This window comes from Sabethes cyaneus, chromosome 2 (genome assembly GCF_943734655.1).
Source record: "Sabethes cyaneus chromosome 2, idSabCyanKW18_F2, whole genome shotgun sequence".
Classification (NCBI taxonomy): domain Eukaryota; kingdom Metazoa; phylum Arthropoda; class Insecta; order Diptera; family Culicidae; genus Sabethes; species Sabethes cyaneus.
This window is the reverse complement of record NC_071354.1, coordinates 193,652,637-193,929,203: the sequence shown is the minus strand read 5'-3', so window position 1 is coordinate 193,929,203 and position 276,567 is coordinate 193,652,637. Positions and strand designations below refer to the sequence as shown.

The following is a 276,567-nucleotide window of genomic DNA, read 5'->3' as shown; positions in this document are numbered from 1 at the left end:
TTAATGGCCGTTGGATGTTCATGGGATTACCGAAGACGTACTACAGTCCCATGATCATGGGCCTTGAAGTCCGGGATGTTGAAAAAGCGCTCTATAGCCAGAACGAACAGAAAACCGTGAACGTGAAGCCGGACAAGCCCAAGGTGAAATGTTCCGGTGTAAGCAGGTCGAACAATATGTGCCCGAATGCACAAAGGAACCGTCGAAACGTGACCGACAGCCTGATGGTTGCCAACTACATGGGATGTCCATTGTAGCTAAGGGTGACCTGAAAATTAAAGCTGATGACAGAAGGTAAATCTATTATGATCAAAGTTGTGAATATACTTTGTGTTCCAGAGCTTGCTATAACCCTGATGTCGGGGTCGAAGATTTGCGGACTGGGTCATCGTGTTGTCTTGTTGAAGGACTGGCGCAAGTGATCAATTCGGCTGGCGACGTGATCGCAATTGGAGAGCAACAAGGTGGTCTGTACAAGTTGCGTTAAAAAAGTAAAAATATTTCGTGTGTGTGTGGCATAGGCGAATACGAATGTGCAAAGTCTCAAGCGACTTCGTGACATAGTGTTGGGAGTGAATTCAGCGGGCCGAAACTTTCCTCGTGTGTTTCGGTCTTGCGGGGTAACGGGTAAGCATCAACGTCAACAATTCCGATACAAGGGTGTTCGAGCGAACGAAGTGCTGGACCTGATCAATTCCGATTTTTGCGGTCAGATGGAAACGACTTCGTTGATTGGAAGCAAGTTTTTTCTTATGTTCATAGATGATGGCAGTAGGAAATGCTTCGTGTACTTTCTGCGGACGAAAACAGTAGTGCTCGATTCCTTCAAGGGTTTTCAAGCTTACGTTGAGAAGTAGACTGATCGTAGTATGAAGCAGAGGAATGACAACGGTACAGAGTACATCAACCAAGAGATGAAAAATCTATACCTATAAAGAAGGATTTCTGTCTGTCTGTCTGTCTGTCTGTCTGTCTGTCTGTCTGTCTGTCTGTCCGTATGTTCCTTATAGAATCGAAAACTACTGAACCAATCGGCATGCAAATATACATGTAGAGGTTTTTTGGGGACAGGAAAGGTTTTAGTGATGGTTAGAAACCCCTCCCCCCACTAAGAGGGGGGGCTCCCATACAAATGAAACACAAATTTCTGCATAACTCGACAACTAATCAAGCAAATAGAACAAAATTTGGCATGTGGGTGTTTTCGGTGATAAGAATTTATTCTATGGTAAATTGAGACCCCTCCCCTCTTTATAAGGGGAATTATAACTCCTCTCCTCTTTAAAAGGGGGGGTTTCCATACAAATTTCCTCATAACTAGAGAACTATTCAAGCAAATGGAATCAAATTTGGCATGTGAAGGTTTTCGAGGGCAAGAATATTTTCTATACCCCCCACTTTGAGAGGGGGGGCTCCTGTACCAAAGAAACACAATTTTCCTCATAATTCGAGAAGTAATTAAGCAAATGGAACTAAATTTGGCATGTGGGTGTTTTTGGAGACAAAAATTTTTTCTATGACGAACTGGGACCCCTCCCCGTTTTAGGAGGGGGGGATCCTATACACATGAAATACAAATTTCCTCATAACTGAAGAACTGATCAAGCAAAGGGAACAAAATTTGGCATGTTCAAGTTTTCGATGGCAAGAATATTTTCTATGGTAAATAAAGACACCTCCTCACTTTAAGAGGGGGGGCTCCTATACAAACAAAATACAAATTTCCTCATAACTCGAGAACTAATCAAGCAAATAGAACAAAATTTGGCATGTGGGTGTTTTTGGAGACAAAATTTTTTTCTATGATGAATTGGGACCCCTCCCCACTTTAGGAAGGGGGGCTCCTATACAAATGAAATGCAAATTTCCTCATAACTCGAGAATTAATCAAGCAAATGGAACCAAATTTGGCATGTGAAAGTTTTCTAGGGCATGAATATTTCTTAAGGTGAATTAGAACCCCTCCACACTTTAAGAGGGGGGGGGGGGGGCTCCTATACAAACGAAATACAAATTTCCTCATAACTCGAGAACTAATCAAGCAAATGGAACCAAATTTGACACGTGGGTGTTTTTGGAGACAAAATTTTTTTCTATGATGAACTGGGAACCCTAACCACTTTAGGAGGGGGGCTCCTATACAAATGAAATTCAAATTTCCTCATAACTCGAGAACTAATCAAGCAAATAGAACCAAATTTGGCATGTGGAGGTTTCTGGAGGTAAAAATATTTTCTATGGTGAATTAGGACCCCTCCCAACTTTAAGAGGGGGTGCTTCTAAACAAATGAAATACAAATTTCCTCATAATTCGAGAACTAATCAAGCAAAGGGAACCATATTTGGCATGTGGGTGTTTTTGGAGGCAACCATTTTTTCTATGATGAATTAGGACACCTTACCTTTTTAAGAAAGGGGGGCTCTCATACAAACGAAATACAAATTTCCTCATAACTCTAGAACTAATCAAGCAAATGGAACCAAATTTATCATGTAGGTGTTTTTGTAGGCAAGAATATTTTCTATGGTATATTTTCTATGGATTTCCCCACTTTAAGAGGCAGAAATTTTTTCTATGGTGAATTACGACCCCTTTTAAGAGGGGAGCTCCCATACAAATGAAATTTAAATTTCTTTATAACTTGAGAACTAATCAAGCAAATGGAACCAAATTTGGCATGTGGGAGATTTTGGAGTCTTGAATTTATTTTAGGATAGTTAGAGACCTCTCACCCCTGTGGTAGGGGGATATGGACTCTCATACAAATAAAACAGAAATTTTTGCGAAACTCAAAAACTAATCGAACTCGAGAAATTCGAGACTCTTCCATAAAACATTAGTCAATACAAGACCACAAAAACTATCTATAGTAACACTAGATCATTCAGGACGAGACGGTCGCGAGTGTTGCCGGTGACCCGCCATCGGAAGCGCCGCCCACTAGGGGGCTTGCAAAACTCGAGATTGTGACAAAGATCATCCGAGATTCATGATTTATGTACAACACAGGTTAATTTGTGGCAATACGAAGTTTGTCGGGTCAGCTAGTACCTTATAAAAATGACATTTATCATTAAACCAGCTTTGGACTGAGGCACTTGGAACGGCGGCATATCTGATCAAACGATTACCGAGTAAAGGGCTTGGAGTTCACCAGAATACAAGTTCACCGGAAAGAAACCAGATCTATCGCCGTTGCACGTGTTCGGGACAAAAGGTAGAATTCAAGCTCCGAAAGTGCAAAGGAATTCCGAGGCTGTAATATTCCTTTGATATGCAGCAGGGACCTAGGGATACCGTGTTTATAACCCACAAACGAAGAAAGTGGTCATAAACCGAGACGTTGTATTCCTGAGTGAGCATCAAAGCAGACGAGAGAGTTTAGAATCGATTGAGCAAGAAGTGACGGAAATTTTGTTAGCTTATTTTGAAGACCATTAAGAGGAATCCCAATCTGTCGGAGCATGATTTGGCCAGAAAATTCGGTGCTGCCCATAGTACCGCGAGGAGAATTCGACTCCGGGAAGGAATCAAGTCCTATCGATCTACCAAAGAGCCAAACCGAACCATCAAACAGAATAGTGTGGTCAAAATCCGTGCTCGAAAGTTATACCACCAGGTGCTATTCATGTTCGGAAGGTGTCTTCTGATGGACGATGCGGGCAAATGCCAGGTCAAAAACTATACTTGGCAACGGCTCGGGTGGATGTTCCAAACAAATTTAAATTTGTTTTTGCCGGCAAATTTGCACGAAAATTTATGATTTGGCAGGGTATTTGCAGCTGTGTCAGAAAAACGAAAGTTTTCGTTACAAATAAGACAATGACGTACTAAAAGGAGTGTACCGGAACTGTACCAAAAGGAGTGTCTCCAAAAACGAATTTAGCCGTTCATTCGATCCCACCACCATCCCGTAATGTTTTGACCAGAATTGGCAAGCTGTCATTAGAGCAAAGTCATTCAAGAATGCTATGCAGAGAAAGGGGTCCAGTTTGTTCCGAAAGATTTTAACCCACCCAATTGCCCCCAGTTCTGCCCTATTGAGAAATACTGGGCAATCATGAACAGGAGACTCAAGGCAAAGGGAAAAGTTGTCAAATACATCAATCAGATGAAGACCTGGTGGAATAAAATAACCAAAACGATGGACGAGCCGTATTTCAAGAAAAGTTCGAGAATTCCTTCGAAATCGTGACGAATAATTTTAATTTTAGTATTTTTTCTTTAAAGTATGAAGAAAATGCTACATTTGTGTAAGAAAAGATCTTGAATTCAATAATAAATAACTGAAATACACGCAATTGTTTTTGTTCCAATACTATCTGAAGCAAGTTTCAATCTGGAGGACGTGCGAACTAGCAACAGCAGCACATCATCTGCACTACCTCTACAACCAGAATACAACCTTACGCTTGAAGCGGTAAGGCGCAGTAAACGGGAGCACCGAATTTCAGGCAAGTAGGGTTTATTTCTAATTCCCGTCGTAGTAAGTAAAGCCATTCCAATTTTCATCATTTGTTAGATGGATTTAATGAATACTCCAAAAGTTCTTGTGCTGATTTGACTAAAACACACTTACTTTCCGATCCGTGAACTTTGAAATCACTGAAAAGCGTTTATTAAAGCATATTATTGAAATTACGCAACTGACTTTATTTCTTAAATTCGTCGTACCGTTTTAAAATCCGTCCATCAAAATTTTTCATCGTCCGAACTAAAAATCACAACAATGTTTACGAAGCTAACGCGCATGTATTTGTGTAGGATGGCATGACAAATGTTATTCTGCAAAATTTCTGCAGGTCAGGCAAGTTTTCCTGACTGTAGAATAACGACAATGCCTTGCGTAAGTCATTTTCATTTATGAATGACGGAAATTAAAACAAATAGTCGATATTTTCTTCTTCGTCGCACGAAAAAACGTAGAAAATTTAGCTGGTAGGACTTTTTTAATGATAAAAAGCATTTAAATAGATCTCAGCTCACTTTGATTGATCGCGTATGATAGACAACAAACTAAAATATAAGGAAATAACTAGTTCTGCATTGTGTGTCATAAAAATGCTGATATTTTTAATAATTTGTGTTGGATAGGACGGGAAAAGGCAATTACGACGAAGCAGCGACATACCCTATCATGATTTGGAAATGAGTTTCGGTACCACTTCTCAAAAGATTTCCGTGTTTCAGGTGCAAACGAAAAGCGAGCCTACTACGTACCGCTAGGCAATGCGGTGTGACGACTTGTGGCGAGAAGTCATGCTGGCGGAAATCAAATCCTTGGATGACAACGGAAAGTGGGAGCTCACGGAGCTGCCTTCAGGGAGTAGAGCGTTCAACTCAAAGTGGGTCTACAAGATCAAAACGAAGGTAGATAACTCGTTACAGAGACATACAATGCCCGACTTACGATCGCATGGATGGAGACCAATGCACTTACTGCGCTGATTCACCTAGTGAGACTATTCAGCATAAATACTTCGTCTGTTCCAGAGTACGTGGTGCATCTATTCTATTCAAAGAAAATTTAAATTCACTGTCTGGTATTCAATGTTCTTTCCAACCTAAAGATTCACTACGACCAGCCCTAGATAGAATACCAATTTCTGTAAGAACCAAGATACTTAAACTTCTGATTGTTTATACAAGCTCAATTAATAACAGCAACGATGTAATAAATATAGACGAATTGAATTTCAATCTTGAAATTACATTATAGAACTATTTTGTACATATTTTAACTATACTTACAAATAAACATAATTAAAAAAAAATCAAGGACTATTAGCAGGTGAAAGGCGTATGGCATATGGAATACCAAACTTTACGAAGAGCCGCGGAAAATTGGGCCGACGAGGTCCAAACTAGATACCTGTGTTTATTTTCTTATTGACGACGAGAACCTCATCATAGTTGCGGTTTATGTTGATCTTCTGATATTTTCGAACGTCGAACAGCTGGTCGCTAGGGTCAAGGAGCAACTGATGGCGACATTTTTATAGAAGATCTCGGCATTGCGAAACAGATACTTGGAATCCGTGTGACTCACACGGAGGGGAAGATTATACCGGGCCAAGAAAGTCACATGAATGACAGCCCAATTTTTGTTGAAGAATTTGCCCAACAATTTATTGAAGAATTTGCCCTTAATCCTCAACACGCAATACGGTCCTCTACGGGCCTCCACCGGATAACTCGTTGCTTTTGTTTTCCCAGCGCAACGAAATCGACTCCATGTTCTGCTTTTTTACCGCCACTGTAGTAGATGTGGTACTTGAAAGAAGTGCCTGCACTCCCTTTCTCCGGAATTTAGCGACCGAACTTCCTGAATAGCAGCGATCTCCACTCCGAGTTGATGCAGCTATCGAGCAAGCAAGCCAGCCCGTGCCGGTTCATGGAGACTTCGGACATTCCAGGTACCAAGTTTCCAATCGTTATCGTTTGGGCTTAGAAAACCTCAAATATTTAAATGTAAATATATATGTTTCTTCTGAAAGAGCATACCAAAAATACCCTTTTCTGCTAAGGCCAAAAATGATTTGAAATGGTGGTGCTTCGTCTCCGGGTACGCCAGTGCTGATCGTTGTAATTTGCTAGAGTTGGATTATCTGTTCACTCGTATCATGAATCATGATGCCTTCAGACTTGGCTTCGTCCCACATATTTTGCAATTGCATATCGATTGTCCAGATTTGCTGCAGTAGCTAAATTTAGACATATCTACGGCGTTACAGTATTCGACGCCATTTATCATTTCGTTTGCCCGCAGCTCGAAATTAATTATGGCTACAACGAACCCTTTATACCTACTAGTAAACGTTGGTATTTACATTTAAAATGGATTGAAAATTGAACTCTTATTAGAAAAATTTGAAATCATTTACTTTATTAGAATTGTCCAAATTATTGTTCAAACCTAGTTTTTAGTCCCGAAAAAAACAATGGGCATGTAGTCCATAGAATGATATTAATACGCCCACTGACTTTGACTGAATCGAAAAATATAAAGTGCAATTATTAGCGGAAAGTTGAAAAAGACAGCAAAAATAACTCGAAATGCGACACAAAGGGCCCGTTATTTGAAAAAATGGCCGCTGAGGTTCATCAGTGGCTTGTGCAACAGATGAAATATTTCATGTTAAATATTTGTCCGACCTTGCTTACTGCTTAGGTGTGGATAAAGCGCAGCAATTTTTTTGACATTATTAACAATTAATTATTTATTTTCTAAAGTTTGGCTTCTTGTTGAGAAAGAATGGAAAAGTGAGTCTCGGTAAAGCTCAAAATTTCAGAGGAAAGAGTCTCATTTCTTTTTTTCTTGTCCAAGGCTTCTTACTGCACGAAACTTTTACAACGACAGATTTTTTCAGCAAGATTGTGTGTTTCGGATATAAAATGTAAAAACAATGTCAAGGAAAACATTGCACTGCGAATGCAAAAAACCGGATATATTCGTTAAAACGAAGATTTATTTTTAGAGCCTACGTCGTGGCAAGCGATTTTTTCACAAAGATTGTTAGTTTGAGAGAGTTTGTTACATCGTAGCATCTCAACTCGCAACAGCATGGTTCGCAGCCGTCTACTCAGCATCCCTGTGTATTCCTATTCCCAGTAGCGGCCAATCAAAAAGTTTCAATTTGTGCCGCTTACACGCTTGGTGGTTGCTCCACTGATGGTGTGTGAATCAATTGAGCGATTTAAAAGTCATCGCACGTATCTGACCTCGAATGCCTTCGAGAGCGTGCTATCGTGAGTTTGTCCTAGCATTTGTCAAATCATTAAAAGAAAAAAAAAAAGAAAAATACTACGTCACGCCTCACGCCCGACGAACATCTCCGGGTCGCACCCCAGCTGGGAATGGGTGCGGCTGCCGAGATGCAGGGATGGTGGTGAACATAGTTTTTCTTTTTTTATGTCCTTACCCTTCCCGCATCCGTCATTGAGTTGCATCTTGCATTCAAAGTTTAGTGAAAAAATGATTTATGTATCATTGCACACCGTATGTATACGTACGTACCTATAGCGGTACCGTTCGAAGGAGCGGGCATGTTTTCCCATCCTTGCTGCCGGTCGTTTTCCGTTGGCTTTGCTTGGTGCGGTTCCGACTTCAAAAGGCTGTACAGCCACTGCATGCCGCTTTCTCACTTCCTCTTCTATAGATTTGCGGTGTATCGCATACAAAAACTGATGTCATAGGCCTGTGTCTTCAGTCACAGTACTGGAAATGCAGTTCCAGTGAAGAAATGGCACAAAATAAACAATATAGTGGGTGCACCCAAAGTAAATCTTTTGCATTCAGTATGAAAATGTTTCGATTGTATTATAAACTACCCTGCGTAGACTTTTGTTTGCATACTGATGGAGACGCATGACGATACTGATAAACTCATTTTCCGATTAAAATTCCGTAAGCATTGTTGTGATACCAAAGCGGAGCGTTGCAGTCTTGAGCAGTGCCGCTGACCGGGTTGATTCTCTGTTATGTAGGCGATAAACGCTGTTGAGCTGGTGCATAGCAGCACCGTTTTGTTCGGAACAGCATCGGGCAGCAGCCGGTTGCACCTTCTGCACGTTGCGATTGACTGCGGCAGCACTTTGCAAAATTGAAATGGCTTCTCAGTAGCGATTTTGGGCTGCTTGCATTCGTACCAGCACCTGTACTAGTGGTCACAAGTGAAGCGTATCTCGGCTGTGATTATTTCGGAATAAGCTGCCCTCTCGAACGCGGGATTCGCCGGGTCGTAATTCAGTGAAAAGTGAAAAGTTCAAAAAGCACTTTTCATTTGCGTACAACTCGCCATTTGCCAGTCCAGCCCAAGGGTGGAGGGTGGGTTCCATTAGGTTTCCCTCGTGTGACGTGGCCGTCGTTCGTGGTGCAATAAAGCGCTGGAAAGGATTCCTTTAGCCTGTGCCGAATTACGCGAAGTGTGGCGGGGGTGAGTAGTGGTTTTGAATCATGTTTTTGTTCAGGGTGGCAAAGTAAGTGCGGTGCTTTCGGTTATTCGCTCGTTCGTGCTAAGTGATTGTAAATGTGGCCCATTGAAAGCAAACACGTGTTCGTGATAAACAGCCGTTTTTTTCACTCTCTCTCCCACTGTGGAGCAACAGTGTGCTTAGGTTGATTGCAAATTTTCGACTTGTTGATCTCAAATTTTGGTGGGTTAAGGAAGTTAGCATGCTAAAGTCGCTGCCAGTACAGCACCGACAGGTAGCATTGGAATGCAAATATTTCTGCTTTGTAAGGACACTTCCAGCAAATTGATTTGTTGCCTGAAATTGGACTGTAAGAAAAGCCACAGGAATGTAACAGGTTATGTTCTGAGCTGGGATAAGAGATTTTTGGCATGAATAGGTTGCGTAATAATGGACTATATTTTGTATGTTTTGACTTTATACAGTTCTGTTATTAAGAGTAATGAACAATCCAAAGAAACAGCTCAGTTGTATAAAACTTTTCGAGATAATTAGAACGTACTGTTTTGTTAAATCTTTTGTAGATTGAGAAGCAACATTGATAGTCTCAAGACGCGAAAATAATGAGAAGTTGGCCGTTTTACACCTCTAATTTGAGATACTGTGGCAAGGAAAGTAGAAGGATGTTTGGAAAAATGAATATGAAACATTTAATTCCAATACAATATCATCTAGGCGTCTGATTTGCCCTATTTTACTTAAAACGGTCAGCGTTGCACAGTCAAAATGCCAAATGATTTTTTTGTGCTCAATTGCTCGACTGCAATTTGACAAATTAAATTCATCCAATTCCAACCGGGATTGAAAAAATCAATTCGCTATAATTGAAGATTGGATAACAAACCTCGTTGGATCTTTCATTTTATGTTTCACGCCAGGATCAGCACAAAACGGTGTCAGTACTGGCCGACCGTCGTACTTATGCCAGCGCAGCAGTCTTTAGCCTCTTAACAGTGCTGTGAACGAACGGTGAGATAGTCTCTCTACAAAAAGTTTCAAATATTACAGAAAAAATAGTGGTTTGGAACCATTGCGAAAGGAGTTAAGTGAGGGAATAAGATTTGCAAGTTATGATAAGGTTATCTATGACGAATTTCAACGGCGTAACTTCAAAATCGTAGTGCTGCGGGAACTTTGCTGGACATAGAATAGAGTATAGAAATGGTATGGAAAAGCGGTCACCGTGTGACTACTTTCTATCAAGGGATATGGCACATCCAACAAGTTTGGAACAGGCTTTGTAGCGCTGTGCAAAACGCTTCGTCAAAGCATAATCGGATGAAAGCCTATTCATGCTGGGATGTGTAAACTAGGAATTAAATTCCGTTTCTTCTATGCCGTTTATACTATAAACATCATCAATGGGCAGTGTCTATACGAAGAAAGACTCGATAAGCAGATGCGCATGCTACGCGCAGGTCCTAACGCGCAGCTAGAACAACAAGTGTATGATAACTGCCCATAGAGAGATGTGAATGATCAAGTAGGACGAGAGGCAATATATAGACCGGTGGTTGGGTCGAAAGACATAAATACCGTATCGAACGAAAACAGCCAATGATGTATATATTTTGCAATCACCCGTGGTTTTGTCGTCCGACGTGTCTTTTTCCTCCACAAGGATATCCCCAAAGTCACTTAGAGACTGACCTGACTGACACATAGAAAATCAAATCAACCACATACTAATTGACGGAAAATTCTTCTTTGACATCAGCAATTTCAACAGACTAAAATGAATTCTTCAATTGTTCAGGTGTCCTGCAAGGCAGTAGTATGGGACCAATTACCGCTTGTCGATTCAACTGCGCCGCGCGAGTTATGGACCTCTAGTAGTGTTGGTCCTGGGCTGCCGTTCTGCAATCCTCTAGAACACCAGCTGATCGTGAGTCGTCCACGAGAGCGTAATTGGGCATTCTTGTCACGTGGCCAACCCACCGCAGGCTGCCACACTGCACTACCTTCATTATATCAACATATTTGTATACTTGATATAGCTCGTTGTTCATGCGTTGGCGCCACACTCCGTTTTCCATTTTGCCACCAAGTATCGATCGCAGACCTTTACGCTGTAGAGCGCTAGTTTCGCAACTACGAGACTTCAGCTGACAAGGTAGTCCGCGGAAAGCCCGATTCTTGACTGCAAATCATCGTTTTACTTCGTGGCTTACATCGTAATCACAGGTCATGCGCGTACCATGATATATGAATTCCTCAATTACTTCATATCGTTCCCAATCCAGCTCCACCTCAACACCAATACCATTTGGACTCCCTCCTTCCATGCCAGCAACCATTAGCGGATTCAATGGTGAGTCTAAATCTCGCTGCTTTCCGTTTAAAAGGTATAAAGGCCTCTTCGACTGCTCTACGGTTGATTCCGATGATATCGACGTCATCCGCAAGAAGCATGCGAGATTTCGTGATGACAGTCCCGTTACTTTACACGTTTGTTCTACGCATTGCACCTTCCAAGGCAATGTTATTGGTAGCTTTGCCCAAAGGCCCAAAGTTAAACGCGGTCTAAAGGAAACACCGCGCTGGAACTGCTGCCAAAATGTTGTAAACAAACATGTTGTTCACGTAACTTGGTGGCCAAAAGTAACTAAAACTTTATGATTTCTGTGTAACTTCTTCCAATAATATCAAAATCGACCCAGCAACCATGAAAGAGCATTTCATTTTTGAGCAGCGCGTTAGATAACTTCCAATGAAACTCACAATAAATAGCAGGTTAGAGAGTGTATCTCCTGCGTCCGTCCATCCAAAGTCACGAAAGCGGTTGAGGTCTCACCGCTATTTTGATTAGAGATGGTCGGGTAGCGGAAAATTTGCCCGAAACCCGCACCCGTACCCGTACCCGCCGGATTCGGGTCGGGTTCGGGTATTGAAAAAAAATAATTTGCGGGTTCGGGTCGGGTACGGGTTCTTAATTTTTGTTTTTGAAACCGGGTACGGGTCGGGTCAGGTATCTTTATTGACCACATTTAACACTAAAGATGGTCGGGTACCCGGGCCCGTCCCGTACCCATCGGGTTGCGGTCGGGTTCGGGTATCAAAAATAATAAGCTTGCGGGTTCGGGTCGGGTACGGGTTTTTAATTTTTTTCTTGATCGGGTACGGGTCGGGTTCGGGCATTCAAATTTTCATACCCGACCAATTCTAATTTTGATGCATGATTTTGACTCATTCAGCGTCGCACGAATTAGCGATTTAATTTCGTCGGAAAACCAGACTCTAGGATCTTCCACAGCCCATTTCGTTTGACTGAATCGTACGCCGCTGTTGTGAAACGACCCCGGTTGTGAAACACCCGTATTTTTTAACGTTTTTATTATCCTAGTGCTGTCAAATTACTACCTACGTCTAGTCTCATAGTAATATAACTTTCGAGCAAACAACGGTCAAACTTCAACATTGCTTTGTAGGAAAATTGTTTGAAAAAAAACACCCAAAAAAGTTTTTTCATGAGCTTTGCAATTGATTATTTTGTATACCAAATGGAATAAAAAAGGTCAGGTAAAGGCATATAAGTTTAGTTTTGGACCTCTATTTCATCACACAGTCAAATTTTAGGTGAAATAATTGACTCAAAAATTGTTATATAATTAAGAAATTTGTATTTCAATTGTATGGGAGCCCCCCTCCTAAAAAAGGAGGGCTCCTAACTCATCATAGAAAAAAATTTGCCTACAAAAACTCCCACATGCCAAATTTGGTTCCATTTGATTGACTAGTTCTCGAGTTATGAGAAAATTTGTATTTCATTTGTATGGAAGCCCCCCCTCTTAAAAGGGGGAGGGGTCATAGTTCCCTTCCTAAAGAGGTTAAGGGTCTCAATTCACTATAGAAAAAAATTCTGCCTCCAAAAACACCCACATGCTAAATTTGATTCCATTTGCTCGATTAGTTCTCTAGTTATGCAGAAATTTGTGTTTCATTTGCATGGCAGCCCCGCCTCTTAGTGTGGGTAGGGGTCTTTAACCATCATAAGAACCTTCCCCGGCCCCAAAAACCCCTACATGCAAATTTTCATGCCAATCGGTTTTCGATTCTATAAGGAACATACGGACAGACAGGCAGACAGACAGACAGACAGAAAGCCATTTTTATAGGTATAGATTACCGCTTCTGTCAAGCCGCGAAAAGCATAATCGGTCTTATGGTTACTTTCAGCAGAGCGTAATAAAATTACTTGACCTTATCGCCTTACCTTTAAAGAGGTTTTGGAAACCTTCTGAAAAGTTGAATCGGTTCTATTGCTGCCGTCAGAAGGTTGTGGAGATCTCCAAGGTTTGTTAGCAGTTTTATATCCTTGGTGTTGAAAACCGTTTGAGGAGTATGATAAAATTAAATTGTTGCCTGGGTATAGAAGCGAAGGATTCCTTCGACAGGCATGATACGGAAAGCATCTTTAAAACAATTAAGGGAATCAGGAACCGTGCCAAAGATATGCAATGTTGTTTGCAATGACAGAGAGGGATACCTGATTACCGAACGATCGGAAGTGACCACGCATCGGACGCAACAATTCGATGTGTTGTTCAAAGCTGTTGAAAGCTGCAAGAGAGCTAAAAAGCGGCAAAGCAGTTAGAAAGGACGCCATTTTTGCAAAATTTTGAATATCGGGAGTGAACTGCTATATTATGCAGTCCATCGGCTCATAACATGTTAGAAGGTTTCATAACCCTATCTACTCTATGAGTCATCGACTAGAATGTAGCGATTGTGGATGATAATCTTCGCTTAAAGGGTGTCCGACATCAAATTGAATCTCGAAAAAAAAAACACAGTAGAAATTTACCCATTGGGTATTTTATATTGAACATTTGGGTGGAAGCAGTTTAGAGTGTATTGTTTACATTGTATTTTTATCGCTGTCATTTTTTCAAAAACTGGAAAAAATGGCGTCACCCGAAAAGCAACTCGCCGTGGTCCGGTTTCGAAAAAGTGTGGTCATTAGCAAATGGGTAAAAAATGCGCAATTTTTCAAGGGTGGTGTCTTTGGAGAAGTTTAATAATAGGGGTCAGTCCCGACGTAGTGGTTAGCATTCACGCCGAGGACCCGGGTTCATACCCCAGCCCCGCAGAAGTCACGAATGACATAAGCTGTTGAAATGACTAATATAAAAAAAGTTTAATAATAAAATATAGCGCATCTTTCTGCACTATTAGAGTGACCGTGAACTCACCTATTAGGGGGATTCAAACTTTTGTATTTTTGAATAATTAAAAAAAATTTTCTCGAAAAAATTTCAGAGCATACTAAAATAAGCAACTTTGCTGAATATAGTAACTATCTATCTCTTACCGGTTGCGAAATACAATGATGTGTTAAACAAGGGCACTTAAAAATCAATTATGCTCAATAGTTGCATACGTTTTTTTATTGCTTCTACAAAGTTATTCATTATGCTAAAATACATATTTTCTCTGAAGACTGTTTGTCGCTAGGGCGCATATTAGTGAAAAATTAGTGGAAAAATATTAGTGGAAAACAGGTCCAATATTGGGCTATTATGAAGCAGGCACTACGGACGCTTCCCAAGAAGGATCTGAGGAACACACGAAGTGTGTTGAGTGGGTTTTTGTACAGAAGAAGCTGCAGCCAGATGTAGTACAGAACCTTATGAGTGGAGTTAAGTGTACAGTGCGAGCATACGGTTATGGTATTGAAGATGAATGAAATAAATATGTCAAAAGCTTCCTTATGGGTTATATTTTAAGCTCTGAAGGTTTGAAAAGTATCGGTCAACGAGGAAATTTTCCAAAGTGCTTTTCGGGAAAGCAATATGATGTGGAACCACCCTTTACTTGCATACAAATTTTTTTCCGCATCTTGTTTTACAGATTGAGATTGAAACATCTAGATTGAGGCAATATACTGCTCATTCCTTGCTGTTTCTAGTACAGATGCAATAAACACAGCATTGCCAACCTGAAACCAACCATTGGAGCGAACCGTTTACGTTCATGTTCATGTTTATCTACATTCGTTCATTACCGACAGTAGTAGATGTAATCAAATGTCAATCATTCATTCATTTTGAACTGCCAACAACGGTAATGCAAATTACATCAAACGTTATTTTTAATGAATTTCCTTCAACCAGGATTTGGTTGATTTTAAAAAGCAGGCAGGTTAAAAAAGTTAACATTGAGATCTAAAATATTATCAAGAGCACGAAAACTTGCTGACAGGTTAATTGAGCAATCATTCAGCATTGCAATTCATGAATGAATTGTTTTGCAAGGTAGCAAACTGACAAAGACAAACACTGTCAGCAGTTCAGTAGTCATGTTCGTGGGCTGACAGATAAAAGAATACTACCAGGGGTAAAACTGTATGCGTTTTATATTCGCCTTCATGCAGGACTATTAATTTTTTCGAGCACTGAAGCAAGGTGGACTATCAAATTTACTGTTCAATATAGCTCAGGAAGGTGTTATTCAATAGGCGGACATGCAAAAGAGTGGGACCATTATTATCTATGATGTCTCACACAAAACTAGTATCAGTTTTTGCGGATGATATCAATATCATCGGCGTTTAGTTGCCAAACTGTTTTGGGCTGTCGGGGAACCTTTCAGGTTTTTCAACAGGGTGAGAACTGTGCTTATCATATACTCTGGTAAAACGACGTATATCAGGGAACGTGGTAGCCACTCGGGTGTTTCTTACTGAGTGGGAGTGGGAGGGTGATAGATGGAGATACTTTTGAAGTGGTATCTAGAATGCTGGATGAACGACCAGCGAATACAATATTCAGCAGGGAACCCGAAAAAAGGTCGGCAACTTCGAGACAGATCTCGGATCCATTGGGTGTACGCTGTCGACGAAGGTGCTCGAATATTCGAGTATTTGTAGCGATTGGAGAATGGCAGCTCAAAAATAAGGGATATGCAGATGATTTTGAGATTTGCATGCGATCGTTCTCAGACTACGCCATGAAAATAAATTAAAGTAAGTGCACTGCTCGGAGTCACACCGGCCCCGTGCGATCTGTAATATTTAGGGGCAAGCACAATACTTCTTGATACAGGCGACAACTTCCGGTCGGTACTTTGCACTATATCTTCGTATCTCTTCGTTCACTGTAAACCCCGAACGAAACAGCAGCGGTTTGAACATTCTCTTTTCGCTGATCGTCAGCCACAGAAAGATCTTTTCTAGGAAGATATGTTTGACGACATCACTTATCTTCTTGGTGGGGGACGTAAAGTACTTGATCCTCTGCCAGCCATTGCCGGCCAGCGTCAAGTAGTTTTCGTCGCCCATTATGATCGCGACATCGTGCTTTGCCGGAAAGATGTTTTCACCAGCACCTTCAGCCGTTGACTGGGCGAGCGCATGCTATTTAGACACAGCCAGCAGCGACTGACGCTTTCCTATAAAAATGTCCATTATTGACCCAGTACTTCTTCACCGTTGAGCCGGTTACTCCGACCTCCCTGCCTAAAGCGCGGAACGATGAGGCTACCTTGCTCTCGCTCTTCATCTTCAGTTTTTGCTGCACGTTACGGTCGGGTCGGGAAGCACTGTCGGGTGGCTGGAACCAGGTTTCCGTTCAACGTTTTCGCCTTTCTCGCGGGGGAGGATGTTGTAATTACTAGATTGGCTCTATTCAGCGGATACGAAGTGCTTCACCATGTCCAATTTCTTCGCTTCGGAGTGGAGCTGGCAGTACGAATAAAGCATCGAGCGTAATTGTTTGACTGTTTTCGCTATGGCTGCTACATGCAGCACGTTAGCATTTGGTAGGTGGCATGGAAAATCGCTTAGGTCAGCTTTTTAATGCATATGTTATTGGTAATACTTTACTCAAATGCAGGCCCTTTTTGGCGCCCCCAGTCTGGCCATCCGCTCGCTACGGCACTGCCCACCCAATATCCTACCCACTTTACTGAATTATTTCAGTGTATTTCTTAAAGTTTTAAAGCCCCCGTTTAATGAATGTAAATTCAGCGATTCACGACGATCATGAACTGCATGCAAAACTTATTCAGTTAGAACGTACTGTACTACTGTGCTTAGTCGAAGCGAAGAACAGACGAGGTTTGTTCCCGTGGGTGCTGAAGTCGAAATATAAGGTGCTAATATCTAATTCCGATCAACCGCGAGTGCGCATGAATCAAGATGTTCGTTAGAAAGTATCATTTATTTGTTGTTTTCGTACTGTTACTGAAATTGATTTTTCAACATAGACTTTAAACATAAAAATTGAAAATTAAGATTCGTTTAGATCCGCCCTAGAATGCTTTCCATTAAAAAGCGTGAAGTATGTATAAAATATGCTAATCAGGCTTCATTTTGAAGATGCATATTTCAACATTTGTTTTTTATATAAAAAAAGTAGGTCAACCGAAAGCTTGGTTTCTAATAATCTTCCGCAATATAAATAAGTGATGTGTGAAATTATTCACCGCAAATACCCATCACCTTCAGCTGCTGACAGTGACAAAGATACTCCGACCAAGGCAGTGTCGCATCGACAAATAATTTATTTAGTTTCCCTTTTCCTTAGGCTATTTCTGGGCGAGGCGCCCATCAATTCACTGCTACCTATATATTTACCCTTGTAAAATGATATCCTCATTTGATTACGTCCTGTGCCTATTTATTGTCCGAAAGGGACAGGGAAATATGGGCCCGGTTGACATCCCGTATGAAAGAAGCCAGGTGATGGTAGTAAAGTTTTTTAAATAACTGAATAATCTAGTAGTAGATGAAGCAGAACGAAAGGACCAAATGATTCTTTTATCATGTAAAGATCGATAACAAAATGAACAGCTGCAAAAAGTTCCACACAGTTGAATGCAAATGTGTTCCTCTGCCACACCTACCGCGAAAGAACACGTGGTTGTATTTCACGACGATAGTTGACCTGTTTTAATCTTCGTGGCTTCTTCAGAATTGATTGACAGCAAACTTAACGGCAAGTGTTTGATCTATCGTTGCAGGGTGTTACGGAAGGGGATAATTTTAACGTGGTGAAGTACTTATGATGATACCGTTGGACCCAATGGGACCACCGGTAGTGAATGGAGGTGGCGGAGGTGGTGGTGCTAGGGGAGGCATGCCTGAAGGACCCATGGGTACTAGCGGTGGCATCAACACCATTAGTATTGCGACTATTGGCGCCAATATACCTCTACAGCAGACGGACGATGCTTACAGGAGTAAACTAATGCAGGGTAAGAATTATTTTTGAGCCATTTTATTAATTTATTTAACTATTTCTTTTAATTTTATATTTTAGCTTCGGTACGGAAGTATGGTAAGTCAATCAATATTTTATTACTAGTCTAAATATCTTCTGTTTACATGCCATATGTCACTAAAAGGGAAGATTTCCATCTCGACGTCGACGATACCACTAGAAGGTGCAAGCTAACATGCTGATTCTTGCTTTTAACATCCTTCTATGCTGACAATGTCGAAGATATTTTGCTTGAACTAACACTAGTCATGATAGTTCTATAAATTGCGAAGGGAAATGAAGGAATTTGCCAACTTCTCCTGCCATTAAGTGACGAGTTCCGTACCCGAAAGAGTGCTCCATTCCAGCTGGATTTTTTTTTAAGAAAAAAAAATCACATCTTCCATCAAGTGCGGATACTCTGTAACATAATTTCGCTTTCTGACCGGGCTGCTCTCTCGAGTCGCCCAGAAGTGTCTCCGGTATGAAAAGTTGACCATTCGTTCCTGAACCCTTTTTCCTGTGTGAAATTTTACTGCCACTGCAATTTCTGTTTGTGTTTCCTGGCGACGACAGTAAAGTTTCCGGCCAACACGAACCCACGCAGCCACACACAGACACAGCTGTCATCCGCTGGCCAGCTTCCGAGTACAAACCTGCCTGCGCCCCGTCTGGTTGTAGATTAATGAACTTTGGTTATGTGGGACGGTTGATTGTCGACCATTAAAAAAAGGGTGGTCTAACGTTCGTTTCACTGTTCTGCGGAAAGGAAAACATTGACGTTACAAATTGGCCTGGGAACAGCGATTACGCGGTCGGGTGCGGGTAAGGAGCGCGATTGCCATCCTGCCTTCCATCGTTCTAAGAAGAGAAAATACGTCCATCAATTTTGAATGGATTAAAACCGTAACCCAAGTGGTATACTTTATGTTTTGTGATAAAACGTATGTTTTTTTAGAAGATAGAGTCGCTTCCTAAATGAATTGGTTTTTCTTTTCTTTATGGACCCTTCTCGTTTTTGATTCGATTGCCTTCTTCGGGTGAAAACGAATCTTTGTCATGTCACTTTGAGATTATTGTACCAAGTGTTTATGTATTTTGTTTAGTTCTTGTTGATGCATTCTATGTAAACAATTAAGAGATGTTGATGAGAAGAGAGAGAATTAAAAATTGAAACATTTAATGAATAACGAAATTTTTGACATGATCAAACAGGAAAAATTTACCAATTACATTATTAATAATGTTTTCTAATACAACAAGAACTACAAAAAATTACTTCTAACTTATAATAGAACACAGTGAAAACTGTTGCAACTATATAAGCCTTGCTACCGGTCGTAAATTTTCCAAGTATGTCTCGGATCCGGCTGGATCCGTCTGCTGAAGATACGAAAGTGGATTTAATGCTTACAATGTCGGATAACAACTTCGTTAATGGTAGCATTAAAAGGTTCTTTCCTATTGGACCACATGTTGTTACCAGGGCCAAAGCTAAATACTTGACCGCTTGAGTCAACTAGGAGAGCGAATGAATATTTAATGCTACCTCCCAGGAGACAATTTTAATTTTGTACGTCTTTATTTTATGCGATAAAATATATAAAGCTAATGCTTGTTGTTGTATTAAGATTTGACAGCATAAGAAAAGCTTTATAATAGTTTATAATAGGATAGTTCATATCCCAAGTAACATTTTGGGTTTTATTACACCATTTATTTTATTAGCAGTCATATGACTACTAATTATGCTGTTCAACAAGTGTCCTCTTGACTAGATTTATTTATGGAGTTTTAACACAGAGGGTCATTTATCATCAAATTTAGAATAAAATTAGCGAAATCAAATATTTAGCAAAATTTTGAGAACGAGTAGTACTGTAAGATAACCATGTGTCTAGGGGAATTGTGTATAATGTGCCCCCCTTAAGAATATATGGATATATCTCTGTTATGCTGTTATGTATTGGACGCACAATTCACTGTTGAACGGAAAAAATGTAATCTGGTTATTTTTTGCCAGTGGTTCAGATTCGCCAATTTCGTTCAAAATAGTTGATTTATACAGAGTGGTGGGTAACTTAGTGCTGATATTTTAGGGGGAATAAAGGGCCACATTTGAGGAGAAAAATCCTTCAACGCATTTGGTCAAATCTCAATCGTTACAAAGTTACTAAACATTTTTAGTTTTTGGTTCTGTTTGCCCTTAATTAGTTCTGCTTCAAAAACTAGCTAGCTCGATTGTGTTACTTTCATTTGAAAGCTGTGTTGAAAATTGGTTCTAAACCTCCTACTTCATGAAATTCAGTAACTTTTTAGAAGCAAAAAGCTTTGAAATAAGTGTTTCTCAAGACCTTTTTATCGAAATCGAAATGTGTGATAAAACTGATTGCTTTTATTCACCAACTCAAAGCTCTGGTACCGTTTTCCAATTCGTTTTTTTGACATAAAACGCCTGTCTCTTTTAGTTTCTTTGCAATTTTATATTAAACGTTTCGTGTTTCGTGTTGGGTGTTGAATGAGTATCTGAACAATGCACGAATTCATACATCACGCATAACACACTAGATTACCGTGTGCGACGAATATAATCTGACACGTATGAAAAACAACAACAGCAATAACAATGTTTTTCATAAATTTAGGGTTCGCCTCCACCTTTGCTTGCATAATCCTTTAAAACTCAAGCCGCTTAGGTTTATTCGCAGGCAGCAGCTCTCGAACCTGTAGTGGGGAAGGGATGCATTTTTACCCAGTTCAGCACGCTCCACAGAGTGACATGGGGCTGTGCCGCAATTTATCTCGTGCTTGTCTTGACGATCCGCAAAATTTTATGGTCAATCGCTGACACCACATGCTGATGATGCTCCCCTCGAAGCCTCGTTGAAAACATCGTTTCTTCTCGGCAGCGATGGGGCGTTATCGTAGACACTTCTGGATTTGTGTTCACTTACTTGCATTAGGTAGCCGTCGATCAGAAAATCTACAACCATACTCCTGCTGGGCTGTCGATGCTACACAATTGGTGAAGCCGAACCAAAGGTAAATGTCCGCGAGTCCTCTCGGAGAATACATTTTAATACAGCAATCGTTTTCAAAATCGTCCCAGAGTGACCCGAGAAGTCAGTTTCGTTATTGTTTTTCATATGCATTTAAACGTATTCGTTGCACGCGGAGATCTAGTGTGCTATGCGTGATGAGTTCGTGCAGTTTTCAGATACTAACTCAACACCCATAACCATACGTTTAAAATGAAATTGCAACGAAACTAAGAGATAGGCATTTTACGTCAAAGATCGAATTGTAGAACGGTACTAAAGCTTTAAATTGGTAAATAAAAGCAATTAGTTTTATCTCACCTTTTTAAGAGAAATTTGATAAAAACGTCATGAGAAACAATTGTTTCAAAGCTTTTTGCTTCTAAAAAGTTACTGAATTTTATGAAGTAGCCATTTTAAATGCTTTCGACTGAAAGTAATAAAATTGGACAGTTTTTAAAGCAGAGCTAATTTAAGGCAAACAGATCTTAAAACTAAAAATGTTTAGTAGAAAGATGTTTTTAGTCAAATGTGGTCCGGTCCTCATCACTGTTTCATACTTGACAGCAATGCAATCGTAAGTATGTAAACAACCGCCTGCAACTAATTGTAAAGCAACAAATTAAACGCTCAAAACCTATTTTTGTATCAGACAGTCGCTAGTTCTTCCTCATTTTGTAAATTGTTGCAACAACTCACATGCGTGTATATTCTGTCTACCTCGTTTTCATATAAGACATCAGTTAAGAATGAATTCTTGCACTATGTAGATACAATCGGGTGAAAGGTAGGGCTGGCCGCTCACTTTTTTTATAACTGTTCACTTTCAGGGCATCAAATTGGATTAAGTTTATCACGGTCCTTAATTTTGTTAGGACGAGAGAAATTTATCACTTTTTCTGGCGTACTTCCCAAGCACAGATATCAAATCATTATAAGTCTGAACGCCGTAAAGAATCTTCGACCTGTTGGGACGAGGGGAGTTTGTCACTTTTTTCTGAAAATAAAGTAATGGAAATCACAGTAAACAGATGGTGTATTTAGCTGTCGTTCCTGCCTGTGAAGCAGGACGATCACAAAAATTGTACGGGGAAATTTGACCTTGAAACCTATTGTTAATTTTAACTAATTAGTGATTGAAAAAAAAGTTATAATAGAAAACAGATTATTGCTACATCTATTATGAGTCGACCGGTATCTAAAACATGAAAACCCATTCATAATTGGTAGAGCTAAAAGAAAAGCAAAGCCTAGGTGCTACATTCCGTAATCGAAACTTGACCTTCTGTTTTTATACGAGAGACTTCGCAGCCAGCTGTTAGAGTGCAGGACAATTGCATGACCAGTTGCTACGATCCTATTGACTCTAACAGCCTCTCCCAGTCGAGATTCGAACATACGATGACTGGTTTATTAGGCCAGCGTCATACCTCTAAGTCAACTGGGAGGACAATTGGTAGCAGCACTTAAAATCCATAATTTCAGAATGCTAGGATTTTTTTGAATGACATCCTATCCCAAACTTTGCCGTAAGACGTAGTCCTATATGTGGAATTACTTTTAGTTGAAAGCTTTTTCAGTTGAAATTAAAAATAAACTAAAACAATTGCAATAAAATTGAGCTCAAGTAAGTAATTGTAACATTTTTAGCATCGTTTCAACCGTGAGTGTTGAAATATTTATTTGTGTTTACCGTTAACTGGTAATTTGAAGTTGGTGAGGATAAGCCGACCCGATTAAATTATCAATTAATTTAATACACTGCCAGAAGTAGCGGAAGTAGCTTTCGCCTGCTTAAACCACTTCCGCTACTTCTGGTAGTGTATTAAAGCCTGAACAGAATCAGATGTGTAGTTTGTACGGATGTCTTCTCAGTAACGATATCTAAGCCAGATTACCGCATGAGGTGTCCGTTAGACAGAGAACGACAAGATTATGTAAAGGAGGATTATTGAAGCAATCAAGAGGAACGGTACACAACTTTTTAAGGGTTGCGTCAATGACCCTCCCTTAGATAATTTTTCCGCTCTTTGCCGTTCACGCCCTGCCCCGTTCTGTTTGGATACTATCGACACCTATGTTTTATTACTTTCTTCTACCGTTCCCCCTGTCGATTGCAAAAAACTACCGTTATAACCAATCAATTACATGCCTGACGTCATTAAAGATGAAGACAAAAACACGAGGTTGACCTTGTCTCAAACCTCGACGCGTCTCGAAGGAACCCGAGAGTGCTTCTTCGAGCCGTTGGATCCAACGTAGTTCTAATCAAACGTATCAATTTGTCCGGAAGACCTTGTTCGTGTATCTGCCATAGCTGGTCTCGCACGACTCGATCGTATGCTGCTTTGAAGTTAATGAAAATGTGATACGTGGACACGTTGTACTCTTGACATTTCTATCGGAGGGTAAAATTTTTATCTGTAGAGGCGTGGGCTTCCATAAAGCCCTCCCGATAATTCCCTACGAAACCTTGTGCTATCGGTGACACCCGGCGGAATGGGATCTGTGAGAGTAGTCTTTGCCACCCGTTTTTCGGTCATGGCTATAATGCTGGAGGCGGTCCTTACCGGCGGTTTTATTGGTCTTCAGCAACCAGATTTCTTGTATAACTTCCTGGAAGTTCAGTAGGACATTACTATCTTCCATGGCCATTCCTAGGTTAACTTTCAATCCGTCTCTTTCTGCAACTTCGCCATAGAGATGTTCATCGAAGAATTGTTGCCACCTGTTGACCACCTCCCTAAAGGGCAAAATCGTGCTCGAAGTCCCAATTAATTAAAGTCGCTAGAAAATTCAAATTTCATCTATTCCATAGGGGGAAGTTCTCTATGGCCGGACAGCCTCTAAAGGATGTCCCACATCAAATTGCACCACGGAACAAACGCTGCAGAAAATTACCTAATTGATCGATCGTTTTCAAACTTTCAGACAACAAAATATAACCCATTAGTAAGCTTTTGGCATATTTGTTTCATTCAACTTCAATACCATAACCGTATGCTCGCATCTTACGCTTAATTCCACCCAAAAAGTTTTGTACAACCTAGCTGCAGCTTCATCTGTACGGAAATCCATTAGTTCTTCATGTCTTTCTCAGACTTGACCTCCTTGGGATGGTTCCGTTGTGCTTGCTTCATAATAGCCTAATATTTTTCGATGTCGTTGGATACGAAAGTGACTCCGTGGGCTTCGTTCCACTCCAACATCAAACTTGTGCTGGACGGTGAAGTACAGTAGCTCCGGAAGCTACCGAAAGCCCGCCTTGAAGTAAGTCTCATCATTCATGATGAAAGAGTTGAGGATTTTCTAGGTGCTTGCGCAAAATAAATTCGCGACGTTGCTTTTCGGATGACGCCATATTTCCCAATTTTCGAAAAACTGACCGCGATAAAAATAGAGTGTAAACAATACACTTTAAGCCACTTCTACTCAAATTTCCAAGAGAAAATATCCAATGGGTAATTTTTTACAGCGTTTCTTGGAGCAATTTGATGTGTTTTTGATTTCTCAAAAACAAAGCTTTATAGAAATACGCGGAAAGCATGTAACAATAGTAAATTTCAAGATTTCATGGTGTCCCAATTATGATAACTTTGTTTCAATAGGTAAACAAATGAGAAGTGTCGAACGGTTGAACCAATAAAACAAAGCGAATCGAGTGAATTTCATAAAAGTTCAGATGCAAACATTTTTAATAAACAGAAGATGTCATATTTCTGAACATTGGCTTTCCGAAACAGTTTAAATTTGACATAAAAATACAAGATTTTCCTCTATAGCCGGACACCAACTTGTCCTCTATGGCCGGACAGTCAAGTAATCAAGGAAACTTGCTTACTTCGTCTAGATTTGCTATATCTTTGATTCCTATGTGAAATAAAATGTGTTAAGCAATGCAAAAGGTAGAAAAAATCAGAAAAAATTGCAGCAAAATATAAGCTCGATGTCAACCTATCAACGTGCCTTATAAATGGAGTTGCCGCGTACATTTTCACGTGCATTCCGCATTACCAGCACACTCAATAAAAAAAATTATGTGAATAAAACTTTATTCAACTTTTATACAGCAAACCTGCAAGGACTGGACTCACAAGATTTGTGCCGGAGTTTCAAATTGTTCTAGGATCTTTTTCTCCTGTTGATGCAGGTTTTAATAGATCAGTTTATCATGTCCGAGCATAGAGCACAGCTTTCGATTTGAGATAATTTGTACACAAAATACTATCTACTTTAAAAATTAACCTTGCAGCGCAAATATTGCTACTTTGCATTTTTTTGCTTATAGTTTTGTTTTTCTTCACAATAAAGTGAAAATAGATGTAATGAACCCAGTATTTTTTGAGTTTTATCTTAAAAACTGAAAGTGTCCGAGCATGGAGGACTTTCCCCTACTGTGAGAAATGCAAGAATAGTTCATTTTGCCCAATTCACCCCCAAATATATAGTATAACCTAATTAAAACGATTAGAACAAACTCAAAGGCAGGGGTCGACAGAAAAAATGTGTATTTTCATAGTGAATAACTTTGGAGAATAGTTGAAAGCAATAAATAAATTGGATGCAAAATTGTTGTGTAGAATTGATTTTTGATGATTGATGATGATTGATGTCATTTTTAAACAAATTATTATATCTCGCAACTAGTAGGGTAGATGCTCCAGTACCAGTAGTGGTGTAAACTCGAAAGATTCCATTATGTTTGTAGATTTTGGTACAAGTTTGATACTTATCAAATGATACTGGTACCGGTAGTTCGATACTTGTCAAACTTGTACCAAAATCTGCAACTATACTGGAATAATTCGAGTTTTCACCACTACTGGTACTACCACAATTACTGGAGTATCTACCCTAAAAGACATATAGTTACTATATTCAGTAAAGTTGCCCATTTTAGTATGTTTTACAATTTTTTTTGGACGTATTCAAAAAGCAAATGTTTGTAGCACCCTAATAGTTTAAGGAGATGCGCTATATTTTATTGATAAACTGCTCTAAAGATATCATCGTTGAAAAATTACGCATTTTTACGAAATAGCAAATGAAGCTGTTTTTGTGGATCTAGGAGAGAATCAGGCAAAATGGACCGCTTGTGAATTCATCACGGTACGAAATCGATGACATTCGACTCTCCTGAAGGTTTTCAAATGAATTGATACTATTCAAGTTTATTTCCCGGCCTTTGAGTTAGTTTTAATCGCTTTACGGTTTTGCTATGCGAATTGGGGGTGAATTAGGCAAAATGGACTATTCTTTGCATTTCGCATAGCATGGAATGGTTGGGATTTAATTCTTCTGATGTTTTGACAACATTTGAAAGCTATTTGAGTTCATTTCATGGGCGGCAAATAAGTTTTTATACTGTTTAATTACCTTTGACGATGATTTTTGAGGATAATAGGGTAAGATGGATGTCTTCCCAAGATCTGCACAAGATGGGATTATTACCAGTCACCATATCACCAATAGTCAACGAGTTGTAAAACATTCAACCACAACCTAAAAATATAGGTTGGTAGTTTGCGCTAACTCAACACCAATTTAAATTTTTAAACAAAAAAAAATTGAGATGCTTCGCTAGTTACGAATTTTGAGAAAACGAGAAAAATTTACGAAAACTTGATTTAATTCCATTGCTTAATGCTATTTTCACAGTATTCAGCTAAATTTCCGCTGGATCATATTGTTTACATCCAAATGAAACAGCTATCGTCATTGTTTCGGTATTTCGCGCGGATATTTTAAGTTGCGGAGCCTTTCTCCCGAGCAAAGAAAACGGATTGTGGCACAAACGGGGCACCGTCGTGAGTGGTCTTTCGCTTGTAAAACTAACTAAGGACGAAGATGTGAGTGTTGGAGCAGTTCAAACCGCGTAGAGGAAGTATGGAGAACAGTGTACTTTCGAAGATTCCTCGAAACGTAGCAGAAAACCTGGTCCGGCAAGAAGTTAAGAGATTACCACAAACGACATCCCTCGGCTTGTAACGTAAAAACTAGGTGCCTCAGCGACTAGCGTAATGCATGCCAAAGAGAGAATTGGCTTGTAGGGCCGTCGGAAGCAAAAGAAGCCAAAACGTAGCATCAAATCGTGGGTTTGGAAGCTGTGCGACAAACTGCCGACCAAGAAATTGGAGTGTATCATTATGGATAACGGAACCTCCAAAAATCTCGACTGTAAAACTCTGCCGGAACCACAGTTTTATGCCTTACCGAAGAAGAAGGAAGGTTTCTGGATAAGTGATGGCCGTCTTTACACCAAAAAATTTTCCAAGAAGGTTATGGTGTGGCAATTCCTTCTGCGTATGTGGAAAAATGTCTCTTACATTCAATACAACAGCCAAAATGATTGGTTAAATCTGCATGAAAAAGTGAAGGTCGCTAACTCTGATCAAACAGCATTGCAATTCTGTTATCTTTTGGCCTAATCTCGTTACAACAACCGACTTACTAAATCCCATTTATGCGGGAAGCTGTCAACTGACACTCTCTGTGCCAGTTACACGCTACCGGCAACTACCCAAATAATGGGTTATTAACACACATTACGCATTCAAGGTAAATCTTATAATATGTCATAGGTACCAGGATGCCACAGCTAACAGCCACTATTGTAAGGATAAGCAGAGGAAACCAGTGGACAACGTTGAAAAATTAAAATACGAGTGATCTAAAGTGGTAAAAATTGTTACAGTTAGCATTGTACAGAAGCTTATGAATAGTAGTAAGAGAAAAGTCAGAGAACTCCCCTACCGTCCGAAAAAACAGTCTAACTTGAATTAAAAATCGAAAGAAAACATTATTACGAAGCATGTTTGAAAATAAAATAATTAAAAAAAAATATATGGTTTCATGAAAGAAAGTGTATTGTGTATTTGTAGTTTTCGGTACAGTCTACATAGCCAGAAAACTATTTTAATCATTTTTCAAAAGCTGCTGTGAAACATCAAAAACTCCGTTTTCTTTGTGACATTTTCCATTCTATTTACAATCACTTTCTCGTATGCATTTGTTGTCCAAACTACTACCGGCCACTCTGATTGGTCTTGCTCTGTCGGTGAATGCGCATCACATTTGATTTCGAAGTGGGAACCATGTGTGCAGAAAGCAAACTTAAAACATTACGAAATATTTGCACATTTTACTCCACTATTGGCAGCTGCTCGGTTGAGAACTTCTACTACGTGATTCGGTAACTGATAGCATTGCTTCGCAAAACGCCTCCGACAGATGCAAGGATCTGCTCGTTCTGGTAAAGTCCTTTCACGCGCCAATAGACCGGTATGGTGCCTTGGGAATATTTTATGAATCGAAAATTGGAAAATGAACTGGGATTTCCCTATCTACTATACATCATCATTAACTTCCGAAAGATTGCTAGGGCATTTGATTCTAGACAGTACTTTTACAAGTTACTTTCATTTCGAAAGTCACATGTCACATCTAATTAATGCCAAAAATTTGAGGCAAAATTTTGTGTTATAAATGCAAACTAACGCCCTATGATATTTAGGCCTAAACTCACAAGGTTTTCTCTCTCTTCGTTATCTACATCGAAAGTGCTTTATAAAACATCTTATTTACCGCTTGAAATGTTGTTATGGGATACTCTTCAACCACATACCTTCGTCAGTAAACACCCCGACAATATTACCGGTTATCAGTTTTTTCCGTTGTGGTGCTTCGCCATGCTGCTGCTGCTGCTACTGGTATTACACACTGTTCGTTACCATCATCCGGGTTAGGCCGGGAGATTGCTTTGGTCCTTCTGACAGGACAGCCGACGGGCAATCGTCCGTGTTCGGTGATGCGGGAAAGCCGCTTCCGAAGTCCTAGCGGGCCACCAATTAGTGCCTGACGCTGCTGCCGTTCGAGTTCGACCGTCGACCGTCGAAAAGCATATCCTGGCTGCTGGGGGGTGCGGTGGCATGGCAGGGGCCATAACCGGAAAGACGATACACTTGATCTAGATATAGAAGAGTGCTGTGCAGATTATTGATTTTCTTTCACTTCCATATCATTCAATTATGACTATGGCAGCGGCACTGCTCAGACATTCATTCACAGCTCAAATGGATGGGAAAAAGGAAAGGTTGTTCCCGGCCGTAGGATGATGTGGAAATGCAAAAGTATGCTGACTTGAATATTGATAAGCCAGCGGCGTAACACGAGCGAAGGAGCTCGTCCATGTTGCTGGACCCTTGCTTTGAATGGCGGTAGGTAGGTACAGGGCTGCCGTACGATTCGATTGGCTGGGGAAATAACGCTAAAAGTTTTTTTTCTTCATCGAACTGCGATTGACCATGGTGCTAAAAGTTAAGATTGGACATAAGCTTTCTACCATAAAAATTGACTACCTCTGTTTTCGAAGAGGTTATTTGAGTTAGAATAATTAATAAAACGTTATATTTTTGTGCGATAATCGGCCGTAAGTTTTTATTAAAACGTATCAAAAATTGGCGTTCATAATTACCATATAAAAATAAAATAAAATGTGACGCACGTCTGCCACCAAGACGGTTCACCCAGTGAGTTTTATGTCATTCAAAAAGTCAAATCTTTTTTATTTATTTTGAAGAAGGCGAAATTTTTCTTTAGCAACTTTGTAGTTTCTCCTAAATTGGTTTCTATCCAAAGGGTTCGAAAGCATTTCCCAAATATTTAGTTCAAATCAGGAGTAGTGAAAGGACGAAAGTTAATGAGTCGTTTTGCTCGCTAGGTGGTAAGGCGACATCCGTATGTTATTTGAATTCCGTCCGTATTTCATTTCACTTTAAAACGACAAAAAGGTGCATAAAAGGGCAATAAAAGCAAACTCTCCTTTATGTATCGTCATAATTTAAAAATTGCTTTCAGCTTCTGGTTTGAAGCGCATACGATAGGTGCACTTCTGCTTCTGTCGTAAAATAACTATTATTATGGTTCATCTCGGACGTGTAATAAACAGCAGAAGCAAAGCATAAAGCATAAAGCATTGAAAATTCTGAAAGTCGGAAGCTACGGGGGTTGCAGAATATATGGACACCGAGGCACTCATCATTGCCGTTAAAAACATGTTAAAGTGCAAAATTTTCATTGCCGTTAAATGGGTGTACCCACGCTAGATATGTTGAAAACGAATATTTTGACGGTTTTGTATTCCATAGTCTATATATTACCGCTGCTCCAATAACAGTCCCATTTATGTAGGAAACTCAACAGAAAATGGGACTGTTACGCCAAGGGTGGAATCGCTGAAAAATATCCCATAACGTTTTCTAGTTTTTCATATCAAAAATATTACTCATTTTATGAACTTTTTATATAGAACTCATTGATTAACAGTGTGCAAAGCAAAGAGCTTAAGTTACTTCCTTGAGTAACCCCTGACAATTTGCAAAACAAATTCGATTCGGACCGACCTGAATGCATAAATTACGATCGGTAAACTCTATATTCATTGTGTGAAACGCCATAAATTTTAAGTCAAGGGGGCCTGCGAATCTGTATATATCGCGTTTTCTTTGAAGGCTCCTATCTTAAAACTCTAACAGAAATGATCCGATTTTGCCGGACACAACTTATTTCATAGCTTTTGAATCAAGTATTGTAGAATAAATACTTTTTTTATGAAAATATAAAAAAAGCCATCCATCCAAAAGAAATATTAGTTGGGAACTGTTTTTCACAAAACTTCAACGGCGATAGAAGAGTAAAAAAATAAAAATGTTCTAATTGCTAGAAAATTTTAAAATATTTGTTCCGTCTTGCTATTTTATAGTCTTTTGTTGTCGTCGTCGTCAGCAGCCTAGAGCTGGGGTGGATCGTGGTGTTTCAAGTAGTCGTCTCCATTCAACTCCCAGTCGCCTCAAAAGTCGCAAATCACACACAAATGTTGAACAAAACTGTTTTCGTCGCACTGTCGTCCGGCATCCTTACGACGTGTCCAACCCACCATAGCCTACCGACTTTCGCCAAATGTACGATGGGAATCTCTTCAAACAGTACGTGTAGCTCGTGATTCATATAGAGTACCTTCCGCTCGAACACTACAAGGGCGCGTATGTCCTCCGTGGGCAGTGTTACGGCTTGGCTTCAAGTCAATAGAGAACTACCGGTCTAATAAGGGACCATACGTGGACAGAAAAACACCAATTTTCAATCCTCCGTCCCCCTCCTTGAACAACCGTTGACTCTATCCTCCTCCCTTGTTGTTCACATGGAAATTTTTTGCTTATGTAAACTTTAACAAAAATAAATGAATGGTAAATTCTAATTTCAACTGCATTTATTTAGCAATCAATAAAAAAATTGAAAAAAGGCTTAGGTAAAAAGAAACTTTTTTTGAATCTGTCCCACTGCACGCTGGATCTCAATTTTATACCATTTAAAACACTTATTTTCTACCGCAACTGTTGAATTACGAATAATTAGTATGTTGTACGAGAACACATTCGTTGCATAGTATGCACCAGTACGCATTTGATGCACGGTTACTGTTTGGAATCTTCTACTTTTTCTACCAGTAGAGAGCCAGGGTGTTTTGCGTTTCAAGAATTCCTTAATACTATACTGGGTGCTGGACTAGTCGTCGTTAGTTCGTTGAATGTCTCGACACACGCAAGTACGACAGACTTCGCAGCCAGCTGTTAGAACACAGGACAATTGCAGGGCCAGTTGCTACGATTCTATTGATTCCAACAGCCTCTCCCAGCATAGAATCGAACATACGACGACTGGCTTATAGGGGAGCCTACGACACGACATAATATACTTGTGCAATTATGATCTGCTTCATATGCAGTCGTCGTGGCTCTGTGGTTTGCGGCGTGCGTCGTCGACGGTTCTTGGGGTAATATGGCAAACGAGCTGAAATTCCATTTCCGGATACTAATTTACTTAGTTGGCCTTACGTCTTATGAAAAGACCTACGTAACGTAATATTTCCATCTTATTCGGTCCATGGAAACTCGAGTCTCGAGTTCCGTGGGCACCCAGTGCGCGCAAGATCTCGCTCCATCTGGTACTGTCACCCCGTTCAATGTGCCCATCTTCGTCTTGTTCCTTCAGGATTCGATGCAAAAACCATTTTTGCGGGATAGTTGTCCGGCGTTCTAGCAACATGTCCTGCTTTAGACACTTTCTGAATACGCCGTAGAGACGCGTGAGTTCGTTGTTCATTCTTTGTCTCCATTCTCCGTTCTCTTGTATGCCGCCAAAGATGGTTCTTCGTACTCGTCTTCCGTAAAATCCGAGTACTCGTAGGTCCTCTTCTAGCAGTGTCCACGTTTCATGCCCGCAGAGGACAACCAGTCTAATTAGCGTTTTGTATAGAGTGCACTTTGTGTGGAGACTCAGATTGTTTGATCGCAAGTGTTTGTGGAGTCCGTTGTAAGCACGACTTCCGCCGATAATACGCCTTTTAATGTCACGGCTGGTATTGTTATCCTCTGTTACCAGCGAGCCAAGGTATAAGTCGCTTCATCAATTACCTCAAATCCCCGTCGATTACCACGGTACTGCCTAAGTGGATGCCCGCCCAGTTAACTCCGGGGTACGACGCTGGCCTAATAAGCCAGTCGTCGTAAATTCGAGTCTCGAGTGGGTGGCGCTGCTTATAGAGTCAATAGTCTCTAATAACCGACTGCGAAGTCTGTCGATAAAGAAAGGTCAATTTCTTAAGGACGTTTTGTTTAAGCGGACCAGCATATACTTCGTTTTAGACGTATTTATGTTTAACCCAATCTTCTCTGCTTCGCGGGTTAGTCTGATTTACTGAAATTCAACCGCCTTATATGTTCCACTAACAGCATTCACGTTGTCGGCAAAGCAGATAAATTGATTGGTTTTACTGAAAATCGTGTCTCGCATTTCGATCGTCGCTCGTCTTACAGGTACAGCACCTTCAAGCGCAATATTGAATAGCAATTAGGAAAATCCTTGTTGAATTCCCCAACAACATTCGAATGGATCCGGCAATCCACCCGAGATTCTCACACAAAATCTCATCCAGAATTTTCCACAGCTCTTGTCGGTTTACACTATTATATGCGGCTTTGAAATCAATGAACGGGTGATGCGACTCGGAATTCGCGGCACTTTTGGAGGATCTGCCGCAGCGTAAATATTTGATCCAGCCTGATAACTTCCCACGAATCTATTAGCTATTGGTGACAGTCGATGCACGATGATTTGGGAAAGCACTTTGTAGGCGGCATACAGGATAATGATCGACTGGCAGTTGTCGCAATCCAGCTTGTAGTCTTTCTTGTAGATAGGGCAAATAACTCCGTGTTACCAGGAGTCGTACCTCCGGTAGTCGTTCCGTATCACAAATGTTGACAATCAATTAAAGCAGACAACTGGCCAACTTGTTGGGCCGCCCAGTGAGATAAGTTCCGCTCCAATGTCATCCTTTCTTGCTGCTTTTCTGTTCTTCAGCCGCTGGATGGCTTCAAGAATATTCATGAATTACGTGGAAACTGTATTTATTCGAGACAAGATTTTTATATCAATTGATTGGATAACATTTACCGAATATCTGAGTTCGTTTTGGTCTTAATAAAACGCAAATAAATTTGAGTTATAGTCGCTTGAAATAGTGAGGTTGGTCCGACAATTTTAGGTCTGTTTTTTATTGTAGTGTCTGTGTGGTTTGAATTTCCGGCAGGCCGAACACGCCTGTATGGTACAAATCATAACAGTTATAAAGCAATCCTCCGAATAACTTAATGGGTGGTACTGCGTGTGCGCCTACCGTGATTTCTTAGTTGCGTAATTAACAATAAAGTTGATTTTTGATATATTCTTGGCGCCTTTCAAAGGCTTATCGCGTACCATAATCAGCTATAACTATTTGAAGAAAACAGAGGAATTACGATGAGCAAACAGCACGCACAACCCAAGGGCCTATTCGGTGGATTGCTGCACTTCAACAGCAGACCAAAAGGGTGTCAGATGGTATATGTGTCGATGTTTTTCAAGTGTTGCTTACATACCGGCAATATAATCGATCATTGAAGATAGCTGGTTTTGCAGTGACTACAGCGCCAGAAGCACGCTAGTGTACATTAAATCGTCCATATTCACTAGCGCCAGAAGCAAGTGGTTGTCACTTAATTTAGTATGGATGTTTACCTAATATGCTAGAAGCGTTCTTGGCGCTTCCGTCACGCACATTTGTTTTAGGATAGAATTAACAGCAAGCTGAATTTTCTGCTAGTGAAGGAAAATTTATTTATGTTTGCATAATTAGACGAGAATTTTGAAAAAGAAATAGATTTGTTCTGTGATAGTGTATTAACCACTGTTTAATTTCTAGAATAAGTAAACGTGAACGTTATTGTGTGCTTTCCAAACCATCGTCGAGAGCGGGAAAATGTAAGCGATTGCTTCTATTTTTGCGGCCCAATAAGTGCAAATGGAGAAACAGTAGTTTTTGGTATTATTTTAATGGGGCTTTCAACCGGTAGTTGGTTCGTCCCAAAATAGTAGTTTTGATATTTGAGTAATTCTCGTTGAGACGGGGCGGGTTGAAACGTTGACACGAGGTCTTCAAATATTTGAACTTGGTTGAAAATGGTTGAAAAATAAGCATTGCATTTTTAATATCTCGAAATAGTGGACCCCTCGTTCGCCAAGGGACCTAACAGTTTAAAAAAAAAATTAAAATTTCAGCAAACCCTAAGATCTATATCATGTGATATATCATAAATTTGCATTGAAACAACTAACAAATGGCCCGGTTTTGTAAAGAAGAAGAACAGGGCTTTCAAATGAAGTAAAACATTTTTGGAAGCTATCTTCGATTTGGTCGCTATATTGTATTTTATCAATAAATTGTCATTTTCGCCATGAGCCCTCCAACCGATTTTCGTTTAAAGACCACCATTGGAATGCTGATAAAAAATACTACAAGAAACATTCATAAAATTAGGTATGCCATGGCATTAACTGAATAACACAACCTGTAGCTAGGTTCACACTTTTCATATAATTATTGTAATATTTCGAAATTTTGTTATGAAACAAATTACAAACGATAGGGTTTTGTAAAGAGGAAAATAAGACTTATAAATGAAGTGAAAAAAAAATTGGGCCGTTTTCGCCATGATCCCCACGAACCAGTTTTAATTTTAAGACCACCATCGGAAAGCAGAAAAAAAATTCTCCAAGAAACATTCATCAAATTAGATGTTCCATGACACTAACTACATGAAACAATTAGTTTTCTGTAACAAGATATACCATTATATGAGAATTGTAACCTTGATACAGATAATTAATTGTTTCGTTTAGTTGATGCCACTACACATCTAACTTGATGAATGTTTCTTATAGAATTTTTTCTCAGCTTCCCGATAGTGGTCTCAGAATTAAAATCGGTTGGGGGATCATGGCAAAACAACGATTTATTGATAAAATTCAACATGGCGGCCAAATCCAAGATGGCCGCCAAAAAGTTTTTACTCTATTTGAATGCTCTGTTCTTCTACTTTACAGAACCATGCCATTCGTTAGTTGTTTCATTACGAATTTAGGAATCATATCCCAAGTAACAATTCCAAGTTTTATTACGTTCGTATAGTGGTTTTCATATAGAACACAATGTTTGCTTAAAATTCATCCTTTTTTTAAATTTTCGGGCCCCTTGGCGAACGAGGAGTTCACTGTTTCGAGGTATTAAAAGTGAAATTCTTATTTTTTAACCATTTTCTACCAATTAAGTGCAATAGTTCTAATATTTGAACACCTCGTGTCAGTAGTGGCCTCGTTTCAGCGAGAATTACTCATTTATTGAACAATAATTAGCAAATTACTTACATGTTTATGAAAATAGTTATAGGTAACACATTATTTAAGGTTTATGAGTGCTACATTCGTTTCAGTATAGTTATATTGTTATGTCAAAGTTTGCGTAGTATCCAACATATCAGGAAAATTTCATTCCAATCAAAAATAGTCGAGTCAAAAATGTCAGCGTTTTGAGCTAGAATTGCTCAAAACAAACGTTCATTTTCGTAATGTAAATCCTGCGTTATTATTAGTATATGTTTAGTAAAATGGATTCTTTTATTGGTAGTTTTTACAATCGTCGGAAAGTACGGTAAAAGAAAATAATAAAACAAAGGTGTTGATAGTATCTCAGGGGAGACAGGGCGTTAAAGGGTAAGAATTAGGAAAATTAGGTTCGGGAGGGTCATTGTGGCAACGCTTATTAAGTTTGGAATGGAAAGGAGGAGAATGATTTTCAGATGGGATCCTATGGGTACGCCTTATTTATCACTGGATATCAGGCAGACATAACGTACGCGACCATCCCAATTAGCACTAAGTTTGCTCAAAGACTGAAACAGCCCAGCTGGCACCAACTCGTATTTCAATGTACGAAAACTATCGTAAATATCTCCTAACAAACTCGAAATCGTAACTAAAGCTGGATAAAGTGGGATCAAGTTGATTTTCTGTCGTATATAATGATAATGACTGACATACATACGATTTTCAGCACAAAATCGTAGAGTAGTACGGAGCGACTCGCGCTTAATCGGATATTATCCTATATAAATAGTTATATAGTCGTAACGCTCAAAATTATTCGTAATCACGTATATCGCCTCCAAAATAGTACGGATATGCCAATTTTGCGCATGAAATACGATTTATTTAGCATGTATATCTGTACGGAATGCTGATTTTTACCTGTTTTATACATATGAAAATGTTAGCTGGGAGATACGTTCTTAAAATGATAAACTCCTAATTATTTGACCAACCTGATTGAAAGTATAGTGTTCAGTGTCAGGTATACACTGCATCTTTGTGTGTTGGTTTATGTTACACAAGCACAACGAAGTAAGACCGAACAGGAGCATATTGTAGACGTAATGCTTCGATTGTTATTTATTACTCTTTTACGCGCTGGAAGCGAAACAGACTGCTTCCACTGGGTAGGAAAATTTCACTACCGTATGAAAGCGGATGTTTTTCAGGGTGTGATATAGCAGTTTGTCTAGCAACACGCGAGAAATTCATTTTCCGCTAGCAGCTTCGACAATTTCGTCGGTTAAAATTGATCACACTATTTGTTACATTGTCTACGGTATGGTACGGAATAGTAGTCATTGCAACGGATGCCCACCAACGGATGGTGGAAAATGATTAGAAGATGGGACGAAATGGACTGTGAAAAAGTTTCATTTATCACACGTGGTGTTGGCTTTTCTGTCGCTTAAGAAAAATTTCACAGATGGTAAAAGTTCTTGGCATTCATTCAAAGATTTGTTGCATGTTTAGAGTATATCATTTGTAGAAAAACCGATAACCGCTAGATGCGCTACCAAAGTCTAACTTGGTGACCTGATAGTTAATAAGCTGTGGAAAGTTCTAAAAACACATCTAACCCCAGTCAATGACGTATAGAAGCCATTCTCATTCGAGAATATAATGGGCGATAGTGACGAGACATGAATCTCAAGATAAGAACGCAATCTGGTGAACAGTAATTTAAGCAATGGAACAGGTATTACGATTATTTAGTACAAAGACAATTGGATGATAATTGGAAACCATGCGTCTCCACAAATAAACATTTGAAAAGTATTGAATGTGTTTGTCAAGATTTATATGAAAATTGTTTATCTGAAGAAAGTAAATTAACCCTAGTTCAACTTTTACTACTAAAATGGTAATAAACCCATACAATTGAATCACATTCAGAATAACGAAAACAAAACATTATCAAATAACAAAATAAAACAGGATTCTCATTTGCAATGAGTAATCACATGATGTGAGATAAAGTGCGAAAAAAAGTGCAAAACTGTAACGCCATATAATCATTAGCGAAGCTCTGCTGCGATTGTTGGCGTCGTGCAAAAAAAAGGACGAACTGAAATGTACACACACACACAGAGTCCAATAAAACTAATTGAATTTTTACGACGTGAGTGAAATATCAAATTGAACTGCAGCGGACAGGGTAAACCAGTGAAAATGAAAAATATAATAACTGTCCCAGTTTGTTTGCCGGCAGCGAGATTGGTTACAAGAGTGCAGTGCAACAATGTGGTACACGCTATGTCTGAAGGGTGCGATTATGCAACTTTGATGTACATAAAATTTTCTTTTACAGCGTATTAGTATAGGTCTTCACGATTCAGAAAATGCTAATTTTAAAAAAATCCATCGGGAAAAAATTGAAAAAAGTTAATTTGAGTATTTTAGCTGTAATCAACCGGATACAGGTAACGCACTTAGTAATTCCATCATCAAAAGTGCTCCGATTTTGTTCAAACTTTGTGAATTGGTTCTTTTTATGGAAATTTCAGACCCGAATTTTTAATGTGGCGCTTAGGGCGCTCCCTCTTAATTTGGTCCAAAAAATCAGCATCCCAGTCATGACACCTTCCTTTGAATACTGAACTTTTAAATGCCACTATTGACACGAGATCTTTAAATATTTAAATTTTTGTGCTTGATTGAATGAAAAAGGTTAAATATAGAGAATTTCATTTTAAATAACTCGAAATAGTGGACCCCTCGTTCGCCAAGTGGCCAGGCAGTATTAAAAAGAGTTGATTTTTGGTGAACTTCAACATTTTTATCGTGTGATATTCCCTAAATTTGCTATATAAATAAATAACAAATGAAACGGTTTTGTAAAAAGAAATTCAAATTATGTGTAACATTTCTAGTGGTCCTCTTCGATTTGTCGCCATATTAGATTAGTTCAAGAAATTGACTTGTTTTTGGCACATCAATCGATTTTATCAAAGATCTAAGACGGCCGCTAACATTATTTCCACTTAATTTGAAAACACTATCTTTCTTCTTTACGAAACTATGCTGTTTGTTAATTATTTCATAGCAAATTTAGGTAATATTATATGACAAAGATGGATTGGCTACAAATCAACTTTTAGAAAATTGGTGAGCGAGGGATCCACAGTGTCAAGTTGTTAAAAATGTAATTCTTAGCATTTAGTTATTTTCAATTAACCAAGCATAAAAACTTCAATATTGAAAGACCCCTTGTTTTAACCCCTAATTGATACTCCTTCTATATTTCATTGTCTAATTTCGGTATGTTCCGCTTGATATAATGTCAAAAGGCTCCAAATTCTCGTTATTTAGATGAATTTGAGCAAATTCAATCGTTTGAATAGAAACATGGGAGAAGAAATTTGAGTTTTGCGCAGTAAAAATCTAATACCCCGATCGGGTACAGGCGTATCCACAAACTGTATCTCCAAAATAAACAAAAAGATAAACGTGTCTAGATTTTTGATAAATTTTGTACAAAATTTTAAGCTTTCAAAATATATAAAAGCTGGGAGCTTATTTGTTGTCATTGCATGGAAACATGTTCAATGTTTATGGTAATTATGTCATGCTTTGGGTTTCAAACCAATATTATATTATTCATAAAAGGTAATATAGGTTACATTGCAACGTTTATTAAATGCTCATTGATGTAACTTTCGACTGCTATCAATATTGTTGTAATCGTTTGAGCGATTCAAAAGTTAAATATTTAAAAGAAAGTGTCATGACACAGATGATGATTTTTTGGACCATTCTAAGTGGTCGACACGCCCTATCCCAAGAGTGTGTACCCTAAGCGGCAAATAAAAACTACAGGTCTCAACTTATCAGAAAAAGAACAGCAAATTCACAAAGTTTGAACCAAATCGGAGTACTTTTGATCATAGAATTACCGAGTTCGTGAAGGTGTACGCATGTGGTAATTCCATGATCAAAAGTACTCTGTATGATCCCGGTTGAATACAGCTAAAATATTCAAATTAACTTTTTTCAATTTTTTCCCGATGGATTATTTTAAAATTAGTATTTTCTGAATCGTGAAGACCTGTACTAATACGTTGTGAAAGAAAATTTTATATACATCAAAGTTGCATAATCGCACCCTTCAGACATAGCGTGTGGTATGATATCATCCAGTGTTTCAGTGTTCATCTAGTTCGATCGCTCCGGGGGGAAGAAATTTTATGCATGAATTGTTGTCCGCATTTTGTTCCCCTCGTTACTTTCTGTTTATTATTCTCGACCTTCTTATTATTCTGCGAGCATCATTCTAGATGCCATCGGAGCTGAAGTTTCGAACACGAAGTTGATGTATTGTCATTTTATTATTCATGACCTGTAAATATGTTTCACTTCAATTAGAAAACAAAAAAGTGTTAATATCAACAATGGTACGAAAATATCTAGCTAATGTGCTGATGTACGGAATCATTTTCACCAGCTTGTGCAAACAGATATTTCCCACCATTAACGCAAATATGTACAAGCATGGTTGAGCACCGAGGCAATGTATTGCGTAGTGTGGTTCGGTGTGATCACACCCACAGAAACTGAAACTGAAGCTGAAATACATTCCAGTATTGTGACCTCAATATACATTCCCGATCACCACAATCCAACAAAACGACCAGCGACGACTATTCCGTGCAGCCAATGGCCAGCAGCCGGGGGTGGGAGAGGGTTCAACCCCAAGTCGCACTAGACCCAGACCTATACTCAATTAAGATTTGTTGATATGGAAAACGACTTTCCCCGATGGTTCTTGACACTCTTGCCGTGTGGCGTCGCACGGCGTAGCTACGGCCCATCAACGCTGTCGCACCCGGACCGCCAGCTACCCAGCCCACCCGCTTCTACTGACGACAGGCTATTCGGCACAGCTAGACGTTTGGCTACGTTTGATGATATGATGCTGCCATTATTGCCAGCGCTGTTCGGTAATGCTGTTTGGTCGTTTGTCTGTTTTGTTTGTCGAGATTGCACGGTACGATGCGAAGGCTATGATGATGATGGCATGATGGGTCCACCGTAAATGGCAAGAAATTTACTTTCACGAAATTGCTCACATGTTCGGTATAACTCTCTCGGCAGGGATTCCGCGCCGGGGGAATGCGTAATAACGGCCGGATGGTAATACGATTCGTATTTCTCGGCACAGTGCGTTCGGAATTTTACAAACTGTTCGAGTCAGAGAAAAGTTTATAGTTTCAAGATTGGATATTTTAGTATCAGATATAAATTGTAAATTGAATTTCAAATAAGTGAGAAGCTCTTATTTAATTCTACTAATCATTATTTTTTGCTCATTTTTGGTCCAAACGCCGCGGCAACCCTGTCGATTGTCAGCGTACAAAAGCTTAAAGGTGCTCAAAAGACTGCCCAGCTCGTCAACGAAAAGTACAAAAATCGTAATGGTATCTCGAAATAAGGCAATTTAAATTTAGCCACAGCCGAATCGATATGTTGTGTGCATACTGCTATATAGTCAAATGCAGCCGAATAGTCATCTCTCACACCGCATTGTACTTTAAGTGTGCTCTATAATTTGCTCTCCGAATTAATCTCATGCGGATCTCTGCATTCGAATATTGTCTGTTGGGTTTTGAACGTTTGCTTCACTCTTGAGACATTCTTTGATGAGCTCTTTAAAACCCAAACTTTTGACTGAGGCTCTTTGAGCCTTGGGTGCTCTCTTTGGTTTGCTCTTTTGGCTTTCGAAAACACGCCATCTCTACTGCTTTCGCAATTCTTCTACGGTTCTGAGTTACCCTAATGCTCATTCTTGTTTAAGAACTTTGCTTCTTCACCAAATGTTTCAGTCTTTTCCTTTTCGAGCGCGGGATCCGGAGTCTCATGGCGTCTCGTTTTCCACCATTTATTTCGCAACAGCGCTAATCCAATGCTTTCTCAAGGATCACTACTATATTTCTCAGCGCATTCTGCTCTCGCTCAGCGGCCATCCCATAATTTTGAAACCCACCCTTAAATGTCTGATCTCCAAATGGACGTTACTTTTATCCAATGTTGCAAATCGAGAGAGAAGCAAACGATGCCTACTCTCACGGGGGCGACTATGAGAAGCACAGCATCCAACTAGAGAAGTTAGAATAAAAGCATGGCCAACGTAACTCAGTAGCTCAAGAGTACGAGTCATCATTAAACCAACGACACTATTTGATGACAGTTTTTCTAAAATTTCCGTCATTAATGAGCGTTGTCGGTTTAATGATGCAAGTCATTGAGTGGCTTGGCCATTCTCTATTTGACTTTCTCTACATCCAACGCTTACGCCACTGTCGCAAGTGCAGACATTCAGCTACCTACAAACTCGCGAACGCACAGCCTCGTAGCGTTTTTCTGCATTACCCACTCACGAGGCGAACAACTCGTGAGCAGCTAGTTGCCCGTGAGTCCTAGCGGCACACTGGGATTCAAATTTTGTATTGCTTATTCTTTTCTTCTTCATTTTACTTGCTCGATTCTATATGCGGGTGGGATTGCGAACCCCCGCGATTGATCGGTATCAGCTGCTTAGGCTGTAGTGATGAGCGGGAGCGACGACCGTGACTGTAGCTAAATATATATTCGCAAAAATTCGTCGCAGTGCATGAATAAATTAAGCAAGAGTCCGAAAGGGATGCTTTTGCCGGCGTATTTGTTGGAACGAGTACCCGTGTCCCGTGTGTGAGAAAAATAGACTACACGAGTGTGAGCTTCGCAACACTGCTTTTATGTTTGATGAACTCGTGCACCTTTTATTTAACTTTCGTCATGACGGACTTCCAAAGCAGACCATCTGGAGATATACCATTGACCATCTTCAAAGTAAACATCTGGCTCATCACAGGACTTTAGTTATATATTTAATTGACCTGAAGTCTCAAGAAAAGGCCAGCATAACATAATTCTTCCACTGAACTGTGTTCATGGTTGATGGTCTCCATTTCCTCGGGTCCACCAGCTCCTACTCCACTTGGTGTAGCTAGTTCACTTATTGCACCTCTGTTTATCTAATTCCAATCGAATTCGATGCAAACACCGTTTTTGTAGGAGAGTTATTTAGCATTCTAGCGATTTAGGTTGCCCAATGTCTAGTATACTGGGTTTGCCGAATAGACGCTCGAATTTGTGGTTTATTCTTTATCTGCTTTCACCGTTTCCAGCACATCGCCAAAGAAGGTTTTTCGCTAGGCCGAACAGACGTCCCGAATTTTGCGAGATATTCCCTGTTTTGAAATACTTGTCTCGGACGACCAAGTGTCCCGGAAAGTGTACCGAAATAACTCATTTTTTGTCGTACCAGCTGAATGTAGAAATTTTTAGAAAAATGCTACAGACAGGGATGGTTCGATCACTTTGACTCAATTTTGATTCATTGGACAGTGCCGTCTCAGCCGAGCCAAATATGACAATGTTATATATGGGACATTTGTAGAACTAGTTCTAATCTACAATGTTTCTGAACAAAGTTTTGCTTCGTTCATTTAGTCACTAATAAGATACTAGAATTGTAGCGCCATAATTGCAGAAGATACAGGAAAACTTTATTCAGCAAAATAATAGTTAATAACGTATTCTACAAATGTCCCATACATAACTTTGTCATATTTGGCCCCGTTAAGACGGTACTGTCAAATGAATCAAAATTGAGTCAAAGTGATCGAACCATCCCTGGCTACAGATAAGATAGATTTTTGTATTTATCCCTCTGTCGTTCTACTCGTACGTGCAATCATCATCTCAAAGAGATTGTAAAAGGTACAAATAATGATGGGGAATGTAAGTGGCTCGTTTGTTTAGCAGCAAGATGTTATAAGCACTTTATAAATGAGAAGAAGGGAATGGAAGAGAGAAGCTCAGACCACATGGTCTCACACTAGTTCTTCAAGCTTTGAACTGATCGATGCGTAGTTCTGGGCCATCGTACATTGTAGCTTTTGTCGATTATGGCTATCGTACATTATGGCTTCTGTCTATTATGGCAATCGTCTTTATGACATCCGTCCGTACGACATCCAACTGACTGGGAATTTAGATAACCCAAAATGTTTGAAGTCGTTGGCATGCAGAAGCTTGTAATCTTCCGATAAACATTAGCGCACGTTGTTGAAAACTATGATAAACAATAATGGCCCCAAATTACTACCTTATGGAACACCTGAACGGTTGTGGAATTCTTCCGATTTTACTGAAATCAATTTAACGCACAGTCGATGATTAGTCAGGCCTGACTTGTATCAGTAGATGACACACTCAGACGGTCATGTTTGGCTAGCAGAATATGGTGAGTTTCCTTTTGGGTCGTCACACGACCTCTAGTGGATATCGTGTTTAGAGACAGATCAGAGTAAGTCAGGAATAATCTAGCTAAGTATACTAGTTTGGTGACGAGTTTCGAATATACCCAAAAGGCTGCCAGAATTTGAATGATAACTACCATTTCTGCAACGTGTCATCCTTCCCTACTCAGCAAACTAGCAGAATAGTACTCCGATCAGCCCTAATGGGCCTTATTCAATTCATTGGGACGGGGTCAATTCCGGTGTAGTAGTTAGCATGCACGCCTTTCTCCCTGAGGACCCAGGCTTAAATCCCAACCCCGCAGAAGTCACGAACGACCCATGCTGTGGCCCAAGTGACTATAATAAAAAAAATCATCGGGACGTCTCGTGTCTTGGTCATGTCGTTGCTCCTAGTATGTAGCAATCAGGATCGTACTGGCGTCTATCTTGATATGTTAGTTGGCACATCTGTTAAATACGAAATTTGCTGGATTTCTGATGTGCAGAGTATGGGATTGGTTGGATTTGGGATTTGTTGGATTTGGCATTTGTTGGATTTGGTATTTGCTGGATTTGGGTTTCGCTGGATTTGGGATTTGTTTGATATGATATTTGTTAGATTTGGGATTTGTTGGATTTAGTATTTATTAGATTTGGGATTTGTAGGATTTGATATTTGTGGGATTTTGGGTTTGTTGGATTAGGAATTTGCGGGATTTTGATGGATTTAGCTTTTGTTGTATTTGTTGTTTATTGGATTTGGGATTTTGGATTTCGGATTTTTTTGATTACGAAATTGTGCGGTATGGGATTTGGCTTTTGCTGAATTTTGAAGGAATTTGGGATTTTGAATTTATTGGATTTGGGATGTATTACAGTTTGGGATTTGTTGAATTTGCTGGGTTTGGGATTTGCTAGATTACGGAATTGTAAGGTTCGGGATTTGTCGGATCTGGGGTTTTGAATTTTGGATTTGGAATTTGTGGGATTTTGGCATTTGTTGGATTCGGCACTTGTTGGATTTAGCATTTGTTATATTTGGTATTTATTGGATTTAGATTTGTTGTATCTGGGATTTGTTGGATTTGGCATTTGTTGAATGTTGCCTTCCAGTTGGTCTCGAGGTATGATGCTGGTTTAATAAGCCAGTCGTCGTATATTCGAATCTCGGATGGGAGAGGCTGTTAAAGTCAATAGGATTGTAGTGCAAGCCCCGCAATTGTCATGTACTTTAACAGCTGGCTTTGAAGTCTGTCTTATAAGAACAGGTGGTCATGTTTCGATAACGGAATGTAGCACCTTGGCTTTGCTTTGCTTTTTGAATGTTGAGCTTTCTTAAATTTAGCATTTGTTGGATGTGTTATTCATTAGATTTGGCATTTATTGAAATAGGCATTTGTAAGATTTGAAATTTGTTGTATTTGGTATTTGTTCCGTTAAATTTAGGTTTTGTTGTATTTTAGATTTGTTGAATGTTGAGATTTGTTAAATTTGTCATTTGTTCGATTTGGCAACTGACCCAGTTGGCTTCGAGGTACGATGCTGGTCTACCAAGCCAGTCGTCGTATGTTTGAATCTCGGCTGAATGGTACTGCTAGATAGAGTCAGTAGGATTGTTACAGAGCCCCGTAATTGTTCTGTACTCTAACAGCCGGCCTCGAGGTCTGTTGATAAAGAAGGGTCAAGTTTTTGAACGACGTTTAAAGCCCATGGCTTTGCTTTGCTTTATATTTGGAATTTATTGGATTTAGAATTTTGGAACTTTGTTGGATTTGGTATTTGTTTAAAGTGAAATTAGTCGTCATCGATTCTGCAAATTTCAAAAGAAGTTTTTTTGTTTGAAACAAAAATTTTGTTCACGAAAATATATTCACTGTGTTCAGATTGCCAAAAAGAATGCATTGAATATATTTCTGTAAACAGAACCCCGCTTTTGAATAAAAACTGCTTCCGAAATTAGGTTTTCGACGAAAAGTTGATGACTGCTAGTTTCCCGTAAAATGGGTATTTGTTGAATTTGGGTTTTGTTGGATTTGGGATTTGTTGGATTTTGGATTTGTTGGATTTTGGATTTGCAGGAATTGGGATTTGCAGGAATTGGGGTTTTTTGGGTTTTATTGGATTTGGAATTTCGCTGTACAAACTGAAATTGCGTGATGGTTCGTTTGTTCAAAAGGTGAAGGGTTTGTTAAACCCCTATCAGGCTTTCAGGAAGAAACAAGTTTCTCCCAGATGATTCAGGGAACTCACACATGACCGTCCTCCATCCCTTCATTCGTTTAACACCCCTTAACTCCTAACAATTTATAATGAATAACAGTGCAAATAGATAAAATTTAATATAGAAGTAAAATATGACACCATTCTGCTCTAGACAATATTATGCTCGGGGAGGAAGACAAAACAAAATCTGCTCTAAGCTGCCGCGCATTTCATAAAAAAAAGTTAATGAAAAAGTTCTCCATCATTGAGATAACAGTAATCACTATTCGATCGCTTCCAGCGTGCACCGCTCCGGTCGGTGTCGGTCGTTCGAACGAAGGCAAAATCAGGAACCGCCTGTATCCTCCGGTGCTTGTGGGATGGATCTCATACAGTTAGCCGTTTTATGTGCAAACAGTGAAAGAATCCTGTTGTGCCGCAGAGCTTGATTTCGCTTATTGTTTGCGGGCTAGTTATGTGCTTTCACCGCATATCCTGTTGATATCCATCGGAATTTATGCTACACGCCTTGGCTCGGATTCCGTTTGAAATTTCTACCTCCGTGTGCAGTTTTGTATCTCTCAGCAACAGCAGCAGCAACAGTGGCAGTAGTACAGTTAGAGTAGCGTGCCTGGTGTGTTGTTATTCAACAATAAAGAATTCGTCTGTCTGTCTTCCGGGCTCGTTGGTACGATTCGGTTCTTTCGGTTGTTCCAGGCAGCAATGATAGGGTGTGTGTGCTCCAGGAGCACAGGCTTAATGGCGATTGACGCTAATCGAAAGCAACGTGTGTGCGGTTGGCATCAGGTGTGTGCTGTGGCTGTGGGTTGAGCACTATTCTGATTTCCCTCAAAAGACACATAAAAGGGATATTTTCTTGGGTCACAGCCCTCTTGTGCCATCCTAAGCTGTTTGCTTACGGGTTCAGTTTGGATCATACTCACTCCAACCTGGAGCAAGCACGGGCACGGCACAGGCATCCACCCACTCAGCACTTTATCGGTATATGGACGGCGGCGTGAGGTGCGGGCTAGAGCTAGAGCGTTGTTGTACGGAGTTGCCGTGCACGAGTTGATAAAGGATACACTAGTGGATTTGCCGTTCGCTGCTTTGTTGATGCTGATGAGATGTGTAGTATTTGGGCCAGACGGGGAGAACGCATGCGTCGACTTGAGTTTCGGTGTGCTCTCTTTCTCCGCCCGCTCGGAGTGTCCCTCTGGCGTGCTTTGTTTTCGTGTACGTTGCACATTCGGCCGATTGGCCGCAGAAAATGGACAGTTTGTTGTGGATATTTTTTTCGCAATAAGTAGATTCATAAGTTAAGTTACGCCATGTGAGTAGGTTGAACGTGACAACCTCAGAGGCTTGGGTTCGATCAATAAAGTTTAAAACTGTTTGAATTGTACATTATACTATCCCAAATTTACAAAGTTATAAATAAACCCTTATCAGACAGAGTATTAAAAAAGTTTCTTGTGTTACGAACGGAAAATTCTTGTAAAAGACTATGCGCCTCCATCATTTTACTCTTGATGGTGACGCTTTGTACTTTGTTATTAGTTGTAGCGAAATCTCTGAAAATGCTTAGATTTTATTCACGTAGAAACAACACATTGTTATAAAAATGATAATTAACTAACAAACTGACATCAAATCAGCTATATTTCACATTTGATACACGCTGGTTCATAAATTCTTGTACTAATTATTCTATAAATATTTTTATAAGAGTTTATATGCCAAGGGTTTCTACACATAGAATTTGCAATAATTTGCTTGGCACCTGTTACGCCCCAAACCGGTGGACAGTTTTGCCCACCGATTTCACTTTCGAGCGCCACAGTGTGCTCACTGGGCTCCACGCCTCGATAATGTACCGAGTGTGAAAGGATAGATAAACTCTCTCTCTTGGGTTCGTCGGCGACGTTGTCGTTGTCGTCGTCGTCGTCGTCGTCATCATCGTCGTCGTCGTTGTTGGTTGGAAGCACGTTGCACGTTCCTCGAGCCTTTTTTTGTTGCTTGCGTTTATGTATGTGTATACATGGTATGCTGGCTGTTACTCCGTGGCACGGCGCGTATATACAGCCAGAGCCAGTTATACAGGCAGCCTACAGCAAGCGTATTGTGATTTCGGGGACCGGAACCAAACTGCCAGCCAGCCAGCCAGTCGACGTTCGTGTCCTTTGCCGAGAAAAGGTGCATGAATATTGTATGTACGCAGATTCCTTGTCGCCTTTTGTAACCGTTGAGTACCACGCTCTCGTTTGCGTTTTTGTGGTTCGATTCTGTCGTATCCCTCGCGGAACAATAGGTCCAGTTGGTGTCGTCTTCGGCGTCGTCGGGGTTCAACCCAGATATCTACAGTTATAGTAGACGACAAGTGAAGTGAAACAGCCACAGTTTGTCTGGATTTGGCGGAACGTTGCCAGGTGAGGGAGTATATTATAAAGCACAGTTCGTTGGCAGCTTTGTTCGCCACTCGGCGCGCGTGGTGAGTCTTTTGCATCTTTTGCGGAAAGCTAAAGTTTGTTATAAAGTTCTACAGGAGCTGCACGTAATCGCCCGGTTCAGACGGAGCAACAAAGTTCAGCATAAAATTCTTTAAGTGATTCCGATGCCTTTCAGTGAGTGTTAAAGTTGATCCCACGGTGGTAATTCTCGTTATATTTTATTAGAGGTGTGTTCCCAATCCGGTGTTGAATGAAAATCTAACGGTCGCATAAATTACGTCCGACCACATCAACGGGTGGTAAAACGTGGAAAGCCAAGGTGTGATTTAAATAAATTTGCGCTTGGTGGTTATCAGTAAGCATACAGCAGCAGTTTCGCTACGGGAGGTTAACCGCTAGGCGCAGGAAGTGGCATTTCGGTTCCAGCAGTTTGGAACTAATCACACGCATACACATCCACACATAAATTCACTTTTGTCAGGCTGCATTCACATATGCCAGGACTGTGCTGAATGGCACCCACTATCAATCCCGCGACGCATCCGATCAAAATGCTCCAGTTCAACACCAACAACAACTCCCGTGGCAGCTCGGCGCGGCGTCCAGATACAACGGCTTCGGGATCGTCCATGTACACCGCAGGTGGGTCCCATTGCATGGTCATACGAGTTTTGTTTCTCTTTTTCCATAGGTATAGGTATGTGTGAGTCTGCATTCGCTGTTGATTCTGTAGCTAATATATTGTGGCGTGGGGTTGCCAGCCAGAGAAAAATATTTGTTGCAGGAAAAAGCAATAAACTTTGGCCATTCTCGGAAAGTAATCAAAGTTTGGGCAAACTTATTCCACATCTGGGTGTTTTTTTATGATTCGGAGACAGTCTAGGTTTCCCATAAGTTGATTAGCTAAAGTGGGATTGCGTGTTCGGGATGTTATGAGGTGTGGCCTTCCGGGTTCACTTGCACTAAATGAATGACAAACTTTCTCCGAGACAAGAAGGAAAAGTATGTTACAGAGCTTACGGAACTAACTGCTAGTGACAGCAAAACAGTACGTGAGTCTTGGGTAATAATAAAGGAATGTAAACTTTGCTTGCGAAAGTTTGCAATGTTTATCTACTTATTTGCATAAAACGCCTTACCCATAACCAATCGTTCCTCCTCGGTGGCTATTCAATTTCACTTCCCTTATTAGGCCAGTTTTTATTCTTGGCCTTCCGGCATAACATGGGCTAAATTTGCGTATTTTTTCTTACCGAATGGTATACCAACACCAGCGAAAGGAACACCATGCGCAACAGCCCAATGCAAATGAGTTTCGGCTGCTGGAAATGGTGTTTTTGGTCCTATTTGCAAATCTGAATTGAGGGGTGGCATTGAATGATCCGTTAGGAAGCGGACGCTCTGGCGAGATGGTGTTGGTGCTATTATGCCAAAATTTACCTTTAATAGAATGTGTGTATTAAGAAAATGTTAACGAAAATTTTGTTCAGTTGCTTACCTTTCAGAGCGGTTACTGAACTAATCAGGATAATACAGTAGAGAACTGACAGATTAAATTCTCATTTATCCTTATTTGGCTACATCGGCTCACAGGGGCAATATTTGTAACTTTTTGTATGAAAGTCCTGTAGTGCTGACTGTCCCCTGAAATATCTTTAATTTAAGTTCTACTCTATATTTTGATGAACTTTATCTCCGTGCGTTTTCAGTTTGTTAGTCCGACTTAATCAAATATTTTACTGAACCAAACTTGCGCACAACATTGAGTTATACCTGGCGCCGAATCGCTGAAACTACAGTTCGTTTACTAGTTACCGCCACGGTGGGCTGGTGTTTTTGTTACAGACCGAATAAGGCTCTTATACTATCAGATAGATTATCGCAATTACAAGTTTAACTGAGCGGAGTAAGTTGATAGTCTATGTTTCCACAATTCGTAAACCTCTTTCGCCAACATTTCGGCCAATATGTTCGTACGTGATGTAAAGTGTATGAATATGTGTATGAGAGCATATACAGCGAATATTTTTAGTGTTCACTCTAAATATTTCACTCCCTGTTCCAGGGTTCCCCATGGTAGTAATCTAAGTCCATTGGTACTTTTCATTGGTATTTCAATGACGCCCATTTCTTACCTATGTGGTATACATGTTGATTTAACGATAACCTCATTATCAAAGTAGTCTGAAGATTTTAGGATTTGAAGAAAACTGCCAATTGGTGAATCATTTTGTGGTCACCAACATGTTCTTTATTAATCACCTTCCAGTTTTTTTCTATTAGATTATTCGTTTATTTTTTTATTTATTCATCTGGCTAGTGACAAATAATGTCACCTTGGTGAAATGGCCACTTTGTGACGAGCACTATTCTTAATACGTAGCGTAGGAACCTTGCTTGATTAGCTTCGATCTAGAGTGATTAAACAATTGCGTATAAAAAGCATAGTCTATACCCAACGTCCTTAAGAACTTGACCATTCTTTATCGACAGACTTCGCAGCCGGTTATTAGAGTACAGGACAATTACGAGGCTAATGCAACGATCCTACTGACTCCATAGCAACACCACCAAGCCGAGATTCGAACATACGACGACTGGCTTGTCAGGTCAGCATCGTGCCCTAAAGCTATTGGGTATCAGGTATCAGCATCTTTGGCTCGAGCAGCACGTTCCTCACAATCATGTGGATGATTTGTGCCTTGCCCATCTTGCCCGTGTCATCATTTATCTGATGAGGACGGGAAGGAAAACAGGAGGAAAAGGAAGGGGTGGATGAGGAATTTGGACAAACACAAACACATACATACCGAGAGATTTTTGTACCACCGAGGGGATACTGCAATCCTTGGTAGTTAACTTATCAATAGTACACCCCCGGGGGGTATACTCTTGATAAATAAGAGTTTATAGCTCAATAGCGCTTTCGGTAAGAAACATCAAAATGTCTCGTAATTTTAGTTTCCTAAATCCGATTCATTTAAGACGTAGGATCCAAAGATCCTATGACGCAATTGTGCTACTGTAGGACAGTTGCAAATTACGTGATATGGTGTACCGTAGTCGCATTCACATAAATTACAATGAATGATTCAGCTCGCTGAATCACATTTAGAATGCTTAGTTCTTCTAATTGGGTGTGGCAGGCGATGACTGTTTTAGATTTAGAATTACCCGCACAAAGAGCTTTTATAGCGGCTTGATTGTCAGAACATAGGTAGACAATCTTGCCTATCAATTCTTTCTGATGTGCAAACTGAGCTCCGCACATAATTGCAAAGATTTCAGCTTGAAAAACGGTGCAGTAACTACCCAACGAATAGGATTCTTCCAATTCCAGCTCACGGCAGTAAACACCAGCACCCGCGCGACCTTCGTACAAGGAACCATCGGTATAACAGACCACATAGTTGGAAATTTTCCTTTCCATGTAGCCTTACATCCACTCCTCTCTAGGAGGAAAGTCACTTGAGAAAGTCCTATACGGCAAAGTACGCATGAGCGTTACATCGCTAGGAGCAAGGGCAAACTTGTCCTCAGCAACAATTTGCGACCACAATCGAGTATGACCAGTGGAACCGTCCACAGACTGCCAAAGGCCAATCGCGTGTAGTCGATAACCACATATTAGTGCCTCTTGCTTCAGGTGGAAGTGTAGAGGTTTAATATTGAAAATAGCTTCTAGGGCGGCAGTAGGAGTTGTAGTAAATGCACCAGACATTGCCATTAAACACATCCTTTGAAGAGCTAAAGCTAAGTGGGCGGTTAACAACTGCGTATGGGTTTCAAATAGCATGTGAAAACCTTCAACATGAAACGAAGAAAGGAAAAGAACAATGCAAACAAGTTGGATCGGTGTGGTAATTCTTGAATAAATGCGCCTGTGCAATGATATGGGAATAATGATTCCTGAAAGGGAGTAGTATGTCTCAAAGTACTCCTAGGTCTTTGATTCATATTAAAGCTTGCTTCATTTAGAATTGGAACAAATTTTTGCTCATATTGTAGCGCTCTTGGTGGACGGATTTGGAAGCTCTTGGCGCCCACGTGTCGGAAATTTTGTTAGCTTCGCCTATGTATTTTTGACATTCCACAAAACGACTGTATCTTGTAAATAAACAATATGGAAGCCGAAATAAGTGAAAAAATTGTGCACAGTTATTTGGAAAATCCATTGTGGTCTGCATCTAGGCTAGCTAAACACCTGAAATTGCCCAGAAATTGCCGTTTCTCGCGTTATCAAACGGTAACATTGACGAGGATTCGGAAGCCACAAGCTAATCATCGGAGGCGAGCTGTCGACCAGAAACTGCGTGGTAAGATTTTGAATGAAGTTTTTGGAGCGTCTTAGTAGAATACGAAACCTAAAAATAAAAATAAGAAAACTTATCCAATTTAATTCTACTATGTGTATTTTATTCAATGACAGATACGTATTTCGCCTACGACTTGCAGGCTTCCTCAGTGTCTGTTTTCGAAAACAGACACTGAGGAAGCCTGCAAGTCGTAGGCGAAATACGTAGGGGAACTGGGGGGAAAATGAACACCCTTAGCAATGTCGCCATTTGCTTCCCCAGGAACCAACCAAATGCTGAGCGCACTACATGAATTGAAAGCTGGATTCATATTCCACGTAGTAAAATATAAAGATGTTTGAAAAAGGACGATTTGTCATGAAAAATTCCTTATTTTCGAAAGTGTCACATTCGAGCCTGATTTTTTTCGTGTGGGTAAAATGAACATGCAGTAAGGGCAAAATGAACATGTCATAGAAAACTAAAGTTAACATGCAGTTTGGATAAATTAAACATTATTTTACCTTATCATTGTTCTACATAAGCTGTAGATATTCAACAAGGCTGCTAAAATTAAAATTGGACTCCACAAAGTTAACATAATGTATCTTCGCCACGTTCATATGATGTTTGACTTTCAACTCGCTTCATCGGTCATTTTCTGTCATTTTTCGAGAGACTCGATCATTTTTATTGATTGAATTGTAATTAGATCCTGGCTGCTGATATATTGAAAATAAAACATCATTATACACATTGTTCATTTTGCCCCCATAGTGAAGTGTTCATTTTGCCCCCAAAACACGAATTATTTTCTAGTGTTTATTATAAACAAACAGTTGATAAAAATACTTGGAATTTTCGACAGATCCGCAGGACAGTGATAAGCAAACAACACTAAATGATACCAACAGTCGAAATTTAATTTGTTTCGCCAAAAAAGCTTATATACTATTAGTGGAAATTACCATCGGCGACAGATTTCAACAAATATTTTTTACTTTTTCAATTTTTTTCACATTAGAAAACTTATGATCTCCACATATTGTCTCAAACAGCTTGAAATACTTCTAGGAGAAGATACCTATTGATCTGGTACAGATTTTAATCGGTTTACTGGGAATTTGGCTACCTGTTCATTTTACCTCCCCTGTTCATTTTACCCACAGTTCCCCTATCTGTCATTGAATAAAATACACATAGTAGAATTAAATTGGATAAGTTTTCTTATTTTTATTTTTAGGTTATTTTTAAGATTTTGAAGACCATTAAGAGAAATTCCAATCTATCGGACCGTGATTTGGCCAGAAAATTCGGTGCTGCCCATAGTACCGTGAAGAGAATTCGTCTCCGAGAAGGAATCAAGACGTATCAAGCTACTGTGTTAATGATGGACGATGAAACCTATGTCAAGGCTGACTTCGGGCAATTGCCAGGTCAACAATTTACTTGGCGACAGCTCGGAGGGTTCCAAGCAAATTTAAATTTGTTTTTTTCGACAAATTTGCACAAAAATTTATGATTTGGGAAGGCATTTGCAGCTGTGGCAGAAAAACGAAAGTTTTCATTACCAATAAGACAATGACGTCGAAAATGTACCAAAAGGAGTGTCTCCAAAAACGAGTTTTGCCGTTCATTCGATCCCACCACCATCCCGTGATGTTTTGGCCAGATTTGGCAAGCTGCCGTTACAGCAAAGTCGTTCAAGAATGGTATGCAGAGAAAGGGGTCCAGTTTGTTTCGAAAGACCTTAACCCACCCAATTGCTCCCAGTTCCGCCCTATTGAGAAATACTGAGCAATCATGAAGAGGAGACTCAAGGCAAAGGGAAAAGTCAAAGACATCAATCAGATGAAGACCTGGTTGGATAAGATAGCCAAAACGGTAAAAGTATAAAAGAAAGTGTGCGCCGCCTAATGAGCCATATTACAGGAAAAGTTCGAGAATTCCTTCGAAACCGTGTCAAATAATTTTATCCGTATTTTTACCTTTGTTATAGTATATAACGGGCTGGTACCGAATGGCCGAAATCAAAATGGCCGAATTTCAACAACAGTCACAGAAGGCCGAATCACGAATGGCCGAATTTTTTCGGAATGCCTAAATAACTATTTAATAAAAACAAGAATTGGCAAGTAGCTAACCAATAACTTTAATCAAACAAAAAAACAAAATAAGCAACAGAACTATCTACTATAGAGTATAAATGATTGATAGTTCTTTGTTCCCCTAAGCGCAAATGAACTTCGTTCATTTTAAGGTGCGAGACCTATTTACCGTATTAGTGACAAATGTTTCCTAGACGATTCAGGGAGAGACGGCCGCAGGCCGCGAATGCGCGCCGGTGACCCGCCGTTGGTAGCACCGGCCACTGCGGGAGGGCAGCCCCCTGCAGAAACCACTTCTATTTAGGTGCATGCATTTTCCTAGGTTTACTGACTAGTAGGGATTATCCCAACATCATGTACCCAACGTTTTTGCAGGTTGAAGGCCGTGAATATTTTTGACCGATTAAGATATTCGGCAATTTGTGTTTCGGCCTTTTGTGATTCGGCCATTAGATATATTTTGCCAGTTGAATTTTGGCCATTTGTGTTTCGGCCATTCGTGATTCGGCCATTTGTGTTTCGGCCATTCGTAGGTAATCCTATATAACAAAGGTTTAGAAATTGGTCGAAAAACACGAAATAGAACCAAGGCCCGGAGGGCAGAGTCACATATACCATTTGATAGGGTTCGACGAACTGAGCAATGTCTGTGTGTGTGGATGTGTGTGTGCAGCTCATTTTCTATCGCCTGTTTCTCGGATATAGCTGAACCGATTTATGCGCTATTAGTCTCAATTGAAAGGTATTATTGCCTAGTATATCACTATTGAATTGTTTTGTGGTCCGACGTTTCGTTTAAGAGTTATAAGCAAAAATTTGAAAACTACGGGACACGATTTTCTCCGGAACCACACAACCGATTTCAATGATCTTAGTACCAAATGAAAGCTCTTGCTACCATAAAAATTTTTAGGAAGTTTTATTGGAAAGAAACAAGTAGTTTAAAAGTTATGCTTAAAAACGTGTTTCGACGAGGCAATAATTATCGCCTGTTTCTCAGAGATGGCCAAACCGATATATGCGCTATTAGTCTTATTTGAAAAGTAATATAGCCGGATAGATCACTATTGAATTGTTTTTTGATTGGACCTTTAGTTTGAAAGTTATGAGCAATTTAAGTTACACGTTAAAATTTACAATAATTTATAGTGATTTTAACCAAGATAATTTATTTAGTTTTAATTATTTTAGTATTAAACGAGAGATCTTAATACTGCAAATGTATCTGCCAAATTTCATAAGGATTGGTTCTATTGGTTAAAAGATATTTAAAAATGATTGTTGAAATTTATTCAAAAGAACTTTAATGACCAAACCTTTAATGGGACCAAACCTCAAAAACAGAACAATATAGTAAAAATGTGTAATTTTTCAATGGGCGTTTCTTTGGAGCAGTCAATTAATAAAATATAGCATATTTTCTTACACTTTTAGGGTGGCCGTGAATCCCCCTAATAGGGTGACACAAATTTTTGTTTTCCAAACGCATCCAAAAAAATAGTGTCTTCACAAAAATTGTGGAACACACTAAAATAAGCAACTTTGCTGCATATAGTAACTATCTATCTCTTACTGGTTGCGAAATTTATTGATTTGTTTAAAGAAACCACTTTGAAATCAAGTTAAGCAAAGCCATGGGTGTAAATGTCCTTCAGAACTTGACCCTTCTTTATCGACAGATTTCACAGCCGGTTATTACAGTACAGGAAAATTACGGGGCTAGGGCAAAGATCCTATTAACTCTGTAGTCGAGATTCGAACATACGACGTCTGGCTTGTTAGGCTAGCATTGTACTCCGAGGCAAACAGCCACTTTAAAATCAGTTCTGCTCAAAAATTCTCTACACGCTGTTTTTATTGCTTTCATATGTTCTATAAAGTTATTTAGTAGGTTAAAATACACTCTGAAGATTGTTTATCGCTAGGATGCATTTGGATGATAACTAGTACAGCGTTAACAATTAAGTTCCGAAGACGTGTCGATTTCTATATGATCATTTTCAGCTCAAAACGCTAAAAAAGCCATTTTACTCGACTATTTTTGATTGGAATTGGAGTTTGAATGTGAAAATAGTTTCTTTCTGAACCTAATATTTGACTAGCAACATTTCAAAAGGTTCAATGTGCAAATGAGAGATTCTTTTTGCGTCTCCTCTCTTACGCTTATTACGGCGGCATAAATGCACTTGAATGCGTCTATTTTGCATGAAACGGTTGCATGAAAGCTAATCCTTTACAAAAATTAGGTTGAAATGCATTTATGCCACCGTAATAAGCATAAGAGAGGAAGCGCAAAGAGAATCTCTCATTTGCACATTGGATCTTTTCATATATTGGTCGAGATTTCCATGTTTATCTGTAAGTAAACAATAAAAGGGTTTGACAAAACGGGTCTTTTCTTTTAAAAAGGAGGTACTACCACTAATCGTGGGGGGTATCAATCGGTACCAAATTTAGGATGTTTGCTTTCTGACCTAAAATGAACAATCTGACAAAATTTGGTTCAAATCCGTGAAGGTCGATTACACGGTTTTTGGATACTTTGCATGTGTTGACTCTAATAGATAATTTTTAGATTTCACATCCGAATAACTTAAGAACGGCTGGGCCTAAGAAAAAGGCCTTATATAAGGATTAAGTTCAAAGTGATGCGTATAGAATTTGACTTTGTCAGTGTTATGAAAACTACAAATTCAAATACAAATCAAAAATAATATTTGAGCTGGAAATGCCCATATCAAATGACATATAAGATGGTATAACAAAGGCTCCTTTCACCCCTAGGTGGATTAAATCGGGTTTTCTTAAAAGTATGAAGAAAATGCTACATTTGTGTAAGAAAAGATCTTGAATTCAATTATAAATAACTGAAATACATGCAATTATTTTTGCTGAAGCAAGCTTTACTCTATTATCAGAGACCAGTGAAATTGGGCACACCCAGGACCAGCGATTTTGCGAACACTCAGAACATACTCAGAAATAGAACACTTAGAATCATTCAGGTGTTGTTATAATTCTATGCATAGTAGACGAGCGTACAACCACGTAAAGCTTGAAGTCGACAGCATACATAAGGAATCTGCCTAACAGTATTATATAGCAGACGCCCTCCTTTAGCCCTAGTGCCAAATGTGTTCTAGTTGTTGGTAACCGTAAAACCTTTATAAATTTTATAAAAATGTAATATTCTTTGAAAAATATGAGAAGAAAGGTTGATGCATTATACATTGGCTTCAGCAAGGCATTCGATCAAGTAGAAAAACTGAGGCGCATAGCCTTACCAAACTGGGTGACAAAGTGGATCCAATCCTATCTTACCGAATGCTCCGCTTTTGTCAGTATTAAACGTATTAATTCGTATTATTTCGAGATACAATTGGCGTGCCCCAAGATAGCCATCTTGGGCCTTTGAAATTTATACTTTTCGTTAACGAGCTGGGCCGCCTCTTAAGCGCCTCAAAGCTTATGCATGCTACCTAAACGACCTAAAGATATTCCGCGAAGTTGAAACCAGACTTAATTGTTGTACTCTTCAAAGTGATATCCTAGTCGCATCCTTCAGTCATCTACATGAGTTCCTACAAATCGCATACTCTACCGGGCAGAACCATATAAGCCGAGTGCAGACCATAAAAGACTTGGGCGTCACTATTGATTCCAAAGCAAATTCAACAAACACATCTCAACGATCACTGCTAAGACCTGCGCAATACTTGGAGATTTGTGAAAACAAACACCAACGCATTCCAGGATATATTCGCACTTACCATCACTATAGTATGCTCTTGTGCGCTGCATTCTGGAGTACAATGTTGTTGTGTGGACACCATATCATGCTGGGCATATCAACAGGAAAGTTGACATTCAAAAGATTTTTTTTTTTTTTTTTTTTTTTTTATTGGTCGGCCATCAGCGCATCAAGAGGCTATATAGGCCGTTGATGACAAAAAAAAATACAAACGATAGTTTTCAATTTCACATTTTACACTAAAAATCTTAACACTAAAACAATTCATTTTAAAGGGAATTACAGTCTTTCTAGCCTAAATAACTTAACCTATCCTTATATTTCTAAAATAAGTTAACTCAAATGACATTCAAAAGATGCTCTACGTCTTCTGCCCTGGAACGATACAGCAAATCTATCATTCTTAGCTACCAGGAGAAAATTACTGAAAAAGCTTTTTGTTTACGTATTACTGAGCGGAGATGTCGGTTACAGGTCTCTATTAAGACAGATAGACATTCATGTTCTCCAAAGGAAGCTTCGGAATCGTATCCTACTGTGGCAACCTCCCCCCCCATCGCACAAACTACAGGTATGACGAACCTTGGGCCTTTGGGCCTTGTGCTGTCGTGCATTCAATGAAGTTTGTGAAGCCTATGATTAATACTGTTCATAGGAATAGAATTCAATCATTAAACTAGTAAATAGTAAATCCATCGACTATGTACGTATATAAAAGTTCTTGAAACTCTGGGACCTCTCAGAATAATATAGAATATAGAAATCCGAATATTTTTGTAACAGGATTTTCCAGGTTTTTTTTTATCTAAGTAACATGCAACCGAGGGTTGTCATCGGGTAAAATCACATTATAATTGCTTTCCATAAATGCTCTGCTCAAACCGGTTGCTTGTGTTCTACAGGAAGCTTCAGTAATTTTTTTCATTTGTTTGCAGTAAATTATAACACTGGTATGGTATGACGAGTTTATTTCTCTGAAATTTAAAAGTACGTTAGACAGAATGCCCTTTCAAGATTGACGATATAAAGTCAATACATTGGTACAAAAAAGTAATAATCGAAACCCGCGCAGCTTTCGAGCACACTAAATATTTTTACTGCAAATATCAATGGCTAAATGGAACTGTAATGGAACCGCGATCCGGTTCCATTTATCGACCGGTCTACTGATTAATCTAATCAATTCGTGCTACCATTAGCTACAGCTCGCTAAACCAACCAAATGGAATATCACATTTCAATTGACAAATCCTAATTCAACCGTTTATTGGTTCTAAATCAGTATTTGATATGTCACAGCAATAGCTGTTTAAAAATTGCAAACCGACACTGATTTATTCAATACTATACTATGATGACTCCAATTTTAGTGCCCCGTCAGCGACATTCTGTCGTCGAACATAGACGGGCAATTAAAATTTGCTGCTACTGGTTTCTTTGTTCGAGTGCGCTTATCGGTCGGCTTGTCGGCGAACCGGGAAAACATGGATAAAATTGATGGAATTTATAATTTTGTTCCACGTGTACGTGTTCCAAATGCCTGTTACTCTAATTGCCGCTCCATGCTGCTGCTGCTGCTGCTGTTGCATGCAGCGCTAAGCTAACCGAACCGCCTATGGATGCCTACGACTGCCGATTCGCTTCATTTATATTGCTTTGCAGAGGCTTCGGATAAATTAAACGGTAGCACACCTGGTAACCCTAAAATCAGCATGTATTTAATGCTTAGCCATGGGTGGGCTTTACTGTCAGCGGTGGTGGCGCTATAATATGCATCACCCCGGCGTTCGCACGTGTATGTGGCTGTATGTGTTTGCAGTATAGTAACTATATTTTTTCATACTCTTGTCGTGCCGCGATGTACCTACAACGTTCGTACTCGTACATGTAAGTATAAAGCTTGCCACATGTTTCTTTTGGCGCGGTGTCCCATCGGGTGCGGAAATTCTTTGTAGTGGATATGTGGCTTTTCCACCAGCGCTTTTCTCTTTGCTTTGCTTCCTGTTTGCTATCATGAATGTAAATACATGCATTCCTAATAGGGATTTTTTGAGCTTCTCTCTGCATTCCTAGGTAGAGGTATCGTACTGTTTGTGGCGTTTTCCCGAATGAATCAAAGTGGTTGGGAATACATTAAAACCACATAAATATTAGAAGCTTTGGGTACCATATACTTAGCAAGGGTTTACCCTGGCTACGCCACTTACACTTTACCGTATTTGTTTAACTTCAAAGCCGCAGTACTGATGCTTCCCCAAAGTCAGAACCTACCGGAAAAAAAGAACCTTATTGTTCTTCGCCACGTTTAATTTCGTTTGCTCTCAACGGAGAAAAAAAGATAAATTGGATAAGATTTTAATCCACGATGATAAATAGGTCTTTAATTTTGCTCCGGCTTCGGTGTGACCAGATGGGTTTTCTACTACCCTTGAGACGGTTTTAGCGGCCGAATCGGACGAAGGAGAAGCACAGAGAAAATTGGACTGCTGCGAACCGTGAAAGCCGAACTCAATCTTGCGGGCCTAAGTCCTGCGACTTCAATGTGGCTGCCTGCCTGCCTGCCTATCTAAAAGCTAACCGGTCGGTCACAGAGATCATCAGCGTCTGCCGTTTCTGGCCGCCCAGTCAGTGTAATTACATATCTTTTATCTTGCAGTAAACGTGAATTGAATAAACATCATTTTCCAATCTTAAGCCACCCGCAGGGTGTTTTCACTGGGAAAGTTATGTCGGTATTGGATAACCGTCCGTCGGTTGGCGAAGAAGTGAACGTGTACGTTCGTACGTACACATGCACAGTGGGCCGTCGTCGAATCGCCTGTCATGGCTGACTTCGTAGCCGCGGGATATTTGCGAGCGAAATTTCTTTTCAGAAAATAACATGAAGATAAATAGATTGGGACGCTAGGAAAAACCACGGCCGCCCGGTTAAGTTGGCTCTATAGAAAAAAGTGTCTGAAAGTGTCGAGGCGAGAAAATTATGTTACGGAGTTTGCTAATGACTGTAGTTGAACGGTTATGAAGAACTAGCATTGTATGAGTAAAGGAGAGATTTTTCTTTTTAACTTTTTTATTATGGAACTCACAAAACATTCAGTTCACTCAAAGTTCAGCAAAGTTCAATTTTGAATATTTAAGATACAAATTTTTAAAGAAATAAAGTTCTTATAATGTAATATATATAATGTAGACCAAGGTGAGGTGACTAACCTTGATGTAGACGACAGAAAATAGATATTTCTGCCAAGCAAATGGATATTAAGGATTCTTTTTTGTTGAAAATACCCATTTTCTTGTGTCTAAAAACAAAACACCACACGTCTCCATTGCATTACTGTTACTGTTCTTCGAAAATTTGGATTTCTTCGTAAAGAGTAAATGCTGAGTGTGAAAAATAAAAAACTCGGAGTTAATTCCGATACAGAATTCCGGTTAGAATTTACGCCTCTCGCGCTCAAGACTCGGGTTCCGATTGCCGCAAAAATTACGAATGTTCACGAAGCTTTGAAGTGACTATAATTAAATTAGAAAAAATCTTCACTGTGAATGCGTTTTTCACTTCTTACTATTTTCTAAACGTTTCGTTTCTTGTTTTTTTATCTCATGATCATCACTTCACTGTTTACTTTTCACTCATAGCTTAGTTTTTCACCATTAACCCTTAACTTTCCATTTCTAGATTCTCACTCATTATTCTATACTGATTACTTCCCGCTCTTAATTGTTCGCTGTAAACTCTCTACTCCTTATCATTTACATTTTTTCTGTATTTTCAATTAGAATACATTATAATAAATAAATTTTTCGTGCAACGTAAGAGCACCACAATCACTAGGCACAATCGCGGACAAGACACTTCTAACTCTTACAAAATGTTAAAATAAAACAAATTACTTTTAACTTATACGTCCACCGTTTCAGGCATCATATGCCTATCTTCAGGACGAGAGCCGATGTCTAGCGAATACATTATATTTTATTTTTTTCTATTCAATCAGAACATTTCATTCTTTACTTTGCTTAACTATTTTCACTTTCTACTTTTATCTTTTGACTCTTCATTTTTAACGTTTAACCAATTACTTTTCGTTATTGATTCGTCATTTGTACTCACTACTACACAATATTCAGTTTTCAATTCATATTCGTAACTTTACATTTTTTATTTTCCACTATTAGTTTTTTAATCTTTACTTCCTATTATTTGCTTCTTACACTTTATTTTACGGTTTTTCTTTTCACTCATCTTTCAGTCTCTTTGCTTCAATGGAGTTTTATTCATAATCTTAACTGTTTTTTCTACCTTAACTATTCATTGTTGTATATGAGTCTATCATTCTGTTTTCCTATTAGATCATGATTTTTCACTCAACATTGTTGACTCAATTTCTCTCCCTTTTGGCGCATTATTCTAGGCTTTTTTTTATTGTTTTTCTATTCGTCTCTGGTTCTGTGTTCAGGTATCAGCATTTGTGGCTCGAGCAGTACGCTCCTCAGAATAGTGTAGAAGATTTGTTTTGTGTTATTAATTTATTACATTTTGCTGTATTTTTTACTGTACTACTGCACTCTTGTGCTTGCTTTTTGTTCTTCTCTTTTCATATTTTAACCCCAAGCTTGCTTAAACTGTCAGCAATTTTTTTCTATTTTGTCTTACTTGTTTCTTTGAACTTATCTTAATTCTTAATTTTTTATTCCTCATGCGTTACTGGTTTCTCCTAGATTTCAACTTTTTTCCCACTTCTAGTTACTTATTTATTACTATTTTTTTACTCTTAACTACTTATTTGTTGCTCTTTCTTTTTTTCATAATTACTTTAACTTTTTATCCTTAAACGGCTGGTCTCTAATTTTTTTAATCATTCCTCACATTAAAATTGCCTTTTGCGCAAACACTCCAGGTGAATCAAGAACGTGTAAAAATCCGCGTTTATTCCGGAATTCTCCGGTCCAAACCGCGTAAATTCCGAAATCCGCATGAAAACTTCGCTAATTCCAAATTTTGCCCAAAATGAACAGCACTTATTTTGAAATTTACTTAAAAACACATGTATTTCGAAATTCGCGTAAAAAATTCTGTAAATTGCGAAATTAGTATACATTTTTAAATTCGTGTGAATCCTGAAACTCGCATAAAAGCACATAAATTTCGAAATTTGTATAAATGAAAACCAAACAAAATCCGATTACCGCATTAGATTAATTTCGCAAAAAAGCTGCCTATGTTCCGCAATTTACGTGAAATAAAAGCGACGTAAATTCCGAAATTCATTAAACAATTTCGAAATTCGCCAAAAATCGCGTAAATTTCGAAATTTATGTAATATATAACACAAGATCGTAAAAGAAAGTTCACATTAAATCGTATGCATGTCAATTTTACATTGGAATTGTATAATGATTAGAGTATGTCCAAATAAAGTGAACAATAAGTTGTTTTGCATTCAACAACAGCTACATAAAAAATACATGAATTGTATCATGACTGTGAATTATTAAGCAGTATAGATGATTGCAATATTAAGTTATATCTTAATCATATATTCAGGAGTATTAAGTTACTTGCTCTAAAAAGCATGCAAGATAGAATTGCAAATCGTTTTTAAAATTGCCTTCACTTTTATGTTCTTATGTGGTGTAAAATATAACTTTTTCGTTCATATATGATTTTGTATTTCGCAGTTGTAATCAAGATATACAATCCAAATTATTTACTGGGTCAGAGATTACACTTTCTTAGAATTCCATGCGAAAATAATTAGCGTGATTATTTTCTGCGTGTCCCACACACGTTTGCAATTTAGCAATTTGAACCGTCAGTTTTTCGTCACTGCCTCATTTCTGCATCTCTCCTTTCTTGACAAGCAAATTTTCAATGTATTGGTAGGATAATTATTATTAAAAGATGAGTTTACATAGGACTCGTTTTTTTTTTATTATAGTCACTTTAATAGCTTGGGTCATTCGGGACTTCTGCGGGGTTTGGATTCAAACCCGGGTCCTCGGGGTGAGTGACGTGAATGCTAACCAATACACCGGCTTTGACCCCAACACGTAAAATTGCTGCAAGGCACAATAAACATCGCAAATTCTAAATTTTCAATCAATCAATCAATGTAATATGTATAATGTAATGTATACCCAGCCAGTTTAATTCTTGTATTTGTTAGAGCTAATCTCAAATGAAAACATCGCAAATTTTAAATTTTGTGTAAAAAGAAAAGTGTAAATTGTACTTTACGTAAAAAAAGCATGTGAATTTCGAGATTCACGTAGAGAAATTTGTAAATTGCCAAATTTGGGTAAATTATCAAATTCTTTAACGTGAAAGGGTACATTTCAAAATTCGTTTTATTTAAAAAATCGCGTAAAACTCAAAATTTGCATAAAAACCCTATCTCCTTCTACTGAGATGACCTGCAGCTCGGTAAGGGGGGAAGATGTAGCGCCACTACACTGCGTGTCCTCTTTTAACATACACTGAACCCGTATTTTAGTACCGCAAGATATTGACCGATAGTCTTTTAAGGTCCGCACAGTATTGACCTAGTTTATCATCGTGGTTCCACTCAACAAAACGCTCACGGTTGTGTTGCGGTTATTATTTTTTTTGCAAGTGCAGCGCGATAGTTTAAATTGTCTTGTTTACCAATATTTTATTTACCACAGCGAGCCACCGCACGTTTCCAATATGCTAACCAGAAGGTAGGGCCACACGTTAGTGAACGTGAAACTAAATCAGTCGTTCTTGGCAAGTGTGGCTGCCTAAAAGAGAAAATGCGTTTTCTTTTAAATTTCTAAATCATGTAAAAAAGCAAGTGAAATTCGAAAGTTTCGTAATTCGAATTCGTAAAACACTGAGTAAATGGCAAAATGTACGCAAAAATGAAATAGTCGCACTAAAGGAAAAGACAGCACTAATGGACCGCACCATAACACTAAACCATAGATTCGACTTCAACAGCACAAACATCATAGATAAACATATCAAACAACACTGTCTTCCATATCTGGAGATATGTCACATCGTATCAAAAGAAAACAGCATAAACAAACGCACAGATATATAAGGGTTAAGTATAATATATGCAGGAGTATTATACACACTAAAAAATGTAAGCTAATCAGAGCAACGCTATACCGTTACCACACAATTGTCAAAGCCCAAACAGTCAGTACAATCATAGTGATCATCAGCAAAAACAGACGGAAAACAAACTGTTTTAGAGATACTAACAGACATTTACAGCAAAAGCTCATTTTACCGGGCAACTCAAACAGAAAAAGAGGTGCCAAAAGAGTTCCAAACAAGTCATGCTTCTAAAACGGAAAAAACTAATTTATGCATAAAGAAATTTTTAGTTTCCTCGAAAAAGGTTGAATAAAACTTCCGAAACGTCGGACATAGAAGCAAAACATCGACTGGTTGAAACTGCGAAATTTCGATATGGGACCAAAAATATATTGCGTAGTTCAATTGCTGAGTGGGACTTTAACCCATACTCTCTCGGTTTGTGCCCAAGTGTTTTGACAGTTAAATTACCAGCACAGGATACCCTATATTAGATAGTCTCACATCTAGACTGCTAAGCTCCTACCACAAAGCAGTCGATAATAGTATACCTCCTCAGTGGTGGAATCTGTAAGAGCAATTATACAAAAAATAATTACCGGCGGCGGGTGGAGCGTATGTGTGTGCGTGCGAATGGTTAGACTAGAATGTTCGAAACTAGAAGTGAGATTATCTAATACAGGGTGTCGTGTGCTGGTAGTTTAACTGTCTAAACACTTGGGCATAAACCGAAAGACTGTGGGTTGGTTTCCCACTTAGCAATTAAACTACGCAATTTATTTTCGACCCCACATCGAAGTTTCGCAGTTTCATCAAGTCTGCCATCCTTCCCACAAACCAAACGCTTCTCCACCTATAGTAAAAAAAAATCGTTTTAGCTGCTATCTACATACATACATACATTCAAGTAAAAATCATACATTCATGTAAAAATAACATAAATTTCTGGATGTGCAAAACGCAAAAATTTCAAAATTTGCGTGAATCGCATACAAACATTTGAAATTCGAATAAAAAAACGGTATAAACTTCGAAATTAGTGTAAAAAACCTAGTAAATACCAATCCTTCCGTGAAATAAAACGCAGTTTTATTCGGAATTTCCCTATAAAATTCCGTAAATTGCGGTAAACACACTAGATTTAATAATTCGAATAAAACAAAAACCGCGCCAATTACGGCTTTCGCTTAAAGAAATCGTGTTGAATTAGACATTTGCGTAGGAACACTTCGCAAATTTGAAATTGTGCCTGAATAAAGAATGAAGAATGAAGAATGAAGAATGACGAATGAAGAATGACGAATGAAGAATGAAGAATGAAGAATGAAGAATGAAGAATGAAGAATGAAGAATGAAGAATGAAGAATGAAGAATGAAGAATGAAGAATGAAGAATGAAGAATGAAGAATGAAGAATGAAGAATGAAGAATGAAGAATGAAGAATGAAGAATGAAGAATGTTAAACGAGTTTTAAGTGAAAAATACAGATTCTATAGTACCGAGTGAACAGCACGTAGAGCAGAATGAACAAGAAGGATTTAGACCAAATTGGTGATTCCAAAATCCTCCCCACTGCGCATTGCACATATCACTCAATCTCGCTAAATCGGTTGAAGCCGAGATCCGCATCAAAAATTTTCATTCCCGTTTGCGACCGTGATCCAAAAATCCCCTCCAAATTACCTCCTGAGCTTGATACAGTCGAATGTTTCTAATTCATTTAACCGTTCCCTATTTCGGTAAATTACATTACGATGAAGAGTTTCACTTCTGTGCGCGAAACTGCGGCAGTAATATTCCTATAGAGTCAGCACGGATCTACCCACAGTGTATGCCATCAATATCACGGTGCTGCGACAAAGTCGAAAAGCCTGAAATAAGTTAGTATAGGTAGTGGCACAGCCAGCATCAGCAGTGACTCAATCTTGGTGTCTCATAATGCAAACCCATAGAGCCCTGGATTTGGATATGATCCGTATCCGGTGCTGCCTGTGGATGATGTTCCCATATGGTTTGACACGGTGCGCGGCGGCGGTGTGGCTAAAGTTCACGGCCTGGCCTATGTACCTTTACTACACGTGCCCCTATTCGGTCGCTCCGTGCCATGTGCGGACGATGTCAACCTGCTATAGTGGATGTCATTTGCTTGCCGGTGAGACTGGCATGAAGATTGGAAGAAAATTGAAAAAGCCTATGTAAATAAGTCTACCAGCTGCGCTTCAGTTAGGCCGGCATAAAGAGCCGAGAATTGAACGGAACATTCTTGTCGGCTTCACGAGCTCCACATTCACCGACGGCAGCAGGTGCGCGCACAGATTGCGACGAGTAATAATTTGAATCAGGACAACCGGGTGGCGGTGGGTGAACCGGTTAGCTGCGGAATTGGGGTCCTGATGCAAATGCAGGTGGTAGCACTGAATCGAAAAATGTCGGCTATTGGTTGCTCGATGTGTGAGGAATACGAAGTGGTACGTTCCACTTACATTAATTTTACTTGCAGCTCGCTCGTTAACCTTTGACGTACAAGGAAGGAAACGAGCTATTTGTCCGCCACCGATCCCTTTCCATGCCGCTGCAAAAAGATGGCGTTTGCGTGAATGGGGGTGATTTATTATGTTGTTTACTGAATAGCGTTGATCACAGCATTCCGGACATAGCCTAGATTTATGGAATAGCTTATTGCTACTATTTTTTTCCGTTGATTTGTCGAACCGATTCGCGAAGCTTGCACTATCTATCTGACTGCGCGAATTATATGAAACATTTTTTACATAAACAAAATTGTTTCCAGGAACGATGCCTGATAAGGTAGAACGAGGTACAATGCTCAAAGGATTCGCTCGGCTATAACGAGCATGATTATGATGACGGCATTAGTTGCGTAATTACGCCATGACAAGCGTCATTTCCATCCATCTGGGAATAGTGATGTAATCAATTATGTCATGTATCAGGGTGTTTTTGTGCTCGATTAGCGGAGCTGAACAAAACCCGATAACGAGTTGAGGGAATTTCGATTATCGCTTGTCTGTTTCGGATCAAAGTTTGACGTAGGAAGAAAATGGAAAGTCATCGTTAGTGGATGATGCCACAGTGGCAACGTGAGGCTTTCAACGTATAAAATTATCCGATGAATTATCTCATCAAAACTAAGTAAAGGATAAGAATAGAATACAAATAATAACGTAATTCCATGGATGTTGAACGCACGAAGTTCATGAAGCATTACCACAACAACGTAATTTGTTGGCCATTTTTTATCGGCGGGATTAGCTGGGCAAAGCCAGCTTGATAATTATCTGGTGTTGGCTTTCCTCTCGTGTCATTCGCATTTGGCTGGGGCAGCTTCAATTCATCCGACAATGGCTTTTACAAGGATACCGATGACAGCAGTAGTAGTGTGGGCATATTTCTAGAGCTGACCAGCGCACTGAAAAAATATGACTCCAGAGTCACGCTGTGGTTCATAAATCAGCCGGAATGGTTCATAAATTGTCAGGATGGTTCCGAAGAATGCTCCCGAGACCTACAATTGCTAGCGGGACCGACCGAACGTGTAACCGGAAACCATACCAGAAACTTTCGGTCGGTTTCGATTTGTTCGCGTGGGAGCAGGTTTTGTCTCTATGACGGCTGGCAGTTCCGCTGTTGCTGCCGACGTTTTCTGTGCTCGGCACAAATTGCTCGTAATAAACATTAACGCTAATAAAAATGAGAATTTAACGATTTTCCGCTCCGAAGAATCCCCTTGGAAACGTCGTGGCCAGAGGAAAAGCATTTGCTCGCTTACCATGCAAGGCAAGGCAATAGGGTTACTCAAACAGCGGGAAAATCTGATGGAATAATGTACTGCTAAGCGGCTTAGTGTACAACCCTGTCGAAATCTGTGCTACTAAGAAGTACCTTTTGCCCGAGTGCACAATGATACAAGCGGCCTGGCGTCTACTCGGGTCTACCGTCTCTGTTAGCTACTCTAATCTGGTCCGAGTGTTTTGAGCTCAGGTGTACTGGCGGGAATATTCCGCACGGAGTGTGAGTTCCATTCCATTATTATTCGCTTTCAATTTTCAAGTACAGGAAAATGGTAGCCAATAAGTTCTAATATTGATCGAACCAGATTATCAGTGAGGTTCGAGATTTATGTTTCAATTCTTCTTTGAAATTGTTCTTTCCAATCTGTTTCCATTATTCTGTATATTTTTTTTTAATCGAGAAATGCCCGGAGTCGAATTTTTAAGGATTTAAATATCAAAGTGAATTAAATTAAACTAGTGTATATTTTAGCGTAAATTTTAAACAACCTTGATTGCAGTTCTCATGACTGTTATGAATGAAATTTGAAAATTATTGATCCTACGTAGAATATATTAATTCGATTTAAAAAACTAGGATAGACTAATCTCGTGTTTTTGTTTTGACCTTTAATGCCCGGTAAAAGGAAGTAATGAAACTCAGATTTTGATAGAATCCAACAGACTGGGATCAGGCGTGAAGGGGAAAGAGCAAAAAATGAGGTAATGGAGGGTGAATGAAGCAATGGAAGTTGTGTACCGCTCATTTTCATCAAAGCTGGGGGATCCGCGGATCGAATCAGGTTAAAATTCGAGCCGGATTATACCCGGATTCGAACTCACCTCTCCTCGGAGCCCTGAGGATCGCAGAAAGTGATGAACCTTTAAACCATAGCGGACTCGACAAAAGAAAGACTGCGCAATCCCCTTATTAAGTGTGCGACGTAGGTTTTAAACTTATTTTTCAGTTGGGTCTGAACGTGCGACAGCGAGTAAGGACGAATCGCATTTATTTTGCTTTATTTGGTGGGTTTTTGCGAGAACATAGTTTTCGCAAAAGGTAGTTCCTGCATAATAGGTTCTGCTTTCTTGTCGCGTTATAGAACTTTACGTGAAAATGTTTTCCGCAAAATGGTTTTCCGTGAAACAGTATAGTGCGCATTACAGTCGTTGTTGAAAAGTGCTACTGGCACGCACGGTATCCTTAAACATTTCATCCCAAATTTTCTCCAATCGTTGCTTGAATATATTCACAGTTAATTCTTTGATGCTCCCTTGCATGCGACTTATCGTAAGCCCGAGAGGATTCAAATCAGGCAAAGAGGCAGGCCATTCTTTTGAATGAATGAAATCCGGGAAATTGTCCTCACATCAAGCCAGTGTAGCTTTGCCTGGTGAGGCGGTGCAGAATCTTATTGAAAACAGTATGGTGCATTCTTGTAGTGTTTTCTGATGATGGGAAGCAAACGGTTCTTCAAAACATTATCGATGTAATATTTGCTGTTGATTTTAATATATTACCTTAAAATTTTTGGAGAAACATCCCCATACCATCACCCTGGAAACAGTCTGGAACCTTTAAACAGCCATTTTGTCCCGATCATAAAGATGTGCCGCATATATCCAACCATTTTGTTGGTTGTGGTGATCCTGCAGCAAAAAAAAATTTTTCGTACGAAAATAAAATTTCTTAATCACCGTGCCGTTTGAGGAACTGCCGACATCTTTCGACTCTTGCACCCTACTGCTTTTCAGTCAAACCGTGCACCCGTTGTTTTTTTGTATGGAATATAATGAAGATCATCTTCCAAAATATTCTTCTTGACTGCGAAACTCTCAGTTCCTTGGCCATCTTACGTCCAGACTGGCCTGGTTTCCATCGAATTCACTCTCTTACTCGTTTGATTGCTTCCGATGTCCTTGCAGTGCCTTTACAACCAGCTCTGGGAAGTATTTTCCAAGAATTGGTTTCCTTGTATCGCTTAATAGTATGAAAGATGAAACTTTTGTGTTGACATTTTAATACAGTTTAAACAAAAAATATGCAGACACATCTTTGATTAACCCATGTTTAATTAAAAGCTGACTTTTCCACTGACAGGTACTACTCACCTTGTAAAGACGAGAAAAATGTTAAAGCTGCCAACAGTTAGTTGCAGAAACAGTTCTTAAGATCGAAATAAAACTCTTCCATTGGCGTTTACTAATGCCAGCACAAGTGGGATATTTAGTTCATTCTGTGCTTCCTATATGGGTGGAGCGTGGGAGCGGATGGTATGCTCTGTTAAAGTACTGGTTGGAGCGATTCTCGATACACTACGAAACCCAACAATGACACGCTGGAAACGGCAATCATTGAGGTGGAAGAAATGATCAATACCAGATCATAGAAATACATTCGACTTTGGAATCTGCTGATCTGGAAGCGTTAACATTGTATCAGTTTCTTCTGAGGTGCACCTTCTGGACTACCCAACCAAGTACCGAATGATTCTTAAAGAGTAATTTAGTACCACAGTATTTGGGACCATGCTTTCAAGTCGTCGCACAGTGCAGTGGGACGGCTTGAAAAATAGGCAGAAATCAGCTTTTGCGGCGACACTATTAAGTTTTCCGCATTAGTACCTTCGCAAAAGTTTCTTGGTTTTTGATGTATTTTTTTGTTAGATAAAAAAAATTTCATTAAGGGGGTGGGTCAATATATAGAGAAATTAACTTTTTTATTTTAGGTCCAAAATAAACAGTCTCTAAGGAAAAGTGGTAGAGGACGTTATTTAAAGAGTATTTGGTGAAGGAAGAAAGTTTCTATCCCTTAAGGGAAAAAAGATATTGAGCTTCACAATAACAAACCCCCTTAATATCAGTTTTCCTAATTTTACTTGCTTATTTCCATTTTTACGTAGTTTTGATATCCAGTAAAGTTTAAGATATAGTAAAAATACATCTTTTTGCTGAAGAGAGCGAAGCTCTAACCTTATAGAATTCTGAGCTGTTGCAGTTTTCATATAATTTTATAGTCAATTTTAAGGTGATTTATTTAAAAAAGGCGCAAGTATGCGCAGCCATCCTCAGCGACTTTAAGTGTTGTGATGTAGTGCCTTTCATTTCATGTATATGTCACGGTGGAACATGAAGAAATGAACATTTATTTAGAAATATAGCATCATTGAATTTTTGAATTATATATTATTAAACTTATTTTTATTTTAAACGGGTTTATACCATTTGTATTGGTCTATTATGTTATTTTATGTAATTTTTCAGACGTAAAACGTGATATTTTAGTCGCAGTTTGCTCAAATGTTCCACCGTGTTCCACAGTGACATATACATGGAATGAAAGGCACTACATCACAACACTTAAAATCGTTTAAGATGGCTGCGCATACTTGCGCCTTTTTGAAATAAATCACCTTAAAATTGACTATAAAATTATATGAAAACTGCAACAGCTCAAAATCCCATAAAGTTAGAGCTTCGCACTCTTGAGCAAAAAGATGTATTTTTACTATATCTTAAACTTTACTGAACATCAAAACTACGTAAAAATGGAAATAAGCAAGTAAAATTAGGAAAACTGATATTAAGGGGGCTTGTTATTGTGTGGTTCAATATCTTTTTTCCCTTAAGGGATAGAAACTTTCTTCCTTCACCAAATACTCTTTAAATAACGTCTTCTACCACTTTTCCTTAGAAACTGTTTATTTTGGACCTAAAATAAAAAAATTAATTTTTCTATATATTGACCCACTCCCTTAATGAATTTTTTTTATCTAACAAAAAAATACATCAAAAACCAAGAAACTTTTGCGAAGGTACTAATGCGGAAAACTTAATAGTTTCGCCGCAAAAGCTGATGTCCGCCTATTTTTCAAGCCGTCCCACTGTGCGTCGGCTTGTTCAAATATTCATGCTGCGAATATTATACTGTGCACTGCTATCGTTTCAAATGCAAGAAAAACGCATCCCTTTACCAATTTAGACCTTCTTGCCCCCTTGTAAGAGAACATCTCCCCCTTTTGTTAACCCCTTTGCGCTGATTCTTTTATGTAAAAAACATGTGTGTCAAGTTTAATAAAGAACCGTCCAAGCGTTTCGGAATTATGGCGGAACATACATTCATACTCACGTTTCGTGTCTCCCCCTTTTGGCCAATATATGGACCCAACGAAACACTTTTTACCTATTAGGATCTCCGCCCTTGTTAGGAACTACACTCTCTTTTGTCAACCCCCTGTGCTGATTTCTGTATGCCAAAAAACATGTATGCCAAGTTTGATGAAGAACCGTCCAATCGCTTCAGAGTTATGGCGGAACATGCATTCATAGGGTAAATTAACCATTAGTGGACCCTTTGATGCTTGAGCGGTCTTCTTCCTCGGCTTATTTTGAACACCCAACCGATGGCACTTACAATACGAGCAATTTTCGGTAAAACCTAAAAAATATCAATTTATGTGGCAAATTTCTATATTTTACACATTTTTTAAACAGATTGGAGTATCCGTTTTCCTTTCACGGACTCTTGTGGTGTACAAAAGGATAAAGATCCGGTCCATTATAGGAATTCTAGTGTATTTTGCATGGAGAGAGTCCACTAATGGCGACACATTTTGCATTGTTAACCGTATAATGGACCGTCACTTGTTGAAAATGCCGATTTTAAGGCATTGAAAGTTAAACGCAGCTAAAATTTTATAAACTGAATTGTGTTGTATGTTCAGTACTTTCTTTTTCATGTCATATATCCTGGAAATAACAAGTACAAGCTAATAAACGCCGAAATTGTACCCGAAGTCCATTATAGGTAAAGGGTCCACTATAGGTTACCTTACCCTACTCATGCTTGACGTCCCCCAATCTGTTAACTCCTGCCCATTCAGCTCCTACTACTGTCACATAGCCAATTATGCATCCTTTTGCTCGCTGAAACACCCTAAAAGGGAAGAGAAAATAAGTCTCCTTTCACACATCCCTCCCCGGCTCCGCAGCACCCTAACCCCTCTCCCATAAATCTTTTAACCTTTTGGTCAACCAGCCACTTGCGTAACTAAAATCGGTCTAACGGCAAGAGAACCACAACCTCCCCCCTGTTTTGTCATCCCACCAGTGCTAACTATCTTATGTCAAGGAGCATGTGTGCCAAGTTCGGTCAACCTCCCATTGCTGATTTATTTATATCAAGAAATGTTAATATTTGGCAGGGCAGTCTTCCCTCCAGTCTTGATAAATCTCTCCGAAGACTTCCCTGCCAAATATTAACAGTTACAATTGAATCCAGTCGATAAAAAACACAACATATCAAGAAATATGTGTGTCAAGTTTGGTGGAGAACGGTCAAGGCCTTCTGGAGTTATACTGCTCCCTCTTGTTAGGTACCACCCCTTCGTCCTTTTATCAGCCCCCCAGTGCTAATTCCCTTATGTCAAAGAACATGCGTACCAAGTTTGGTGGAGAACAATCAAGGTTTTTTGGAGTTAAAGGCTGTCTACGCTAAAATTGCATCACACAAAATTAATTCGGAAAATTCGAGTTTTTATCCGATTGACATCAAACTTTCAGGGCATCAAATGAAACAATTAAACTTTGTTTTAGCGTCTTTATTTTATTAAATTTTGCCTCCGTACCCGAATGCCCGTACTTTGGACTTAACCCTAAACATGAAATTTTGCACAATCTCAAAATCGATATGTTTTGCATATATAGCCTTGCTTTCTTCATTTCTTCAACTGTTTTGAGTTTTGACTACTTTTGGATGTTTCAGAAGGTTATGCTTCATAATAGCCCAGTATTTTCGATTGGCCGCAACACCAGTGTCAGTGATCTTTTGGTACGAAATCGACATTACTTGCTGTTATCTTATGCCACTCCAGCACGACCTTTGCGTAATGACATGAAGCGAAATTCTACCAGGAGATCGTAGGACTGGTGTGAGGCTTCAGAAGAGGAAGAAGTCGCCTTTGGAGACACTCTTTCGAATACACCTGTGCATTCATGGTATCTGTGGTCACAAAAGGTGATATTCCGTTGTCCACATGAACAAATTGCTTGCCAAATCAAGAATTTATTGGCGAAGTTCGACATGTTCTGTTTTTGGAGGTTCTCTGGAACATCAAACTTATCTTTTGCACTGGATTACTGGTACCCCGGAAACCGGTTGGAGTCCGCTTTCACGTACATGTCATCGTCCATAACGCAGCAATGAGGTTTTGTCAGATTTTGATCGTATAGCTAGGCACGGCTTTTCGCGACCATATGCTTTTGGGGCCTTCTGAACCTTGAACGTGCGTAATTCAGCTCGAGTTTTGGCCTTCTGCTCGAAATTCAATTACTTGGTTTTTGCTAGTTCTAGAACGGACGAGTTTGGTTTCCCGTCGAAGGCCCCAACTTCGCGGGTGCGATCCTTAACAGTATACGGACGCCTTTTTTCTCCACATCTTGACTCAGGATCGACAGTTATATGTTCTTCGAACCGTTTTATGACACAAGAAACCACAGTATAAACAATGCACTTTGAGCTTTCTCCATGTAAAGATTTAAATAATTTTATCCAACGGTTCAGAAGTTAGAGCAATTTGAGTGTGTTGCAATTTTATCGTGGACGCCCTTTATATGTTCCGCCATAACTCTGGAACGCCTTGACCGTACTCAATCCAACTTGGCAACATGTTTCTCGGCATGATGGGATGGTCATAGAGGGAGAAACAAAAAAGAGGCGGCCCCTGTCAAAAAAGGTGGAGAGGAATCAAAATAACAAATACAGGGATACCTCGATATAAGACAATTTATAATTTCTAAAAGTTGTCTTATATCGAAATTGTCTTATATCGAAACATGGTTTTTTCAAAAAAAATTTGCATTAGCGGTCGCCAGTGTTGCTCTGTGTTATGTGTTTAAGGTTTTTGAACTATTTATTATTGTTTGAACTATTAGTTTTTTACTATTTTTGGGGTTATTTTGAAATAATGAATATCTTCATAGCACCGATTTCAGAATGGAAAATCAGCTCTGGTATCGGTATCAGCTATGTCAAAGGGATTTGTTTCGATATAAGAAAAAATTGTCCTATATCGAATTGTCTTACATCGAGGTTGTTTTATAACGAGGCTGTCTTATATCGAGGTATACCTGTAAAGACATTGCATATCTTTAATTGTACAGATTTCCGGAGCGAAAACAAATAAATAGATGCCTGTTTGACAAAAAAGGGAGAGCTGACAAAGGGCCCAGCAAACAATTAGGTTTATATATCTCGATCGCAACTTAGATAAACAAAATCATATCTACACGAAAAAGTTATATTTCATGCAACATAAGAACATATAAGTATCAAAGTGGAGGCAATATACGTACGAAAATTTTGATAAGCATTTGTAATTCTATCTTACATTTTATACAGCGGTTTTTAGAACATACAACTTATTACTCCTGATCAAGATAAAACTTAATATTACAATCATCTGCACTGTTTTATAATTCACAGTATGTAATGAGTTGTATATAAGGACACGTACGACTGTAATACAATTTATTGTTCACTTTGTTTAGGTATACTCTAATCATTTTACAATTCTAATGTAAAATTGACATGCATACGAGTTAATGTGAACTTTCTATTATGATCTTGTGTTATCTGGGTGGAAGACAGAAGGAAAGTAGGCTCTTACAAGAGGGTTTCTCGAGCCGAAAATTCTGATATCTGAAGTTTCCAATCTTCTTCTAAATATATAAAAGGAAATGTACGTTTATATGTATATTTTAATTCACCGGTAAAACTTCAAATGACCTGGACGATTCTTCATTAAACTTGGCAAGCTTGTTTAATTTAATTTATTGTTGCACCGCCTTCGATTAACATCGTACAGACTGAATATCTTAAATTAAGTTTAGTTTGATCTTATTCTATTCGAGAAACCTGTTCTCGTCAACTCAAAGTCGAAGTAATCTCCAACTTCGTTGAATACGCAGATGCAACAATCCCACGGATGGTGAGGAATGACTAGCATTGACGTACCCCGAAGATGTCGCTGAGGTACGTTAAAAGAAATCTACTCCAGTAATGCAGAACAATCGGTGGTTTCTTTGATTATGTCGAAGACAAACATTCTCTGCTGATAACTACGCCCAACTGACAGAGGTTCCAACTTGATCAACTGGAACCGGTCTAAATAGTAAGGAAGATTATCTGGATCGTTGCACGGAAGATTGCGCAATGCGATTCGCAAAATTTTTTTTCTGCACTCGCTCTACTGAGAAAAAATATGTCAGTTGATACGGGCACCAGATTGGAGAAGCGTACTTAAGAATGCTTCGTACTAACGAGCAAAACAGCGTTTTGAGCGCGTATATATCGGTAAAGTTGAAGGCATGGCGACGCATGAGCCCAAGTGCACAAAACGCCTTCGCGGCGATGGTTTCTATATGTTCACTGAATCTCACTTTAGAGTCGATAGTCACACCCAGATCGCAGAGCGACTCCACCCTATCGAGGATGTCAGGTCCTAGCGAATATCGGTGGTGCACTGGATTATTACCGCGAGTGAAAGATATCGTTTTACTTTTTTTTGCTATTGACGCGCATTCCGTTGTTACCGGACCAGATTAGCGCAGCTTTCAAATCCACCTGCAGAACCTCGTAATCGTTGTTGGACGATACGACGCGAAAGATCTTCAGATCGTCAGCAACGGATAATTTAGAAGAGGAAATCAGCAGAACAAATCATTCACAAACAAATTGAAGATGAACGGACCAAGCGCACTACCTTGCGGCACACCGGAAGGCATGTGGAAGGTATCTGATTTCGTAGAATTCACCGACACATATGCTGAGCGATCTGTCAGGAAAGAGGACAGCCATTCCACGAGCCGTACCAGGAATCCAACATGTGCTAACTTTGATATGATTATATTGTGCGGGACAGTGTCAAATGTTCTTTGATATAAGAGAATCAGAACCAAGGGGGTTGACAAAACGGGGATGGTTCCTAACAAGAAGAAGGGGATCTAACGGAAAGGGTTTTGCCTTATAAGAATTTACATTATGACAACAAATATACAGAAAACTGCGAGACAAATGGGGTAATGACATAAAATGATGTTAAACGATGCCACGTTGATACAAAAATGATGCATGTGATAAATAGATAAAAAAAGTCTGTCGATAAAGGAGGGTCAAGTTCTCAATAGGACGTTTATACCTTAGCTTTACGTTTTTTTTGTGCAACCGTGAACGTACCATATTCTGCACAATTCAGACATTTTTATGGTTCTTCCGCTATTATAAGTATTCCAAATTTGTATTGACATCGTTGATATCAACAACGTGCAGAGCTACGACCTATGATATCTGGTAAAACAATGGGTATTGAAAGTCACCAACAATTGAGTACATATATTTTTCTTTTTGTAAACTTATCCACGGTGCCTAATTCTACGCTCTTTCTTGCGCATGTTCCTAATTCTGCGCAAATTTGATTCAAATTCTGCACACCTAAAAAGTAACAATGTTTGGTTATGGCCCTTTTATGAATAATGACATTAGGGGCATTTCAGTTTTTTTTTTAAATTTGTTCTTCCCTTAACTTGCTACGCACTATTTTGGTCCATCCTTAACAAAAGTGGGATGACGTTAGGTGAAGGGATGGGTGGCATACTTTATATGTCTCCGGCAGGCTTCATTTGCGGTTTTTTGCTGAGTACAAGCTCATTTGACTACAGCGCCTCAGCGAAACAGAATTTGCAAAAGTGTGTTGTTCCTTACACTCATGTTAGAGCTACACTTTGTCGAAGTTATCCTGCATTTCTTGCGTACGATATTTTATTGTTCTAAATATTTGAAGACGCCGGCACTAACCTCTATCTGCGAAAGCAGTTTGAAAAGAGGCTTTCCACAGGCCGTAGCGTTTATCAATACAACAGTAAAGAGGCGTTTCATTCCGCATAGGCTCCGCATATGGGGGGTGCTTGGGAAAAGTTGGAACGGTTCGTTAAAATTGCTATGAAAGATGCTTATACTCAGAGAAGATTAAACTATGATGAGTTGCTGACAAGTTTTTGCTACAGCATATTTTACATTTTGTTATGTGCAAGGTTGGCCAGAAGTCATTGCGGGCCGCGGCATTCATGAGCTGATCTAATTTGGCCCGCACCATGCCTATACCTGGGCATTACTGTCGTAAGGGCGCTGAATTAAACGATGATTAATGATCGCATTTACCATTTTACTCCGAGGAATCTTAATTTTAACTCCTTATTCACTTTGGAAAATTATAGTGAAGCAAAACCGGCTGATGTGGATAGCAGTGACTCGCAAAAGAAAGTGCAAAATTTGTGAATAAATATTCATCGTCAGCTGGATAACTTTTTTGGAAATTTACTGTTTGTGGTGATGTCTATCGATTCGCAGCAAGCACCGATAGAAATTATATACAAATCAACGTGAGAAGGATTCTTAATTCGATATCAGCATTAGACTTTACCTCAATTGTCAAATTCGCTCAACCATTCAAGTCATGTCCTTACTGAGGTGATTCGACTGTATTGCGTCTTTCCACAATTGATCAAAGAAACCTTTTACCACGGTCGGTATTATTCCAACGATAAGCAGATGTAAATATTTTTGCTGTGGTTTACGGTGTGATTCTTTTCTTCTACGTTTTTCTTTCATCTGCCATGTTTTATTTTTTTCGGCAATCTCTAATGAGCGCTCAATTACAAACGAGCAGCTTTGGCTAGCACCCGCGCTCACAGCCAGGCACAGGCCAGTAAAGTAGGAGTGCTTTTTGCTTTCCTATCTAATGCTCGCGTTCCACAAATGATGCTCATGGCCAGAATCCTGTTGCCTACCTCTACCTAAAGACCATCGCCATGGGACTGGTACCGTGGTGGGAGGGGGGCGATGGGACGTGACGTATTTTATGATTTTGGTGTGCCAAGCAAATTTATAGCGAACTGGCGACGACGACGACGACGCCGACGACCAAGGTAAGCGAAAAGGGAGGGAGCGTAATGTTGTTCAGCGTTATTTGCCGTCAAAAACATGGCTGGATAGTCTCATTCAAGGGACGGTGGCTGCTGCTGCTGCTGCTGCTGGGGAATGGGAAAGGATATGCTTGAAGTGACATTTTATGTTGCGAAAGAGAAAAAAATCTATGGAATCAGCAGCGCCAGATAACTTGTGTTGTTTACGCAGTGCTTTATGTTTGAACAGAATGATATTGACGCTTGTTGCAAGAATTATGTCCTTCGGCGAAAACTGTTGTACAGCAACAGCCAGAGTATGAACGAACTTTGTTTTTTCTTTGGTTACCTTGTACGGTAATATTTTATGTACTTTATTTCCAAAACGTTTGGTTATACCTATGAGGAAAACTCTATACTGAAGCAGAGTCTGCGTTTTCGTGAATAACATCTTTGATTACTTTTAGATTCTAGCAAAAGTTTTTAATATGTTTATTTGACAGATTAATATGTGAGTAAAAGTTAAAATTTAAAAATTAAGCTGAAAAAATTAAAATTATATACCTAACCTGTGTTACATTTTCTTTAAGGTGAAGAAGTTCTGACAAACAGGTTTAATCCATTATAAATAAACAGAATCAACTACTCGAACGAATAAAACTTGATAGGAAACAAATCAGAAAAGGTATACTTTCGCAATATCATCCGGGGAGCTGTCGATCGACCGTTTCACCTCCGCCCGGTGAGGTGAGTTTGAGGAAAATCCTAATTTCAACATTTCCGGCACGAAGCAAATCATGAAAAATTGATTCATCAGCGCTGTCCCCCAGGAAGAAGAGGGTTAAGGTCCCGGTTTGATGGAAAAGGTTACGACAAGGCGACAATTTTCTCACACAATTTGTTGCTCCCTCCTCGGTTTGTGTGTGTGGCCTCAACTTGCCTAACTCATTCGGATTCCGATTACGCACCAAGACCCGACAAAACCAAAATCATGTTGGGTAACACTTATCTGCGTATACTCTAAGCATTGGCAAAAGGCATGTAAGCAAATCCTTTACCGGTCTGCCTCATGAATTAGTTAAGGGCTTTCCATATGTCTGCCGGGTCGCTGCCACTCGGCACGATTCAGGATGTTTGAACAAAGTGTGTTCTTTGCATTGAAATGCGAGCAATCTCAAGTGCTATTCTTCCAACATTTTTGGGAGAAAACTGGAATGGGAAAAATGTTTAAAGATCGACCAGTTGGGGGAAGAAAATCTTTTCCGCATCCAATCCACCAGATCCCCACTGGGCGTGAGGCGGGAGGCTGATACGGCTCTCATCGCATGTTACTCGTGACGAGTGTCATTTCGAAGGCAGCCGAAACCGAATTCCTACGGAAAGCGTCCCCGCCAACAACAAAGCAATGTTTGAATTTTATGTGCGTAGTATTTCTTCCGTAATCTCTGGAGCTGTTTTTCTTTCGGTTGGATTCCCGCGGTTCGGCCTCTGTTGTTTTACGGTTCGGTGGGATTTTCGTGCGATAAAACTTTTACGGCGTCGGAGAAATCGAATGAAAAGCAACTTTACTGGAAATGTATGAATATTTGATGTAGTCGTTATAAATTTAGATCCGTTTGTGGGAAATGAGTTATGGCGGTTTTTGTGATTTTATAGCATTTGATGATTAGGAAAAAATTGCTACATTGTCAAAAGAAGAACTCATCGATTTCGTGAAATTGAAATATAAATTCAAATTTGTTCTGTCGCCATGTGTGTGTAAAGAGTTCGGATGTCACCCTGGAAAACTTGTGGTTTTGCCTGCAACTGGACTGAATTGGTGGCAGAAACGATTTCGGTCAGTCGATGGTGTTTATCAAGATTGAGAAACACAAACACCCAGAAAAAGATATCAAGACTGGAGCAGCCGCAGCTCAGGCAACATTTTGCCAGATATTATCTTGACATGTTTGGAGAAAGTTTGTCCGTTGTTTTCTAAACAAGCCATGATGGTGGTGAGACATGGTGTGTCCTTCGAACTGACACCGGCTTGTGATAAATATTAATAAGAGATTTTTGCTTCGGAAAATTGTTTGCTCTGGGGACAAAAATGAACATATTTTCACTTTTCTGGTTGGCATAGTTCTAATGAATGGAGTGTGATGATAACTTAATCGGCTCTGCGAGCAGTTGTTTAAGAAAACTGTTGTAGCCATTTTAGGGGAATTCGGATCCTATTTTGATGGAAATTTTGCCATACCCAAGCGTAAACCATTATTTATGTGCGGTTCTACAAAGCCGTTTCCTCTTGGGAAAACTGAGTTTCACTGAGGAAAGATCTATAATATAATAATATTAATTTGTTCTCCACTCGCTAAAACGCGCCTGAAAATGGTTTGCTCGTTTTTAATCAGACGCTGCCTACCGCAAAACTTCCTTTCTGCTCGTTACATTTCCGACAGGCTGTAATTTACTGTTTGATAAATTCGGCTGTCTACTTGTTTCTCTCGGTCTCAGGAGTACCCAAGCGGTAAAATAGTGCTGTGCGGGGAGAATCAGCATCCGCTAGAAATGACAGTCTCGCCGGAATGCAGTTGGGTGTTGCATAGTGTGGTTCGCACTAAAAAAATGCAATATAAAATATTGCACTTTCAACTCAATTTACTTTTATTGAGAAATTTTTTCTACACTTAAAATAAATCGTGATTTTTTTGGATGAAATACGTATTTTAACAAAATCATGTACGACGTGGTTTCACTAGTAAATCAGGAGTCAATTTCCAGAATAATTTAATTTGAACCGTTTAGCCACAAAACTTTCGTACGTACAGCATCGATTCCGTCCGACGGAACCGAACGCTCAAACTCCGACCGCGCGGCATGATGGCAAACTTTTAGGCATGTCGTTGTCAAATTTTTTGTGCTACTTCTGTCTGTTTCCCTAGGGATTGGCGAATCTCTGTCGGTGAAATCTCCTTCTGCTGCGCTGCTGCTATCCTTTGCTCGCTCCCGCCCTGAGTTGCTTGAGAAATTGTTTTCAACCATTTTCACCGGTTTTTTCTCCCCTGATAAAACCTCTGCCCGTGTCCCTACCTTGCCTTGGTCTCACTGGCCCCGCGTTGCTTCTGTCTTCCAATTTATTTATTATCAAACGTCAGCACGGTAGTTTTTCCTGGCGGATGACGGTTCCCTGCTCGACGATAGTTTTGCTGCCGTTATTGCTTTTGTTGCACCGTTTTTCGTCGGTTTCTTACTTCAAGTGTTTCCTGAGCGATAAAAACTAGGTGGTGGCCGCTGCTGCAGTCAAGCTGGGAGGTAAACTTATTCTATTTATTCCTTTGCTCGTAATCTAAGGGAAATAAGCTTTTAATCTGCTGTACAAGTTTAGTGTCTAGAGTTGAGGAACAATGCACAGTACAATGGAGGCAATGGATGTAGTTATGGATCATTCAGTTAATCTGTAGCTATCTCTGATGTTTGCTTTGGGGGTACTGTCCGAGCTGGGAACGCCCGGATTGAGATGGAAAATCCTTTTTAGTACACTCCAGCGATGTGCTTCAATTTTGCTTATTGAATTTGTTGTTTAAGTGCTATAAAACTAACTGTTACATTCCTAATGTACAATAGTAACTGAGACATTTCTTATTTTACCCACTTTTTAATCTTATTTTCGTCAATCAAAACTGGTGTTCATTTAATTTCAAATTTTTTTCTGCTAAGCTAAGAAATGATACTCCTAATATTTTCATATAATCTTAATCAACAATTTGTAAACGTACTAGTTTTTTGAAGGTTCTAGCACAGACTTACAGACGTAACACAGGACGCTTGTTCTAATCTAGCCGAGACGCAAACAACAGTCGCTGTGCGAGAGCTCCGTTTGCATGTCCTAGCGCTACTGTCTGTTGTCAGAAAGACAAGTGAATTTATAGCGAACGCGCAAAGATGACCTCAGATGTCGTTAGTGTATTGTGGTTTTGATGAGGTGCATGATTATCACCAAAAACGAAGTTTGTTCTTTCTACTTTGATTATGCCTGCTACTTAGTGGTTCTAGCTTTTCGTGGCGCAAATTTGCTAATTTTGTATATTTTTTCGTTCGCTTTTAATCTTTTCAAGCGTATGACTGAAAACGTCCATACTAGATTTAGGCTAGGTTAACTGGGTTGATTTACGACTCCGGTTACCTTTCTATGTTGGCGTTTTACATTTAATGTTGGAGGTGTTTTCGTCAAGGGTGCTCAAGAATGTGAGTATCAATAACGTGAATATCTTTCATGTTGTCTATAAGGATCAAATTCGTTGTTGGTAACGCTGTACGAGGTCAAGCAAAATTCTGTCAAACCCCGTAACCAAACTAAATTTACCATAAATTCAACAGTAGTTTAATGATGATTTACCTATTTCATATGATTTCGTTAAACTTCGGTAAACACAAAATTCCAAAGGAAGAGCGAAAAGAGGACAGATAGATAGATAGATAGATAGATAGATAGATAGATAGATAGATAGATAGATAGATAGATAGATAGATAGATAGATAGATAGATAGATAGATAGATAGATAGATAGATAGATAGATAGATAGATAGATAGATAGATAGATAGATAGATAGATAGATAGATAGATAGATAGATAGATAGATAGATAGATAGATAGATAGATAGATAGATAGATAGATAGATAGATAGATAGATAGATAGATAGATAGATAGATAGATAGATAGATAGATAGATAGATAGATAGATAGATAGATAGATAGATAGATAGATAGATAGATAGATAGATAGATAGATAGATAGATAGATAGATAGATAGATAGATAGATAGATAGATAGATAGATAGATAGATAGATAGATAGATAGATAGATAGATAGATAGATAGATAGATAGATAGATAGATAGATAGATAGATAGATAGATAGATAGATAGATAGATAGATAGATAGATAGATAGATAGATAGATAGATAGATAGATAGATAGATAGATAGATAGATAGATAGATAGATAGATAGATAGATAGATAGATAGATAGATAGATAGATAGATAGATAGATAGATAGATAGATAGATAGATAGATAGATAGATAGATAGATAGATAGATAGATAGATAGATAGATAGATAGATAGATAGATAGATAGATAGATAGATAGATAGATAGATAGATAGATAGATAGATAGATAGATAGATAGATAGATAGATAGATAGATAGATAGATAGATAGATAGATAGATAGATAGATAGATAGATAGATAGATAGATAGATAGATAGATAGATAGATAGATAGATAGATAGATAGATAGATAGATAGATAGATAGATAGATAGATAGATAGATAGATAGATAGATAGATAGATAGATAGATAGATAGATAGATAGATAGATAGATAGATAGATAGATAGATAGATAGATAGATAGATAGATAGATAGATAGATAGATAGATAGATAGATAGATAGATAGATAGATAGATAGATAGATAGATAGATAGATAGATAGATAGATAGATAGATAGATAGATAGATAGATAGATAGATAGATAGATAGATAGATAGATAGATAGATAGATAGATAGATAGATAGATAGATAGATAGATAGATAGATAGATAGATAGATAGATAGATAGATAGATAGATAGATAGATAGATAGATAGATAGATAGATAGATAGATAGATAGATAGATAGATAGATAGATAGATAGATAGATAGATAGATAGATAGATAGATAGATAGATAGATAGATAGATAGATAGATAGATAGATAGATAGATAGATAGATAGATAGATAGATAGATAGATAGATAGATAGATAGATAGATAGATAGATAGATAGATAGATAGATAGATAGATAGATAGATAGATAGATAGATAGATAGATAGATAGATAGATAGATAGATAGATAGATAGATAGATAGATAGATAGATAGATAGATAGATAGATAGATAGATAGATAGATAGATAGATAGATAGATAGATAGATAGATAGATAGATAGATAGATAGATAGATAGATAGATAGATAGATAGATAGATAGATAGATAGATAGATAGATAGATAGATAGATAGATAGATAGATAGATAGATAGATAGATAGATAGATAGATAGATAGATAGATAGATAGATAGATAGATAGATAGATAGATAGATAGATAGATAGATAGATAGATAGATAGATAGATAGATAGATAGATAGATAGATAGATAGATAGATAGATAGATAGATAGATAGATAGATAGATAGATAGATAGATAGATAGATAGATAGATAGATAGATAGATAGATTACTGCATGCACCCATATTCTGATATCATTAGCATATAGGGTTGTTGCTGCTTCGTCGTAATTGCCTATTCCCGTCCTATCCAACGCAAATTATTAAAAATATCAGCATTTTTATGACACACTATGCAAAACTAGTTATTCCCTAATATTTTAGTTTGTTGTCTATCATACGCGATCAATCAAAGTGAGCTGGGATCTGTTTAAATGCTTGTTAACATTAAAGAAGTCCTACCACCCAAATTTCCTACGTTTTTTCGTGCGACGAAGAAGAAAATGTCGACTAATCGTTTTAATTTCCGTCATTCATAAATGAAAATAACTCATGCAACGCCCTGTCGTTATTCTACAGCCAGAAAAACTTGCCTGACCTGCAGAAATTTTGCAGAATAACATTTGTCATGCCGTCCAACACAAATACATGCGCGTTAGCTTCGTAAACATTGTTGTGATTTTTAGGTCGGACGATGAAAAATTTTGATGGACGGATTTTAAAACGGTACGATGAATTTAAGAAATAAAGTCAGTTGCGTAATTTCAATTAAATGCTTTACTAATCGCTTTTCAGTGATTTCAAAGTTCGATCGGAAGGTAAGTATGTTATAGTCAAATTAGCACAAGAACTTTTGGAGTATTTATTAAATCCATCCAACAAATGATGAAAATTAGAATGGCTTTGCTTACTACGACGGGAATTAGAAATAAACCCTACCTTAGTTCAACTTTCATTCGGCAGATTGTATTGTAGTTAGAGTCTCTTTTGGCAGAATTGCCAGTCAAACTCTTGATAGCATAAAAGAATTAGCGCAGGGCGACGGTCTCTTACAAGGGAAGAGAAGGTTCATATGGGTAAAGCGGTGCCTTTCTCTTGCATTTGGAATGATAGCAATTATACAAGTTGCTGGATTTCTGAAAGAGGGAATAGGAAGGTCATTAACAAGGGGGAAGTTCCAAAATGTTAAAAAAGGCTTCGTGTCGATTTATGGGGACTACCGAGGAAAGGACAGATTTACAAGTACCTGGGGGACAACATGAAGGGAATTGACAAGGGGAGTTGACACATTCAAATGAAAAAAGGGTTTTGTTTCGTGCATTACGAGAATTTTCGTTACAATAACAGATGCACAAGTGACTGAGAGACAAATGGACCCCGAGTAAGATCGGGCAATCAGCTAGTCTCTTATAAACTTGCTATAAGTGGGGCGTAGCAATACAATATGGCGCACCACTCGAAGTTGATATTATTGGGGTTGCTTGTCAAACCGCAATTAACTATCAGCTAATTGCCGATGCTGTTAATATGGTAACACCCTGACCAAGTAGGGTTATTGTTGGTATTATGAAGAACATTAAAATTTACTATTTTATGCGAGCCCTTATTGCCGTTTTCTAGCTTTTTTGAGGCCAAACAAAAATTCATCAAAGCAAAGTGTAAGTTACAGAGAATGTTTACATGTCAGAAAGCAACTAGTATGGTTTTGCTAGAAACTAAGATTGACCACTCAAATGAATTTATTCTGTTGATTGAAAAGTTTTCAAAAATGACAAAATTTAGATGGCACGCTAGTTTTAGCCACTTCTTATTCCAACATGCATGATAAAATTTAATGCGCACATGCTGCACAACTATTCCTAAAAGTTTATTACAAGTATATTTTTCGAAAGTTTGGCGGGGTAAATTTCAGCAAATATCATGGAAATCCCTGCAATATAGACTTTTTCGGAATGATCCGTGTAATTCAATTGATCTGGTGCCATTTTAAAATTCAAGAAGGTAGCCCGCATTATGCGCTATTTTGGATTTCAAAATGGCGTTAAAACCCAACTTTTCACTTCTAACAACCTACCATTCTTAGAAAAATCTAGTCCAATATTTTCATGAAACTACACAATAATTATGATGTTTTTTTAAATGTAATGCTCATTGGCAATTGAATTTGAAAACGACGTCACATGTTGCCAAATATAATTTACATGTGTTGTCGATTTTTGTTGGCGAACTTTTTTCCAATATAGGGTACGGGAGGGTATTTTCAGCAGGTTTCTAAATTCAGCCTATTTGCCTCTTCTTTCGCCAATAAATATACTTTGCCGACATATGATTTTAATATGTTATAACTATTTCCTCAAGACTGTAAGTAATCTACTATTTTTTGTTCAAAGGACGTCAAAACCACTTGTTCTTCCACGAGAACTAGGCCATAGGCCGAAAAAATAGATGCCATCGCTTAAAGGGCTGAAAATACCCTCCCGTGCCCTACGTAACGTTTCAGATTAGTACGTTTCACCTACCGTTAGACGCATTTTGATAAACTCTTTTAATATAACGGGTGGCAGTAGTTTAATTTGTAAAACAGTCGGGTATCAACCGTCAAAACGTGGGTGCAAATGCCACCTGCTATCGCCTCGATATATTTTTGGTCTAAATGAAAATTTTCCAGTTCATCCAATTGATTTATTCTTCGTACCGGACACTTCCCGGCTTTTCAAAATAATTTTCGTCGAGACCGCGTGTAGTCATATAAATATAAACTATTAATATTAATTTTGTGAGAAGTATACATTACATTTGAAGAAACAGATCGCAACCGCGATTACTTCTTCAATTTTCCTGAACGCTCAAAAAATACCTCTGTAGACCACATATCTGAACTTGAAACTTACACTGCACTAAAAAACCTGGACGCATTCAAGGGATCCGGACCAGACAAAATTGCTCCTGTATTATTGAAACACCTGGCCGAAGAATTAACTGCTCCGCTACGACAAATGTTCAATATGTCGCTGAAAAAAGGAATTTTTCAAGAAGTCTGGAAAGCTTCTTACTAGGTGCTAATTTTCAAATCTGGTACCAAGGCTCATATGTATTTATCATGGAATTGCCAGTGTCTCATGTATTCCGATACTGTCTGAATCAATCGTTAATAATAGAATTTTCCAGCAAGCAAAACACCAAATTACTACTCAATAGCAAAGGCCGTTCAACTACCTCAAATCTTTTGGAATTTATAATATTCACTTTGAATGTAATGGACGATGGCAACCAAGTAGAAGCATTTTACACTGACTTCAGTAAAGCGTTTGGCAAAATTGATATAGCTTTACTAATTTTTAAATTAAAAAAATGGAATAGAAGAAACACTTTTGAAATGGCTACAGTCATATATCACAAAACGGAAGCAAATAGTTCGTTTTCAAAACAGCTTTTCCAAACCAATACAAGTCACTTTTGGAGTTCCACAAGGTTCTCACCTGAGCCCTCTTCTCTTCAACCTGTTCGTAAATGATATATCCTTCCTTCTCAATTCAATACGTTCTTCTTGTATACCCAGACGATATGAAGCTGTTCATGGAAATAACTAATGCGGAAAACTTTGAAACATTCCCGAATGAAATTAATGTATTCTACACATGGTGCAATAAAAGCTTGCTCCACGTAAACGCCAAAAAAATGTAATTTAATTGAATTCAGCAGAAAAACATAAACATATTCAACAGAGATATTTTTAGGAAACCAACGCGTGGAAAAATGTAAGGTTGTAAGGGATCTTGGTGTAATTTTAGACTCGAAATTAATATTTATTGAACATTAAAATACATGTGGATGTAGAAAGTGAAATTAAAATACAATTATCAATAAAGCAAATAGCTTGCTAGGCTTTATAAAATGCTTCAGCTATAATTTCAAAGACCCTTACACTATCAAACTCTTATACATGACATACGTGTGACTATTTCTTGAATATTGTAACGTCGTATGGAATCCATACACAATCATACATGAAGAACGCATTGAACGCTGACAGCATTTCCTTTACCACCATATAGAGCACGCTGCCTGATTATAAATATACTTAAAGAACGCCGAGAACTTGCAATGCTTGGCTTTATCAATGATATTATTTCCCAATGGGTACAGTCAGTGAAACACTAACTAAACTAAATTGAACTTTTATGTACTCAGTCGTAGCTTAAGATCTCGGAAAATATTTTTAGAAAACTCAAACAGACCAAGTTACGCGAAAAAATCAATCGCATTATGCATTTTTACAACCAACATTGTGAAAGTATTGACATCACCATGTCCAGAAAACACATTAAAATACGACTAACCGATAGGAATAATGCATAGTATGTAAGCAATCAATATATAATATTAAGTAATATTGTATGCAGTTTGTATGATGTTTTCCCGACGTTTCGATACTTTTTTGGTGTCTTTTTCAAGGGATTGCAAAACATCGAAACGAAGTTTTTCTCGACTTGATTTCATAATTTGTGCAGTTTTTTACACCAAGTTTCATACGTTTTTTTTACCAGTTTAAATAAGCGCTACGTATAAGTCGCAGCCACGTAGCTACTAGAAATTAAATAGCTGGGTCGCTTATTGAACCAAAATTCAAGAATATATTCTTATAAGAATTCCCGAAACTCATAGATTCAACAAAAGAACAGCCTTTATTTTTCCAATTTTTTGGATTCTCATGTTTCGTGATAAAATTCTTAAATAATTCACAACTTCCAATACATAGCGAGCGCTTTAAGCTCTTAAGCGGGTGACTCTCTTTTCGCTTCTGACTGTGGAGGTGGTTATCCTCTGCGATCGCAAATCGCGCGCTATTGCAATCCGTGAATCCAGGCAGTCAGTGGCGTCCATAAATATTCTTGTTTAGACTTGTATCTTTGGCTAGTGTTCGTATACTTAGTAGCATTGTTGTTAATACGACCGCCAGCTGAAGATGAGAGGATAAGACAAATTGTGTGCAGTTTAATGGTGGAAAATAATTGCACACGAATCGTAGGGTTGTTGCACGGGATTTTAGGTTTAACTTGCCTAGATAAGCCGCACGATTGTTTTATGTCATTTCTTATTTCTTAAAGCCTGAGATGTTCGTTTTCCAATTGTTTTTATGTGATTTATAAGGGTAATTTTTTATTTTATCAGAAATTCCGTAAAAGCAAGTTTAATCAAGATTGGAAAGTAATTTCATAGTGATTTTAACCCAGAGGGCCAGTCGCCACATAGGTTGGAAAGTGTTAAAATGATCTGCCAGACTTAGGACAATGAGGAAACCAATAAAATCGGTTCGATGGTTCAAACGTTATGGCAGAGAGAAATTGGATTTGTCTTATTGATACACAGAAATTTTGCGCGCTTAGTTTTTGCGATATTCTATCATTTTACAAAAATAACAATTGAAATAACATTTCTGCAAATCTTTTCTCTCCCAAAACTGTTTCAAGTGCTATTAATTTTAACAGTTTTGAAAATATTGAAATCGAATTGTGAAGTGGTAGCGCCTCCTGTTAGCATCTTTTGGTCCATCGTATAAATTTCAGTCAAGGTCGCCCTAAAAGTCGCTCTAATAGTCGTTCTACTAGTCACTCTAAATAATATTATCGTTATCATCATCAACAGCAATTTAATGTGCAATATACTGCTAGATGATTTCATCTTACTGGGTATCCTTTTAGTGTGGTTCAGTGGAGGATCGTTTTTGTTCGTGTTTCATGTTAAATTCATTAGAGTGCACGCACTTCAAGTCAGTCAGTTTATGCCGAGCGACGCTCCTTAATACGACATTGAATGTTTTTATTTCGCCTTCGTTTCGTCGTCGTCGAACCTCCCTATACAGCATCATTCGCCTGAATCGTTTATGTTAATTACTGAATAGCTTTTTCTCCGCATACCAAGCCAGTCTGTCGTCGTTCACCCGCGAAGTCGCAAGAAGCATGTGACAGTCTGCCGGTAGACAAACAGCTTAGCAGAGATTTGGTACTAAAGCGATGCTGATAGAATGATAATTACTTTATATGCGCCAAATATCTTCGGTCTTTGCAATAGCATAGCACAATGATAGAATCGATTTAGCTTCTAGTCTAAAGTCTTAGCTGTCTAGCAGCAGTATCGCATCAGTACGCAGTAATTTCACGATGTCGTGATTCAAGTCCATTAAAGTTTCCCTAACTGATCTTACAGAAAGCCTCAATCTATATCTAATACATAGGTAAACTTTGGTGACTGTTTTTGATTTCTGCCTTCTGAACCACCACCGTGATGGCTTTGATTTCACCAAATATATGAGCTATAAATCAACGGCTGTCACAATGCGAGAGCGCAATAAAACACCTTCCCTCTGACAGACATTGATATTGACAGATTGGAGCTCATGAATCTTCTCACACTGAGTAATACTTTATTGCTTATTATTGGCAGCGCCTTCCAAGCGCCCAGCCCGGCCCGTGTGATAGGTCCTGTGGGGGCTTAGGGATGATGTGCTGCGAGTAGTATGTGATGCGGGATCAGTTGTTGTGAATCATTATCAAACATCATCGCGGTACAGTAACGTTACGTTTGTATGCTGCCAGCGCAGCGTAGCCCATTTTCGTCGTTGCGGATGTATTTCCGTTTCCATCCAACAACAGATCCATACGGTTGTTTGTCGAGGACCGAGTTTATTTGTTCTGCACTTTCCGCTATGCTTGGCAGTGTGGTGGTTGGTGCTATTGATTTCACTGTGATTTGTTTGCAGCGGAATGCGCTGCGATAAATGGTTGGAGGGTGAGAATGACTATGGGTAGAAGTAGAAGTGCTATTAATAAAAACCTAAAAACTAAATTGAAATAAAAACTCGAAAAGCAAAATATATTGTTGTTTACTTCAAATTTTCTGATCCATTCAATATGTCGCGAGTTGTTAAGCAGATTTTACGTTAAGAAGTGCTCCATATTAATGTAAATTCTTCCATCAATTCATTCCTGGTAATACCAATGAAAAGGGGCCCAAACGAAATTAGTGGGATTATTAGAGGGCTCATTTTATCGAATCAGTGCAAAAGTAATTTACACTACGATTGCTAGAGCACAGTGGATAACTGACTACGCGTTCCAATCGAGTTGAAAGGGAAGGGAACGCTTGGTTATTTTACTACTTAAATATCGAGTAATCAACAAATATGTTGAGATAACTATACAAATCCAAGAATGTTGATTTAATTTGAAGAACTTTTAATGACTAGTGCTATTTACGTAGATGTAAATGGGTGTATTTGCAAATTTGTTGACGTAGGACTACGTCTTACGGGACGGTAGGGTGTCATTCCAAAAAGCAAAGCAAAACCTAGGTGCTACAGTCCGTTATCAAAACTTGACCTTCTGGTTGTTTATTCCACAGACTTTGCAGCCAGCTGTTAGAATACAAAATAATTGCAGGGCTACATATACGGTTCTTTGACTCTAACAGCCTCACTCAGCTGAGCTTCGAACGTACAACGACTGGCGTGTTAGATCAGCGTCGTACCTCGAAGTTATCTGAGAGGGAGGATGTCATTCAAAAATATTTAAAACTGCGAGCGTTATGAAAAGAGATTGGGTTTTGAGCGTTAATAACTTAGCAATTTCCTGAACAATATTTTTGCCACAATCGATCGGAAAATGTTCTACGCATCGACTCCAATGAAGAAAACTATTAATTTTTAAGTGTGCACTACTGAAAATTTCGAAATGCCATGCCATGTCTTATTTTCAGTAGATTTGCTAAAAAAAAACTTGCTATTGAAAATATAGTTAAAATCTTGAGTCATTTTCTGCACAACTTTTGAACTTTCCAAACGTGGACGACATAATCGTATACGGTTTGAATTTTGGTAAAGGTAAATTTCTCGTAAATTGATATCCATGAAATTTTATAACAAATTAGTTCGTCTTAGTTTCTTCACGAATAAATGTGACCAGGCTTGGCATACACTTTTCGCCTCGATTTTGCTCTTTTGATTACTGCATCTCAGCCAAACAAAATTTGAAAAAGTGAATTATGGGGCATTTGTAGAATTTGTTATTATCTTCAATATTGCTGAAGTAAGCATTACTGTGCATTTTGTATTTATGGCGCTATAAGGCTGCTACCCTCTTGGTAGCAAAAAGAGCGCTCTTTTTGCTACCAACGGCATTGCTGCCTTACAGCGCCGTAAATACCAAAGATACAACTTCACTTTCTTCAGCATTATTATAGATAATTACTAGCTCTACAAATGCCATATATATCACTTTCTGAAATTCTGCTTGGCTGAGGAGCAGTAATCAAAAGAGCAAAATCAAAGCGAAAAGTGTATGCCAAGCCTGAATGTGACGTTATACCGAACTCAAATACTCGTTCCTATTTTACCCATTAGATTTAAATGTAGTCCGATGGGATTTAATTCACGGTGTAAATTAAATAAAAATTTCGCGTTCGTCGAGATATTAGGGTCACTAAATCAGTGCATTTGGCGTAATTCTGTGCCGTTAAAGAAATAACTAAAATAAATTGGATCTTTAATGCAGTGAAACCTTTTGACTTCGCATTTTGCTATGCTCACCTTAAGCCAGTTATGTTCACACAATTCGACAAATAAATTGAGTAAATCTTGCAATTGGTGCCATCGTTTTTACTTCTAGTCGCAGCTCTGCAAAAATGCAACATACTTGAAAATCAACAAAAAGCAATGGTCCCATCTTGCTCCCTTGTGGAACTTCAAAGAAGAATTACAAGGTCAATTATGTATATCGAAAGCTGTTTTTAGCTCGGTACAGACGACATCAACTGGTTTCTTCTGTGGGGGTTGAATGCCCTTGGTACAGAATATCGCTTATCCCAGCATCAGAACATGCCTCGCGTAAAATACCATCCCGGTAACGGTATATTGTGCTACCGTCGCGATATAAGAAATAGACTCAGGCAGAAGAGTAAGTGCGTCATCGTGTCGTTAATCATCGTTATCGTCTAGATTCCGACCGCATTTAAAGATCTGACTTCTGAGCCGAGTCAGTCGTCTGCAGCTGGTTAGACGTTGGGCGATTCTTCGTAACTGTAATTTAGGCTTTCACAATAGCGATAGTGACAGGATAGCGCCTAGTTTAATAGAATCATACAGTTTCTTTTTTTTCAAATTGTTTGTTTGGGTTTCCCCGCACAAGACTCGACCAGCCGGTGTCTCGGGACCGCGCGTGAAAAAAAAGGTAGCTGGTACTGGGGGTCAATCCAAAAAATCGAAAACGGCAAGCGTCACGAAAAAATTAAAGATTTTGAGCGCCAATAGCGGTGCAGTTTCCTGATCGATTTTGAACATTTTTACGCCAATCGATAGAAAAAATTTCTACGCATTCGCATCAATAAAGAAAACTGTTGATTTTTAGATGCGCACTAAGAAAAAGAAGACAAAATTTTATTTTTCCAGGCATCTTTTCTTCTTCTTTTTCGTTTTTCTCAAGCTGTGTTTTGTTTACGAAACTCAAAAGTTATAAAAGTCTTTGCCAAGCTACTACAAATAAAACAAAAAAAAGTTTGTTCCAATATGTTGTGTAGTTTCTGAGAAAAAGGTACATAAAGTTTGAAAATCGTGGTTTTCCAGGAGCGGCGTTCTATTCCGCCGAAGTTGTTCCACGCCGCACTGGAATGCTTATATGTATGATCGTTTTTCGGCTGCTTCCCGTGGTCGGATCATTACAAATCTAGTATCAAAATAAGCGGAAAAGACTGCAGAATCAAAATCTGAAATAAAAAATATTGATTTCTTCAATATTCGTTCATGTCCCCTTAACCCTCTAGTGCCCAAATTTTTGATTTGCTTGAAAAAAATTTAAAATGCTCATTTCGTGGTCAGAATAATGGAAAAAATATTCTCTAATTACTAAGTATAGGAATAGTTTGATTCTTTATAAAAATTCGTAACCCGACAATTGGCGTGGTTGGGCACGTGGACGCAAAAAAGTTGCGAAATCAAATTTTTCGATTTAATTCGGGACATTCATTTCAGAACATCTATAACAGTGCTAGTATTTATGGAACTAGTTATAATGAGCTTTAACTGAAATTTTTGGCCATATGGTCGATTCCAAGTCCCGGACAAGTTCCTTCGAAATCCGTTCTTCATAACTGCGGCAAAGTAACTGATATGTCCACAGTCGATGATATGTTTGCAAAAATCAACAGATTTCAAACAAATTTTAAATATTTGGCAACTTTGTCTAAAAAAGCCATATCACGGTCTCCCAAGGAACACCGGAATAACTCCGGGGCCATATGACATATGGCTATTATCTATAGATATTATGAAAATAGAAAATATATTCGCAAAAATTCCAAAATTTGGTGAAAAAATATTGAAACATAAAAAAGTTATGGCCATTTTAGTGAATCTTGCGGTGCTAAAAATGAAGTTGCCCTTAGAGGGGTTAATCGAAGCGTCTTGCGGAGGAAAACTAGACGTGACTTCCAGCTTGAATGCATCATTGAATCTCCTTACCCGTAATTTTGTCGGCGGTGACCAGAAATCCCAAATATAAACTCATCAACCACTTCCAGTTCATCGTTGTCTATAGTCATTGTCCGTGTAAAGGTCCGGTAAAATTTTAGAAAGGCGAACAACAACATTAGTAGCTGCTCTCAAGTCAGGATTGCCTACACCATAATATGCTTTGAAACTGTAACCATTAAAAACCATTAGGGTCTGATAGAACATGAAACTTAATTCCCCATTTATGTGATTTGTTTGATAAATTGGGTTTTTCATTTTTGTTGTACACATTTGTTCACTACAATCTTTTATCGACTGGTAATTCACTCAATTTGTTCATTAACACAAACTTATTAAGCGGAATAGATTAAAATTTGCGGTTAAAATGGTCTATGATAGATCCCATTTGGAATAATTGTTTTACTTATCAAGATTTTGTCGTTAAGCAGCAAAATTCGCCGGGTTTCATTGAATCTGTTTCTTGGTTATAGGATTATAATTTTCAAATACCATAAAATACAAAAATGTTTTGTGATATAGCTATAAAGCGCTAAATTGCAGCTCGTCAAAAAGGCGCACTGAAAATTAGGTGATAAGTCCTATAAATTCCCCTTCCGTTTTAATGCCACTGCTTGTTTCTGTATTTTTCAAGGCATCTGAAAGAAGCTAACAAGGCCTATAACAATAATTTTTAGCTTAAACTCGAAAAAATCAATAAATACAACGGAAACAACACGTTGTCAAATTACCAAAAAAAGTTAACGTTAATGTCCAACCCCGCCAATTGGCGGGGTCAGTTCCTTGATAAAAATCGAGCAGTTCCTAAACTTTTTATCGCAAATTTCCTGTTTACCATGAAGTACAACTCATCAGTTACTCACCAATAATTTTTTTGTTCATTTATTCCAAGAAATAAGCAATTTACAACAATTTGAATTTCACGCTGCAAAGCAAAATAATTTTTTTCTCAATTTTCTAGCATTTTTCAAGTTTCGTACGAAATAGCTGTTTCAAATTAACGTAATAAAACAAGCAAACCACTCGAATAGTTAGTTTAGACTATAATGAGAAGGTATCAGTGGATACCAACATAAAACGAATAAGCATAGCTGATTTATAACGAAGCCCGCCAATTGGCAGGGTTGGGAACTAGAGGGTTAATAGCCAAACCAGAGGGCTTGTTGTTGAAAGCACGAGAAAGAGAACGATGTCCTTCTGCGTCCATAATTTTGGCTTCCACTACCTTGCTTGCGACTAGTTATTGGGCATCTTATGATATGGTAAACAGGCGAAGCCGCAACGTATTCGCTTTTTAAATGTTGAACCGTATACTTTTTGCCGAGATATATGCGGCAATTCGTAGAAGTGTACAACGTGCTCCCGACTTGCTTCTTGTTACGACGCCATTTTAAGCATAAACAAAACAAAAAATATTGACAAAAAAAAGAAGAGAGAGAGCTAACACATTTGTTGTTGAGTATAGCGGCCGCGAAAAAATTCTAAACTTTCAGTTTCCACCCGTTATCATAGATGAATTTAGTGATGCGGTACGGTCATTGTTGATGAATCATATGTATTTGGTGCGGTACGACCACAGATGAATTTAATGATTCGGATGAAGTATATGGTTCGGTACGATCACAGATGAATTAAATGATTGAATACGATCATTGTTGAATGATGTATATGGTTCGGTACTACCATAGATTACTTTAATGATTTAGTACGATCATTCTTGATGAAATATATGGTTCTGTACGACCATAGATGAATTTAATGATTCGATACAATCATTATTGATAAAGCATATGTATACGGTTCGGTACGACCATAGATGAATTGAAAGATTAGGTATGATCATTGTAGGCTTATGTTTATGGCTCGGTACTATTATAGATGAATTTAAAGATTCGGTACAATCATTGTTGATGGTGTATATGGTTCGGTACGACCATAGATGTTTTTAATGATTCGGTACGATCATAGTTGATACAGTATATGGTTTGGTATGATCATAGATGAATTAAATGATTCGATACGATGATTGCTGAATTATGTATATGGTTCGGTACGCACATAGTTGAATGAAAAGATACCATAGACGAATGAAATTGCTTGAAATACGAGCGAGCGTTGACAAAAAGTAAATGGTTTGGACTGATTACATTTTTTTTGCATGCCAGAAGGGCATTGGGTTAAAAGGCCACTGCGACAGTCTTAATGATCGTCTTTTGTGGCAAAACTGATTACATTATTCACTACATTGGATTTTTATCTAGTTCTCCCTTTCTACTAACAACAATTCCTTTCCCGATTCCCTTATCTTTAGTAGCAACAAGTATTGGACTAACATTCCTTCCCATCCATGTAAGGACCTGCTAAGGTGGCATAATGAGGTATAGAGTACTGTCCCAAGCATGCTTTTTCCAGCCATCATTTTGCAATTTTTATCGGTCCGGAGTAGTAGCACACGGGCGGTATCCTATGCTTATGCGTATGCTAATATAATGCTTAGCTAATGAAAAACGAAACTCTTCGAACACACATACACCACTGAATTGTTTGTTTCGGAAACCTAACAAACACCATTTTTGATTATTATTATCCACAACACAACAAATTTTTGGTATTGTAATACAAAACATAACAAAATATATAAACATAAAAACATCTAAAAAAATAAGTTTTTTTGTTGGTTTATAACCATTGTGTCCTATGCAATTGTAGGATTCACAGACGATTTAACTGATGATTTAAAACTATTATTTGTATATTTATACGCCAGCCATAATAGCATAGTTCTGAGCCCACTGCGATCTTCGCTCCGTATTCGCCGGTATTTGCGGCGCTGCACAAATAGAAATCATGCGGTTCGGTCGAGCACCGTGGAAAGCATGAATATCCATCTACCTACAGCTAATTGAGCCCCGACAAACAGCACATTATCCGGCACGGCACTTACGATCGCGAGCGTGAGGTTTGTTCGCATTACAATTCCGAAAGCTGCGAGCCATAAATATTTGTAAATTAAATTACTCCCGCGGAACGCTGTAATCGAGTTTGATTATTCTGAATGTTGCAGCGCGCTGCGCCGCAGCACCGCAACGGTCGGAAAAGGATGGATGCCGTGTGTTTCATATCGGAGGATGGCTTCACCACACCAGTACGAGCCCGTTGCACCGAAGCCGAGGCGAGTGGGGTTCATTTGTGGATCTATTCTGTCTGTCTACTGCAACCGCTCAGTCGTTTGTAATGAATTGAAAATGAGCTCGGTAAAACAATCGCACTGGTTTTCCAAATGTTAGCCTTCATGTGGTTTGTGTTTGCTTTTTGTGTGTGCAAATTTTCATTTTTCGGCTAGGCTCTTGTAGGACACATGATGGGGAATGTTTGCGATGAGAGATATTGGGTTTTGCCAAGAATGGTGATGTGTTTTCGAGAGAAAGAGTAGGATAAGGGTCGAGGAGGACAAGCGTTGTCCGTATGCTATTAGTAGTTGGTAAACGTTCCAAACTGCTGGAAAGCCATTTACATTTGTGATGTGATAATGAATTCTAATATCCGTGGTTATTGTGGGTTTTGGATAGTTTTTCTCATTTTCATCGAGATCGTCGAGATCTGCATATTATTTGTGTTCAAACGGTTACGTTATTCAACATGTTACAAACCAAGAAGAACTTTGTTATCTGACTGATACAATTAAGATAAACTTAAGAGGACTTGGGCATTTGACTTTCCTTAACAAATTACGGACCGAAACAACCCGGTTCGATTTCCGGTTTTGATTGACTATAAAATGTAATGTTTACGAAAATTGAATCCTGCGAGCGCGAAACGGGATTCGCTTACAAAAACATGTAAGTATGCTCACACATTCGCCCCACCCTAGTTCGAGAGCTGAACGTTCCGATGTTGAATATATTGGATAGAGAGTTAGGCGCACAGGAAGCAGCAGCAAACGAGTCTTTTAACCTTGCGTGCGCTTCGGGTGAAGTCTTGGATAATATTGCCCCCATCTGTGCCAGTACGAGCACAAACAAACAAATAAACAACTGGCATAAATTGTTTTCTATTTTGTATTCATGAGATGGAAATTTGCGTTATTACATTCAAAACCAATACGAAATGTGCAAAACATTAACTCTGAAGTGAATCCTCTATTTTAAGAGACAAATAAGTAATGCTTGTTGGATTGAGTTATAAACGCTGCTTTCATTAAAAAAATTCCATACACTTGTGGAGTGCTACAATCACCATATTGACAAAATAAAATCGTTCTACTTATATTATATACGCAAAATACGGTTAATCTGCAAAATTATAGCAATTATTTCAATAAATTGCATTGCATTTCCAGGCGTACTCAGCATTCATTGCAAAAACAAACTCATATTTTTGATGTTTATTACCAACAATATTTCAGGTTTAATAGCATCGCCGAAGTGCTGGTAAATAAACTAAGTTTCTGAAGCCGTAAAGTGCCCTGAATTATGGCGATATGTTAACGGCAGCTAGCTAAAGTTATGGACTTTCCTCTTCGATTACTCTTGCAATGGCATTTCCATCTGATTAAGTTATGTACCTATGGCGTTCCAGTACATTGCGCAATGTTCCACTCCGAAAGCCGGTGGTGATTATAATACATACACATTCGGTCCTTAATTTATGAATTATATTATTGATTGCCGTGATGTGTGTATGTGAATGACCCCGATTGCGAAAATGTGTACCGAAAGCAATCCAGCCGTGATCATTAATATTTCAACAAAAACCTGAATCGGTTCTCATCGTACACTATTCGACCGTTCGGAGTAACCGTAGTATTATTCAAATTCACTAAATTACAGAGGTATTAAATCGTAGCGTATTTCCTGGATTCGAAACCCTCTTTTTTGTGCCTTGAAGGCGGGAACTGTGGAAATGTTAAAACGCTAAACCGTCTGTCAGCTGTCCGTTTTCATTAGGGCTTTTGTTCGGAAAACTTTCAATAAACAAAGAATGAATACGCTGAAAAGAGCTTTCACTTATCATTCTATGCGATGTACGTATTCGAAACGGTTCGCTTTGAATGGGGGGTGTTTACTCGTGGGATGTGAAACAGTATTCTCGGCTTGGGTGGTGTACAAGTGCTGGCTGTTATATTATGCTGTTAAAAAATATAGCAGTGCACCCGGAGTAGTTTCCATCAAAGCTACTACTAGGAGTATAAACGGGGTGAGATGGCTCGAGTAAAATTATCAAAATGGGAGGATGTATTTCACTCAAATAATAATTTTTAACTGTTAGTCATTTTGAATATCTAAACAGACATTGGATAGAAAGAAATACCCATAAAAATAGTCATAATAATCATAAATGCAAAATGCATCAACTTTTTTTTACTAACACAATTGTGACTATTGATTGGTTTCAACCAGTATTTATTTATTTATTCGTCAAGCATTTGTAGACTATATGCAGTGATGTTATTACAATGCTTATTTATATACCACTAGCTGACCCGACAAACTTCGTATTACCACAAATTAACCTGTGTTGTACATAAATCATGAATCTCGGATGATCTTTGTCACAATCTCGAGTTTTGCAAGTTTCTGAGGAGTTCAACCTTAGATTAGAGTGACTATATACATAGTGGCACATGTCACCCCAAAAGTATGCAATGCGTATTTTTTTTCTCTTTCCTGCATACGCGTTGGATTGGTCGTCTGCCCGATTGGAATGACACTAACAGATAATTATCATTCCAATTTTGACATTGTCGCTACTCTATATATAGTCACTCTACCTTAGATGATTCATTTTGGCAGTTACGTAACTATGAAAGCATCCCAGGTAACCAATAAGCATCACCAATGCTATTCAAATGTAGGCCAATAAGCATTTAAGTCGTCTTAAATGTTACTTAAATGCTATTTTGGCAAAACATACAGCTACTTTACTGATAACCTTCTTGTAGTGCTGACAATGCTAATTTACAGCTAATTACCGACACGAATTTGAATACAATTTTGGATGCCAATTTACAACACCTATGCAGTCAAAAAGCTAATATACAATAACGTGCAGTATAAATTGCCAGATACGCTGATTTGCTGCTTATGTTAATGCTTATTAGTTACCAGGAATGGGTAGTTTAATATACAAATTTTCCTCACAGTAAAGTAGAAAACAACTCCCCTGTCCTCTCATTGCATAGCCAGAAAGTGGATAGTAATATTCGCCATGATTGTACATTTCGTCGAATATCATTTTGCGAAAAACCTTAAGCGGAATGTACCATTTCACGGAAAACTTTTTTGTGAAAAGTACCATTTCGCGATCCTCTGCTTACTCGCTATCGCTCGTTCCAGGAAACCCACATAGACCTAGGAAAACAAATAAACCTAGTAGACAGTAGTGATTTCTGCGGGGAGTTGCCTCCCCCCAGTGGGCGGCGCTTCCGACGGCGGGTCGCCGGCAACACTCGCGACCGTCTCGTCCTGAGTGATCTAGAGTTACTATAGATAGTTTTTGTGGTCTTGTTATTGACTAATGTTTTATGGAAGAGTCTCGAATTTCTCGAAGTTCTCGAAGAAACTAATTCAATGTTCGATTAGTTTTTGAGTTTCGCAAAAATTTCTGTTTTATTTGTATGAGAGTCCATATCCCCCTTCCACCGCACCGGTGTGAGAGGTCTCTAACTATCATAAAATAAATTCAAGACTCCAAAATCTCCCACATGCCAAATTTGGTTCCATTTGCTTGATTAGTTCTCAAGTTATAAGGAAATTTGAATTTCATTTGTAGGGGAGCCCCCCCTCCTAAACAGGGGAGGGGTCTTAATTCATCATAGAAAAAATTTCTGCCCGCCAAAAGCCCCACATGCCAAATTTGGTTCCATTTGCTTGATTAGTACTCAAATTATAAGGAAATTTGTATTTCATTTGTATGGGAGCCCCGCCTCCTAAAAAGGTAAGGGGTCCTAATTCATCATAGAAAAAAATCTTGCCTCTAAAAACACCTACATGCCAAATTTGGTTCCATTTGCTTGATTAGTTCTCGAATTATGAGGAAATTTGTATTTCATTTGTATAGTAGCCCCCCGTCTTAAAGTTTGGAGGGGTCCTAATTCACCATAGAAAATATTCTTGCCCTCGAAAACCTTCACATGCCAAATTTGGTTCCATTTGCTTAATTAGTTCTTGAGTTATGAGGAAATTTGTATTTCATTTGTATGGGAGCCCCCCCTCTTAGTGGGGGGAGGGGTCTCTAACCATCATTAAAACCTTTCCTGGCCCCAAAAACCTCTACATGCAAATTTTCACGCTGATTGGTTCAGTAGTTTTTTATTCTATAAGGAACATTATTGCTATGGCTAAGTCGTAATTTACTTTGGATTCTGATTGGTTCATTTATCGCATTAAATATTTTTCGAGTGGTGCATAAAAGTTTAATTGAGAAATTCTGCTAACAGGATTCGTTGGGACTTATAGAGTTTCGAATGGAAAGTAATACACTTTTGCTGAATAATGGTAGGCTTTCTTTTAACAGCAATATTTTTCATGTCAAATGAAGATTGGTACTATCGATGATGAAAAAGAACATAAACTAAAGCTAATTTACCATAAATTACATCGTAACTGTTCCAAATGTTGTTTGAGAAATTTTGAGAATTATAACAAACTAAGTGTACCTGTTTTTGTAGCAAATCAATTTTGAATTTAGATTTAGAATGAATTTGTAGTATTTAGATCACCGAATATTTGTTCTAAAAATTCTCGATTTTTATTTAAAAGAATAGTTGAGTTTAAGTATGTTACTTGTCTTCTATTTTCTAGCTTTTTTATAAAACTGACGCCACGCTACATACATGCATCTTGCTAATACATTGTTGAGGGATGTTTCAATTTGTTGTTACCGCTTTAATGCCGCTGAAAAACGATTAGTAATTCTAGGGTTTAAAAAAATATGCATACTAGATACTACCAACCCTAGTAATAAAATTAACACTCATCAATGATAGTAAGATCATATATTTCTAGTTTCAATTCTATCTAGTCCTCTGCCATATTGGCACAGACAAACAGACCTAACACTCGTTTTGCCTTTCTACTATATAAATATATAGTATAAAGGTATAGAAATCACTTGGAAAACCGGAAATGGAAAGAAGGTCCTGCGGGCCGAATGTCGTATACCATTCGACTCAGTTTTGAAAACTGAGCATTTTCTGTGTGTGTGTATGTATGTGTGTGTGTATGTGTGTGTGTGTGTATGTGACGCTTTTAATCTCACTCACTTTTCTCGGAGATGGCTGGACCGATTTTAATGTTCTTAGTGTCAAATGAAAGGTCTAGGTGTCCCATTGGTCGCTATTGAATTTCATACTGATCGGACTTTTAGTTCAAAAGTTATGTATAAAAATACGAAAAATATGGGACTTCATTATCTCATAGGTCCCTTAACCGATTTGAACAAAATTGATTGCATATGAAAGAGGAGCCTTGCAAACCCTTAACTTCCAAATTTCATGATGATCGGACTTGTAGTTTGAAAGTTACATAAATAAATGTGAAAAAATAGTATTTAAAACATATTTTTGTAACATATAAACAGTAATTCAATGAAAAACATCACACATTTTATTATTATTTGAAAATTACTGCTGACATCTATCAAAAAAACCGAGTTATTGAAAATCGGACGGTTCATTCAAAAGTTATTTAAACTTTAACATTTAAGCACCGTATATTAAACCGTATATTAAACGTGTGAAATCAAAACAAATGTTGATAGTATTCAATGTATGTGTGTATGTATGTATGTATGTATGTATGTGTGTATGTATGTATGTATGTATGTATGTATGTATGTATGTATGTATGTATGTATGTATGTATGTATGTATGTATGTATGTGTGTATGTATGTATGTATGTATGTATGTATGTATGTATGTATGTGTGTGTGTATGTGGTAACAATTCGCAATTTTTAAATTTGCATTTAAATTCAAGAAAAGTAAGAAACATGTCAATTGTCTAAAGTTTTTGAAGCCTCTTAGTGGAATACGAACTTTGAAATTGAAGAAAAGAAAAAACTTTTACCGACTAAATTCCACTATTTAATATTTATTCGCGACAGATACGTATACGCTTTGAAATAAGACACTGATGAAGCCTGCACGTCGTAGGCGAACTACGTATCTATTGCAAATAAATATTAAATAGTGGGATTCAATCGAAAAGTTTTTTCTTTTCTTTGATTTCAGATTTCAATTGTCATTTTGTTCACTTGCTGTTACTCACAATTGTACAACAAAAGCAAAAAGCGAAGAAAAGAAGTTAAATTAAGCATGTAGGTATAGTGGTATATAGGATTAAAAATACTAGTGAGTTGATTTTTCCAAATAAATTTATACAAATTTCAAACAAATTTTGCGCATCAATAGATGCTCTTTTTAATCAATAGATACTAGAGCTTAGAAATGTTATATGAAAAATAGGAAGTAAACGTTGCACGGTAGTAATTTTGTAAGATTTGTTTTCGTTAGTGACATTTTAAAAGACAGATGTCTTATGTCATGTATCATGTTTTAATAAATAAATCAAAAATGACAAGCACTGGAAATCATATCGATCATATTTCCCATTCTCAAGCATGTTTGTGACGCAGCTTTTGCACTATTTTTCGACCTCATCTTGTTTTCCTAACCCTCTAACATTGAAAAAATGTTGCGATCAAGCTAATGATTATCTTTGCATGAAAGTACATTCAAAAGAAGCTTAAGTTTTGATTTTCATGCAAAAATAATTATCTGAATGAGCGCCAGCTAAGAAAAAGTTCAATTTCTCTTTTTCATATCTAATGCTCTATTCAGTTATTTTTTCTAATTCAGATATATTGCAAAATTGAAGCGAAGCAAACTAATAGTAAAATTTTTAGATTAATCATTTTGTTGTCGATATCCTTTTTCTTCAAAAGCGAAGTATAATAATAATTTTTCTGAACTCTTGTTTTTCAAAGATGCTATCTTTTGTACGCATGGTATTAATATCAAAATATCAAAAAATCTGCTGTGAACACATATTTTATATAGTCAATTCAAAACAAGTTTCATATGTGGCTCTGAAGCCCGAAAGTTAACGCCGACCGATTATAAAACTAAATAAGGTGTTACAAGTATTTACGCACCCAAGGAAAGAAAATTTAATTATTATACGCAATACGTTGGGAATTTTACTGGCAAATAAGGATTTTGAGGAATACGGAACGGATATTTAAAAATATAGTCAAGTTAATTATAAATAGATGTTCCTGAGAAATTAAATAATGACTATTGTGGCAGTAGAAAGGCTAGGTCACGCCGCTAGGTGGATTAATTCGGGGTTTTTCATTCTTCGTACCGATTAAACCCCGCCAAAATTTTTTCACTGCATATAATCGAATCCTCTATATAATCGAATCAAGAAATTTTTTTTTCATTGTTTTATATACATAATTTTGTGTTTTTCAAATGTAAAAGAAAAATTTTATTATTGGCTCTTATCTTAAAGGCAAAAAATACCTTTCTTACATTAAAAATGAAAATGTATATACAACGATTCCGCAGAAAAGTACTATCGAAAAGAAAATTGACCCGAATTTCTTAAAACTCGCTTAAAACTCCTTTTTGAAAATAATTAGACTCGTAATTTTTTATTTTGGCCCCTAGTGTGGCACTATCTGAGTTAGGGTGGTCCCAAAAAACGCGATTTTGACCTAGTTTCCTAACTCAATCTTTTTTTTCTAGAAAGCCCATAAAAATACCTTTCATTTGCTGCGTCAACGCTTGAAATCGGTCCAGTGGTTCAAAAATTATGACGGAAGGTAGGTAATACCGTGGACCCCCGTTCGTTTGACCGTTTTTAATCTGAACACTTTTTAATTTGAACCCCGCTGGTTTGCTCGATGTGCAAATTAAAAATGGTTCAATTGTCATTCTCAATATGGCATCATTTGCCTTCGCAGACAATGCATATAAACACGATATGTTTGTACTGATCTAGCGTGTTTACTCAGTTTCACATTTCGTTTCCCAACGATTACGATAGAAATCCGATCGGAGAATAACATATTCGCTGCTTGCAACTACCAACTAAACGAGACTAAATCAAACCACCAAAACAATAACAAAGAGCAGGGCGGCCAGTTCATACAAGTTTCAGCATATTTAGGGTTGCTAGTTGTTCAAATTAAAAACGAACCCCGTTAGTTTACATGAGGAATCGTTCAAACGAACGGGGGTCCACTGTAATCGCATTTTTTTGGAACCACCCTAATTCAGTAAGAGCCACCCTAAAGGCCAAATAAAACATTAGGGGTTTAATTATTTTCAAAACAGAAAAAATATAACGAGCTTCAAACAATTTTTTTTGATTATATATAATCGAGACTAATATTCTATAAAATCGAATCATATATAATCGTCTGTTTATAATCGAGTCTCTATATAATCGAGTCCGACCTGTATTTGATATTTGGAAATATCGATCATAGATGGTACTAGTGTTCAAGCAAAATGGATGGTTATGGTATGATAATTTTTGTTGATTTTTCTTCCAACTATTATGGTTGTTTGTCTGTGATATTGCTCTGTGTTTTTTTACTCGCGTGAATTAGATGAAATCCTACTGGAACTGATACTTCAGCAGCGGTGTTGTACAGGGCACTCCAGTTTTGGAAATAAAAAAATCTCTTCTTTCGTCAGTTCTGGGGATTTTTCAAAATTATCGTATAGGTTTGTAATGAAGGGTCTCAGAGTTTCATAAAATTTTGCATATGAACATAGTTTATTGGTTCATTATTGAAAATATTTAAAAAAAAATTTTTATTTTCCCAGAGACTCTAAGCGTCATTTTCCGATTTTCTCGGACATTGCTTTTTCAAAATTTTTTTATCTCATGCTGCAAGTATCCTAGGAGTATAATCCTTTTCCGCTTAACTATTTTTGTTAGAAAATATATTTAAAACATGATATAAAATATGCTGCTGCTCTATTTATCGTTTTATCGAGAATACTATTGGGGATTTTCGGCTATACAGTCGGTTATTTATCGAAAATGGCTTTCTAATACTGCCTGACGTTTCAGCCCTCGATTTTGGCCTTGCCCGTTCTCTGGTAATCTGTCTGTCTGTCTGTTCGTCCACAGTCCACAGTCCACAGTCCACAGTCCACAGTCCACAGTCCACAATCCACAATCCACAGTCCACAGTCCACAGTCCACAGTCCACAGTCCACAGTCCACAGTCCACAGTCCACAGTCCACAGTCCACAGTCCACAGTCCACAGTCCACAGTCCACAGTCCACAGTCCACAGTCCACAGTCCACAGTCCACAGTCCACAGTCCACAGTCCACAGTCCACAGTCCACAGTCCACAGTCTACAGTCCACAGTCCACAGTCCACAGTCCACAGTCCACAGTCCACAGTCCACAGTCCACAGTCCACAGTCTACAGTCCACAGTCCACAGTCCACAGTCCACAGTCCACAGTCCACAGTCCACAGTCCACAGTCCACAGTCCACAGTCCACAGTATACAGTCCACAATCCACAATCCACAGTCCACAGCCCACCATCCACACTTCACTCACTCATGTGTCCATGTCCACCGGTCCGGCAGACCAAAGGGATCAGAGAAGGAATCAGAGATCTCCACTGCTGATGGATGCCCGCCATGGCTTTTACCTGTCGCTAAGACAGCTCGTCTACAGCGTGGATGTCGTTGGCTAAACTGCGTTGCCATGAGCATCTGGGTCTGCCTCTTATACGCTGTCCTTGCGGATTTCCGTCGAGTGTTTTTCTGCAGATCTCGTTCGCTCCTTTTCTAAAGGTGCATCCGATGCACTTTCACTTACGTTTACGAATTTCTGTTGCTATCGGCCGTTGATGACATCGTTCACAATTCATGGTCCACAGTTAACAATCCTCAGTCCATAGTCCACAATCAAGAGCCTACCCAGCCAGCACCAGCTCGAATATCCAAGTACAAAAATTTTCGTGAATATCTGTTAATAAAATCGGAATCGTAACTAATGCTTAATAAAGTGTGCCCAAGTTATTCAGCTTAGAATCGTATAGCAGTACGGAGCGAGCCGGGCTTAATCGGATATTATCGTATATAATTACTTATATAGATGAAACGCGTATATTTATTCCTCATCACCTATATCGTCTCCCAAATAGTACGAATATGCCAGTTTTGCTGCATCAAATACGATTTATTAGCATGTATATATGCACGTATGCTGATTTTTAAGTTTTTTATACATGCTAGCTTTTTACAAAATGCTATCTGGGTAAAGTCGGTTATCCACAGTCCACAGTCTACAGTTCACAGCTTACGGTCCATAAACCACAGTTCTCAATCCACAGCTCAAAGTTCAAAGTTTAAAATCCACAGTACACAGTTCGCAGTCCATAATTTACAGTCAACGGTCCACAACCTATAATCCAAAGTCTAAAGTCCACAGTCCAATGTCTGATCTTTCCCTTTCACGTCTTGTATCACTCCGTTTGGATACTGTGAACACCTTGATATCATTACTTACTTCTCCGTTTCTTCTCATCTGTGCTCTCTTTGGCTCTGTGCTCTCTACCCTTTACGGGTCAGAAGAGGAACCCGTACTCTCTCTTTCCAACCCGTGCCCTGTCTGTCTATATGTTTTTCAGTCCACAGCTCACAGTTCACGGTCTACAATCCACAATCCACATTCCACAGTTCTCAGTACATTGTCCACAGTCCAGAAAACCACATAGATTGATCTTGAATTAAAGAATATATTGACAAAATTTAGTTGGGGTTTTCCTGAAGATATTCCGAATCGTAGTGGGATTATTTTTTACGTCGTAGAAAGCAGACGAAATTAAAATACCAATCAGCTTAACTGATTGCTCATTGGTTCGTATGTTCGAATCTCGACTGGGCGGTGCCGCTACAGTATTAATAGGATCTTTTCACTAGCCTCGTAGTTTCCCTGTACTTAATAACCGGCTGGCTTTGCCGTTTTCCCATCCAAGATGATCCTGAAAATAATAATCCCATTGTGACTCGAATTATCTTCGGAATCATGGGGCCAAATTTTGATAATATATTCTTTCACTGAAAACATTACATAAAAATCGGACAAAAATTAATGGAGATAATGAATGAGAAAAACTATCTTTTATGGTATTGCACTGCTACGACACACCTCCCCGTTTGGAAGAATGGTGCAGCAATATTTTTGCCAAAATAAATCTTAATTTAGTTTTTATTCTGTATTTATTTTCTCCAGAAACTGTATTTAGTCATTTTTCAGATTACGACATGTTTTCAATTTTATCTTTATTTGTCACGAGTTTTTAATTTTTAATTATACCAGGTGGCAGTTGACATAATATTTATTCTCTCTATAAACCGAAATGTGATCATATAAGATGTTGAAAGAAACACGTCACCCGATTCATTAGACCGAATTATACATAACAAAAATTGAAATTCGAACGATGGAAATTTAGATGATCTATGATTTCTTGACGTCAGAAATCCAGCCCTACTTTGGGGACGATAATGAGTACGACATTGAACAACATTGGTATCTGTGATTAGTCTAACACCGTCCTTGCATAGTAACAGGACACCAATTCGGTCAGAATAGCGTTTCACCCCCGTGAGACTGCAACAAGGGCAACAGGCTCATCTGGAGGCACTTATCCCGGTAGTTTTGCTCGTTGATGGTACCCTTCGTAATGTGAGATTGGCTCATCTAGCCATACCCACAGGTAGCCTGCCTAACCGATAACATATTGGGGAATTTGTTCAGCTTCTTTTTCCTTGCCTCTTCAGCAACGGATAATCCTGATGTGGCAGCGTAAAACTTCTGCTCCGGTAATAGCTTTGTGTCCACCTTGATGTAAGTCTCGTCGTTCATCTTGACCCACCTCGGTTACATCAGCCACTCTCCGTACAGCTTCCTGGTGCTGATTTTGCTCCCTGGGTTTTATTTGTCGTTCCTGTTCGATGCCTTCTGGAACTTAAAGACGAGAGCCGTTTCATCGTTTTTTGACAGTTTTTTTACAAGCCAAAAGACCAAGAGACAAAAAGCCGTCCTGGTCAGCGGTCTTCGGTTTTCTGCCGCTACCTGACCGCCACTTGTCGTCTGAATCTCCTTAAAATACTGCATTACTCGGGATACCTTCGAATAATGGATTCCCTGGTGTTTTTCGATCCCTCGCGGAACGCAGTCGCATTTTCCACTACGGCATTTTCCATTTTCACATTTTCCGCGGCGCACATGATTCTTTGGCCGATCTGCAAATCCGGTAAAAATAAACATTACAGGTCAAAGTTATAAACTTACAGGAGATACTTGAATTAAGAAAAAATTTAACCCTATTAGTAAACAAAAGTGAGAATTAAGGAATTTTGTTATTAGCACATTAAAGTTTTAAATGTTGAAATTTGATGCTGTTAATCGAATCGGAATAGATTCGGCAACATCCAATCCCATATGTGAGAAAATGAACAAGCTAAAAAAACAGCGACCACTGAACAGTACCGAACTGGATTAAAGTAAGCCACGCCGTTTTTCATCACATCCCGCAAACTGCTTTCGAACTGGTTTTGATTAACTCGATTGCAAACACAAATGGCGGCCACTCAAAAGCCGAGCGATGCGTGAAAAACCAATTTAATCGCATGTCAATTTTCACGACAGAGATTTTTTTTGTACTCTTTCCGAGCGAACCGCACCACCCCGTGTGGGGTGGCGCCCACTGAAACGACGGCGTCAGGCTGCTGCCACTGTGCCAATCATAATCCTGTCTATTACTTCTCTTCTCAGTACTGGCTGGGTGGTAACGGGTAGTGAACGGTTGGGTTGGCCGGAATATCAATTTAATAGTCCCATCAATTGCTAATATAACACTTTATAAAAGATGACAAAACATCCCCAACCGGCCAGCCGGCGGAAGAATCGGGTGTACGAAAGCCACAAAATGTCGTCCTCCGGCCATGTACTAAATGAAATGAAAATCCTCGCTCACCCGATAGCTGCTCATTGAACATCACTTATTTTGATGTGTCCGTCCGGCTCTGTTGGGTTGGTCGGTCGGTCGGTTGCTCCTCTTCGACAGGACATGTTCGTGTTTGCGTGCGGCGGCGCTAGGTACTCTGGTTTCCGGTTTACTTCACCCTTCCGCGGCATCACTGCAGCCATACCAGCCAGAATGGACTGGCAATATCTATCAATCTTCCATCGACAGCCGGAGGTCGGAAACGTTTTGTCCCCGTTTGGGGAACGATGTTCCGGATATTGGGTCCTATGAAAAATGTTTTTATTATTTATTTTTACACTTGTATACATAGCCCAATTATGCATTGTTCGATGACTCGATGTCTTGATTGATGTCGTAAGTTACAGCATTTTCACCATTGAACGATTTTATGGATGTGCTTGCCTTACTGGGATTTTTTTTTCATTTGTGAAATTTTATCGGAAAAATATCCAATCCATATCACTCCGTTCACTGCTCCATTATAGATGGTCGCTTGCCAACCGGCCCGTATCCGTGATGGCTTGCTTCCCAGGCGTTGCCGTCGTCGTCGTCGACGCTGCTGCCGTGCGTATATGTCATGTTTATGTGCCACTGATGCCTGACGAAGGGAAGCGCAGCAGAAAAAAATCAATAAGGAAAATAATGATAAAAAATTGACATGAATATTCATTTTGACGAGCATTTATACGCCGTTCAGCACAATACTGCCGGCGCGGGGAAGTCGCATTATCCAGCTGGCAGAAAGGTTGAGCCATTTTGCACGAACGGCCATATTCTTGGGCAAACGGACGGACGGACGGATGCTTTTTGTGCGATTATGGATGGGTGGAAAATTTGCTGTATGTTAGGTGGTGGAACATCGATGTTAAGCGGGTGCCATCAATTATTCATTCCGATGCGATGGCCGGTAGATGGATGGGGCACCGAGTGCTGGTACTGGTGCCGGTGATTTCACCAGCAAACAGGGATCGGCTGGTTCACTTTGGTCTAGCTTATCTTCTACTACTAAGGTATCACTCCAGCGAATGAATTGCCTTTCGCCGGGAATAACCTTTTGGAGTTGATCAATTTTTGAAACGGTTTAAACTAGCTGGGTAGTAATACATCAATCACTCCGGAAAAGGCTGTCAGGTTAGTTAGTGTTTCCAGGAACGGAACGATAATCCGTTCTGCAATGGATGAGTTATTGATAATGTTCTACAGTTTCATTTAACCAGCTAGTTAAACGCCTTTCAAAACTGTTGGTTATGAATTTTTTGACTTTTCAAGGATGTATTGCAAAGAAGCTGAAAGTTTAGAGAAATACTTTCCACAATGTATGAGTTAATATGAATGAGAAGGATTTATGTATCTTTAATATATTATGTAACGATTCATTTAGTTAAAGATTTGTATAAATCAGAAACGCAATGTTCTTTATTCTTCATCATCAGTTGAAAAGTGACACTGACGACGCGAAACAATAAGGCGGATTAGCATTTTAAAAGGCACGTAGCCATCGTACTAACACAGTTGCTATAAAGTTGTTGTAGCATATTATATGATTAATTCTGGTTATGAATAAGTCGCCGCTATTAGAAGTATCAAAATTGTGCTCGGTATTGAAGAACAAGCGATAAGAAAATTATTTGCGAAGAAGCCTCAAGTCCTATTTTAACTTCAATTTCTAGTCCTATACAATTTATATTAATTTCCAAGTACGATTTGAAATTTAAATTCAAGTGCATTTTGACGTCCAATCACAAGTTCAATTTCAAGTCTAATTGAAAGTTTTATTTTAAGTCCAATTTTAAATTGTATTTAATTCAAATTTTACCGCCGATTTTAGGTTCAAATAGAAGTCCAACTTTAAGGATAATTTAAAGTCCAATTGAAACCCAATTTAATGTCCCATTTTAAGTCTTATTTAAAGTCTATTTTTATTCTCAGTTTACCTTCGATTTTAGGTAATTTTAAGCGCAATTTAATGGCAAATTGGAATCCAATTTAAGATCTAATTTTTAAGTGCCATAGTGGACCAACTTCAATGGCCCATTTTAAAAGCAATTTTAAGTTCGATTTAATTCCAATTTTGCCTCCGATCTCAAGTCCATTTTGGTGTCCCATTTTGAGTTCATTTTCAAGACTTATTTTGTTCCAATTTCCCATACGTTTATAACGTCCCAATTTCCCATTTCAAGTGCAGTTTAATGTCCGATTTTAAGTTAAAATTCAAATCTAGTTTCAAGTGTAATTTCAAGTCCTATTGATTTCCAATTTAAGTGTCCCATTTTAAAACTAATTTATAGTCTAAATTAATTTCAATTTCAGGATCGATTTTAAAACTCGTTGAAGTCTAATCTGAAGTCCAATTACCAGTTTAACTACAAATCAAATTTCAAGTTCAATTTAGGTCCGATTTTATTTCCAATTTGGACCAATTTCAACCGTCCAGTTAGTTTTGAGGTACGATGCTGTTCTAAAAAACTAGTCGTCGTATGTTCGAATCTCCGCTGGGCGGTGCTGCTAGATCGAGTCCGAAGGTCGTTGCACAAGCTCCGTAATTGCCCTGTACTCTCCTGTAAGGGCCAAACCTTGGCAAGTTATTTAAGCCCAAGGCTTTGCTTTTCATTTCCAATGTACTGCTACCTTTTAAGTCCAATTCCGAGCCTAATTTAATTCCAATTTTACATCCATCACAAGTTCAATTTAGTGTCCCATTTCAAATCAGATTTTAAGTCAAATTTAGTTGTAATTTTACCTCCGATGTCAGGTTCGATTTCAAATGCAATTCAATGATTTGATGACCAAATTCAAGTCTAGGTTCAAGTGCAATTTAGAGCTCTATTGACGTCCATTTTCAATATCCAATTTCAAAACCATTTTCTAGTCTAATTGAATTCAATTTCACTACCAATTTCAAGTCCTATTGAGGTGCAATTTCAAGTCTAATTTCTCGTCCAATTGCAAGTCTAGTTTCAGGTCTGAAGTTTAATTGAGGTCCAATTTAATATTCCATTTTAAAACCAAATCCAAGTCGAATTTATTTCCAAGTTCAACTCCACTTTAAGGTCTAATTTCAAGTCTACTACTATAACCGATATCGGGTCCAATTTCAAATCAAATTCAATGCCTATTTTAAGTCCAATTTCAAGCCCAATTTGTGTTCAACATCTAGTCCAATTTAATTCCAGTATATGTTCAACTCAAAATCCAATTACAAGTCTAATTAACTTCCAATTCAGGCCCTGTTTAAAGCCCAATTTGCATTTCAATTTGAAATAAAACGTCAAGTCCAAGTTCAAGTCCGAGTTTTAGTTCAAATTCAAATCTAAATGCTTAATTAATGTCTAATGTAAAATTCAGTTTTATACTAAATTTCACTGGTGGCAGTGAGTTTTATTAGAGGGGCAGTAATGGTGTTGCGACTTTATCCTTAGCGCAAACAAACGTTGTTATATAAAAAACAAGGTTTAAAGGCCGTTTCTATTATAAAAGTAACAAATAATGCACTGCTCTATTCAAGAAAATTGTAGATTACATTCAGCTTTACAAATGCTTCATACATATGTTTTACAGATTTTGCTTCTGTGGGGCACTGCAGGAACAGAATTGATACAAGAATGGCTTTAACATATCAGAAAAACGAAATACGACACAAACAGCAGTCAAAAATTTGAGAAAAAACACAACTTACACAGCAATGATGTTTTCAGACATCTTTAGAATTTTTTGGTTTCTTTTTATAATATTTTTGTCATCTTTCCTTTTTTCGTCTGTTTTTTTGTCTGTTCGGCTACTTGTTATCATTTTTTTGTCGTCTTTTAACTGTCATTTCGCTGCCTCTTCGTCATTCTTTCTCCACGTATTATTGTTATCCTTTCAACATCGTTTTCTCATCGTTCTGTCGTATTTCTGGAGTCTTTTTATGATCCTTTTGCCATCTTTATTTCATCGTATTTTAGTCGCCTGTTCGTCGATTTTGACGTCTGCTTATGGCATATTTGCGTCACATGTTTTCGCCGACTTTTCATCGTTTTTTTTCGACTTTTTTGCTGTCTCCTTTTATCATTTTCTCTTCGTCCCTTTGTCATCTTTTCATTGTCACTTGTCATCATTTCGCCGTTTTTGTTGTTGTCTTTCCGTCACTTTAGGTCATTTGGGTGTCGCCCTTTTGTTATCAATTGTGTTGTCTTTTTGCCGTTTTTCTTCATCTTTCGGTCGCAATTTCGAAATATTTTCATCGTCTCTTTTGACATTTTTCCAATGTATTGTTTTGTCGTTTTCTGTCACCTTTTTGTTTTTTGTCGCTATTATGGCGTCTTTTTGTCGTCTTCATCGTTTTGCTGTTGTCTTTTTATCGCATTTTCATTTTTTTTACATCATCTGTTTTGCATGTCAAGATGTCAATTTTGATGCTTTTTAATCGTGTTTTTGTTGTTTTACGTCGTATTTTTCGTTTTTCTGTCATTACTATGGAATATTTTTGGTTCCTTGTCCCTAATATTTATTCGAATAGTTGAAGTTGGACAAAGAGTCCTTGCAGCAGTCACCTTGTGTTTGTTTAGTTCAAAGCTAAAATAAATTTATATTTTTTACTTCCAAACAAACCTAATTACAAAGTGCAACTTACATTGAAGTCTTTTTCCCCTCTTGTAAAACTATCCGAAGCAATCACGGATGAATGCATGACGATTCTTAATTGACAATCAGCTTATCTTTCTTCTCCTACAACGGGATCAATAAATCGCACGTAGATGCACTACTTAACAAATATCGCAGTAGCACCTCAGCTAATTGCTCACCGTTATGCAATTCTAGCTTTCCAAATACTCTTTTCAACGATTATTCAATTGCACTCTTTAATATAAACTAGCACACATTACTTCAAACTTTTAAAACTTTTCCTTCCAAACTTATTTTCGTTTGCGTTCATTACTCGTGCAACTATTTTCTTATCTTTGTTTATGTTTTGCCGTTGACACTTAATCGATTGCTCTGTTGACAGCTCGACGATCACTTACCCACTCCGAATGCTACAGTGTCACCAGAACAGCATCTTTTTGTTGTCTTTATCACTTTGCTGTTTTTTCGTCTTTCTATCACATTTTCGTCATCTTTCCATCATCTTTTTATCAGGTTTTGTCACCTGAAAATAAATTAAAAAGAAAACTTTCCAATTAAATTCTGCTATGTATTCAAGTTTCGTATTCTACTGAGACGCTTCTCAGTAAAACTTCAAAAACGCAAAAACTTCAGTCAGGTTTTGCCACTTTTTTGAACGTATTTTTTGGGATTTTGTCGTTTTCTTGTTTTTTTTGTCCTTATTAAGGTATCTTTTTTTCCTGTTCATCCTTTCGCTGCATTTGCTTCGTTTTTTATCGGATTTTCGTCATCTTTTCATTTTTTGCATATTTTTTTTGCATATTTTTTCTCTTTTTTACGCTTTTTAAACGTCTTGCATGTCGTTTTTTATCGTCTTTTTGTTTGTTGTCCTATTATGGGTTATTTTTGTAGTTCTCATTGTTTTTCGGTTTTTTCTTCGTCTTTCTGTCGCATTTTCGTCATCTTTTTGCATGTTTTGTCACTTTTTTGACCCTTTTTAAACTTATGTTTTTCACCTTTATGTTTTTTTGTTCCTATCATGGTATATTTTTGTCATCTTCATCATTTTACGATTTTTTCTTCATATTTCTACCGCATTTTCATCATCTTTTCGTCATCACTTTTGCATATTTTGACACTTTTTTGACGCTTCTGGTACGTCTTGTTTGTCGTTTTATGTCGTCTTTTTGTTTATTGCCCTACTATTACCGTTTTTATCGTTTTGCTGTTTTTTCTTCGTCTTTTGTCGTATTTTTATTTTCTTTTCATCGTCTTTTTTGAATGTTTTGTCACTTTTTTAACGTATTTTTTGTCGTTTCGTGTCGTCGTTTTGTTTTTTTTTGTTCTTAATATGCCATATTTTTGTCGTCTTCATCGTTCTGCTGTTTTTTCTTTGTCTTTTTATCTCATTTTCGTCATGTTTGTATCATTTTTGACATGTTTTGTTACTCTTTTGACGCTTTTTTGTCCCTTGTTTAGCATCTTTATGTCACCGTATTGTCGTCTTCGTTGTGTTACTTCTATTGTATTTTTGTTAACTTTTCATCGCATTTTACAGGACTGATGTTTCGGAAGTGATTCAAAATAAAACAAGAAATGGAAAATAATACATTAAACAGAACCGTAAAAACGTACAAAAATAACAAAAAATGAAAAGAATATACATAAAATGGTACTAAAACAATACAACAAAAGTATAAGTAAAACAAAACAAAAGGAATCCCAAAAGGCACAGAAATAACAAGAAAACAGACACAGAAATGCAAAATAGTATGGAAATAATACAAAACAAAGATAACAAATATAAACAAATATATAAAGAATTGAAAAATTGAACCGAAAATTTTGAAAATTAAATCATAAAAGGTAAAAGTGCCACAAAAATGGCACAATATGATACTAAAATTAATCCCATAACGCAATAACAAAATAAAAAAAAATAAAAACCATATGAAAAGGACACAAAAATTAAAAAAATAAAAATAAAATTGAAATTGAATTTGAAAAATTATTCCAAAATTTTGATTTTTTGATCAAAATGACATAGGAACAGGTTTATAATAATACATGGCATCGAAAAGACACAGGGCCCTACTCTGTAAGTCACGTCGAGCAACTCGACTGGACTCAGTCACTGTCGAGTGTCGAGTGCAGGGAGAACGGATAGCATAGCGGCTCAATGCACGACCAAAACAAAGCAAGCTCAGGTATTACTTGCTTACTTTGTATATCACTAGCTTTTTAGCGGTAGACTTAGTCGAGCTACTCGACAAAATCACGTCGCGTGTGACTTACATAACTCCAAAAGTCGACTAGTCGAGCAAAATGACATTCGACGTGACTTACAGAATAAGGTGCATAAATAATGAAAGAAAAATGACTCTAAAATAACAAGTACAATTTTTTTTCATTTCCCTTACCGTTCCTTTTTTACTTACCCTTACCGTCCCTTCATCAATTGTAGAACCTGGTCTAACAAGCCTGTCGTCGTATGTTCGAATCTCGGCTAGGCGGTGCTGCTAGTTAGAGTCAGTAGGATCGTTGCACTAGCCCCGTAATTGTCATGTACTCCACTCTGCGAAGTCTGTCGATAAAAAAGGGTCAAGTTCTCAATAGGACGTTAATACCCATGGCTTTACTTTTTAACGGTTTAGAAAACAAAATCCAAAAAAACCTTGGGAATCTACTCAAGTGCATTAAAATTGAGTACAAATTAAATTTATATTGTAGAGACGAACCAGTCACAGGATGAAAACCTTTCAAATCTAGAATAAAAAAAATTTATATTGTATTATTTATCAAAATTAGCAATTAGAGTTATTGAATATTGCAAAAGTTTGGTGCCCCAGCTTCTATCTAGGTCTTAGCTCGCTAGTGCAAATAGCATTATAACTTTGACTGAATTCAGTTCCACAGAATAATATCATTTGTTGTTGAATGCAATTAAAACACATTGGCTTATAGTATGTTATCAACGAACGCCGATATTCTCTGCGGCTTTTGTCATCATCATCTCGTCAGCTCAACAAAAAAAAAACAACTTCAATTTAGAACGTTTCATGACCTTTTTCTCAGCAACCGATTAGATCGGGGTTCGTCCCGACACACGGATGAATGATGATGATTTTCCTTTTCCCTTTCATTTTGTTCTTTCACGCTACTAGACCCGAGAGCGCACAAGGGGTAGGGCTGCCGAATTCTCGCCACTCGCTAACAATATCGTCCTTCCGGTTCTTTTCTTCTGGACCATTCAATCAAAATTGTGTACGGAGAGATCGTTCGGTCGGATCTGATACCGCCGACGATGACGACGACGACGACGACGACGAGGCATCGAAGCACCGAAAGCGGCCTCCAATCATACCAATCACGGCAGAATGTGTCGGCCAGCCTTTGTGTGAATAGATCCGGAATCGGGCCGAGCCGTTATACTTGGGCGGCTGAAAGCAGCCATGAGCGACAAGGTGTACTTCCGTTTCCTCTGTACTCCTCCGTCGTGAATGTGGTGAACCGGGTGGACGGCTGCCCTCATAAATCAAGCATTACTGACCTACATTCCGGTCTTTCTTCTATTGTTGCTGGTTGAGATGATTTCGTTTATGCTCGGTCGGATGAGTGCTGTGGTGGGGAATCTCTGACGGCTCTGTTTATCTTCAATTTGAGCTGTTTCGGTGCTCTGAATACTTGTTACCTACTAGCATTCTATCTGGCCATCGTGAATCATACAGTTCATTAGAATTAAACAAATACTACTAACACTAACTGATCAGCTAAAGTGTGTGGAAATCATAAAATATGAAACATCTAACAGTACATCTCTTAATTAATCCCATATTAAAGTATAAAAAGAACAGTGTTGCCAAAACGGGCCCACTAACAAATTTTGTTTCTTTCAACATCGTCATTGGATGATAATCATCAATTAAAGCACTATTTTTTTCATTTCTTCCGAACCATACTAGCTTCCACACGTACTTTTGTCAGCTCATCCATTACGAGACGGGTTGCTTCTGTTTTTCTTTTCCAGCGTTCTAGCTTTCCACTGAACTGCCCGATTTCGCATTTCGTTCACGTTCCAATGACGTTCAATACACATTACTCCTTCCCGTACCGACCGACCGAAAAAACCTCCCTCAAGTATACGATTCCAACAAACCCCATCACCGCTACTGCTTGCTTGCTTGCTTCACACTCACAGAACAATTGATGTGGAAAACAAGAATCGAGATAAATTGCCCTCGCATCCTAGCTAGTAGCGTCCATTAGCCTGGCAGACAAGGACAGCAACCGGCGTACGACTCCTTCACTTTCCAGTCACTTTGCTAGTTTGGAGGCAAAGCACCCACTCTATCGAGGAGTCGCCCTTGATCCACCGAATTTTCCCAGACTGCAGAGCAAACAGTCAACTGGAGAGAGAAGAAATCGAACAAAAAACGCATTTGATACGCTTTTCCGAATGTTTGTTCCGGCATGGCTTTATGTATTATTACGGTTTGCTTTTCGAGAGAGAATCTTTCTTTCCATCGCCGGGCGGCAGGTCTGATGCATGGATAGGATTTTTATTAGAGACTGTCTTGTGCTACGAACCGCACCACGAAATGCTTCATTTTCCAGACTGGGAGCTTTATTGCTAGCTTTGTTTGATCGGGTGGAACGAAATGAATTGATGGCACTGGGGGAAGGGGTGAAAATAGTAGTGTACGCGGGAACGAAAAGCCAACTTTTGAATCGCAGCCAGGGAAGCTTCGACAGCCGCTGACATTTATTTGCCGTTATTTTACTTTGCTGTTGAGTTTAATAAAGTGAAGTGCTGGCATATGGTTTTGGGGAAGGTCTGTGGAATTTTACTGGTCGTTTCGATAGTTTTCCAAAAGCATTGCATTGTGTGGTTTCCTGAAGTTGTTTACCAGCACGCGAGAAGTGTTTTCGAAGCTAACCGAAAGCATACTCTAAATGTTTGCTTCAGTTCGGTAGAACGCAATGCTATTGAATGATTAATTAATATAACGTTTGCCCTTGTAAATTCAGTTATTATTGAATGAACCAACATGTACGCGTGAGCTGATGATATTAGTTTAATCCTTTGTACAGCAAAGTATTCCGGTGATAAGCTACTGGTAACTCGGTGTCATTCTCATTCAGCAAATCAACATTGCAAGATATCTAACCATTTCGAAAAATGTTTGCGACCAAATCGTTATAATCTCACAACATGTTCCGCATGATCTATAATTACAACATTTTTGATTTTGTCCAAGCCACAGAATAAAAATTGGTTAGTGAAAATCTGAACAGAGACGACAGAATATTAGCTGAATTAAATTAATCCTTTTTGAATGTTTGATTGTTAATTTCGTTTTTTAATGATAATGATTCCTTTCTGACTGCTGTTTTCAACGTCGTTGTTTACGACTTTTCTGCTGCTGATTTCTAATAATTGAACGACGTTTTGTTATAGTAAACCTCGATGCACGTGTGTACTGACAGTAAACCCCCTTGGGAATAATAGGTAAAGCTAGATAGAGCAGGAAAACTAGACAATAAAAATTTTTTGAGCCTGGTATGTCATGTATGAAACAAGTATGCCAAATCTGGTCAGAACCAATAAGGTGCGTGTGCAATAATGTTTGAGGGAGCATGATCCCAACAGAATGGCACCCTAGGATTTTAGCGTAGGTAACGAACATCTAATTTCATTCCGATTTCTCCAGATGGCTTTCGCAATGGTCCGTTTAGAATAGCCGTCACCGGAACGACAATGGAAAAAGCGTGCTTGCGATCATTGTGACAAGGTCAGTATAAATAATATCTAATAATATAAGGGCTTTATTCCGTCTGTACAGAAAACCAGACCCTTGACAGGACGTAATGTTTTCAAGGCAAAAATTGCAGCTCGCTCCCTAAATACTTTACACAAAGCTGAAACTAATATTTGTGCACCTAAACTATAGCTGGTACGAGCACCTCACGAACACTCAATGATTCGGGGTAGGATTTATTGAGGGCTCTGGAAAGAAATTGGTGTTACCAACATAACTATATTCGTGACACAACGATGTACATTTGTCAGTGCCCTGGTTAACACACAAACGCCATAGTTGATAGTGGCAAATTATAATTATACCAATTAGTATTTCAATGTAAGCGAAGGCTTAAAGAAACAAGATTGCAGTCAAGACATGCTCTCAGCAACTCCTTTCCCTCAAAATTTTTTATGAAACACTTACGACACTGGCATTTTATACATATTTTTGACACTCGGAGCATGTGGATATTATCACTACGACCATGATTTTGATCTATTGTGATCTTATCCAGGTGTTGTTCCGCACTTCGTTGTTATTGCAGTATCACTATAGAGTGAGCGAACTGCTTATTATCCGTGCTTAAAGTGTCGGTGTGTTTTCACCCCTTTTTCCCTCTACGCTTCTTACTACTTTTCAACCAATCTATCTCTAGAGCCAGGTAGTGCGGAGACTAGTTATAATTTGTCCTGGGACAAGAGGGTTCATTCGCACCTCATTCTTATAACCAGCCCCGGCTAAAGGCTTCATGGTCGGTAAAGCAGAGTTCAGCACAGAGTGAGAGTGTGTATGCGTGTATGTATCTGATCCTTACTACTTATGCATCACCAATCTTGTTCCTAGAACCAGGAAGCGGAACAAGCTATAATTTGCCCTTGAACAAGAGGCTTCATTCGCACCTCAAGCAAGTACCACTCTTACAACTTGCCATGGCGAGAGGCTTTCATTGTTAGTAAATGCAGAATGCAGAGGGAAGGATGAGGAGGGGCCTGGGAATAAATCCATGCTAAAGTATTACTGAACATCGAATGGCCTGATTCTACTAAGATTCGAACCCACGACCACTCGTCAAGGCAGACTCGGTAACCTTGCGGCTACAGGGCCCCCCACCACCGTTGGTTGCTGGGATCCAACGTTTCAGGCTCAAATTCTTCCTGCTAGCGCACATCATTTGTCTTAGCCCGATTTGCCCGATTGCACCCAAGTATCGACAATTATCAGTATGAACCGGTATGAACCAGTATGATCACCTTCTCACTACTGCTGATCAACATTGCAAATCGATCGAGAAGAAAACGATGCCGACCCGTACGTAAGCGTGTCTGAGAAGCATAGCGCATAACACTTACTCCTCTGACGCAAGCGTACGATAAAGCGTACGATGCTGTTGCTGTGTGCATATTTTCTGCTACCGATACACTCGCGAGCACACCGCCTCGTAGCGTCGTTTTGCGCAACCTGCTCACGAAACCGACAACTCGTGAGCTGTCAATAGTCCGCGTGCGTGAGTAGAATGCATAACTGCAGATTTTGGTTAACTTCTTGTTTACTTCTTCACCTTACACCCCTGCCCTCGCACGCGGTTTGCAATTGAGCGGGTTGCAATGATGAGCGAGAGCGATAGCTAAATACACACTCGCATCAGGAAAAAATAAGAAAGCCAGTTCGAAAGAGATGCTCATGCTAGTGCGTTCGTTAAAACGAGAACGCGTGTGCGAGAAAATTGGATCACGAGTGTGGGTTTCACAACAGTGTTGCTGATACGCTCTATGCTTCCAGTGATCTAAGTGTCCCCTCACACGCTAATCTCTCCGCCAATTCATATCCACTTGACGCAGCATGCTACTCTAGGCAACAGTTCAGCGTATTTTTTTCTGACACCTGAGGTCATACCTAGATGCAATGACTTCGGTATTATTAAACTCTGACCTTCCCACCGCAGGTTAGCCATTCCTGCTGGCGAAGAACAGCCCTCGCGGTACTGCATATGGGTGTACAAAACGGGGATTCCAAAATACCAGACCACACAAGTGCGATAATTCTCATAACAATTCTTCCGATGACGTAGTCCCCGTCTCCAGTTTTGTGTGTATGGCCCTCAGCTGAACTCTTCCAATCCACTGTTGTTTTACTACCAGAGCGTATGTGGACGTCGAACCAAAATTGACCAATTTTTTATTGCAGTAACTGAATGGAACTTCGATATACAGCAATCTCCCCAATAACCCAAGCAACACAGCTTGTTATAGAATAGTATAACATTACATACATCAGAACTTCTCTATTACCAGAAAAGCGCAAAAAATTGAAGTCTAATGAAACAACAATTGGAAGAAGTATGTATCAGGTTATTTCATACCATTTTAAAACGTTATTATAGCATAAGCTACAACTTGTTCTTCCAGTAGTTTGAATTTAGTAATGGAGACATAATAAAAACTTCGTGTTGACATGTTGACAAAAACAAACACTATTCATTTGATATGAGCTGTCAAATAAATTCATGTTATTACAAAACATCTCAAAACCTTAATAATAACGGCATATGTTTTCAAAGTACGTTTATAGTACTCTTAAACGACTACTTTCCATGAAGATTATTTTCTAACTTGTTTTGTGTGTTACTTGGGAAGAACGCTAATAGGGATCACTCTAATGGAAACCGTCTTATTGGAGTCTACGTAGCATATGGGAATTGACTTAATTGGTTCTAACATGGAATAACTCGTGATCTTGTCCATATAGAAGATTGGTGTCTTCGACAAAGTTGTTCAGTGAACCAAGGGATTGTTTTATTTCGGAATTGCGGGGGGCCCTGTAGCCGCAAGGTTACCGAGTCTGCCTTGACAAGCGAGTGGTCGTGGGTTCGAATCTTAGTAGAATCAGGCCATTCGCTGTCAAGTGACTTTAGCATGGGTTTATTCTCAGGCCCCTCCTCATCCTTCCTACTGCATTCTGCATTAACTAACAATGAACGCCTCTTGCCAGGGCAAGTTATAAGAGTGGTACTTGCTTGAGGTGCGAATGAAGCCTCTTGTTCAAGGGCAAATTATAGCTTGTTCCACTTCCTGGTTCTAGGAACGAGATTGGTAATGCATAATAAGTAGTAGTAAGGAACACATACATACACACAAAACACACCCTCACTCTGTGCTGAACTCTGCTTTACCGACCATGAAGCCTTTAGCCGGGGCTGGTTATAAGAATGATACTTGCTCGAGGTGCGAACGAAGCCTCTTGTCCAAGGACAAATTATAACTAGTCTCCGCACTTCCCGGCTCTAGAGCTAGATTGGTTGAAAAGTAGTAAGAAGCGTAGAGGGAAAAGGGGTGAAAAACACACCGAAAGGCACGGATAATAAGCAGTTCGCTCACTCTATAGCGAGACTGCAATAACAACGAAGTGCGGAACAACACCTGGATAAAATCACAATAGATCAAAATGCTGGTCGTAGTGATAGTACCCACACACAAAAAAAAAAAATTCGGAATTGTTTCACTACGTGGCGCTAGCGTATGTGTAATAATCTTATACAGGCTATATCTTGCGCTGCTGATTATGTAGAAAGTTGCGATCTACGGAAACGTTACTTAAATGACTGCCATCTTCCTGAATCCTATATGCTAGCGTCATGTAGTGAGTCAATTTTGCGCTATTTTCCATAACATCTTGAAGGTGGCAGTCATTTGAGTAACCTTCTCGAAGGTTGCGACTTTCTAGATAGTCAGCAGCGCAAGTTATACCCTACATAAGATTATGTATTACACTAGCGCCACGTAATGAAACAATTCCGAAATACTATATTCCAACGAAAACCTGTTGATCTACATAACAACTTTGTCGAAGACACCAGCGTTCTGTATGGTCAGGAACATTCCAGGTCTATATGGTCAGGAGTCATTCCATGTGTTGGAACCAAATTAAATCAATTCCCATATGATACGTAGATTCCAATAAGGACGTCTGACCGTTTTAAGGGAATCATTCGAGACCGTCCTTATTGGAAACGTTCTACAGAGGTACATACTTGAGAATTTTCACAGACTATAAGAGATACAAAATGATGTCGGTTATATTGTTATTCAAAGGCGCACTGGTCAAAAATATACTTGTGCTACAGTTTTAGCTTGGTGTATTGTTATTCTGCATTGAAAATTCGTCACAGTCAAATTTTTTCTTCTGACTCATGGGTTACTATGATTGATGCTGCATGGGTAGTTTCGTCAATGCGTGTGAAGGTAAACGGTAAATCCCCTGAAAAAAAAGCAATTTTTGTTCATTTTTTTTTTAATGCAAACGTTACGCAGACGTATTCTTACTGTACCGGAAGTCGCGCTTACTACGGAATACTCAAGACCCTGAGGTCTGGCAACCTTCACCCTCGTATCTGTATCAAATATATAACGCTAATAAGAACGATAGTCTTCTACGGGCACGAAACGTGGACTATGCTTGATGGGGGTTTGCAAGAAATGACCGTTTTCGAATGGGGATGTAGAAGTAGAAGCTGACACAGCCGAAGAGTACAATGGATGAGACATCTTGTGTGAATGCCGGACAACAACGTCGCAAAGATGGTGTTCGCTTCAAATCCGGTTGGTACCAGACGCAGAGGTACGCAGCATGCTAGATGTTTAGACCAAGTGGGGAGTAAGATCTAGGAAGTGTGTGACACACGAGAGCGACAGCCATGGATCGAGCATGTTTGGCGGAACATTGTCATGTAGGTGAAATCCTGAGAGACATCGCAACAGAATAAGTAAGAAGTATGCTCAACTGCACCGATATATACCGTACGCTCAAAGCCCTTAAGCCCCAAACACAATGCATACGGATTTTACTACGTTGCGGCAATTTGACAGTTTTTCCATGGGTTTTCTGTCAAATTTCCGCAACGTAGTAAAATCCGTATGCATTGTGTCTGGGCCTTTACGTACGTACATAATGCCTCACGTTCATTATACCTGAAATGCCTAGCGTACTACGACTCGCTTTCGTATACCTCGTATCCCGTTCCTCTGCCATACCAGATCTCGTTCAACTGTTTCATATGCTACTTGGAAATAAAAAAAAATGTGAAAGCATCATCATGATCATCACGTAGCTGTAACCATATTCTGTTGCTGCAAAGTTTTGCAAGGGAACCAATATCGGATTAATCTGCTACTTTTACAATTGGGAGTACCACAGGGAAGCATTGTTGGTCCATTTTCTTATATCAGTTTTACGCATATAAGTTATAGTTTACGCTTATAAGTTTAAAATCTGCCTAGTGATTCGTATGAAGGATTGTTATCATCTGTAACCCCTCTGGTCTGAATTATTCTCATTAAAAATTTGACGTTTGGTCGGTGATATGTCCCTAGGTTATTGCTGGTTTGAAAGCTAAAGCATTTAAATAGTTTTTGAAATTAGCTATAATGAACTAGGCTTTAGGCTTCGTGCACAAATTACGTAACGGTCATAGGGGAAGAGGGAGGTCGAGTTTGCGTTCCTCCTTTTTACGTAGGGGGAAGGGGGAGTCAGGAGAAGAGTTACATAACAAATTTATCAAATTAAAAACAATACGGAATTATTTTTTGATAAATGAATCTGAGCAGCTGAGCCCAACATGCAATAAGGAGTGATGCCTTGCTGCTTCAACTGTGAAACTCTCCACGATTCTACTTGATCAAACCCATTCTGATCAAAATGACTGTTCTGAATTCAGACCTGGTTGTGTTAAATCATACAGTTTGATCAGAATTCAGAATTGACTTCTGATCAGAGTGGTTTTGATAGGAATCGGTTCATTTCTTGAGTTCGTATGAATAAAAAAATCAAACGAATTGTGCGATTTTTATTCAATGGCAGGGGGAGGGGATGTTCTGTTAATGTTACGTAATTTAAAGGAGGGGATATGCAAAGCGTTACTTTTTGTTACATAAGGGAGGGAGGGGGTCAAAAAACTATAATTTTTGCGTTACGTAATTTGTGTACCACGCCTTAAGGCAACTAGCGTTGTCGGAAGTAAAACCTCTGAACTCGATCTCTTTCGCGAAGTGAACAGAAGTGTTCAAGCTTTGTACATTATTTAGTTTAACTAAAATAAAATAAGGCCATTGTAAATTATTTTTAAAGTTTTTGTCACCTTCGAAATTGGCGAAATCAATTGTCTGTGGGCTCTACAGTTTAAAGAACTCGTAAAATGAGTGTACGGAGTATTAACGCTTCTAACACGAAATAGAAATAGAAATTTGAAAAATGGAATTTCCGGAAATCGACAAAAAAAATTCTTTCGATTTTTTCTTTCTTTTCGTAGGTTTTTGCATGGGAAGTAAACATATATATGAAAAGCAAGAATAGGTATGGTTTTAACGTTTAATCTTTAATTAAAAATGCCTAAAACGAATATTTTATTTGCTCGATTAAAACTCTTTGTTTATTTTGCTCTCTCCTTCAGTTGGCCGACACCGGAAGGAAAAAAACTTCCCAGATAACACAAGATCGTAATAGAAAGTTCACATTAAATCGTGTTCATATCAATTTTACATTGGAATTGTAGAATGATTAGAGTATGTCAAAACAAAGTGAACAATAAGTTGTTTTCCAGTCGAGCATATACAACTCATGACTGTGAATTATAAAGCAGTATAGATGTTTGTAACATTAAGTTATATCTTAATCATATATTCAGGAGTATTAAGTTGCGTGTTATAAGAACCACTGTATAAAATGCAAGATAGAATTACGAATAATTTTCGCACGTAATTTGCTTCCACTTTGGTACATATATGCTCTTATCTGGCGTGAAATATAACTTTTTCGTTTAGATATGATGTCCTATTTCTCAGTTGCAATTGAGATATACAAACCAAATGGTTTACTGGGTTCAAAAAATATGTGTAATGGCCTAATTAGTTTAGTAGTAAACCGTGGAAAGGAAAAAAACTTTAATCTCGGCACTTTGCAAAAATAAGATGAAATTTCTGGAACGCCAATGTCGCTGTGACAAGTATTCTGAGCTATTGTTCAGATGTTCAGATGTTTTTTCTGTATTCCGCACTTCGTTCTTTGCAGTATCACTATTGAATTAGTGAACTGGTCATTGTCCCAACTTGATTCTCGGTGTTTTATCTTAATTTTTCCTTCTTGTTTTATAGCTTCTCAATATCAGTCTCATTCTTAGAACAAGGGAGTGCCCCAGGACAAGACAAGAAAGCATTACGCATTTCGGGCCAGTATGGTTTTTAAGACTAGCTCCGTTTAGAGGGCTCATCGTCGGTAAAGCAGAGTTTAGCACAGACAGAAGGTGTGGAGAAGTCTGAGAATAAACCCGTACTAATTATGTGTATATGTATGAACTTTAGTTTTTTCTTGAAAACTTACTGCTTTGGGCAAAATAGTTATAATTTGCCAAAAGGTTTCATCATACGATGAAAGAATGCGAAGGGCCCTGCGAAGAAACCCAGTTGTAGTTATTTAATTAATCGTAATTTTAATTTCCATAAACTCACTTCCAAACGAAAAAAAAACTTGAATTATGGGAATTTTCGGAACGAAAACAGTTGTATTACTAAGTGGAATATAACTGGAAGATTTCTTGAGACAAGGAGGATGTCCAATCAAAAGGAATGGGTTTTGTTTTTCTTTTTGTATATAGGAATTCCCGAAACGGAAAAAGCTGTACAGGCTACTGGGAGAGAAGTTTGTGGGTAGAATGGGTGGTGGAGTTTGTGAATGAGTGAGAAGTTGTTTGGATTAATGGGTTGGGAGGTAAGTAATTGTTGTGGCAACACACCAACCGGTTAATTGTACGCTGTGTATCAGTTAACCAGTTGATAATACACACCAAATAATTTCTCTTCTGCATAGAAGAGAACGTAGTAGTAGTAATTCATAATACAAGTTAGGTTAGTCCGCGAACTCCGTCGCAAGCGACTTCCCAAAATTTTATGGCCATCTCTTGGTCCTAATGAGCGACAGCGAGTAGAGACAGCATACGTTCCGACGATCGAGCCAGACACAAGCCGAGAGCTTTTCTTTTTTCGTACCACATCAAACAACGTACGATCAAATTTTTTTAATTTTATAAAAAATAGTTCTACTGTCTCCGGAATTATCTTGTAGTTGGCTGCGAAGTCTAGGAAATAAAAGCAGAAGAATCTTAAGTTCTGAAAACGAAATATAACACCGATATTTAGCTTACATTTGTTAGTTTAGTTCCACAGACTATTCAATTAACACCAATATTCATAGTTAATTGATGTAACAGCAAGAAGGACAGAAGCCAGCATTATATTTCAGATTTTAATAGTCAATCTTGGAGTTTCAGTTAATCTTGGTAACAGCCTGTAAGTTTTGTTTTTCGTGGGGTGTTAGCCGCTTAATAGTCATTTGCCCTAAAGCACTAAAGTTTCCCGGAAATCTAATCTAAACAAGTTTAACTAACCTTAAGTCTTTGAAGCTTAGTCTTCTTTGGACAGTTACAATATCACGAGTCCGGTCAGTAAGAGAACCATACATATTGTACGGCAGTTAAGCATTTGTAATCTAAACAAAGCCAAACCGCAACGACAGCTCTCACTTAGAACCGCCAGTCATCTGTAATTTCCGAGCTTTCCAGACGTCGTCGTCGTTATTGAAAAGCTATGTGACACGAACAGATTTTCCATTCATTAGAGAGTAACTACTGCTATCTACGTGCCCGCCGGTGGAGGATACGATATCTTGCTGTGCCAAATTTTCTGGAGCATCGCACCATCATCGCATCACGCTATCTACATAGAATTCCCTACCAGCAAAAGCCACTAGCAATGCAAACTGAAAGGATAGCTCTGGAGATAATTAAAGCAAACATTTATGAGCAAATAATACATAAGAGAAGAGCAAATATTTACACCTCCTCTCCAGCAGTAGTGGGTTGTGGGAAAAGCCAACCACCTCCTTTACTGGATCAATCTACTGTGAGCGGTGCATTGAAATGTGCATTAACATGTGTATGTACATGTTGTATTTACATCATATCCAGAAACATAGCGAAACAGCAACGATGTCAGAAATCGACTATTCGAAGTGTGAAGTGTTGCTCGTTCTGGTTCCAAAATGAGACCAGCGACCGACCGACATCTCCGGAGCTGTCGGTTCCGTACGGTGGTCCGGAGCTACGGCCCGGCTAGAGTTTGCGATGACTTCTGCAGGTAGAGAATTTGGTCGTATCAATCGCTTGCAAATCTGGCTTACCTAATTTGACTCGAGAAACATATGTAGAATGTAGGATATTAAATTTATAATTATGTAATTAATGGCAACCAGAATTTCAAAACTCTTAAGCTACCGTTGGATACCTTTCGCCCTAACCGTATGACAGTTTCCCCTACATACAATGAGTTTTCACAACTGGCAAGTGTTTGTCCTATTGAGTGTATCAAGTTGGCATGTGGAAGTCGGCCTCTCCTCGTCGTCGTTGTCTCTTTTCTTCAGAACTCCGGCAGTGACAGAGCTTTTGTGTGGCTTGAAATCTGCACCATCTAGTTTCCACGAAGGAAAACTGCAGTACTCGAGTGTCGGTTGTGGTTCTGCTTGCCTTGCCGGAAGTGTGGGTGTTGAAAGATGGATTGGAAATGGTATAGAAGCGCAACATGCACTTTTGCGGCTGAGCACCCGGGGGCACTTTGCTTTGCGGCTCGGTAGTAGATGAAGATTCTGCACTTTCTCGAAACTGCAACAGACCGACCAGTTGCTCGGGGCGAAATCGCACAATTAACACCAGAAAGATGAGAGGGGAGCTTTCGAGGACGTTTTTTGCTCGGTTGCCGTAATTAGAGATTATAAGAAAGGCAAACATGCATGCTCGTGAGCCAGAAGAAGAGTTAGTCGGCTTTTCTTGTTTTTCAACGGATTTTTTATGTCCACTTAATTCACATAATGTTTTGATGATGCAACCTATGGAGAGCCAACAAATCCTTGAATCAGACAAAGAAGCAGTGAAACTGCAATCATTTTCAAGCGTATCGTAGTAGTTTCCCATTCGCAAAATCAATTATCCAAACTCAGCAAGATAGTGGATTCCGACAGAAAAATTAGAACCCATTTATTAAGTTATCTTCCGACCAGATCGTCCCATGAAGTGAAAGCGAAAACTCACTTTCTTACTTTTATATTAAATTGCGAAAAGTTGTACCGGTAGCAGTCAGGGCAGACAACGAAATGTTGCTAGATGATGAGTGCAGGGAAGCACACTGCTGGAGAAAATAGAATTTCAGGAGCATGGCGTTGGAAATCGTAATGAACTTTGCTTTCAGCTCACCTTCCACATTTCGGAGGTGGTGCGTTGGTTATGAGTCGAGCACATAGTGGTTTGATAAAGTTGGAACCGAAATCGTTTAGCAAAGCTGGGAAATATTTCCGATTGGTATTGGCACTTTTACTCGGTGGTGTTTTCCAATAATCATAAAACTCCGAAGGGATGCTAAACTTGTTGAAAGTTTTGTACCAAGCTACGGAGCTCTATGTAGATATAAACATAACACAACAAGTTAGCAGTTGCACCGGCAGCCTCCGCATCTGAAGCAATTCCGAGTGAGAAGTTCCACAACAGTACCTTCCGGATGCTCAGTTTACATCCTACTTGTATCCTGTCCCGGAGTCTCTCTACGGTTGGTGGAATTTCTTTGTATCTCGGCGAGCCGAACTGCGCTGTTGGCATTAAGAGAAGAAAACTCAATTTGAAATTCTTCTTGTGTTGTATAGTCCAATATAAAAAGTTTTTACAACGTTCCACCCAGCAGTGAGTGCTATCCCCGGGTTGAATTGGCCTCTTTTTGAACGGTTTTCCCGAGAGTTGAAGGTAGTAAATTTAGGTTTACCCTTCTTGGTCTTTGGCCCGCTGGGCCTTCGGTGAGCTTTGTTGGTCATTCAGCAGTACTAAAAGCGGAATTGTTTTATTAGAAGCATTGTGCAAGTGTTTCATTTTTACAAAGCGGCCTCCTGCACTGCATGCAGGAGAAATTTGCAGGGTCGTGTCGGCCGTAAATCGCGAAGGCGTTAAACTTAATTCATTGTTCATTATTTGTTCATAACGGTAGCGCCATTTTAATATATGTTTTTTCTTTTTCCTTTGTATACTTTCAGGTAAGTGATTCGTCATTGAATTGAATACTGTTTTGAACTTGAATGATGAGGTAAGATAAGGCAATACGAGTGGAAAATATACATAATATCTAGCTAATAAAGTTAATATGATCAAAGCTGTATTTGGAACTGAGGAATTATTGGTGTAAAGTTTTGTAAATTTTAAGTTTTCAAAACTGTCTACAATCATTTTTAAAGTTTATAAAAACGCACGTCGTTTTAGTCGTCAAGTTTTTGTATTATTTAGGACATCCTAGATAGTGATATCATATCTTTCTAAAGGGCCTTTAGAAGGAAAACTAACTTTTGCAGCGTACAACATTTTATTTCGGTAATGTTTTGTTTTAAAATTTATTGCCAGTTGGTAACATGTTATCCGGAAAAAGCATTACAGTCTTACTGAAACGATTGCAAAGAAGACAAGGACCAGAGTCTTTCAATTTACAGTGCCGGATACCTAGGAATTTTAGATTTTTTTGTTAATAAAAGCATTATGCATGCAATCGGCGGCACCCATTTGGTCGGTCACCACAATAACATAAGCATACAGTTATTCTGATTACTCCACATTTATCTGTTTTCTGAATCGGTCATATTGAGCTGTTTCGGTCAACGGGATAATATACATCTTCGGTTTTTTTATTTCCCCCGATTATACACAAATTGCTGAAGCTCTAGCAATTGGCTGAACCATCAATCAACTAAGCTATAAAAGCATAACGAAAACAGTTATGAAGTATACTTACTTATTCAACCGAGAGCCGGGGTGGCTCTTGCCGTATCAAGAATTGTACTCGGTCCTGGACTACTCGTCGCCAATTCGTTGCGCGTCTCGACACACGCAAGTCGGCTTCAACCTGGTCGAGCCATCTAGCACGTTGAGCCACTCTATTCCTGGTGCCGGTGGGGTTTTGGAAGAGAACAGATTTCACTACATAGTGGTCCGTCATCCTAACGACGTGGCCGGCCCACCGTAGTCTGCCAATTTTCACCAGGTGTACGATGGGAATCTTTCCAAGCAGTGTCTGTAGTTCATGATTTATACATCTCCGCCACTCTCCGTTTTCCGTTTGTACTCCACCAAAAATAGTCCGTAAAACCTTTCGTTAAAAAACGACAAGTGCACGTATGTCTTCCGTAAGCGAAGTTACTGTCTCAAGTCCATAGAGGACTACCGGTCTCATTTGCGTTTTGTACATCGTCAGCTTTGTGCGGCGACGTACGTCCCTAGATCGAAACGTCTTGCGGAGGGAAAAGTAAGCTCGATTTCCAGCTTGAATGCGTCGTTGAACCTCGTTACTCGTATTATTGTCGGCGGTGACCAGAGATCCCAAATATACGAACTCAGCAACCACTTCCAGTTCATCGCCGTCAATAGTCACTGTCCGTGGGAGGCAAACGTTACTTTCTCAGGAGCTTCTTCCTACCATATATTTGGTTTTCAAGGCATTAATTCGTAACCCTATCCTCCTAGCCTTCGTTTTTAGTCTGGCGTAGATTGCCTCCGCCGTTCCACGGTTTCTAGTAATGATGTCGAGGTCGTCTACAAAGGCTATGAGTTGGCTACTTCTGCTGAAGATCGGAACTCTCGTTTCGATGCCCGCTCGCCGGATCACACCTTCAATAGCGATATTGAATAACATACAGGACAGTCCATCCCCTTGCCGTAGCCCTCTGTGCGATTCGAAAGGACTAGAGAGTATCCCCAACACGTAGCACATCACTCGTTCCAGAGTAGCTTTGGTCAGCCCCGCCAGTTTGTCCGGAAAACCGTACTCGTGCATTATCTGCCAAAGCTGTTCGCATTCAACGGTATCGTATGCTGCTCTGAAATCCACGAAAATATGATGCGTGGGCACGTTGTACTCTCGACATTTCTGGAGGGTTTGTCGGAGAGTAAAAATTTGATCTGTTGTAGCACGGGCCCCCATAATGCCCGCCTGATACTGCCCTAGGAATTCTCTTGCTATTGGGGATGGACGACGCAACAAAACTTGGGAGAGCACTTTGTAGGTGGCGTTGACCGTTTTGTAGATGGGACAGACTACGCCTTCCGTCCACTCCTCCGGTAGTTTCTCATCTTCCCAAGTCCTTAAAATCAGCCAGTGAAGTGCCGTTGCTAGCGGTTCTTGGCCATTTTTGTAGAGTTCAGCCAGGAGTCGGTCCTTTCTGGCGGCTCTATTATTCTTCAGCAGACCGATTTCTCGCCGGACTTCTTCGTGATCGGGAGCCGGTACGCTGTTGTCGTTTGTAGGTACTCCGAGGTTAACTTCCATTGCGTCTTCTTCTGCTATATCGCCGTTGAGGTGCTTATCGAAGAACTGCTTCCACCTGTCGAACACCTCGAGCTCGTTTGTGATTAGATCCCCTCCCTCGTCCCTACACATGTCAGGTTTAGGTGTGTGGGCCTTGCGAATCTGGTTCACCTTCTCGTATAACTTGCGGGTGTCATTAGCCCGGAATAGTTGTTCTAGCTCCTCACGATCTCTGTCCTCCTTCAGGCGCTTTTTCCTCCTCAGGATCGTGGTCAACTTATTCCTCGCTCGTCGATAATTGGCCAAATTTTCTCTCGTGGATATACTTAGATAGTTTTTCCAAGCTCTTTTTTTCCTCTCTATTGCTTTTCTCTCTTTCGCTATTCCCCGTCAAACCAATCACTTCGTGCACTCGAGGTTTCCACACCTAGCACCTAGCGTATCCTACTCTATCTGTTTTCGAGGGCCGAAGCATCTAGCTCCACAGAAGAAGGTAAAATTTCATCCAGTACGCGCGCGAAGTTTTCGGCAGTTCGCGGGTTGTCTAGTTGCCGAATGTTTAGCCGAGGAGGGCGACTTTGTCGCGAGGTATAAACCGTCGATAGTTTTGAGCGCACATGTACTGCTACTAGGTAGTGGTCCAAGTCAATATCCGCACTCCGTAGGGAGCGTTCGTTGGCGATGTTCGAGAAAAACCGGCCCTCGATGAGAATATGGTCGATTTGGTTCGAGGTTCGTTGGTCAGGTGATCTCCAGGTGGCCTTGTGGATATCTTTGTGGGGAAAGAAGGTGATTTTGATCACCAGGCCTCGAGAAGTTGCAAAGTACATGCATCGCTGGCCATTGTCGTTTATGTCGGTGTATAGGCTATGAGGCCCGATCACCGGTCACATCGCTCTCGTGCCGATCAGGGCGTTCATATCCACGATGACGATCTTGATGTCCTGTGGTGAGCAACTGTCGTACGTTACCTTCAGCTGCGCATAGAATGCTTGCTTCTCGTTATTCGGTCTACCTTCGTGTGGACAATGTCTTGCTGATCGCCTTCCAATCCATCATGCGATCCTGCATTCAGCCCACTACTGCACATTTCCTTTCTAGCCCGTTGGATGCTTCACTGCTCTGGTAAAATTTGGTCATGCTGAAATGGAACTTTCATACTTTCGAGCTGCCGGGGTTACACGTGCTCGAGCAGCACTCAGTGGCCATCCATGAAATTCAGCGATCTGCTGTCCAAGGTACCAAGCATCCATTCCATGCCAATAATTCGTTGTCTTTGTTCAGTTCGAATGTTGCTATCTGGCTGCCATCTTGAATATAGTGTCGAGACAAGACGTTTCTTAAATCAGCCTCCTGTTCTGGATCAGACGCTACTGTCAGCTGCTCATAACCTGGAAGTTTGTAAGATACGCAAGACAGCGTTCTTCAGCGTTTCCTAAAATTGGTTATATTAATCTAATGTTCTCTTTGAAATTAAATGTAACAGGCGAATAAGAGAAGAATTCCTCATAGGCAGAACGAAGCTGCTAAGCTTGGCTTCCAATGCCTGTTATAGGTTGTATATTAAGTATATTTTTCTGAATCTTATGTAAGTAGACTAAAAAAATCTTCTTCTGTTGTTAAAATTAAGCTCGGTCTTGAGTTTTTAAGTTTTTGAAGTACGCATGTAACGCTAGGCCGTTGAAAATTGCATTCAATATTTCTCTGCTATAGGAATTTTAGAGTTTTGTCGTGATTTCTCAATAGCACGGACTAACTCGTATTGAACTTATTGCTTTCTATGAAAGCATTCCTATTAGCTAGCATCAAAATAACCTAGATTTTCGATTGCAATTTTTTTGTCAATCTGCAGTAAAAGTGAACTATAATTATGGTAATCTTGGGAAATAGTGATACAATAATGGATCACTTTTATTTTCCTTCGAGTGTCCATAAAACTTATAGAACGTTTTATTTTGCACCTACGAGGCTTACGAATTCCTTATTCGCAGTTTTAGATGTTTACCATTTCGATCAACAGTTTGACAGCTGGGTTATAAAATATTACACATAACGGAGAAAAGCAGTTAATGTCAGAACTGACTAATAATTTTATACAAAACATTTAGCGATAGCTCATCGTCATTTCTTTATTTTTAATCCGTTGACTTCTCTTGAATTAGGCAGCACAAAATCTTCAATGAAAGCACATATCCATTGACACAACGTCGCAAATTAAACTAAATTTGTTCACTCTCATAGAGCAGTACCCCAAAGTCATCCAGTTAGATTAGATTTTATCCGAGCTGTTCCGTATCTTTCTGCTTTCTTCTGGCATTTCCTCACACCAAAAGCGTAGTACCGGACGCCACCACACGCTAGTGCCACGAAATAATGTTTACCCAAGTGAAAAAGATTACAGCGAAAAAGAAAAAAAAAGAGCTCCCGACAGGCGTGCGGCAAACTGTTGAAACTTGCTTTCCACCACTTGCTAACGAGAATTGTACTTAAGACGACTGGAGCTGAAGTAATGCTCGGATGACATGCAAAATTGGAATTTGTAACGAGACGTTTGTACGTCGTCGCTCGCAAAATTGGCGGTCGTTTGCCGAAGTTCCAATTATTTCGTTGATTTATTCCATCTATCCGTTCTGTGGTTGTTAACGTCATAATGGAGCTGGAGTTGGTCAAAATAATTTAGATCTTAATCTTAAGCCCATGAACTATTTGATTTTAACCACAACAGAAATTAATAACACAGGTCAACCATATTATTAATTGCTGTTGCCATTGAAAATGTTTCTTTACATCAACTTATAAATCTAAAAGAAATACTTACCTAACTTCGCACTTTATTTCTATTGAATTAAAGTTTAAGTCTTACACAACGTCAACGTGGTAACCATGAAGCCGTCGAAAAATTTCGTTCACATTTACTCGAAGAAATGCTTACCACAACAAAAAACAACAACAACTGCTCCGATAGCGTTTTCGCCAAAATGCCGAAGGTCGCTATAAATTAGGTATTCATTAGCGAAAAACGCTGCTAGATATGGAAATCACTTCCCAGTTGCTAATGGCGATTATTGGTGCGGTTAGAAGAACCACAGTGCTACGCGGCGCAACTTTTGTGACACTTCCAGCAATTCGAGGACGTTCGGTATTTTGCCATTGAATTTATGCCGTGATTTATGCTGTTATTTTGATGCCATTAGCAATGGTTCAGTGCGTTCTCGGTTTTCGGCAGTGGGTGAAAAACCTTCACCTTCGCGGTGTTCGTCGTGCTTGACATTCTTGCCATCTTTTTTTTTGGATCAGAGCTTTACTTTCTGTTGGTTTGATTGATGATGTTAATTTACAATCGCGTCAATATCGAAAGATGTAAGGTGGAGCCAAGAATTCATCTGATCGCTAAACACAGCTCTAAGGTGAACAAATGCAAATAGAGACTTAATGAACATTGATTTCGAATAAAAAGATTAAGTACATTTACAAATTTCCGACATTTCCTGCCGAAGTCTCAAAAAACTAGTTGTAGCCAGAATCCGGGGTCCTAGGTTGTAGGACCAGGTGTTTACAAAACGCGAAGGATGTGTCTTGCTCGACGGTGGAACTTAAGAAGAAGTCGGTTTCAACTGAACCTCAGAGGCCAAATCCTATAGGCTCTTGCGGCAGTAATTTGGTAAGGAATCTGCTCCTGTGGAAAGAAAACTAGTGCTTTTGTGAACGATAAGACCATTAACTCGAAAGTATATAAAATGGAGTGCGTAGTCAACGGATTTTACTCTTTATTAAGTTCCATTGTGGTCTAGTCCAGTCCATCGTCTCCCAGTTGGCTTCGAGGTATGACGCTGGCCCGATAAGTCGTCATATGCTCGAATCTCGGCTGGGAGAGGCTGTTAGAGTCAATAAGATAGTGGCAACTGGCCCTGCAATTGTCCTGTACTCTAACAGCTGGCTGCGAAGTCTGTTGTATAAAAACAGAAGGACAAGTTTCGAAAACGGAATGTAGCACCTAGGCTTTGCTTTGCTTTTGTGGTCCAGTTACGTGCTCCAATTCTAAATGAAGTTTTATTGCTGGTGCCTTGCTGAAGTTCTGCCCCTTTTTGGCGCCCTCAAGACTTAGCGCCCTCGACAGTGGCCCTAGCCCTAGCTCTAGCCCTAGCCCTAGCCCTAGCCCTAACCCCAGCCCTAGCCCTAGCCCTAGCCCTAGCCCTAGCCCTAGCCCTAGCCCTAGCCCTAGCCCTAGCCCTAGCCCTAGCCCTAGCCCTAGCCCTAGCCCTAGCCCTAGCCCTAGCCCTAGCCCTAGCCCTAGCCCTAGCCCTAGCCCTAGCCCTAGCCCTAGCCCTAGCCCTAGCCCTAGCCCTAGCCCTAGCCCTAGCCCTAGCCCTAGCCCTAGCCCTAGCCCTAGCCCTAGCCCTAGCCCTAGCCCTAGCCCTAGCCCTAGCCCTAGCCCTAGCCCTAGCCCTAGCCCTAGCCCTAGCCCTAGCCCTAGCCCTAGCCCTAGCCCTAGCCCTAGCCCTAGCCCTAGCCCTAGCCCTAGCCCTAGCCCTAGCCCTAGCCCTAGCCCTAGCCCTAGCCCTAGCCCTAGCCCTAGCCCTAGCCCTAGCCCTAGCCCTAGCCCTAGCCCTAGCCCTAGCCCTAGCCCTAGCCCTAGCCCTAGCCCTAGCCCTAGCCCTAGCCCTAGCCCTAGCCCTAGCCCTAGCCCTAGCCCTAGCCCTAGCCCTAGCCCTAGCCCTAGCCCTAGCCCTAGCCCTAGCCCTAGCCCTAGCCCTAGCCCTAGCCCTAGCCCTAGCCCTAGCCCTAGCCCTAGCCCTAGCCCTAGCCCTAGCCCTAGCCCTAGCCCTAGCCCTAGCCCTAGCCCTAGCCCTAGCCCTAGCCCTAGCCCTAGCCCTAGCCCTAGCCCTAGCCCTAGCCCTAGCCCTAGCCCTAGCCCTAGCCCTAGCCCTAGCCCTAGCCCTAGCCCTAGCCCTAGCCCTAGCCCTAGCCCTAGCCCTAGCCCTAGCCCTAGCCCTAGCCCTAGCCCTAGCCCTAGCCCTAGCCCTAGCCCTAGCCCTAGCCCTAGCCCTAGCCCTAGCCCTAGCCCTAGCCCTAGCCCTAGCCCTAGCCCTAGCCCTAGCCCTAGCCCTAGCCCTAGCCCTAGCCCTAGCCCTAGCCCTAGCCCTAGCCCTAGCCCTAGCCCTAGCCCTAGCCCTAGCCCTAGCCCTAGCCCTAGCCCTAGCCCTAGCCCTAGCCCTAGCCCTAGCCCTAGCCCTAGCCCTAGCCCTAGCCCTAGCCCTAGCCCTAGCCCTAGCCCTAGCCCTAGCCCTAGCCGTATTACTTTTTTCAGCACCGCTTCGTTTCAAAACTGGCTTCAATCATGCGTCAGTGAAACAGGTTTCATTTCATCATGATGATCGGCTTTAAAATTTCATTTTTACTTTTCTATCAAATATTCAGTAGTAGGCTAGCAAATTTGAACGCAAATGAATTGAATTTGAATAACATTTCCTTCAAAATAACGAATATTATTTTTAACCTAGTCAACATCGATAAATCATGCCTGACTTTCAGTCGTCGTTTGATAGGATAGGTTGTCCTTTGATAGGAATTTCATGCCAAATAGTAACTAACTATCTAATTATTTCGGATTTCAAAATGACGTCAAAAGTCGATTTTTAATATGTAACAGTCACCCGCTTTCCGAAGCAGTTCATATTGGAAAGTTCTTAATGCAAAATTCTAACATACTAGAGCGATGTCTGTAACCAATACCAGACGCCTGCTAGCACACCTTATTTTCGCGGTTAGAATCGCAGCTCGCTTGCTACACGCTTTGTTCAAACCACGCTTTGTACCACCTAAACTACAGTTGGTGCGAGCGTCTCACGAAAACTCTGTCATCCGAGACAGGAATTGTTGTGGGCCCGAAAAAGCAGGAGTCTAAAATCGATGTTAAAAATGCGTGATACAACGATGTACAGATGTCAGTAACTTGGTTAAAAGCCCAGATTATCAATCTATATTAAACAATAGAGTGCGCATCATTCGACGTTTATACGCAATTGCTTTATGTTGCTTATTTCGCATGCTAAGTATAACTGCTTGCTACATTTTTATATATCAATACTATTTTAAGTCGCAATGATATCTGATGTTTAACTTACGCGCTCTCTATAAGCATACGAAAGCTTATAGCAGTGAAAGGGAGCGTGCGTTCTGCTGATAAAGATTGCTAATATTTGATTGTAGCAGTGGTTCGTTTTTCCTTAGTTTGAGAAACTCTACAACAGCACAGTGGCTAAACCACCAACAGCAATAACAAATCGCGTGAGTGCAAGGGATTTCCAGTAAGGCGTAAAAGTGCGTAGCGATCAGAGTCTTCAATACGTAATTAATCAACACAATAATCAATGATAATCTTGAGTAATCCCAAAAGCATGTTCATCAAAAATTAAGGCAATCAGTAAAGTAATCAAAGGTAACTTTGTTCAAAGGTGCGTTGTAACCACAACGGTTGATAAGCCCCTTGCGTGTTTATATACGCGTCATAGCTTGTGTATACGGTAAGGATCAGCAATCTCTATTGCTATTATAGAGTTATAAACTCACTTCTTTGAGGTTTATCGGTGGTTTATTTACATGGACTTAGAAAATGAATTAAAATAACAGACAAACAGACACTGGAGTTCATTCCATCATCCATGCATGTTTTTTAAATTTTAAATGTTTCGTAACATGAGTGTTGCTTCGAGTGTTTGGTATAAAACCGTACAAATGTGAAAACATCACAGTATAAAACCCTACAACTATAAGTTACTCTGCAACATGCGTAACAAAGGGTGTTAGTGTGCTAGCGGAATGTGTAGGATGATGTTTTGTGAATGATTTTCTGTGTATGATCTATGTATCACGTCAGTTCGCCAATGGCAGAGATGTTATTATTAATGAAATAAATCATATTGCGAGCATAATAACTATTAATTTCGATTTCAGGCCATGTTTTCTTTATGTACAATAACATCTCAGAACTATATTTTGCAACCGTAGGATCTTCGCATGCCGTGATGCAAAATTTTAAGATTTTAAGTTGTGTAATTATTAATATTCGGCAGAGCGGTCTTCAGAGAAAGTTATCAAGACAAAGTTTTGACGTTTTTCCGAGGATTCAACACTTTGTTGGTGGCTTCAAGGGGTTATTCGTTTTGTAAAAAGTCAATATTATTTAGGTTTTCATACGAAATAACCGAAATAACAGGAATAAACATTCGCCATCTTTAAAAAAAAATCCATATTAAGGTTTTTCATACAAAATTGTCATATGCAGCTAGATAGATTCGAGGTGCGATGAGGGCTCTCGATACAACAATTCCTTGAAAAAAAAAGTATCGAAATTGAAAAGTGCACCATATTTTTTATTTGGCCCTTATGTTTTGAGTTGGGTTGGGCTCAAAAACAGTCTCTTTTTGACAATCTTTCTTTCTCGAAAAATTTATTACTTTTGAAGGATTTTAATACCAAATGAAAGTTATTTGTTCTGAAAACTGTGAATTTTTTACGTAACGTATCGAAAATTATGAAACGTACTATTTTCTGTTTTTGAGATATAATGGAGACGCATGGTATTTTTGTTTTAACAGCAATGTAACGCATATTTCTGGTTTGTTCGTTTTCCATAAAGCAGGTTAGAGAAACATTCTCCCATTCTTTAAAAACGAATCTTGTGCACGTATATGAAAAATATGTGATTCGGATCACGGAAAGGAACCATTCATTCGAAAACAAAAATAAAATAAAAACCGCTATTAAACATAACAAGACCGTAACGTAGCATTTCTGTATTACTGTAGGGTGCTCACTAGTAGGTGAACTAATGAAGTCGTTTCACCAAAAAAGAGCGTGTGTTTTCAATCAGAATAATTAGCTCGTTTTTGTAGAGCGTTTCATATAACTTTTTATCACCGTAACCTTTAGTATCCTAAATGGAAAAGTAATTCACAGCAGTTCCGTGAGCCATTAATGTCACCATTTAGATAAACAGTTGAGGCTCAAATTGTTTCGCAGCAAACAATTGTTTCTGTACACTCTGAGGGCCCTACAAGACATTTGCTAACAATTTTGCAAGATTTTTTTCTCTGTTTCCTTTTCTGTAGAAATTCTACACTGCCTGTTGAAAAATTTATTATTATTTACCTTCTTTACAATTTGGTTTTCATTCGAGCAACATAGTAAGAAAGAACACTTTCATACATGTACCCGCGGAGGAATGCTCCAAGTTACTTCGTTTGCCTTCGCCCCCAAAACGGAACTAACTTGGTTTAACTTTTGCTTCATAATAGTTTCCCGTAAGGAACCATGCTTTGTTGATGGCTTTCCATCTTCGGTAGCCGAGCCCTTTTCTCATTTCTGGCTGGCACACAACTGACTGCGGTGGGACGACCGACTCTATTATGCTGCTGTGTTTTGTATAAAAATACACGGAAGTGCGCTTTATAGCCATGCTCGTAAAACACACATCATTGTGGAAAGCCACAGCCCACGAGGCGCACAGCAGCGCGGCGCTTAGCTAGTGTGTCAGCATCACTAGTTTATTGTACGGTGGGAGTTGGCCTAGCAATAGGTACACGACACTTGGTGGGACATTTGTCCTCAGACTTGGCAATCCGCGGGATGAGATTTGTGACGAAGCAGAGGCGTGAGCAGGTTTTTTTTCACTCGTGTTTGGACTCGTCTAATGTAACAAGGAACTCCCAATAAGTTTTTAATGCGTACTTAACACATGCTATCAGTAAGTATCTTTCCCATATAATTAACATATTTAATAACTTTAAACATTCACACTAAAAAGCAGCTGTTGTAGTTTACTTCAGCATCCTGGAAACGCACCGGTACCAGTCAATGAGAAAACGTTAAAGCAATTTCGACTGCAAGGTGGATGGGTTACTGTAAAGAAAAATGAAGATAAATACAATGAAATATGTTCTGGGCGTTAGAGTTGGGTGCCTGCTGAGCTAACGTCTGTCGGGAGCTTCAGCAGCCCAGTCGGTCGGTCGGGCTGCATTGGGCGAGGATTTTATGATTCTGTCCCATGTGAAAAGATGGGCATATGTGAGCAGCAAAGCAGCGTATTCACTAGAGAACTCGAGAACAAAAAACCATGATTTGCGAGAGAAGCTTTTTGTCTTTTTGATGTATGCAGCCATGCTTGCAGAAGAAGTTCACATTCACATTGTATAGTACCTCACCTCATGGACATAATATCCAACCATGGTCTCTTTTGCGCTATCGTTTCCGTTCTTTGGTTTCTTTGCACATTCGATGGATGTAATCTATCCGTTTTTATAAAGATTTTTCTCTTCACTGAACGTTGAGTTTTTACTATTCCTTTTTACTTTACCGGGATCAGTAACCGACAAAAGGGAAGATTTTTCTACGCTCGGGAAAAATTTTACAAATGCTTCGTTGCTCAGATGAAGTTTGCTTTTAAGTCTACTGTTTAAATATAAAGTGTTGTATAGAGCGGACTGGTAAAACGGAAATGAAGTGTTTTAGGAGATGCAAGAGAAGCAACATAAAAAGAAACTTTTTTCGCCAGCTTGTTTATTCAGACATTCACTGCATTGAATCTGAAATAATAAGCAATTCAAAGAAAATAAATCTGTTGTAGCAAATTATGGTTTGTTATAATTAGGTATCTTTTTTGTGACTTAACACAATTGCTAATTATTGTATGTGTAATACAAAAAAAATTGAATAGAAGTATAAAACAAGATATAAAAAGGCACAAAGCCTCACGCGATTTTCACAGGATCCAGATATTTGCCTTATCATTTAGATCAGAAGAAATGGCCTATTTGGTAAAATATATGTCATTCAACAGCAACCCGAAGCAATACAGCTTATAACTTACGAGTACGTAAGAGTACGCTTCTAAAATGGAACAAAACTGGAAATTCAAACTATGCAACGATCGAAAAGTAGTAATCTTTTAATGACCCCCCCGGAATCGGAAGAATAACAATTTTATAGAATATTTTGTAACGACTTCAATGTCTGACCTCATTATAAAGGTGAAGATAACAAAACATGGGGTTGGTTTACATAATTTCAGGCTAATAATAAATCCAGAGCAAGATCGGGCACTCAGCTAGTTTGTTATAAAACGAAAAATAGATAGATGAAAATAGAAAAAACAAAATAGACAAAAGAATAGGCAAGAAGAAAACAGACAGAAGAAAACGGACAGAAGAAATCGGACATAAGAAAATAGACAGCAGAAAATATTTTGAAGAAAACAGAAAGAAGACAATAAACAGAAGAAAGCAAATAGAAGAAAACAGGTAAAAGAAAATAAACAGAAACAAATAGACAGAAGAAAATAGGCAAAAGAAAACAGACAGAAGAAAATACACAGAAGAATAAATACACAAAAGGAAAGAGACTGTAGAAATAGAAAAGAAAATAGACAGAAGGAAACAGACAGCAGAAAAAATACAGAATAAAACCGACAGAAGAAAATATATACAAGAAAATCACAAGCAAGAGTAAAGAAAATGAAGTAGCCAGAAAAAATAAACATAAACAAATATACAGAATAAAACAGACAGAGGAAAATAGACAGAAAATATAGGAAACGGACAGCAGAAAAAATGCGGAATAAAACAAACCGAAAAAAATAAACAGAAGAAAATACATAAAGGGTGTCCCGCATCAAATTGCACCACGGAAGAAACGCTATAGAAAAATTTTCAGACAACAAAATATAACCTATTAGTAAGCTTTTGGCATATTTGTTTCATTCAATTTCAATACCATAACCGTATGCTCGCCCCTTGCGCTTAACTCCACTCAAACAGTTTTGTACAACCTAGCTGCAGCTTCATCTGTACGGAAATCCACCTTTTCTTCATGTCTTCCTCAGACTTGACCTCCTTGGGATGCTTTCGTAGTGCCTGCTTCATAATAGCCTAATATTTTTCGATAGGCCTTAGTTTCGGTGCATTGGAGGCATTCATGTCCTTAGGTACGAAAGTGACTCCATTGGCTTCGTACCATTCCAATACATCCTTTGAATATAGGCACGAAGGTAGATCCGGCCAGAAGATCGTAGGACCCTCGTGTTGCTTCAACATAGAAGGTAGAGGCTTCTGTAAACCCTACTTGAGGTAGATCTGCCCGTTTACAGTCCCGGTAGTCACGAACGGCGCACTCCGTTTGCCACATGATATATTTATTAGCTAAATCATGTATTTCTTGGCAAACTATAAAAGTAGTCCCGGAAGCTACCGGGAGTCTGCCTTGACGTAAGTCTCATCATTCATGATGAAAGAGTTGAGGATTTTCCAGGTGCTTGCGCAAAATAAATTCGCGACATTGCTTTTCGGGTGACGCCATTTTTTCTAATTTTCGAAAAACAGAACGCGATAAAAATAGAGTGTAAACAATACACTCTAAACTACTTCTACTCAAATTTTTAAGAGAAAATACCCAATGGGTAATTTTCTACAGCGTTTATTCCGTGGTGCAGTTTGATGTGGGATACCCTTTAAGCAATTGTCTGTGGCTTTTTTTTGTTTCGTTTGTTTTGTTTCTTCGCCCCTCTTCAGTTGCCCAACATCGGAAGAACAAAAACTTTATAAAATATTTGTAATAGCCTAAATAGACAGAAGAAAATAGACATAAGAAAATGGACAGAAGAACATAGAAGAAAATAAACAGAATAAAATACACAAGCGAAAATAGAGAATAAAATTGGCAGTGGATATACTATATACTTATACTATATACTATATACTATATACTATATACTTATATAGTAGAAAATAGACAGTGGAAAAAAATACAGAAGAAAATGGATAGAAGCCAATAAAAAGAAAAATATAGACCAAACCTCGACCAGAAAAATATACACAAAAGAAAATAGACAGAAAAAATGAACAGCAAAAAATAGACAGCAGATAAATTCAGTAGAAAGCAAAAAGAAGAAAAATAGACAGGAAAAATCACGAAGAAAATAGCGAAAAAGATAGAGAAGAAAAAATATGAGACAACAACCAGAATAAAATATAAAGAAAAAATTGACAGAAGAATGTAGACTAATGAAAATATACAGAAAGAACTGTACAGAAATAAGCAAAAAAGTGAAAATACGCAGAAGAAAATGGACAAAAGAAAATATATAGAAGAAAATATATGCAAACAGAAGGATGTAGACAGAAGAAACTATGCGAAAGAAAACGGACGGAAGAAGCCATAGAAATAAAAATAGACAGAAGAATATCGACGGAGAAAAAAGACAGAGAAAGAAAAAGTAGACAAAAGAAAAAAGGCAAAAAAAAAGACCGTAACAAATAGTCAGAAGAAAAAAGACAGAAGAAAACGTACAGAAGAAAAAAGACAAAAAATCATAAAAACAGTAGAGAGTAAAAAATGGACAGATGAGCAAAAAGATGAAAAATGAGCAGAAAAGTGTCCGGAAAAATGACTAAAAAGATGGCTAGAAAGATGACTAGAAAACTGGCTGGACAGGTGGCCCGAAAGCTGCCTAGAGAATAGGCATGAAAGGTGGTCAGAAAGATGACCAGAAAGAAGACCAGGTAGATGTATGTATGAATGCATAAGGGGGAATCCACCATCAGTTCAAGGTCTTGCCAATGTATGTGGGTAGACTTGTAGTAGATCCAAATTTGATTGTCAAATTAATTTCACACTAAAGCTGTTGTAGAAGGACTAAAAGGGGCGGACCCACAAGCATAACCACTTGTGCGCATTCCGAGATTATAAGAATTTCCTTCCAGCAGTAGGATCCTTTCTTGTAATAATCAATTTTGCTGCACCAGCTTTAACTCACGTGATGGTTACGAAATATTGTTTCAGACCTTCAGGAGTTTCCTCCTAGTGATTCCGGTTGACTCCTCACTCCATCCTCCAGTCTTCCACTCATATGATGCCTGTGTATTCTGATCTTCCCATGAATTTATCATAAAATGCATATAATAAAGAAATCAAATTTTAATATGGATAAAAATAGAACGAGCTCACCAGCAGTCCTTTGAATCAGTTATAGTTGCATCATTTAAGTTTTCATCAGTCCTTCATGTAATAACCATGTACATTATTAGACAGTTTTACGGTCAATGTTTCTCTTGTAAAGAGGGTGTTTGAAGAGCTAGAACGAAACAAATAATTAGAATATATGTTGAGACTTACCTATCAACAAGGCCGAGTGGATCAGCCGTCTGTCCAAAACCACTATTTGATATCAGGCAGCCGGGATCCACGCAGCATCGTACCTCCTAGCTTTGCTACTCAATCTTAAGAAAAGAGCATTACCGGGTATGGCCACGTGGAGGCGCTAGGTAGGAACTTGGGATGGCTAGAGCTATGTTGGACGCATCTTCATTGCCTTCCCCCTTTCATACCCACCAGATAGAAGACCAGGCAGATAACCAGAAAATTAACCAGAAGGATGGCTTAAAAGATGTCTTTAAAGATGGTATGGGTAAGAAGGGCGAAAGATGACCAACATGAAAGCCAGAAAGATTATTAGAAAAATGTTTAGGAAGGTGACCCAAAAGTTATATAGAAAGATGACTGAAAAGCTGACTGGGAAGGTAGCCTAGCTAGAAAATAGACCAGAAAGATGGTCAGAATGGAGGCCAAAAACGTGATCAAAAAATGTCCAGAAAGATGGCTAAAGAAGTAGCCAGAAAATGGGTCAAAAATTGCCAAAAAGGCTGCTAGAAAGACGGCCCTGCTGGTGGTCTGATAGCTAGACAACTTTCTAGCAGAATATAGCAGAAATATAGCTGGAAAAACGACCAAAAAGAAATGTGGTCTTGTAGCAGAAAAATATCTAGAAAAGCGAGTACAATTTTTTTGGATGTTTCTAACTATCTAACTAGACTGTTTACAACTAGCTAGAAAGTTGACTAGAAAGGAAGACCAAAAAATGGCCACAAAGACGGCCAGAGGGGTAGCCTGAAAGATGACCAGAAAAGTGTCCTAAAGATGATTGAAAGAGTTGACTAGAAAGATGACCAGAAAGTTGACCGGAAAAGTAACCAGAAAGATGGTCAGGAAGTTAACCAGAAAGGTGTAACGATGAGTAGAAATTCGACCAAAACGAAAGTCAGAAAGACGAGTAGAAAAGAGTTCATAAAGGTAATCAAAAAGTTGGCTAGAAAGATGACGAAAAAACCGACCGGAAAGGTAGCCAAAAAGTTAACTAGAAAATTGGTCAGAAAGATGGTCAGAATGGAGACCAGAAACATGATCAAAAAGATGTTCAGACATAAAGTAGACAGAAAGATGGACAAAAAGATGACAAACGGCGAAAGATGGCCAAGATAGGTCTCTAAAAATATGAGCAAAAAGATAGCGAGAAAGATGGTCAAAATGAAGGCCAGAAACGTGATCGAAAAGATGGCCAGATAGTTGACCAGAAGGACGGCTGAAAGGGTAGACAAAAAGATGTTTAAAATGATGTTTAGGTTCAGAAAGATAGCTAAAGAGATGGCCAAAAAGACGACCATAAATGAGTTAAGAGTTAGTAATGACTGCCAGAAAGGTGACCAAAAAGTTAGCTAGAAAGATGATCGGAAAACTGGTCAGAAAAGTACTAAAAAATGGTCGGAGAAATAGGCAGAAAGATGGTTAGAAAGACTGTCAGAAAAGTAGAAAAGAAGATGATCAGATAAATGGCCAGAAAGATGGCCGGGTGATCAGAAAGATCAGGAGAAAGATGGCCTGAGAGGTGGCCATAAAGAGGAATAGAAATAGGCCCACAAATATGATAAGAGAGGTGGCCAGAAAGGTAACAGATCTGTCGAAATAGTCTTTTTCCGAGGCGGTGCCCTTAAACCTTAAACTTTTTAAGTAGAGAAAAGTAATTAAAAGCCAACACTAGATCTTAACACTTAATTTTTTGACAAAAAATCAAAAAAAAATAATTCTAAATTGAAATGTACTTTATTCAAATTAGAGTGATGGACACTTCTATTCAAATTCTGAAAAGTTCGGTTTCAATTATAAGAACCATTCCCTTATCAGCCCGCATACCCGGGAGAGAAAAAGCAACGCGGAGAAAGCACCGCAAAAGCTCCAACCGGACAAATGTAAACATACAGCAACGCACAGCCCGAGTCACCCAGGAGAGCAACAAGGAAGCACGCTAGCTAGCTAGCTAGCCTTCCGGCATTTCGTTTTACTTGTCTGCCTGGCTGCCTGCCGGAGTGGAAACCGTGTAGAGATTTCGGATGCAACAATGAAATCGAATTTTGCCATCGACAAGAAAAATCCCCAACAGAAAAGCTTTCCTTTCAAAGTCACGCTTTTACGCGGCAGCTTTTTCCCACGGCTGTCCTAGTTCACCACCTTCACCAGGGTTAGCTGCTCCGGGTTCGCTCACGAGAACGGAAGAGAGAACTTCTCCAGCTGATTTTCAATGGGAGCTTTAGCATAGTATCCGTTCTTGTTCGGGTTGAAATGAGAGTTTGACAGCAGGAAATACCGCGCGGTATCAGTACAAGCGTCAAGCTGAGGTTTTACTCCAGGACATCGGAAAAGCTCAGTCCGCTTTTGGTGCGTTTAGTTTACATTCGATTCTGGACCCAGCTGGTTCTCGTCGCGAATGTGTGTCTCTCGGTAGTAGATTTTAACGACGTTTTTGCGTTTTTTTTTCGCTCGTGTTAAAAGTGGTTCCTTTGTTGACACCTGAGGCAAACGCTAGGGAAGGATTGGCAATGGAGTGCTGAAAATTTTCGCTCCTTGGCAGAAGGGAAGCCTGAAAGCTGGCTTTTTTGCAGGGGAAGCTGTACCTTTTGTGAGCGCAGGCAAATGATCTCCTGTTGGCCTCGATTGTGGTGTAGTGTTTTGTATGAAAATTTTGAAAATGTCAGAAATGAGGGCAACGGGTGGCTGGTGCCTGTAAAGAAGCGGCCTCATTTCGAAATCCAGTGACGTTCATAGTGAAGGATAATAGTCACTTTCTTTTGTTGGCATTCTATATGCGAGATGATTAACTGTATTACGGTTTGTTTCATACATATCGGTTAGGAGGAGTAGTTTTTAACAACCCACCACCCATCGCTTGAACGTCAGAGGCGGTGAATAATCCTATAGTCGTATGTAATGGACCCTTTGTGTGGATATCGCAACAATCTGCAGTTGCGAGTGACGTTCGACATTAAGGTGCTGTGAGCTATTTCTGTACTTTGTTGTTTCAACATCAGCCAAATATGTGATCGATACCTGAAGGTTGGTGGTATCGAAATTGCCTTCAGCTATCGTGTCTTGAATTTATTGCTGCCTGTTGGCTATACGTGTGTGCCTAACCGTTTAAGTGTAGTACCGTGCTTGCAGTCCCCGCGGGGCTGCTGAAACATGTTTATAGAATATTGATTCGGATATATTACTACCATCGAGTTAGGGTGAAGTTACGAAGATAGGTCCGGTGCTCGAACCGAGTGAATCCCGTAAATTCCACACAGAACAAACAGGACAAATTCTATCCCAATAAGCGAAGCAACAAGCTCAAACACGGCAGACCAAAGCGAGCTGAACCGCATCGCAGCCACCGCACTGAAGAACGGTAGTATGCCCGACGATAGTGCGGTCATGGTTGAAGGTAAGTCCTGCCGTTCGCGCGCCATCGGATCTATCGTTTGCTATTTGGCGAACTTTTTTTCAAAACACAGCCCGCAAACTGTTTGTGCAAAAGTACGTGAAGTATGAAAATTTAATAAACACTACCAGCCAGCAGCTGGCCAGGTCCGGTCAGGTTGGCTGTTTGTTTTGCACAGATTAATCCCGTGGGACCGACCCTTAGTTAAACCTGCTTCAGTAGTCCGTTCCACAACCTGTGTTGCCAATCACAAGTGATTAATATTACACCCAGATTACAAACCCCCGAACACATACACACCATAGCGCCTACAGTTTTCACAGTACTCTATCACGTGCATACCGACCGGCCAGAGCAATTAAAACTTTTGTTTCGAAAGGTTATCGATTACCAGATCGCTGAAATTAATTCCTGGTTTGTTTTTGTTATTATAAGTGTATTCGATGTTGGTATGAATTTAAGCCCACTTTAATGTTGCAGGGAAGACGTGTTTGTATGAATAATTTTCAACTCTGAAACTTTAGTCTGAATATAAATTGTGTGTAGCTATGAGGATGGAATTATTATTCAAATTGCGCAACACCAGGTGATGCTGCAGAACCGGCCGTTCGCCTCTTCGCAAACGTTCACCTTGGTTATGGAACCAAGTTTGAATGCTGCTATTTGCACGAGGGCAAAGTTTTTTCGTTTTGGGAAAGTTTCTTTATTTGGTGTTCGAGGAATACCTTGAATATCTGAGGACATCATTCGGAAAACTCGACTATTGATTTTCCGTTTAAGTAAGCGATAAGCATACAAAGCCAGGGCTTCCCAGTTGGCCTCGAGGTATGATGCTGGTCTGATAAACCAGTCGTCGTATGTTCGAATCCCAACTAGGAGAGGCTGTTAGAGTCAAGTGCAGTTAGGCCCTGCAATTGTGCTGTATTCTAACAGCTGGCTGCGAAGTCTGTCGTAAAAAACAGAAGACCAAGTTTCGATAATGGAATCTTGCACCTAGGATTTGCTTTGCTTATGCATAAAAAGCTTTCTCTACTACTCTCTAGCTCATTTTTTTGGTCATCGGGGTAATGTAGAATTTAGCCAGAAGGACGGGTAATAGAGGTCTGAACATTAACTCGTTCGTGAGTCACTGAAAATAGTACAATTTTTTTATTGAAGACCGCAAGCTTCTTTCGAGCAACCTTCTATTTCGCAGGGATGAAACTTGGGACCACATCAGTTTCTTACTGCTAATTTTTACTATGTAATCCATGCAAGAGCTTACAGCAACTGAAATCAACCTCCTTAGTGCAAGTAACCTCTTCAAAAATGTTGCAACATGTTCAATTGCTATCTTAACTCGAAGGGAAATTGCAAGTCTTCTGTGTGGTCTCATCGATTTCAATACAAACGAGAGTAAGTGTACGACTTAAAGAATATTGTATTCTGTGCTTTCTATCGATCTTCGTTACATGGCAAAAAGCATGGTCTAATAATGTCTGAATTAGAGATTTTTGTATGAATTTTATATAACGGTATCATGTTAAATGGTTAAATTGTTGGAATCTATGTTTAAATAATAGATTAGCTCGTCCTACCGGGCAAAGATATTGAAACGATAAAAAATGATAGAGTAAATTAGATAAAATTGAACCCAAACAATCATAGCAGTATAGAGAGGACGCCATCTGTTAATTAAATGGACAATCATAGAACAGTTTCACACATATTACACGACGGCCTCGACGGTACACATATTACACGACAGCGAGTACAGCCTCTGTAAGTTAAAACCAAAACATTCTTCAGAAACGAAAGAGCGAATTAATTCATAAGTAATTTTAGTTTTTTTTCGAAAAGGGTGAAATAACCGGTCACCGAAAGAATGGATTCAGATGCAACCCATCATTTTCCAAGGATCAGCTCAGCAATTTATTGGTCCTGAACCGTTTCTGGGCACCTCCACATCCGCCGTGAAAGGCGAACTGATGACATGGGAAAAGCTAGAAATAGCATCCCGTTGGAATCAAACACAGGGTTGTAGACAAGCTAAACAGTTTATCTACCCAAACCCTGCAGTAGCTAAAAAACTACTCCATTTAACTCGTAGTGAACTACGCACGATCACGGGACTCCTAACAGGACACAGCCCCGCTCTTTATCATTTAAAGAATATCGGCAAGGTATCATCTGACACCTGCCGCTTTTGTAACTCTGAACCTGAAAGTTCAGCGCATCTGCTCTGCTATTGCGGAGCTCTTGCATTATCAAGGCACAACTTCTTAGGAAGTTTCCTTCTTACTCCATATCAGGTATGGAGCCTAAATCCCAAAACGGTCATTGGCTTTATAAACCATGTAGTACCGAATTGGGGCACAGGATTACAACTATTCCGCTCAACTCCATCAATGGGTATGAGCGATCCGTAAACTGTGTACAGCAATCGGGGCCTGCCACAAAAGACGATCATTAAGCCTGTCGCAGTGGCCTTTTAACCCAATGCCCTTCTGGCATACAAAAAAAAACCCATCATTTTAGCTGCTAACTACAATTCCACGGACCTTCGAAAGGCCATTCGGAGCTCACCTACTTGCTGTATTTTCACTAGACCTTCCCTTTTTAGAAAGCGATAGATAAAGTTGGGAAGCAAAACATGTCTCTAGAGTATCTTGTGTTATTACCAACGCACTTAAAATGTCTAAAAATAGCCATTCGTGATTCCAAATTTACGTCATATACATAAGAAACTCAAAACCAGAAAAGTATTGCAAGTTACCCCATGTACACTTACAATACCCCTATTTCATGTTCTTTCTACAGATTCGTACCCCTGCACAAATTTTGATTCTTTACTCTTGGACCCAAACAGTACACTTCGGAATCAAACCAAATCAAAGTTTACAAATATTACAAGTAAAAAAAGTATTGGGCCCATATTACTACCTTGTGGGACATCCAATTTGTTCATGATCGATGAGGAAAGATATGAATTGTGCCGCTTAGTCTGGTAACTGATCTGATCGAAAGCTTTTGGAACATAATTTTGGTTTATAAAAATAAACTAAACCTTGAGCACGTTTATTAAAGAAAAACTATGCTAAAAATTAAAAAAAGGCATCTTTTGGCATGCCGCGTGGGTTTTTTTTAATTGTTGTATAATTTGGGCCGAAGGGTTAGTCATTGGTTGTTCCACCATAACTCAGGAAAAAAATCTTTCTTGAAATATTTAGCACTGTGCAGGGGTTGAGAATTCGTTGAGAACATCCCTTATGAACATGCACTATTCGTCTGCTCCGCCGATAATGTATCCATCGGCGTTCGTATCAACGAGAATTACTCTAATACGATATTTCAAACGCCTACTGACATAAGTTTGACTGCCGGATTATCGAGTCAAAATTTGAAAATTCGAACATGAATTTGTCGGACTAGCGGGGTGGTACTTGTTTTTTTTGCATTTTATTTGGGGTTTTCCACTACTGTGGTACATTTAAAAATTTTCTTTGGAGTTTTCTTTGAAAATTGAAGACCTTGAACTTTTAGTTATAGTCATCGGTTTTAGGACCTGGACAGGTTCCTTCGAAATTCTTTCCTAGTTTGGATCAGACAGACATGAGATGATCGCCAATCTCTATTTAGTCGAGCAATTTTTGATATGCGACATCACATATTTTACTGATGTTGAAATGTACCCTTATGGGGACTGGTTCAGACAGATTCATAGTGTCCACCCGTATCCGGATGGCGCACTATGGCTAGTAACTGTAGCAAAGTACATAAAGGCTACAACCACAGTCGATGATTTGTTCAAGAAGATAGACATGTCTCAAACAAATTTGAAATATTTATATAAAAAATCAAATCGCGTTCTCCAAGTAATCCCTCCTACAATAAGATGTGATATATGGACTAAGACTATGTGATATATGGCCATGATCTGTAAGCATTATGAGAAAAGAAAAGTTTTTCAGGACAATTCTCAAATTTGGTGTAAAAATATTAAAAAAGATTAAAAAAGTTACCATTTTAATAAATTTTGCAGTGCTGTAAATGAGGGGTTAACATAGGGCCATTCCGTTGTTATAATCGATGAACACCACCTGTAACGGAACATCAACTATGACTAAAAGCTGTCAAAGTCATACTCCATTCGGCATTGTACTGCCGTAAAGTGAGGCTATTTCTATATTTATTTATTTATTAACTTTTCTTAATGGGGCTTTCAACCAGTGGTTGGTTCGCCCCTTCCTCGAGAGTTTGGACACTTTTCATCTAAACGGGGGACGTTATTTTAAAAAAGCCGAATATTTTTGTATTGTTTGTCGGCCACCATAATTTTAAAAATTGGAGTTAATTCTGGTGTAATGGTTAACATTCACGCCGAGAATTCGGATTGAAATTGCAACTTCGCAAATGCTACGAATGACTCTACTTACTTACTTAGGTGACTTGCCGCCCTAAGATCAAGCCTGTTGAGCAAGGTTTCTCCAACACGGTTGCTGGCTATCGCATCCTGCCCCCCCCCACCTTCGAGGCTTCGAGGTATGACGCTGGTCTAATAAGTCAGTCGTCGTATATTCGAATCTCGGCTGGGAGAGGCTGTTAGAGTCAATAGGATCGTTGCAACTGGCCCTGCAATTGTCCTGTACTCCGCCAGATCTCGCCCCACCTGGTCTGACCATCTTGCTCGATGCATCTCTTGTCGTCTTGTTCCTACAGGATTTAAAGCGAACACCATCTTTGCAGGATAGTTGTTCAGCACTCTTGCAACATACTCTGCCCATCGTATCTGCCCGGTTTTAACCATCTTTTAATACTGGGTTCGTCATGGAGCTGTGCGAGTTCATGGTTCATCCTTCGCCTCCATACTCCGTTCTCCAACGCCGTTGAAGATCGTTCTTAGCACTCGCCTTTCTAAAACTTCGAGCATTCGAAGGTCCTCCTCGAGTATGATCCACGTTTTACTGTCCGCCAAGGTAGACAAATTCATCGGCTACCTCCAACTCATTGCCATCGATCGTTACAATACTGACAAAGCGGCGTCGGTCCACCTCGGTTGAGCCGGCTAGCATGTACTTAGACCTTTACTTTTAACCCAATCTTTTCTGCTTCGCGCTTAAGTCTGGTGTAGTGTTCAGCCACCGTCACAGGTGTTTTTCCGATAATCTTTTTGTCCTCGGCAAAGCAGACAAATTGACTAAATTTGTTGAAGATTGTGCCCCATGTGTTGATATCCACTCGGTTCAAAACACCTTGTAGCGCTATGTTGAACAGCAGGCATGAGAAACCATCACCTTGACGAAGCCCTGTTTGTGTGATTCGAATGATCTCGATAATCCGTTCTCGTCCATAATTTTCCATTCTTTTCGATCGATCGTATCATCTGCCGCTTTGAAGTCAACGAACAAATGGTGCGTGGGAACTTTGTATTCGCAGCTTTTTTAGGATGTGTCACAGTGTAAATATTTGATCCGTTGTTGACCATTCTTCACCGAAGTCGGCTTGATAAATTCACACAAATCTGTTCACAATTGGCGATAGACGGGGAAAATGATGACAAAAACAACACTTTGAAGACGGCATCGCTCGATAGTTTTCACAGGTCAATTTGTCGCCCTGTTTATAGATTGGACAGATGGCCCCATCCTTCCGCTCCTCCGGTAGCTGTTCTGTATTTCCAATCCTAACAATTAGCCGGTGTAGACAAGTGGCCAGCTTGCCTGACCCCATTTCAATAGGCTCCTTTGCGATACCATTTTACCCAGCCGATGGGAACATTTACAGAACTAATTATAATCTACAATATTGCTGAGCAAAGTTTTGCTGTAACTTTTGATTTACGGTACTCCAATGGGTCTACCCCGTTGATAGTCAAGTGAACTTTCATTTGGTTACCAACGAGAACGTAGCCGTATAACATAATGTTAAAAACCGCCGGAATGTTAGATAATATCGCGGAATTACTAGTTTGTCTGCCGATGTCTGATTGTTCGAAATAATTGTTAGCAGTATGGTGTTGTCTCATACAAAAAAACTACATATCTTCAGCTCAGCATGGCTTCATGCCTGGTCGTTCCGTTTGTACGGATGAAGTTTACCTCTAGCTGTATTTCTCAAATAGAGCATAAGAAGCAAGTGGACGCAATTTATATGGACTTGAAAGCAGCTTTTGATCGAATTGACTATACAATATTATTGCGTAAACTTTTTCGACTCGGTGCATCCCAACAACTAGCGCAATGGCTCAGCTCGTACTTGCGTGACCGGGTATTGTGCGTGAAGTTTGGCTCATGTATCTCTGCGCAATTCACCAATACCTCAGGTGTTCCGCAAGGTAGTAATATGGGACCACTGCTTTTTTCACTGTTTTTTAACGACGTCATGTTGCTATTGGATATCGGATGCAGTTTTGTGTACGCTGATGACTTTGATGACTGTTTCTACATGTTGCACAAACTGATGATTGTCGCCGCCTGCAAGCATTACTTGATACATTTGTTGAATGGTGTAAACGAAACTGGCTCACACTAAGTGTGGCAAAATGTGAGGTATTTTTACCATAATAAAAGTTCGATTCTATTCAACTATCAGATTGAAGGGAAAAGGTTTTCATAACCTCTACAAGAATCAGGTCATAAGCTGAAGTAGTCTTATCACGCTCTGCTGAAACCAGCAATAAACCCGATTATGCTTTTCGCTGCTTGACAGCTATTGCCATTATTTAATAAAGCTTTTCGCTACAAAGCTAGGGTAAGGAACGAGTTAAGCAGTGTCACCTATTTTAATCAGTTGAACATAAATGAGCCGAAAATGTACTTTTTTATTCATATTTTCAAAATCTTTTGATAGGAACATCTTCACAAATCACTTAACCATACAGTTAATTCACACAAACACAATTTACTGGGTTTCCGACAAGAAATATGATGAATTAAAAGTTGTTGTCCAAAAATGTACATTTTTCAGCTGCTGAAGGCAATCGCCACCTCGCTACTAACGAATCCATCACATTTTTCAGCACTGATTACAACCACTCTAAAAGTCAAGCACTCAATTGTCACATACCATATTATTCACTATCTCTATTATCTAAGGCCTTGTCACTAGCCGAAAGTTTTATTATTTTCTAACCAAACTGAAAACAAATTCTGAATTGACGGAGCCTGTTCACCAGTAGCAGCAGCTGCAGCATAATTGATGAACTATCGTGTTGCCAAGACACTGTTTCGGTTCTGGAAATAAGAATTTTAGTCTTTTTTGATTAAAGCAGAGGAGCGTTTGGTGCGAAAAATGTTAGACTGAATACTGGGCAAGTTTCGATCTGCGGCTAAAAATATTAGGCTTAGCGTGGCACCGGGACTCCAACCCGGAATTTCTCGATTAGTACTCGAGTGCTTTACGCATTTAAACTATACCACACCCATATATTAATTAGTCTCAGATCTAGTTTTTGTCCTACCAGTCCAAGAATTCCATCTTTCGCACACATATATGGGTGTGGTATAGTTTAAATGCGTAAAGCACTCGAGTACTAATCGAGAAATTCCGGGTTGGAGTCCCGGTGCCACGCTAAGCCCAATATTTTTAGCCGCAGATCGAAACTTGCCCAGTATTCAGTCTAACATTTTTCGCACCAAACGCTCCTCTGCTTTAATCAAAAAAGAGTTTTACGTTTGACCGCGATAAAGTTAGTACCAGTAAAAACAAAAAAATAAGAATTTTAGGTTTGAAATTAACTGAAACCTCCAATGGTAAAAACGTGGTTCAATACTTTCAAGAGAAATGTATGTTCATAATTATTTTTCTTTATTAAAAGCAACAGAAAAGACAGCTTTTTCAATAATTTTCGAAGATTTTCTCAGTGATTTAATGAAGTAACGATGTGTTTCAATGTTATTTGCTTTGACAACACTGTTCTGAGTCGGACCGTGTGTACTGCTATGTTTACCTCTTTTGTTCTCCCACCATCCTTATGAACAGCGAGGGAGACGTTAAACTCGCTGTTTCCCATAAGAACACTAGAGAATAAAAGAGACCGTTTGCCAAATGGTGCGGTGAGTGTATGTCCCGATAAACAATTTAGACAGATGGCATTTTACGCATCTATGCCGATACGCTATGCCGATTACGCATCAGATGCCGATTAGTAGGTCGCGGATAGGAACACGAACTTACTGAATAGGGGGAAAAGTTCGAGGAATTTTTTATGGGGACGTAAAAAAATTCAGATTTCAGGATTGCTTAAAAAAGCACCTTGCGGGTGAAAATATGTTCGGTCTGTTCAAAATTAGTTCCACCGCTCCAACTTTTAAAACGAAAAATCAAAAGTTTAGCTCAACAATAGTGTCTTCCAATGGTAACAGCTTGAAGAACTAAAGATAGCAAGAAGATTGGTATGCTGATATCCCTGTAATATCGCTTGTAATAAGGTAAAACAAACAGTGACCCGCTTAGACTGCTTAAAACCAGTTCATTACCCTATAAAGCATGCAGTTTGCTGAAAAGCTAAATCCGTCCGTTATTTTAACTTGAAAATATATGTTATGTTAACTTGAAAATATATCCGTGAGTAGAAAAGTTAAAGTTTTACTGTCAGATCATCTTGATCGATTTGTTTTGCAGCGACCATAATAAAATATCCCATAGAATGATTAATAAATTTTTGCAGTTTATATTGATTTGCAAGCACATGCGCTTGAAATTTTATCGTGCATATTGACATGATAGGTAGATAAAATCAACGCGCCATCGAAATTATGCAAGTTTCGAAAACCAGTCGTTTTAACAAAATAAATATAGGTATTCAGTCAGTCAATGTAAATTTCTAGCAAAATCCATTTAGTTGCTTCCTGTGGCAGGAAAACCGAGTGATAATAACTTTCTTTCTCCAAAACACTTCGTTTTGATAAATTTCTCTTTGCGAGCTAAAACAGAATACTAGAATATGGCAAAATGGCCTCGCATAAAAAATGATTTCGGTGTTGAACTCTAATATTCTTCATAATAGCAACAATAAATCCGATTGGTCATGGTGTTACCGTTTTAATAGTTCTATATAACTAATAGATTTATTGCGGTTTGACAAGCAACCGTAATAAGATCGATTTTGATTGGTGCGCCATATTGTATTGATACGCCACACGTATGGTAAGCTTGTAAGAGACGTGGTGCAGCTAACAAGTTTCAACGTGGTAATATAAGGAACCACAACAAATTTGCTTTATTATCAGTTTTATTATGGTTTTCTAGCTAGATATAAGTGTGTTTCGACTCGAATCCTCTTGGTATTGCGCAACACCACAATAAAACCAGAGGTAATGATTAGTACCGCAATCAAACCTTTATAAAATTCAAGTAAAACCAAGTGGCTTTAGAATTGTTACTTGCTTACTTGGGATATGAACACTATGAATATGAAATTACAAGAAAATCGATTTTTCGAAAATTTTTACTGTTTACAAACTATTAAGACTAGAAGATAAGCCTCGTATACCTAAATAGTAATACTTTGAAGCAAAACTATTTTGTGAGCATTTTCATCAACAATCGTAGATAGACTTCCACAGACTCGAAAGAGTTACCAATCTAGCAATAAGTAGCTATAAAGAATCATAAGTTTAATTTCTTTTTTTCTTTTTTTGTGATATCCTTAGTCTGTTCAAGCATTTCTGCTTGATTATTAGTTTGCAATTATAAAAACCCTGAGAAAAAGAGCAAGTGCTTTTGAGTCATGCATCTGTTTTTATTAAATCAATTAGATAAGAGAACGCAATGTTATTACCGTTCAAAATATTACTATAATTGTTACACTGAAAATATTGCTAAAAAGCTTTCTTGTGTTCAATGCGTTATCCCGAAGATTTGAGCTGTTAATGTAATGTATAATGTATTTTGATTACAACTCTAGTCTCAATTTTTCAGATTGCAGAGTGATAGAATTATCTATATTTTTCAGTTATATTGCATCAACGAAGAAAATTCATCATCTGTCACAAATTATTTTCCCGTTGTCATTTACCTCCAATAACGATCCTAATCCTAATTGATGGAAGCTAGCAGTCATACCAATTTATCAACTAATCCCTGCAATCTTTTCGAATGCGGCCTACGTCGCACGCGTTCGTTTTGCTGGAAATAATTCCCGTGACAGCGGTTTTATTTTCGTATCGAATTAAGATTTACAGCCGTTTCGAAAGCTTCGAAGCCGTCTTCAGAACGACACCGGGAACGTCACGCTAAACCAAACCAAGCCGTTCGTTCACTAGAAAACAGCGAGCAGAGAAAGCTCAACACGTTTTCTTAGATTTGAATAACGATGCCGGTGTAGATGTTCGTTTCACCCTCTTTCGGTATCGGGCCAATATCCTAGCACGAATGAATAATCCTACGTAATACACGGTACAACATTGCTGTTTACCGGGATTTTATATCGATGGAAAAATAAACATGTAACCAGGGAATACGAGAGTATCAAGATATGAATTTCAACGGGGTAATATTTGACGGAAAAAAATAAACAGATTATGTCTCCTGGCGCGATTAAATATAAATTATTTCTACTTTATTGCCATAAGACTGGCGCTGCTAGACTGTGACTGACAATGATGTACGGTATCTTTCACACTATTTCCCACCTCACGCCGACCGGTTGGGACAAGCAACAGGTACGTCGTCCTGGAAGCTCAGCTAAGGTTGCCCATTCACGCCCATCCGCGCAGCCATTGCCACTGGTTTATGCAAATAAGGAACGCTAATGCATAATTTTCAGCATTCATTCAAACACACTCACACAAAACGTCCCACCGCGCCCGACCGCCTTGCGCCGGTATGTAAAATATCACCCCATCTTATCACCTCGGCACAATCGCGTTTCATTTAAATTTTCTACCACGCGACCACTAGCGCCAGCCAGTGCCAGCGGAACGTTACTTTGGGGTTGGGGCAATAATTTTTCCTTCGTCCACCGAACACAGCTAGTCAAGCCTTTCCAAGCCACCACCGAAAGAAACCCTGGCTGATGATGGTTGACTAGTTTTCCACGCTACATAGCTCGCGTTACATGTACACTACAGTGAGTGACTTTTTCATGGTTCGGTAATTTTTCGGACCAGGCCGGGCCCGGCCGGTGTGCTACTGAGTGAGTGCAGTAGGGACGAAATCCTGGTCCTTCAACTGCCATAATTACTCACTTAGCCAAGTGGAACAGCTCTCACATGTTTCGGTTATGAATAAATTCGGCTAGCCAGATGAGCTGCTGTTTGTTTTTCATTAGTGCTTTCGTGTTTGGTTGGGTTCTCCCGGGAGTGGGGCTTTCGAGGTTGGGGCTTTTAACACAAGGGAATCCAAGCAGGTGGTTGGGATTCTACTGATCAATAAATAACATGTTCTGTTTGTATGTATGTAATTTGAATGAGATAGTTGGTGAGTTAATTTTGGTTAAGGTTTTTCATGCTTTCTACTGAATACCAGTTTCGTCCGTTTAGAAAGTTGTGTATTTTATTATTAATTAACAAGCAATGGGGCCACCTGCTGGTTTCATCAATTATACCCGTCGAGAAAAATGAATTTGTTTGTCATTTCAGTTTTATAAATCCACTCCATCAATTAATTATCTTCATTGGTCGTACTAAAGATTCTGTCGAAATTATTTTTGATTCTAATTTATACTCAACAATAAACATTGGAGTTGATGTACGGGGAACCATGACCTTAGTATAAAATAAAGTTGATTTGATTTAAATTTTTATATGCTAATTTTTAAATTCATCTCTTTTCCCAAATGATGTCTATAGCAGAGATTGGTTTACCTCATAAATTAAACCTTTAAAGTCTATATTTTTATATTTTTCATAAAACAACGCTCAACTCGTTTGCATCACCCAATATACAGATATATTAGCCCTGCATCTGACAAACTTCCCTGCAAACATGAGCAGTTTTTCATCTGACACGAGGCAACCACAAATGGCTGGTTTTCGCCCGAGGTTTCCGGTTGCGATAATAAATTTGAGCCGTTAGTTTTGCGTGATTTTAATGAAACACAAAATGACGGTCTTAACGATCATGAGAATGGCAATCGTGTACGGGGGGACGTGATGATGCAACGCGGAAACGGGACCGCTTTGGTCGACTCTGTGTCTGTTGGTGCAACCATTTTAGCTATAAAACAAACGTATATATCAGGGTGAATTTTAGGGACAATAAATTACGTTGGTTCTAGGTAGTTTGTGGAATAGAAACTACTGGGTTTTATGAAGAATGTGCCCAACCGCTGCCAACTGATCTGCTTGTTATTTTGGATTTTATGCGACAATTTTTAAAAAGAAACTTAAAAATTTATGGAATTGCTCAGCTTTTTCTTATTTTATTAAGTTTCAATATGGATGCTAATCCACAAATACCCAATTGGCAATCAAAGTTAATAGTAAATACCCAATTGGCAATCAAGTGGTAGCTCATCAGTAGCTCATAAACATTCACGGTGCTACTAATAAGGTAACACCGTAAATATAAAAGATAGACCAAAACTTTATTCTGCAAAATTATAGATAATAACTAGTTCTACAATTGTCTTATGTATAACTCTGTCAAATTTCCGTAGCTGCAAGCTTACAGAGTCTGCTTCGACAAGCGAATGCTCAAGGATTCTTAGTGGAATCAACGCCATTTCATGTCGAGTAACTTAAACATAGGATTATTTCCAGGTCCCCACTACCCTTCCTTGATGCTGAGTTCTAACGGGTGGCAACTAAAATTTTGAAATTTTTTCGCGGCCCTTATGCTCAACAACAAACGAGCTCAGAGAGAAATGAGAGTATATATGTCTTAGCTCTCTCTCTCCTCTTTTTGTTAATATTTTTGGTTTTGTTTATGCTTGCCCAGTTTTGCTAAAAATGGCGTCGAAACAAGAAGCATTCCGGGAGCGCGTTGTACACTTCAACGAACTGCAACAGAAATCTCGGCAAAAAGTATACGGTACAACATTTAAAAAGCAAATATGTTACGGCTTCGGCTGTTTACCATACCCTAAGATGCCCAACAACTATTCGCAAGCAAGGTAGTGGAAGACCAGCCAAAATTATAGACGCAGAAGGACATCGTTCCCTTTCTCGTTTCTTCAACAACAAGCCCTCTGGTTTGGCTATCAATTAAGATGCACCAGACGAATGTTTGGAGAAAATTTTGAGCCCGTTTCTACAAAAACATCATGCAGATGGACAATACGTATTTTGGTCGGATAGAGCATCATCGCATTACGCCAAAAAACCACAATCGTTCCTGAATACCCATTCGATCACATTTTTACCCAAAAACCACGATCCGAAAAATCTGTCTCAGCGCGCCCAATCGATGATTTCTTCGGGAATTTGAATTCCTTGGTGTACAAAAATAACTGGAGAGCCACGAATTGCAAACAGTTGATTGGTAGAATCAAGAGATACATTCGTAAAGTTGACATGAAGGCCGTACAACGCTCCTGTTTCGATGTCAAACGAAGGCCTCGCTGAACAGCCAATTACGGATTGTTTTCAAATGTACACTCATTTTTTTTCAACAATGGATGTATCTTCAATTTTGGTAAATCAGATCTTCTTCATGTATCTTTGTCTTTTTTTGACAGCTTGAGAAAAAAATTCCAAAATTTTAGTTGCCACCCGTTGCTTTACCCCTATAGCATCTCTTACAGGTTGTGTACTGGACAGAAGACCTGCGTCTAACGACGGGTTCTTTCTTTCACACCATTTTGCGAAGGGGAAAGTAGGCCCAATTTTCCACATAAATGCGCCCGCTGGATCTCCCTACCAGCGATGTTATCCGCGGTCACCAGCGATCCCAGATATATGAGCTCATCTACCACTTTAAGTTCGCCGCCATCAACAGTAACCGTCCTTTTACTGAAAATCGTGCCTCTCGTTTCGATGTTTGCTAGTCGGATCTAGAGCGATGTAGAATAGCATGCACGATAAGCCATCACGTTATCTCAAGCCTCGCCGCGTCTTGAAGGGATTCGAGCGTGTCCCCGAACCGCGTACTCGATCCTCTGATTTGTCGCGACAATTTGACCGGCAAATCGTGTTTGTGCATTATGTACCATAGTCGATCGAGAGACTGCATCGTGTGCTGCTATGAAGTCAATGAAGATGTGATGCGTAGGCACATTGTGTACTCCCGACATCCCTACCAGATCTGCTGAATGGAAAAATTTGTTCCGGTGTGGCGCGAGGGTCCATGAAGTTCGCCTGATGATTCCCTATGAAATCTTGTGCTATCGGCGATAACCGGCGTACAGGATCTGGGAGAGTACCTTGTAATCGATAGTTGCAGCAGTCGGCTCGACTCATTCTTTTTGGTAGATGGGACAACTTCTTCTCTCCATTCCTCTGGTAGTTTCCTTTGCTTCCAAATCTTAGAAATAACCCGGTGTTGAGGCGTTGCCAGTGGTTTTCGACCGTGTTTATAAACTCCTCTGGTAGACAATCCTTACTGTGCAAACCAGATTTCATCCGGCTCAAAGAATCGCCCAAGACTATACTTGTCAACCGACAACGAACGACTGGTTGCGCTCAGCTATAAACGCTGTCGACGTGGTCGGGATCCAAACGATTCTGGTGTTTGCCGACACGATAATACACCAGACCGTTCATGCTGTACGTTGCGACGGTAGCACAGCGTACCGCTACCGAGAGTGTGTTGCGTGCTGTATGTTCTGATAGTGGAATAAGGAAATGTAATATTCTGTTCCATGTGTGCTCCCCAAGCAAAAAAATTTTGGTATTTCTAGTTGCAGTGACTTATTTATAACCAGAATTAGTCATATAATCAGTTACCATAACATCTTTATAACAACTGTGTTGGGTGGGTCAACTCCCATATCTCTCCTCTTCTCACAAGATAAAATGCGATTAAAAATAATTTGATATGAGCGTCTTCACGTTCCTTACAACCACGCTTTATTTCTCGATCCCTCTCGCTGAGCGCACATTCGGTGTAATACGGTACTTTCCGATCGTTTGAGCTAGCAAAGACTCTAACCAACCTGCAGGCAAAACAAGCACCAGTAACGCAGTTGCACTCAGGGCTAGAGGCACATCTAGGCGCTTCCGTCACACATTCCGCCCATCTCCGATATAGTGGATCTAGATTATTACAACAAAATAACAAATAACAAATCATCATCATCATCATTGAATCTCAGCAACGATTGTACAGAATCATTTTATTTAACAATAGTCAATTCTCGTATAGAATCAGTTCATTCATCTATTAGTATCAACCCATATCCCATCTGCATACCCAAGTAACAATTCGGGTTTTATTACACTCTTATGATGGCATTTAAGACCAAAATTGGTCTTGAAGACCACCATAAGAGTACAATAAAACTCACATTGTTGCTTGGGTACCCATGGTCGAACCGAAATCAATTAAATAAATGCTCTATAGAACCGTTTTATTTGTCAATGGCCATGCCGAACCATTATTTCCATAAAACAATGACCGTACTGAACCATTTCATCTGTCTATGGTCGTATCAAACCATGTACTTTATTCAACGAATACCGTGCCTAAATTATTTAATCTATGGTCGTACCGAAGCATTCAATTTAATGCTACCTCGATCCATTTTGTTTGCAAATGGTTGTACCAAACCATTCTTTTTGCCTTTGTTATACTATAACAAAGGTTTAGAAATTGGTCGAAAAACACAAAATTGATCCAAGGCCGGAGTATTATTAAATAGTAGATCACTATTGAATTGTTTGGTGATCCGACGTTTCGTTTTAAAGTTATACGCAAAGATATAAAAACTACGTGACTCAATTTTCTCCGGAATCACACAACCGATTTCAACGATCTTAATACCAAATGAAAACTTTTTCTATCGTTTATTTCGTTTTAATATTTAGTTTTATTGAAAACAAACAAGTAGTTTGAAAGTTATGCTTAAAACACGTGTTTTGATTAGGTAATGTTAGGTAAATTATCGCTTGTTTCTCAGAGATGACCATATCGATTTATACTCTACTAGCTGACCCGACAAACTTCGTATTGCCACAAATTAAACTATGTTGTACATAACTTGTGAATCTCGGATGACCTTTGTCACAATCTCGAATTTTGCAAGTTTCTGAGGAGTTCATGGGTGTTTTAATATACAAATTTTCCTCACAGTAAAGTAGAAAACAACTCCCCCCATCGCTCAGCCTGATAAAATAAAGCGGATAGCATTTACATATTCGCCATCATTACGAACCATTTCGCCGACTACCATTTCGCGGAACACCAATTCTCGGTTGACCATAACGCGGAATATAGAGTTTCGCAGAATATCATTTCGCGAAAAATCTTACGCGGGATGTACCATTTCACGGAAAATCTTTTCGTAGAAAGTACCATTTCGCAGGGGTGACCCAAATGAAGGAAAGTAATAGACGTCAGTAGATCTAGGAAAATAAATAAACCTAGATAGAGGTGATCTCTACGGAGGGCTGCCCCCCGCAGCGGCCAGCGCTTCCGACGACAGGTCGCCGGCAACACTGGCGGCCTATGGCCGACTCGCGCTGAATTATCTAATGTTACTATTGATAGTTTTTGGTGGTCTTGTTATTGATTAATGTTTATGAGTCTAAAATTTCTCGAGTTTGATTAGTTTTTGAGCTACGCAAAAATTTCTGTTTAATTTGTATGAGAGTCCTTATCCCCCTACCACAGGGGTGAGGGGTCTCAAACCATCATTAAAAAAATGCCTGCCTCCAAAACCCCCCACATGCCAAATTTGGTTCCATTTGCATGATTACTTCTAGAGTTATGAGGAAATTTGTATTTCCTTTGTATAGGAGCCCCCCCCCTCCTAATGCAGGGAGAGGTTTCAATTCACCATAGAAAACATACTTGTCTCCAAAAACACCCACATGTCAAATTTTGTTCCATTTACTTGGTTAGTTTTCGAGTTAAGAGGGAAATTTGTATTTCATTTGTATGGGAGCCCTCCCTCTTAAAAGGGAGAGGTCATTATTCTCCTCCTAAAGAGCGGAGGGTCTCAATTTACCATAGAAAAAAAATTGCCTACAAAAACACCCACATGCTAAATTTGGTTCCATTTGCTTGATTAGTTTTGGAGTTATGAGGAAATTTGTATTTCATTTGTATGGGAGCTCCCCCTCCTAAGGTGGGTGGGGGGGGTCTTAATTCGCCATAGAAAAAATTCTTGTCTCCAAAAACACCCACCTATAAAATTTTGTTCCATTTGCTTGATTAGTTCTCGCGTTATGCAGAAATTTGTGTTTCATTTGTATTTGTATCATAGTGTGGGGAGGGGTCTCTAACCATCATAAGAACCTTCCCTGGCACCAAAAACCCCTATATGCAAATTTTCACGCCGGTCAGTTCAGTAGTTTTCGATTCTATAAGGAACATTCGGGCAGACAGACAGAAATCCATTCTTATATGCATAGATTTGTATGGGAGCCCCCCCTCTTAGTGTGGGGAGGGGTCTTTTGTCGAGAGAACCTTCTCTAGTCCCAAAAACCTCTGCATGCAAATTTTCACGCCGATCGGTTCAGTAGTTTTCGATTCTATAAGGAGCATACGGACAGACAGACAGAAATCCTTTTTTATAGGTATAGATTAGTCACATTTGAAACATAATATAACCTCATAGATCACTATTAAATTGTTTTTAGACTGGACGTTTAATCTGTAAGTTATGAGTAATCGTGTACAACCCATTAAAATTGACAATAATTTATAACGATTTTTACCAAGATAATTTATCTAGTTGTGATTATTTTAACATCAAATGGGAGGTTTTATTACTGCGAATATATCTAAGAAATTTTATAAGAATTGGTTTTAACAGTCTGCAGTCTAGTAAATTATTTAATATAAAATTGATGAAATTGATTTAACAAAACTTGTCGATATGAATCAATATGAATGACATCACAGAAAATTATGCATGGTTTAGTATTACTTTTATCAGAAAGCAAAAACCTATAAACTAGTCCTTCTACGAATAATATTTTCTCCTACAACTTACTTTTACCTCGACTTACTCAAATCAAAATCAATTTATTTATATTTACTCAGCAATTTCATAAAAAAAGTATCAATCAAATTTCACAAAATGCTCCGATATCGTTCAAATTTTGTAAACTTATTCATTTTCTAAAAACTTTGACCCGTGTGTTTTCATTTGCCATTTGGGGTGTCGCTTTCTGAGTTAGAGTAGATCGATAAATCGTCGTTTTGCCAAACTTTTTTTTAAATCGTATCTTTCAAAAGACTCAATCGATTTTCATGATTTTGATACCAAATTTAAGGTATTATCCATTGACAGAACTGGGGCTAACTTGCAGGGGGGCTCTAGCCCTTGGCATTTTTTTGTCCGTTTATTTCGTAGGCATATTAAAATTAAATGCACATTAATGCATGGGGTTTTATAAAATTGATGAAAGTCAAAAATTTTCTCAAGTTTTTATTACCTATAGTTACGCAACTATACAACTATAATTTTTTTGAGTTTAAAAAACTGAGCCGATTAGTCTATGGGAGGCAAATTTTCTCCTAGAGGTGGCTTAGCCACCTTAGTTTCGCCAATGGTATTATTATCCTTTATAATCCTTATTTGTTAGTAGAGGTTGGTGAATGACCTATCGGTTAAACCACTCTATAATAAACTCAACTTATCAGTAGAGATGATATGAACCAACTAGCATAGTGTTAACTAAAAACTGAATTACGTTCTGAAGACGTGTCGATTTCTATCTCAAATAACAAATGAAATGGTATGACAAAGGTTCCTTTCACCTTTCCAGATGGCTTAGTCGGATTTTTTATTCACACCGAACTACCAGTTTACTGAATCACTTCCTCATTTATCACTAGTCGTTCCGAACTATTTCTTTTAATTTAACAATGGTCGTACTGAACCATTTCATCTGTCTATGGTCGTGCCGAACCATATATTTTATCCAACGATGATCGTACCTAAATCATTTAATCGATGGTCGTACCGAACCATTTAATTTGTTGCTATATCGATCCATTTTGTTTGCTAATGGTCGTACCGAACCATTTCTTTTCATTTAATAATGGTCGTACCGCACCATTTCCATTATGTTTAGAGATTTCTTTTATCAATTATATGGGCAATGTGGTCGGCAATGTGGATGATGTGGATGAAAGGAACAAAAATAAAAGGAAGGCAAGAAATAGATAAGCATTGTAAGAACATACTCCCAATGCCGTGAAATAACATTATACTCTTTGAGTTCATTGATCTAAGTTCAAGTTTTCGTCCTTCCTGTCAAAATGGAACATGGACAAAGTATTTTTCTATCATGTATCCATCCATTCAAAAGAAATAGCCCTTGAAACAATAAGTAATAATGCGTCAATATTCCCGTATGACAACGTGGTCAATCTGGTTTATTGCACGTTGGCCAGGTGATCATTAGGTGGGTTTCTAGATATTTTTGCGGGGGAAAAGGGTGCTTCGGATTACCAGGCCTAGAAAAGCCGCCAAGTTTATATATCGTTTGCTATTATTGTTTGTGTCGGTGTGCAGGCTATGCAGCCTGATCACTGGATTATACATTTTTCCCAACCGTCCTGGGCGTTCATATCCCCGATGACGATCTTGATGTCCGCATGTACAAGGCTTTCTTATCATCGTCGGGTTTACCTTCGCGCAGAACTGAAGACAAGGTCTTCATTCTCAATAAACATATTCTCACGTTGATCCAATCTATCACGCGATCTCACATTCTACCCAACACAACAAAGCCCAATTCTTAATTCGTTGGCAATGCCATCGCCGCTGTGGTAGAAATGGACCGTGGGTCTTCCAAACCTAATCTCCCTTACCATAGATTTTTTGCAGAGCCATGATGCCGACTTTGTCGGGTTCAGGTTGCTCGAACAGCGCGCGGTTTTCCGATCTGCAGTTCCAAGTAACGAGTCTTCATCGTCATCCTTATTTTGTCGCGTAGGTCAATGCCGAATATTCTGATCCATGGTTGCCTGAATGTTTCTAGTAATCATTGTTTAGGTATTCTGTCTTCTGGGAGTCAGGCTACCGAGTCTCATGATGGGGCTGCTATGTTAGCTTTAGTGCCGAGAAACTTATGGTTCATCGTGAGGTCTATTTTATCTACAGGTAACCAAAAGCCGTTTACTAACCAAAAGTCTATCATTGTTTGGCACCTTGGACCTTGCGATGTCACATTAGCATTGTAATATTTCCCGCCCATAATGAAATCGTCACAATTCCATACTTAAATCAACTGATTTAGTCAGTCCAGAAACAGCAACCACAAGATCAACCTAACTTTTTTTTAGCAATAACGCACCACAGTTCGAGGCCTGTTATGGCCTTTAATATGTAACATTCTATATATCATTCACATTCCGTCTGGCAACCCACGGTCAACCCATGCAGCAGTAGAGTAGATTAGTCGGGTGAAAACATCCTGCTAGGCCGGGCCGCCGTCGGCGCGCTTCGAAGGCATGCATGTGGTTCGTGTGTAATTTTCCACATCACGAGACGCCAGCAAGTCGTGTGGCTTCAATGGTCATATGTTACCACCAACCAACGGCACCGTACCACCGCGACCGTACTGGGACTGTCTAGGGCTCCGCTCCTCCATCCACCACGCACTGAGCAGAGGCCGGTCCTGCGTCGCAACTGTTTCGCGATCCATCCATCGAGGGGCGAGGCCGGAGCATTAGAACTGTGCACTAAATGAGTGGTATTAGCAGTGCCCAGAGTGTAATTCAAGTCGATTGCTACTGCTGGGGTCTATTTATAGCCACGTCAGTGACAGTCAGTAGTAGCGAGAATTTTACAACATCCCCCCAGAGTGTCAACGTCAACCAGCGGAGCAGCGTCGCAGTAATTGTTGGCCATGCCGGTCAGGGGAAGAGGGGAGGAGGGGGCAATGGGGACAAAAAGGAGCGCACCGAACGACCATGCGACCGGAATTTAAATTCACTCATTTGATTTGTTGAAACGTGAGCGGAATTAGATATAGTTGACATCTGATATTCGATGGAACAAGTTGATGAACATTGGGAAGCAGAACTCTTTGGCGCCGTTTTATTACTGTTGTTTTTCCAACTTCTGTAGCTGCTATGTCAATCTATCTCGAAGTCTAAGCTTTTATCTGCCATTTTGAATATGTGGATTTTCAATGAAATGCTTTGAAAATCGGCTGGTCGGCTGGTTAATTGGATTTTAGTCATGGAGACACTTAGGATTGGAACGTATTTTGTAAATTTGGGTCATACTTTATAGAAATCTAAAGTACAGTGAAAATTAGAGTACTACTTTTAATAATGACGCAGTTTATTACTGACTTTGAAATTCAATATCTACAACAAATGAAACTGTGGATGGAAAAATCTGCCCTAAGCTTTTTCACAAGAAATATAACCATTTGTCGAAGAAAAATTTACAATTGAAGCTACAATTTTTAGCACTCTACGAAAATAAACTCAATCCAGAAAGATAATTCTTATTGTCTACATCAGACTACATCAACGGACTATAGTCCCAATGAAGGTTGAGCTTCCAATATTTCAACGTGAATTAAAACAACCCACAAAACGTATTGTACACAAATCTTTTTAAATCTGCTTGCAGGTATTTGCAGTAATGAACCTTATCGTTCCATAAGAACCAATTTGCTTCGGGTTGATTTACTAACTCCCTATCGCATCGTGATTTGTGGAAAAGCTCTTCTTAATGCATGCATTTTCCATCGTCATATTCCAAAGAAAGCACCACGCTCCCAACAATGCTCGAGCAGAGCTGCTGCTGCTGAGATATATCTTCCCCCTATGCAAATATAAGGTGAGAGCATCATTCACCTAAATCATTTCTGTTACTGCTGGGACTTGCTTCAATGCAGATGGGGTCCTATCAGGAGTTTGTAACTTACATATTTCACCTTGCAGAGAGCACAGGATCTTTGAGCGTGAATTGTTATAGTCCTTCGGTAAGAAAAATGGAACAGCATTGAGACTTCGGCTACCTTTTTGATAATGATGATGATGTTGATGCCTAACATTATTTTCCATTAATAACGTTTGAATTGGTGGGTACCAAAAATTTGTAATTCAAGTAGAAGTTATGATTCTATTTCATTTTCTTGGAAATGCTTCTAATAGGTATAATTAGTTGACCTTATTTTTTCCAGTTGATATGCAAAAATTTGGCAAACCAAGACGAGAAATGGAAGAATAATGAGCAAATTATTCAAATGAAGAATAACGAGCGAGCTCCATCCAGCTCAGTAGTGTTCATAGTTGAAATTAATTCTCACTACAGTTTTGGTAAAAAATTCGCATACAGTTTCTAACTTTTTTTCGTTGCGATCCGCTGCTGAAAAGGGGTTTTCAATTTGAACCAAATTTGCAGTAAGAACAGATTATAATTTATGAGCCATATTAGGAGGGAAAAGTTTTTCAGTCGTTTCCAAAATTTGTAATAGAGAATCCCTTCAAGAGCCATTGATTTATAAATATATTGAATATACATGAAAATAAATAGAATGAAATAAGTACCAAACTTTTTAAAAGGGTAACTTATATTGTGATTAGGCCAATAATTTCATCGAAATCATTGTGTACAATTTCTGCAATCTATGAAATTGAGTAACTCTGTCTATAATCTATTATTTAAGAAATATTGATCGGAACCGGACAGTAAATATACGTCATGCAATTATCTATTTAGAAATTACCCTTAACAAACTTCAAAGCTTCGAGCTAAAATAAGCGTACATTCTGTTTGCTTTGAAAATCAGCAAACTTGAAAAAATTCTATGTATTCATTATCTAACTGCCAACAGACTTCATCAATTTCACAACCGCCTATGACATATCCTTGTCACATTAGGCCCAGCATGTCCGATTCTGTTATTACGATGATTATCCCAATTATCCAGTTCGGTGCACGTTATTTGATTTCTGAATAATTCAATCAAATCAACAAACTCCTAGTACAAGCCACACACTAACGAGCGGAGGTTTTGTTCACCGAAGACCGATCGGCTTCTATCATCGATTTTCGCTCATAATTGGCTTCATCGATATAATCGTCACGCACGGACCTGCCTCAATTGATACTGCACTGCATGAACATGAACCTGCTTTGCTGTGCTTTGCTTTGCTGGCTTTGAAAAGTGAAACGGAAAGCCAGAACGAGTAATAATACCACCCAAAAGTGGGCTGCCATTGGCACTTTCCCACAGAAAACCCCAAAAAACAATCGACCAGTTACTGTGCTTTGGTTGCTAGTTTTGCGCCAGCTTGGCGGCACCTAGTGCCATTCAATTATTCACTTAATTACAAAATTTCTCTATCAACAAAATTGTACTGTGTTCTCCGCTATAGCTAATAGCGATGAAGCCGGCCAAAACGGTTTTTCGATGGCGGAAGAAAAATCCACCCTAGAATGTCGCATCGCTGTGAAAATTGTTCCTCGAGCAGCGACACACAGATGGAGAGAGAAAAGAAAACAGAGGCGCACACAAAGCCCTACGGCCATAAAAATCATAATTTATTCACAAACTTCGGATAAAGTATTTTTCATGCGCACATACAGACACACGCCGGAGGTACGCTCTTTTGTTGGCATTCGCTAGATGTTTTGAAGTGGACGTTGCTGGCGCAGAGGCATTTATTGTCAACGTAGTAGGATGATACTTAGTATGGATATTGCGAATTATGCAGGGTTTTCCTAAGAAGCCAGGTTTAACATGCAAATCTTCCAATCTTCCAATTGTGATACCAAACCAGTCAGCCGGTCGCATAGATGAACCTTATTATTTATTTTTCTGTTTCTACTTTTGTTTTGATGATAGAAACGATTTGAATACTTAACCGATCGGGATCATGTAACGATAAGTCCAATGAGATGTTATTCTGATATGTCTTATTAAATGATACTTATGGGGTTATAAGTGCAAAAACCGCCGGTAGGATGCGATAGAATTTACTCACTTACTATGTGACATTTCTTCGGATTCAGATTTAAGTGTTAATAAACTTCCGATATGTTTACAAAGAGCACAAAGTTTCACACATGACGACTTTCGTTATTCCCGTCCCATACAGTTGCACCGACCTTCGCCACAAGACCCCGGTTCACGTCCTCTGCTTTTACACCAAGCTTCACAATCGGCTTGTATGCAGGCTCGCTTGGCTCTTAGGAGATCTACTACTCAAAGGAAAAAAGATTTTAGTATTTTAGGCTTTTTCCTCGGTCGCTACATACTTGAATTTTCTTCCAACGCTGAGCTCTCCATGGACCATACAACACTGGTCATTACAAATAGCAATAAAATGCAACTGATGAATTTCATGATCGTCTAATCGTTGCTAAAATCTTCAATTGGGGTCAACTGCACGAGCTTTGATATTTTCAGCTACTTATAGGCAGCGTTTTAATGTTTATATTTTCTCCACATCGAATTCGCTGATTTTTAACGCTTCCGTAAATAACTTAATTGGTCACTTGTTATGGTTGTTTGTTAGTGGAAGCTGATACCAAATCGCCGAAATTTTTGTAACTCATTTTATGTGCATTTACACATTTTAAATAAATTTTTCCATCTATTTACCGTATCAGTAGCAAATGTGTTCTAGATGATTCAGGATGAGATGCAGGCCGCGAGTGTTCGCCTGTGATCCTCCGTGGGAAGCACTAGCCAATGCCCCGCAGAAACCACTTTTATTTGGTTGCATGCATTTTCATTGCTTTACTAACTAGTAAGGATTACCCCTTAGTCGAGTCGGAACGAATGGTAGCGAGTAAGGACAGCATGCCAAACATTTGTGCAGGTTGAAAGCCGTGAATATTTTCGGCCGAATATGATATTCGACCATTAGATCTATTATGCCATTTGTCATTTCGGTCATTGGAGTTTCGGACATTTGTGATTCGGCCATTCGTAGGTAATCCTCTAGACGTTAGGTCGTTTATCTCAATATATTCAAATGCAAATGCAAACGACATGAGCTTTGGCAGATGATGCTTGAACATGGTCAGAATAACGGGCGAGACATCGAACTCGTTTATGATGTTTGATGATTCGAAGTAAGGTGATGAACTGTCGAAGTTGCTGTTCAGTATTGCATTGGAGGGTATTATTCAAAGCAAATGCGTGCAGAGTAACGGTACCATCCTCACATCGAAATGTCACATACTTCTAGGTGTCGCGGACGACATCGACATTATCGGTGGAAGGCGCCCTTTTAAAGAGGAAGCTGCGAGGATAGAACCTATCATTAACTCTGTCAAAACGAGAGCGTAGTAGCCCTTTGGGTGGTGGAACTCCGGTGGTGATAGATAGGGGTACTTTTGAACTTACTCAATTATCTTGGTGCGATATTCCTTAGGATTGGACCTGCATGAAAATGTTCAGCCAACAAACTAACTGCATGGCTGTCCGTCTCTAATTTCTCCAGGAAATTCATCACTTGGTCTAACCATCTAGCACGTTGCGCACCTCTGCGCGTGGTATCAGCCTGATTCAAGGCAGACACCATTTTGCGAGTTGTAAGGCATTCTCACACATTGTTCCGCCCATTTGTCCATTTCTCTTTGAGCTTTAGCAACTCCCTGGATGCTGGGTTTACTGAAGAGCGTACCAACTCGTGGTTCATCCTTTTCCTTCATGCACCATTCTCACATACCCCGCCAAAGATGGTCATAACCACACGACGAAAAAAGGCCAGTGCTTTCAAGTCGCCATCGAGCATTATCCACGTTTCGTACTACTTGAGGACTACCGATCTTATTAATATTTTGTACATGATATGTTTATTATGGGGGTGAACTTACCAGAAGTCTAGTAGAGTACCCTACCCGCATCCGCATTAACGACCCGATGTATACAAATACGTTAATCACCTTGCACTCATCCCCGTCGATTACCACAATATTGCCTATGAGAGCACGATCGCGCTCGGCTCCTCCTGTTAACCAGTACTTGGTTTTAGATGTATTTATCACTAATCCACCCATCTTTGCTTCGTGTTTCAGCTTGGTATACTGCTCAGCACCTGGAACGTCCTTCCAATAATGTTCACGTCGTTTGTGAACGCCGTCTCCGCATGTTGAGATCTGCACGTTTCATAACACCTTCTAGGGCGAAGTTGAGCAGAAGGCAGGAAATACTACGGCCTTGTCGAAGTCACCTGCGTGTATCAAACGGGATTGACGTGTCCGATATCCTCACACAGCACTGTACACCGTCCATAGTGATCTTAAACAGTCTTGTCAGCTTACCGGGAAAGCCGTTTTCGTCCATCATTTCCCATGATAGCTCATCACGGTCGATAGTATCATAGGCAGCCTTGAAATCTAAGAATAAGTGGTGCCTATGGACTTGATATTCGTGGTATTTTTGGAGGGTTTGTCGCAACAGAAAGATTTGGTACGTTACCGATCGCCCGTCCACAAAATCAGCTTGATAACTTCCCTCAAATCTATTTACTAGCGGCTAGATTTACTTACTTTTAGATTTACTAGATGATCTGACAAAGCACTTTATAGGCGGTGTTGAGAATAGTTATCGCTCGTAGTTCCCATATTGTTGCCCTTCTTATGAAAAGTAAAGCCTTGGGCTTAAACGATAGACTTCACAGCCGGCTATTGATGTGCAGGATGATTACGGGGCTAGTGCAACAATCCTTCTGATTCTATCTAGCAGCACCGCCTAGCCGAGATTCGAATATATGGCGACTGGCTTGTGAAACCAAAATTGTACCTCGAAACCATCTAAGCGGTATCGCCCTTCTTATATAATGGGCAAATTACTCCCTCCTTGCACTCTTCAGGTAGTTGATCCCATTACCAGATCTTGAATATCAGCGGGTGCCGACCGGTCTGGACCGAAATTGATAAGCTCCGCTGCGTTGCTTACAAATGGTTCAAGCTTCTTCTTCTTCTTCTTCTTCTTCTTCTTCTTCTTCTACCAGCCGAGTGCTGTAGTGGCTATCTCCACTGTACTCGGTCCTGGGCTACTCGTCGCCAATTAGTTGCGTGTCTCGACACACCCAAGTCAGATTCAATCTGGTCGAACAATCTAGCACGCTGAGCCCTTCTCTTCATGGTGCCGGTGGGGTTTTTGAAGAAAACGGATTTCACTGCACAGTCGTCCGGCATCCTTGCGTCGTGGCCAGCCCACCGTAGTCTCCCAGCTTTCGCCAGGTGTACGATGAGAATTTCTCCAAGTAGTGCCTGCAATTTGTGGTTCATACGCAACTCTCCTCTATCCGCCAAAAATAGTCTGCAACACCTTTCGTTAAAATACGGCAAGTGCATGTATGTCTTCCGTAACCAAAGATACTCACCCTTATTCTGCGAGTCACATGACTCAATACGACAATTGTCACTTGGGTGACTCGCCACGGCGAGTCGAGTCACCTAAGTGACACTCGTGTCACCTAGGTAAGAAACCCTTGTCACCTAAGTGACAAGGCGAGTCACCTAGGTGACAATTGTCACCTGATTCGCGGTGACTGCAACATAGTCACGTCACTCGCCTCGCAGAATAAGGGTAAGTTATCTCAAGTCCGTAGTGGACTACCAGTCTGATTAGCGTTTTGTACATGATTAGCGTTTTGTACATCAGCTATGTCCAGCGACGTATGCTCCTTGGTCGAAGTGTTTTGTGGAGGAAAAAGTAGGCTCGACTTCCAGCTTGAACGCGTCGTTGAACTTCCTTATGGTTGGCAGTAATTAGAGATCCCAAATGTACGAACTCATCAACCACGTTCAGTCACTGTCCGTGAGAGGAAATTGTTTTGTGGACCCTTGTAATGTACTAAAGTTTGGCTTTCTCAAATCATATAACAAAAGTATTCCAAAAATCTGATGGCAACGTATTTATTTCACTTTCCCATTGCCCACGTTCCTAGCTCTTATCCTGGCTCAAATGCTACCGCATGCGTTCTTCATTATGTTTATCATATGGTGCCATTATCGACAGGCAGATGGCGCTGCTCAACCCCACGTCCTTACAATCTACTCTCACTTGCAAACGTGTACGCCTTCCATCGTCGAAGCCTACTGTTTTTTTTTTCCATGTGTGGACTCATTACTGCGACCATATTGTAATATCGCCCGGGTGTTTGCTGTATGACCTGCACTGCATTTCTTTTTGCTATAATCGCTATTGAGTGAGCGATATGCTTATTTTAAATTGTATGCGTGCTTGCGTGTATTAGGGTTTACCCTTCCTTCAAAGCTTGATCTACTTTACCCACTTATTCCTCGCTGTCAGCACTATCCCATATTATAGCCGTCCCTGGCGAGGACTCATTCGTACCTGTGACCAGTACACTTAACTATAGGAGGGACATTTGCACTGTCAAGAGGCCTCAGAGGGTAAATATAGAATTCAGCACGAAGGAAGGGTAAATGGAGGGGCCTGAGAATAAACCCATGCTAAAGTCACTTAACATCGAATGGCTTGGTTCTACTAAGATTCGAACTCACGACCACTCGCTTGTCAAAGCAGACTCGGTAACCTTGCGGCTACGGAGCCCCCCGAAGCCTACTGTTGCGAAACGACGTATTTATCGATCCAGGGGCCGAGCTAGCACATCGAGCTGGTGGATTCGCCGTCTACGCGCCTGCGACAGTGCACTGCGTGCGGTGTATGTGCACTGATTGACGGTCGCCATATCTGGTACGTTCCGAACCAGTGCTTCGACGGCTGAAGACTACTATACACTGCCGTGTGCCAATAGTAGTTCGCTGCACACGCGAGTCGTGGCTTCGATGATTGGTCCTACGTCTGGTTTTTGCCAGTCTTTTCCAAGGGTTCCGAAGGAAGGATCCCGGGAAGTCGAAGTGAACGAATCGCCAAGCAAACGAGAAACAAACTCCAGGAAGAAAGTATGTTCAAATGAAAGAAAAGTGATCCAAACCGGAAAAAGGGCCCTGTAATTCAATGAGGCATTAGGAAAACACGTGTTTTCAGATTTTTAAGGTTACCTTTTCCAAGGGCCTTTTCCTAGCTGTACGAAGGTGTTTCGGTTTACCTGGTTTGCTCGCTACAGTCTTTCGTTGTTCGAGACTCTATTAGCGTAGAGGAGGAATTAATTTTCCGCTTCAGATTTATATTTTTTGTCTTACCGATTGTATGTTTTCCACGTGTTCCTTTTCAATGTTACCTCCCTTGAGTGTTTTTTCAAGTCCAACGAAGCACTTGACGGGATTGACGCATCCACGTCCATTTTCTGTTGTTTAAATCTGCGGACATGAAAGTGGCGTAAGTATTGCTTCTTACAATAGTTGGAGTATATATTTACCGATTATATCACCGTTGCTGGCTCTAGCAGACCGAGACGTTCCGATGACACCGAGCAAAAGAACGAAAAACATATGATGTTCCGTTATGTTAACTTCCTAGCGTGTTTGACATTTCCAGTGCTGCCTGTTTGGCTGCCATTTTGATGACAGCCAACTTTGATCAGGGCTGTTCGATATTATGATTGAGCTGTTTGCGTTCAGGTCGCTGCGTTATTTCGGTGTGCCCCACTTGTAATTTTTAGTAGCTGTGTGTTCACGGAATGAACAGGGCTTCCGTTGCTAACTAGTTCTACTAATTCAACTAATTGATTTGCAACCCTATCCTCATAGTCTTTGTTTTTAATCTGGCGTAGATAGCCTCCGCCAGCCCAAGGTCGTATGGGAAGGCTAGGAGTTTTTGCTATGGCCACTCTTGCTGAAGATCGTACCTCTCGTTTGTATGCTCGATCGCCGGATCATACCTTTTATAGCGATATTGAATAACATACAGGACAATCCAGCCCATTGCCGCAACCCTCTGCGCGATTCGAAAGGACTGCCCCCGAGACGCGCACGTAGTACATCACTTGCTCCAGGGTAGCTTTGATCAGTCGCATGCATCAGGTTGTCCGAAAAACCGTTCTCGTGCATTACCTACCATAACTGTTCGCGTTCAACTGTAGCGTATGCTGCTTTGAAATCCGCGAAAATATTATGCATGAGTACGGTGTACTCCCGACATTTCTGGAGGACTTGTCGGAAAGTTGAAATGTGATCATTAGTAGCACGGGCCCCCATAAAGCCTGCCTTGTACTGCTCTTTGAATTCTCATGCTACTGGGGGCAGACGACGCAACAAAATCTGGGAGAACCTCTTCTAGGCGGCACTGACTAGCGTAATGCCGCGGTAATTACAGCAATCTAGCCTATCACTCTTTTTGTAGATGGGACAGGCTACACCTTCCATCCGCTCCTCCGGTAGTTTCTTCTCCTGCTAAATCCTTGAAATTATCCTGTGAAGTGCCGTCGCTAGTCATTCTTGGTCATTTTTGTAAAGTTCTGACAGGAGCCCAACCTTTCCGGCGGCTCTAGTATTTTTCAGCTGTCCGATTTCTTTCCGGCTCTCTTCGAGATCGAGAGCCGGCACACTGTTACCGTTTGTAGGTACTTCTAGGTTGACTTCTGTTGCGTCTCCTGAAATACTGTTTCCACCTGTCGACCACCTCGCACTCGTTTGTGATCAGATCCCCTCTTTCGTCCCTACACATGTCAGGTTTAGGTGTTGTAGCTCTAAGGAGTTTGGTTCTCCTTCTCGTAACATTTGTGCGTGTCGTTAGGAACAATTGTTCCAGCTCCTCGCGATCTCTGTCCTCCTTCTGGCGCTTTTTCCTCCTCAGGATCGTGGTTAACTCATTTCGCGTTCGGCGATACTTGGGCAAATTCTCTCTCCTGGATATGCTTAGATAGTTTTTCCAAACTCTTTTTTTCCTCTCTATCGCTTGTTGGTATTCCCCGTCAAACCAATCATTTCGTGCACTCGAGGTCTCCACTCCTAGCACCGCGGTTGCGGCCTCGTTGACGGCCGAGCGTGTCTTACTACATCCGTTTTCGAAGGTCGAAGCATCTAATTTCATAGAGGAAGACAGAGCTTAATCCAGTACGCGTGCGTAGTTTTCGGCAATTCGCGGGCTGTCTAATTGCCGAATGTTTAACCGAGGAGGGCGGCCTTGCCGCGAGGTATAAACCGTCGATAGTTTTGAGCGTACATGTACTGCTAATGGTTCACTAAATTAATTAAATTGGAACTTCTCAATCGTCAAATGAAGAACCTAGTTTGTATATGTAGTTAAACAGAATATCCAGATAATAAATCAACAGAGTAACTCATTGAAACTGGGCCGCTATTAATACTATATTGAAACGCTACTCTTCAAATATTGAAACTTTTGTACTTGCTTGGCTCAAAGTGGTTAAAAGACAAGGATTGAACATAATTTAATACCCCGGAACAATGGACCCCTAGTCCGCCAAGGGGCCCGACGGCTAAAAAAAAGTTGAATTTTCAGCAAACCTTCAGATCTATATCAAGTGATATTTCCTAAATTTTCAAAGAAACAACTAACATATGACATGGTACTGTAAATGTTAGCACTGTTTCCTTAGCAAAACGCAACGATTCGATGGGTTCAGCTTTAGCTGCAAGATTTTATTAATTTAAGGGGACATAAACGACTAATTTTTTTGAAAAAATCGTAAATTATTTATTTCAGATTTTGATTCTGCAGTCTTTTTCGCTTATTTTGATACTAATTTTGTAATGATACGACCACGGGAAATGGCCGAAAAACGATCGAGCACATACGCATTCCAGTGCGATGTGGAACAACCTCGTCGGAATAAAACGCTGCTCCTGTAAAACCATGATTTTCAAACTTGATGTACCTTTTTCTCAGAAACTACTCAACGTATCGGAACAAACTTTTTTGTTTTGTTGGTAGAAGCTTGGCAAAGACTTTTATAACTTTTAGACTTTGTAAAGGAAACACAGCCAGAGAAAAAGAAAAAAGAAGACAAATTTTAATTTTTTGTCATCTATTTTTCTTCTTAATAAAAATGTTTGTCAAATCTAGATGTAATCAATTTTTAACTTCAATCAATTTTCAGTACAATCTACACCGACGAGATTATTCCCTATATGTTGAACACTTTTAGGCTATCCAACTAGAGTTTTATACGCTTTGTAAAATTAAAATAAAAAATTTATTGTAATTAGTTAACGAATTAACTTTTAGTCTTGCTTTTAGTATTAATTTTAACTAAAACTTTAAGTTTTAATCTTTCTTAACTAGCAAATATTTGTTGTTTTCGTTTTCAATTCGATCCGTCACTGTGACACACGTCAAATATGCCCGGGGAAAAATAAATGATCAGCGCGTAGTCTACACTGCCAAACATCTGGGGGCTATTCACCGTCACAGGAAAGAAGAACAGGGCTTTCAAATTGCGTAAACTTTTTTTCGGCGCCCATGTTGGATTCTTGGATCGCCGTTTTCCCCATGAGCTCCCCAACCGATTTTCATTTTAAAAATACCATTGGAAGGCTGAGCTGAAAATAATTTCTCATATAATTATTGTGATATGTCCAAAACTTGCTATGAAACAAACACACGGTTTGCTAAGGAGGAACAATAGGGCTTTCAAATGAAATGTAAAAAATAGTGACAATTTTGGATTTGACCGCCATATTGGAATTTATTTTAAATCGCCTTCTTAAATTGCCATGAGCCGTGAAAAATTCATCGTGATGTAACTCGGAAGCTCGGAAGACTCCGTAAAAATAGAGTTGTCTTCCTACTTGATAACATGATAATGATTTTTCCATATTAAAATGTACTTGTGAAAGGTTGGTGCCCCACTTTCTGGTTTTGTCTGGGCACGCTTGCGGAAATGAGTAATTCACGTCGTTTTACAAGTAAAGAAGTAACTAAAGAATTTAAATAAACGCTTTCGAACTTTTTAGTTTAATCTAAAGAATCAGGAGTGTAATATAACGGGGATTTCTGTCATCAAATCATAACGTAAAAAACTTCTCTTCGACGATAGTGGCTCATTCCTTGGTTCGAAATTCGTCAGCACTTAATTGTGATCCAGCTGAAATCAGCTGACTATGAATTTTTTTTCTTTCTTGAGAAGATCGCACAACCGAGCTTATCTAGAAGTGAGCATTATTTTCCAAATGTTTTGTCGTCTGAATCCGAAAGCGGCTTCCTTCGTTCAGTTCCTTTAGAGTCGAGACCAGCGGAAGTATTCATCCTTATCAGACAGTCCATGTTCAAATTAGATAGTTTGGCAATCTCTTTCCATTCGTTTGTTGCGTTCCACTTGTGTCGTTTCGACGTTTTTCGTTTAACCCATTTCTTTCCAGCAGCGTTACGAATACGTAACGCACTTTTCTCTCGACTCTAGAGAAGGTTAGGTAAAGATAACGAAGTTATCTACTGGACCTGTTTCCAACAATACAAAAATACGTGTCTGCTATTTTTTAGTTGATCTAACACAAAACTTTCCTAAAAGCTTCAGCTTTTCATGTTTACTGGAAAAAGCATGGGACTTGATGGGTTAATATTTTTTCTGCCGAAAAAACAGACAGCCCGTGTTTGTGGAACAATTTCGATTGCTAAAGCTGAACACTAGTTGGAAGGGTAATAAATAATGTCTAGAACCGGGCAAGATCAAGATTGTACGCTTGGAATAACTACTTGGAAAGGTTTACTTTTAATGAAGAATCGCATCACTATATAAATATATGTATTTACATGCATCACGTCATGGTTTCGTAACGATATTTCAGGCTTGAAATATCTTTGAGCAAGAACTATTTTGCCACTAATCAATTTAAAAACTATCACATTAAAGTTTATCCTGGGGTTTCTCATGCTGTGTCAGATGCAGAGAATTCCGACAGTTCGCTGCAGGTCGGAAGTGAAGGCTCCGACAAGGAGTCTATTTATAGACGTCTCCTGCATCGAGTGGGCAGTGTTGCTGTCGAATGTTGAATCATGCGAAAGTTAAGGAGCTAGCTCTGAGATGCATGTGGTTCGTTTTACGATAAGTATGTGCGACCTGACTACGGTTGAAGTGGCAACTGAAGTGGGAGAAAGCCATTCAAGTGAAAAATCAAGAATGAAAAACAGCGAAGGATGCTTGGCTTCGTGTTTTGCATACACTGCTAGGGCATCTTAACCGGCTCGTTATTTTCCATATACTTTATGTTCTTAATTTTCATTAACCCTTGGCTTTTTGCTGGGGAGCTTAGAGCTGACAAACTGCTTGCATGCATCTAAATAGTTGATATAGGTTTATTCTATTATGCAGATGTTAGTAGCTATAATTCATTGCTAGAGTTTAGAAGTACCGAAGTGGGTCAGCGTTTTATTTATATAACGATCAATATTCTTTCCCATAATAAATTATGCAATCTAATTATTAATACGTCACTTGGCCGTCGCTAGCTAGATGGTTAAACTCAATTCAATCGTAACAGACTCAAACGGAAACTGTCTGGTAACATCTTTCCAAATAACATCCTAATGCCAAAAAAAATCAACTCAATTTAAAGTTCACTTTCGTCACTGCATCCTCCATTTTCTTCTCCCCAACCAAGATTCAAGAAGCGAAAAATGTACTTCCGGAAAACCAGGAAATCGAACTCTTGAAGGTTATTGTGTGAATCAACCACACAGGCAGCGGCAACTCGTCGTCAGTAACTCAAGTTTGCGACTCGTCTAGCTGTTTGGAATGTTCCTCTGGGACGATATCGTCGACGAGACATCATAATTTCCCGTAGCCGAGCGTCGGGAGTGGGGAATAAATGCAAGGACTGCCTGACTTTCTACTATTTCGCCCCGTTTTCATGACACACCGTTTGTGTGATTAAATATCAACCAAGACGGTTGGAAATCGCATCCCAGTGGGATGCACTGGCAGTTCGTGGCGGCATATATGTCAGCTATAGATGCGGTGTGAAGTGAAAGTACCGGCAGTATCCAACAAACCGAAGAAAAAAGTTCCCTGGCCGGCAGGAAAGTTTTCTTACTTATCCTTTTCCACTTGCTTTTGCTTGAAATTGCTTCTGTAACAAATGTGTGTTGTCATCGTGCTGTTTGAAGCAACGGAACGGAAAGTTGAATCGGGGACGACACATCCTTTTATTTAGATTTTTTTTTCATTTTATTCGACTCTGGGGAATGTGGATCAGGTCAGTGAATCCGGGCCAAAATTGGGATTTAACTGCCGTGCCTTGAAAATTTTAATTCCATTCAGTGGTTGAACGCAAAACCATGACCCATTTCGTTTGCAATTTTTAAGAGCTCGATTGAAGAAGAATCGTTTCGGGATGTTGCGTCAGATCGATTTAATTTACCGTGGAGAATTTCGATCGATAAAATGTTTATCAACAATTAATGTATTCTATTTGATTTGTTGGCCCTTCCAGATAGGTGAATATACTCTTTTTCATGTTTTAATTGAAACTATTTGTAGTCGCAAAACGTCGATTAAATTAAATTTTTGTACTAAATAGAGGATAGAGGATTTTCTATGAACTTCTCGATTCTTGAATTCGACTGTAAAATGATGTGTGAAATTATCAACATTATGGATGATTTAATTCGTCGCATGTCCTCAAGTATCCTAGTAAAATCTTCCTTTACATTTAATTAATTCTCACTACATAATTGCAAATAACAAAATAACAGCGCACAAACTGCAGTCAACAAATTAACTCGACATTGTATGTGGTATCCTATAAATGTCTTGATCAAACCAAATCAACTTTCCAAACTTCAGAAGAACAACCCGACTACGTGGGTGTGGGTGGTGGTGGTGGCAGCTATTGGCAGATTTATTTCATTCTCCCAATTCCAATAAGTAGCATGCTTTGTCTTCATTATGTGCCTTTTTAACGCGATGGTGGTAACCCTGTTGTAGTGGAAGCAATAAGAAAACCGAACCGAATCGGAATGTGAGTTGTGTTGTGGCTCGTGTCGAAACAGCCAGCAACAGCCCCGACCCGGCCATAACCGAGCACATAAACACGGCTATGTCTGCTCTGCGCCGAAAGGGCGTCGGAAAGGATACCCTCGGTTGTTGCAACGGAGTTTTCACCGTGAAAAAGAAAACGTTATTCTCCTCATCCGGTGGGAAATCCAGCGAATTGAAAATAAGACCACCGGCACCGGCACCGCACTCCTCGACTCTTCTGGTGAGGGTCGTAAATAAGGCTGCTTCGATTTCACGTTGTACGGTTTGTGTTTTGCTGTTTGTTTTTGGGATTCATTCAGTGCTATTGCTTTTCTTTATGCCATGCCGTTGTGAAAACGACGGATGCAACACAGCGCAGCTCAGTTGCTAGTTGGTTTCTCCATAGTTGAGCATCGCGAGCAAATGTGTACAGCGGGCGTACGTGTCGGATGAACGTGGAAATAGCCAGCCCATCTGCCCTCCCGTCCGGGTGGCATCGTCATCTCGGCACGGAGAACAATGTGGGAGCTGTTATTGCGAATGGTCCTGTCTGGAATGGCAATTTCGAAGCGTATTGGCAACGTATTCGGTATCAGTCGACAAACGACATGCATTTGCTGTGAAGTGCAGTTTTTGGAAGATAGTGGCACTGGAATTATTTGCAACGGTGCCGTAAAGTTTGGCGAGGAGAAGTTTTTGGGAGGTTTTCGGAGATAACAGGCTTGTGAAACACGAAAGAGCTGTGTTTACAATATGGCTTATTACGAAACAATCACCTCTTACGGCGAATATACATCACACCATTAAAAAGGATCGTAAAGTGACGTGTTTGCAGAGAAGTTCAATACTAACGTGGTATTAAAAATGTTTACTGCAGATTGTGTGCCTAAAAAGTACTACTCTATTGCTCTACAAAGCAAATTTTTATCAGGATACATAACTCTATGCTCTGCGTGCCAAGCAAGCAAGGATTTTTGATTTTGAGTGGCTGGAAACCTTCGAACGTTTCTTAAATGCTTTGATGTACACGCCTCGGCGTCTCAAGAGTAACCGGAGCTACGTTGATAGGTATTGAGATTTCTTGCATACTATCGAGCAGATAAGACATACTTTCCTGCGAAGCTCATCTCTGTAATCTATTTCAATCACATGGGTATTTCACTTCCGTTGCTGTAACGGTTCAGCATCGCTATTTCCTTGTGTATCCTTTTATGCAACTATAGCAATTCGTTGCACCCACCGGAATTTCTCAGCAACTTTACAAGCTGAGTTTGACTACATAAGATTTTTTACTGCATTCAGAAAAAATAATAAAAATTATTCATCACAGCCAGTTTTTTTTGCAAAACTTGTTAAACAACCTTGAAACTTGGTTTTAGATAGTTACATCGTCACAATTCGAGTATAACTAAATAGTGGAGTCTTTTAAATAAACGAGGTATTCTGCCTTTGACAACTTAAGCTTGATTACGCTACTGCGACCTCCTAGGTCTTTCACCTCAAGGGCTGTCGCTTGTTGATGACAATCCCTGTCTGATGACTGCCTAGGCCAGTTGATCAAAGTAAATATTCTAGTACGCCACGCCCACCAAGTGATGGGTCTTACTTCGAGTGCGTTTAAAACAGTACATTCATCTAATCGCAAAAGGCGCGAATATTAAACCAAGGAAAGTAATTTTTAGTGATGCATAGAGGAGTAACCAACCAGTAATTTAATGCTGTTATTACACGACAAATAATGAAAAAATACCGGCATAAAATATTCAGCAGAAGCCAGAAGGACAAGTACACAAAACACTTTCGTGCGCTTGGAAGGATGGATATCGACAAATCATCGCATAGACAAGGTTATGTCCACGCCTAAGTCAGAGTCTAAAACTAAATAGAAGTTCACGTAGAAGCCTATTTAGCTTCGTGGTACGCGTACAATACTGACCTAATAAGCCAGTCGTCGTACGTTCGAATTTCAGCTGGGCGGTGCTGCTATAGAGTCAGTAGGATCGTTGCGCTAGCCCCGTCATTGTCCTGTACACTAACAATCGGTTATGAAATCTGCCAATTAAGAAGGCTCACGTTTATACCCATGGCTTTGCTCTTTTTTAAGTCTGATTCCCAGCTCAAGCCCAAGACGAAGACCAAGACCAAGACCAAGGATACCCAAGTAACAATTATTGTCTTATTATACCCTTATTGCGGTTTGACCTATTTTGGTCATAAAAGCCATCAGAAGAGACGATAGTAAAACGCAAATTGTTACTTGGACAAGACCAAGACCACCCAAGCGACAATGTGAGTTTTATTGTACTCTTATGGTGGCCTTCAAGACCAATTTTGGTCTTAAATGCCATCATAAGAGTGTAATAAAACCCAAATTGCTACTTAAGCATGACCAAGACCAAGACCAAGACCAAGACCAAGACCAAGACCAAGACCAAGACCAAGACCAAGACCAAGACCAAGACCAAGACCAAGACCAAGACCAAGACCAAGACCAAGACCAAGACCAAGACCAAGACCAAGACCAAGACCAAGACCAAGACCAAGACCAAGACCAAGACCAAGACCAAGACCAAGACCAAGACCAAGACCAAGACCAAGACCAAGACCAAGACCAAGACCAAGACCAAGACCAAGACCAAGACCAAGACCAAGACCAAGACCAAGACCAAGACCAAGACCAAGACCAAGACCAAGACCAAGACCAAGACCAAGACCAAGACCAAGACCAAGACCAAGACCAAGACCAAGACCAAGACCAAGACCAAGACCAAGACCAAGACCAAGACCAAGACCAAGACCAAGACCAAGACCAAGACCAAGACCAAGACCAAGACCAAGACCAAGACCAAGACCAAGACCAAGACCAAGACCAAGACCAAAACCAAGACCAAGACCAAGACCAAGACCAAGACCAAGACCAAGACCAAGACCAAGACCAAGACCAAGACCAAGACCAAGACCAAGACCAAGACCAAGACCATGACCAGGACCAAGGCCAAGACCAAGACCACGACCAATTCAAAGCCCAGGTCCAAGTACAATTTCAGATTAAAGTTTGCTTTTTCGACGATAATCCGATTAACGAAACCATGCCTAATTCAGGAGACGTCTCCACGTTTCTTGCGTTTGGGCTGCCGCTCTCCAGTCAACAGCGCTCATCCAACAGGTACCGAGTCTGCCTCGAAGTCGTCGGTCTCTGTCGGGTTCTCTACTAAATATTGTTTTCGCTGGTCACTCGTCCGGTATCCTTGCTACGTTGCCAGTCCATTGTAGCCTGCCGTGTTTTAGTCGCTTTACAGTTTCCGCATCTTTGTATATTTGGTATATTTCATGATTCATGCGCCTGTGCTACACTCCTTCGTCTAACATGCCGTCAAAAATCTATCGCAGGATCTTACGCTCAAAAATGTCAAGAGCTCGTCGGTCGCTCTCTTTTAACGTCCACACTTCATGGCCATAGAGTATACCTCAGCTGGCTACCCATTGGCGGAACTAAGCGGGGGGCTAAGAGATGCATTCGCAAAGCTAAAATGACAGCCGTCGGCTCCTGTTCCGACATTAGACGGAAGCTTATCCGAATAGTCGATACGGACCCTTTTCAAATGTACACTAATTTTTTTTCAAAAATGGATAATGTATCTTTAATTTCGGTAAATCAGATCTTCTTCAGGTATCTTTGTTTTTTGTTGACAGCTTGAGAAAAAAATTCCAAAATTCTAGTTGCCACCCGTTAATATAACACATAAGATGTATTAGCGTATGGTGTAGCGGCTGTCTAAAACTACAGTTGTAAGATTAGGAACTGAAAACCACACGATCCCCGCACCTCCTAGCTTGGCTACTCAATTATACAAACTGGAGTATTTCCAGGTATGGTCACGTGGAGGCGCTAGGTAGGGGCTTGGGATGACTTGAGCTATGTTGGACGCTTCTTCCTAGTTGATTTCCCCATTTCATACTCTTATCGCGTTTCGCAAACTCAAATTTTTTTTTGTAACGAGCAGATAACGTAAGAATTAATATTTTTGGTAATAATCGCTGCTTTCATGCCATGCTCCTACTGCCTCCAGCATCCCGCCCATTTTATATGTTCTAAAATCTGGGAACAATGTCAAATTCAAACAGCGAATGTTTCAGCAACAGGTCTCTCATTTTTCGGACATGAAGCGATTGGATGTTACTCGTGTTTTGCAATTCCGGTTCCAGAGTCAGCTGCATTTTCGTTTTTTGTTTGACTCTTTCGTGAATACAGAAACAATTCGGATGGACAGCAAGCTGCGACTATCCGTTTTTCAAACAGCAGCTTTGGTTCTGTTTCATAACACTTTTCGAATAATTGAAATCAGTACTCATTAATACTTGGACAGAACATGTAATTATCTACTCTAGTCAAACACTCCTTAAGGTTTGAACTGTGAATTTTGATTCTATCCGTTCCTTCTCTCAAATAAAGCAGTTTGTCACTGTAATTTCAGAAGATTATTTTAACCAATTGAACTTTTTGTAAGTAGGTCGGGCCTATTATTAACACGTCATAGGGTGATTTATATATTTTGGACAGGCGTTACGCGTACTCTATTTTGGACTTTTACAGCAAAATCAACTGGAATATGTCCAAATTAGATTAGGCGTTACGCTTGTCCAAAATAGATAAATCACCCTATATAGAGAATCTTCTAAATTAGCAGGAAGAGAATTGTGAATTAATGGCTCGTGAAAAAAAACACCCACCGCCTTGCATGGGGGTATCTATACTGACTTTACATTGAAATGTAACAACATTTCTAAAGGCTGCAAACTTCGAAAAAATCCTGTAAATTTACAACTTTTGACATGCACGATGCACATAAATGGAATATCGCAAATCATATAAAATTATGTGTTATCTATACCTATAAAAATGGATTTCTGTCTGTCTGTCTGTCCCTATGTTCCTTATAGAATCGAAAACTGGTTAGAGATCCCTCTTCCCAGTAAGAGGGGGGCTCCCATACAAATCTATACCTATAAAAATGGATTTCTGTCTGTCTGCCCGAATGTTCCTTATAGAATCGAAAACAACTGAACCGATCGGCGTGAAAATTTGCATAAAGGGGTTTTTGGGCCCAGGGAAGGTTCTTATGATGGTTAGAGACCGGGTTAGAGACCCCTCTCCCTTTTAAGATGGGGGGCTTCCATACAAATGAAATACAAATTTCCTCATAACTCGAGAACTAATCAAGCAAATGAATGAAAATTTAACATGTGGGTGTTTTTGGAGACAATAATTTTTTCTACGGTGAATTGAGACCCCTCCCCACATTAGGAGGGGGGGCTCCTATACAAATGAAATACAAATTTCCTCATAACTCGTAAACTAATTAATAAAATGGAACCATATTTGGCATGTGGGTGTTTTTGGAGGCATGAACGTCCTGCTGTCGGAAGCGCCGGCCACTGCGGGGGGCAGCCCCCCGTAGAGATCCCCTCTTTCTAGGTTTATTTATTTTCCTAGATCTACTGACCTTTATTACTTTACTTCAGTTGCGTCACCCCTGCGAAGCGGTACTTTCTACGAAAAGATTTTCCGTAAAATGGTGCTTCCCGCTTAAGGTTTTGACGTAGGACTACGTCTTACAGCAAGTTTTGAGATAGGGTGTCATTCCAAAAAATCGAAAAATGCGAGTGTCACGAAAAATGAAAGGTTTTGAGCGCTAATAGCTCAGCGGTTTTCCAATCGATTTTCAATATTCTTACACCAATCGATTGGAAAATCTTCTAAGAATTAACCCAAATGAAGAAAAGTGTAGATTCTTGATGTTGAACTATTGAAAAATTGAAAATAATGAACCTATGTTTTACCAGAATTCTCGCTTCGTGATTGGTTGTTGGAAATGACGTCATCAAAGTAGAAACGCGTTTTCACGCTTCGCCTTATAATTCAGTCAATTTTCAATAGATTTCCAAGATATTTACACCAATTGATCGGAAAATCGATTGAAAATATTGAAAATATAGAAAATTATTGATTTTGTTTTTGAAATTGAATTTCAAAAATTTTTGTTTTTGAATTGATTTTGAAAATTTGAATTATTTTCATATTTTTGCCTTCCCTTGTCAGTGCTTCCCTAGCACGGATGACAGAAATTTGGTTAAGCTTCCTTATGATTGTTTTTAATTTACGCCCTATAGAATCCGATCGAAAATAGTTGAGCTTCAGCTGTTGCTGCTTCCCACGGATAAGGCAACGAAGACATGCAAATTCACCAAGCGAGGTGTTGGAGCTGGAGCACTCGTTTCGCCGTCGTGAAGGAATATCTGGCTGCTGAAGTTCTGGAAGTGGCAGGAAATATGCTGCTCGCGACAACGAAACGATCAGAATTATCGTCACTTGCAGCTGGCCATCCGCAACAACGAAGAGTTGAACAGCTGTCCCGTGTCACCACTGCTATGAGAAGTGTCTTTCCGAACATCTAAACTGTTTTGTTGCTGCCCAAGAATATGGAAAAGAAGGCTTTAATTTAAAGCAAATCACGTCGAAAAACCGTTCTTTTAAGAACGAAACATATGTTCATGAAGATTCAAGGAATTTTCACTCACTGATTTTAATTTTATTTAATTTAGATTGATCTGATTGTTAGCTTCTTATCAAATAATTTTAACTGATCACCTCTAGCGCTTCTGTTCGCTTGTTGCTGCTGGACGCTGGTTCAGTTGGCCGTCTCGGAAGGTAAGAAGCAGCCAACAAATATACCAGCTCCAAGTAAATGTGTTCGGTCAAGCGTCAAAATAAATGAAACCATGGATTTAATCAAATGAAAGAGTTTTAGTAACATCTTTTGCATCTTAGCAATACAAATTTATCCATCACCAATGCTACAGTAATAATACGTAGCGTAATTTTTCTTTGGCAGCAAAAGGCGAATGGCTCACTGGTAACTTTGCTCTTTTGTTCAGACTGAAATTGAAATGCTCTATTTTATTTAACGTAGATGATAGAATGAAGGACCATGAAAAATGGGTGTGGCCGTTTCTTGTCGCTTACTCTGGTATATAACACGTGGTAAGCCGGCGAACAGCATTATTCAAACCAAACGCTAGCTGAGCTACTGTCAACATCGTTTGCCAGGGCAAACGGCAGTCACGTTCGACTCGTGCACGTGTTCATCGGCGGCTGACCGTGTGACCGAACCGATCAGAATTATCGTCATTTGCAGCTCCGCGCCATCTTGCGCCACTTGCGCCACTTACCATCCGCGACAATGAAGAGTTGAACAAATTGCTGTCCCGTGTCACCACTGCTATGAGAAGTGTCTTTCCGAACATCCAAACTGTTTTGTTGCTGCCCAAGAAGACGGAAATGAAGGCTTAAATTTCCAACATATCACGTCGAAAAACCGTTCTTTTAAGAACGAAACATATGTTCATGAAGATTTGAGGAATTTTTGCTCACTGATTTTAATTCTATTTAATTTAGATTGATTCTAAATGTTCGCTTCTTATCAAATAATTTAAACTGATCACCTCGTGGTTTTGTTCGCTTGTTGCTGGTGGTTCATTTCGTTGCCGTGATGGCATATCTGGCTGCTGAAGTTCTGCAATTGGCCGGAAATATGCTGCTCGCGACAACAAAACGACCAGAAGCATCCCACGTCACTTGCAGCTGGCCACTTGGAGTGGTATTTCATCGTGATTCAGGAACGGTTTCGTTGATCGCATAGCTGCTGAGGCTTTCCAGTTGGTCCGTTGCAACAAGCCGTGCCTGGTTAGCGGTTATCGGTACTCCAATTTACCGAACAGAGAATTACGTTAAGTGCGTTAGTGCAAGTTTATTGCAAGCTGGAGTAATGATAATCAAACAATAGGTCCTTTCAAGGGCCATACAACGATTGAAGAGTTTATTATATTTTCTTGCCCTGTAAATACCATAATAACACAGGCAACGAGGGAAAAGTTGAATTTTTCGCCATTGCGGACGACCAACAAATGACGGAAATAAGTTTTCTGGTCACGGGCGACATTTTCTGCGACTTCCAAAACGTGCTTTATCAGTATTCTTTTGTAAGCCGCAGAAAAGTTTTTGAAAACTCGCGGGTACCGTCTACCGATTACCAGAGGAAAAGCACTGTTCAACGTAGAAACATATCATAAAAATTTATTTACTGTTTGGTTTAGTTACTGACTTGGGTTCGTTTTAATAAAATAGATTCAATCAATTCATGGATATAACTCAAAATCGGTTGAGGATTGAATGTATACAATGTTTCTACTTTGATAAACGTTACGTATGTAGCTTGTATACATAAAGAATCGTTTTATTGCATACATGGATACACCCTACTTTAGCTACAAAGAGACTTACGTGGTCCTACGTCACCTATGGGGTCGTGTCTTGTGCACAACCCCTCTGATTTTTCGCGAAATGGTATTCTGCGAAACTCTATATTCCGCGTTATGGTCAACCGAGAATTGATGCTCCGCAAAATGGTATTCGGCGAAATGGTTTGTAATGATGGCGAATATTTAAATGCTATCCGCTTTATTTTATCAGGCTAAGTAATGGGGGGAGTTGTTTTCTACTTTAGTGTGAGGAAAATTTGTATTTTAAAACACCCATGAACTCCCCAAAAACTTGCAAAACTCAAGATTGTGACATAGGTCATCCGAGATTCACGATTTATGTACAACACAGTTTAATTTGTGGCAATACGAAGTTTGTCGGGTCAGCTAGTTTCAAAATATAAAATATCGTAACGTGCGTTGCATACATGTAGGCTAATTTATTTGGCTTGATGTAAAAATATATCTTTAAAAACGCTTTTGGCTATTTACGCTTCATTTAATGGAAATATATATGTGATTTTTGTTACATGTTCATTAATTTATGTGCATTTCAGTTTACCTCGAACGCGGGTTTCAGTTTTTCGTTCTGTGTGGGTCAAAGCTGACAGTTTCAGAAATAAAAATATTAACATTAATGAACCTGTTGACATGTCTTACCCTAACTTACAGCAAACGCAACATTTGATGATAATTTACTTTGTCCCGAAGTTCTGCGCAAAAGTGTGGGAACGTAAATTGTTATCGCCACCCTGAGTGTAATTGAAAGTTATGAAACTGCAACAAAAATGCACTGAACGGAACGGTTCAGCTGTTGGTGTGGTGTTTATCTTGTCTCCGTTCCCAGCACAGCACCACCCAAAAACAGCCAACGCCAGCGTAGTGTTACGTCCTACGGCAAATACTGCTAAATACTTAGTGCTGAGTGCGACCGATAATTTCCGGGGGCACAACAATACTCCAGAGCCGGTACTGTCGCATGGCTAAATGTCATTGTTTTTGCCATGCACCGTCATCGTCGTCGTCGTTGTCGTTGTAGTTACGCTGCATAATACTTATTATAATGCTGCAGCAACACATGGAGCTGCATCGGTTGAGTGCATTTGTGTTTTTTTTTTGGGGGGATTATTTAGCAATCATTGTGCTCGCATGTTTTCATGGATCTGAGATCACGCAAACTTTCCATGGAAGTAGTGCACCGATTAGCCTGATGGCGGTTTTGTAATGAGTTTAAGCATTATTTTTTTCCATCGCGTGTTGCTTTATTCATTTAATTATTCATTTCATTGAGCAATTTCTAGCAAGGTAATCGAATTTTATACTTTTACAGATATTTCATTTACTCAGGCTGTATACAGAATGGTTGAACACTTAAGACAAGTACAAATAACCAAAATCACATTGCATACTATTTTATTTTTTATCGCAGATAAAATACTGAAAATCATTCTATTTGTACCATGCATTTTAATTCATCAAAAACTAATTCGTAATCTTTTTTCTTCACTTTTTCCATATCCATTCCTTTCGGTAGATGTAAAAATGAGAAAATCTCTGTTGCTCTATGGTAAGTGCAGACGGCTGTTTCACTTGTTCCAGATAGCCAGTTTCTTCTCCGTTTTTTGATCCTGGTTAACCATAGTTCGAAAGTTTGTCCCTTTACCCTGTTGATTCTGCCTTATATTCGAGTCTTTTCCAAACAACATATTTTATTCTGATGCACTTCAGCCGATTTCCAATCCCACCCACACACACACACTTTCTTCCGGTTCTGCTATCTCAGTGTATTGCATGTTACTACCAACACCTCTATCTATTTTTAGCACCTTCAATAAACCTAATCCAAGAAGTAATCCTATCTTTATAAACTGTTTTTATTTTTCCTACCTGATTACCATTATCCAGAAAGAGTTTTTTTAGGACAGTTAATCCAATTTCCTCCCAAATTTGAATTTTAAAATCGTGTTCTCGTTTCCCGTTATGTCCGTCCACTCTTCTCATGACGAATGGTTTCCAATCAACCGAAGAAAGGCCGTTGCATGTCGGTCAGCTCCTGTTCGCTGTGTGTCTGAAGTTTGACGAATTTTTTTGAAGTTTGAGTTATTCGTCAAGTTGATTCTCTACAGGTTTCTCTATTGTAAGTGTTGCATGTTTATTCTGTTTTGTATTTCATATTATTGCACCTCACCAAAGTCCATTTTTTTGCACCACATATTATCAAACTTCATATCCGAAATGGATTGTAATATCAAGCAAATTGTGTTGAACTAAGACGCGCAATGCGCACTTTCGGAGCGTCGAAATTTACGCCGATTTTTACAAAATGAAATGACCCCCATGTTTTATATTTTTTTAAAAACCGAGATTTTTTTACACAACAGATCAAACATTAAGAAACGCATAATTCTTAATTGTCGAGTTACCATTTTTTGGAAAATTAATTTGCGAGAATGCAATGCGGTGTTTTGTTTTAACTTGAATGAAATGAAATCGAAATTTCTGACAAAGAAATGGATATTTCTGGATTGCATTTGCAGAAAATCCAGTTCACTGCAGGTAAAAATAAAACATCATGCGTGTCTATTGCATTCTTACACCTTTTTTTCTTTAAAAATTTTGTTCCAAAAACTATTAATAATACATTCTGGTATTTTTTTATCCTATCATAAAAAATTCTCCATTTGATCCACAATCATGAAAATCGGTTTAGTGGTTCAAAAGTTATGAATTTTTAAAGCAAGGAAGGTTGACAAACAATTACGGAGCATACTTAAATTAAGATTGTACTGTATTTCATACAATTGCAGACACATTAAACTAAGATACGTGTCAAGTATGACATCTATACCTATAAAGAAGGATTTCTGTCTGTCTGTCTGTCTGTCTGTCTGTCTGTCTGTCCTGTGTTCCTTATAGAATCAAAAACTACTGAACCAATCGGCGTGAAAATTTGCATGTAGAGGTTTTTGGGGCCAGGAAAGGTTTTAGTGACGGTTAAAGACCCCTCCCCCCACTAAGAGGGGGGGCTCCCATACAAACGAAACACAAATTTCTGCATAACTCGAGAACTAATCAAGCAAATGGAACCAAATTTGGCATGTGAAAGTTTTCGAGGGCAAGAAAATTTTCTATGTTGAATTAGGACCCCTCCTCACTTTAAGAGGGGGGGCTCCTGTACAAATGAAATACCAATTTCCTCATAACTCGAAAACTAATCAAGCAAATGGAACCAAATTTGGCATGTGTGTGTGTGTGGCAATGTTTTTGGAGACAAAATTTTTTTCTATGATGAATTGGGACCCCTCCCCACTTTAAGTGGGGGGGGGGGCTCCTATACAAACGAAATACAAATTTCCTTATAACTCGAGAGCTAATCCAGCAAATGGAACCAAATTTGGCATGTAGGTGTTTTTGGAGGCAAGAATTTTTTCTATGATGAATAAGAACCTCTACCCACTTTAGGAGGGGGGGCTCCTATACAAATAAAATACAAATTTCCTCATAACTCGAGAACTAATCAAGCAAATAGAACCAAATTTGGCATGTGGGTGTTTTCGGTGACAAGAATTTATTCTATGGTAAATTGAGACCCCTCCCTCTTTATAAGGGGAATTGTAACTCCTCTCCCCTTTAAGAGGGGGGGCTTCCATACAAATTTCCTCATAACTCGAGAACTAATCAAGCAAATGGAACCAAATTTGGCATGTGAAGGTTTTCGAGGGCAGGAAAATTTTCTACGGTGAATTAGGACCCCTCCCCACTCTAAGAGGGGGGGCTCCTGTACAAATGAAATACAAATTTCCTCCTAACTCGAGAACTAATCAAGCAAATAGAACAACATTTGGCATGTGGGTGTTTTTTTTGGTGACAAGAATTTATTCTATGGTGAATTGAGACCCCTCCCCTCTTTATAAGAGGAATTATAACTCCTCTCCCCTTTAAGAGGGGGGGCTTCCATACAAATTTCCTCATAACTCGAGAACTAATCAAGCAAATGCAACCAAATTTGGCATGTGAAGGTTTTCGAGAGCAAGAAAATTTTCTATGGTGAATTAGGACCCCTCCCCACTTTAAGAGGAGGGGCTCCTGTACAAATGAAATACAAATTTCCTCATAACTCGAGAACTAATCAAGCGAATTGAACCAAATTTGGCATATGTGTGTTTTTGGAGACAATTTTTTTTTCAATGATGAATTGGGACCCCTCCCCACTTTAGGAGGGGGGTCCTATACAAACGAAATACAAATTTCCTCATAACTCGAGAACTAATCCAGCAAATGGAACCAAATTTGGCGTGTAGGTGTTTTTGGAGGCAAGAATTTTTTCTGTGATGAATTAGGACCTCTTCCCACATTAGGAGGGGGGCTCCAATACAAATGAAATACAAATTTACCCATAACTCGAGAACTAATCAAGTAAATAGAACCAAATTCGGCATGTGGAGGTTTTTGGAGGCAAAAATATTTTCTACGGTGAATTAGGATCCTTCCACACTTCAAGAGGGGGGGCTTCTACACAAATGAAATACAAATTTCCTCATAATTCGAGAACTAATCAAGCAAATGGAACCATATTTGGCATGTGGGTGTTTTTGGAGGCAACCATTTTTCCCATTATGAATTAGGACTTCTTACCTTTTTAGGAGGGGGGGGGGGGGCTCCCATTCAAACGAAATACAAATTTGCTCATAACTTTAGAACTAATCAAGCAAATGGAACCAAATTTGGCATGTGAGAGTTTTAGATGGCAGAATTTTTTTTCTGTGGTGTATTACGACCCCTTTCCCTTTTGAAGAGGGTGGGCTCCCATACAAATGAAATACAAATTTCCTTATAATTTGAGTACTAATCAAGCAAATGGAACCAAATTTAGCATGTAGGAGATTTTTGAGTCTTGAATTTATTTTATGATAGTTAGAGACCTCTCACCCTTGTGGTAGGGGGATATGGACTCTCATACAAATAAAACAGAAATTTTTGCGAAACTCAAAAACTAATCCAACTCGAGAAATTCGAGACTCTTCCATAAAACATTAATCAATAACAAGACCACAAAAACTATCTATAGTAACACTAGATCATTCAGGACGAGCCGGTCGCGAGTGTTGCCGGTGACCCGCCGTCGGAAGCGCCGCCCACTGGGGGGCTTGCAAAACTCGAGATAGTGACAAAGATCATCCGAGATTCATGATTTATGTACAACACAGGTTAATTTGTGGCAATACGAAGTTTGTCGGGTCAGCTAGTCATATATAAATGCACAGAAAGGTGTGAATCAAGTGAATCAAGTACGATGAAAACCATCGGCAGAAGACTCATAAAGTAACTATTTAACGGTTAATTAGGTTAAGTTGTAAGAAGAATTAATAAATGCAAATTGAAATTTTTATAAAATTAAATTAAATGCATGTTGTTTGAAGACTCGAAGAATTACTAAGCGGAAATGCTTACGAAAGAACATCCGTCTTCGAGAGGTAATACTTCAGACCAGCTCTATTTTATCTGATTACACATTAAACACACCTACAAGCTCTATTATCATTGAATGAATCCTCGTATCTAGCGTGCTTTTATTTTCATTTAGAATTTAGTATTAATCTTCTCACACGTGGTAGCCTCATCGGTCTGCAGCGCCAGTAGACCATATGGCATCGCAATGGCCCTCGCGAAAAAGGTGTAAAATGCGCTATAAACCGAGTGCCAAGATGTTACCTTAATCATAATAAAAACGACCAAAAACTTGTTTAGGTTCTTTTTGCAACCCACCCGAGTTGTTCGAGCTCAGGAAACCTGAAACTTTTAGAGACCGTCGACAAAGACGCGCGGCGGGGAATTCGGCGCTGACAAACGGCACTTTATTTCCTCTTCGGAACACTTACGGTACGACGGGCCGTATCCCGTTTTACTGCGCCGCCGCTCGTTGCCGGTGGAAGAGCGATGATAATCATTGCGTATTTTTTGCATTTTTTACACCGAGCATCTTTATGTTTCTTCCCAATGTTGCCAACATCGGTAAGCGAAATAAACGATGGTTGATGTGGAAGCAAGCGCAGCGGCGTAGGAGGGAAAATGTGCTACAAGTAGCCGTATATCCTCTGGTTGCGACTTGATTCTGGGTTCTGTCTATATCCCTGTACCAAGTGCGCCGCGGGATATCAGACAAATGACGGTGCTCCTACCTGATGCCGAAGCTGAAGCTCAAGCTACGCATCGAAAAATGACAGAAATACGCAAAACAGGTAACATTCCATGGGGACTCACCAAATGCGCACCTGTCGGTGGGTGGTGAATCAGAAGATGAGACAACTTTTTGAATAATTTGCAATGAAGGTTCCGTGGGGTGGTGGTATGATGAACAGAAATTGAGCTCTGATCGGAAGATCGGTTCTAACGAGACAGTTGCGAAATTAGATTTTTCTTGTGCTCGTTTTATCCAGCTTATTACGGGTATTAGGCTGCGACATTTGGGTGTTGCTTTCATGCAATTTGCGAATTCGATGAAATTGACATGTTTTGAATTGATGCGATGTCGTTTACTTGATTCGGTTTTCTTTTGACTAGTCACACTGCACCGTTGTGTATTGAAATTTTTGTCTGTTCTAGATATCTTTATATTAAAAAGATAGCTTCATTTTAAATTTAATAATAATAAAAATTGGCATACACTGACGGCTCTATGTATGCACATGCGATGGATACGTCAAAAATTTCCCTGCTAGTATACAGCGTCATCATTTTCTTTGAGATTCAAAAGTTTTTACGTCTTCGAAATATCATTACATTATTCATTAACTTCACAGTAACTCGATTTTTTCCAAATGAAGACGTCAAGTTGAATCATCCCCACCTTGCAGTTATTCTGTACGCTAACAATCGCATGCGAAATTATTCATACATCCAAGGATCCAAGGACAGCCAAGGATTTGCTTTCATTGTATTCGAAAAATGAATAATCATTCATCGTTGAAATTTAAGTTTGCTCTGCAGCACAACCTAACCTTTCAAGAAATAATAACCAATAACACTTTACCGTTCATCCTACCAACATCTGGCAGACTAAAAACAATTTCAATTTTGTGCATAGCTTCTACATTTATGTTCAAAAAGCCCTATAGAATCCATTCATTAACTATAGGATCATCAAAATCATTCCAAAAATTAAAACTTTGCGGATTTTTGAAGATTAGTATGTATGATTGTTTTGGAAAACTGCTCTACTTCAGAAAGTAGTAACCTATGACCTAATTTTTAGACCGGATGATTTTAAAAAAGGTGTAAAAAAATTTTAAACCTGATTTCCTGAGGGGTTGTAGTCAAATAAATGAGCATCTACTGAGCAAAACATTGAAAATGAAGCCTGAATCAAGTCGTATTTCAAATAAAGCTTTAAATCTAATTCAAAATTTAATTTCGTTTAACTTCTAGTTTACGCCCCGAGCTCCATCATCGTTATAATACTTAACGTAAAAAAAAATTTAGTGGTGCAAGTTCGGAAGGTTGCGTAAAAAGGGATCCGCCATTCTCCTCGATTACTGATTCTTTTCAGGCCAAAACATGCTCTTGAAAGGTCAGCGCATCACCTTCTGATTTTGTCGGAGCACGCCAGCGACAGCACTCACTTAGTTCTACCAGCAGAAAGCCGAGGTGGCTCTTGCCGTACCAAAAATTCCTCTGCGCCACTCGTCGACAATTCGTTGACAAACGTAAGCCGACTTCAACCTGGGGTGACATTGCGATTCTCGTTTCGAGTGATTTTGGTTCGTTTCGCCCATTCGTTTAACGTGGTCGAAACGAACCAAAATCACTCGAAACGAGAATCGCAATGTCACCCCTGGTCGGGTCATCAAGCACGTTGGACCCTTTTATTCCTGGTGCCGATGTGGTTTTTTCGTGCAGAGAACGTATTTCACTGCACAGTTATCCGGCATCCGTGCGACGTGGCCAGCACATCGTAACTTTTGCCAGGTGTACGATGGGAATCTCATCAAGTAGTGCCTGCAACTCGTGGTTCATACGACTACGTCACTCTCCGCTATCCATTTGTACTCCGCCGAAAATAGTCCGCAACACCTTACGTTCAAATACAGCAAGTGCACGTATGTCTAACCGTGAGCAAATTTGCTGTCTCAAATCCGTGGAGGACCACCGGTTTGATCAGCGTTTTGTACATCGGCAACTTTATAAGGCGGCGAATGCCCCTTTATCGAGGTGTCTTGCGGAGGGATAAGTAAGGTTTCCAGCTTGAATGCGTCGTTGTATCTCCTTACTCGTATTATTGTCGGCGATGACAAGATATCCCAAACATACGAATTCATCAACCACTTCCAGTTCATTGTCATCAATAGTCGCTGTCCGTGGGAGGCAAAAGTTGCTTTCTCTGCAGCCTCTTTCTACCAAATATTTGGTTTTCGACGCATTAATTTTTAACCCAATCCTCATAGGCTCCATTTTAAATCTGGCGTAGACTGCCGTCGCAGTCCCGAAGTTTCTAGTAATGACCCTACTAGCACGGTTGTTACAAAGTAGTTGTGGTTTCCGAATTATGACTAATTTCAGTCGTAGTCCGGTTGCTTCAACTAAATGGACCTAGAGTGTGCTACTTGGGGATGTCGAGGTCATCTCCGAAGGCTAGGTGTTGGCTAGTTTTGCTGAAGCTCGTTCCTCTCGATGCCCGCTCGCTGGATCACACCTTAAATAGCGATATTGAATAACATACAGGACAGTCCAGCCGTTTGCAGCAACCCTCTGCGCGATTCGAAAGGGCTTGGGAGGGTCCCCGAAACTGCAGGATTTGGGTAGATAAACTGTTTAGCTAGTCTACAGCCCTGTGTTTGATTCCAACGGGATACTATTTGTAGCTTTTCGCATGTCATCAGTTCGCCTTTCACGGCAGATGTGGAGGTGCCCAGAAACGGTTCAGGAGCAATAAATTGCTAAGCTGATCCTTGTCTTGCCAGGTTGTCAGCAAATTCATTGCCCTCGATTCCGCAGTGATCGGGCACCCAAAGTAATAAAACTTTGGTTTGGCAGAAGAGCTCCCTCAATGCTGTGCTGCACTCCCAAACTAATTTGGACACGCATTTGGCGGACTTCAGTGTCAGTAGTTCTACTTGGCTGTCCGTGAAGATACCGATTTTTGCATGCCTGTACTTTCGTTTCAAGCATATTGTTGTACAGATGTATATTACATATACTTCTGCTTGAAAAACGGTAGGCCATTGAGATAGTTTCCCTGATACCGGGTCCGTAGACTCCAGAGCCTGTTCAGGTCCCCATTTTTGAACCATCTTTAAAAAAGCAGATAGTTCCAGATGGATGATCGGGCCCTCCATTATTCCACATTGAGCGATCTGTTTCAATCACCTCATATGGAGCGTCCATGTTGGGCCTGGCTTCCATGCTTCTGGAGGATTTGTCGGAGAGTAAAAAAATTCGATCCGTAGTAGCACGGACCCCCATAAAGCTCGCCTGATACTACCTTACGAACTTTCTTGCGATTGGGGATAGACGACGCAACAAAATCTGAGAGAGCACTTAGGCGACGTTCACTAGTGTAATGCCCCGGTAGTTACAGCAGTCTAGCCGGTCGCCATTTCTGTAGATGGAACAGACTTCGCCTTCCATCCACTCCTCCGGTAGTTTCTCTTCTTCCCAGATCCTTGAAATCAGCCAGTGAAGTGCCATTGCTAGCGGTTCTTGGCCATTTTTGTAGAATGCTGCCGGGAGTCAGTCCTTTCCGGCGGCTGACCAATCTCTCGCCGGATCTCTTCGAAATCGGGAGTCGGCACGCTATTGTTGTTTGTAGGCACTCCTAGGTTAACTTCCGTAGTGTCTCCTGCTGCTATATCGCTGTCGAGGTGCTCATCGACCCGGCATAGTTGTTCTAGCTCCTCACGATCTCTGTCCTCCTTTTGGCGTATTTTCCTCCTTAGGAACGTGGTCAACTCATTCCGCACTCGTCGATACTTAGCCAAATTCTCCCTCGTAGATATGCTTAGATAATTGTTCCAAGCTCTCTATCGCTTCTTAGTCTTCCCCGTCAAATTAATCATTTCGTGCGCTCAAGATTTCCTCGCCTAGCACAGCGGTTGGGGTCTCATTGACGGCCGAACGTATCCTACTCCATCCGTGTCCGAGGAACGAAGGCAGAGCTTCATCCAGTAGTTCTCGAGAACTCACGGATCGTCTAATAGTAATTGCCGAATTTTTATTCAAGGGACGGCTTTGTCGCACATATACTGCTACTAAGTAATGGTCCGAGTTTATATTCACATCCCGTACAGCGGAGCGTACGTTAGCGATGTTTGAGAAAAACCGGCTATCGATGAAAATATGATCGATTTGGTTCAAGGTTCGTTGATCAGGTGATCTCCAGGTGGTTTTGTTGATCTCTGCAGAAAAAAGGTGCTTTGGATCACCAGCTACGAACTTTACACATCGTTGGCCGTTATCGTTCGTGTCGGTGTGCAAGCTTTGGGACCCGATCACTGTTTTATACATTGCTTCCCTGCCGAGCTCCTTCGATAGCGGATTTTCTCCTCTCCGAAACCAACAAGTTGGAGTACGTCGCCACATATACTGCCCATGGATGCATAGTCGACGTAACGACCAGCACCATGATTGTTGAGAAAATGCATTTTTATCGTGAAAAACGTTTAAAGCCATATAATCTTTGCTATAAACTTTTTCAATCCAATAATCTGTCAATTTAGTCTCTTATTAATCAAAGCAGGACTGATGGGGTTTTATGATTCATTCCTCATTTATTGTGTTTAAAAAATGCGAACGCCAGTTTATGCGAATAAACAGACTGTTTTTTTGAACGATTATTCACATAACTTGGCGTAAAGCTACAAAAACAAATAGGTTGCTATACTGATTGATTATGCGGGGAATTACGTCAACCATTAGCATTACGTGAAACCAATAGCAGAGTAGCTCAATTTTCCTAAATTTCTTGAATATTTTCGAACAAACATATGTTGTTTGAGTATTGGGCATGTGAACAACATAGTTAGGAGTGCGTAGGACCGAAAAAGTACATTTTGGTCATTTTGGTTTTTACGTCAACTATACATCCATGGGCAGTATAGTCGTTTGACAATACAATCACTGACATTGCTTTTCGGACGAACTTGGTATACCCTCTATATTTTTTTTTGAAACGATGGTTCTACAATTGGTGAAGGGGCGGTAAGGGAAACTAATAAAGAAGGATTTTTTTGGGAATGGAAGGGAAAGAGTGGAAAGGAAGGGGGGAGGTAATAGGTAGCTACGCTTAACAAGTTGTCGTTGTGACTCCTACCTTTTGTCCAATGCTGGATGGTGCATGAGTCGAACCAAGCTATAATCTGAGATTATAACCGGATTCGAACCCACAACACCCGCCAGGGCAAGTGGCTCGCTGGAACCCGTGTACCTATGAACCACAGAGGCGCTGGACAAAAGGAGTCAACGATCCACTTCCACCTACGTTCACGAATTTCTGTGGCTATCGGCCGTTGATGACACCGACGATGGAGTTCCTCATTGGATATCCAGTTATCAGACCACCAGGCACGAATGATGTATCGCAGGTACCGGTTAATGAATACCTGCAGTTTTTGCATTGTCTCCGCTGAGACGCACCACGTTTCGCAGGCATACAGCAGTACGGATTTAACGTTTGAATTAAAGATTCGGGTTTTCGTACGTAGAGTGATCTGGTTTGAGCGCCATGTTTCGCAGACCTGCAAAGGCACCCCTGGCCTTCCTGATCCGTGTGGCTATATCAGTCTTGGTACCACCATCGGGTGTTGTCTGGCTACCAAGATATTAAAAGGCGTCTACCTGCTCAACTTGTTGTCCCGCTACTGTGAAGTTGGTGGAATTGTCAGTGTTCACTACCATAGACTTAGTTTTCGCTACATTGACTGTGAGACCTGCTGCCTGGGAGCTCTCAGAGAGGTCATCTAACTTGCTCGGCATATCGTTTCGGCGTTGTACGAGCAAGACAATGTCGTCGGCTAGGTCGAGGTCATTAAGCTGCTTCATCGTTAGATGATTCCAAGGCAATTGGTTTGGTCTACTGTCAATTGCTCCAACGATGGAAAACAACAACAAAACCAAATTCCCGTGTTTCAGTAGATTGTGTAGCAACGGCAGCCCATCAGGAGTTCGGTCGTAGATTTCCCGATCGTCGGCTATCTAATGCAAATAAGTAAATACAAATCCAAAAGTATTCGTTTTGTTACAGGTTTTGTTGCTTTGAATTGAGGGACCTTTACGGCAACGCACCGCCGCTTCCGAGAAGGAACGTTATTTTCAACGAGCCTTCGAGTAGAGCAACATCAGCAAGTGGCGTCAGAGATTGACCATGAAATTTTACGGATTGTGGAGAATGATCCCAAGACAAGCACAAGGCGAGGTGCGGCACAGCTCTCCGTGTCTCACTAGAAGGTGTAGAGCCTGCTGAATCGGGAAAAAATACAACCTTTCCACACACTACAGGTTCAAGAGCTGCTGCCTTCGGATAAACCTAAGCGGCTTGAGTTTTGCGGGATTTTGCAAGCAAAAGTGGAGGCGAACTCTCATTTTATAAAAAAACATACTGTGGATCGATGTGAGTACATTTACACGTGCTGGGTTCTTCAATACGCATAACGATCACACGTGGGCTATTGAAAACCCAAGGGTGGTAAAGAAAACGAGACCACAACGCAGGTTTTCCGTTAATGTATAGGCCGGTATAATTGATCGTAAGATCATCGAATGTGGTGAAACATTATTTGAACGACATTCTTCAAGAGCCATGGATTGGCCGGAATGGGCTTATTGCTTGGCCCCCAAGGAGTCCGGATTTGAACCCGATGGACTTTTTCCTTTGGGGGTATCTCAAGCAAGACGTTTATTTCGGGCCAATTGATTCACGCGAGCAACTCATGGAAAGAATTTTTACTGCTGCACAAAAAGTGCAAAATAAATTATTGGAGATCAATCATGCTGAACATGTTAAAGAAATTATTGCCATTTGCGCTCTTAAAAACACACTCGACACTTCGAACAATGTTTGAAATAAAACATTGGAAATAATTAAACATTATTTCAATTTATCACAAAAACAGTTTTCTAGAAGTCATGCCGAAGCTATATGTATTTAAAATAAGTTTTCTACTTGATCTGTTTTTAAATAACAGAACTTCACTTGTCAGAACATCATCTGCTCGCGTGTGGCTGTCAACGTTTAACGTCTAAAGCAAGACTCCTGCTCAACTGCAGTTTATGCTGTTTTTTAAACACGTTGTTTCGTGGTCAGATGGTTTACAGATACCTATTCAACACCCAACACGATAGGTTTAAAATTAAATCGCGACGAAGTTAAAAAAGATAGGCGTTTCTCCTCAATGAACGAATTGTAAAACGGTTCCAGAGCTTAAAATTGGTGGGTGAAAACAATTAATTTTATTACGCTTTTTTATGAAAAATTTGATAAAAACGCCGAGAGAAACTCTCATTTTTGAGCTTTTTGCTTCTGAAAAGTTACTAAATTTCATAAAGTAGGAGATTTAAGAACAATTTACAATACAACATTTTCTCAGCTTTCGAATGCAAGTAACAGATTTGAGCTAGCTGGTATAATGTTTGTACTAGCGTGATTTTAGGGCAAACAGAACCGAAAACTAAAAATGTTTAAATACTCTGTAATGATTGAGATTTGACCATATGCGTAGAAGGATTTTTTTCATCAAATATGGTCCTCTATCACCCCCTAAAATATTTGCACTAAGCTACCTAACACCCTGTGTAAGAGCCCAGCTAGCACCAACTCGTATATCAATGTACGAAAACTATCGTAAATATTTCCTAACAAACTCGAAATCGTAACTAAAGCTGGATAAAGTGGCATCAAGTTGATTTTCTGTCGTATATAATGATAATGACTGACATACATACGATTTTCAGGACAAAATCGTAGAGTAGTACGGAGCGACTCGCGCTTAATCGGATATTATCGTATATAAATACTTATATAGTCGTAACGCTCAAAATTATTCATAATCACGTATATCGCCTCCAAAATAGTACGGATATGCCAATTTTACGCATGAAATACGATTTATTTAGCATGTATATCTGTACGTAATGCTGATTTTTACCTTTTTATACATACGAAAATGCTAGCTGGGAGGCTTGTCTGTAGCCAAAACCAGGTCACAGACAAGACCTCATAAGAGGCTTATCGGTAACTAAAAGCAGACCCCTGACAGGACATCATGTTTTCGTAGCAATGGGTTCTGTTCTCAGTCACTTCTCTGGTCGATTGCTGGATTGCTCGATTGCTTAACCAGTCGACTAGACTGCTCGATTTGACTGCTCAACTGAACTGTTGTTCGATTGGACTGCTCGACTCAGCTGCTCGATTGGCCGAGCGACTTGACCATTTGACTGAACAGATCGATATAACTCCTCGACTCAACTTCTCAACGGAACTACTCGGCTATAGAGATGGTCAGGTTTCATATTTTCAAACCCAAACCCGACCTGGGCCCGATATTTTTTTTCCGTCAAACCCGAACCCGACCCGAACCCGAAATATTTTTTTCTGTCAAACCCGGGACCCGACCCGAGCCCAAATTTTTATTTTTCGTCGAATCCGAACCCTCCCTGAACTCGAATTTTATTTTAATTTTCATAAAACTCACATCTCGATCTAAATCTTACCAGCAGGCTTGGCATACACTTTTCGCTTCGAATTTGCTCTTTTGATTATTGCACCTCAGCCAAGCAGAATTTGAAAACGTGGTGTATGAGGCATTTGTAGAGCTAGTAATGATCTATAATATTGCTGAAGAATGTAAAGTTTTATCTTTAGTATTTACGACGCTGTAGGGCTGCAATGCCGTTGGTGGCAAAAAGAGCGCTCTTTTTGCTACCAAGAGGGTAGCAGCCTTATAGCGCCATAAATTCAAAAGGCATAGTTATGCTTACTTGACCAATATTGTAGATAATAACTAACTTTACAAATGCCCCATACATCACTTTGTCAAATTTTGCTTGGCTGAGATACAGTAATCAATAGAGCAAAATCGAAGCGAAAAGTGTATGCCAAGCCTGCTCATCAGTTTTCTTTTCGTACTATCTTTAACGTGCAAACTCTGAAATCCATTTGAAATTCAGGTTTCAGTTTTCTTTGACTTGATTCAAAATTATAAAAAATCAAGTTATACTAGAATTGTTTTCTTTTTACTTTTTGCGGGAATGCATTCCAAGTTTTCTATGAAACCGTGTAAAAACGAAAGGAAAAAATATTTTGAAGTGCTTGGATCTTGTTTCAGTATGTTATAACGGTATCTAATCGCCAAAAGTCAGTTTTTAAAATTCTCTATTCTACGGGTCTGAAAACCCGGAACCTGACTATCTACTCTACTTAACAGTTCGATTCGACTGTTTGACTCATTTGCTCGACTTACCACTTGACCCAACTGCTCGATTCAGCTGCTTGACTGGACTGCTCGATTCAACTGCTCGGCTAGACTACTCAATTCAATTGCTCGATTATCACTGTTCGACTAGACTGCTCGATTAGTCTGCTCGACTCAACCACTCGACTAGACTACTCGATTTAACTGGTCGAATTGATAGCTCGACTCAACTGCTCGACTGCACTGTTTGACTGAACAGCTTGATTCAACTGCTCTACTCGACTGCTCTACCCAACTGCTTGACTCGACTGCTTGATTCGACTACTCGACTCGATTGCACGTCACGATACCAACCTGCCGCTCATTTGAATTGCGGCAGAAAATTGACAGTTCAGAGCCACTCACACAAAAGACCTATTTTGCCCACCTATAGAATCAGTACAGTGGAGATAATGTTATTATTCAGTTAGTTTTATTGGTTGCGAGCATAACAACTATTTGTTTTAGTTTCAGGCTGATTTTTTTTATGTACAACCTGTTAGAGCTATATTATTGTAAATGTAAGATCTTCGCATACCATCATGCAAATAAATTTAATATAAAACTCAAAGAACTACTACAAAGATTAAACATCTTCACAAACATTGGCTTATGGAATATATTCGTAGTTTTCTGAACAGGCATTTAAATTTTTCGGATGGTAAGATTCGGGCTCAACTAGTTAGTATAATATTCTCGCATTAATCGACAGATAAAGTTAAAATGACCCATAATTGTGTGTGACCCATGATTGTAGATTGACTGTATAACTGGAAGTTTGTCGAACCTTCCGTTGCTTCAATTGCATATGGCCGGTTTTCGCAATCTGGTAATTATTGGTAATTTTGTAAAAACTGACTAAGAAAAGAATAGATATGTAGGACGACTATTTCCTATGCCTTTCTCGGTAAATTGGATTTCATATAGAAAAAAAACAAGAAATAATTCATGCTATTTATTCAGGGACAACTACATTTAATCACATCACATTGGGTAGTAGTTCTGCCAAATTTGAGGTCACATATTTAATTCACAATTTATTCACAGGCCCTTAATGTTGTACACGCCACTATTCATAATTTATGCATCATACATGTGTGTGCTTTATATTTTGCTTTCTCCATACTAGTCTGGTAAACGATGCTTGAGTCTGAGCATCCTTCAAGAGACTTTCCACGAAACGTCGAACGATCGTACATAAATCATTTTCGACCATATTTTTCGTTTACTCGCGATATAATCAATTTTGTTTTTCACAAGAAGTATTATGTTACGCACAACATCACTTTCGCACTTTCCCAAATAGGAAAGCAAAAAGTTTTCACCAACGAAACCCGAAACCGGTCTAAAACTTGCTGTGGTTGCGATGGCGGTCACGGAATTACTTGAAAATAAACGGAAAATGCTCGTTCCTCCACCACTTCCACCACTAGCAGCTAGTAGACAACAGTGCCTAATGGTTCAACATTAACCGTAACCAACCAAGAAAAAGTGGCAAGAAAATGCTAATAAAATGGAATGCTTTCCATTTTATACCCGGGACCGGAATTCCATCGTTGAAATGAAGCACAATTCAAAAGTAATTTCGCTTATCGCCAGTGTGGCTGCTGGCTGCTGGCTGCTGGCTGGTCGGCCTTGTGAGACAAACAGCTCCTAATTGACATCGGAACGCGAGCGAAATCCGACGGACGAACGGGCGAACGAACGAAATGAAATCCTTTTCTTAATGTTCCTAACCGGACGGGTAACAGGACGCCCAACGGGGAAACAACATTTAATTAGCAATAAAATTTTATTTTTATCTAACTGTTAGACTACCGACATCATTTGCAGAGATGGTTGAATTTTAAATAGGTTTTGGAAAAGCTTTCAAGGGAAGTTTAAATGGATTGGCAGTTCTAGCTAACTGGTTGCAAGCTGGTCACAAATTAACTTATTTTAGGAAATAAAACCCCCTTTTTCTATTGGTTTCTATCATAAGCTCCTTATCAATAATGAATGTTGTTTATATGAAGTCTAAAACCTTTAGACCCATCTCTTTATGGCTAAATATAATTTAAGTCCAGAAACAGAGAAGATAGAATGCACAATTCTATTCTTCCCATTAGGATGGTAAAGTTTAATAATTGGTTGATTTAAAGTTTGCGATTAAACTCGTAATAAGTGCATGTACACAACAACAGTATACAAACAATCCCGTAACATATGGCTCTCCAAGGTAAACCTTGGATTAAAATTTGCATTCTCCTCGTGTTCACTGCTGCTTTTCACTCCAAAACACAATCAAAGTTTCAAGACCCCAGAGGGAATTTAGACGAACATTTCGAATAAACTTTTCTTCTTTTCTCTCCCTTTCTCTGTTTTATTTTGCTCGCCATAGCCGAGGATGATACCAACGGGGAAGCATCGACATGCGGACGTATTCTCATCTTTCTGTCCTGGGTCCTCGTGGTGCTGACGATGCCGTTCAGCCTACTGGTGTGCTTCAAGGTAAGTTTAAACTTTAATGTGAAACCAGCTAGCGCTTTCGCTGGGGTGTCATTTCCATACGAATAATTGTGACATCCTAGCGATAGCCATTCTACGTAATCCCAACCGAACAATTGTTACAAAATTGCTGCTGAGATTGGACAAAAGGTCATTGCACTAGGTACATAACATTAAATTCGTTAGAAATTGTTTTGACCCACTTTTCGTCCGCCAGTAATATGGCACTGACGGAGCTGTGTGCCAAAATGTTGGGCCCGTTTCTGCCGAGAGGGCGGCTTACCAGGATGGAAACGATATAGTCGCACATTTGCGAGTCTAATGAAGCGTGGAATTAAATCGGTTGAAGATACCTTTACGCTTTTTTATGCGAATGGTACTGTAACAGGAGAGCTAAAAAAAGCGATGGCTCTTCCCCAATGATGGAGAGAATAAACTATTTCGGGAAACACCGAATAATTCATGAAAATTTGTCCGGAATTTTTCCTGCCACTGGCACGCCCAACCCAGCCATCCCAAATGTGGCAATGTGCTTTGCGTTGTAGCATGGCAAGCAGTTGGCGAGGTCTGTCTCGTGCCAGTGGCGCAGACTATGAATTAGTATGTATATGAGCTGCAAAGTAATTTTCTTCCTGCCTCCCCCGAAGGGATGGTACGGTTAGTACCCGCAAAAAAATTCACTGTGTACACTTCGCTACAATTTATGAACCTCAGTATTTCGTTCGGCTTGAGGAGAGAATTTTATGGTTTAATTAAAACAGGCAGCAATTTGTGCGAGTGCTATGTAACCCTTAGACGAACGCTGACTGCTCAGCAAGGGCGACCGCTGCTGGAACCAGTCGGAGTGGTAGGATACATTTTAAAGGAGCAACTTTTTCACTGCTAATGAATTGAAAGGAAGCTGCTGAAGCTTGTGGTGGCAAACTACAGTTTGATCGGTTAAAAATTGATTCCTGATGTAGCGATAATAGTAGTGTTTTTTTTGTCAGTTTTCAACAGTAAAACAGTCTTTCAACAGAATTATGAAATACTCAAAATTATAACGTTAAATTATTCTCTACAAAAATCGAGAGGAGGAAGAGATGTTCAAGTGATAAACGGAACCACCGACGTTGTGAATGCAAGTAATCGTCAAGTAACGTTTGCATACAAACTGGACTTTTTTCGGATGGTGATAAAAAAACTAAGGCAGCTAATTGAGTTTGGTAAATTTCCCATGTAAGGTAATTATGTTAGCTTACCTGCAAAAAAATTCTACGACGTTGCGAGCGGCCTTCCGGCAGGTAACCGAAACATTCGCTATGGCGGACGAAAACCTGCGTGTAGGCATGTTTTTGAGTTCTTTCTTCGTTTTATTTATCAATTCCTTTTCAGTTTTCGCGACAAAATTGTTGGAGTAGATCTTACACTTCAGGTTTGCCCAGAAATTCTCGATGGGACGCAGCTGGGACACGTTGGGCGGGCTCGCGGACTTGGGTACCAGCGGCTCCATTTCCTCCAATGATCGCTTGGAGTAGTGGGCCGACGCCATAGCCGGTCAGAACACCACGTTTTCGCCCTTATGGTATTTCTAGATGAACGATACAACTTCCGACACTTCGTACTTTAAAATTTTCCGTTCACGGCCAGTCCCGAGCAAAAGAAGAGCGGCTGACATGCCCTTCTCGCTGATTGTCAGCCACAGCAGCACCTTCTTGGGGAACTTGGTGTGTGAAATGAACTTCATCTCTGAGTTCACTTCCTTCGTGAGGGAAGTAAAATACGATGTACCCTGCCAGTCGTTGCCATCCAGAGTGAGATAGGTCTCGTCGTCCATCACCACCGCCACGTCGCGATTCGCCGGGAAAATTGACTTGACCATCTTATTCAGTCGCTGCCGCTGCGTCATTGCCTGCAGCTCTGAGACCAGTGGACGGGACTTCCGCTTCCTGACATGTATGTCCACGTTCGCCAGGTACTTTTTCACTGTTTGGTCGGTTGCACTAACCTCCCGGCCAAGCACACGCAGCGATGTAGCCACTTCTTCTTCAGCATCCTTTGGAGCTTCTTGTCGCTCAGGGCCGTCGGCCGTCCGGAACCGGGCTTTCTTTCGATGCACTGATTGTTGTCCAATAGTGCCAAGATGTAGATGCCGGAACGGGCGTATCCGGCGTCCACAAAGTGCCGAACGATGTCCGTTTTCGATGCGGCGGGGTACCGTTCTTTGAACGCGCACACTTCTGAACGTAGTAGCTTCACTGTTTTCGCCATCACGGTTAGAGTTCAACTGATAGAGCTGTAGCTGTAGCTGTAGCATTGCAAAAATATAAGTAAACTAATATTATAACCTTCCATGAAAAATGTATTAACTCAATCAGCTATCTTACTTTTTTTATCAGCATCCGAAAAAAGTCCATTTTGTTAATGCAAACGTTACATAAAAAATCCCAAATCACAAAGCATCACAAATGTGATGTTAGCTTGCATAGGAGTTTCAAGCATGCGTGTATCGATTAATTTAACCCTAATCAGTTTAACTTTCGACGAGGTAATTAGGGCAGCATAAATGCAGATTTATATGCAACTGACTGAACACCATTATCCCAAGCAACAATGTGAGTTTTATTGTACTCTTATGCTGGTCTTCAAGACCAATTTTGGTCTTAAATGCCATCATAAGAGTGTAATAAAACCCAAATTGTTACTTGTATGTAACGGTGCTGTCATTCACGTTTCCGGTTTTTAAGAAGAGTGACAGCCGTAATATTGGCGATGCCAGCACCGAAAAAGATTTTGTAGGCTGCTCGCACTTACAGCAAATCTCGAACCGAACTGTCAACGCGTGAGTGTTGACAAAAGCAAAAAAAAAACTCTCTCTCTTTTTTTCTTACGCAAAACCCTGAACAATATCAGCAACGCAGGCATCGCCAATAGAAAACTATCTTAGAATTACTTTTTTATGTGCTCGAAAGTGTTAGAAACCATTGTTTAGAATTACCTGTTCTTCCACATGAAAAACTATATATCCACCTCACAGCATGGATTTTTTCCTGGTAGATCGGTTTCCACAAATTTGCTTTATTTTACCTCGCTGTGCTTCCGGATAATGAACCAGCTTGATCAGGTCGACATTGTTTACACTGGCTTGAAGGCAGCATTTGAACGTATCGATCATGATATTATGTTAGTCAAACTCAGTCAAATAGGAAGGAGCGTCGGCAAGTTTAATAGTATGGCTTGGTTCTTCTCTACTAGAACGCCAAAGGTCGTGAAATTAAGTTCATCTCCATCTGACTGGTTTGGAAATTACTCAGGTATTCCACAGGGTAGCCTTTTAGGAACATTGTGGTTTTCACTGTACATAATTGACTTTTCCCGGCTGTTACCGCCTGGTACAAGACTATTTTATGCTTTTATAGTGTACCCAGATATGAACAAAGTAATCGTATGATGCTAAATCGATTAGGTACTACTTATCACTAAAATACCGGCCGATTATCTTGAAAGCTGCGGACTTTCGTGTGCAATTGAATATAAAAACGAAGCTGAAATTGGACTAGAAGTCTGACTTGACGTTGGGCATTAAATTTCAAATTTGGAACAATTTGGACTGAAAGCTTAATTTGGAATTAGACATGAAATCGGACTTAAAAGAGATTTTGCAGTTTTAATTTGAAATTGGGCTTGTAATTGGACTAGAAGTTGGATTTGAAATTATGCTCGAAATTGAACTTAAAATTGGAATTGAAATTAGACGTGAATAGAATTTAAATTGGACTTGAGATTAGATTCGGAATCACATTTGAAATTAGACTTGAAATTGGAATTCAAATTGTACAAGAAATCGGATTTGAAATCAGAATATAAATATGAGATAAAAGTGGAATTAAGTTGGACTGGCAGTTGGGTTTAACAATTGAACTTGAAATCGTACTGTTGGACTTGAAATCGAACGTGACATGGTTCATCGACACGAAGTTGTACTTGAAATTTTCGTCTTACTGTCTCACGTGTTTTAGCCTGTTTCTGTTCCTTTTTTCTCTTTTCTGGTCCAATTTCTATACGTTTTGTTCCCTTTCTCTTTTATTCCGTACCGTTTGCTTCCTTTTAACTCTGTATCATATTTTTTATTCCATTTTTCTTCGTTTTCAGATTCCTTAGTTCTGTTTTTCCGCTCATTTTTTTGTAATTGTCTTTTCTCGTTTTCCGTTTCTTTTCCTCCCTTTTCCGTTTTTGTTTCCTATTCTCGAATTTTGCTAACTCTCCTTTATTTCGTTTTTCATCTTCGTTTGTCCCGTTTTCCTTTTTTTAGGCGCCCCATTTTTCTACTTTTCAGCTACGTTTATTCCGCTTTTCGCTCTCCTTTTCTCATTGCTTTCCGCTTTTCCATTTTTATCACCTATTCTTCGTCTTTTTTCTCAAATTTTATCTTTTTCATTGGCCCATTTTTCTTTCCTTTTTTGTATGATTACCCAAGTAACAATCCAATAGCAAATTGGTCTTATGCATTTCTTATAGTAGTTTTATCAGAGCATTGCAAAATCTATCAGGTTTTATAATGTTTTTCCTTAAGTGAATGTTATCTTATTTGATTAACATTTCTGAAGTATGATTGAAGGAGACTTGAAGAAACACGCATAAAACTGAAATATCAATAAGTGTAATTCACCTTATAAGTGGTTTTAAAGGATACTTGATTTCTGCTCAAAAACGACGCTCCTTAAAACCTAGCAATAGTTTTGACAAAAATTTATGACAATCTTCTGCAAGATTGGTTTGTCTTAACAATACTGCCATAAAACCGTCTTAAAACCGTATATTCTTGTAAGAGAAATCATACTCTGAAGAAAGAACATTCGAGCGTAAACAACTGATCTGTCAAAATGGGCATCTGAACCAGGAGAAAATTGAACATATATGGATCTTTTAATCGAAACTTTAGCAAGATTTCATATGAAAAATCAGCGAAATCAAAAAACAATGAAGTTTTCCAAATGAGCTGAGGAAGGACTTACATCTTACATTGACACTTTGCTGACGTTTTCTTTGTGATTATCTATGAATATCTTGCAAAAAACTTGGTCCCCTTAAATAATTCAAACAATTCTTGTTCAAGCACAACTTGTCTTCTTCAAGAATACAATAAGTATAGATGAACTTATCGACCTCTTGAAAAATTTTTCTTTGTCTTGTGCAAGAAATGTTAGTCTAATAAGCGCCTTCAGGTTGATTTAGATAAAACCATTGAAAAAATGGCGAACAGGACTGTTTTGATTACTTTTGAAATTCTAGCCAATTGCATATGGGCGTTTATAAATATGTTGTTATACAATACCATAAGTGATCTTATATTTTTAATTAAATGTTCGGACACATAAAAGACTTTTTGCAGCAATTTGTTAAAAATTTGGTAGCTATCAACTTCTTCATGAAATTATTGAATTTTTTTTATTAATTAAATTTTTAAATAATCTAGCGAAAATAACCGGCACGTTAAAATTTTCTAACTTTCATGTCACAAAACATCGACAAACTGAGCGTGACATGAAAAATTTCTCATTGATTGACAACAAAGCAGCTGCTTTTATTTTCAATTTTCATGTATATCCATTTTGGAAAAGCAATATCTGTGAATGCTTTTTCTCTCATAGCTTTTAGTCAATTTAAACAAATTAAGACTGTGAAAAGTGTATAATGTCTTGCAAGCGTTCTTTGAGACGACAACCATAAAATCATCAACACTTGTGGTGGTTTTCTTTTAGTTTCAACCGACTCTTGGAAGTCACTATAAATACATATCGATAAGAATTACAAGTTTTAAAAGGACCTTTGGAAATATTCTTGAGAACCTTCTTTAGTGTGGGCCTCCCCAGATTTATAAGGGTTTTATGGCTGTTTTATCGCAGATTTGTAGAATTGCAAGTTTTATATTCGGTTTTAAGGAGCAAATGCTGGAAACCTCTTCAAATGCATCTTAAAATTGAATTTGTTACTTGGGTACAGACCTGGCGGGTGTTATGGGTTCGAATCCGGTTATAATCTCTGATTATAGCTTGGTTCGGCCCATGCATTTTCCAGCGTTAGACAAAAGGTGGGAGTTACAACGACGACTTGTTAAGCGTGGCTACGTATTCCCCCCCCCTTACCTTTCCACTCCTTCCCCTCCATTTTCAAAAAATTTTCATTACTTTCCCCTACCGTTTGATCTCTTTTTGCTTTTTTCTATTTTCCTCTATTCTCTCTCTCTCTCTCTTGCTCTCTCTCTCGCTCGCTCACTCGCTCGCTCTCGCTGTTTTTCTTTGCCTTTTGGTTTCTTTTGTTTCTGTTCCGCTTTTGCTTTCGTGTCCCACTTTCTCTTTTTTTCTTTCTGGTTTTCCCAGCTTCTCCGTCAAACAGAAAAACAACTTTTTTATTTTTAATGCCATATTTTCGTTTTCCCTCTTTTCTCTCATGGATTTCCCTTTTGCTACCCATTGTCTCCTCTTCTTTTCTTATTCCATTTTTCGCCCTTTTTTGTTCTGATTTTTCTGTCATTCCTGTGGGGATATCCTGATGCAGCAGAAAGATTGGTAATACCCCGATAATTGTGAATATTGCGGTCCCCACTTTTAAAAACAGGAAACATGAGTGACTGCTTCCAGATCGTCGGAAATTTTCTATCATCGACCGATTTGTTGTTTATAAGAAGGAAAGGCTCCACTAACGCCATTGCACACTACCGCCGGGATACCGTCAGGTCCAGGAAAACACGAAAGCTTTAGTTTTTTGTACCTGACAGTATCGTATCAGGAGCTATTTCAAGTAGGGGAAGGGCAGTAAAGACGGACACTGCGGGAAAGACGGACACTTATCATATTTCATAAACAATAATTTTTTGAAGCAAACCAATGATGGGAAATGTTTCTATAGACTGAATAAACACTTTTGAATTAAACTGCCGATTTCTAGCAGCGCAGCTGTCAAACTTATAAGCAAAACAAAGAAAAAATGCCTAAATACGCTAACCGATGTAATTTTGTGTGTGAAGAAAATAGCTGGTAAATCGTTAAAAAGCAATACTTTCGTGCTATATCGACGACATTACGTTAGTTTGACCCTTCACTGAATGTCCATTGGAAATCTAGTGAATTTTTGAATATTCAGTAAAAAGTTATTAAAGTTTGAAAAAATGGTATCCAAGTCGGGAAAGACGGACACCCGAAGGTAGGGAAAGACGGACACAAAGATTCCGTACTCATTTTGCCTAACAACGATTTAAATTGCAAATACTTGCATATTATACATGTAAAAGTATCCAGAAGTCATTTAACAGTTGGAATAGGCCAACTTTTAGAAACGATTAATTCATCACCAATTAAAATATTGAAGATTATAAAAGGGAACCATTTTATTTCCTCGCTCAAAGGTGGAATTGGGTAGGGGGTTTTCCCAAGCCAATTCTTTCCTAAATACATGATGAAATATGTTAATCTTTCTTAATACTGATAATTCGTCGGCGCGTGACACCTTTTCGCGAGTGTCCGTCTTTCCCATATCAAGTGTCCGTCTTTCCCGCCCATGCGCAGAAACTCTGATTTATACATAATGTTTATAATATTAAAAAAAGTATAAATTTTGGAAGAAATTTTCTAGTACACGCTGTAACTTTATTAGACAGAGACTTAAAGTTTCAATTTGTATGAAAATTGCAATCAATACAGTTATATTTGAGTAGATATTGACTCTTGACCTTAAGGTGTCCGTCTTTACCGCCCTTCCCCTACACTTGAAGTCCACTAAGTCAACAACAATCAACAATCAAACTATGGCCTGCTTTGGCTTCTATTTAATCATGTTCTGTTTTTCGTTTTATTACGTTTTATTTCGACCTCCAATTTTCTAAATATTATTTTTTTAGAGTTCCTAGTGACATACATTTCATGAAATTTTAAGACCCTTCGATTCTAAGCTGTACGATAACAAATTCTACGATTTTCACCGAAGATACTGAAGGACACAAATGCTCAAAAAGTCGTCCTTGTGGAGCTTTAACTGCGTCCAGTATTCAAACTCCATCGCTGTTCTTACTATAGAGACTTGATTGGAATTATACTTTTCGGAAATGAATGGAACATTTGATGCATCTAGTAAACATTTTTCGCGTAACTTTTCTCGAAACTTTCCATAGAATTTAAGTCATATTGGGAGATTGGGAGAAATTTGCGTCACCGTAATAAGCTGCTTCTTCGTTTTGGCCCAGAGATTATTAGAGTTGATCCTCCATTTGAGGTTCGCCCTAATATTTTCTATCGGTCGCAGCTGGGCGACTTGCATACAGAGACTATAGATTACAGAGGCGACAAGGCACTCAAAAATCGCTCAGTTTTGAATCAAAACAGTACCATCACAAATAAAGGTAACTCTCCGTTTTGATTCCAGATTTAGTGATTTTTAAGTGCCTTGTCGCCGTTGTAATTTATAGTCTCAGTAGACTTGTTCACCAAGATCCATTTCTAAGGCCATTTTAAGAGGATACCCTACTCTGGAAGGTCGAAAAATAATAGATTATCGTAAATTTAAGGGTTGGGTATTTTGGTTTTTGGTTAAGATATATTTGAACATGCAGAAAAAAATTTCAGCTAAATCAGATTACTAGATTCGGAGATAACACGTATCGCCAGCTGAAAAAACATGGTTCCGAGAAAAACGCGTTCAAAGTTACGTACAGCAATGCACTTCCCTTGAGGTGACCCCACAATCTTCGCCATAACTTTCCACCTAGATCAGATATCAAAAAATCCTTTTGGCCTGACGTTTCTGAAGGTACAAGGGTCTCCAAAATGCAAAAAAAAATCGATTTTTTCGACTTTCCAGAGCAGGGTCCCTCCTTAAGGTGGAAAAGAGTTTCCACCTACCTACGAGCAGGGTTTTTGACGACGTTGTCGAATGCTGTCGGCCCGACGATAGACTGGTTGACCACCGAACCTTCAGTGGTGCTGAACCTAGTCGCCTGTCGATGTTGGTCCAAGTGGTGCGGTCACGTGATTCACGGGAAACCTTCAACAGGGGTTAACGTGCTCGCCGACAGCACTCACGTTCTAAAATTCCGCTTCCGATCGCCGGGAACGGAATGAAGCCCTGCTTCAGACTCGGTACCTCGGTGAACGAGGACCGGCTCTCGGACTTCGATCCACAAAAAGGTCGTAACGTGAATTATTGGACAATTGACGAACGTTGTGAATATTTCGTAACGGATTAGTGAACTTACCAACGCCTCTGTTTGACTACCTTGTAGGGTGAACCTTAACGTAGTACAGAAACTAATCGTAGAAATTGCCAGCCAAACATTGACCGGATAATAAAACGCCTGTTGGAAGTGTGCTGGGGTCCAACACGAACGTATGTTAGAATCAAGATGTATATTTAAAGGAGAAAAAAAGTATGGTGGTCTGTGCCTAGAGGAACGAATGAGGGGTTCACGTAGAACTACAAATGTGGGTACAATTCGACAATGCTTGACAATTTGAAAATGTTCAGCAATTTGTTGCGCAAATTTATACTACCTATACTGTATTGCAATAAATATCCTAAAGCATTTATATACATTTGTTAAATGAAGTTAAGTTTAAATATTCTAAATGTCTGTACTCGGTGTATCATTTTTAACAGTTTCTTAGAGTTTGTAGTTCCACTAAGACCCATCAGGCCACAACTACGCATCTTCTAATGATTGTGGTGCTGGTCAACTTCAAGTAACTTAAGGCTTGAAACTGGTACGCAATTGACGAAGTTAGCTTACTTAAGGAGCTTGCCGACAACTACGATTAAGCGGAAAAAATAAATAGCTGCTCTGGATTATTATTTACTACACTGATTTGTATTCGTCAATTTCCACGAAATTATTGATAGTACCATTCATTGTGACAGATTGATTTGAAGTATAATTGTCTTACTATCGACATATGCAGGCAGTTAAAATATCAATTAGCTAACGTCCTCTACAACTTACTAGTTCATTTCGGCACTCGACTTTACATCTATTTGCATACTTGACAGAAATACAACTGAAACTATGTAAAGAATTACAAGCAAATAACTGACGCAAAGCAGCAAACGAAATGCTCAGAAACTATTCTCAGTCGCAGATTTTTCACGCTTTGAGAATTACTGCATCACGTCACATGCACAAATATCCGTTCCGCGCAAGACAACAGTTTCAAAACAGTTGCATTATAGGGATGGAATTTAACGAAAGGAAAGGATGGCCGCTCAATTTTCTATGACATTTCACTTTCAGGACATCAAATTGGACTAGATTCAATGTTTAAAGATGATATTAGTTGAAGCAAAGGGGTGAATTTAGGGGTGGTTACGTTTTATTGTTTACGGATAACCTCCAAATTGAAATGAATTTGATTATGGCCGCTTAAATCCGATCTGGTGCGGGATTTCGACATATTCCATTTAGTGCAGGTACTCACTGGAATATTTATTCGCCGCCTGTAATAATAGCCAGGAGTCAAATCACATGGATAACATTCTCGTACTATAGTCGGGACATAAACCTCTCGTAGCTGGTTGTTATAATTTTTAACTACTATTCGATCTAATGCATTATTAGCTGCTAGTCAGCTTACTTACTTATCAACGTTACAATTTGTTGTCAGAAAAAAACTATTTCCTGAATGCCACATTTTGCGTGAATATTCCCCATGTAGCATCAGAAAGTACTGGAAATGAGTGTCAGTGACAAGCAAGAACTCCGTTGTAACGTTTTTATAAGCAATTCTAAGCAAACATGTGGGGTACCTCACCTGCGGTGAGGTAAACAACAGTCAGTAGTAGGTGCTATTGGATCGCTGGATGGTTGAAAACCTGAAATGTTTATTTTTAGGTGTTATATATATATATCAATCACAATGAGAAATAAAGCGAGTGAAAAGTTAAATTACGGTTTACATACCTGACAAGAGATTTTTCGAGATAGTCCTGCCATTGGCAAATTCTTCTACTAAGCGTACGTCTCATGGTATCGTGGTTCAAGCAAGTGGCTAGGATTCGAATTCTAGACTAAAATGGCAAAAGTTTCTACGCGCATTGGGATCATATTGCATACAAAAAAATCAATAATTTCGGACCGATGATCCTCAGTAGATTGTTGCACACTCCTTTTTCCGAAACTGATCTTTCAGCAACTCTGTTCCCCTAGTATAGGTTGGCACTTTTTGTTAGCGAACGAAGCAGTATAAGAGGTTATGTTCAATATAATCAACAGTCTAGCTATAGTGACTCGTTTCAACGGCCTTTCGTGGATTCCAATTTGATGTTTAATTGAATTTATCGTGAATGGGTTGTAGATGGTTGGTGGATAGCACTTTAACTAATTTTAGCTAGTATTGAACATATCGGAACTGTAGACAATTGCCGTCACCTGCTGCGTCAAAGGCAAAATAGCTGCTGGAGGCGGCCACAGATTACGATCATCGTTGCACTTTTCGGGATACCGATACTGCTTCCATCGGTGATATGTTCAGTACGTGTAGCAGAATAAATTAATCAAATAACAATAACAATCAGCTGCCTACGCTCAAAGTTTTTCGTTCACTACAGTATTTTGTTTACTGAAGTCGTTTTTTGACGTTTTATTGTTGATTCAGATTAACCGTCAGCCACCGTTAACGGAACGTTAACGTTAACCGCATCGTTCTGCGGAACAGAACGTCATCATTAATTCCATCTCATGAGAAACATGATTTAATATGACAGTTGTCTGTATGTTAATTGTTTTAACATCGTAGAGTTAAGACTTAAGTATTGGAAATGTAGCGTATAAACGAGTCAAAGGTATGCTCATTTTCCTTTATAGACTCCCGAAGAGAAGTTAGCGATTTATTTTACAATACAATGCATAAGCGCAGCTCATAAGACCAATAACGATAACTAACCTAACCCCGAAACAAAACGCTGCTTCAGCTAATTAGCTGTTAGCGGATCAGCAGGATTTTCTCAAAATCCTATCTCTGAATATAAGAAAAATATCCACAAATAATATACTAAAAGCAATGTTGTACTGAAAGTAAAGTCGTAATAAAAAGTTGATCTATATTTAATCTTAGTTTTTATCTTTAAGTAAAAATGCTATTGCAGCAAAAGCGAACCAAGAATTGAGCTACCAGCTAATTTTTACTACACGAACAGACTTGTTTTATGGCAGAAAATATTTCTATCAATCACAGAAGCACAAGATGGATTACAGCCATCCTCTGACTAATTTGTTTTTCCTACCTTCCAGGTGGTACAGGAATACGAACGGGCCGTCATATTCCGTCTCGGTCGTCTAGTACAAGGTGGAGCCAAGGGTCCAGGTTAGTAATGCACGGTGCACCGCATCTAAGTTAATCAATCATGCCACTGCTGGCTGCTGCAGTATTTTTCTATTTATCAACTACCATTTTCTCGCCTAGGTATCTTCTTCATCCTACCATGCATCGACGCCTATGCACGGGTCGATTTGCGTACTCGCACGTACGACGTCCCACCGCAGGAGGTAAGCTTCTTCTCTTCCGGACGATGCGCAACGCCGCCCGTTGATGAACTCATCAGTCCTGCAAATGGCTTGAATCATTCACTTCGCATTTCCTCCACCTTCGTTGCAGGTTTTGACAAAGGATAGCGTGACTGTTTCGGTGGATGCCGTCGTATACTACCGGGTTTCCAATGCGACCGTCTCGATTGCCAACGTCGAAAATGCCCACCACTCGACTCGGCTGCTCGCTCAAACGACACTGCGGAACACGATGGGTACCCGGCATCTGCACGAAATTCTCAGCGAACGGATGACAATCTCCGGCAGTATGCAGCTCTCACTGGACGAAGCGACCGAGGCCTGGGGCATCAAGGTGGAACGGGTGGAAATGTAAGTGTTTGTCTAGTGTATTGTTCCGTAACTTTCCGACTTGCGAACGCAGCTACTTGTGCGAACAGAGTCGAACTGTGGAAAATTTTGTTGGCGGAAAAGTGTTATGTTTTCGCAAAATATAAAGATCCTACTTATTGAAATGAGTACGAACATAGAGGAACTGAAAAGTGGTAAAAGTCGACTCTGTTCGTACCTCATTGAAAAAACAATTTTTCCTGAAAACTTTTTCCGATAAACGTCTTGCGTTTTCTAATTTACCACAGCAAGGACGTCCGCCTTCCGGTGCAGCTGCAGCGTGCTATGGCGGCCGAAGCCGAAGCTGCCCGTGAAGCCCGCGCCAAGGTGATTGCGGCCGAGGGTGAGCAGAAGGCCTCGCGGGCGCTACGTGAAGCATCCGAGGTGATCGGTGACTCGCCGGCTGCCCTGCAGCTACGCTACCTCCAGACGTTGAACACCATCTCGGCGGAGAAGAACTCTACCATCGTGTTCCCGCTGCCAATCGACATCCTGACGTACTTTATGAAGTCCAAGGAAACGTTTGCCGCCTCGCACTCGTAAATTGCCAGTGCCGGAGGGGCGCACACTGATCTCAGCCGTTTGCTGCCGCCATCGGATTCGATGTAGTCTAGCGACGGGATGGGGGAAAACCGGAACAAATAAAAGTTTTCCCTTCTTCCCGTTCGGTACGTTTTATCAATTCGTTCATTTTTTCCGGGAAACTTTTTCTATTGAAAGAACAATTGTAGCTATGAGACTAAAATTTTTATAAACATATGTGTGTAGTGTACGGCTAAAAGCTCCCCCCAAAACCTTCTCTCTTCGCAGGGGGGGAGATCAAAAATAAACTCTCATCGTAATGCATGTGACTATAAGTGAAAACATTCCGGATAAAAGATGGCAAACTGGAGCAAACAGTCAGGAACAATTTTTTTTGTGAATCATATACAACAAAAACTGGTTTCATAACCGATTTTATCTCTGGTTTAGAGAGACTTTTTTGCTGTCCATATTCTCGTTGTTGTTGATGAAAATTTTATTTGATCTAGTTGATTAATAATTTTGTGCAATTGTGCTTGTTAAATCAAATCAGTTTAAAATAGTAGTGTGATGGCATCAAGTGTTGTTATTATTCTCAAACTTGTATTAAAGTTGAAATTTTTCCATGTTTGCACATTTTTCCTTCTGCTCGGAAAATAAACTTTATTTTTAGACAGAACGCCCTCTCGAGTGTTGTTTTGTTGTTCTCTAGCATTCCGGCACAATTATATTACCAACAATAAACGTGTACAAGCTTAATGCAACTTGCAAATCGGAAAGGAATCGCTCGGTAAAAAGTTTTCCTTATCTGAAAGCCTCTCGAGAGGTACCGACCGACGACGGTTGCCGACGGAGATAACGAGAATCCTCCGCGCGCAAAAGTACCCGTTCTTGTTGTGATTGCCAGAGAGCACCCAACGAGCGTTCGTTTGTCGTTCATAATAATGGTACATTTTTATACTTGTTTTTCTTTTCATTTTCCCACGTAAATTGGACAGTCGGTTGATGAGGGAAGTCATCGAAAATGTCAGTTTTATAATGTAGCTTTTGTTATGCAGTTTATCCTTTTAATTGGGGGTTCGAAGTTGAGACAAATTGATTTTTAGTAAAATAGCCAATGTTGAGACAATCTTTTCTGCCAATTTTTCATATCTTTCAACCAAGAAGAAAATATATATATAGTTTGTTGTGGGAAGCTGAAACTTTTTTCCAAATTTTCACACACCGAAAACTTACGCACGGTTTGTCACTTTTTACGTTTACATTGTTGGAAATATTGTTCATTGCGTTAAAAGATTTAATAATAATGGAAGCAAAAAACTAGTGAACTGAAGAACGGCATTTTTCACTATCATTAGCTAGTAAACAAAAAAAGACGAATCATTACTCAGTCTAAGTTACAATAAATGAAAAAAAAAACAACTAGATAACCATAAATTTGAGTGCAACAAAAGCTGCGAACGATGACCAATAAATCAAACAAACTCGTTAATGGTGATACAAGCTTTAAAGGTAAAGAAAATTCACATTGAACAAGAATCTATACTTATAGAGCAACTCGAACATAGAGAAATATAAAACATGTAGCATGTCACTATAAATCAAATCACATCAGTTGTAATGTTTAAATGCAAAACCAAAAAAAACCTTTCTTCTGTTTAACGAAAATTCATAGTCGATGTTGTCATGTATTGCCGTACTATTGAGCAAAAAAAAAGAATGTACCAAAGAAGTAAAATAAATTGAAATCAAGCACACAGTAAGAGTGTAGGTTACTCAACATTGTCAATGTTAAAAATGGATATTATAAGATAAGCGAAAAAAACAATATTCTTGCATTATTAGCGTAAAACGAAATAAAAAACAGAAAACATTTTTATCATTCACAAACTCTATCAATGTATTTGTAAAGTTTTATCAAAACTGAAATGGCACAGGTAAATGTAATGGATAGCATTATCAAGACAAACATATTTTCAAAGTTTTTCATCTTGAAGTGTAATTGTAGTTCTATAACTATATAAAGGAAAATAAGTAACGGAAGCAAGAGATGAAGAAGAAAAACAACATACACATATTACACGCTAATGAAAGACAAACCATAAAAAGACATTCATTCAGGATACGATTAGCTGCCGAAGCATATGAGTCATTAAGTAGGTACGAACTATTTTATATTGAAAAAAAAACACGCAAATTGATATGATTTCTCCTACTTACAATCTGAACTGTGTCAAATCTAAGTAGTGAAAGCAACCGAGCGACAAATGTTAGATGTCACGTGGAATTTACTGACGAATTGTTACATGCATACACATACCTACATACATACATACACGTACATATATCTAGAACAATACCGAAAACTTTACCTGACCGAAGGAAAAAGGGAGTAAACAATTTGTGTGTGGAATTTTTGAAACAGCTGCAAAAGAAAGCTTCTAGGTATGTGAATCTATTTGGGTATTTCTGTTGCAATCACTCTGTATTAACAATAACTAAAATGAAGTGTAGAAAACAGCGAATTATTACAAACAGTGGAATCAAAACAAAATAAGAAAAAAAATATTAAGTAAGATCGCTGTCCGTATATTTTCTTTTCTATTGCCAACTAAGGATCATGGAAACAAATGAAGTTATGAAATCTTTTAGTGTTCTGCAATAGCAACTCAAACTCATGTGACGAATCAAAATAAAAACACGTTTTTTCAACAAAACCGTTCTGCGTTGTTGTTTCATTGGAAAGAATGTGCGATCGCCTGAAATTGTTGTTTCTTAATTCTTTTGTTTATTGTAGTTCTGCTTGGCGCTGGATTATATTTAATCGTTTGATGCCAAAGAGAGACGTTATTGTAAGCATTTCAACGGCATTCATCATTTTCTAGCAGTTTTGACCAAGCGAAAGGCATTTTACATTAGTTTTCTTGCTGTAAAGAAATCATAAAGTCATTATCTTTAAATTTCATTGAGATTTAAACGATATCTTTTGTCACAAACTAGATTTTTTTCTTGTGAAATCCCATGGAATTCTTCAGAATGCTATTTCAGATTGCTATTTCATAGTAAAGGCGAATCCAAATCAAACCAAGATCTTTTGTCCACCTTTTTCTTACTTAGACGCAACAATGTAGCACTTCAGGTCCAATAACTACTGTGTATATGCCTTAATATAAGTTTCGTAGTTCATCTCGCGGTACAATTTTTTGGCGTAAATCACCTTGTTTTGTTTGTCGTTCCGGTTCGGTACCTTCCGGACCTTGAAGACGTAGAAGTCTCATTCTTTTTTTGGACAAACCTCTATTTCAAACTTCATGTTCTGGCCTTCACCAAGTCAATTATCCTGCCTGACCGCTGCTGGGTCATCTGTATTTCCATGAATGATTTCACCAACCGGGACGCCGCCGTCGAATGATGAATTCCCATATGTTTCCCGATCCATCTGTGGAACGCAGTTGAATTTGCGACGACGGCACTTATCTGCTGGCGGATCTGCTCTTGCTTCTTGCTGCCATCTTGATAATAAAATCGAAGCGAAAAGAGCAAGCCAAGCCTGTCTAGAGGGTTAGAGTGGTGTATCATCACGATTTTCGTATTTGTCTAGATTTGCATAGCAGCTTGTGTAGGCCCCTGGGGGTAACTGTTTGTTTTTTACAAGAAATTAAAGTTTAGTTTTCCTATAGCCGACCGATTGAAATACTGCGCTTACTTCGGGTTTAAACTAGGGGATAGCCATTAGTTTTCGGAAATGCTCGGAAATCAGTAGATCGGTTGTTTATATTTGAGAGGCAGCAGCTTCCGCCGCGGAATGGACATCGGACACAGCGGCGGCTTTGTGCTGTCATTCTGCACATAATCTCGCCAAGTGACCTGATGTTTAAAATTACTTAGCTGGTTTGGCGTGCTGGATCCGTGGTATAGTCCCCGAGGCAAAAAAACTGGCTGTTGTGCTATTATGCGGCTTTGTTCCACTCAAGTACTCTTTCTCGCATTTACTATCTCTCTCTCCTTTTTTCACCCATTGGCTCTCTTGCTTATTTTTTTTATCACTCACTTTATCCCTTTCTCTCTGTCACTCACTATCTTTGTGTAACATATGACTTAACTTACAAATTAATAATTTTAAACTCAATCAACTCTTTTTTGGCCTTCAACTTTTCCATGGCCAAATTATGGCGGCGTTGCTCGTGGAGCTGCTGAGTCTTGATAGCCTGTAATTCCTTGAGTTGCTTTGAAATTTGTTTGTTGTAATATGCCAAATCGTCGACTTTCTTTGCATTTGACTGCAAAATATTCAGCAACTCTGAGTAAAACTTTGCTTGGTTATCTACTTGTTCGCCCAATAAATCTAGTCTTTTTCTAGCTCTTTTTCTTTTCCGGGTAGGCTCTTGTAGCTCTGCACCTTCGTCAGTATCGTGGCCCAGGTCATCATCACTGTTATCATTTAATACACCGAAGGAACAATCGTTGATTCCAATAACAGCAGCGGTTAGCCCAACCAGGTTAACCACTCTGTCTTCAAGGGCTGTTAGTTCTATTAACTTGTTTGGCCCACCACCAGTAGCCTGCTGCTCTCGCTTGTTCTGCGTAAGTTTTCTCTTCAAATTTGACTTCCAGTCGAACCACACCTACAATCATTAACTTCCGATTATTTATATCGTTACTTATCATTTCCATAATTCTCGGGAACTTTTTCAAAAGAACCTAGGTAACTCTTTAGTGTGCCTTTCTTCCGATTATTGCATTAAATACATTTTCAAAGCAAATCTACTTAACGCTTAGCTTACTACAGACACCAGCAACCGATTCATGCAAAGCTGATATGTTAAAGTGCATTTGTATCGCCGTGATAAGCGGAAGAGAAGAGACTGGAAGAGAATCTTTTCATTCGATTTGTCCTTTTCACTCAACCGCTGATACACAAGTGTCAAGAACTGTTGTGCAATGCTGCCAGAAAATCTGAAAATTTTGATAAACAGTGCAGCCGAAACGAATTTTTTAAAACTCAACATTCGTGATTTGGTGAAAAGAAACTCAACATTCTTACAATTTGTATAAATAAATGTAATAAATAAATTATTCGACCCATGCACCTTCCAGCATTGGACAAAGAGTAGGAGTCACAAAGACAACTTGTTAAGCGTAGCTACCTATTACCCCCCTTCCTTTCCACTCTTTCCCCTCCATTCCCAAAAAAATCCTTCATTACTTTCCCTTCTTCATTACATTACTTACATTACAATTGTAGAACCATCTTTTCAAAAAATATTAATATATCCCTCTAACGGGTAGGACCGTCTGTAGACGGCCTTCGCTTTTGGAGCTCCAGAGCCGCATACGATTTTTTTTAGTTGGCAATATGCAAAATGTGTTCAGAACAGATTTCAGGACATTTTGATACTAATATCATAACATTCTGACCATGCATTCAAAAGTGATAATTTTTCAAAAACAAAAATTCCGAAAAATTCCGAAGATAATTAATGCGTGAATATTCCCTTTTTTACTTTTGAAGGAAAAGAACACCTAGAGAAAAATGATTGACTTAAAAAAAAATTCTATGAGTAAATTTCATGCATTATTTTAATTTTGTAATATATCTGAATTGAAAAAATATCTGGACATAGCGTTAGACATGAAAAAACTGAAAAAATGACTTTTTCTTACCTGGCGCTCCTCCAGATAATTATTTTTGCATGAAAATCGGAACTTAAGGTTTTTTGTGTGTACTTTCATGATAAAATAGTCATTAGCTTGATCGCTTCGTTTTTACGGTGTTGCCCGTTAGAGGGATATGCCTTACCGCATTTCAAGGTCAAAAGACTAAAAAACACGAGTTTGGTCATTTCGCTTAACTGACTCGTACACCGCCTTGAAGTCTATGAACAGGTGGTGCATTTGTTGGTTTCTAAAGGCCTCAATCTGCGAAACAAGATGCGAAAGAAAAAATTGTATGCCAAGTTGAGGAGGATTGTACCACGATAACTGCTACATTTGCGTCGATGGTCCTTCTTGTAGATTACATTAGATGGTCCTTCTAGTGGATACATTAGACCATCCAACTGATCCGCTGGTAGCTCCTCCTCAGTTCGTACATTTAGCATGACACGATGGATCATACCCCGACTTTTGGTAAGTGTACGCTGCAAATCCCTTCTGAAAATACCTGCAGTTGGTCTGTTATACGTTTCCGTCACTTTTCGTTTTCCGTTTGTGTTCCCTCAAAAATATTTCGGAACACCTGGTGGCACGTGTTGGTGTATTTTTCGTAAGACCGGAAGTTACCGGACTGGTCAGCGTTTTGTATGCTGCTTGATCGAAACGTCTTGCGAAGGGAACAGCAGGCCCAACTGCCAGCTTGAATATGTTCTTGAATATCCTTACTCGTAGTATGTCGGCGTTGACCAGAGATCTCAAATATATAAGCTGAACAACCACTTGAAGATCATTACCGGCAATAGTCACTGTCCATGGAAAGCGAACGTTGTTTTCTTTGGAGCCTCTTCGTACCCTATACTTGGGAAGTATTGATTTTTAAAGGCATAGATGGCATAGATTACTTTCGCCGTCCCAAAGTTTCTGGCAATAACGGTCGTCAAGGTTGTCTGCGCAGGCTCTTTGCTTCTGCCTCAAAGAAGATAGACGGTTATCAACTGTATCAGCGGTGTGGTATAACACTGAACGTGCCGCCTGCTTTGATGGTCGGCATCCACCCGCTCGCTCGCTTCTACCACACTACAATTTCTAACCGTCTATCTTCTCCGTCGGCCGGAGAGCGTCGTAGGTAAGCATGTATGGAATGGTTAAGACTGGAGGGACAAAATTAGATATGAGGCTATCTAATATTAGGGTGCGGCGGTAGTTTAATTGCAAAAACGCTTGGGCACCAACCGAGAGATTGTGAATTGGAGTCCCACCTGCCATTGAACGACCCAATATATTTTTGGCTTCATATCGAAATTTCCCAGTTTCACCCAATCTATCTTTTTTTTTCACCAAACGCTCCTTCACTTTACAAAAAAGTTTACGTTGGTTTGCGACAGAGTCAGAATGAAGTAAAAACAGAATAAAATACAGGACTGTCCATTCTCTTACCGCAATCTTCTGCGCTATTCTAATGGACTCGATAGTACCCCCGAACGTAGCACATCACTCACTCAGTTACTTACATATGAGCAGCATTATTAGTATTACTATAGAAATGTCTAAACTTGACGAGCGGCAAACGCTCACATGAGCCGCTCTTCCTAGGGTAAGTCTTAGTTGATCTTATCATCTTGTTTCTTTGAGACCTAACGTGGATAACACGTGTTCGAAAACATACACTGATGAAGCCTGTCAGTTGTAGGTGAAATACTTATCTGTCGAGAATAAATATACAGAGTAGAATTTAATTAGAAAGTTTTCTTTTTTATTTAATTTCAGGTTTCGCATTCTACTAAAACGCTTCAAAAACTTGAGTCACAACTTCTTACTTACTTAAGTGGCTTGCCATGCTAAAACAAAGTCTGTTGAACACGGTTTCTCCAGTTAACTCGGTTATAGGCTACCGCTCTCCAATTCCTCGGACACCGAGTACTCTACGCCAGATCTGCGCTCCGGGTCGTCTTGTTCCTACTAGCTTTGAGGCAAACACCATGTTATCAGGAGGCCGGAAGAGTGGTTGGATGGCCTCATTTGCCCAATTTTCAAAAAGGGACATCGACTGGAGTGTAAAAACTATCGAGGAATTGCATTGCTCAATTCTGCCTACAAGATGCTTTCCCGTATCCTGTTCTGCAGACTGAGACCTTAGCGGAGTTCTTCGTCGGCGAGTACCAAGCTGGTTTTCGTGAGGGTCGCTCCACGACGGATCAGATGATACCCTGCGTCAGTTGCTAGACAAGTTCCGGGAGTACAACTTACAAACACACCATCTGTTTATGGACTTTAAAGCGGCGTACGATTCAGTCACACGAAATGAGCTGTGACAGATAATGCTCGAACATGGTTTTCCGACTAAACTAGTTACGCTGATTCGTGCGACGCTGGACGTATCCAAATCATACGTTAGAATGGCGAGTGAGACCTCCGCTGCTTTCGTGACGTTGGATGGACTGAAGCAAGGGGATGCACTCTCTAATCTGCTATTCAACATTGCTTTGGAAAGTGCATTACGAAGGGCAAACGTGGAAAGGAATGGAACTATCATCACGAAATCTCACATGATTCTTGGTTTTGCGGATGACGGATCGTCGGAATCAACCGTAGAGCAGTGGAAGAGGCCTTCAGGCTCTTTAAAAGGGAAGCTGCGAGATTGGGACTTACCATTAACACTGCCAAAACGAAGTACATGGTTGCTGGCAGGGAACGTGGGAGACCACGTTGGTGCTGAGGTGGAGTTAGATGGGGAACGATATGAAGTAGTGGAGGAATTTATATACCTTGGTACACTCGTGACATGTGACAACGATGTAAGCCGCGAAGTGAAACGACGAGTTGCAGCCGCGAAACGGGCTTTCTACGGATTACGTGACCAGCTGAAGTCCCGTAGTTTGCAAATTCGCACAAAACTGGCGCTCTACAGAACACTAATCCTCCCGGTGGCTCTTTACGGACACGAATCATGGACGCTAAAGGAAGCTGATCGACGAGTGCTTGGGGTTGTTGAGCGTAAAATCTACACTTGGTGGCAAAATGGAAAATGGAGTGTGGCGCAGACGCATGAATCACGAGCTGTACCAAGTATACAAATGTGCGGATATAGTGAAGGTAGTGCAATGTGGCAGGCTGCAGTGGGCTGGGCACGTGGCCATAAGGCCCGACGAAAGTGTAGCCAAAACTATTTGCAGTAGAGAACCAGGAAGAGGCCGTAGACTCCGAAGCAGACCCCGCATCCGGTGGGTATGTGCTGTCGAAGATAATGCACGTTCAGCTGATGTTCGTGGGGATTGGAGAACGGCAGCGCAGGACCGACGGTACTGGAGGACCATAATTCGTTCGGGGCAGAATCGGTAACGGACCGTTGCCACTAAAGTAAAGTAAGTACCATCTTACAGCTTTGCAGGGTAGCTGCCCGACATTCTTGCAACATGCCCTGCCCATCGTGTCCGTCCAGGTCTTGCCACCTTCTGGAAACTTGCTTGGCGTCAGCTTTGTTTCATTACTTACTTCGACCGGCCTTCCGTCACTTGTAAAAAACTACCGGTATAAAAAAAACCTTTAACGTGTTTACTTATAATTACGTTAGACTCTGCTAAAACTTGGTTAAAACTGCTCAAAATGCGTTAAAAGTGTACAACCGATATCCTGAGTAGTTTTTCAAAAAATTGGTAGGAGGAATCCAAAAGTACGTTATTTGTCACAGTGAATAATTCAATTATTGGTAGCAATTTATTAGCTAAATTTTCTAAACAAAATTTGATTTTGCAGGTATACTTTGAGGGCATTTCTAGTAACAAAAATATCCTATGTCAGATAGAATTGGGTAATGATTTTTTTTCGACTGAAACCATGTTTGGGGACTATAAAAACTCAAAATATTGATAAAAATCATGAGACAGAGAGGCATTGCACTTGCCCCCTCTTCCAGAGTACATGTTATACAAACAAAAAAAATTTAATGCACAACACAACGCCAACGATGGGCTGTACGATAGATATCGCCCCCAAAACAGCATGGTAACAATGCAAAAAAAAACTACCAGCAGCAGTTACGAGCTGTAAAGGCAGCCAGGCGTCGGAAAGTTATTAAAATGATTGTTTTTATCCATCTCTGCGTCAGTTTAGCGTGTCTGTCACTCTGTCACCGCACGTGCTGGCGGATAGTTATTGTAAAAGGCGATCGTGAGAATGTGAATTTAATTTCGACGAAAAGTGATTTTCTGGCTGGCACAAAATGGTTACAATCGAAAGGATGCTGCAGTTGGCAATAATGGTGCTAGCAGTTTGGTCCAATGGTGCCGGTGTAATGGTTTCCAGTGAAGTTAGAAAATCCAGAGCTCTCCTCGCCGGATTTGCCAACACCAACCGAGACCGAAGATGTAAGTCGAGTGCGAAAGCGAATTTTCTTGCTTCGCTACTGAGTTTTAATACTACAGAGCAGCCGAAAGAGAACGTTACAAATTGGATATATGGAAGTGGGTTGAAAAATGTGATAAATGTTAAAAGTTAATTCAATTTTTGATATTTATCACCACCATAAATCATCCGTTACATATTGAGTTGAGTTTCTATGGTTAGTTTTGCCACTTTTTGCGTTTTTAGTTTGCCTGGTGTTTTGGAAAAAAGAGTGTCATGAAGGGTGAGTTGCATAGTTTAATACTCTTCGTGAAACGACTCTTTGTTAGATTACTGAAAACCATTATTATCTTATTTTTTAATTGGTGATTGAACATTTTTAAACTAATAATTGTTATAGCTATACAGCGAAAAGTAGAACTTAAAAGTGAATTGTCTTTGTTATCACTGAAATAACTGACAGTGAAAATATTAACTGTAATAAAGTTATTTGATTTCTTAGAAATCACTGGGCGATGCTCGTGATCGATAAGCATTCACTTTTATCACATCCAATGTTGAAAAAGCTGTTCAGAACTTATATATCACTTTGTATAAAAATGGAGCAGTTTTGAACTTTTTTGTAGCCGTAATACTATGTGGTGTTACTATCATTTTGGAAAATATCTTTATAGTATATGATGGATAATCAAACCTGCATGCATTGCCACTAAACAAGCCATCCTTCTCGATTTCCTATCAAAGTTACTCTCTAGCCAAGATAGTAGCGGTAAAGAATAGCTTTGTCTTCCATGCATGTGTTTAGACCAACAAAGCCGCAAGCATGATTAATATAGAAGATGCCACGCTCTTAACCTACTGCGAACTGGCTTCAGCTTCCACTTTTCATGTGATATTCACGACACAGAGCGGAAAGTACTCTGAAGCACGCTGCCTGCCTGGTCGAAGATTGTGTGCAGGAACGTAAGATTCACACAAAAGGAAAAACAGAAGAGGAGAGCTCCATTAGAACCATTGAATATTGTACTCGTTAACGCCTTTTTTTCGGTGGGTGTGAAGCGAACGCGGGCAAGCGGTAGTAGAGCGCTGCGGATGCTTCAATCTTGTGTAATGGCGCCGGGCCGGATAATCACACTTCCTTCGGGCTTCCAGCTTCTAACCTATACTCTTCTAGTGTTTTTCCTGAGCTTGTCTGTACATACATACGTGGTATGCTGAAGCGCTGATAAAGGTGACAGGGATGGAATCAGGATGACGCCACTTTAATCCGACGGAAGGAGTTGCTGAGGCTGCAGATCAGAAAATGATAAAAGTTCCTTTGTTCTACGGCGGATATTTTTGTTTAGCATGGCTGTTTTCATTACAGTGTGTCAGAGGTGGGAGGATATAATTAGTTCGATCAAAATTGTTTTATGAATGTGACAAATGTTATGAATTCGAGTAAGTGCTCTAAACTAATAAATAATTTATAGCAACAATACACTGAATTTGCGTATTTACATGGAGTGTTCACAGCGGTTTCAACAAATATCTTAAAGGTATATTATGATAACACCCGTTATCAAACTTATAAACAGTTTAAGGCTCACTTTAGTCAGATTTCAGTCGACTTCTTTCGAGCTGTCTCGCTTTTTTTGCGAGATCCTACCGGATTCCAATCCAGCGCTTCCAAATTTTGTTTTGGTCTCTGCGCAGTGTGTGCCCACCTCTACTTACGTTCTAGAATATATTTTAATATCTTTTTCTGTTGATACCTGTCTACTTTTCATACGCCTCCGCTACTCCCCGGCTTCAGTTTGTACTCCGTCAACTATAGTGCGCAGTACATTCCCTTCAAAGCAGCGTCACAACTTCCGTGAGTAGCGTCACAGCTTCAAGTCCATAAAAACTACCATTTGAACATTGTCAGTTTCATGCCGCTGGATCTGCTCACCTGTGTTCTTGTCCGCAGTTATCCACGATTCCAAATACACGAACTCATCTAGCACTTCTAGTTTGGCGCTGTCGACGGTTACCGTAGGTGGGAAGCGCATGGTTGTCTCCCTTGGGCATCTTTCATGTATTTAGTCTTCGACGCATTTATTTTTAGCCTAATCCTCCTAGACTTTCGGTCTCGCGTAGATTGCCACCTCCATCTCAAAGTTCTTGGCAACATCATATTAAGGGGGCATAGTACTTTTTCAATTTAAAAAAGTCGAATTTTTTTTATTGATTATTTCGAAAGATTAACATTTTGACCATATGTGTTTCAAGTCATTTCGATGAATTCCAAAAATTGACAAAGTTACAGCTATTTGTACCGCGCATGTCTGGAGCGATTACACAGCGAATAAAAACTTCAACGTCGTTTTTCTCGAAACCAGGTTTTGAAAGTCGGTACCATAAATATCTCAAGAACGGCTAAAGCAATTCTCATGATTCTTTTTTTGTTTCAAAGCTAACAAAATTATCTAGTGTTTGACCCATCCTTTTTTTGATATTACAATTTTTGTAGTTTTAAGAAATGTTTAAAGTCAATTTTTTCGGCTAAAAACCTTACTTTTATGTTTGAATGTCCGCCATTTTGTTATGCGTTCGAATTTTAAAAAAAGGATGGGTCAAACACGAGATAATTTAATATTCTTTCATGTCGTTTTGGAATTTTTCAATTCGGATAAGCCCCCCAGCGCCAATCCATGGTACCGCAAATCATGTTTTTTTCGCATGATCATGTTCAAGGAGCCGTAGGGGAGAGGGGAAGAGGTTCACATATGCAAACAAAACTGAAAATATTAGTATAAAGTACAATGTTTAGCAAGCAATAAACCCGAATCGATTCGCTTTTCGCGTTATCGAGAAAAAAAAATTGAAATAAGGCAAAAAATATGGTGTAAAAAGTACTATGCCCCCTTAAAGGCATCTTTGGTGAAAATGATGCCACTCATTAGTCGGATCACCCCTTTAAAATTGATGTTGAATATCACACAGTATAAGCCGGCACTTTGTCTCAACCACCACCGTGTCTCGAAGGTCTCAAGAGTGCACCCGTGATGCCCACGAAACATATCACTCGATCCAATGTAGGTTTGATCAGTCTTGTCAGTTTGTCCGAAAAACTTAGTGCTAGTGCTTTATCTGCCACAGATGGTCTCGATCGACTGTATCGTATGCTGCTTTGAAGTCAATAAAAATCGAATGCGTGGTGGTGACCGGATGCTGCTCGAACAGCTTGAGCCCCGTGAACTGGGCATCGTAGCTCTGCAAGAAATCTGTTGCAAAGGAGAGTTGGTTTGGAAGATCCACGGTGGAAATGTCCAGTTTTACTAACGATCCACGGTGGCACTACCAACAAACTGGGAATGGGTTTTGTAGTGTTGAGTAAAATGCAGGATCGCGTGATAGATTGGAAGGCGATTAACGAGAGAATGTGTCTATTGAAAATAAAGACCCGTTTCTTCCATTACAGCATCATCAACGAGCACTCCCCCCCGACTATGAGAAGGAAGCAATCTACGCGGGACTGGCAGCAATGTACGAAAGCTGCTCGCCATGGGGCATCAAGATCGTCATTGGGGATTTAAACGCCCAGGTCGATAGGGAAGAAATGTATAGACCGGTGATAGGGCCCCATAGCCTGCACACCGACACGAACGATAACGGCCAACGACGTATAAACTTCGTAGCTTCCTGAGACCTGGTGATCCGAAGAACCTTTTTTTCCACGCAAAAATATCCATAAAGCCACCTGGAGATCATTTGATCAACGTACAATGAACCAGATTGACCACGTTCTCATAGATGACTATTTATTCTCTCACATCACGAACATACGTTCCCTACGAGGTGTGGATATTGATGCTGACCATCACCTAGTAGCAGCATAGCAGACACGTCAAAGCCGTCCAAATAGGATGAGGCACTGCATTCATCAGAGGAGTTAAGTGCTTCAAACCTCGAACATGGTTGGGGTACAATACGCTCGGCCATCGGAGAGGCCGGTATTGCGGCACTAAATAAAGAGCCGTCAATAGGAGAACAGAGATCGCGAAGAATTAGAATAGGTGTTTCGAGCTAATGACAGGTGCAAGTTTTACGAGAAGGTGAACCAAACTCGTAAGGGCTATATATCGAAAGCTAACATTTGCTGGGACAAGGGACGAGGGTAAGAAGCGCCTACTGGCAGAGCCTTATAAACATGGCTGAGAAACGCTGGCAACGGCTCCACACTGGGTTATTTCCAAGATTTGGGATGAGGAGAAGGTACCAAATGAATGGATGGAAAGAATGGTTTGTCCAATCTACAAAAAGGGTGATCGGTTCGACTGCTGCAACTATCGCGGCATAACGCTGGTAAACTCCGCCTACAAGGTACAAGATTAGGTCCCAGATCCTATTAGGCCGGCTGTCACCGATAGCACCAGGGTTTCGTTTTTCATAGGGAATCATCATGCGACTTCACGGAGTAGTTGCGCGAACTCCAGATTATTACCATCTGACAGATCGTGCAGAAATGTACAATGTACAATGTACGCACCCATCACATATTTATTGGTTTCTAAGCAGCATACGATACAGTCGATCGAAATCAGCTATGGCAGATAATGCACGAACACGACTTTCCGGATAAAAGGACTAGACTGTTCAGAGCTATATTGGATCGAGTGATGTGCTTCGTGCGCATCTCTGGGACATTCTCGAGTCACTTTGAGGCGCGGCGAGGGTTGACACGAGGTGACGACTTATACTGCATGTTGTTTAACATCGCTTTTGAAAGGGTGATCCCACGAGTGGGCTTCGAAACTAAAGGCACCAACTCCAAGAGTAACCAACTCCTAGGCTTTGCAGATTACTTTAATATCATAGCTAGGAACTTTGCGACGGCAGAGGCAATCTATGCCAGTCTAGGAGGATAAGGAGGATGGGGAGGTTGAACTAAAAATAAATGCATCATAGACCAAATACATTAAAGGACGAGATTCAAAGGAAACAAACGTGTGCCTCCCATGAACAGTAATCGTTGACGGCGACGAGCTAGAAGTGGTAGATGAATTCGTCTATTTGGGATCGCTGGTGACCGTGGGTAATAACACTAGTAAGAAGATCAAGCGGTTCATTCAAGCGGGAAATAGGGAGTTAATCCTTCTCAAAACGCTATAATTAAGAAGCATATGCCGCCGTACGAAACTGACAAGGTACAAAACCCTTATCAGACCTCTAGTTCTTTATGGACTTGGAGTTGTGACGCTGTACACGGAGGTGTATGTCCTCCCTAGCCGTGTTCGAGCGGCAGATGCTGCAGACGATATTTGGTGGAATACAAACTGAAAGCGGAGAGTGGCAGCAGAGGTGTATGAATCACGAACTACAGACTCTGCTTGGAGAGATTCCCATCATACCAACCTGCCGAAAGTCGATAGTCTACGATGGGCCAGACACGTCGTAAGGATGCCAGATGACTGTGCGACGAAAACAGTTCTCTTCAACAACCCCACCGGCACCAGGAACAGAGGGGCTCAACGTGCCATTTGGCTCTACCAGATCGAAATTGATTTTCGACTTATGAGATGACCGGGAAATTGGCGACGGGTGGCTCAAGATCAAGTTGAATGGAGACGACTGCTTGAAAATGTACGAGCCACCCCACTTAGAAAAATGCGTTCGGTATTATGGGCCGTGTCGCGAAGAAAAAACACCTCTGAGACCCTTAAACAAGCAGAAAAGGCTGTCATTCTCTCGAGCGATAAATTGAATAAATTGGAGGATCGATGATTGGAGAAATGTATTTTGGATAGATGAAACGAAATTCGAATTGTTCGGTAATATTTTACTAACAATACATTGTTGCGGACCAGCACGGGTTTATTATGCCAACGCTCTCTACTGTGACAACCCAGGTAGCACCAATTCGTATATCAATGTACGAAAATTATTGTAAATATCTCCTAACAAACTCTAAATCGTAACTAAAGCTGGATAAAGTGGGACCAAGTTGATTTTCGATCATATAGAATGATAATAACTGACATACATACGATTTACAGCACTAAATCGTAGAGCAGTATGGAGCGACTCGCACTTAATCGGATATTATCGTATATAAATACGTATATTCGACTATATCGTAACGCTCAAAATTATTCGTAATCACATATATCGCCTCCAAAATAGTACGGATATGCCAATTTTGCGCATCAAATACGATTTATCAGCATGTATATCTGTACGTAATGCTGATTTTTACCTTTTTTTATACATATGAAAATGCTAACTGGGAATTCATTTATCCCTTACTTCTTATTAGACAGATAGCTATAATTACTCTGAGCAAACTGATGCAATTTATTTTGACCTAACAGCAGTCGAAGCATTAACTACGACACCGCCATAGCCTAACTGGGAAGCTATGTTTCGGTGGTAGAGTTATCAGTTGGTTTAGTTCGTATCTCACTGATTGTCAACTGGCGGTGAAAATTGGTGATAATTATTCTGATGAATTTTCTGCTCCATTTGGAATTCCTCAAGGCAGCCACCTAAGACCGTAGATTTCCCTTCCATACATCAATGATGCGAATTGTAAACTGAAAGTTCCCCGTTTGTCCTTCGCCAACGATTTTAATCCAAATTTGAAACTTTAATCGAATCAGCTCTATTGCTGAAGCCCACGTGCGTCAGCTCCCAATTAGATAGTAATGGAGCTTTCCAGTTATGTGTGTATTGGTACTTGAAAATGAGGCAAACAACAGTAAACAAAAGAGATGCATTCCTTTGTCACCAAGGTACAGAACGAATTTCGTCTTCCGCTGTCTTAAATACCAGCAAATTCTTAAAATATGTGCTTGAATTTGGAACAGGATGGAAAATTTGACTAAAATATGTGCTGCAGTGTGGCAAACGGAGAAATACAACTAGTAATCGCCATTTTTCGGGTTGTTCCACCAGCATCATCTGTTCCCCAAAATGAGGTAAACATCATGTATATACACGCGTATTTTGTGTACGCTAGTGTGGGTGCTTGAGCTGTCAGATAGCTCTATAGTGAGAACAGGTAGTGTGTGAAGTTTGAAAAATTCGGTTCAACTGTGATAGTAGCAAAGTTTTTGGAAAGACGACAGATATGCACAGGAAAACTAACGAAGATATTTACATTCTTAAAATTAAAGATTTTTAACGAAGAACTGAGACAACTCTATCCTTGAAAAAGACTAAAATAAATAGTCCATACTTCGGAGTGAATTGAAAAAGCCAGTTATAAATTCCGTAAAAAACTTAAAAGGCCAAAAAACACGGTAAACATTACGAAACTAACAGTCAACAGAGTCTAAAGTTACAACCAAAAACTCCCCAAGTAACCAAAAGTTCCGATGAAAGGGTTTTTTGGCTAATCAGCCAACGAAATGATCATGAATAGAACTCTATTCAGCTTAATTTTTAAGCAATTAACCGTACTTTCAAATTCGTATTTGATGATTAAACTACGAAGGGAATACAAAGCAACTTCTAACAGAACTAGAAAGTAAATAATCTTAAAAATAAAAAAAAACTGAGGGAACTTTTCCCACTTCTTCTTCCTGTTTTGTAGATTCATGACATTTCCCGTTTAAACTAAGGCATTTAATTTCGGTTAATAGTGATAACCAATATCAATTATTTTATTTATTGAAAGATCATCAGAAGAATAATCGACTGTTTTTTTTATAAATATTAATTTATTGTAACTTACCACACACCACCAACTAAAATTTCGGGGATTTGAACTCGAGTATACCCCTTCAGTGACTTCTCAAGCAACAATGTGAGTTTTATTGTACTCCTATGGTGGTCTTCAAATTCCATCATAATAGTATAATCAAACCCAAGTTGTTACTTGGGTTAGATGCATACCACTGCTCCTTTGCTGGAATATGCGATTTGCATCGATTTTACTCGATGTGCCAATTTCTCATTTACCACAGCCCTGAAACGAACTTACACTCAAGAACAACTCATCGGTAAAATTCACGTTTCTCATTTACCACAGCCCTGAAACGAACTTACACTCAAGAACAACTCATAGGCAAAATTCACGTCACTAGCTGCGTTAGAGATGGCGCAATGCATCAAGATAAGCTTGTAACGCGGAACGCTCAGGTTCACATCCAGAAGCGGTAGGTGTTAGTTGGAGTTTTTTTTTAAATGGTCTATCTTGATCGCATGAACCTTTACAGATACTGTTTGCTTCTTGTGATCGGCGGTTTTCGGCGAAAATAAATTCAAATTCAAGTGCCAGTCTTGTCCGTACGTTTCGAGCTACTTACTGGCTTTCACTCATTATCTGCGGACACTAAAAACGATGTATTTAACAAATTACACATATTACAATTTAAATTTAAATTCTGACTTACACATTTTGCGTCTTAACACTACACACTCTATCTCTTTACAAACACATAATACATAAACTATCTTCTGTTTTGCTCTCTCTCAAGAATTTGTATCACAGGGTTGTAGGCGGTTTTGAAAGCTACAGAGTCAATTTGTTTGTTTACGATGTTATCCTCACCTCTAATCTTAATATGAAACGTTTCAGCAATCAGCCTGGTGTTATGTTTGGAAATCTTTTCTACTATTTTAGCCTCGTCAAAATTGAATTTATATCCTTTTGTTTCGTAAAAGTGTTGCGTTAAACCTGTACCACCAACTGTTTTAGATTTTATCGTATATTTATGCTGTTCAATTCGTTTGTGCAAAAACTGACTAGTTTCTTCTATGTATGACTTTTGACATTGTCCGCAACTGATTTCGTACACGACATTTGTGTTTTTGTCCTTTGTGATTTTATCTTTTAGTTTTGTAAATAAATCGTCTTTTACTTTATCAGTTGGTTTGTGAGATACGGCAATATTGAATTGCTTCAAATACCTGCATAACTTTTCACCCAAACCGGCAACATAGGGAATTGTTACAAATTGTTTAGTTGTTTCTTTTGTCGGTACCTCTAGCGTGTTGTACATTCTATATAATCTTTGTTTTATAATCTCTTGTACAAAATATCTAGAATAATTATTTTTAAATAACATAGATTTAACTGTTAGTAATGTTTTTGGTCTGAAATTAGCATCTATTAACTTTAAGGCCCTGTCAACTAAAGCAACTGCAGTATTTTTCTTATGACAAAACGGACTGACTGAGTTGTAATCCAAATATCTACTATTCAGATCTTTCGGAGACCACTCTGTTGTTATTTTCCCTTCATGTCTTCGTAGGATGGTGTCTAGGAATTTTAACTGGTCATTCATCTCCAACTCGACGGTGAACTGCATTCTCTGGTGGAAACTATTGAAGACGCCAAGGATCTCGTCCACATGTTCAGCTTCGGCGCCCATTATACAGTTATCTACATAGCGCATATAGAAAACAGGGTTTACTCCACGTTGTTCTAGTTTTTCCAAGGCCGCCTGTTCTATACGTTCCAGCACAATGTTTGCAACTACCGGAGAAAGAGGTGAACCCATTGGAATTCCAAATTTTTGCCGGAAAAATCCACCATTGTACTGGAAAAAGGTTGATTCCAGTACCACTTTTAGCATTTCCATAAAACTACATTTTTCGATACAAGTATGCTGCTCGATTTCATTCCATCGTTGATCAACCGATTCCAGCGCGAAGTCCACAGGCACGTTTGTGGAAAGAGAAACTACGTCCAAAGAAAACAGAATGGTATTTGGCTGCAAATTTTGTTCACATATATCGTTCACAAATTCGAAACTGTTTGTTATATGATGCGGCGTTTTTCCCACAATATGATTCAGGATATTAGCCAGATATTTTACCATTCTGTACGTCGCCGTTCCGATAGTTGAGACTATTATTCTTAATGGCCTACCCTCTTTGTGCGTCTTAGGTAGTCCATATACTCGTGGCGGGTTGCAATTGAACAATTTCAGCTGCCCCTTTACAGATGGTTCAATATAGCCTTCGCTACACCACTTGTCAATGATTAAATTGATTTTCTTTAAGGTAACAGTTGTGGGATCTCTGATTAGACGTTCGTAGGTTTCATCATCATTAACAAGCGATTGCATTTTCGTATCATATTCGCCACGATCCATAATGACAATTGTTTTACCTTTGTCTGCTTTTGTAACCAACAGATCGCAACGATTTTCCAGAAAACGCCTGAATTTTTTACAGATACTTTACAGAAGTTAGAAGTAGGAGGCGGTAGAAAATAAAATTTAAAGTGCCATTTTATAAATTTTTGGCAAAGGTTCTGTAGAAGCTGCTTAGTGTTCTATGCAGCGAACTCACGGCAACTTAGCAAGCTATAGATCGAGTGACACCATTATCCGAACTCTTAGTTTTGTTTCAAGTTGCATGTTGAACTTTCAAGCTGCATGTTGTACTTTCAAGTTGCTACAAATATTAACGGCATTCTATTGAGAATAAAGTTCGGTTTCCAAACGTAGTGTCTGGTTGTTCAGCAAGAAAGTTCTGCGAAAATAAATTTGAACCAATCTTAAAATTTTCAAGTTCGTTCCTTAAGTGAAATTCTAACTTTTTGCTGCTTAGGATCTGCGAAGTCTAGGATTTCTGCAACTTCGCGCATGGTGGACGAACGGTAGTACTGTCTGCCACCGCTTGCTTCCGCGTCACATCATCCCATCTGGTCTTCGTTTGCTCGTCAACGGATTCATTTTTCAAAAGGATAACGACCCCAACACACACGTCCAAACTGGATTTTATCGAAACAATCCCAAGAAGTGCTTTTTTTGTTGGAGGTTTTGACTATATTGTACATTAATTGAAGTTTTGTAATAGTATAGTGAGGTGCTTAAAAGGAGGGAATGGTCGCCGCAACTGGTTCGTAGAATGCCCAGCATCTGCGCAAAAATAATTAAATCCAGGTGTGTTCACTTTGACAAATAAAAATTAAAATAATTTTATTCCTTCTTTTTTGTTATATTTTACTAAATTTTTTACTAAACATTTATATCTTTCGTTCAAACTATGAAAATTGCCGCAATAGATAATGGTCGCAGTGGTCTAACCTTCCGACAAAATTTATCAAAGTGAAGGAATAAAAGCATTTACCACGCAAAAAGGCTTGAACTTTAACAAAAAGCGCTTTTTTTTCAAGTGGTTCCAAATTTTTGCATAGTAGAGTATTAATTGCTGTGAGGTGATGCTGTATAAAATTTAAACTAGAATATCCAAAGTTTTTAGCTAAACAACCCCAATTTGAAGGGTTTTGTTCATAATTTCATCAGAAAACAGCCTATTTTTCGCAGCAGTCCCAATCTGGAACTGCGCTAAAACGTAGAGAGAGTCCTTGCAGCAGTGTCGGCATCACTACTCGTCACATTCTTCTCACGTATCGTTGAGCCGACTAGGGGTTGAGAAGATGCTTTCACTCGACCTCCTGGCTGTCAGTCAAATAGATGCGGCAGGGAACACCGTAAGCGAGACCCTGTCGAGATACGATGTGAAGGAATCTGCTTGTTTGACTTTGTTGAACCAGCTATGCTTGGTTGATTCGACGGGATGATATGGCTGCTGCTGTTGGTAAGTCAGATCCAATAAGTCTCTCTCTCTGTGGTGGAATAAAGCTTTTACACTGCTTGCTGGAAGTTGCTGCTGCTGCTGCTGGTTGCTTCTAGTGATTTAACTGCCTACTTCTTCTGGGAGCCGTATAAGAGAAAAGCGAAAATGATGAAGTATGTTTTATGACTCAATTACATGAGAAGAGCGGCTTTGATTTGATTTGGCATTTGTGGTGTAATCAATACGATGAATTCAAAATGGGATCGGGGACATTCCTGGGTCGATAGGATTTTGATTGAAGATGGATTTTTTACTTTGATTTATTTTTCTCCTATCAAAAAGGTATACCATGTATTTTAAAATAAGTGTGGAACTTAAAAATCAAAATTATTGCAGAACATAAATTGACACTCAACCCCTCAAGCATAATAATGGTTTCATTATGATTATTTCATATGTTTTTCTTGTAATTTAGTTCTACCCATTTTCACGGTATACCAGTGGGGCCAAGGATTGTGTTCGGCATCTTCCGGAGAGTATGGATCATGCCAGCCGAATAATGAATGTGCGTTAAGAGGCGGTATTCCTTCCGGCCCATGTGCTGGAGGTTATGGAACGTGCTGCATATGTAAGTTTTCATTACAAATCAATAACTTTTAAATTTTATTTTACATGTTTCAGTTCTAGCATCTTGTGGGGGAGTGGCACGGGAAAACGGTACCTATTTTGTAAATCCTAACCATCCGGACACAACCGATGGGACGGGAAGTTGTCAATTGACAGTTCTGAAGATGCATCCCGATATCTGCCAGATCCGATTGGATCTGGATCAATTTTCCATAAATGGACCGGAAGTAGTCAACCACATCTGCAACACAGATCAGTTTCTTGTTTCCGGAGGCAGTCCTGCACCCACCATTTGCGGAACGTCTAATGGAGATCACAGTAAAATTAACTGCATTTCTGTAAGTTCACTTAGCTTTTTAACAATCTTCGTATATTTTAGTGTATATTGACGCTGGTTTGGGTCAGAGTAATCCCATCATACTGACGGTAATCACGAGTGGTCCCAGCTACCCACGTTCGTGGAGAATACGAATCTCACAAATACCTTGCAACAGTATTTCCAAGGCAGAGCAAGGATGTTTGCAGTACTTTACCGGGGTAAGTGGCAGGGTTAAAAGTTTTAACTTTGACACCACCAGTGGCCGGCAGCTTTCGAATCAGGATTATAGTCTATGCATTAGAACCGAGCGAAATTTTTGCAGTATACAATATACGGCTTGTCCGGATGTGGGACGTAATAGATCTAGAACTTTTACCCTGTCCGGAAATTCCAACACAGCTGTGCAGGCAATGATCGGAGGTGGTACACAGGGCACTCCGAATTCCTGTACCAACGATTGGCTGTTGATTCCATGCGCGAAGGTAGCGGATCGGCTGCCCATTGCCAGCACCTGCGAGGACAAAATCTGCGGTGGAACGTTCAATGCAGAGGTTAGTTCGATGGAAAGAACAGTCGTCTCTACGATACGACCATTTCGATTGGCATTCCACACGGACTCAATCGAAGCTCCGACGGACATCGATAATAGGGGATTCTGTTTGGATTATGTTCAACAACCGTGTACTAGTAATTGAATTTAGTTATTAATATATTCTGAAACTTCGTAAAAACCGAGTTTTTGCTGTTTTGGTAGATCCAATTTTAGGTGACAAAATAATAAAAAAGCGCTCTATTTATAACTGCAATCCCAAGGTCAACTATTTTCCGCCCAAAATTACCGCAACCTAAATTGCCTAACAATGTAAACACTATTCTGGTAAACTTGAATTTTTTTTTCTCTGTTGTTGAACACATACCATAACTACACAACTGTCAACTCGGTATTTTCCTTGTGTTCTGAACCGTTAAGCTCTAACAGCTCAACGAAATAGAAAGTAATTACTATTATTAGCATTGCACTGTCACCAGCACTTACCACGATTATGCAACTAACATCGTCATTATCATCATCGCCATCATCGCCGTTTCATGGTTAACATCACGCAATGTTGATAGTGGGTAAGATAATGCAAATTGATTCCATTTCAAAGCGAAATGGGTACACAGTGCCCTAGGTTCTGTACCGAAACGAATGTAATTGTTACTCTCGATGGATTTGAGAGATACAGCACCGGAAGGCTTATCAATGACCCAGTATCAAATGCATTCATACACAAGAGAAAGCTGGGAAATCGTACTTAATTTCGATATTTCTGACATTCTCGGTAAATATGCAAGTGTATGTAATTTATAATCTCGGAGCGACATTAAAATCAGACACCGGAAATAGAGTTTACAAAATTGCAAATAAAGTTTATAAAGTTACAAAATTCTTGCTAATTTGCTGACAGTTAGAGGGATTCATATCTTTCAGAACGAATGATACATCCTTGGAGATATGCCATCCTACCGTTGATTTCGCGTAATGGCAAGATGATAATTCTGACCAGAAGACAACAGGATATTTGTAGGGTTGCCAAGTTTTTGCCGGTTTTTGACCGGCCTGACCGGTTTTTCACTTGCAAAGCCGGTGGCCGGACAATTCGGCAAAAAGGCCGGTTTTCCGACATAAAAAGCCGGATTTGTACTTTTAGCCAGATTTGTTAAATTTTCTGATAAATTTATTAGCAATTCTGAGGAACGGATCGTTGAAGATAGCCAGTTTTGCAGTGATAATATCTTGCTTCAGGCGGACAAGTAGTTGTCACTCTAAAATTAGCTATTTTCCATAATTCATTCAACGTACGTTGAGGTTGCGATTGTGGTGTCCTGCCGTTTGCTATCTCCACAACTGACTGCTCATCTCATTTACACGGGAAACTGTCAATCCACTCCCACTTTCTCTCTATGCCGGTAATGTGCTATCGGCGACAGTCATTAACGCACATTACAATTTCCAGGCAAATCTTCTAAAATGCTGCCACAACCCCCCCCCCCCCCGCGCATTTTTTTGAGACAAGCCCGACCGGTCGGTTTTTGTAATTTTCAGACTTGGCAGCCCTTGATATTTGTGGCTATAAATCATAAGTAGAAATTATTTTAGTGAACAATCTTTGACATACATTCTTCATATGTTCTTCGAAGCAGTTGTAATGAAAGGTTGCGAAATTTTACCGAAGCCACGAATAGCTTGCCAGTCCATAACCTTTTGGCCAAATATGTCGATTTGAATGGATGTTTCAGACTAGGTCAATACTTGCCCTTTTCGCACCGTATAATGTGGACTTGGAAAGGATTTATGGTATTTTACACAAGTTCCGTCGTTCATTATGTTGCACTTCGGATTTCCAGCAAGTAGGTAGGTATCATATCGTATACTTACGCACTTCGCTAACTACATATGTTCCAGTTTCAAGCTAGTTACTTAAGGGGGCATAGTACTTTTTCATTTTAAAAAAATCGAAATTTTTTTTATTGATTATTTCGAAAGTTTAACATTTTGACCATATGTGTTTCAAGTCATTTCGATGAATTCCAAAAATTACAAATTACGATTACACAGCGAATAAAAACTTCAACGTCGTTTTTCTCGAACCCAGGTTTTGAAAGTCGGTACCATAAATATCTAAAGAACGGCTCAAGCAATTCTCATGATTCTTTTTTTGTTTCAAAGCCAACAAAATTATCTAGTGTTTGACCCATCCTTTTTTCGATATTACAATTTTTGTATTTCTTAGAAATGTTTAAAGTCAATTTTTTCGACTAGAAACCTGACTTTTATGTTTGAATGTCCGCCATTTTGTTATGCGTTCGAATTTAAAAAAAAAGGATGGGTCAAACACGAGATAATTTAATATACTTTCATGTCGTTTTGGAATTTTTCAATTCGGATAAGCCCACCCAGTCCATGGTACCACAAATCATGTTTTTTTCGAATGATCATGTTCAAGGAGTTGTAGGGGAGAGAGGAAGAGGTTCACATATGCAAACAAAATTGTAAATATTAGTATGAAGTACAATGTTTAGAATGCAAAAAACCCGAATCGATTCGCTTTTCGCGTTATCGAGAAAAAAATATTTGAAATAAGGCAAAAAATATGGTGTAAAAAGTACTATGCCCCCTTAAAGTTGACTTGTGCTACAAGTCATGCAAAAATGGTCAAAATGCGAGTCATCGCCAATCATTAGAAGATGTGTAATTGTAGTCTGATGGTTTAACCCTTAGCGGAACTACAAACTCTAAAACACTGATAAAAATTACATACCGTGTAAAAATTTAGGATATTTAAGGGGGGACCCTACTCTGGAAAGTTAAAAAAATCGATTTTTCGGGAAGATCATTCCTTCAGAAATATTATGCCCAAAGGATTTTTGGATACCTGTCATTCTTCAAATGTTCGAAAACCGCTACGTAACAATTTAGATATTGATCCAAAGTTTCAAAATCATTATAGAAATCCGTTCTCCGATACTCCGTTGGTTCTCGGCACGTACCACCAGCAAGGTACTGTTTTCTACAGGGCATCCACGTGACCAGCTGCCAACAGCATAATAATCATTATTCATGCATCCAACAAATACAACATACATCTTCAAACATACCTAAACCAATAATCAAAATACCCCAGAACGTAATTTTAATTCCAACACTCAAAAAAAAAAATCACGAAAACCCATGGTTTTTCGACCTTCCAGAGTACGTCCATCCTGCTGTTCGTTTTCCGGGTTCGGGAGGGTATTCCTAGCACGCTACTAATTTCGGCATACATTACCTTTTTTGGCTACACTTTCCCAAATAAAAACTTTGCTGCTATATAACAATACTGAAACGAATGTAGTACTCATAGGTTTTAATGTGTTATAACTATTTTCATAAAAATGTAAGTAATTTGCTATAGTAATTTTATTCAATAAACATCAAAACCACTGTTTTTCCACTAATACGTAACCAGGCTGAAAAAACCAGCAGCAATCGCTTACGTGTATCCGCTCTTGATGATGGTTTGGAAAACACACAATTATGATCACGTTTACTTATTCTAGAAACTAAACAGCTGTGAATATGCTATCACAGAACAATTGTACCTACTTCTTTTCATCACGGAAGAACACAAAAATTCCCCTCTGATATGAAAATATAAATCAATTTTCATTCACTAGCCATTAGCAGCATTTTGTTTTTAATTCCAGCATATGGTGCGTTATTTACACTACTACCGATACGTGAGGCCTGAAACGCCTGAAAAGCTTCTATCGTGTTGACATAGCTAGTATTTGAGTGACAACCACTTGCTTCTGGCGCTAATGTATATGAACGATTCAATGATACACTAGCGCCAGCAGCAAGCTGTTGTCACTGCAAAACTAATTATCTTCAATGAGCCCGGAATGTAGGCAATACCGAAACGTTATCCATCGGTCTCTTTTGATCTGTTTTTGCAAAGCATGTAATCCCTGTGCAGGCTACTTCGGCCGGTCGGACTTAAAAAACACAGACACCAATATAGAAAATGGGCTCAATTTAGCCTCAGTGACTTCATCATTTCTCGCGACTATAACTCAAATTCAGTTGCAGTCTCCTTTTGTCCAGCGCCTCTATGGTTCAAAGGTACAAGTACCAGCGAGCCACATGCCCTGGTGGGTGTTGTGGGTTCGAATCCGGTTATAATCTCAGAATATAGCTTGATTCGACCCATGCACCTTCCAGCATTGGACAAAAGGTAGGAGTCAAAACGACTACTTGTTAAGCGTAGCTACCAATACCCCCCCCCCTCTTCACCTTTCCGCTCTTTGCCCTCCTTCACCAAAAAAAATCATTTCTTTCTTCTACCGTCCCTTCATCAATTGTAGAACCACCGTTTCAAAAAATATTAATTACTAACGAAGAGTACCTAATTCTAGTTGAGTGATTAAACCTAGCGAATGCCCTAATCTAGTGAAAGCTTAAAAGTACCATATGCTTAAAATCTAGTGCTTAGCTACAGTAAATCCTTAAAATCTAGTGCATACGAAAGTAAATTAGGTAATGGTACGTGCTTACTTATAGTACAAAATCTAATTGCTACTTTTCCTAAAGCTAAAGCTGCATTCGGTGCTAAAAATATAAATTGAGCTTGTGAGTGATACCTGCAAATTTCCAGAAACAGATAAAAGTTCAAGAATAGCTGAGTTACCAACAGTAAGCCATATGAATGTTCAACCATGTGCATGCAATTAAGGTGAAATTAGTCGTCATCGATTTTGCCAGTTTCAAAAGCAAAAACAAAACCTGTCTTAATCCATCTAGTGTCAAAAGGAACCGTTGTTATACGGTCTTACTTGCTATTTGAGATAGAAATCGACACGTCTTCGGAATATAATTCATCTATTGGTAAACGATGCGTAGTGCGTTGGTTCACATAAATTTTCTGGAAATTGAATTAGTTTACAAAATTTGAATAAAATAAGAGCACTTATAAATGTTGATAGATATTTTTTTCGTGAAAATGCTAAGTATAAGTAAGTAGTTACTAATTTGAGTAAGTGCAAGTAAAAGTAATTTTATAACTTACATTGCAGGGGTGAAAGAACCCCTGCTTTGGGGGCAACCTTTGGTTGCAGTCTCCGTTGTTAACAGTTCTCCCAACCCCGAGGTGATTTGCCTATGTGTGAGCATACAGTGGATCTATTCGATTTTACAGTTATCAAAGTATTCAAATAAGAAGCATTATCAAAGGCCCCCTTTAATATCCAGAAAACCACATAATGCTGTTTCCTTCGATACAAGAGACAAAGTGCTTTTAGATGATGAACGGTGAAACGGTGACTGGAAAGGGGGGTCGCTAACCTCCTGTTTTTCCCGAAGAACCGCTTTGAACCAAGAGCAGACTGGCGTTATATCGATGGTTGTTGACACCACAGCATCGCGGTCGTTTTTTGCATCATAAAAATTCTCTGAACAGTACACACGGACTAGCCAAGTACTAGGTGATAGTGCAATGGTGCGACCGACAAGTAAGCATTTTTTTACAGTTTATGTTTTGTTTTTGTAGAAAAATGGTGACCTTATTTAACGGTTTAACGGGCAATCCTCGCAACAGTAATAAAATAATAATCCTAACTAAAACACTAAATAAATTACGAGATGCTATCACAAATCCCATTATCTAATAACTGAGTCGTATGAAGAAAACTATTTAATTAAATAAATGATTGTAATTACATGCTGCCCGATTTTCGTCGACTTCCAAATTACCAGTGTTCTCCAGCAGGAATGGAACGTATTCGACACAAAACTATCTATTATCCGCTGCAGGGACAGGCAAGCTAACAAAAACGCAAACGGTCGATGCATTATTAATGGACAGCATTTCACGCCATGTTGACAGAGATTAAGCTTCTGTCGGCTCGCGTGTGATGCTTGACATTTCTTCTACTAGCACTGGAATGATAGATTGCCTGTCGGCATATATCTCTATGCTATGTACTTACCTCCGATCCGAATGGTGTCTTCTGTTAATCACGTTCAGAACTGCGGCGGATGACTTTTCAGGTGGCCTGTTGTTTTTGATGAATCGCTTCGAGGGGCAATATTTTGTTTAACCGTAACAAAACAATCGAATTCTGCCGAATCGATACTGAATTGATGTTTTGCCCAACTGTTACAGCACTGTTTCAAGTGCTGTGCCGACTCAGAAGAAGTAAACAGACCGGAAATTTGTCATTTCCTCAATATAGGCCTGCTCACGTACCTGCCTGGCTGTTCGCAAGCCTACACAAGGCTCTCACAATGTTGCGTGGTTCGTTTGCGATTTGGCTGCGTTCCGCAGCTGTGACTGTTGGTTTCGTCGGTGCAAATCAAATTATACCACCTGTAGCTGAAAGTATTACGTTGGAAAATTTTTGGTTTCCGTAAAATAAAACAATTCGTTCATGATCATCATATGAAAGGAACACTACTAAAAGATATGATTTAAAAAGTACGTTTATTTGTGTAGTTTGGCTTTGGGACATTTCGTCGAATGACCGATGGTCGAAACTTAACTGAACTGAATTGTGATGCATTTCTGAATCTCATGTCATTCGACCAAATGTCAGTTATTCCGCGTAGTTCTTTGATATATCATCAATAAGTTATACTCTATATAGAATAGTTGAGTTACAGCTATGCTACAATTGAAATGTTACATTTCCTGGTTCCATGAAATGATTTAGATTCGTAGGAGAATTCGTATGTATCTTCTTTCTTTTTTTGGAGAATCTATTTTAACAATGCTTTCGTTTCATTTAAAATCTTTTTCTGCCATCACTGAAGTTAGTTCCCCCCTTACGGTATGAAATAACAGTTTAAATGTTCGTTAGGAGAGAATGATACCTAATTAAATTGCCATTTCATTAGCGTGCTGATCCGTCAACAACGATCCGGAGTGATTGTTGAACGGGCGATTTTAAATTAGGGCAAATTGAATTATTTTGGACTAGTCTATTCCATGGATTCGCCCTTCCAGCTACGTCCTCTTGTTCCTGAATTAAAAACGCAGTCGATCCGGCCATTTGCACGTTCCTAGAAGGTTTTGTTTTCCGCTTGTTTGTTTTAATAAATTTAGCAAACAGTTTTTTTGCTATCACATTTTAGGATAATTTCCGTATTGTTTCTAAGCCTAAACTTGCCTTAGCAGAATTTATTGTTTGACATCATCACACTTTTTCGTTGCTTCACACTGCCGGAACATTTGGCAATCCTCTAATTCTATTGCATCCGCTCATCAGAAAGGGGAAAGGGTTGATAATTGGTCCTAAATTTGGCTCCGGTCGATGAGCTTCGCTAATAGCCTTTTATCAGCGAGGCCACGTGTTGCTTCTCCTCCTCGGATAAACCGTTCTTCAGCGTTCGTCTTACTGTCGGTGTGGAGTGATGAGATGGGTCGTCGAATAGATGGTAGGCAGACAAAAAGAAAAAAAAAAGAAAAATTGACACGGTTGAGTGAGAATTGAATTTTCCCGCCCAGTTTGTTTCCTCGCTGTTTGCATCCATTCCGAGCAAGGAACACTCATGCAGAAGCTCATTGAAGCGGGAAAGAAAATCCCAGAACACAAAAGACGAATAGGACACATGCTTCCACTCTGCCAGCCGGGAAGAAAGTTGACGGGGTCATCCATGAAGGATTGGCAGGTTGCTTTTTAGTGTTTTAACCATTGTGGGACCAAGTTGTAAAAGTTAGTAAAGCACTCAACTATCAAATGTAAACTAGATAAGGTTATAGTACGGTTCGTAGTTTTGGGTTGATCCCTATTTGATACAGAAGCTAGAGTTACCGAAGGTACATGAGAAACTTTATTCATTCCTTCGGCCGGGACCAATGTGCAAACAGCCAGAAATTGAACCTGCACCGTCATTTTCACTTGCGGTAGTAAAGTGCTTGTGCAGTTTCGGGCTTCGGCCCGAGTTGCACGGCAGAAGGATTCCAGTTCTGCATGATGACATATTCACACGGGCTGTCGGTCGGATTCAATTGAATTTCATGCTTTGTTACGGGATTGGATAGATTTGTGTGTTAGACTCTACTAACAAAGTGAGGGAAAAAGTGTTGATGAGAAATGGACTTGCTGAAATTTGCAACGTTGGATGAAATTGCTTTTTTTTCTTTTTTGATGCTCTGTACTTCGTTTTACGGTTTGAGAGTTGAAAAAAAAAACACTTTTTAATTCTGAATTGCTTTCGGTGTTGAATACGGACTGTTTTAGGATAGCACAAACATAGAATAAGTAAAAGATAACAACAGTGAATCAGTGCAAAATGTTTTTCAACTTTTGATTCAAATGATAATATTATGATTACTTTTTTGATAATAAATCTAACATTGATATAATTGTTCATTGTGATTTTTCTAAGCTACTAACCACCAGTAATAAACTTTGATGATTTACTATTTTGAAGAGGATCACGGTGAGTTTGCATGCATAAATAGGCATCATCCTGCAATACAAATTTACTAAATGTCTTCTTATCCGGCTCAGAACTATTTTTGGTTCCAGTGAACTCACAACAGATTCTCTTTTCCCATTAGACATGTTTAGTTGCTTACTGGCCTGAACAGATCGAAATCCTTCCCGCAGACGAATCGTTCTGACGATGCTTTGTCTGGCATTGAATTTCTTGACGATATCATCAGCGTCAGCGCTGGGTTTGACCATATCATTCTCAACACCTTCAACTACCGATGCTTAGTTCTACTACGACGCTGGCTGTGATCAAAACATTCCAGAACCGTCCACTAGGACCGCTGCAGTAAAATAAACAGTGCGCTCAGATACAGAATGATTTAAGAATTATATCCCTGCATATTAGCGTTGGTACCCAAGAGAAAATGCAGAATGGGCTGCGCAATACAGCCGTTTGCTCCCGAATCACAAAAGTTCGGGATGCCGTGCTTTCAAGCTGCTTTGCCGTTTTTCAGTTCTCTAGCTGCTTTTTTAACCACGTCAAAAGTTGCTGGATCCACTGCTTGTCCATCATCTTCAATGGTTATCCTATTTTTGTTGACAGTACCATTCAACAGTACAATCGAAATGTTGTTTTCAACGCCTGGCCACTTTCCATCTTTCGGTAATCAGGTTCCCCTCCTTGTCATTGCACGTAACAAGAGTGCCTCTCGAAGCAATTCTTCGCCTTCGCAAGAACGCCGATCCCAGTGCTGGCGTTTCTCCGTACAAAATTATCTCCCACATCCTGTTTCATAGATTCTGCGGCCGTTGCAGGTGTTAGCGAACACCAGTGCGGTTTTCGAGAGGGAGGCTCCACGACGGACCACGATGTTAACTTTGCGACAAATCCTCAATAAATTCCTGGAATTCAACTTCCAGACTAACTATTAGTCTACAGATTTCAAGGCGGTGTAGGATTCAGTTAAATTAAATGAGCTGAGACGGATTATGTTTGACTATGGTTTTACAACAAAACTGATTGGGCTAATACGTGCTATTCTTGATGGTTGAAAATCATGGGTCAGAATAAAGGGGGAAATATCGTACTCGTTTGTAACGTTAGATGGTTTGAAGTAAGGTGATGGGCTATCAAATTGGCATTTGGAGGTGCTGCAGAGAAACGATACCATCATCACGAAATCTCACATGCTATTAGCATTCGCGGATGACATCGATGTCACCGAGCTGCGAGGATAAGACTTATCCTAAACTATGCCAAAACGAAGTATATGGTGACTGGTAGAGAGCGTGGTAACCCTGCAGTGGTCATCTAGATACTTTTGAAGCGGTCGACGAATTTGTTTACCTTGGTACGTTAGTGACATACGACAACGATGTGAGCCGTGATCCGTGAAGTAAAAAGGCGGATAGCGGCTACCAACAAGACGTTCTACGGATCACGTAGTCCGCGTAGCCCGTAGCCTGCAACTCCGTACAAAACACGCGCTTTATAAGATGGTAATTCTCCTGATGGTACTCCACAGTCACGAAGCGTGGACGTTGAAAGGAAGCGACTAACGAGCTCTTAGTTGTTTGTTTGTTTGTTTGGTTGCTTGTTTGTTTGATTTTATTAAAGACACTTAATACCATTTCAGTGCATTCGTGTCTGAGCTCTTGGTTGTTGTTGAGCGTAAGATCTGCGAACAATTCTTGGTAGCATATTGGGAGAAGTAGTTTAGTACACCGAGATGTGGATATTGTGAAGCGAATAAAACACGGCAGGCTACAACAGTGGGCTGATCACATAGCAAGAATGCCGGATGAGAGATCGATGAAAACAATATCCGGCAGAGAACCCGACAGAGACCGTCCACTTCGGAGCAAACCAGTACACAGTTGGGTGAGCGCTGTTGACGGGGACGCTAGAACAGTGGGTGTTACGGGCGATTGGAGAGTGGCAGATTGTTGCCGAAAAAGTAAAGTAAAAGTAGGAAGAAAAGCTTTTGGAAGGTAGATGGGGGGTAACGTTCTAGCAGTTAGAACATCGAAATGTCCGGCATCGTAACATTAATAGAAATTTGTTGTAAAGGCGAGGTAAGAAAGGTCCGCGGCGGTAAAACACAATTTTGTCGAGTTGGGCATAATACAAAACCATGTGAACGATTGCAAGACGATCAACGAGCTGATCTGTTTATTTATGGTAAAAAGCCATTCCTTCAATTACAGAATTCTCAAGCTGCAGTGCCCGGACAATAATGGCTAGTGATGTAGCTTTCCATGGTCTATTGATTAGAAGTTTTTTTGCATGCCAAAATATCCACAATGTCGCCGAAGGACGGTTCGAACCGGATACGCTCATATCATGCGGCGCAGCTAGACAACATTTATAGAACGGGTTTACCAAAAAAATCTTGAAAGTGAACTTGAACTTGGACATGGACGTACGTTTGGCTTGGATTTGTTCTTGAACTTTAACTTGTACTTGGATTTGGATTTGGACCTAGATTTGAGCTTGGGTTAGATTTTGGTCCTGGTTATGGTCTTGGACTTGGCCTTGGACTTGGACTTGAACTTTAATGTTGTCATGGTCTTGGGCTTGGACTTGGTCTTTGACTAAGACATGAATTTGGTCTTGGATTTGGACTTGGAATTGGTCTTGGACTTGGAATTGGTCTTGGACTTGTACTTGGTCTTGGGTATGGTGTTGTATTTGGCCTTGGTCTTGGACTTGGACTTGAACTTGATCTTGGTTCAGGTCTAGGACTTGGGCTTGGATTTAAACTTGGTCTTGATCTTGGTTATAGTCATGGACTTGGATTTGATTTTAGACTTGGGCTTGGACTGGAACTTGGTCTTGGGTTTGGACTTGCACTTGGTCTTGGTCTTGGTTATGATCTTTGACTTAAAATTGAACTTGGCCTTGGATTTGGACTTGAATTTGGACACGGCTTGGTTTTGGTCTTGGATTTGAACTTGATCTTGAACTTGAGCTTGGCATATTCTACATATTATTTTATCAATAGGATACATTTCGTCATCTTATGCATTTCTTTCTGCACGATGACCCAGAATCGGCTAAGTACCGTAATATACCAGCGCAATGCGCGTTAGTTGTCAGCACATTTTTTGTTTGTTTGTGCTTTGTACCCACAGAAGGCAACGACGACCGTGAGGTGCGTTGGGTTCCGTGTGGCCGTGAAGAATTGGATACGCGAGCGGCTTCCGCGCTGCTTCGTACAAATTCTTAAGTCTCTGTAAATATGCGCAAGGGCGAGAGAGATTTCGCCCGCGCCGGAATTAAGTGAATTAAATCACTCAAAATGAACATAGGGGAAGGGAAAAAAGAGAACTGTATAGAATTAGGCTTGGCACTCAGAGTGCGATAGAATAGGACGGATAGAGTTAGGGACAAAGTTAGAGTTAAGACAAAAACCATTGTAATTGTCGGAAATAAAGACTTGGTTGATCACCTTTTGGACCCTTCAGGTCGGGAAGGATACGGAAAAACGGGTTCTTCTCTTTTAGCAGCAGGAGCCCCTAAGGCGACTGCATTACACTTGAACTTGACCTTCGTTATGGTTTTGGACTTGGACTTGGAATTGGTCTTGGACTTATACTTGGTCTTGGGTATGGTATTGTATTTGGTCTTGGTCTTGGACTTGGACTTGAACTTGATCTTGGTTAAGGTCTAGGAGTTGGGCTTGGATTTAAACTTGGTCTTGATCTTGGTTCTAGTCATGGACTTGGATTTGAATTTAGACTTGGGCTTGGACTTGAACTTGGTCTTGGGCTTGGACTTGGTCTTGGGTTTGGACTTGCACTTGGTCTTGGTTATGATCTTGGACTTAAAATTGAACTTGGTCTTGGTCTTGGACTTGGACTTGGCATTGGATTTGGATTTGAATTTCGACACGGGTTTGGTTGGTTTTGGTCTTGGTCATGGTCCTGGTTATGGTCTAGGACTTGGACTTGAACTTGAGCTTTGTTATGGTCTTGGACTTGGTCTTGGACTTGGACTTCAATTTGATCTTGGATTTGGACTTAGATTTGAACTTGGTCTTGGGTATGATGTTGGATTTGGTCTTTGTCTCGGTCTTGGTCTTGGACTTGAACTTGAACTTGGTCTTGATCTTCTTGGACTTAGTCTTGGGCTTGGATTTTGTCATGGGTTTGTACTTGAACTTCGTCTTAGTCTTGGTTATGATCTTGGATTTGAGAACTTGGTCTTGGCCTTGGATTTGGACTTGTGTTTTTTTTTTCATCACTGTACCGACGAGTACCGTTGACCTATTGTGATATCGCCCAAGTGTTTGTTGTTTAACCCGCACTGCATTTATTTTGCCTATAATCGCTATTGATTGGACTTCAATTTGAGCACGGGCTTGGTTTTGGTCTTGGGTTTGAACTTGGTCTTGGACTTGAATTTGAGCTTGGTCTTGGTCTTGGTCATGGCTATGGTTTTGGACTTGGACTTGAACTTGAACTTTGTGATGGTCTTGGACTTGGACTTGGTCTTTGACTTGAACTTGAATTTGGTCTTTGATTTGGACTTTGACTTGGCCTTGGTCTTGGACTTGAACTTGGTCTTGTGTATGGTGTTGGATTTGGTCTTGGTCTTGAACTTGAACTTGAACTTGATCTTGGTTGGTCTAGGACTTGGGCTTGGATTTAAACTTGGTCTTGGTTATAGTCTTGGACTTGGACTTGATCTTGGGCTTGGACTTGGGTTTGGACTTGGATTTAGACTTGAATTTGGACTTGGGCTTGGTTTTGGTCTTGGATTTAAAATTGGTCTTGGACTTGGACTTGGTCTTGGATTTGAACTTGAACTTGGTCTTGGTCTTGGTTATGGTCTTGGACTTAAACTTGGTCTTGGACTTTGACTTGAGCTTGAACTGGGCTATGGTCTAGGACTCGGGCTTGGACTTAAACTTGGTCTTGGTCTTGGTTATAATCTTGGACTTGGACTTGAATTTGGACTTAGATTTAAACTTGGATTTGGACTTGCAATTAGACCAAAAAGACCTATTGAAGTCTAGCTGGTAAGGATCGACTACCAAAAGAGCTCTACAAACAAGGCAGAGAAACGCTGGCAACGGTGTTATACTGAGTCATTTCTCAGATCTGTTTTGAGGAGATGCTAATGAACAATGTGATAGATACATGTCGTTATTTGTCCCGTCTTCGAAAAGGGTTATCGATTTGACTTCGGTAACTATCACGGTATTTTACGCTGATAAACGCCGTCCACAAAGTACTCTCTCAGATCCTGTTACACCGGTTATCAACGATTCATGCAGAACTACCAAGTGTGCTTCATGGGAACGATGCACCATTACGGACCACACTTTTACCATCTCGCAGATCTTGTGGTAATGTCAGTAATAGAATATCGAAACTCTGTATCTCCATCTCGATACGATCGATCTAGACCAGATATGGCAGATAATGCATGAATACAAATTTGCGAACAAATTTAGCATCGTCTTTGACGAGGCATGATTTTCAATAGTAATCAACTTCTAGGATTCTCCGGTGACACCACATTATATCAGAAAGATTTTGGGACGGCGAAGGCAACCTATCCAATAAAAAGACAAATGTGCACCGGTCATGGAAATGGTGAGATCCTTTGTCCCAAATCTGCGCGATAATTTTAATGACCTAATATGGAAACTTCGGAAATTTACGCAACTTGTTCAGCAGTCGTTCCGGTTCTGTGTGCAGAACGGGTAAAGGAGTACTCCAAACTGTTCTGAATCGTAAGTTAAATCCTCCTTCGACTTATCCAGATATTTAACCATTCCTTGCTTCCAGCTCCACGGTTGATCGAGCTGCTCAACCTCGCCGACAAAAAAAGCAAAATTCTGGCGCTACATTTCAACGGAACTTGACTTTCTAAATTTTTTTGCTTTACAAATTTTGCAGCCAACTATTAGTGTACATGACTAGTGTATAACTAGTATATCACTAGTTGTACGGCCCGATTGGCTCTAACAGTCTGTCACAGTCGAGATTTGAACATATGACAACTGGTTTGTTTGATCAGTGCCGTAGCTTGAGACCAACTGGGAGGCTATCACTTCGCTGTTATGCCTTCCAAAACTCACACGATAGTATAGATGTCGGCCGCCTTTGTTCTGATCAGTTACCGTGCACCGTACCGTATCCTCTACCGTTTTGTCATTCCTCAACGAGAAGCGTTTGCCGTTCATGTCCGTAATCTTCCGCTACCGTCATGAACGCTTACAAATATTTTCCAAGTCAATGATCTGAGCAGAAGAGTTATTCTCAACAGTGTCCCGAAGTCATCCTGGTGCTCAAGCTTGAAGAAGAAGTCTTCCAAATCGTTACCGCAGGTACCGGCAAGTACTCACTACATCTAAGCCTTGATACCGCAATAGAAGTAGAGTCCCGTTCCAGCCGTGTTACCAGCGACTCACAACTAATAGAAAAGTTACAACGAAAACATTGCTGCGATCTACTATCAGAACGTGAGAGGTTTGCGCACTAAAATCATACTATTCCGTTTCTTTTGAACAGCTGCAACTGCAGAATTCCCATGATTTTGTAAGCTTACCCGAGCGCATAAACATTATTAGACATCCTATCCCATTGTTGTTAGTTGATTGCAGTAGTAAATTGTCTTATTCCCGACCATTGTACATACGTTATAGTACATTAAACAACACGTTGGAGATTTCAAGGGTATATAACACTGAGCAGCTGAACACTAGGATTAATCCCGACGTAGTGGTTAGCATTGACGCCTCTCACGCCGAGGACCCCGGGTTGAAATTCCAACGTCACGTCACGTCACGCCACCGTCACCGTTACGTCAAGAATAACCTAGACTGTTAAAGTGACCATACTCAAAAAAAAATTACTGAACGAAGAATTATCTCTCTACGGTGTCATAAAAACCTGGTGACAGTACAGTTGACGAACATCCAGCTCTGATTTTGCTAAATGTTGGTGGACTGCAGCACTAGGTGAGTGAAAGTGCATAATTTTGGAAGTTTACTGATTTACATTTGAAGCTCAAGATACTTATAATCAACTCTCTCCGTTCCATGGTAGCACAGGTGATCCATGACTTTCAATACCAAAATCAGAAGATTAGATATTTTACGCATTTTAATATGAATATTTCTAGCCACCTTCGGCTTCAAGCCACGTCGGCTTCATGCTTCTGGAGGAGGTGAAGGAAACCTTTCTTTGGCTTTATATTTTCGTCTAAATTATAATTTCGTTGATTTTGCTTCTCTATTGCAGGTAACTGCTCACGTCACTCAAAAACCAAAAAAAAAAACAGACAAAAGAATTACACAGACTGTTTGAGATTCTTCGTATAGAAATCGGGTGTCTGCGTCTGTGAGGAATTTTGCGGAATGTATGAGAATGCAACAACTGTGATTTAGGAAATCTCGGGATTCTGAAAGCAGGGTTCCGGGTATATTAGTAGAGGTAGAAAGTGTTAGAGCACTGCATATAGCGCAGAAACTCGTACAGTATTCTCATGCCATACAGAGAATAAGGAAATATGCACCAAAAAATCACACAGTTATCGAATCGAAATGTAAATAAAACAGAAAACAAAACCAAGCGCAATATTTCGCAAAATTTATCACTCTCATCAACGTGAAATGGATGTGACCGATAAGATAGTTAACAAATTGTTAAAATACAGTCAATTGACATGGGCAACACCGTGGCAACATAAAAAAAACGAGTTGGAAATCGTATCGCCCGTGAATATCAACTCTACTTCCATGCCTAATTCAAACCATTTGTTTTGTATAATTGTGTTTTTACCAACAGAGCATTTACAAAAATTGAAAACAATTGAATGTAAGCGAACAAATAGGAAAAATTACAGATATTTATCACAAAAATAAAGGAAAACAACCAAATAATGATGCATTAAGAAACCAAGAATATGCATTCCAAAAAAAATTATGGACGTAAAAACCGGGGTAGCATTCATGCACTCACTGGTCGGTGTTAGTAAATAAGACAATCGCCAATCAAGAAAGCCAAACCAACGCGCATCACGACGGATTAAGTTGAGTGAAAACGAAAATGTAATTCACCAGTAATAACGTCTTAAATTCTATCGGTCGGTATGGGATGAAGTTGCCCCCGGAAGCACACGATTACGCTATTTACAATGCACACGTTTTGTCCGACTGCTGGGGGGCGGCTAGACTGGCGAATGTCCACTGCGCTCCACCTCAAAGCCTTCGCGCGTTCTTGATCGCTTAACTACGGATGTGCGTGTGTTCGGGTGTGTGTGTGTGCGGGAAAAATAAACGAAAAGAGAAACCACGGATGTAGTAGCTTTTTAGTATTCCATCACCATCATAGAGAGAGAGAGAGGAACTATGGCTCAGCCGATGATTGATTAGAAAGCAACTCCATCGAGTAACTCGCATATCAACTCTACATGGCTCGGAAGAAATACTTACAGGACTTCCGATCTGCCTGGCGGGTTCGCTTTCGCTCTCGTTGCGTTGGTCGGGGAGTAGCCGCTTTGGTTGCCGTTTTAACAAGAGATTCCAGGATTTCATCGTCCCCATCGGTAAAGCTTTCGTCTCGGCTATGGTTGATACCGGTGTAACTACTGTTCAGCGTACTGTGTCCGCTGGTGTTCATCAAAGTTACCGGTGAGGCCGTAGCATCACCCCGTCTCCGCCGCCAGGTCAATGTTCCACTCATCTCGACCTCTTCACCGGCCGGTCCTTTGGTTGGTGTTCCCAGTAGTGTCCTGAATAATAGAAGAAACGAATCAATAACGATCAATGTTGCAATTTCATGAATAGCTAACCTCAATTCAACATCGGCTCGATCCTCCTGAGTACCTTTGAATTTACCTACATCGACAATCAACTTGCCTCTAGTCTTGTTTCTCTCTCGGTGATTGGCCTTCTTTTCGATCTGCTGCTGAACGCGTTCCCGCGTGGTGCGGTACTCGAGGGCAAACTCCGACACTATCCGACAAAATTCATTTGGCCGAGATTCAGTGATGCGATGCTGAGGAACTCCTAACCATAATAGGAATTTTCGGTACCTGAAAGAAGAGCAAATGTAAATACACCCTACATTTGGGCTTAGATTTTTGAGACATACCGGTTCAGTACTCTTCTGTGAACGATGCTGAGGATGATGATTCGTTCGGCACAATCCGCCAGGAAGTCGATCAGCTTTTGCTTCAGATGCGGTGCCGTATCGTGCTTACTGATCAGTTTCAGTCGATCCCAGGAAGCTTTACATTCCGTTTCCAAATAGTTGACATTGTGGGCCAGCTCGCCGAAATCTGCTTTCGAGGCACGCGTAATAGGACCAATTTCCGAGTATAAATCTGTTGTGTTGGCTTGTGTTTCCATGACCATGTGGCAGAGATGGTGCAATAGCGAGTGCTTGTGGACGGTATCCTTCACCTCAGGTACTTTGGCCAGATAGTCAATTTGGAACCCCTTAACCGGTGCTCCATTGAGGAAGATGCCGATCTTCAGTAGCGTCGATAGGATACATTTAAATGTGAGATTGTTCTTCAGCAGCTCGATGCCTTGCTTCAGATCCATCAGAGGTTCGGCGATTTCCTTTTCAATGTTCTCAAAGTCCAGCTTGAAAGCCCAAAGTTTCAGTCGAGCTCCAAGCTCCGATATCGAGGACAGCGTCAGGAGGAACTGTTCAGCCGTTCCGAGTGGCAGTTCTGGATTGAGCATTTGCGCTTCTTGAATCTTGCACCGTTCCTCGTCGGTTGGCAGCATATTGAGTAGCTTTTCGATGCCTTCGCGGGTGACCACCGTGGCGTCCATCTTCAGGATGGCCGCCTTGATGGCCCTCGGGGGAGGCAGCTTCGTCATGGCAATGTTGATTGCGTTCGACCGCTTGTGGTCGAGCACGATGATTTCTTTGTTTTTGTTTAGCTCTTGTTGCTTCTGCAAAAAAACGAGTTAGAAAGTTAATTAGTAATTAATATCCCAGTAAAGTGGAACCGGGCAGAGCTGTGCTGGCTTTGGTCTCGAAAAAGCCTTGACAAGTATTGCTGGCGATCAGCCGTCTAGAAAACAAACATGCTGATTCTGCAAACTACCCTATGGAATAGTTTATACCTTTGTTATATCATTGAAACGGCATAAAAAGCGAATTAATAACTCAGTCTTGAAGGAAGACCTGGAGAACCGAACAATTTATTTTAAAGAAATAATTTATGTCTGTATATGTATGTCCGAGTATGCGTCGCAATTGAGCAACCTTAGTAGAAAGGAAATCCGTAATTCTATTTATTTCATGTTCTCGCGTTAAACCGATAATCCAGGAGTAGGGGATCTTCCTGCATGTGATGTGCGATAATACTAACTACTTTGTGGGTGCAAGTTACTCAATTCGTAGGCACCTTAGCCTTTATTCCGCTACGATCGTCTAACTTTGGTGGGTTGTGGGAGACGGTGGTAAAATCAATGGAATACAACGTACTCTTGGAACAACCGAATTCACGACAGAACCCAAAAGAATTCTTTACTGTAGTGACGCAAATAGAAGCATGTTTAAATACTCGACCATTGATGCTTTTAGTAACAAACTCAGAGAATTGGAAATCCAAACACAAAGACTTGTTTTTATCGTTACGTTGTCCGATTATTACATGGGATAATTGCTGTTCGATGATATCTACCATTTCGGCCACAGGCTTGATATCCAACGTTCTCACACGGGGTCAGTCCCGGCATAGTGGTTAGCATTCACGCCGAGGACCCGGGTTCAAATCCCAACCCTGCAGAAGTCACGAGAAGTCTAACAAAAAAACGTTCTCACGTTCTTACGGTCTGCACTACGCTTTTAGATAGTATCTATTTCCACGTTTTAATGCGAGTTAATCCAGCGCTTAGTAGAAGTAATTGATACTTGATACTTGCGATCAATACTACTATACAACTCTTTTTATGCTCGGTTTAGCGGTCTTTTCGTGTTCGAAAAGGGTCACTACAGTTTAGACTTTCACCGTGCGGATTTCGATGTGCTTGCCTCAGTAATAATTGGTTGGATTTTTTCAATGACATACATACTGTAGTCGGGTTGTTTATTCGCGCTATAAATAAATTAACCGTCTGGTTGCCATTTTTTCTGGGCTACGCCATTTCGTTGAGCAACCTGACACTCGTAACTCACCTTTAATCCGGCCGAGCCTTCTAGCACGTTGGGCCCCCTATTCCTGGTGCCTCGCTTTAAGAACCATTCTTGAAGGATTTATAAGGATTACAAATAGTGGGATTTGGAACCAGAGAAGGGTAATTACCGATCACATTTTCATGCGTTCACCTTCTTACAAGCCTCTTTGGGGAAATGCGTTGAGCGGGTTCATCGGAATACTCGGATATTCAGACCAATTCTGCAACATCTCGCAGGAAAGTAATCTTGGACCACAGCTTTTCTCGCTCACTCCGTCACCATTCCCCTTGAATAACAGCAGAACATGCATCGTCCTCAATAGCGCACATCTATCGGGTGCAAGGTTTGCCCTGAAGTCTACGGCCTTTTCCTGGTTTTCTGCAGAAAATAGTTTTCCTTACTTTTTCATCGGACATTCTGGTCATCTGCTCAGTCCACCACACTCTGCCAAGATGTACTATCTTCACCATATCAGTATATTTGTACACTTGATACAGCTCGTAGTTCAAGCGTCTGCGCCACGCTCCATTCTCCATTTTGCTACCAAGTACATTTTCATGCTTGATTTTTCGGCAAATTACAAATGGCTATGAATACCAGATCTCGGGCCTCCGGAGGCTTCGTGTCCTCGAACCAGTTCGGGGGATGATTGAGAGTGGGCAAGTACTCCTGCGACCACCGTTCTCAAAACTTGCTAGCCAGGCACCGATACATGTTGCGCAGGGTTTCATGGTATTGATCAAGGTTGTCCAAAACTGCGTATTCCTTAGTCACCATTCGACGAATGAAGTGATTCGGTGATATAGCTTCTTCCTCGGCGAACTCCTGTGAAATGCACGTTAATGGTCGGGTATTAATCATATCGTCGGCTACTGTCAAGACTGTGACTGTGACTGAGAATCTCGTCTGTAAGCTTCCACCCGACTTCCAGGACCCGTAGAGCCTCTTTTACGGACCTTACCATCCGCTGACAGACACCGCCTATGTGTGGTGTACAGGGACGGTTGAAATGCCACGCTGTGATGGACAAAGTGACCCTTTCTGCATACTCTCTATGGATCTTCTCGATCTCCATCATCACTACGGTGTTCGCTCCGTAGAAGCACGTAGCATTGTCGTAAAATATGTATTCCGGAGCGCCTCGCTTGCTCGCGAATCCTCCGATGGCCATTGGATAGGACTACGTACTAGGACTGTAGACCACGTCCAAGTGGCCGGCCCTCACAGCAATATATGTGAAGACTACCACCCATATTTCTTCCGTTATGCAACCTACGCTTACTTCGACTGGTCCTAGATAGTCGACTCCTACCGCATTGAATGGCCGTAGGTGGTTCGATGACCAGGTAACGGTCCCATCATTGGAGCAGCTGGAACACTTCGAAGCATCCTGCACTACAGGCAAGCCTCGGTCGCTCGTCGACGTTCGTGCGTTGCCGTCCAGTGTCCAGAACTCTTGACTAAGCTCGTTGAACATGGTCTCTCTGTGCGTATGACCGAACCTCTCATGGTAATACAGGATCAGCTTATGGGTTATCTTTTGTCTCCCAGATAGGAATTTCTTGTCGAACGGGATCGCTTCATTGGACTTCATTCTTCCTCGTATTCGCTGCACACCTGCAGCAGACGTTGAACGGAGAACGTTTGTACAAAACGCTGCACCTCTCGAATCTGTTCGGTGGTTGTCCCGCTTTTGGCTTGAGATTCATTTGAGCTTGAGTTTGAGATACACCTATGCCACTCTCCGCTATCCGTTTGTACTCCGCCAAAAATAGTCCGCAACACCTTTCGTTCAAATACGGCAAATGCACGTATGTCTTCCGTAAGCAAAGTTGCTATCTCAAGTCCGTAAGGAACTACCGGGCGTTTTGTACATTTAGGTTTGTGCGTCGGCGAACGTTCCATTATCGAAACGTTTGCGGAGGGAAAAGCAGGCTCGACTTTGAGCTTGAATGCGTCGTTGAATCTCCTTACTCGTATTATTGTCGGCGGTGCTAAGAGATCCCAAATATACGAATTCATCAACCATGTCCAATTCATCGCCGTCAATAGTCACTGTGTGTGAAGGCAAACGAAGCTTCTTTCTACCATATATTTGGTTTTCGACACATTGTAACCCTACCCTCCTAGCTTCAGTTTTAAGCTGGCGTAGATTGCCTCCGCCATCCCAAGGTTTCTAGTAATGATGTCGAGGTCGTTTGCAAAGGCTAGGAGTGGGCTACTCTTGCTGAAGATCGTTCCTCTCGTTTCGATGCCCGCTCACCCGATATCTGCCCGATATTGAATAACATACAGGACAGTCCATCCCCTCGAGAGTGTCTCGAAACGCGCACGTACCACATCACGCGCTCCAGGGTAGCTTTAATCAGCCGCGTCAGTTTGTCCTGAAAACCGTACTCGTGCATTAATCACGTTCAACTGTATCGTATGCCGCTCTGAAATCCACGAAAATAAGATGCGTGTGCACGTTGTACTCCCGCCATTTCTGGAAGATTTGCCAGAGAGTAAAAATTTGATCCGTAGTAGCATGGGCTCACATAAAGTTCGCCGGACACTGTCCTACGAATTTTCTTGTTATTGGGGATAGACGACGCAATAAAGTCTGGGAGAGTACCTTGTAGGCGGCGTTGACCAGCGTAATGCCGCGGTAATTACAGTTATCTAGCCGATCGTCCTTTTTGTAGATGGGACAGACTACACCTTCCATCAACTACTTCGGTAGTTTCTCTTCCATCCAAATCCTTGAAATTATCCAGTGAAGAGTTGTAGAGTTCTGCCGGGAGTCGGTTCAATAAAGCACACTCACCAAAAATTCGTCGCCTTGGCAGGTCATTCGGCTTCAGTCCTGTATTTTATAAGGTTTTATGCCATAAGGTTTTATGGTCATATTTTTCATGTCCATCTCAAGTCCAGACATGACACAATCACTTTGCTTCGATTTTGAACATAATTAGGAAAAGTTATGTATGGGATATTCGTAGAGCTAGTTATTATCTACAATATTGCTAAATGAAACTTTGTTGTATAGCATATTACGAAACAGGTACAAGCTATTGAAAAAGAAGAAATTATTCCTATGCCTTATCCGATTAATTAATTTCTAAAATGCTTGACCCATGTGGCAATTGTGATTTTTCGAACATCATTTCAATTTAAAGGTAAAAATGCTTCTCAAATCATGGAGAAATAAGGACACATAAAAAACTTAATTTCAAGCAACACTGTGTTTTGTTTAACTCTGGCAGAGTATTTTTTAAAAATGACACGCAAAGCTAAATTATACGTAAAGTGTTCTTGACAAGTTTTGTACAAAATCGAGTATATAATAATTACTAATACATATTGCATGAAAGTTAGTAGCACACTACAATAAAGACTTGAACAGATAAAGGAAAATGTGTTAAATTACGTAAGGAAAAGTGAAATAGTTCATATACACATTGATGAAGTAGGTTAAGTGTATCGCTTGTGGTGTGAGTGTTTTCGTATAACTGTTTCGTTTGTTCTGTTCGAACTGTTTCGTACATTTTGTTTAAAATCGACTGTAAAGGATAATAAAAATGAGGGAAAAATAACTGCAATCCCAAAAACTAAACACAAAAATAGACAACAATGTATTACAATATGATAGGGAATACACAATACAAAAAGATACAATCTACCGAAAAACGGAACAAAGCATAAAAACGAAATAAAATTCAACAACACAAAAGGTCACAAACAATACCAATTTTCTTCCGTGAAGACACTCACCTCCTAGTGATAGTGGTTATATGAATGAGGAAATGAAATTGTGGTGCCATACAGAAGGGTGGATGTGGGTGCGATTTGTTGTTTTTTTATGTTTCCCGATGCCAAACACACAGTGAAGAGCCGTAATTTGTATTTTGATAGTCATGGATTGATGGATTGAATGTCGATAAACAAAGAGAAGGTCACAGAAGAAAAAGAAAGAAACACAATGAAAAACAGAAAAATCCTTTAGCGACGGTGGGTTACACAAAGTCCAATAGTGGTATACGATTAATTACTACGCATTTACATAGAACACCATCTCCCATTATGTTTTGCTGCTGTAACCACAGAATGACACGGAAACGATTAGTTCAACGTAGTGAATCACATAACCTGATTGTTCATAATGAAAAATGGTGCAATTTGTGAAAGTGTAAGTGTTAAGTAATTAGCCTGTGGAATAGAATAATAGCAGTCGCCGTAAATTGTGCCGCATCCACCTTCCTACGCTGACTGTGACACAATTGCCTTCGAGAAGGGTCGCTCACCTTTGTCATCAGATCTTTGGCTCTGGACTCGAACAAATGCTCCAGCTTCTGGGTGTCGACGGTGGCCTCCGGCAGTTCGTCCCAAATGGTACGCTGTATCGCCGTCGGAATCATGTCCTCGCGAACTTCCTTCCAGAAAAGTTTCACCTGCAAGTGCAATAAAACAGAAACACAGAGGACTGAGTACAGCCATCAGCAGATACAGAGCAGAAAGGATGCAGCAGTAGTAGAGAAAGAAAAGTTAAATTGCTTTCGGATTCCAATTTCCTGCCGGGAATCGCTTTGGCTGCGGAATATGGTGTGTCCCTTAAAAGTGTATAAATTTTTATTTCGGAAAATAACCAACCTAAAACTATAGGTCTGGTAGACTGGAAATTATTTTGA

At 39.6% G+C, this 276,567-nt stretch overlaps 3 protein-coding genes across 5 annotated transcripts in view; 2 read left to right on the top strand and 1 right to left on the bottom strand.

The window, feature by feature from the left end:
- The first annotated feature begins 49,463 nt into the window (after window positions 1-49,463).
- Window positions 49,464-229,362, top strand: LOC128736488 (band 7 protein AGAP004871). Its single transcript, XM_053830973.1, has 8 exons — window positions 49,464-49,593; window positions 49,643-49,648; window positions 213,049-213,111; window positions 215,821-215,930; window positions 228,178-228,250; window positions 228,350-228,432; window positions 228,542-228,801; window positions 229,068-229,362. The coding sequence occupies exons 1-8, from the start codon at window positions 49,464-49,466 to the stop codon at window positions 229,360-229,362; spliced, it is 1,020 nt and encodes a 339-aa protein (XP_053686948.1).
- Window positions 229,363-250,841: 21,479 nt separating this feature from the next.
- Window positions 250,842-252,477, top strand: LOC128736487 (uncharacterized). Its single transcript, XM_053830972.1, has 4 exons — window positions 250,842-250,857; window positions 251,312-251,464; window positions 251,518-251,781; window positions 251,843-252,477. The coding sequence occupies exons 1-4, from the start codon at window positions 250,842-250,844 to the stop codon at window positions 252,475-252,477; spliced, it is 1,068 nt and encodes a 355-aa protein (XP_053686947.1).
- Window positions 252,478-258,788: 6,311 nt separating this feature from the next.
- The window catches only part of LOC128738597 (FH1/FH2 domain-containing protein 3-like), a 192,929-nt gene continuing 175,150 nt past the window's right edge, over window positions 258,789-276,567 (bottom strand). For all 3 annotated transcript variants that reach the window (XM_053833850.1, XM_053833852.1, XM_053833851.1), the window contains 5 exons: window positions 276,184-276,330; window positions 269,855-270,669; window positions 269,553-269,795; window positions 269,194-269,492; window positions 258,789-259,699 (listed from right to left, as the gene is read on the bottom strand). In XM_053833850.1, coding sequence (XP_053689825.1) covers window positions 259,626-259,699; window positions 269,194-269,492; window positions 269,553-269,795; window positions 269,855-270,669; window positions 276,184-276,330 — 1,578 coding nt within the window. In that variant the 3' untranslated portion in view covers window positions 258,789-259,625. The remainder of the gene's footprint in view (window positions 259,700-269,193; window positions 269,493-269,552; window positions 269,796-269,854; window positions 270,670-276,183; window positions 276,331-276,567) is intronic.

Bases quoted from the DNA above. Each gene is read 5' to 3' on its own strand.
- LOC128736488 (XM_053830973.1), top strand. From the start codon at position 49,464: ATGGCACCCACTATCAATCCCGCGACGCATCCGATCAAAATGCTCCAG. The intron at 213,112-215,820 runs GTACTATCTTTA...TGCTCGCCATAG, and splicing joins TGCTCATCAGTTTTCTTTTC to CCGAGGATGATACCAACGGG. The intron at 228,251-228,349 runs GTTAGTAATGCA...TTTCTCGCCTAG, and splicing joins AGGTGGAGCCAAGGGTCCAG to GTATCTTCTTCATCCTACCA.
- LOC128736487 (XM_053830972.1), top strand. The intron at 251,465-251,517 runs GTAAGTTTTCAT...TACATGTTTCAG, and splicing joins TTATGGAACGTGCTGCATAT to TTCTAGCATCTTGTGGGGGA. The intron at 251,782-251,842 runs GTAAAATTAACT...CGTATATTTTAG, and splicing joins AACGTCTAATGGAGATCACA to TGTATATTGACGCTGGTTTG.